The 254,047-nt window shown below is 44.6% G+C and overlaps 6 protein-coding genes and 1 long non-coding RNA gene across 34 annotated transcripts; 3 read left to right on the top strand and 4 right to left on the bottom strand.

Annotated features, from left to right (window-relative positions):
* Positions 1–14,199: 14,199 nt before the first annotated feature.
* On the bottom strand, positions 14,200–62,764 carry APLP2 (amyloid beta precursor like protein 2). Of its 5 annotated transcripts, none has more exons than XM_030021891.1 (18): positions 62,578–62,764; positions 38,925–39,098; positions 37,568–37,697; positions 33,924–34,036; positions 32,140–32,315; positions 31,392–31,609; positions 29,508–29,675; positions 27,326–27,441; positions 26,894–26,968; positions 25,532–25,690; positions 25,008–25,136; positions 22,479–22,578; positions 21,743–21,913; positions 21,098–21,133; positions 18,087–18,169; positions 17,182–17,256; positions 16,568–16,723; positions 14,200–15,778 (listed from the first exon to the last, which is right to left on the bottom strand). In XM_030021891.1, the coding sequence occupies exons 1-18, from the start codon at positions 62,662–62,664 to the stop codon at positions 15,677–15,679; spliced, it is 2,268 nt and encodes a 755-aa protein (XP_029877751.1). In that variant the 5' UTR covers positions 62,665–62,764; the 3' UTR covers positions 14,200–15,676. The 5 variants fall into 5 exon arrangements, with proteins under 5 accessions (XP_029877751.1, XP_029877752.1, XP_029877753.1 ...); XM_030021892.1 differs by having other exon boundaries at positions 18,090–18,169; XM_030021893.1 differs by lacking the exon at positions 21,098–21,133.
* Positions 62,765–68,323: 5,559 nt separating this feature from the next.
* On the bottom strand, positions 68,324–82,461 carry LOC115345177 (sulfated surface glycoprotein 185-like). The gene is made up of 5 exons (XM_030023585.1): positions 81,897–82,461; positions 73,701–73,774; positions 71,759–71,853; positions 71,150–71,203; positions 68,324–68,777 (listed from the first exon to the last, which is right to left on the bottom strand). Exons 1-4 carry the CDS (start codon positions 82,261–82,263, stop codon positions 71,176–71,178), a joined length of 564 nt encoding a protein of 187 aa, XP_029879445.1. The 5' UTR covers positions 82,264–82,461; the 3' UTR covers positions 68,324–68,777; positions 71,150–71,175.
* On the top strand, positions 81,118–127,260 carry PRDM10 (PR/SET domain 10). Of its 13 annotated transcripts, none has more exons than XM_030023575.2 (24): positions 81,118–81,233; positions 90,234–90,423; positions 92,247–92,411; positions 94,060–94,119; positions 96,925–97,044; positions 98,052–98,259; positions 98,646–98,887; positions 100,000–100,203; positions 102,237–102,309; positions 102,963–103,080; positions 104,066–104,195; positions 106,343–106,570; positions 109,356–109,367; positions 111,962–112,309; positions 114,127–114,282; positions 115,310–115,489; positions 116,285–116,395; positions 117,504–117,704; positions 118,299–118,442; positions 119,589–119,759; positions 121,028–121,168; positions 121,848–122,016; positions 122,639–122,751; positions 123,837–127,260. In XM_030023575.2, exons 2-24 carry the CDS (start codon positions 90,331–90,333, stop codon positions 124,071–124,073), a joined length of 3,624 nt encoding a protein of 1,207 aa, XP_029879435.1. In that variant the 5' UTR covers positions 81,118–81,233; positions 90,234–90,330; the 3' UTR covers positions 124,074–127,260. The 13 variants fall into 13 exon arrangements, with proteins under 13 accessions (XP_029879435.1, XP_029879441.1, XP_029879432.1 ...); XM_030023581.2 differs by having other exon boundaries at positions 81,202–81,316; positions 90,234–90,381; XM_030023572.2 differs by having other exon boundaries at positions 81,202–81,316.
* A 352-nt stretch (positions 127,261–127,612) lies between these two features.
* Positions 127,613–146,204, top strand: NFRKB (nuclear factor related to kappaB binding protein). Of its 2 annotated transcripts, none has more exons than XM_030023569.2 (26): positions 127,613–127,894; positions 128,475–128,628; positions 129,071–129,272; positions 129,367–129,494; positions 130,544–130,718; positions 130,915–131,016; positions 131,620–131,693; positions 132,114–132,198; positions 132,692–132,872; positions 133,073–133,181; positions 133,662–133,788; positions 134,700–134,765; positions 135,743–135,822; positions 135,907–135,950; positions 136,409–136,469; positions 137,320–137,494; positions 138,081–138,187; positions 138,655–138,778; positions 139,204–139,283; positions 139,996–140,216; positions 140,317–140,593; positions 140,913–141,131; positions 141,602–142,387; positions 143,117–143,223; positions 144,002–144,137; positions 144,871–146,204. In XM_030023569.2, the coding sequence occupies exons 2-26, from the start codon at positions 128,494–128,496 to the stop codon at positions 144,994–144,996; spliced, it is 3,927 nt and encodes a 1,308-aa protein (XP_029879429.1). In that variant the 5' UTR covers positions 127,613–127,894; positions 128,475–128,493; the 3' UTR covers positions 144,997–146,204. The 2 variants fall into 2 exon arrangements, with proteins under 2 accessions (XP_029879429.1, XP_029879431.1); XM_030023571.2 differs by having other exon boundaries at positions 127,614–127,894; positions 136,412–136,469.
* A 4,291-nt stretch (positions 146,205–150,495) lies between these two features.
* On the top strand, positions 150,496–175,364 carry ST14 (ST14 transmembrane serine protease matriptase). 7 transcript variants are annotated; one of them, XM_030023010.2, is made up of 21 exons: positions 150,496–150,693; positions 152,413–152,629; positions 153,135–153,296; positions 164,155–164,314; positions 164,552–164,679; positions 165,292–165,362; positions 165,836–165,996; positions 166,435–166,470; positions 166,834–167,071; positions 167,232–167,371; positions 167,814–167,911; positions 168,481–168,590; positions 169,567–169,697; positions 169,992–170,096; positions 171,014–171,121; positions 171,578–171,691; positions 171,888–172,016; positions 172,395–172,581; positions 172,782–173,056; positions 173,381–173,517; positions 174,083–175,364. In XM_030023010.2, the coding sequence occupies exons 4-21, from the start codon at positions 164,158–164,160 to the stop codon at positions 174,242–174,244; spliced, it is 2,487 nt and encodes an 828-aa protein (XP_029878870.1). In that variant the 5' UTR covers positions 150,496–150,693; positions 152,413–152,629; positions 153,135–153,296; positions 164,155–164,157; the 3' UTR covers positions 174,245–175,364. The 7 variants fall into 7 exon arrangements, with proteins under 7 accessions (XP_029878870.1, XP_029878866.1, XP_029878867.1 ...); XM_030023006.1 differs by lacking the exons at positions 150,496–150,693; positions 152,413–152,629; positions 153,135–153,296 and adding an exon at positions 155,134–155,175; XM_030023007.2 differs by lacking the exons at positions 150,496–150,693; positions 152,413–152,629; positions 153,135–153,296 and adding an exon at positions 155,327–155,665.
* Positions 175,365–186,597: 11,233 nt separating this feature from the next.
* Positions 186,598–192,870, bottom strand: LOC121233505. Its single transcript, XR_005933091.1, has 3 exons — positions 192,768–192,870; positions 187,880–188,094; positions 186,598–187,188 (listed from the first exon to the last, which is right to left on the bottom strand). It is a non-coding gene; the product is annotated as an uncharacterized LOC121233505 (long non-coding RNA).
* Positions 192,871–211,282: 18,412 nt separating this feature from the next.
* On the bottom strand, positions 211,283–253,300 carry ZBTB44 (zinc finger and BTB domain containing 44). 5 transcript variants are annotated; one of them, XM_030022145.1, is made up of 7 exons: positions 253,111–253,300; positions 242,692–242,797; positions 232,937–234,006; positions 228,201–228,285; positions 222,341–222,504; positions 219,690–219,990; positions 211,283–217,564 (listed from the first exon to the last, which is right to left on the bottom strand). In XM_030022145.1, the coding sequence occupies exons 3-7, from the start codon at positions 233,952–233,954 to the stop codon at positions 217,282–217,284; spliced, it is 1,851 nt and encodes a 616-aa protein (XP_029878005.1). In that variant the 5' UTR covers positions 233,955–234,006; positions 242,692–242,797; positions 253,111–253,300; the 3' UTR covers positions 211,283–217,281. The 5 variants fall into 5 exon arrangements, with proteins under 5 accessions (XP_029878005.1, XP_029878004.1, XP_029878006.1 ...); XM_030022144.1 differs by lacking the exon at positions 242,692–242,797; XM_030022146.1 differs by lacking the exon at positions 242,692–242,797 and having other exon boundaries at positions 222,341–222,453.
* Positions 253,301–254,047: the final 747 nt, after the last annotated feature.

The raw sequence follows: 254,047 nt of genomic DNA, 5'->3' as shown, positions 1-254,047 counted from the left end.
AGATATGTGAGGCAGCCTGTTTATGATGGATTTTGGCATGCCTGGGAGATGGGGTGTTTGCTGGGCAGGGTTCAGCTTGCAGAGAGACCCTTGAAACAAGATGATGGATGGTTTCACCCCCACACAGAGGACTATTATTGGGGGTTGCAAAGCAGGCTGCCATTCAGGAGCGATGGTTTTGCCAGGATCTGGTGGGGAGGGTTGCCTTTAACTGGGGCTGATGTGAATCTCCGCAACCCGAGTGAGAGCTTCACATGTGCTCTGTGGAGGTGGTGTGCTCTGGTTATTAATAATCCTCGTGGGACTAGAAGCAGGGTCATTCGGTCAACTTGTTATAGACTAGCTGCCATTAACGGGAAGCTTAGTGCATAGGTTATAACCCTATGTACTGCACTTTGATTGAAAAAGGGGAAAAAAAAAAATATCTCTTTCCCCTTTGATCAACTACTGTTACTTTTTTCCTGGTTTTTTGTTTCTTGCCCTGGTGTTATCTAGGTAATGCCGAATCCCTCTCTTACTGAGGTTTTTGCTGCTTAAAACGTAGGTCTTTAGGGGGGATGTTTCTTCTTTCCTTGCATAAATGCAAATAAGAGCAGATACTTACTGATCATCTAGCTGTGTGTTGTAACAAGCTTACCGGGATAGCGCTCTGAGCCTAAAGCTAACGCACGAGAGTTTCTTTGAACAGGGCACGCAAAATTACCTGTCACCTCGTTGGGCGATAGAGGTGCCCCATATCTGAGATATGACTAACGTTTGTTGCGTCAATGGAGTTGAAAGAAGAAATGAGATTGTTGTGGCTGTAATTGCATTTGTAGAGCAGTTCCTAGCTTGCCTGCGTGTGGTATTGATATCTTCCATAACAAGCCTTTAACCCAAAGCGCTCTTTCCCATTGAAGCTGGAAGGCAATAAAATCCATTGACTAGGCAATGTGCAAGGGTTACTGACCAGGAAAGCCTGCACCGTCCACCCAAAACCATTGCCGCTCATGCTGGGAGCGTGCGACGGACAGGCGTGGGTGACCCTGAAATAGGGCGGGAGTATAGAGCCGTGACATCCCGCTCCATTGCAATCCCTGCCTCTCCGAGGTGGGTTATGATGTGTGCCTGGGTGGTTTTAATTACCGGGGACCTCATTATTATACACAGACCCAGCTGATGCTGCTCCCCTGCTGATGGAGTGTTATGATTTTGTGAAAGAACATTTGATTCCTTGGGAAGCTCCTATGGTCTGTCTGTGCTGTTGGTCCCCAGAGAGACGGCAGCGGTGCGGATGTGCCACCCCAACGCTGTTTTTTTCTTTTTTCATGGTCTGTGGGCTGTGATCTGCTCCTGGAAATGCCTTGGCCAGAAAGGGAAGCCACATCTCTACACTGATCTGCACGTTAGCAAGTTGTTAACGTTTAACTAAACGGTACTGCACGAGCCAGGAGCTAAGGTAATACTTGCCCGCTTTTTACCTTTGTTTCCTGTCTATTAGCATACAGAAACACTAAGGCTGGTGTTTTTAAGGGCAAATAGTCTCTGCTGCACAATTAGGCTAGGGAATTGATTGAGCTACCCTGAGCACGGGCGTGCCGAAGTGTTCGGAAGGAATAGAGACCCTCGTGCTTCCAGATTTAAGTCAGCATGTGGTTAAGGGCTGCGAGAAGAAAACTGAAAGGGGGAAATGAAAGTTTTTCTCCTTTCCACAAATCCTCTGCTGCTGGCAAATGTCGAGGACAGGCTTTTTGCCTGGAGGAGCTGGCCATGGAAGCCTCGGGTGGAATGGCTGGTGAAGGCAAGGTGTGATTTAGGGTACCCTCTTGCTGCAGCTGGAGGGAGGAGAAGCTTCTTGAGACCATATGGAATGGTGCTGCCAGAAGAGCTGAAGTGCTTTGCAGACTCTCAGTACCTGGCATCTGTATGCAAAACTTCTTATTGTTATGACTTGCTGGAGATTCATGGTTTAAAGAGGAGCTGAAATCAGCACTTTAAGCACCACTAAAATCTACTGTTTCAGTTTAATTAGTGAATTTAGTTTCCAAACTTAGCGCAATTGCCATTTAGAGGACAATTGGATTTTCTAGGTCACTTTTCTCTTCCAGAACTTATAATTATTTCTTTTTTTTTAAATCTTAATGCATTTCTTGCCTATTAACTCAAGTGATTTGAATAACAACAGCAAGCAGTACATGCTTACGCATCCTCTATAAGTAGGCATAACTCCAATCTCATCCAAAACTCACGGGTAGGCTGCACGTGATAACAGCAACCTGTAATTAACAGTTTAGCAGTTCTAGTAATGCAGTAGCTGGGTCCTGCCTGCTTCTGCATGGCGTTACTAGAGATGGGGTCACCCACTCACTGCCTGCCCTTTGGAATTTGGGCAGGGGGTTGCTCGTGGACCTCGGCTGTAAACAGCCATCCCGGAGGGGCCAGGACAGAGCAGTTGATAAGGCTCGTGGCAAGCGGTACAGCGATATTTGGCCGTTTTCACCCCTGCTAAACACTCGGTGCATGCCAGCTCTCATCTTGCATATGCAGAGGAAAGCTTGGTTCAGGGAAGGTCCGTCCCAGCTGCAAAAGGGGCATACGGGTGCCTGGCGAGCTGTGCCTCGCAGTATACTGTTTGAAACAGCACCCGCATCGAGATTTTCATTGCAGCTGCCTTAAAAGATGGAAGAGGATCCTGAAAGGGTCGGATCAAGATGGAAAACCTGAAGCCAGATGCGTGCACCTACCCTGCCCTCGCCGCTGGCTCCCGGGAACGATGTGCACAAGGCATCGCAGCTGCTGGCTTTATCGCCTGCGGAATAAGAGGTATTTTTAAAAGAAGCAATTTGGGGTTAAGGTTTAGTGAGTCTGTACAGATGACGCCTTTGGCGAGGGGGGGAAGCCTGTTGTTTGTCCTAGGATAGGCAGAGGGTCAAGATGTGGGAGATCTGCTTTGTGAATTGTGTTAGAGCTGTTCAGAGCAAGGGTAAATCCTTCTCGCGGTTAACGAACAAAAAACTTATTTGGCCGCGGAAAGGAGAGGGTGCAAGTTTTCAAAGCGTACAGGTAAGTGCTGTCAAGGAGGGAAAAAGTTTTCCAGCTTTGGCTGGGGTAGCTTTTTCTGGCGAGACAGGCTGCTGGGACGTCGTGTTTGCGAAGAGACCGTGCAGGCGCCAGCAAAACTCGGTGAAAGGGTCCCGTATTGATGTTGGCACTGATTTGGGTGCTGGGTGCCTGATGGCTTGGGCCATTGAAGGTTCAGGTCTGAGCACTTGCTCGCAGAGGTTTTTGGCCCATCTGTTGTGATAAATGCAGGTTCCCTTTCTGCAAAGGGCCGAGTGCTCTGTCCTCATCCAGCTAAGCCTGTCATCACGCGATGCTAGCGGAGACGCTGCGATTTTGATCTTAAAACCGGCCACGTGCTCTAGAGTTTCCCTGGGTCAGGCTGAAGCGCTTAGCACCGTGGCGGATTGAATTCCCGGCTGGCGCATCTTCGTCGGCGTGGTCCGGCATCTTGGTGTTTTGATGGTGGTCATGAAGTGTTCAGCGAGAGGGTGGTGAGGAGGCTGCTCTTCGCTGCGTGATGCTCTGGCTGTTCTGCTATTGTGTAGCGCTCGGTTTCATCGGGAATCAAATGATGTGATAGAGACGATAAGCTAATTGTTACTTGTTAATGTATTCGTTCTAAAATCCACAGGACTCCAGACCAGCGAATGCTTTGCTGAATGAATGTGTATAACGTGATGCTCAAAAATCATGTATTTTAAGAGCCCCAGTGACACTTGTGTTAGAGTGGCATTATTGAAATAAGGTACAACTTTCCCCTTGATACATCATCTGTGGAGTCTAACCTGTCTTGTACTGCTCGCATCACTCGTGTCTTGCCTGACAAGTGGACAGGTATATGAATTTCTTGTAGGTGTTTTTTTTCCAGCACTGCTTTGAAAATAGATAGGAGTAACTGCATTTCGGGGGGGGGGGGGAGATAAAATTAAAAAACGCAGGTGTGCCAATGTGTTTCACAAAACAAATTGCCGTGTTCGTAGGGCATCCGTCGGTATCAAACACCGGTGCTGTAGATTTATGGCTGTTCAGCAAACAATCAGGCCGTAATGTGCTCATTACTTCAGATAAGAGCAGCTGCTTTCTAAAACACAGAAGCATGTTGGCTGCTTCAGGTGAGCCAAAAACTCTGGGTATAGCGGAGGCATTTCAAAACATACTGAAAAAAAAACCCCAAAAGATTATAATCTATGTTTTATACTGAAGTTTGGTAATATCTATTTGCCTTACAGGATGTGGTGAGGTTCACGCCCTGTGTCTACCTGCCAAGACTGGTCTTGGTCTACCTAGTTGTGCTAGATGCCCGGCTTGTGCTGGTTCCGTGGGGCATTTTGAAGTTCAACAAGAGCATCCTCCTCACGGGAAGCACCGTTGGTCACCCAAGAAGTTCCCAGGTCAACATCTTGCTGAAAGAAGGCTGTGTTCCTTGGTGGCTTTGGGTAAGTCCATGCCCTTGTCGCTCCTCAGTAGAGCTCAGCTGCACGTGGGTAGGCGTAGGAGGAACATCGGCGAGACGGAGCCCCGCCAGCTTTCCCCAGCTACCGCTCAGCAGTTGGTGCGTTGATGCTGTAACGATCGAGGCAATGAAACGCAGTAGGCAGCCAGGGAACAGATGCGTGCACCAATAGTGGTGGTAAGCGCTAAGTGCTTTCACCACTTCTATATAGCAAAGTGGAGCCCAATGAGTTTGTAATTACCTGTCCTACTGTTTTCCTTGAAGTCGTTCGAAAACATCTTGCGTGCAACTGCTAAAATCGGGTAAACCTTTTGTCCTCGGTATGCCTTAGCAAACCTGAGGTCATCCTCAGAGTCCTCAACTGCAGTAGCAGTCAGACTTATCTCTGCAGCTCCTGTCTTGAGCGTACTTCTGGCTTATTGCACATGCCAAGACGGAAGAGGTTGGGTATAAATATAAAGAAAGGTTTTTCTAATGCTTAATACTGTTGTCAGGACTTTCCTTCTCCAGAAGCTGGTTTGATTGCGTGTGCTGGGTAGAAATACCCACGTGTGGTGATATTGCTGTGGGGGCATGAGCATGAAAGACATGGATTAAACGATGCGCTGCCAGCGCTGCTTGGAAATGCAGCTCAAGCCATTAATACTGTATCAAAACCTGGAATAGCTATTCCCCAGAACTGGTGCTGTGATGATGAAAGAACAGCAGTTGCCTCTTACCTCCTAGCTTTCCTCCCCTGGTGACTTTAATTGCCCCTCATTTCTCTAGACTGAGGCTGATACTGTTGGAAAATAAAATGGCTGTAGTGCCTGCTTTGATGTGCGAGCTTAGTAGAAAGATGGTTTTATTTGAATCTATTAGATAGCCTATCATTTTTATTTGATTTGCAGCGTATTTGTGATACATCTCCTTCGCTGACCTGACTGCCTACGATGCGCTACCGCTGCTCCCCATGCAACTTCAACTGCTCCGTCACCTGGGGACTACTGTCAAGGAGATGCAAGGGTGGAAAAAAATGTCTGTTTTGCTGGGTTTGGCGTCTCTTTTTTTCCTTCTTGTGGGGTAGTGGCATCTGATCAACATAGTGCAGCTCCCTTTCCTCCTTACTGGGAGACTCTATTTGCAACCCAATGGACAATCCCCCCCAGTTTCCTGGATTTGTCAGAAAAAAGTGACCGGGGCAAGCTGTGGCACAGCTCGGGTGAATGGCTTGCAGGAGATGTCTGGGTCTTAACTGCAGCTTAAGCCCCAGCAGTGTCACCTACATAGAAAGTTTTCTTCATAAAAATCCCTTATTACAATGAAACTGATCTAGCTTATCCTTAAATTCAAAATACTTGGCTTAGATGGTGTAGTGTTCTACGCACAGCCAGCAGTTGTGTGTTGGCTTAAGTTTTGTGGGTTTGGGTTTAAGGTTAAGTTTAAAAGTTTTTTGAGTTTGGGTTTAGGTTTGTTTTTTCCATTGTGCTGTAGTTCTGCTCTAAATTAATGCTGCAATCAATGCTATTTGTTACAGAAGCCTTTGGAAGATGCAACCAGAGAAGAGGAGTCAGCCTAAAATTGTGCATCTCCCTTGTCTTTCTGAGGGGATCCAATGAAGAACGGAAAAAGCTCAGCTGTTGTTTTTTCTTACTGACTGAAGGAAAACTAAGTTATCATGTTTGAGCGTACAGTTTAAGCTTGCTCATGTTGTTCTGTAGCGAAGCACAGGTCAACTTTAGATTTAAATGGCAAAAAGACAAAGGACTGGAGATGTACTTTACAGCTTAGTTCCTGGAGTCACAGCTGCAGCAGTTTGCTTAATTAACTAATTGATTAATTATCACTTGAGCTCAGGGACTGACACTTTTGTGAGCTCATGTATTATTTGATTCATCTTATGTAGGAACTAGTTTGTATTTTCGATCAGTGCTGGAGCCTGTACTGTCTATCAGACAGCAATGGATGTATAAATGTAACTGTAAAGCTGTTTTGTTAGTTCTCCAGGGTAAAGAGTAATCCATGTCTGTTCTTGTTCTGACAGAAAGCTTTTATTTTGTGCTTTCTGTTTTATTCTAAGTGCTGTATGCTTTCTCTTGTTGCTGTGATTCAACAGGGAACAGGTGTAAGTGAAGAAGCCTCAAAATAAAAGATGACTTATGGCCATGACATAATATCTTTTAACTTGGTACAGTTCGGGTAAAGAACTATGTATGGATACAGACGAGGGCATATACTTCTCTGCAAGCAGTCACCTACTCTAAGTCTGTTAGAGTAAAACACACCATAATAGCTTTACAAGAACAATAATAAAAAATAAAAACAAACAAACAAGCCCAACACCCCCCCTCCAAGTGCTGTCCCCACTACCACCACAGTCAAAACCCCCAAACGCATGAGATAGGTTCCGGCCTGACGTTTACTATTGTAGAAATGAATATTGCAGCCCCCTCTCCCCTAGAGTTTATACAGGGGGGGGGGGGGGGGGGAAAAGCGCCCACTACAATAAGAGACCAATTAATGAGTTTTTATTCAGCTCTGCACAGTAAAAAACATAGAGCCCACCATCATTTACATCTAATAACAGAATACTAGCATCTCTTTCAAGGGAGCCAAATTCTAAGTCCTCTGTGGAAAAAAAAAAAATCATAATTTCTGAAGCTTCTGCCTTTCTTCATAAAGATATTTCAAACATACCAGTAAAGTATTACATTGCTGGATGGACTCAATCCAGTCCCACATCCCTTACTGATTATATACAGTCTATAAAAGTAGAGAACACTTGAACATCTCAAAAATAAGCCAACGTCCCAGTCCCTTATAAAAAATACAGACTGACAGTACAGGAAAAAATGCACCGTCTAAACCGTGAGCGAGCGATACCTGATCCGGGGTGCTCTGCTGGATAGCAAAACTGATTTCTGGGGAAGATTCAACTCCACTAATGATTTTGGGTCATAGGAAATTCAAGCATTCTCTATTTTTAAAAACTAAACTTAAGCAAATAGGTCTGAAAGTAAAATACGAGGACTTTTCTCATCTGTGGCTTGTAGTTCTTGACGCATCATCTCAAAAAATGAAGGATGCCTCATCGTGCAGTGCAGTGCAGCAGCATCCTCCGCAATGTTCTTGGTATTCACCCTTCAAAACAAGGAGACAACAGTAAGAAAAAAACCTCCCAGAATTACAAGGAGAGGAAGGCACAAAATACCCAGCAGCTGTACAAAAGGGATTATTACATTGAATAGCTGGAGCTTGGCTCGGGGACACAGCAGGGTACCCGAGAGCTTGGTCCAAATGTTGCCGCAGGGGCACGAGCCCCGGGACAGTCCCAGTCTGGCTCTGATTCTCGGTAGCTGGACCGAGCTCCGGTGACTTGCTCCAAGCTTGTGTCACCAGCAAGCGGCAAAACCAAACTTCAGCCCAGAAAAAACACAAACCTCCATAAATGCGTCCCAGCAGAGAACAGCCAGACCATCGCTGTGCCTGCAGTTTCTTTCTTTTCCAGCACGCAAGTACTCACGTGGCAACGAGCCGTTCTCCAAAGATGCTGCGGGAGGAACGTCGCCTTCCTCGTGCCTGCTGAAAACTCGCGTCTTCACAGGATAAGACAAAATCTCAAAGCCTGTAAGGCAGATTATCCCATTACATCAAAAGAACAGATACTAAAAAGTGACGCCCAGGACCCTTCCCTCCACACAGAAGTAGGGTTTAGCATCGCAAGGGCTGCATCCCCGGAAAAAGAGCTGCACACAAATAAGTACGTTTGCCCAGTGGAGTAAAAAAGGATGCAATTTTCCTGTGGCCTACTGTTAAGATGGAGTAGGAATTCACCTTCGGACTTTACTGACCTCATGTAATAATTCATATAGTTTTTTCACGCCCCAAAACCCACGGAGAGGGGAAGGGGAGCCGCTGCACAAAAAGGCAGCGTTTTATTCACCCGCACAGCGACCTGATCTGACTTCAGAGTTGGCCCTTTCAGCGGGAGTGAGGCGAGATGCCCTCCAGAAGTCCCTTCCAACCTACATTTCTCCGTGAGCCCGCACCAGCTGCAGGATTATTCCCTGCCAAACCGCCACGCTGGAAAAAACGATTATTACTCACCTTGCATTTGATTACGCAGTGCCAGCCCCGAGAGAATCAGCTCCACTCTGTTCTCGTGCCAGTCTCTGCTGCAGGAACCGGAGGGCCTGGTAAACATGCAGAAAAACAACTCCCCCTTCCCCAAACACACCCCGCAAACCGAAAGCCCACTGCGTAATGCCTCTTTTCAACTAGATTGCTCTTAGGACTGCCTCTCTTTGCTGTTTGTTCAAAGGAACGTCCTGGGGGGACCGAGCCCAGCTCCAGAATTGCAGGTAGGCACTGGGCACCCTTCCCAGGAGCTCCTCGGGGAGCACAAACCCAAGGAGCAGGTGAGGGAATCAAGCCCACCCTCCCTCTGCTCAGAAAGCCTTGACACCACTTTCTCCCTGCAGGTATTTTCTCTGAAGCAGCTGTGCTTTCAGCTAAAAAAAAAAAAAAAAAAAAAAAATCCACGCTGGCACCATCCAAAATACCAGAATTTCCCTATATTTTGAGCTCGCCATTGCTAGACAGACTCCTACATCTCAGAGACTTTGCAGGAGGACGCGCTAAACGATTGCTACGATACAACCCAGAAGGGGCATTCAATCCAACTCAGTCACAACCGCATCTTCCTTACCCCTCATCTACACTGTCCAGCACAAGCAGCAGAACAAAAAAGCACCCTCGGCCTCTTAGATATTGGAGCAATAAATTCTCCAGGGAGAGAATTTCAAAACAATTTAAGCTCATATCTGTTTCTCCCAGTAGGAGAACCTACGGCACGCAGCCCGCGGGATCTTACGTAGCCAGCAATAAATGCCTCCTGCAGGACACCCAACCTCCTCCGTGGCTTCGCCTCCTTAGAAATTTAGGATACAGAACTCAGCCCGCCGGGGAAAGCGGTCGGAAGAGCCCGTGCCCCTTGGCGAGCCCGCAGGGTTTGCCGACGCGGGCGCAGCAGCGACGCCAAACGCGCCCACGAGGCACGGGTGGCACGGCAGCAGGCTGTGCTCAGGGTACACGGCCATCGGAACGACAGGACTTTCTCGAGGCTACGGCACCACAGACACCTCTCGTCGGCTTTATAGCTAGACGCAGATCGCTAGAGTCACCGCAGCTCATAGGCTAAGGAAAAGACTTTTCGCCCTCACGACGAACAGCTTCGTTTCTCATAGGAAACGCATCTTCTGCGTCCTCGGATGGAAGAAACCCCGCAGCTCCTGGTAAAACCGATGGCACGCTGCAGTCTCGGAGGTCGCCAGGCTTCGCATCAGAAGCGGCCTCCGTGGTACAGGGGGAAATCGCATCCTTTTCCTCTCTCCGGGCACAGAAACCTGGAAGGAACGGCAACGCACACAGCCGGCGTGAGCAGAATTTTCGAAGCGAACACCGTCAAAGCCTCAGGCGCTTCGCTTATTGCCGTGCAGTCGGGCGGAGAAAAGCCGCGGTTTTACGGGCACGGACTCGGAGTTGGTCCGTGGGGCTGCCCCACGGGCCGTTTGCACACCCACACACACCGTCCCCGGCCGGAGAACAGACGCGCTCCCCGCCACGTAACATTTGCAGGGGGCGGGTGAGGAGGAGGAAGGGCCGAGGGTGCCTTCCGCGGGAATCCCCGCTCTCGCCTGAAAGCACGGTGAGAAGCTCCCGGGCCAGGGCAGCCAGCCTTCGAGAGGTTTCTTCCTCCAGGGCGACCTCCAGCCCGGGCTCTGAGGAAGGATTTGGACGGGCTCATGTCGCCAGGGAGGCTGCAGAGGATGCTAGGAGGAAAATTCACAGGTAAAACTGGCTCCCCCTTGCCCCCTCCGCTCTCCCATCCAGAGATCAAAGGGACCCTCTGGGGAAGCCCAAGGCACGGAAAACAGAAAAACGGCTAAGTCACGCACCTTCCCGCGACGCACACAGCCAGGCTGTAAGGAGGGAGGATGAGGAAGCCTCCAGAAAACAGGAATATCCCCAAGCTCTTCCAGTTAGAGCCAGCAATTTTGGAAGAGGATATTAAGCTTCACAGACCACGCTCCATCCCCTCCTCCTCTTACCGCTGCCACGGCAGGCTCTTCACCCCCTCCCGCTGACATACCCCACGGTAAGCTTTTGGGGAGACCGGACCACTTCCCTCAGGCCCCAGCCTTTCCCGTCACCTTCAGCCCAACGCTCCCGAGCGCCGGGTTTCTTCGGCGTGCTGCCGGTGACAGGCACGGCGGCCGCTCGGAGAACCTCCCAGGTACCCTCCAGACGCCGGCCGATGCTATTTTAACAACCGACTCGTTCAGCCCGCAGCCTGTTCTCAAATTGCTCTCGGGAAAGGAGAGCTGCTTGAAATAAAGGAGTCTACGTTAAACCGTCCTCGCTGACCACGCAGAGAGCCTACGGGGCAGAGGTTAAGTGCTCCCGCAGCAAAGCACAGGCTCCCCACGGGTCACTGGTAAATACAGCAAAACTCTTGCGTTTTTTTGACACGCTCGTTCCTGCAGAATCACATACACACGCATTAATGCCTCGTCTCTGCTATGTGCTGCACTCAGCAGAGCCTTCTCACCCCATCTGCTGCGAAGCTACCGGTACCCGCTGGGATCAAAGGGTGAATTTGGGGAGAGGCATCCTGCACTGCCTGGTTAAGGAACGGCACGGCTTAAGGATGCCCTGACTCCTGCACTGGAGAAACGGCTTTTAAGCCTGCTGCCTTACAGTTCCCCAAGGCTTTCATCCCGTGCTGTTGCCAAGGATTGCGGCCAGGTGATTTGCACGTGGTCCCACCGAGACCCGAGAGCACGAACGGCTTTTTACAGCGGCTGAGAAATTGCTGCAGAGCCGGCACGACCCGGAGCCGGCACGACCCGGAGCCGGCACCAGCAGCGCCTGGCAGGTGGGACGTCGTGTCAGCACGGACAAGATCATTATACCGATTCCGTTTGCCGTCCTGCTTACAGCGGGGAGATCAATGCTCATTTTCCAGCAGCCCGCTGGTTTTCAAAGGCTCGACTGAGAGATCTTCACACTTTCCAAGCTACTTAATGTCAGCATTGAGCTCCACTTGCCCTCGCTTTCCCTACCCTACTCTTTATTACCCTGCTTGCCAGTTACCTGCTACCATGTCCTATAAAAACGGTCTTTCTCTGGCTCATCACTGTTTGACCCTTGCCGTGCACATCTAAAAGCCTCTGCCATCCAACAGAGCCACAAGCAAAGCTCTGATGCCAACTGCCGAGTCGCAACGTCTCTGGAGACCCACACAAAGAAATTCCCGGGTGATGAAACCAACTTTAAGCACTGCAGTAGAGCTGGAAAAAAGGACAGAGGACACCTAACCTTGCGATCTGCAGCTTGCTCTCAGAAACAGCAATGCTTAGGGTTAAAACACCCCAAGGTGTAAGGTTTTATGTGCTCCATCAGGTTAACGTTACCTTTTGACGGAGCTGCACAGGGAAAGGCACCGCATCACCGCGTACTTGAGCTCCTCTCCTCGCGAGCACCTTCAACCTCTTCTGTCGACGGGGGCTGAACGATTGAAAACACGCTCCACATGCATCTCGGTAAGCATTGCTTTCCACATGAAAGACAAGCGAGGCTGGTAAAAAAAATCCGCCCACGTTACATCCAGCTAGCATTGTGCACAGAACGGTTTCAACGTACGTTACCCCGCTGCACCCTCGGAGAAGCAATATTAAGAAACAGCTTTACAATAAGAAAGGAGACAAACTGACCCAGCACGTCCTCCTCTGCTCAGTGTTCCCCGTTACCAAAGGCCCCTCTCAAACATCCTTTTACCTTAACTGAGAACTATGCTGCTCCTCTCAAAAGGTAAACAGAGCACTATTTTTTTTTTAATCAGAATTTTCTTCGGAAATGCAGCTCTCTACGACACTCTGCAAGTCTTTTACCAACCAATTACCCCACTCTGCTTTGGACCATCTAGTTATTAAGTGTCTTACCACGATGAAACTTTTGATGCTTCCCCCAACTACCCTGCAGTCTCTTTGCTGGGATAGCAGCCCTTCATCGCACAGCCGGTACCGGTTAACATCTGGGCCATGTCTTAGCATCGATCTTCCAGTGAGTACTTTTAAACATTACTTTTCAGAAGCTGCAGTCAAAATCCATCATAAAGAATCGATCCTGAGTACTTGGCAGTCTGCGCCAAAGCATGTAACTAATAGACTTTGATTCCAGCCTGATGTATTTATTTTGTAGGACTAATAGAATTTATCGAAGGAAAAATCTAATACCCAAATTAAATTCTGGAATTCAATCCACAGCCTCTGTAATTTGTTTCTCTTTCAGGTCACCCCACCTGAGGGTGCAGTCCAAGAAACAGCTTTGGACTGAAGATATGCTCCAGCATCATTTAAATTAAATTTACAGTTTAAAATCAAAACTCTTTCCCAAGTAGTTGTGACAAGCCAACAGACGGCATTTTCTAGGACAGCATCTGTTCTTTCCTGCAGAGACTGAATAATTTAACCAGAACATGGAAGTTCCAGTGGAACCAAGGAGCCCACATTTAAGGAGAAACAGGACACACGATTGTTTCCTATTCAAAATTGCTAAGCTTTCATGTTTCCTCCTACCTCTTCTCCCCCTCTTCATTCAGACCTATTGGGAACTGCTCACATCAAGGCAAAGGAAGATAAATTCTGCCTCTTGGCCTCCTAAAACAGCGTTCAAATGGCAATGACTCTTGGGTCATTTCACCGAGACGCCAGAGAGGAGGAATTTGCGTTCGAGGTCACACTTCAAAGGAGGAAAATAGAAGGGGGATGACATACAGGAGCAGAAACAGCTGTGAGCTTTACAGGCTGTTAGTTTTAGGTGTTCTGGAAGAGAAAGTTAAACCAAAAGTAAAGTTATTTCCCTTCGTAAAACAAAAACATTAGAAGTGATACAGTAAACGCTAACCATAGTTAGCCAGTTACTGCGCTGGACTGTCTACGTCTTCGAAGTATTCCAGATCTGGCCATCCACAACAGGAAGCATCCAAGGAAACCGTGTCACTGTTTGAGGCCTGTCTTTTTCTAAGCCCTCAAAGATTTCCTGCAGCCTCCCTTCTTCTGTCCAACCCTATTTCTAAGGCTCGCGGGCGACACAGGCTCCGAGCGCGAAGCCAGCGCAATCACCCCGCTACCCAAATCCGCTTCCCCGCCACCTGGATCTGTTCCTACAGCTCGCGAGGAAGTGCAGGTGGATGGCTGAGCAGCAGGAACAGCTTGCTGCCGCAGAGCGCTTTGGCTCCGCTCGCTCCGAGAAGCCGTGCCAGCGGCCGCCTTCACCCGGGGAGAGGTTCCGGCATTTTTACAGCCGCAGAACCATTCGTGATGTCTTCTACAGACAGGCAGATGACAAACGGCAGCCACAGCTCTGACCGACCTGCGCTCCAGCGTCTAACGGCTGCAGCGTTGAGGATGTAATGTTATTCGGGAGTCCCGGGCGCTGGTTTAGTTAGTATCGCACCTCCTTCTCTCCGCAAAGGTCAGCAGGATCTGGAAATACCACAGAAGACTCTGGGCACGGCTATACTTTCCCGATACCAGCACGTTCCTTCTCGATGAAGCGGCGGTGGGCAAAAAGGCGGGGAAAGGTCTCCACAGGTTTGGCAAGGACACAGTGGGAGGAGAGAGAAACTTAAGTGAGCCCGTGAATAAAGAGAAGAAACGATCTGGAAGTTAAAGTGTTTATTGATGTGTTTAAACTTTGTACATTCCCCACAGACCACACTAAGGAGTTTGCAGGTAAATCTGTGCATAGTGGGAAGAGACACGGAAGGGGGAAGAAAAAATAAAGTCACAGGAAAAATAGAAAAAATACACCACAGGTTACCAGAACCTCCAGATTTAAAAAAGCCGTGAGCATTAACACCAACTATACAAGCATTACAAAGACATGATGGTGAGTGGAACAATACCCCTTTTGTTCTTCTCGGGGCCTATGCATCCAATTTCCCTTAAAGCAGGCAGTTATCCCTTTCCCAACTTGTCCCTCTCTTCCCTCCCCAGTTAAAGCGAACTCCACCTTCATCAGCTCCCAAGGTACTGATTATTGCAGTGATTTGTCATTTCTGGGCAAACACCCAAAGCCGTGCCTACGGCCCAACATCACCGAAAGAGATGCAAAGGCTCAAAAAGCTGCGTCTCTTAACTACTTACCATGCTGGTGAGGCAGGAGAGCTGGGGGAAATTAGAAAGTAGTAGCAAGAGGGGGCTGTTAATGCCAGGTGAGTACTGAAGGAAACTGGTTCAGAACAGAGGATTTAAATTCAATACCAGGAACTTCCAACTCTAGAGCAGAACTGAATCTGGAAGGGGAATGTGCAGACCCCAGTATGCACAAACCATGTTCTAACATTCCACTAGAATAACTATAAACAGAGATGCTAGAAGCCTTTTAACTCCTTGCCTCCAGGGAGTCTTGATTCCTACAGCCCAAACTGCTAAGCAGCAGGGTGCACACCACTGGCATATGAGGATGGGTTTTTTTCTTTTTTTTTTTTCTCTTTTTCTTTTTTTTCTCGTTATAAGGATTTTTGTTAGTTACCATTCCCAATTGCTTCCTTGCTTATGCTGTCATAGTTCCTATCCCTAAATTAATCTCTTTGCAACTCCCAGCGAATTTCACTTTTAAAAAAAAAAAAAAAAAAAAAAAAAAAAAAAAAGAATACTGCTTTATATATAAAAGCCAAAATGACTGAAGAGCCACAACTGTCTCCTTTTTACAAGGTGGGCTGGTATAAATGACCCTCAATATACAGGTGGTCTATCAGAAATAAAAATCAACATTTCCCATTTTATATATATAGAGCTTGTATCAGACAACAGTACAACGGAACTGGTATTTTTCAGATTATTTAAAAAAAAAAAAGAAAACTACATCTCAGTCAAATATCTGCAATAGATCCATTTTTCCCATTTAAGGAGATTTATATATCATATTGTTATATTATCATTTCTTCACCCATTTAAAAGAATGGAAATTGCAACTCTACAGTAGTAATTATAGTCTTAATGATCCAGGAGTTCTGAATGTAAGATGAAGTCCTCTCGAAGCAACTGTTGGTCAGTAGTTGATCCAAAACGCTGGACCCCTTTGGCCCTCCGCCCTGCTCCTTTCCCGGTCAGGGCTGTTGTATCTTCATCTCTCTTATATCTGCATCTGCTCCAGGTATTTGTAAGTGGGGTTCTCGTAGCCATGGTTTTGCATCTTGCTCAGATGCCGCTCTTCTGGGGTAAGCATCGGGTCAACCTTTAGAAAGACCAGATGGTTACTGGTCAAAGGAGGTACTTGCAGGCCTTATTTCATAGCAACAACAGCAGACAGACAAACGCCGGATAAACGCCGTGGCAAGCAGTACACAGGAAAAAAAGTAAGCCACAAAAAATAATTTGCTTAACAGAGTTCCTCATTCGGGTGCTAACGCCTCCTGCCTGCCCTTGGCTCTTTGGGGATGTTCTCCACAAATCTCTGATAAGTTAGCTACAAATTTGGGACCCGCTCCTCTCATTAAAGAGGTCGTTATAATTTCACGCATCGGTTGGGCAAAGGGGAAAAGCAGCTTCCTCCAGACTCCATTAAGTTGTCATTAGGAATGTGCATGTTGGGAGCAGAAGGAAGAAGAAGGAACTGCTTCTCAGCGTTCAGCCGATCGCGCTGGCTTAATAGTTGTTAAATTAGTTGGGAGGACAAATTGCTATAGATTGACTGACTTACTCCCCTGCTAAAGATATCGCCTGAAAAGCTCATTTACTGCTAAATCCTATCCTGAGCCAGGCAGGGAAGCCTAATTGAATTCCTTGTGATAAGCGAATACAACCGTGAAGTGACAGGTCCCAGCATGGCATGCCGATGACTGATACCTGCATACTAATAAGTAAGCGATGAAGATGTCAGCATCTACAGAGTTAAGTCCCATCTAGCTAGGAGCAGAGCAGTTGATGGCTTGGCAGCTACTGCCATCTTCGCCCCCTACACACAACATGTGATTCAATGCTGACTATTTTCATCCTCGGTTATGGAGCAGGAGTTGTTTCTCACCTCCACAATTCCATGGCTGATGGTCCCATATTGCCTCTTCCTTAGCATCACCAAGCTGATGACTATAACAGTAGCTATGGCAACAGCAATCACCAACAGACCAATAAGGGCGCTGCTGCTGAAACTGAAGTCATCGCGAAGGGAGTTGTCATTATCCTGGAGGGAAGAAAACAACAGGGCGGGTAGAGGAAGAGCAATGCGGGAGACGCGCTGCTAAACGCAAACCTAAAAGGTGGCCACCAATAAGGTCTTCAACCACCTGTGGTATCAAGACATGACTGATTACAGGGGACAGTGTATATATTTCACCTCTAAATATTTCAACCAAAAGGATAACGAACGCAATATTGTTTCCCCGCTTCGGCACTCTGGACAGACACTGACCCACACCGCTTTCCTATCCCACGAAACACTTTTGCAACAGAAGAGTCAGGTTAGTGTCTAACGTGTGTTTACTGTTTACATCTTTATGCAGAAAGGCCGTACTGCGTTACGCTCTGCGTGACCTCCCAGAGCAGTGTCAAGACACCAAGCCCCGAATTCAGTAACACACAGGAACCGAAATCCGGCTTTAGGAATTCACCGATCACTGGACTCGGTAGCCACACACGTACCGGCTCGTCCACCAGCCCACCGACACGCTCCGCATTGAAAATCATTTCCTTCACGTCAAGGGTTTCATCAATTACCTGAAAACAGTCACAAGAGCATTTTATGAAAGGAGCCATACAAAACAGGTGGGAGAAGGAATATGAAGGCAGACAAGAGACCTTTAATGAATACCAGCAAAGGCTCAGAACCACCTACCATCACTCCCCTGCCCTCAACAGCGTGGGACGTTCTCCCAACTTTTAAAGCCACCTGATTTAGTACTGCAACCGTTTGGACGTCCACACTACCTCAAACTGAAGGCCCAAATGAAAAACTAGGTCCTAGCCTTGGACACACCATTTCTGTCGTGTCAGATCTAACCTGTGCTTTAAAACAATTTTGATAGGAAACTCTCAAAAGTCAACTTTTTTTTTTTTTTTTTAAAAACCCAGAGAATTGAGGCAAGGCGGCTGCCACTATAACCCGGTGAATTCTTTACACTGTAGCTAGAGCTAATAGCCACTGGGTGACTCCCCTTCAGAGGAAGGCGAGGCCTTTCTTACCATGAAAAATAGGTGGGAAGATGGATGGAACACCCCAGCATTCAGTGTATTCAGATAGCAAGCTACCTAGCTAAAATAAAGGCATATCAAAGGGTCTCTGCTTGGGATAGCAGTTACTAAATCAGACGGTTCTCCAACTCGGACTGCCAAAGATCTGGATCTCTCTCCTTCCCTCACCCTCCCACCCTTCTGATGCTAATCAGTATTAAGAGCCTACAATAGTCAGAAAACTGACTCCCCCACACCATATGGATAATGAATACACTGACATTCTGTAAGCAGGAAGGAGACATGGAAATAAGCCACAGCTATTAATTAGTGTCCACGGCAGGCTTTGCTTTACAAAATAAAGGTGGAGGGCTCACCACATTTTCATCCACTTTGTTCTTGTTGTTAATCACTTTTTCTTCAGCACCAATCAGCCCATCCAACTCAGTCATGCCAGAACCTGCACCAAAAGAGCAAGGCAGGAACCGTTAGGCAGCCCCCAGTGACACTTAGGAAGCGTTACCTACTCTTTGTAGAGCTGCCATGGCTAGAGTGTTTAACCGCATGGACCGCTGATTATTAATCTGTCTTCATGCTGTTGTGTCAGAAGGGGAGCTCATAAGCTAATGCTACAGTGACAAGTGATTGGGGGGGGGTCTGTTAATGAGGGGAAATGAGGTGGTAATGAGAGGAGCAGACAAGACTCACCAAAACCAGGCTGAAGAGTAAATCCAGAAATACCATACTGTTAAGTGCTGCTGTTAGAAGGTCCAAGGCAACATATAACACAAATTGTGAGCGCGCAGTTTCTTTCTGCAAATGTCACCCCGGGTCACCGCCACCTCACCGTGACCCCCATGACGGAAGTATGCATCTCCTCTCTGCTGAGAGCCAGCGTGCAGGGAACGCTTTCAACCGCACGGTCAGCATCACCCATTCTTTTGAAATCAAGCGCATCAGCAAGCGCCTCGGGAATGAGAATTTCAAGGTCACCCAGCGCGGCTCTTTAATGAGCTGCTGTCCCTTATCTGGCACGAGCCCAGAAACAATAAATCCCAGGGCAAGGGAGGAGCAAAGAACTACACTAGCCTTTGTACCAGAACATCACTCACCCATTTCTAGGCTGAAACTAGCACAGGCTCAAGAGAAGAATATAAATTAACAGAAGGTGGCTGCTCTGCATAAACTGTTTTGATCTGAAGCGTTTATAAATAGATCAGATCAATAACAGAAGAGCCTGATGCAAGATACTCAGCCCTAACGTAACATAGCAAGTTAGGAGAACGCCCGTTTGCCATTATCAGTAGGGACAACGTAATGTCCTTCACAACACCTATGCCACCTCCCTAATGCAAAAGCAGGACAGCAAAGCCTCAAACCTTCAGCGGGGTCTCTCCAATGAGGAGCACGAGGTGGGGGAAATATTACTACAGCACTTAACACTTTGCCAGTGATTGCATACACCTCTCCACAAGCTGCTGAGCTTGCAGGTTGCCTAAGACATTATGTCAACTGCTGCTGAAATTGGCAGCACGTCCTTTGATGAGATGCAAGGAAAGGCTAGTTGGCTCCAAGGCAAGTTTTTACAGTGACAAGCTTTCACTGCCTCAAAACGCCAAGGAAACTAACGTTTCGCTCCAACTCCTCCCAAAAGCATCATCTTGGTTTTAGTGCATTCCCCTTTTCCTGTGTGGTTCTTCGGAGACAGTAATCAGATTCCAAGCATGGCCAAGACTGCCAGTCTGACTTCTCATGGCTGTCGAAGCAGGTCACATTATTGTGAAAGTCAATGATTGGGATTTTCTGGAGAGACTAGCTACAAATAGTTTTGAGAGAACTACTGTGTCAGCTTTTAGCTTATGGCTGCTTTATTCAATTCTCAGGAGCTAACATAGCATAGTCTCCAGGGCTGGGAGTTCAGCTGCTGCATTGAGCTTTGCTATTTGTCACAGAGTGCTGTACCAAATAACAGACCCAGCTCTATGTAGCTCAAAGGCACAGTTTAGATTATATACTTCCCGGGGAAAAAACCCACACACATGCACAACTCCCCCGCAAAAGTCCCTAGCAGCCCTCATGAAATTCAGTGAAGAAGGAATGGAGAAAAGGGGCAAGTGCAGGATATAATCTTTGTCCCCAAGTCATCAGAAAGTCTTCCATTTACCCAAAAGGGGAGAACCAGCCTATATTTATCATCTTTAAGTCAACAAAGCACTTGTCCAAAAAAAAAAAAAAAAAATTTAAAAAAGCCCATCAAACTAAAGGCTGTCCCAATTCTTTCCAGAGCAGTCAGTACACTGAATTAGCAGTACACTGTTCCACAAGAGGGATGAAGGTGACTTACATTTGTAGAGAAACGCCAATACCGAGACTAGTTTCAAGCTACCTGGCCTTCACCATGTTATAAAACTATGTGTGGTCATATGAAAAGGTTATTAGCAAAATCCTTTGCTCTCCTTTGAGGTTCTGCACAATATATTTGGAACTAAAGGCAGATTAAAATGCTGGGTTTACTCCCCACACATAGCACATGTACCACTGCTCTGCAAGAGCATTTTAAGAATTAGCCTTCCATTTCAACTTCAGGAACTAGATCTGTGGTAGCAGATCAGCTGGGCCTGATCTTCACCTGAGACTGTATCGCTAAGAGAGGATTTAATTTAATGCCAATATTTCTATGCCACTCTTAAAGCCCAGGCAGCCCCTTTTTAGCCAGGCACTGAGTTATGGCAGAATTAACAACAAGCTAAAGGAGAAATGGATAATCACACAGGACTTTGCTAGTACGGAGGGATGCTATGTGTGAAAAGGTGATGCCGAGGCGACCACAAACACAAAGAAGGAATCTCCTATTTTACCTGTCCCAGACCAGCTGCACTCTATAGTATTTATGAGGACTTTTAGCTGGGAAACACAGCCTATGTCTGCTGCAGCACTCTCAACTCCTAGTTTAGTGCTGTCATAGGGTGGTAAGGACAGATTCCGCAGCAGGCAGAAGAGCCTCTAGACTATTTACCATCAGCACTTCAAGGTTTATTTTAAGAAGTGTCGAATATGAGTACACGTGGAGAGATGCAGAGATGCAAAGTACTGCATGGTTGCAGACAGACTGCTAGGCCCACATTTCTTGAGGGCAAAGAAGCTACTCCATGCACTTGGAGACACCCTGTGAGCCCATCAGGGAGGAACATACACAATCAATTAGATGCTCAGACTAGCTCGTTTCTTTAACACTAGGCCTAAACAAGCAAAATTGAAAGTTACTGATCTAAATGAGAGCAGGGAAATGAAAATAAAGGTGAGTATGAAACTAAAATGAAGCTATCAAACACATTGAGAAGGTAGGAGAGTGATCGAAAGCACTGTGAGGGAGCAGCTTAGAACCAACCTTTTTTCATTGGATGGTACAAATCCGGCTGAGGATCTAGCAGGAGGGAAAACAAAAACAAAAATAGCAGAGAAAGGAGATTAAGAGAGAAAGGAAAAAAGGCTTGCGCATGATTTCTGACTCAGACCCTGGGAAAAGCTTTTAGTCTACAGCTTTCTTTAAGCTCAGGACTCTGTTCCAGCATTTTTTAAATAAATACACAAGCGCACACCAGCTGTCAACACCCGATGATACAAAAAATATAGACATATATTTAAAAAAGAATAAAGAGAATTCCTGCAGCCCTTCAGCAGGTCACAGCACAAAGACTTAACATAACACGACAGCGTTTTGGTTAAAGACTGAAATTAATTCCAGAGTCAAGCCACAAAGTAAAAATTTAACGCTCCCTGAAAAATGGAAAGAGATGAAACAATTTTGCAAAGCGAAGAATCGGAAAATCAAGACAGCAGCTCAGTGCCAATTACTAGCGGCACTGCCTCTTTCCAATGGACAGAGTCTGAGGGGTACTGCCGGGGCAACTGCTTCACTCTTAAATCACCCAAAGGGATGGAGCTTTCTGTGCCACCGAGCCAAGCCTACCGGCTACGAAAAAGCGCCTACGTTTTTGTAAAGCCAGTGAACCCAATTTTCAGTTCCACATACCTTCGCTTTCAGGCAAGGCTGGGAAGGTTTTCACCTGGAATGGACGGAAAGGTTTGCCCTCCAGGGGAATTTCTTCACTCTCCTCAGAGCTCACTCTGACGTCCACCTGGGATTCAGAAATGGAGGATGTGAACTGATCCATGTCTGCACGTTGCTCCTGAAGCAGCTCATCTGAAAGGAATAAGAGGAAATATTACACAAACTGCATGAAGCCTGGCAGGAACAGAAAGGGGCAGATGGTTTGAACCTAGCTGAGGCAGGGCTGCAGGGGAACACTGTTTGGGGCTGCCAGGTTATCTTATCTCGCATGCTCTGAAGTCTCATCTGGAATTCTCAGTAAAGGCGTTGGCTACAAATACATACAAATAAGGGCCAAGACGTTTGATGGGACAAGAGGTTTTGGCAAGATGGGATTAAACTCATATAAAGCGGGAAAGCATCTGCTTAATTTTATGGATCTTTTTCATCTCCCTTTGAGAGACAGCTTTGCTATTCTGAATGTTGCTGACTTTTTTTAAACGGACAATGAAAGTTCTTAGGAACAAGCTATTCTGGCTGGCTGCATTACAAAACCCAGAGAATATCTGCCCTGTAGTACCTAAGCCTAAGCCCAAGTGCTCGTTGTTGAGGGCATCCCCTCAAAGGAGCTAGCAATCTTTTTGGAGCCCGCTTCACTTGATACAAAAGCTTGCAGTCTAACACGGTGGCACTGGAGCTGGCACACAGAGACACTCACCAATCTCATCCTGGATTTCTTCAGCCACATATGGCACCTTGTAGAGCAGAGACAAGCTTTGATTCATCCGCTCCTCAATCACATGGAGATGTGTCATCACCTGCAAATGTAAAAGAGTGTGTTGGAGTAGGCAAAGACTGTCAGTCACTTGATCGGTACCGTTACTTCGCTTGTTTAATAAAATACCTACTACTGGTGGATCTGCCACGACAGACAGTAGAACGGGACACAGGTCCATCTAGTCCAATTCCCTGACCGACGCTCTCTAACACGTCATGCTTCACTGGAACTGGCCATTTGTACATGGCGCTCTCAGTATTTTGGGAAAGGTTGGGGGTGAGGGAGAAGATTCAGCTGACTCTTGCTGTAACCAGCTCTCCACTGGAAAACACTGAAGCTGGTATTTCCCGTATGCCAGATACAGTCATAATTCATTTTCCACAGCAGCTACAAGCAAGTGCTTTATTAAAGGGATTATCATTCCTGACTACTAGAAAAGATACACGCAAAGGGAGCAGACATTATTATTTATCAACTCTGGTTTCAGAACAAAGGTGCCTTTCAGAACAACGGTGGCATTACATTTGTCTTACACCCACTACACCCACTCACTGGCAACAGCCTTCTCCCTTCATCTGAAAAATAAATTCAGACTCTACGCAACCTCAAATCACTCTTCCCTAGCATATTAAATTGTCTGGTGAAGTGAAGCCTGACCTGAAGAGGGTGCTGCATAATCAGGGATCATGCAGACCAAGAAAAACATTTATGTGGACAGCCGTTGAAAAAAGCTAAGGAGTTGAATGGACCTGTTTTACAGTCTGACGTGTACCTGACCTTTAAGAGCAAGGATGAAAGCAATTTAATTTTACATGTAGCAGCTTGTCAATCAAGGGAATCGATTGAGGAGCTTAAAGTGCACCTGAAAAGTGAAGCAAATGGAAATTGAACTGTACCACCCACATCCCTCACATGTCGATTTGTTGACACTGCAGCCTTCAGAATGAATTAAGAACTGTTTAGATTTTAGCTTAAGAATACAGTTCACACACTCCCTCTTGGGCTTTGGCAGCACTGGAACAAAGGGTCAGGGTGGACTGTGCTTGATATGCTGAAGCTGTCTCTGAAAATGCTATCACGTATTCCGCATCGCAAGCCAAACATCAGCTTGTAAATTCCACAATTGCTACCACTCTTTCCGAGGATGCGCAGCTTAACAAGAATCATAGAAGCAGTGGCAGACAACCTGAGACACAAGAGCTGAAGGTACACTGCTAGCACGGAGAAACGACGTGAAACCCATAGGACCAGGCACCTGCAAGTGTGAGGTTTGCTTCTAGAAAATCACTGCAACACTGCTCCACACCTCGCCAGAGGTGACAGTAACAGACTCCAGTCCCTGTCTTACTCTTAAACCATGATATTTCCATCTACTGGTTATACAGCCAAGTAATAAAGCATTTTTTTTTCTCAGCGCCTATTTCTTTCCATTTGGCAGCACTGGATGTGCTCCACCACATTGTCTCCTTGCAGCTCTCCATTCTTTTCTGTTCTTGCGTTATCTTGCATGCATTACAGAATTCAAAAATACTACAAAGCAGCAGACCAGCCACAAACTGGGACTGGTTAAACACAGATTACATTCCTAAAGCTGAGACTGGACAGTCAGTTCTCTCTGCTTCTCCCTGAACGTGTGAAAGTACATACCCTTATGAACAGATCTTTCAATGTTAACAGGCCATTCTTAATCTGAATCTTAGTTAGGCCTTTCAGTACATCTTTCACCGTTTTAAAAGCGGGTTGTAAAAACAAGTACATAATTCAAAAGATTTGTGGAATATCTGCAACTGCTCTTACAAGTACAATGGCCAGGTCTGACATCCGCTTGAAGCGGCATATTCACATACACTACCCAGCAGACACAAAATGACGTTCTGGCTGCTCAGGAGTAAAATACATGGCAACAGCACAAAATAAACTCATCAAAACAGACTTTCTAATAAAGCTAACGATGATCACGTGCTTGGCAAGGGTTACGTATGATGCTTTGGAAACAAGGCGATAACTTTGCGGAGGCACAAGAGAATCCCCACAAACTCAAAACACAGGCATTGTGAAGAACAAGCCTAATGAAAGGAACACACAGACAGGAGGTCTTGGAAGAAGCGAGGAAGTCTCTTCAAGGATGACCAAGCGCCCAGTAAATAATTTCATGGGTGTGTGACAAGAGGCAACAGAAAAATTATAGCGAACCAGTTCTAAACCCCTAGACTTGTCATGGTGACCAACAATAATTCATGTATAAACCAGAGTTCCCCTTCTTTAACACTGAGTCAAGTACCACGGAAAATCATACAGGCAGCGTATCTGGTGACAGGCAATACGCACACAGAATGGGAGATCTCTGCACAAGTATGAGAAGTTGCTACAGTACCCAGCAAATCAGCGTGAGGACTCGACATGTGGCTTCTAGTCTCTGACAGCCAGGGTTGGGTAACAATGCCTCCCTTGATAGAAACATTCTTATACCTGAGATTTCATCTGTGCAGCCTTTTCCGGGTCAACTGCCAGGACGTGTTGGTAATGGCGGATGGTGTGCAGACGGTCCTTGTTCTCGGCACGAACATAGCGCTTCAGAGCTTGCAGGATGCGGTGGGGCTGCGGGATTTGAGGAGGGGAAGAGTTCACATCCATTTGATTCAAATAAAATTCACAGCGGAAATACAGCACTTCAGATGTGAGCCTGCTTTATTACTGGACAGATCAATCACCTGCGCTAACTTCTTAGATATTTTCCTTATAATTAAGTCTGTTTGACTCGGAACACTATGCCTTATGAACACTAAACAAAGTGGAGAGTTTTTTAACCAGGCAGAAAGGAGAGTGAGTCCATTAGGAGACTCGCTGCTAGGTCTGCAGCACAAACTGCCACTGGGAACCTATACGCAGCTTCTGCCCCTGCAAGTCACTGGCAGTCTCCTCACCAAGCCATTCCCACCTTCCACCCTGCCCGGCGCTACCCTATTGTCAAAGTTTGTTGCAAAGAAACTCACCCGCGGCGGGTCAGCCTGCAGGGCAGCCAGGTAGTTCTCCAGAGCAATCCGACGGCGATCATTCAACATGGCTTCCACACGAGCCAGGTGAGTTTCCACAAGCTGCTGCTTCTCACTTGCTGCCTCTTTCTCCAGGGATTTAACCATTGCCTGGAAGTGCTGGAACAAAGTAAGCAGTCTGTATGAAATGCACTGTATGCATCAGGGTCACCTACTGTCTCTCACATAACTCCTCAGAACAAACGGAGCCTGTCACACTGCATGTCCTAGGCATTTACAGTAGGAGAGAAGGTCACCGACAGATGTTGATGCAGATTTCATCTTTGCAAAATCAAGAGTGACAATTTGCCTTCCAAGTTCCTTCACAACCCATTTCAAAGGTCTGAAGAGGACACACGGCCGTGCAGATAAAGATAACGTTGAAGTTGGGAGACCCACACCGTACTGAACGAATGACACAGTATTAACTCTTTCCCTCAACCCTGCAATATGGAAACCAGATAAATCCCTTCAGCCTAGAGCCACTGATCTGAATTTGCAGAAGTTTACCAAGGCATTGCATAAGGGATTTTTCATCAGCACATCTTCAGATCCAATCTCTATATATTCTGTCGGAAAGGTCACAACCCACATCTCCAAATGAGCCAGAAAAGTCCATTAAGCATTGTTACCTTTCAACAGAGGTGATGGAAAACTCTTTTGGACTTACAGTGGCTTACGTTAAAAAACGTACAAAGAGAAAACCGTGTTCCAGGACAAAATCCAAAGTGGGCTTAAAAGCTGGAGTCAGTCACTTAGTTGTATATTGCTTTGAGGAAACTTCATATAGTTGTCACTGCCAGAAGAGCCTGCCCCTAACAATGCCATGCTGAGAATATCCCTGATTAACTTCACAGTCTAATGGAACTCTCCTCATAAGGCAGAAGATTGGCATTTTGGCAGCAAACCAGCTTTATCTGCTGTCTAAATGGTTTTCACTAAGTCTGCCCAAACAGGAAATGTGTGTCCAGAGAGTCAGGGCCAATCTGAACTGGGCTGTGAGGCCACTGGTTAGTGCAAAACAGGCCAAAGGTCTGAAGTTACAATTTGGCTCTGCTGTCGCTACGCTGGAGGGGTGAGATAGCTTCCTACTACTGGGTTTAGGAAAGGACCTCGCACGGTATCGGATCATCTCCAGCTTTAAGAACAAAGCACGCAATTGAATCAGATCTCCTCTAAAAGGCAGCTGTTGACAGAACAGGAAAGCTGTTCTTCCATCTCAGTCGTCTTTTGGCTTTGAATATTACAATCTCTCATTTAGTTTTTTGAGAGGACGAAGGCCAAGCACCAGTAACTTTCCTCTTTAGGTCCTTCACCTCTTACCTGAATGAGAGTCTGCCTTTCTGCCTTGGGGAGATTTACAGCTTGGTGTTCTGCTTCCTCCCATTCCTTTTTCACCTGGACAAGAAAAGGACAGAACACATCAACAAGACACAAATTTACGTCTCATCTTTGCAAGCTAATTTGCCTTCACAGGCAGATCCTTGTACAGCTTGGCTAGGTTTTGAAGGCACAATAGAGCTGCTGTGGGGTTTAAACCTAGCACTTAAGCCCTCTGAGCAGCAAGCCAAGTGTCCCCAGTGATTCCTCTCTCCCAGCGCTCTGAGGAAATGAAAATCCAACCGCCACAGTGTGGTTGTATTGCAAGAAACACACGGAAGGCTGGAAAGGAAGTCAGTTCAACATCAATTTGTCCAGAAAAACATGGGCGGCAACTATGCAGCGCAGCACAAATGACTGAAGCTAGATGCTCACCCGGTCCATGCGGTTGTGGTGTCTGACCTCCAGCTGCTCCTTTGCCTTCTGGAAGCGGGCATGCTCATTGTCATCGGCTGGGGTTTCAAAGTAGACATCCACATCATCAGTTGGCACTGCAAAGAGAGGGAAAGGATAAGCAGAAGTTCAGAAAACTGTGATCTTGGATTGCAAAGAACAGGTAGGGAGAGGAATCTCCACGCCTGCATAATTAACAATCTGGCAGACCGAGTTTACTGAACCGCCACCTACCAGGAGTCCATTTTGGTATCTTTAAGCTGCCAATTTACTGCAACATCAGCTAGTTACATCATCCCAGAAACACAGTAATGCACTGCGGCAACCAGCACCTGTTCAGTCTTCTCATTAGTTCTGAGATGAGCATTATTCAGCTCCAGCAACAGAATGACTTGGATTGCAGAATAAAGAACTTGTTTTCTCTTCCCTTTCACATTGGCTTTGGATAGTTTAAATGACATTTTGTGCATTAGCTGTTTGCTGACAAGCTGGCTCCAGACATCATTAATATGATTAGGGAGCTTGACAATAAATCTGCACAAAACACTACCCAGTATTTTAACACTTCAAACCTACCTTCCCTACCAGATGCACCATGCAGGACTAACAGGCAATGATATTAGACAAGACAGCAACAGAAGGAGGCTCAGTGTGACAAACTGACGTGTCCAATAAACTGGATGGTTTGTACCTTTAAGACATTCAAATTCAACAAAGGGAGAAATAAAATTTCAGAACTGACAATTTCAAGCATCTGCAAAATCCACAACAGGGGCTTTGCACTCCATATACTGCAGTTCAGGAAACGCTGAACCAAGTTTGTGTGCTACAGTTCTAGAAACTACACATACCAGAGCCCTTTCTGAAAGGATCTATGGCAAACATGATGCGCTTCGTTGTTGCCCTTCAGCAGAGGGAGGGCAGAAAGTGGAAGTTAAGGCAACCTTTCAACCGTATTAGTTATTTGGGTGGAAATAACCTCCAACACGTCATTGAAAGATGGCATGCTTCAGAAAAAAAATTTACCTGGCACTTAAGCATGGATACAGGGTAAGAGTTCAGCATGCACCTGAATCCACCAACCTTTAACTAGGGAAGGAGGAGTGAAGAAGGGGAAAGGATTACTGCGTGAAATAACGGCAACAGACAACGTAGGCATCACGGTTGCGTGCAAGGGACAACATCAGATCAGTACTGTATTCTGGGCCTGCTCAAGGCATCTCTGAACTGGGCTTGGACACAGAGAACTCATTCTCCAGCCCCAAATCCCTCTGTAACAGGACAAACTTTTGTACAAAAAGCTCCTGCTATCCGCATCTCTTATTTCACCACTTCAGTTAGATCAGCCCAATCTAAAGCACTTGCATGAAGCCCATTTTGTAAACAGGATTATGACTGTATAGTCAGACTGCCAAGCCCCAGATAACACAAAAAGCCTTTCAAAAGGCTTTAATGGTAGCTGAAGTGGAAGTGCTGGAGTTCAACAATAAGATTAACAAGGAGGTTAAAATGTTTTTGGTAGTTTTATCATCTGACATAAAAGCCAGTTGAAATTGGTGCCAAAAACCTCAAGCTCTCAAAAACGCAGGGATTGAGTCATGATTCATATTTCAAACCGAGCTGAAAGTGGGAATCTGAATTCTATACTACTTCTCTGATATTTTCCCAAAATAAAATAGCAAGAAAATGACTACTACCAGGAGAACGGTGAGTAGCAGCCTACTTTTCAGCACCAACTGGTCAAAAGTACACACAGTAACACCACTGGGGAAAGTGAGCACTTCCTTCCATATATTTGGGAAAAAAGTCAGTTACGCAAACAGGCAAGCTATGTGTTTTCACAAGAGGTTAGAGACAGCCCCTGGTCCCTGCTACAGATCTGGAAAAGGACAACTAAGCTCTCAGCAAGAGCTGCAAGCCGGCGATGAGCACAGACAGCACATGTTGAGGGCCACTTTCCCCAGGAAAGTTCACCCTAAAGACCTAGAGAAGCGGAGACAAGAGGAGACTGCTGCAAAGGGACAGACAGAACTGCTGCAGACACCAGAACCAAAAGGATGAGCTACAGACGTATCCTCTCTTGACCGAGGCAAGGAGGAGGAGACACCAAACGCCAGACAGACAGAGGCTAGCTGCAAATGGGCCAGTGGGAGGCAGAACTTACTCATCTTTTTACACACAGCCATACAATACTCCTCTGACTCAAAATTGTTCCTGTTGCCTCCGCAGCCTCCATATATAAAGCGAACGCATTTTCTCTTGTTAGGGTCGAAGTACCAACGAGGCATCACGGCCCGGCAGGGCCCTGTCATCGCCTCCTGGGAGCAGACAGCTGTGTGGAGACGGGTTAGAATATGAGCTAGTGAGGAGCACAGGCCTTGCAGAGCAACTTACACAACGCAGTGGTGGCTCTAGTTCACACCTTCTTCTAGGGCACCAGCGCTGGCCTCAGCATCGCTACTTCACCGACCAAAGGGCTTTTGTCAGTTTTGGGGGGATTTTTAACATTGTAAAAGCATTCACCACAGGGCTCACCAGCGCTATTCAGGGAAGCGCCTGCACGTCGTGCTTTGGAGCGAACATGCAGCAGCAGGCTACCCAGGCAGTTGTCTCAACACGGAGCTCTCATCTGCTAGAGTGACTTCTCCTTAGCTAGAGGCTGAAACAGCAAGGATCTACTTTGCCAATGCCACAGCGTTATGCCTCAGGCATCCCAGTGGTAGAGCTTCCACTCTTGGTATAAAACCAACATGATGGAAAGAAAACCCATTAGGGCTGCTTAAAGCATTCAAAGATGTCCTGTTCCGCTGTACTCTGCCTGGACAGACACTTCACATCTTAAAGGTGAGGTGTAAGAGCAAGTGAAAAGGCAGGCTAAGCAAGAGTAATGTGATTGCCATGGCAATCTGAGCCGCTAGGTGTTTAAGTTTTGAAACATCTATACACTAAATATTGAAACTCCAGGTAGCCACGGCACATGGACTGCTTCACAATAAGCAGGCAATACAAGCAGCTGGGTTATTCTGAGGCAAGAGAACAGATACGGTCTATAAGTTAGCAACTGTTCAGGGTACTTTGGGGGAAAAAAGACTGGGTACCCCCCAAAACAGACACCCCGATCATATTGTTCCAATTCTGTTCCAACACCTGCAGATCTGTAACAGTCCTGTACATATATGAGCTAAGCCTTGTTTCAGCAAGTAAAATTATCTGCAGCATGCTGGCATTTTACCAAAAAGATGCAAGAACCGCTGGCAATGATTCAGTGATCTGTAGCTAATTGAATTTCATTCCCTCTCCCCTCCTCTTTCCTCTGCAGACACTTCTACACGTAAAGCATAGGACATCGTATAATGCTGAGGCACCACACAATCGGCAGATGCCCTCTGCAGTGACACCTACCACTTAACAAAAGCTACCGAAAGTATAGTACACGTTACTACCGTGGTAAGTATATGTTACTCATATAATAAAATTGGGCCAATTGTGTTGGCTGACTTTCATGAAAGTAAGAGAAGGGTTTATGCAAAGGCTATTAAGGCAGCACCAACTATCTTTATCTTCCTCACCCTTTAATGGCCAGATGGCAGCTTTATGCCTCCTCTACAGAGCATGGCCCACAACTTTTAGCTTCCTTTTCGTAAACTGGTATAAAACACCAAATCCAAGATAATCACCCCAAACTAGGATTTTAAAATTCATAGTATACCTCAAACACTTCTTTAAGATTTTCCAAAATTAGCCTATGCAGATATGGTTTTCTGACTCAACACTGCACCTTCACAGAGGTGCTCATTCAATGTGCCAAACACTGGGCTTTCTGCCAGCAGAACTGCTGTTTATCTGGAAACATATGGCCCATGCTCTAGAGAGTTAATTTCAACACTTGAAACATAAGCATCATCAGCTTTCCTCTGTTTGCTAACTTACTGGCAAATAAAACTTCCAAGTGGCATTTATTGACTTGATCAAAAACCCATCACCAACTGACAGCCAACAAGAATACTCTCAAGGAAGCAAGAAGCCTGTAGGCTAGAATGTGTCTTACATTTCATATCGCTGCTGACTTCTTTTTCGGAAACAGCCTTGTCATTGCTAGGCTCTGTGGGGGTCTCTTCATTGTAATCGTCAACTTTGTAGCTATCATAATAGTAATCACGGTCTTCCACCACATCCTCCTCCTCTTCCCCTTCATCTTCTTCATCTTCCTCTTCCTCCACAGCTGTTCCTGTGAAGTCTTCTACACCTGCCTCTGTAGGGAACTCACTGAAGGGATACAGTTAAATTAGGGGGTAAAGTTGAGGCTAATAACTTTGCAGCCAACCTTTGACGTACCAGAAAAATTATTCTCTTTTCATCTGTTCTAGAAACACAAGAGATGGGAAAAATAAATATACCAACTATCGATCAGTCCATCAACTGGACTTCCCTCATTACAGACAGCTTCTCCATGCCCCTGGCTTAGTGGGGTTTCCTTGCATTTTCTCATCAGCTTCTTTTCAGTAAGTGAAAGTCTATCGTATCTGGGGGAGGTACCTACTGTAATAATCAGACAGTCTTTTGACTGGGTAAGGATGAAGGGAGGGGGGCTTTTTAGCTCCTCCAGTAATAGGAGCAGTGCAAAGTCATTCGTCCTTCTGCAATGCTTTTTCAGGCTCAGGATACTCCTTTGGGAAATTCAAAAGCACAGAAATTCTCCTCTCAATCGTCACCACAAAGGAGTCACCATGTGAAACACTCACATGCAGCAACTTCACATACAGAACTGTTAACATCTACGCCAGTAAGAACCCTACCTTTTATAAAGGTCGTAGTCTTCATCCTCATCTTCATCCTCCTCCTCTTTGGACAGAGCCTCATCCACAACCTTTGTCTGAGGACAACATACATATTCTGTTCCATGGAACTGGTCCACTCCACAGGGCAGCAGCATGCCGTAACTGTGCAGGATCATCCCTTCTGTCAGACAGGCCTGAAAGACGAGCCCATTTATGTCAGTTTAGCATCATGCTCTTGCTTTGGATAAAGCTGAAGTTTGCCTATCACAGATCCCAAGAATGCTACCAACAGTCTAAATTTTACAAAAAGGCAACAGCAAACTACAGCCGAAGTCTCAACATCAAAGGAAAACGGATCTGAAACTTGTAGCTTAAGCAAAATCCCCAGGAAGTCCCAGATTCAGAGCCATGCAGTGCTTCCTGGTGTTAACGTATCAAACACCCCCCAGCCCTAACAACCGCTGTACCAGCTACTAGGAAGACAATTAACTCTATCCCAGCTGAAACCAGGACGCTTGTCAGCCTGGCTAAGTTCAGGAAAAATAACTAGACGTTTTGTGCCAACTCAAGGGAGAGAGCACTTGAAAGAAACAGAACTGTTGTTTGCTTTTCTGGGCTGGCCATTTCATTAAACTTTATCTATTAAACTTTACATTGGAGTAAGTGAATAATCACTCAAATGGACTTTGTGTCAAGATTATTTTAGCATGCTGTAGATGAAAATCAATCAGATAATTCAAGAAAAAGCCAAATGCAAACTGTGATTAGACATTATGTCTATACACTTCTCTTAAGCTAAGGAAATACATGGCCTTGTGGTGCCCCAGAAAAGAATGAAGTAAGAAAGGCTTTATTATGTACATCAGAACCCTTTTGTTTGTGCTTTGCTTTGTTACAGCACAGATGTAAAATGAGCCAAATAGTTGGAGAACTCCTCCAGAAGTATGTTAAAAGCAAGTGATTTTTAAATTTGCTAGACATCAACAAGTTTATCCTCAATTAAAAGGTGACTCCTCTAGCACAGCTTTATTTAGACAGGTTTTGGCTCCCAGGATTTTAAAGAAATGGAAAGTTTAACTGGAACATCCTTAACCTCATCTTTACTAGCACCGCCACGACTAATCATTGTGTTTCTGTTTCTACAATTGCTGTTTCTACAAAATGGAAAACATGTATATTTTGTCATGATCTTGTTTTTATTACCCCCCGTTCAAATGGGTGTGCAGAAAATTTGCAACATTTTTGCTAGTCAGATAAAAAACCAAACCAAACCAAACCAAAAAAACCCCACAAAAAACCCATGGGCTAGATTTATTCTGAGAAGATAATCCATCTCTTATGTAAAACCTCCACTAATCAGTCACAACGAAACTCGGATTGTTCCCAAGCAAGCACTGCCAACCAAATCCCCAGTAGCAGCAGCAGGTACATTAACGCAAAATATACAAGAAAAACGGGAAACATCCTATGACCAATGTAGCGCTCTACCCTGGAAAGAAGGATGAGCCATTGGTTAAAGCAATATCCTAGAGACCCGATTTCAAATTCCTAGCTCCATCCTAGAGTATGATCTTGGGCAAGCTACTTAGGATAGCTTTTTGTGAGTGAAGAATAACTCAGCTAGCTACACAGGTTTAAGTCACTTGAGTACTTTTAAATTTTTTCATTGCTCCCTGCCTCAGTCCATAGACTGCAACATGGGAATAACAGACCCCAGAGATAAACACTGTTATGCTCCAATACTACAAGCATCCAAGTGGACAGATCCAGAATAAATATTCCGGCCACAGCAGCTCAATTACCTCTTTTGCCACAGTCTGCCAGTGCTGATGGCTTTCACATACATCCATCCGCTCCTTGTGGAAGAATCGGCACTTCTCTGGAACCAGTAGGACATCGCTTACAAACTCACCCACTGAAATGAAAGAAACATCCATAGTTCACACGTGTCCGACTTCCGACAGAAACCAAAGCCAATAGCAGAACTCTCCCAAAGTACACCTTGTTGCAAGTGCCTTAAAGGTTTGGTATATTCTTAACGGGGACAGGTCAGATCAGCAGCTCTCTCTGGAAATTTACAGGAAAACAGAGCCTCGGAGTTTCCAAGGTAAAAAGAGGAGTAGGGGCTGATTCCTGAAACATTATGCAAACCCTAAGGCTGAACTGAAGGCAAAGTTTACAGTGCAAGTTAATAAATAGTTGCTCGTGGAACAGACAGGAGTGACTGAAGAGATTTCACACAAATCTTTGAAAAGATTGCATCTGCATACGAAGTTTTCAAACCACTTAATCACCAATTTCTAAACAAGCTGCATCATACCAAAGTGAGTTCATGCTGTCTGGTGCTGTAACAGCCTGGAAATTTTTATGTGCTGCAAGTGTTATCTATGTTTTCAGTATCTGGGTATCTGAGTAAGTCTTGTTTGTTTTTGTTTTGTTTTGAACAGTTTCCAGATGGTTTAATTCAGGATTAACTGCAGCACATTCCCTGACTCGGACAGTCCTAACCAAAACACAGAGGGCTGGAAAAATAAAAACTATACAGCCCTAAAAACAGAGTAGAACCAGAGTCAGCAAATACACTGCATTCCAATATTTAGATAACCACAACCGCACCAGCATCATGAAATTCTGGCACAATCTTAAAACCAGACTTTTGCTTTTGAGGAATGTGGAAGGGAGAGAGACAATTGGTCTGCTCTACAGACTCTGTATTAGTTGGACTTAAAAGATATTTAGCCTAAATTTCCACCACAACTCAGTTTGGTACCAACACACGTCAAAGAAGTACAAGAACTACATGAGCACGACTTTCTGTTCTTAGCCCAGATGTCCTAACAAACAAACAATGCCACTGGAATCCAAAACATGACATTTTATCAAAGTTGAGATTTTTCTTTCTTTCCTGCAGATTTAAATGCCACATCCAGTAATTTTAAAATAAGGAGATCTCTAGATACTCTGAGAAGACCAGGAAAAGATCTTCAGTTCAAGTGTTTCAACGTAACATACCTTGCACACCTGACCGGCAGCTCTAGGAATCCTTTGTTAAAATTGAAGAAAAGTTCTTTAAGTTAAATGCCTTTTCTCATGGAGACTCCAGGAAGCAGAATTATTTGTTCAAGCAACCTTCAACATTATGATTTCAAAATACATTTTAATATTTTGCATGACCAATTTTTTTGCAGCCCCCTAGTACTGATACCAAAGGCTCGTGGACACATCTCCTATGCACTGTACACAAGCCAAGTAGAGTTTAGGGACAGATTATCTGATGACAATTGCAAGGTAACAAAATCAACTAGCATTCATCATCTCTTTTAAATTAGTTAAATTTTGAACTACTAGACACAACAGATAAATGGTCTTTTCCCCATTTTCTTCCGTCAAAACAGGCCAGTTACAATTTTGAGTTAATAATCCTTCCTCTTTCACTCTCACGAGAGGTTAGTTGAAAAGTTTCTGTTAAGAAAGCTAAAACCAACCAAACTTTAAAATCAAGCGACTGTGGTTCTGGGGACTGAAGGCAGAAGACTCACACTGATCAAATGCAATAATCAGTACCAAAAACCAGCCATTAAACAGCCTTTTCGAAACACACCGAATCCTAGCACCTTCGCATAAGATACATGGAAGGTTCTCTCAATTCACCTAGGGACTGGAAAACCCTTCCGTGCTACACATTAATGGACACCTTTCCCATTCATGGCCACTGCTATCAAAAAAGAAAAATCCTCTGCCTTTTCAGATCAGAGCAGGCGTAAGAGGTGTTTCCATGCCACCTAACAGCCTAGCCAGAACTGTCAGCAGTTTGTCTTTTCACACCTCACCAGGCTCAGCCCTGCTCCCATCATCCTATTGTTACCTTTTTTTTACAGTTCAGTGGGAGCACTAATGGGTTCTCCTCTTCTCTCCTCTTCATCTTTGAAATACAAAAGAGCTTTCATGGGTGGGGGGAGGCAGGAGGAGGTTAAACATGGTATGATAGCAAGATCCTACCTCAAGATAGCCTGTGTGTTAATGTAGCAAGGAAGACACAAGCAGGAAGGGGAGCAAAAAACCATAGTTCGACTATAATCAAAAAGTCATACGCACCCCAGAGAAACACATCATCCATTTACAACAAGCAATTTGTGGACTGCTAAAGACAACGAAAAGGTACTTTATACACATACAGACTACTGACTTGCAACTCAGATCTGAAAACCAAAGCTGCCTTGCAGGCTAGGCCAAACAAGTCAAGAACACTGGTGAAAGACAGTAATTAAAAACTGTAACAGATAGTTTAATGCTTATCAAATTTTTGGGCAGTGTCGCTAAAAGCCTATTTTTCAGCTGGAGAATAGGCTTGGGGGAGGATTCTTTCTAAGAGAGATGACTCCTTATAAATCCAGAGATCTTGCTTTCATCCTTAGAAGTTCTCAGTATAATCAGCTGGGTTTGGTTGCTTCTCAAACCTGAATTTCCACAACTATAAAGAGATGCATCTTTCTCCCAGCACGTATCCACACCAAATTTCATTTCTTATGAAGTGCTTTATGATTGTCTAGTGGAGTGTAATATATATAGGAGAACAGCACCCATACAGTTCTGCAGATTTGCTTGTGTTCTCCTATGTCAAATCACATGCTAACCTGAGATATGGATACAAATTACGAAAACTGGTTCCCGCTGAATGCTCCCAGCAATCAGACTCTCCAAGACTGCGCAAGACTTCTTGCAAAACAGGTCTTTTCCAGTGGATAACTGAAAAGAGATTCAGCCAGCTGAGACTAAGCTTACTACTAAGAACACATGCAGTGCAGCACAGTGTCAGGCACAACCTACAGGTCAAAAGCTGCAAGGTAAACAAGCTAAACACGTTCCCTGATTCAAGTGGGTGGATAGATTCTGGAAAGCACCATGAAATCCACCGCAGTTGATCTCATATTCTTTCACAGTTCAAAGTGGGGACATGGGATACAGCTGCAAGAAGCAGGGCCTCTTTGAAACAGCAAAGTTTAAATATAGTCATTGAAACAGAATAGAGATCTCTTGCCAAGACCAAAGCAGGAAGCCTGAACACACTGAGCATTTAAGTCTCCAAGGCAACAAAATATTAAAGCTCCACAAAAATAGGATCAGAGTATTAAATCCCAATGTCTTTGTGATACTCAAAATACAATAGCCTTCAGGTTTTTATGGCAGTTGCAGAGAGAATGGGGATTTCTTTTTCACGCCAGGCACCATTATTCCACCACAGCTGTTATCTAGCCACCGATCTGTTTGAGAAAGGCAGAATTCCATCTTGTGGAAATAAAAACGTTTAAGCAGAAGTTGGACGTGGAAATGGCAACGTGATATGACAGAAGCCTTATAAACTCTGTTGTTCTCTCTGTAAGAAGCCAAGAGGCAATTCTTTGCTCCTCCCACAAGAATGCACAAACACATCATACCACACACTCACCCAGGCACTTGTAGGGCACAACAATATGAGTGTGGTCCTTGCACTGTTTCTTCCCTCTCTTGCACCAGCTGTCGATGCTGACAGGTTGATTGGCTTCCACAACATTTGTGATCTGAAGGTCTGGATACATCTGTTTAACAAGACACAGAGATAGGTTTCTCTCCAGAAAGGACAAAGAATGTGCAAAGCGGCTCCTAACCAGAAGCAGCGAGGCTGATTCTCTAACACAAAAAGAAGTTCAAATTTGCACATGGACACACATTCTCTTCTGGATCAAGCTTACAACAGCTGAAGACATAAAAAAGCCCCCAGCTGTTTGTCACACAGGGCTTGAGAAATGGCACATGTCATCACTTCTCTGGGGCAAGAGAAAGCCAGGTCAGGGGCAAGAGCCTTCACTGGCACTAAGTTGAGGTGTTTGGCTTTGCATGGTAGTGGAGAAACATTTACCTGTTCTGTCTGGTGCAGCACAATACGCTCTGGAAAAGGGCAGTCATCAACAAATAGGGTTTAGTAATATCTTCAGACTCTCGTCACTTGTCAAGCTAATATGCACCTACCTCCTCAGGTTTCCTTATGCCTGCTCCACTTACAGTGTATTAATATGATCCCTATGTCCTGCTCGAGTTCTCAAGCCCAGACACTGACTTATATTTAGGCTTCTGCTACGTGAACCAAATGTAGACCTAGTTATATCAGCCTTATAAAACAGTTTTAAACATTTTCCAGTCCAGACATTTTGTGCTCTATCACTTTCCCATTTAAAAAAACCATTCTTTGTGGTACTTTATGTGCCTGTCACCTCAGAGGAGCGATTAAAGACGCTTATCAAGGCCAATATGCTACATTATATCTGGAACACACTGAAAGGAGATTATGGTTTTTTTACAATGAAGCATGAAGAGCCTAAAAATACCACCAATATTTTGATGAAAATATTTTTCTAATGTTCTGGCTTATCTGAACATGTTACTGAGAACAACACAGCCACATTCTAATTAAAATAGGTGTCAGGTTCCATTTTGCACAGACCTGGAGCAGATGCTGGTTAACCAGCTCAGAGGCAAAACATTTGGAAAAAGCCCTGCAAACGCAGACATGGATGGATACCTCTCGGACTTACAGACCGAGGACCTTCTGGGGCAGCATAAAATGATCTAAATCAGAGCTAGCTCCTAAATCTCACTGCAGTGTCCTCCCTGCTCTTCCTGGGCAGTAACACAGCAGGACAGTTCAGGGAACTGAGCCAGTAAAAAGAAAGTCAGTCTCCTGCAGGGTTAATTTGCTACTGGCCAGCTACATTGGAATCCAATTCCTCAGCAGCAGTGAAGATTCTGGATCACACAGGAAAACTAACCTCCTGGCAGTACTGCAGAATCTCTTCCTTTTTTCCAAGGCAGCTCTTGGTCCCGGAAGTGTCAGGTTCCCATTTCCCAGTCTGGATATTCACATGCATATTTAGCTTCCCACAGAACATGGCAATTTGAGGCTCTGCCACAGCAAACCCTGTCCCAGCATTGGCTGCGAGTGCCTGTGAAGACAAACAAAACCAAAACATGTTGATTGCATTATCTGATCGAATGCAGAACAACTCAAAGAACCAGAAACACTCTGGCATCTTCTCAGAGCTCCTGCTTAATCCAGAATATCGGTGGAGTCTTGCAAACTATTTTGTAACCATATTCCTTAAAGCTGGTGAGCCCACACCAAGTTTTCACCAGTAAGCTGTTTGTTTTTCCAAACACTGGTTTTATTATTGCAACAACAGCTTACTAAAAGCAAGAGTAATTCACACTTAAAGCTTGTGCCCACAAAGGCTAAAACAGATGTCTGAAAAACTTAAACCCGTATTTGAAGATAAATAACTAATACTAATAACTTTTGGCAGAAACACCCCTGTTAGGTTACACACAAAGCAGGTATTGCTTCTACTGATAAAATAACTGCTTCCCGCTGCAAAAATCCAGAGTTTGAAGCCACGTGTTTCTCCCAAAATCTTCAAATATTTGGGATAGAAACACCCAAGCTTCTTGCCCAAACATACAAGTAAAGATGACTTCTGCTGAATCAGAAGAACAAAGCTGTTGCAACCAACTCCTCAAAGCCTGTTGTCTCTCATTCAGTGCACTCCTATGGGGATTTGTACTGCCTGGTTTCTGAAGAATATTCTGTGCACTTCCCACCCTGCACCAGCAGACAAAAACCCGACAAGCCAGACCCACACCGGGGTCAAACTGCAGATTGATCAATGAAAACAAGGTCAGGTTCCCTTTCTGAAATCCTGCTGGCTGACCAAAGGAAGAAAAAGGGGATTAAATTAAATTGCAGACTTGGTTTTTTTCTGAAAAGACTTGAGTGGATGCTGGGAGCTGAACATCCCCTCCCTACATAACTACTAGCTGTTGTAAAAGAAAAAGAAAAAAATACAAGAAAAGAAGAGGTATGAGGCAAAAAACAGATGAACTCCTAAATCGAAAGCTCTTTAAGGTGTTTAGGGGAATGAAATCATTTTAACTACTTCAGACAAGGCAGATTAGAAACAGCAATACACACAGGCTTCAGGGCACCACTGCCCCTAAGCTTCTTTTTTTCCTGGCAGGCAGCACTACCCTAGGCCACCAGTCCTGCCTTCATATTTGACTTTGCATGCACTCAAAAATGCATACATTACTGTGGACACTGTTCATTCCCTATTGCCTGCAGATCCCCATCAACTTATATCAATACCAGTACGCTTAAAGCAAACAAAGGAGCAAAGAGAAGAATTCAGCTGGACAACCCGTGTGCAGCTCCTAGTTGCTGGATACTAGGAAAAAATTAACGCCACTGTAATTAGCTCATTTCTCCCCCTCCCCGTTTGCACACAAAATCGCTGCCTGGAGATAAGACGTTTCAACACTCAGAACATCGGGGATTGTCTAGCACTGAACACAGGGGCTAGCGCTTGGGGGATAAGACCAACTTGAGACACAAAAGCATAAATTCACATCTTAACTCCAAAAAAAATTACCCCTTGAATTTTAAGAACTATTCAACTGCACGTCACTTAAGAGAAACAGTCTTACACGAGTGGTTTCTATTTACTCTAACCCTTTCACCCAACAGACACTCACTAGAGCAAGTTTTAGCACAGATCACAAAGTAACGAAATACTGAACTATAGGTAACAGATACCAGCATGGAGTCCCAGTAACAAAACGCTTCCGAGCTCATATACACTTTCAAGTTTAGTGTAGGTACATTTGTTGTACTCTCTGTCCTAATGGAGAAAACAGTTACGCGCTTCAGGTATAGGACAACTTCTGATGAATACACTGAGGCTAAGGGTAACAGGGTGCAATAATAAACACCGTGCTTCTAACAAGTGCCAACTGATACGACTCCGCAAAACCTGGGCTCTTGGACTGCCTTCCTCCCTGCCATATCATTTCACAAGAAAAAGGCAAACATGGAATGATCCTTCGTAACTCTATAAATACACACATACAAACTTCGTAAGAGGGCCTTTTTATCTCTCTCCAAAAAAATACCACTTTGGTACCAACAACCACTTTCCAGAGCATGCATGACTTGACATGTTAAAGGAAACAATCCACAACAATTTTGTTTTATGACAACACTACAACTACATCCAAGATTCAAGCTGAACTCTGAAAAGAACAAAAAGAAATGCAAGATCAAGTATGCACAAAGCATTAACCCTTGTAAGAAGAATACAGTGCATCAAAAGAGAATAAAATGTACGTGTTATCAACGGTTTGGAGATCATTAGCACCGCCTATGCTTGAAATCTGTTTTCTTCAAAGCAAACTTATCAAGCACGCAGCAAAATAAGGTAACTGCAAAAGCAGGAGAGGCGCAGGCTCCATCCCGAGAGGCAGAAACATCCATCAGCAATCCATTCATAACAGCTCTTGCATGAGCAAAACTCCTGTTCAAACACATACCAACCTCCTGAAATCATGACCACCTCCTATTTACATACTGATGCGAGCTCCTGTTTATTTTTGCCGTCTCTCCGGCCTGACACCTCAGCACTGTGGCAAAGGTATCATTCCTCCTCCGTGGATTGCTCAAATAGTTTGCATATCAGTCGAGTGCTGTTGCCGTAGCTACCAGAACATGCTAAGCCCCAATTCACAGCTGAACAAACGAGACTAATTACTGGCTTGATTTCATCACTTTTAATCAAATGGAAAAAATCTTTTCTTGAATTGCACTGTTGAGTAAGTTAATGAACTCTGATAGACACGAGTTGAATCTTTAACCCCATGACCTGCAAGATAAGATTTTTGAGTTACGGGCTTCAATTTTTCACCGCTGGTGATCCACTCCAGCCACCAATCACATCAGTTATTTAATTTAGCATTTTAATCTCATTCTGTCTGTAACGAGAGAATACAGCACAGCAAACTTCATTGGTACCAGTGGAGGCCACACCTTTAACACTGCTACTTAAGTAGTGAAGAAAGTTACCTACAAGAGTTTTTTGGGACAGTCATTTTCTGTTGCTTCACACAATTGCCTTTGGTGTATCAAAACCAAAAGCAGATCACTCAGGCTGACAACACTTAAGGTTAGCTCGTCTACATTCAAGCATCACTTTGCAAAAGGAGGGTTGGGGAACACGTAAACCAGCAGGAAGCTTGGGATAAAGCCACGTCCTTAGTTAAGCTCTTCAGTACTTCAGAGAATTCACCCGTTCCACATTGCAGAGGGATGAACAAACTGACAGAACATTTTTCCTTGGGAATTTCCCAGCCATAAATGGAAGCAGCCGCCTCTTTTAGTGGTGGGGAGCAACTATTCAATCTCCTAAATAAGCAGACTGCCAGCTCGAGAGGGGCAACACATACATAATAGAAGAGAGTTCATCCAGTTGTATATGTCCTCAGCAAACGTTATTTTAGTAGCTATTATCCTATTAACGTATATCCATAACATGAGAGCAAGATGAATGTTGTTGTTTGGGAAAAGACTGTTACATAAACCATTACTCTCCTCACTGGCACTTGCATTTACAAGATGTTTCATGATAAATTCCGCTCTGCCTTTTGGTATAATTCTGTAATCCAGTTTGCTTTCCAAGACCAAAGAAGTATTTGATTCCATAAACACATAAATCTCTGGCCAGTTAATGTCAGTTAAATTCCTCACCCTGTCATGCAGTGCCTGATTTATGGTTGCGAAACGCTGGAATTCAAACCCCTAAATCTTCTCCTTCTCTGATGGAAGAGTCTCTGCCCAAGTATCCCGTCTTTTATTTACTACTAGCCTCTTCAACTTGTGACAGCGGGCTTGACTGGTGAGCTTTACCCATCCAGAAGCCTGGGCTCTACGCTCTGAAAAGGTTCACACCTTTCTTCCTGTATCTACCATCTCAAAGGAGGGATGCAAGGCTAGAGAGATTATGGGCACCACACAGCATGATGATGTTCTTTAGGGAGGTTTTTTTGTGAATTTAAACCGTTTCTGCTCTCTAGCGTGCCTCTACTTCAATGCTGGGAACAACAATGTACAGGAATTCCTATCAACTAATGTAAAATAAGGAATATTTCATTATCTAACCCTGAAAGGTATGCATTACATTGCAATTCAGGTTCAAAAAGCCATAAACATGAAAAATACACCCATTCTCCTTGCCTTGTATTTGTAGGATCTATTAAACCTCATCACAACACAGCTTATTGAGCATGCTGTCTATTCAGCTCCCTGTCCAACGCTACTCAGGAAAGCCTTCTGGCATGCTGCTGGGGACTTCAGGATGGAAGGGTGATTGGAGTTTCTCTTCTGTGAAGAGTTGTTGTTCTTTACATTTCATAGAAATGAGTTCCCGAGAGCTTTCCTTCACAGCACAAAGGTGTCTGCAAAACGTCAAATTTAAGCACATTCTGAATTTTCCGTGAGGTCAAACATTACAGTAATCTTGCCCATCTGATCAGATTACCCAGAATATGGGTCTTTATTCCAGCAAAACCAGAGTGGATGGGAGCTTAGCAGAAAATCTTAGATTCCCTTTTCACTTCTGCTGAAGAGCTGTTCACATAGCATATTGCTTCTAAAGAAAAATCTAGGAATACGCATTATAGAAAATCACAGTCTCCCAGCTACCACATTTGGTGCAAACGTGTCAGCCACTGGGCACGTGCACTGCCTGTTGCACAAACATGACGAGACAAGTAGGCCCCTGGTTACAGGGCAGAAGGGCTGCAAGGCTTGAGAAATATTGAGAGCCTGCTAGGAAAACTCGTACTGCTTGCGCTTTCCATCAGGCTTCCTCTGCCGCAACACGAGGAGACCTGGCCGGTTAAAACCACGGAAGATTAAGTTGCTTTAAAACTGAAACTCCAGTCTCTAGAATTTCTAGGCTGCTGAAAAAAAGCTCTGACTGTGAACTGCATTGACTTGGTGGCCAGAGAACACAGGTTAATAGCTGCCGAGGGCATTCACCGCCTCCAAAGAAAGTGCACAGCCTTTTACAGGATTGTCTGCAGGTCGGATCAGATTTCCGGCTCAGAAGAGTTACAAGTATTCCACAACTATTTGCTGCTACACTGACAAAAAATGCCAGGCATTGAAAGATTACTTGTGTTGTTTGTTTTTAATTAAGCAAAACCCCTCAAAAGTAATACTGCTTATTAAATCAGAATGCACATGAACCACAACCTGAGGGACTTCAGAACATGCTGTTCAGCACAGTCCCTATCCAGGTAACTTAACGCTTCCCACTCTTACTTAATTAAAGAAAAAAAAAAAAAAAAGCAAGCAAGCTTTTCTGGATTCTTTTTAAAAAAATACATTTTCTATTCTATCTGGAGCACAACACTGCAACTCTTCCTATGCCAGTGTAATATCCACAGATATGGCGGATATAAATTGAACTCGCAAGAGCACTGAAGAATTCTAACAGCTCCTTTGGTACAAAAATGAGTCTTGTTACCTTATCAGCCTTCCTGTGAGCATAACCCTTGATGGCTGCCACTTTCAAATGTGCGAGTATTCTAACTTTTCACCCTTTCCTTGACTGAAAAATTGGTACCCACATTTGTGCAGGGACCCGACTGCTTCAAAGCCCAGATGCACACTCCACGTTACTGCTGTCTACAGAGCTGAAGTTCACGGGCATTTCTCCTTCCATAAGGCAAAATAAAAATGAAAGCAAACTTTTTTGCCTTGGCAAAGTAAAAATAAAAAAATCAAGAAAATGTTGCAGTCACAAACTCTACCACTGCCAGTTTCAGCGTTAAGCTGAAACTTTTGGAAGGAGAACAGCTGGGTTGGCATTGTAGAACTGAGCCTTCCCAGGCCTCGACGTGCCGCACAGCCCTTAGACCTAATGTTCATTGCCATGAATCTCACCTGTGAATTAATGGTTTATGGCAAGCTAGTATTCAGGAAACCAACACTTCAATTAAAGAGGGAAGTTGGCAGAGGGACTTTACGCCCAAGAACTTCTGAACCGAATACCTAAAATTCCCATTTTTGGATGTATAACTCATAAACATGAGCAGAGCTTTCAATTCGTGCTTCAAATTGTGTTTCACACTTTGTTTTCCTTAGCTTCTCTTCCTGCTTTTATTCAGCAGATAGGTGGCTTGAACCCAGGAAGGCTAACGAATGCCTGACACAGCAGGCAGTAAATCTACAGACTAGCAGCTCATCCTAGCTTTATTGCTTTATTTTTTTTTAAATTGCTGATAATTACAATAATGCACATGGGCAGGGGTCCAAGACAGGAAGAATTATTGTCTGCAGGCAGATCTGGTGTGAGCTGATAATACCAGCCTGTGTTTGCTTTTGAATTTAAATGGCAGAAATCTCAGTAAAGCAGTCTTTGGCTTACTTTAACTTGCTGGAAGGGGTGGAGTTCTCATCTGCTCGTCCTTTATTGACTTTTGTGGTAGAGGATTCTGCACCAGCAGAAAACTGGAAACCAATGCAGGAGCTGCAGTACTAGCTGGGGTACAGTTTATATTTAGATCACCGCTGTTTATGGCTAACACGCAGCCTCGAACACTCAGAAGTTCAGTGACAATAATCTATGTACTTTCATACGTGCCAACAGCAACCGTAGCATTACAAAGAACAAAACACTGCTGAAGCCTGAAGCATTCCCTACTGCTTTTGCACCTTCCTTCTCTACAGAGAAAAAGGGATATTTCCAAGTACCTGTGACTCACAGGCAGTCTTTTTGCCCTTGGAATTTGTATTAATGAGGTAGCAGATTATTTCCCCCTCCTCCTCCAGTTTATCATGCTCCATAAACCAAGCCTACATGAGTCATTGGGCAGATAATCTGCCTGTCAGACATTTGCACTCAGGAACTGCCACATTCAGATAGGGAAAGCAACACTGCAGGCAGTACTGGTACACAGCTAGTTTCAGGGAGCAGCGATCAAATTCAGTAAAGCCGCGATTCAGCATAGTCTTGGCTTCCTGAAGTTGTTTGTGTAACATGGTTGCCTTTGGCATCCTCTTTTCTAGCCCTGGAGAGACAAAGTTCAGAACAACTCAGTTGGAACGTTCCCTGAACAAATGTCACTGTACCCAGAACAGTGTCCTTTAAAAAGGATTAATTGATAGGCCTCAAGCTTTCAAAACTAAAGCTTGTGTGTAATGGCAGGGCCTGGAACAGTTTACCTCAAAAGCCACCCTAAAAATATAAGGGAGAGAGAACAGGTAGGCAGTACTACTATGCCATTAATAAGCCTTACAAGGTGCACAGGTAGGTCCAAACATGCTTAATCAGTCAGGCTGCCCTCCACTCCTCACAAGGACATCAGGAACAATTTTCATGCAAATTATCAGATGGCTGCACCTATGGCCGCTTCCTTCCCCTTTTCAGCAAAACACAGCAACGGGGCTATTTAAAGTACCTTTTTTTATGGAGCGATTCGAAGTCACATTACAGCACATGGAGGCTAGACCTATTTATTACTGGGCTAAACTAAGGCACAAAGTCAAGTGACTTGCCTAAGGTCACCCGCCAGTGGGCTCAGCCCGGTTTAATCCTCAACCCCTCATCGCTCCAATCTGTGTCACCATTCTGTCTTGCACAGCAAGACTAATTACTGCTTTCCCACATGAATTATTTGGGCATCTGAACCACAGAGACCCAAGATGTCTTGTTAGGTAGCCAGCAAGTGGAAACTTCAGTGCAAGTTAATGTTTTCATGTATGCTAAAAATCTACTGAAGAAAATGGCCATGGGGCAATTTTGCCTTCCTGGACAATTGGATGGGAGATCCAAAACACAACGTAGGAAAAGTGGCTATGATTTAATAGTGTGCCACTCCGCTTCGGAAAAACATTTGACTCTCCTTTCAGATCTAACTTTCATTACTGAGCTGACTGTTAATATGAACTATCCCTGTTCACAGCATAAAGGCCTCACTGACAGCAGCACACATATGGAGGAGTAGTGAGATATGCTATTTTGTAAGTAACTTCTCCACACAGTTCAGCAGCAAGTCCTTTCCATCTTAAGGCACTTTAGCTACATAAGAGTTAGTGAATATAATCACTGTGGTTACCAGGATACAGTGATTCCATAATACACAAGAAAGTACATTTACAAAATCTTTCATCACTTCCAAACAATTTGTTCGAATCAAAAATAACTTCTGGACTAAAACTCATCATATCTCACATGCACACACAACTTGTCCACTAACTTTCCTAGTGGACAAAACTGGCAGAAAGGTGACAGAGAGAATAATTTATTAATATCAGGTAGGCAAACCCCAAACCTTTACTATTAATTTAAAGTGATTTACGTGCCAGGGGGGAAAACAACAAAACCAAACCAAAAAGCCTCCCCCAAACACCATGAATATTTGTTTTAGAGATCTTGCAAAGCCCACTGGGAACTTCACAAAAAAGCCTGCAATGGAGAGTCCACTGTAGGAACCTGCGGTTACTCAGTCTAACCGTGCATCTAACCACTCGAATGACTTGAGATAAAAAGGCTGCACAGATTGTGGTTTTATCTAACACACAACTGTCCAAAGAGCAAGCAGGAAACTGAAGGGCGTATTTTAACAGAGCATCAAGAATATGAAGTGGTAACGAAAAATACCTCCCAAAAAAATGCAAGATAAAGGAAAGATAACAAGCAGGAACGCAGTTTGGTTTTGGTTTCAACCATTCATGAGCTCAAGTATCCCTCCCTTTATAGATGTTGTTCAGTATCACAGATTGGCTATTTATGTGCACAGACTGTAATTGTTTCGGAACACGACAAAACACTCATTTGGTACCTTAAAGTCCTGCAATTAGGCTACACACAGACTTCCCCATAGCACACAGGAATAATTCAACAGGCATTGCTCTAACCCCACTGAAGCTCTGCGGGTCATCCTGATGGCTTTCCACCCCTGAAATTCACAATATTCTGAAAAAAAACCACACCAAACCCCAAATTAATTGGTAATTCTGCGCTCCAAACAGTCCAGATGAAACTTCAAATCTGGAAGAGGAAGCCATGAGGTTTTTAAGTCTTGGTTTTCCAAACCATGCTAATGACCATCTTTTGAAAATAGGAAACACACAGCTAAAATACAGGGCTGCTTTCATCTTTGCTGCTGCTCCCAGAGCTTTGCCAAGTGTATGCTGAACCAGACCAAAATTAACATGTTACCAAAAAAATTATGGAACAGTCTTGCTCTTTTCAGTGTCCAAACTGAGGATATGTTTATACTTGAAACTTCTAAAGTTCTGTCAAAAGCACAGATTACTTCTATAAATTATGGGTCTATGAAAATAGTCAGCAGTTAGTAGGTATTACTGAGATCGGGTAACTTAACTTCAGCTCTTATTAAATATATTTAGGAAATAATGCAAATTGGGATTCTTAAACCAAAAACATCTCCCCACGCACCTTCCCACACACCTCCTCCTGTTATTTATTCTGAGAACTGCTCATGGCTTGTTATGATGCATCTTTCAGGCAGCACCTTACATCACTGCTCACATCCAAAACAAGATCTTTTAAGAACCTTTAATGTCTGGAGGTGCAGAAATCAGTGCTTTAAAAAAATTGTTGTATTTGCTGTTTAAAGATTCCCATACTGATATTCTAAGTTTATTCAGCTACAGTAAATGATATGTTTTTTTCTTAAATAGAAAACTTCAACATGAACATTGCCCCAAGAAAGTTTGGTTTTCAGTTAGCTGCTCATTAGGAAAAGTTCCTACCACTTATGGCTTAAAAAAAAATCAATGCAAGAGAATTAACTTTGCAAAACCATCTCAAATTCTCACCAAAAAAATAGTCTTTCATTTTCCTGACTGCAGCTATTTTTGATCCCAGTAAACAGCAATAAAACTGACGAAAAGCTGCCAGTTTCCTTCCACTAATGCTGGCAACCTGGAGGTGAGCGAACAAGCAAACAAGAGCAGGATAAACAATGACAAGCACTTCTTACTTAAGTAGCAGAGAGGCTGAAGTGCGGGAAGATGGCTCAAAGCAACACTTCTTACTTCCAAAAGTCAGATGGCGAAAGCTTTACTTGTTTATTTTAAGCTTGTCACCCAGCAGCCAAACATACTCTCAGAAGGATCCCAGTACTAATAGCAGAATTTAGGCTCAAATCTCACCATTTACTTCCTTCTTCCAAAGCAGAGAATAAAAGGTGGACTTCATCTATCCCCTAGAGCTCAAACACCTGGATTTAGCAATATGACACAAGACAGAGGTCAAATGACAAAATGCTTTCTGAAGCACCCCTAAAATTCTGTCAGCAGCAAGGTCATAGAAAGTGATGAAAGGACCTCAGTAATGGCTTAATGGATTTCAATTTTTTTACTCTTTAAGAGCAATCCTGACTAATTTAGTAGCATTTTATTTCTGAAGCATTAATTCATCAGCTGGGGTTTAATAGTCACAGCGTCATATCATAGCTAGGCTAGTGCACTGAAACTCTAATGGATGTATTAAACAGTTTCTTTAAGGGAAGCAACAGATCTCTACTTAGAATAACTGCTTAATGCTATTAGAAAATTAAGTGGTAATTTATAGCACAGACTAAAGCTGGCTAGGCTGAGAACCCCTTTACTGATTTTGCTGATCCTGAAAGTAAAACTAGTTCAACAGAAGCTAGCCTAGAACCTCAAATATTTCAGGGCTATCATTGTATAACATTTAACTGGCTTTGTATGTTGTACAAACACACCTGATTTTCATATGCTGAGTTTTATAGCTCTTCAGTCTACTGAGCTGTATCAGATTGAGTAGCACTGCACAGAAATAAAACAAAATGGGAGAACTGATTTTTAGCTGTGATAAAAATGAGATTTCAACTTGTTAGCAATTTCTTCTGGGTTTCAGTGGGAAGAATGAACTCTGTGTGCACTGATACCTATTCCCTTGAGATTTTCTTAAGCTTCTTCTGGAAGTTTTCAAGGTAGGGGATAGAAAGCAGCTCTTGCTTCTTTTCTGCCTACTTAGTTGAACTACAATTGAACATTAGATTGGTGGAAGAAGTTATATACTGCAGCTGCATACACCTGATGGTCAGTTCTTTGACAAGTTTTAAGAAACGTGGCACTTCAGTAAGGGCTTCGAAGCACAAAACCATCATGAGCTGAAAGCTTTATTACAAACGTGGAAGCAAAAAAATGCCTGTTCTGCAACAGTGAGGGAAATTGCTCTTTGAAAAAGAGCAGGCAGAAGAGTTTTAGACAATCTAGTTATACCTTAAAGAGGCAGTATACACCGAGAACTTCCACCACCTCAATAGAAATTCCTTTTCGAGGTCTCTGAAAGGTACTGCTTTTTTTTTTTTTTCCCCTAAACCCTTTGTCCAGGCTGTCCATCTTATCAGCAAAATAATTTTTTTTTTTTTTTTTTTTTGCCTAAAGACTTAGTATTCTCCAGCTGGAGGAACAGTAAAGAAAAATATCAAGATGTGTTACTTTGAACACAAGGATTCCAAACAATTATTTATTTTCCTATTTGGAAAAGGCTATCAGACAGGAGAAGAGAGGGACTATTTACTTCTCCTTGGAGAAGCTTTTTTGCCTGCTCAGATACTCTTGTCCAATGTGATACACACTTGAGTGAGAAAGAAAGAAATGGTCAGCCATCACAAACAAGTTTTACTTTCTCTGACTCTACAAGCAGATACAGACAGCAATGGAAATCCTTACTTAACATGTAAATCCCATCACTAGGACAGTGATTGGAGGGTGGATTGATTTGCGTATTGATGCAATAGGTCACCCATTTTCCTAGCCATAGGCTGAGTAGTTTCCATAGAGCTTTCTCAAAGTCAAAGGCTGAAAATGTTGCATGAAGTTTGAACCCCAGAGAACGGTGGCTTTGTTTTTCACTAGTTGACTTCACACATGGCCCACTAAGGCATTTTTTTATTTCAGAAACACAGCTATGTACACATCTCAGCTGCAAATACTAACCTTGCCAGAATCTGGCAACTCATATTGTGAATTAGCCCTATGGAATAGATACAGATGTCTTGCATTGTAACATATCAGCACCCAAGAAAGCCAGGCTGAAATTATAGCTTGATGATGCAATAGCAGGAGACAGCTAGAAACATCTCATTCTCACATCCTCACTTTGGACATCTTAAAAAATAAAAATAAAATAAAATCATTGAGAGCCCAAATGAGCTTCTTAACAGACTACGTCTTAATCATCTCTGAGGCTGCCTCTCCCTGCACAATCCCCAGCTAGCCCAGACAGCAGCGATACCAGTACTAGATGTATTTGTGTTATGAGGCTAAGAACATTTAGAAGACTCCAAGAATACTGCACTGAGAATTTTTGTATCCTATTGTAATACCAGTTTGAGAAGGAAAACAGGTTAGGTTACCGGCACAAAATGAATTCATGTGTGTCAAGGGTGTGTGGCAATTCTAAAGCCTGGACAGCAAAGACAAATGGACTAACTATCCAGTTGCACGATTCCATTAGAGGTTGTCTATATTTTCACAGTTATACCTATCAATAAAAGGGATGTGAATATTAGCCCAGAAAGGCAGGAATAATAAGAACAGTCCTCTGCTTTGGGGCCACTATTTGTTCCCAAAGTTAGTTCTCACCACTACAGGAAGTATCCTAACAAATACTGCTAAGCACTCGATTTTAAGTTTCACTCGGGAGCCAAGGTGCTGCAGAGGATACCAACTATCCATTCATAGACAGGTGAGAAAAGGAAAGCAAGAAAGCGTGTCCGCAGGCAACAATAGGCCAAGTGTTTCCATATGCAAACTTGGCCCCAGTTTCATCTTTCTGCTAGATATCTGAAGTTTGGCTCAAGTTAAAGATGTTCACATCCTGATGCATTCCAACAGATTGTACCACTCCAGCATGTTCAGTCTGTCTGTATCTTTATTTTGTACTTTACATGACATGTGGTGTATTTTGCAGCTTAATGACTATTTTAATCCTCTTCATCACCGAAGAACGTCATCCTAGATGTGATGTAGATAAATACTGATAGATGGATGCTGCTCAGAGATGTCTTTGAAGAGATATTCCAAAGCACAGAAGTCATCCCAAGGCAAATATTACAAAACAAAAATCTCTGCTTTACTTGATCTGGAGCATTTCAAGCTAGCTGCTATAACAGTAAAAATCTACCAGCCCCCTGTTACAACATGAGAAGCAGCTTACAGGCAAGTCAGTAAACTGACTTTTTTAAAAAAAAAAAAAAAAAAAAAAAAAAAAAAATGAATAACTATCTAAGTGGCAATGCATCTCAAAGGCAACACCAGGGGAATAGCTGCTGAAAGTTTAGCTACAAACAGCTGTGCACATTAAGCCCATCTTAGACAGTTAAGACATTGCTACCAGCTGCGGCTAAATGTTTGTTATGCCCTCAGTTATATGATCAAAATAAATCTAATAATCACAGACTATTAAGTAACAGAACAGTATGAGTAAAGCTATCAGCCACTTATACAATGGGGAATAACTATTTAGCTTTTTGCAAAAACCTTTAAAGATAGTGACAGAAAACACAAAAAGCCAAATTGAAACCAAGGACAGCAAGGCAAATGAAGTATAGTCATCTTTGCTTTTGCCTGAAGCAAGAGGCCATTTAGAGTCTTAGAAAGCAGTGGTCCTCACTTCTCTTCTACAGTATAGATGAAGCTTGCAGCCCAAAGTTTTGTGGGTATCTTCATAATATTCTTCTCCGGAGCAACCAGTTTAGCTGTTTGCATACAAGCAACTAAAAAGTATGACACTGGCCATTTCAGAACAGTAATGCTCTTGAAATACATCAGCCTCTATTACAAAAGGACTACAATGACGTATTCTAGTCAGTGCCCTCCAATGAAAAGGGGAATTAACATGCTATAGATGCCCTGTGGAAAACCTCCCATACAGTTATACTTTGAAAAGTATTCTTCTCATCACGCTAATTCCCATGTGAAGCAAGCTGCAAAAGCTTGCTCAATATAATTGAGTGCAACAAATCCATCCAACCCTAGGAATTTCAGCCTCAACTTCAAAATGCCTTTTGTCTGTACTGCACATTTTACGTTTAAGCAAATTTGAAAGATTTCCTGCCATCTTAACAGCCCTGCTACATTAGGAATCTGGCTCTTCTCATTAGTCTTTCCTTGGAGCCACACTGCTGAGCAAAGGACCTGCTGGACAGGGAGAGAAAGCAAAAGGACTTAAAGTTGATCAGCTGGTTGATGTTCCTTTCTTTGTCTCAACCTGAGAAACGAAGACATTCTGAAGCAAGATGTAAGCATTTATCTAAAACAGTAGGTATAAAATACACTACTATGGATTCAAATGTAGGTAATAGGTTTCAGCTCTTGTGATTAGTCTAAGTTCTTATTCACAAACTCAAGTTTATCTTGTACATGCATACAACGAAAAGACCAATAAAAACAAAAGCATAAGGACATAGCCAGAAGGTGAGGGACCTAAGCAAATCACAAGCTGCGATTCAGACCATAAAGCCAGCTGCGGACAACACAGGGATACAGCAGTGCAAAATATTACATTGCATCAAGCCTGCACTCTGGCAGGCCATTCATCTCCTGCCTTTGTTATTGGTAAATTGCTTCCGAGAAAGCGGCTGTTGCCCTAAACAGAATATCCACATACTGGCTAGCTTTGTTGCAGAGCAAGTATTGATGCAATTTGAACAACACAGCATTTATCAGGAGTGATGGGGGCAGGAACACTTTTTTTCCTGTTTTTACAGCCTGCAGTGAGTCTCTTCTGCTGTGACATGATGCTCTGTCCCAGGCCCAAGCTTCACACATCCACAGGAACAGCCTAACTTCATTCCGTGACCCCCGTCAAGAATTCACTCGGCCTGTTCTGGGGTCTGGCTCTTGCCCAGGTAAGCCTGCAGATCCACGTGTGTACATTCGCATCCGAAGGCTGAGCTCTAATGCACCAATATGTCGCAAACACAAAATTCCAACTTTTTTGGCTGGCTACCAGGAAAAAAAACCTTCTCCACTGCTTGACATTTCCAGTGCTGAGGCTACAAGGCTCTACTTAAAGACTTAGAAAATGAAGCAGTTATTTGAAACCCTGCAACTCAAACTACTTAGAAGCACTTAATCTTATTCCAACAGTCCAAATGGGAGCTGTGAGCATCCTGCTCCATTCAAGAGCAATAACTGGTTTCCACGATAACATACACCCTCAATTTCTCAGTTTCCCTTTTTCCTGACAGGCGGCAACATTTAAGTACATGCACAAGCACTGCCATACCCTACACTTGAGAATTAATCTTTGACCAAAACCGTTACACAGGCTAATGTGCTTAGCTTGGATCCTGACGCCATTTCATTCTTTAGGGTTTCTAAACCCATATGTGACCTTGCTGTGTAAAACGAAATAGACATCAAATTCAATTTCTTCAGCTAGAGCTTTGATAAATTATGCAGAGAAAGACTCATGTTCAAATGCCGATACACTCACTGGGAACTCAAACCACAGGTCTGAATCAACATTTTGCATTTAATCTTTTGAGAGGAATACTTAGCAGATTAAAGCAAATCTGCCCCTCTCTATTTCAGGCCACAGTTATTGTAAGACTACCAGCGTAAGAAGTCAACCAGCATTTGGTATTAGTGAATTATACTAATTCAAGCAGATTCCTCTAGGACCATTTTTGGCAAGTTACTAGTCCCAATATTAATAGGAAAAGATTAAACACCGATAAAAAACCCTACTACTTACCTTACACCTGGCAACATGTCGTGTCAAGTCCAAATTCTCATATAGAGAATTTGGTGATTAAAAGCTTTATGCTGGAGGTTACCGTACGTCTAAGCAGAGACCAGCTTCTGTTGTGAATATGCAATCCAAATCCGCTTGAAATCTAACATGAGTGCATAATGTTTATTGTAACAGATGGTATAGGCAAGATTTTTCTTTTTGTGGCTGTCACTTCACACTATGCAATGACATCATAACTAGTGGGATTCATCAAGCCAAAATCCAAAAGAAAAGGGACAAAGCTTTTGGCAGGAAGCTGGAGCTAAAAATAACATAAGAGCCTTTAAAGAAAAGCCCAAAGATTAAAAATGCAAATGTTTGGCTTTTGATTTAAGCATCTCAGCACTGAAGTTAGCATAGGGCAACTCCTGGAAAGTACCAAGTAGTTTACCAAACCGCTGTTTCATCTTTGCAGCAACACCATCAGAAGATGATTTTTGAGGTCTCCTCACTATTTAGTGCTTTGAGGTGGCAGATTAAAGAACCCAAGCACAGCACCTGCGTGAGAAAATGCAAGCCCCTGTTATAGTAGAGAGTTAACAGAATAATAAAACTCTCTCTACTGCAAGTATTAAAAAGCCCCAAACACTGACCAACACCTCAGAACGTATCAGACATTTGAAAACGTAACCTAAGCACAAGGTGTTTGTTGGAAGAAAAAAGACCTAAATGAGTAAGGGAACTTGCAACGTTAAACACTACTTTTATTTAAACATGAAGTCGTTGGTAAGAAGATAATTAGCTACTCTTAAATGGAAACTTCACTAAGTATCAACCTACTGTTACAGTAAGGAGGAACCACGGCCCCAGCCATCTCTGTGTGCTCGTGTCTGCCTGTCTGTCTCTGTCCTTGACCCGAATCAAAATACACTTCTGACTGTTGTAATTTTGTTATAGGGAGAAGCTTACTGTACAAAATTACTTAAATGCATCCCTGTCGCTGAGCCAAAACCTGGAATCCAAGTGCTGAAGCACAGTTATCATCCACGCTGCACCTCTGCATGATACCATGTATTAGTCACATTATCAATAGTCGAGGTGAACACTACTGATGACTCAGTGCCTTACCCCGGAGCTAAGACACACAAAGCTTTACTGAGACAACTGGGAAAGAAAAGTCAGCTCCCACCCTCTGTGTTTTTGGGGGCTTTTTTGGGGTGGTTTTGTTTGTTTGTTTGTTTTTCCAGGCTGCATCTAAGTTTTGCTGGCAATTTTTAAGCCTTTATATTTGGCGACTTGAAAAACTTGAACTCAAAGTCATCATTTCATAATGATTTTCAGTTAGTCTCTAAACACAGAAAAGCCATCTGAGCCAAACAAATTATTGATTCTGTCTCCTCTGTAAACTTCTCTGAAGCTCACACTCTGCACAGAATACCAACTTCAGAGCCCACTTTATCAACTGAAGGGCTTGTCCAGCCACAGCAACCTGCTGTACTGCTCACCTGTGCAGGAAATCATAGTAGTTGAAATAACTCACGAAACTTTCAAAGGTTCAGGAGAGAAATCCCGCAGAAAGGTACCGCAAAGAAGATTAAACTAAACTCTGTAGCCAGACACTGTTCAGCAGGCTTGAGAGCCAAGACTTCCCCCAAACCATTGCTAAAAGATGTTACTGCATGGCATAACATAATCATCTTCAGAAAAAAAATCTGCAGAGAACACCACCTCGAGTGAAGCCATCATCCTTGCAGTCAGCACACAAGCACTGTGGTGGCCCAACAATAACAGCACCAACAGTCCTCACAGACTATTGTGCCAGTTTGGCCAGGAGAAATCAAGTCTTGTTCTCTAAACTAGATGAAGAAATACATACGTACACGTTCAGGAACCAAGTCTGCCTGTAGCAGAAAACAAAAGACTTTCCGGACCATGCCTCATCCATCAGTTCTCTCCATTACGAAACACAGAGAACCAACACGTGATTTGACTTTCCGTTGTCGCCAATGAAAATGGAAAGGGAAATAAAACATCAAACGCCATGGAGAGCGGTAACATTTAACTCTGCACACTGCTTAAGAGTGACTAGCACACTGCTGAAGATATAAACCAAAATGAAGGTCTGCAATGTACAAATTTGTACAAGAACATGATCATGGCTGACAGCACGAAATCTGACAACAAAACATTATAACTAAATTTAATACATATATGGGGCAATCTCTCAAAAATAATGAACGCATTCTTTTCCCCACTGGCTATATACAACACATCCACTGTAATACTTCAAAATGAAGTGCTGGTAAGCAGCTTAGCCGCATGCGTTTCTGATCAGGTGGACACCTGATTACATAAAGTCAAGCAGGCCATGTTTTGCTGCTAGAAAGATTAGTTTAACACCATTTGCAGAACATCAGCATTTTGATCATCCATCTCAAGTGGGAACTTAAACTTTTACAAATGCACATAAAGCCAAAAATTTCGCATTTTCAACATCAACCCAGCCAGACTGTGGAGCAAGCACTGGAACTTATGGACCATTTAAAAGCCATGCTACAAGGTGAATTTGACTTCTCTCTTCTTTTGTATGCGGACTTCCCATGTTCTTGCATGAGGGAGTAGAGCTTAGAGAAAGCACAGTCAGAAATAGATATTTAACTCCAACTGAGAAGGTAGGTGGGGGTGCAGGTAGTAAATCTAGCGCTGAACAAGTTAAAAAAAAGCGTCATCCACATGCAAGATGCGCACGTGGAGTACATCCCCGCTTACAGTTGCAGGGATTCATAAATTAAAGGAAGTGCAAATCTGACTTTAAGAAGTTACTCTAAAAAAACCCAGACAAACTGTTTCTTGTGAAACGCACATTTCCTTGTACGCTGCCCCTCAGGAGTGAAGGTTCATTTGTATAGCACCCAACCTGAAGTACAACCTGCCCTATTTACATAACAGTAGTAACATGCTAAAGTTACCTTTTAGCCTACTGTATCCAATGAGGAGCCATCAGCTCTCCTGAACCAGAGGAAAGAAAGAAGTAAGCTAGTTTGGTCAATCCACAATAAAGAGAAAACTGACAATTTTATATATGAGTTACACTGAGACTTTGCACAACACTGTCAATCCATTTCCTCTCCCTACTCCCACAAATCTGAGACTTATTGGAACCTACAGCAAAAAGCTGAAAAAATGAAAATATTGGAATGGAAATTACAAAATTAATATAGTCAAAGTGCCCTAAGGACTCCATTTAAGGTAAACAGTAAGGTAAAACCTGTGATAGGATATGCCATTTGCCTGTGACAAACTCGCTGCTAGTAGAGAAAGCAGAGCATGCCCATTATGGGTGTAGATGACACTTTGGGAGAAAAAAAGGGGCAATCTTGAAAGTTCAAATACAGTTCTGAATTGGAAGCCTTACCAGAGTGGTTTCTAGGCCACTGCAAGTATTTGAAGCATTCCAATTAAGAGCAAGCATCATCTTAAATTAACAAGATGTTTCAGAGGTGCTGACTGCATGAACTAAAAATCAATGACACTAAGTTTTACTGCATGTAAGTAGCATGAGAGCAAGCATCTGAAGGATTACGTCAATTTAGAAAACCTAAGTAGTTAATGAGAAGAGTCTGAAATGCCAAAGTGTAGATAACAAGAAAGATCTAGTTGGGGACAGTGTATTTCTCTTCTATTTTCAACTGAAGAACAAGGTTATGGTTTAAGTACATTTGTAGAAGTAGATGCTACAGTCAAAATAACTTATGTTTACAAGACTGAGTCCATACGCCTCCAAAAGACACATACATAGGAAAAAAGGCAGAATTTTTATAAGCAACATCTAGAGAGAAGCCCAACTGGTATAGAGAACACAGACGCTGCATTAATCCCTCCTTGCACTATGAAGTGCTGAAGGAGGGGCAGTATGTAATTATAATAAAGCTCACATCCAGCTAAAGCCACCTACAGAATAGGTTTTGAGTAACTCTCAGGCAATGCAATGAACATATTAACAAAAAATTCATTTAATCCCTGGTAGAGATATTAATGACTAAATAACGTTTAAGAGAGGTCATAAATATTTCACATGTGAAACAAGGAGAGCTGAAGGCCTTCTCCAAAGAGCAGAGCTTACCTTCAGGTGGCATTCTACAATGCAGCAGAAATTCCAGAGCCTCTCTGCAGTATCAGACATCCATCTGATTTGCTTTATTTCCTTATACGTATCTCTGCTTCAGAGAAGCTTTTGTTGAGGCTTAGAAGAGGCACTACATATTATCACTTTCATATGAAAGTATATTTCCTAACACTTACTGGCAAGCGAAGTTTTAGGATCTGAAAGCAAACTAAAGGCCACACGCTCAAGGCTGGAATTTTACTGAGCTGTTTCTACTCAGGACTTCAACACAGAAGTGGAAATTTCCCCTAGGTGGAGTTCTTTGTTCAATGCAGCAGGCAATTAGAAGTCCCTAAGGTCTGCAGAAAAGGCACAAGACTGATATTTTTGTCGGTGAGAATTTAAGAATAAAAAAAAAAAAAAAACAACAACCAAAACACCCATGAAACCCACAACTCTGCTGTAAAACACACTTGTGTTTTTTCTCACCCCAGATCCTGGTAATTTGGAACAGGCAGGTAACAGACCTAAGCATTCAAGATAGCTTTGGAAAAAGACCACTAAAACCAAACGTGATTAAAAAAAGCAGTATCGAGTCTGCATCGCCTCAGATTTGATTATACAAAAAGGTCAAGTGATAAAAAGAAACTTTGCACCTTTAAAGGCCTTGAGGGCACAGCAGAAGTAGTCTATCATTGGAATACAGATCAAGTTAGAACAGATTTATTTTCTTTTTCCAGTTGGCATCAGTGTCCTATTTGAAGTTCTCAGGGACTTCACAAGCAAAACACAGCAGTCACTGAATTCAGACATAACCCTAGGACACATACTATGATGGAAAGAAAAACATCAATATCTGGGTATCAATGGTTTCTCTAAGCTCTTCTATTCGAATTCATTTGGAAGAGAGATTGTCAAAGGTTATCTGCCATCAACTCACGACAATCTGAAAGGGAGACTGACTGTCACCGACAACAAGCCCTCATGAATGCTGTATTCAAAGGTTCACATACCAATAATTTAAAAAAGAAAAATCTGCCACTCCCCTTCCTCTGTGCAGGAAAGAAAGAAAAACAAATTGTAGTCGCTAAGAAGATTACCCGGTGTTCTAGGGACAGGGACTGGTAGCTACGATAATCAAGTGAAGGAAAATCCACCTAATGGGACGTGCCAATCCAACTAAACTAGTAATTGAAGACATTGCTACGCATTTTCCTTAACTCCAGTACACTTTCAAACATCATCTTTTATTACTGGGGAGAAAAAAAAAAAAAAATATCAATCTCTTGCACATTTTTCATCACATTACTGGATAGCATCCAGTAACAATCGCAGTATAAAAACCAAGAACGGTAACCATTTCACTTCCTAAGCTCTGCATCGAGATACTATTCTTGCGAAAATCTGGCAGCAATAAAGACTCGAGAGCTGCAGTCCCCCCCAGACAAGACAATGGGAGAGGATGCAGCAAAAACAAGAATTAAAATGTCACAGTTGACATTTTCTGTCAGCAGATTAAGGTAGCTGTTGTGCCTTCAGAGGATGCAAATTCTGCTGCAGGAATGGCTGAACAGATTGAAGAGGCACCGAGGACAGCCTGGTGCACTAACATAACCCCACACTAGTACCGATGCGTGTCAGTGAAGACTAGACCGCTGCAGGTTGGGAGCAAACCCACAGCCTGTAAAACCAACCCTATTACAGGCATTGCAATCCTCCAAAAAAGAATGAGGCAGGAACAGTTTCACTTTAATCCTTTTCAAAGGGGTCAACACCCCCATTCTCTGGGGCTGCCAGCTCCTCCTGGGGTGCTAAGGTGCGACACTGCCGCTCTCCCCTCTGTGCCAAACCCTTCGCCAATCCTGTGACTGGCGAATCCTGGGATCTGCTTCATCAGACAGACACAAGGCTTCAGAATAAAATTACAGCTAGATTTGTTTTCCGACTTGGCATTTTGTAGCACACGTCCATAAGCAGCAGCAGCCTCCAGAAGGGATGTGCATAGCAGCCGAATTTGTCTCGGATATGACAGAGGAAGTGACCTACAGCTGGAGGAGTTTCCAAACAGGTGCAAGAGATTAGATTTAACACGGCCACCTCCAAGCAGCCAGGATAGTCCCCTACCACCAAGGCAATGCCAAGTAACCTGATCTTGGCATTAACTAGACGCCCTCAGAGCAGCCCTACCAAGTCTTAAGTTATCTTTCCTGAAAGATAACCTCCACACAAGTTTTTCCAAAGACAATTATCACCACATTCCATTGAGTTATAGAAATTTAACAGAAGGATTGGTACAAAGTAGGTGCAATACCATTCCTCAATAGCAGCTGAATACGCAAAAGTCATTGACTACACTAATTTCACACAACACATTAAAAATATTAAAGAACCACGCTTATTGCCAGTTAGTAATTACCACCAGCTTAGGGCTTCAGATTTTTGCATTGCACTGAGGTAGAGGTTCTGCTTAACCAAGCTTGTTAAATTTTACTCTAAACTGTCAAATCAAGCCATTCACAAGTAGCCACAAGCCTGTTCTTTATCCACCCCTAAATAACCCAGAACCTATACAAAACAGATGTAGCTGTTTTGCATTTCCAAACACCACTCAGGTGCAGATTATTAAACTCTATTTAAGTGCCATGTTTGAAGCTCAGCATGTACTTTGCTCTTTGTTTCGCTCTAATAGATAGGTTATAGTGTGAAGTTTTTAAATCTACATGATTTTTTCCTTATCTGTCTTGTTGTTTAGATAGCTAGATTACACAAAGTTTTTGGGTTTAGAGATAAAGTTAGAATCTTCCCCCTTCCAATTACCTTCATATATAGATACAAATGTTATATATATATGTGTGTGTATGTACATATATATATATGAATTGCAGCATCTAAGCCACTTCTGTATTAAGCGCACACCCTTTACACTTGGCTGAAGCATCCCCTCCGAAAGATAAGAAAACAGTTCAAACCCGGAGACTTATTCGGGATCTATCAAGCAGACAGCAGCCAAATGGATTGGTTTAACAGAGGTTTTTCTCTATGAAATTGCCCTCTAATACTCTTTTAAGCTTCTAGACCAATCTGAAGCTCACAGCTCTTGCCACCGTGCCAAGAATGCAGAGGTCACTTCTCAAAAAAAAAAAAAAGAAAACCAAAACCCAACAAAAAAAACCCCAAACCAACCCATGCTTACAGTGAAATGAAGCTGCTAAACCATGCGATCTTTGGCCAGATAAGAGGCCTGCGGTATTTGGTTGGAGTGCTTTCCTGAAAACAAGGGAAAAACGCGAACCCATCACCGCCTACCCCGAGAAAATCTTACAGAAGCTGGTCAACCTCCAGGTCCTTCCATGCAAGCAGAGACACCTTGAACGCCCCACTTATCTTCCGCCTTCACAACCGCAGCCCAGCTGCAGGGTGACCCCAGGCGATAACGCACCCCACCACCCCGCCCCCCCCAAAAATTCGCCGCCCTGGGGGTGTGTGTGTGGAGAAAGTCCCACCTGGGGCTGCGCCGGAGCCCGGTTTCCCCACGGCCTCTCTTCCACCTTCACCCACCAGCCAGACAATGCCCGGCACCGGGTACCCTTCCCCGGGGGAAGCCCGCTCGGAGCGGGAGCCGCACCCGCTGCCTCAGCCGCCTGAGGTGAAGAGTCAGCGGCGCGAAGCCCCCCCACCTCCCACAACGGCCGCCCGCGCGCCCCTAACGGCCGAAACCCGGCCGCCCACCGGCCCTCAACCCACCTCGATGTAACCGGCGAGCGTGGCCGCGGGACCGGCGAGCCCCAGGAGGAGCAGGAGGGGAAAGCGCAGCGCGGAGCCCATCATCATCGCCGCCGTCTTCCTCCTCCTCCGCCGCCGCCGCCGCCCAAGCGCTACTGCGGCCTCAGCGCCCCCCTCGGCGGCGCGTCGGGAGCCGCCTGGCGAAGCCCCGCCCCTGCCCGCCCGCCCTACCCTATCGCGTAGACGCGGAGGAGTGACGTGCCGGCAGCCCCCGGCTAGCGGCCAATCGCCGCGCCGCCGAGGAAAGCCGCCCCTGCCCCAGGGTGAGTAAGGACGTCTGGGCGAGGGAGCCGCCCCGCCCTCCCCCGCTATCAGCCAATAGGAGGAGGCGCGGGGCAAGCTGCCCCGCCCAGGGGGGTAGCGAGGTCCCGCCCCGCCGGGAAATGGCGGCCGAATCCGAGGGCTGAGGCCGCGGGGAGGCCCTGAGGGGAAACGCGGGGCGGGGAAACACCCCAGCGGGATTTTTCCTCACCCCTCTTTTATTTTCAGGCTGCTGTAGAAATTAACCGCCCACGTGAAATGCCTTACCTCGAGGAGCCTAAAAAGCCGTGGGCTCTATGGGGGTCTGTGGACTAAAAGCCCTCCGGCCTCGTTGCTTCTCCCCGCCACAGCGACGAGGAGAGGGTTTGCTGGGCGGTTTCCTCATCTAAAAAGAAAACTCTCTGCACAGCTATCCCCTATTTCTTGATCCGTGATGCTACCAGCAAGCTCCGAGCTCTGCTCGTTTTGGAATAAAAACCAACGCAGTTGTGCTTTTTCTTTTTTTTTTTTTTTTTTTTTTCCTTAAAATACAGCTATTGAATGACAGTCATAGGTTGTTTCATCCCACCATCAACACCGAGGGCGGGTGCTCACCGGGCACTACCTGGAAGAGAAGATGGCACGCGTGCTGCCAACCTCTGTAAAAGCAGCAAAGCTCTCCGTACGCTTTAATTAAAACAACTGGCACATATCCCTGACAACACATCATCATCATCTTCATCACCTTCACCAGTCTGCACGCCGGTCAGCGTGAAACAGCCGTGCCTGCGGTTTCTTTTGAACAACTGGAGCATGGCACCGGTTTCTTTCAGTGCAGATGTCGTGCCACAGCTGGGGCTGCTATTTAAGGGCACGTTTCTGGCTTTAAAACCAACTGTGCCAAATTTGCATTGACTCTGGTTTTATTTCACCTTATTATAAATAATAAAAAGAAATTTTAAAAAACCAAACGTCTTTGTACAAAATGTCGCATAGTTATAAAACTTTCCCATTCTCAACTTCTATATTCTTTAGCATCTCTTACGAGCGCTATTTTCTGAAATGGTTGAAGGGAATATTGCTGAAATGTTGCAGATGGGGGTAAATCTGTATGAGAGATCAATAAGCAGCCCAGTTTTAATTAAAACAGCTGACTGGTCCACTAGTCACTTATTACAGTCTCTTTTTTATAGTATTTGAAAAGCCTTAAATCTCTTTTACTGCACTCCTCTGGCATATATAATTTTCTTTTCAACTTGGCCAAATTTAGTTGGAAAATGGAGTGAAAAACTTCTTTTTGAAAACTGATACATTTTCATGTACATATTTTACTGTGCAATATGAATACATGAGTAAATAACAGGAGATTCTGAGCTAAGCTTTTCCCTTTTCTTAAAAAAAGAGGTATTCTTCTTTCTCCCCAGGCCAAAATGTACAAGCTCTTTATAAATCTTTGGATAGGGGCTTTCATTTGAGGTTGAATTTATATAGCATTTAAAGTGCTATATAAATTCATATACTTTTAATACTTAATATTTACATAGTGCTTGGTGAGTATTAATTAATGTTCACAACCCCTCTGAGAGCTAACATGGCAAAACAGCTGCCAAAAAAAAAGAAAAAGGGCCTGTTAATTTGGGGTGTGTGAAGACTTGATTTTTGGGGCACAGCAGAAACTGAAGTAATTGGCTGCAGGTTACCGAGCAGCTCTTGCAATCGAGTCACAAATGTCTTAAGTACAGAGACATGCAAAGTATGACGGCCCTAATGAGAGTGAATTTCCACAGCCACATGGTGCCCGTGTCAGAAGTCAGAGCAACAGTACAACCAGAATACACCTAGTCCTCCACCTCAACCTATTTGGATATAATACTTTATGGTGGGGCATTGGCTGTTAACACAAAAGAAAGCAGCATCCCCGCAGGCAGGCATGACTTAACCAAACAGATACTTGATTCACTTTGGAGTATTTTTACTGACACAGCCCCGATTACAACAGTGTTACCCTCCATTTTTCCAAAAAGCAATTTCAGTCTGATAACTTTTGGAGAAGTCTCACAGAAAAGCATGAGGTATGACCTCAGCTGCATTCTCACCCCCTGTAACATAGCCTGCTCCTAGTACCATGCTGCAGACACGCCAGCACGTAAGAGCTGAAGTCCTGCCGCGAGGCTGCAACACAGCATATTCCGCTCCAAAAGCGAGACCATCAGTGCTCGGTTCACTACCTAAAAAACAAGCAACAAATCAAAATTTGAAGAATAACAGATTCCCCTTCATAGAGAGATCAGTTCTCCCCAGGAAAAAAGCCCCAGAAAAAAAAAGTTCTAATCCACCAGATCTTGTTCTTTCCTTGGTGGTCATCAAAAGCTCTGAATGCAACTGAATTCATGTGGCTGCTAGGTGGCAGGGAGGAAGGAAGATTGAGGCAGAGTCTCCAGCACAATGCAAATGTGATTCCAGCAGTTGGAAAAACCCAAACACTTTCAGCAGGAAAAGGCTTTGGAGGTGGCTGCTTTCAGATGAGTACTAGTCAACATAGGAGGGGCAGGTTATGCGACTGCAGGTATGCTGACACTTGCGGTGGTGATGGTTAATTTACCATGGAGATACATTCCAGATGAGAACTGGTAGTTATCTGTCGCCTGTGACAACAGTGCCACTTTGAATGAATGCTGTAAGGCTGTGGCATTCCCTAGAACACCTTTCCCGTTGTTACCCCTGTTAGGCAGGTGGCAGATTTCATTTCCTTCCAAGAATCCCATTTTATATGCTTGGTTCCAGGGCTTTTAGTGCCCTTTTCCCAGTACATCTGTGCTAACGAAGCACTGAGAATCTCATCCTCACCTTTGGCTGCTACTACTTATTCTGTAAGAAACATTTCAAAGTTAACATCTCTGCCCATTATCACTTGCAAGACCACAACTGTGTGAACAGAAAGAACCTATTTATGATTGCAAAAACATGCCCTGAAAGGGCAATGTTAAGCTCTTGATAAAAAGGGCAAACAGAAGTCGGTGAGGAATGTGTCTGGTACCATTAAAGTCACTGGGAACAGCAACTTTAACAAAATGATGTGCTGAAATCCTGCCAGTACCTGGAGAATGAGTTCACAGAAGTGAGAAAGTCTTTGAATATCCTCACCATTCTCTTACACTCCACAAATTAAAGCATAAAATTGATCTAACCTGTGAATGGTAATGTTTTGCAGCTCTTTTAATTAAAAAACTTGATTAAAGATTTAAATGGCAGATCATATCATTCATACTAGCTCGATGTGACAGATACATGCAAGTTAGAGGTTGCAGAGGTAGAGCCGAGTCAGCCTTGGTTTTAGGAGATAGAATGCAAACTGACTTTAGAAAATTACTACAGCACGTGGCGGGCTTGAGTAAAGAGAACTCTCTATTCTGGCACAATTCAGCAATATAAGAAAAACTAAACAGGGCTTCTAGAAAAAATATACCGCCCAACTTGCATGAATGATATACAGTTGACTGCCACAACGCATCACGAGCCATACTGCACTTAGGACAGGACCTCTATCTGTTAACGAGGCTGTATGAGGGGCACAAAGCAATGCAAAACTTATTACTCAACTAAAGCTTGATGCAACATCCAGCTATATAAGTGCTGGATATTTGGGAAGTATATTTGGGAAATAATACTTCTCCAAAACCCATAAATAACATGGGAAATTTGCCATCCTGCTCTGGAATTGGACATCTATATTTGGCTGCAAAATCTCTTTGTGGAAGTCTAGGGTTCCTGCAGTTTTGCAACTCAGTCTTCCATCTGTAATTCAAAAGGACAACACGTTGCAGACAAGGCGTACAAAGTCCAGCAGCAATGAGATGAAGGAAACTGCTGAAGAAACTGGGCTTAAGATATAAGGTATACACAGAGGATGAAGATGTTCCATAGAAAGAGAATAATTGAAAAGATGCAGAGACCTTCTTGGCCTTGAAAGATAATGCAAGGCAGACAGGAGTTTAAAAAAAAAAAAAAAAAGAGAAAGGCGATTCCTATGGGAATACAATGAAGTTTAGAAAAATGAAAGGATGGAGAATAAATAAGAACAGATGCATTGTAAGTGGAGTTGTACCTTAAAAACAGGGATAAAAGGAGTAATTGCAGGCATGAGGAAAAACAGCATAGGAATCTGTGAAAAGGAAGTGACACAGTAAATAGTGGTGGACAACAAGCCTTTCTGTTTCTACTCAAAGACATCTTTAAAAGGGCTTGGCAAGGAATGCAGGAAAAGTCTACCCTTTATTGTATCAATGAGTCCTTAACTCTTGATGGCCATTTTTCTACTGCTCTGTTCTGTGCCTCAAACAGTGCCATTAATCTGGCTTTCATGCAGGTATTCTGAGATTTTTCTGGGGGGAGATTTAAACAGCAGGTTGTGCTGCGTTAATCTCAACCAGCGTGATCCTTGCCTACAGCATGTAACAGACCCTTAAGGAAACAATCATAACATTAATACTCGCTCTCCCATAACTGCGAACTTCAAAGTAACCCCTTCTTTTCGGTTTAGAAATTACTGCCTTGCTGAAACACATCAGCACAGAAAAGGTGGCAATGCATTGGAAAATGAAAAATACATCAATCGAGGATGCTTAAGGCTAGCACAACAAGAGCATGGCTCCTAAAGGCAGCCGCTGCTCCTTCAGTACTTTGCGTATCAATCCTAGCACCGGGAAAATGTGCTGAAGTCTATGATCTCCTCTCATTTTCTAGATGGAGGTCAAAACCAATGACCACGATGAATTTAACTGGACAGTTTGTTTGTCTGGAAAGAAAGACTACCCAAGACAAATGCAGCGTCTGAAAGATACAAGCAATCCTTTTTGGAATAGATTTGCGCATCTGTAGGATTCACTATCCAGGAAAGGAAATTACCTCTAATATATAATTCAATAGAGTAATGAGCCCACACTCAGATTCAGGATCCCAAATGCAAAAATAGAAAAGAGCCTAACCACCTTTTTAGCTAACCTTCAGTTTTTGGAATATACAAACTGGGTATTTATGCTGCTCATCTCTCTCCAGATGGATGGGAGGCTTTGGGCACAGGCAGGATCTCAAGGCAGAATAATGCCTGATGCTTCTGCAAAGAGCTGCAGCAAACACTTAACTGGACACATGGAACTCAAAAGGCAGGGGGTCTAAAGGTCTACAAATAAAGGCATAGTCCTGACACTGGGGGGAGGGAGGAATTGCAGAAAATATTTAGTAAATTCTCACTCTTCTGCATCCTTATATCTTCCTACAATGGGCTGAAGGCGTCCTGTCATCTTTATCTCTTCTAGTCCACCCCTGAAGACAGAAGTGTTGTTTAGTCTCTGAAGATGGCAGGATCAGTCATTCATATATCAAGGCAACCAAACCATTCCAACTTAAATAAGCCGAGCAGTCCAGTTTGTGGGAGAGAAGCCCTATGAGAGCTTAAAGAGAAAAGAAAAAAAAAAAAAAAACAAACAACCCACAATTAAAAAGAATCCACCAAAAACTGAGCTTATTTTCCACAGATATGGGCTCATTATGATGTTGAGATTTCTCCTGTTGTCCTTGGACAAAGTTTCTTTCCTCTCCTCTCATCTGCTTGCCTGTCTCACTCAGACAGTCTCATTTCAACGGTGTGAAAGGTTGTTCATTTTATAGAGGCCTTTCATGAAAGATGAAAATTCAAATATGTTATAATTAGCTCCAGTTCCACATAAGTCAGTATTATCGCAGCTTTTATATTAGATCTGAATTTGTCCCACAAATGTGTGTGTCAAATATTACAGTGGAATGATTAATGATACCACACATAATGGAAGGATTAAGCATTGATACAGGAGAGTTGCTTGAGAGGAACAATTTTAACTTCTTTCTACTCATAATTTATTTTTGTCCTGTACTGTAAAAGAAACCTAAAATTGAAAATAAAAATGGCTTGTGTTACTGGCAAGCAAAAGAAGAGATCGGATCATGATTGAATTCTTCATTCAGTATTCATTGGTGGATTAAAAGCCAAATCATCTTAACAAATGGCACGGCAATGAACAACATCGAATGTAAAAACCTCAGGACTTGTCCTGCTGAATAAAGGTAGAAACATTTGGAGCAGCTTTGAAGGTAAGTACAATTCAACAACAAAAAATCTACCCCTCCCTCTGCAATCAGGTCTGATTCAGTGCCTGTTACATCAGGCATCATGGAATAACCTGTGCTAACAAGCTCTTCTATGGCACACTGAAGTCGCTTTTTATTCCCTCCCCACCCTGTTCCCCCCAACCACTTGTTGGTGCACTTACTCAGTTTGCAAGCAACAGGGTGTGTTAGGAAGTAACTTATGACACAGCAACAGACAATAAGGAATTTTAAAATGTCTAGGAGACATGTCATGTCTGATACTGCAGAGCTTTATTACTGGGAACTGTTGTTTTCCATCAGCTGCCCGATACTTTTAAGTGCTTATTTTTCTGGTGCTCTTAAAAGCAAAATAACTCCACCAAAAATTCCCTCCTTACTCAGTCTAATTTGATATCAGCATAGACGGCTGCAGTTTGCATCATTCTATTTAAACAAACATTAAGGTACATTTCCTGTTACAATAATCATTAGAAGCCTGATGGCTCCCAACCACCCAGTCATTCTTCTTATGTCAACACAGGAATATTTATTTTAGTTTCTTGAAACGCTCACCCTGGAGACAAAGGAGTTGTGCGCCAGGTACCGCAGGGACCTGCAGCTTTGCCCTCCGGTGCCCGTCGCCAGACCACGCTTTGGGAAGGAGCTGAAGGGTCTTGTGCTGATAGGCAGCCTAGTCTTCAACTGAGAGTTAGGGGGGAAAAAAACAGTGGGATTTTGGAATTCCCAGGCACAGGAATTCATATTTGCAGACCTCACTCTACACTTTTTTTTGTTTTTAAACGTCCCAAATACAGACAATGCTCTCAAGTACTATTTATTTATAAACTCATTTAAGAGAGCAGCTTCATATTCTGCACTGGGTTTTTTATAACCTTTGAAATGTACAGTTCTTCGGAGGGCCACAAGAAAATGAGAAGTAGCAGTACTTTTGCAGCTTTCAAGCTACTAAGGCAGCAAGAAGTTAGAATGTAGGTTCTCTTGGTGATAAGAAATAAAGAAATACATGTATTTGAAGTCTGTTTCAGTTCAATAAAGGCATGCAGCAAGACACAGCTGAAAGGAACTGGGACATCTGAGTAGAAGATGAATCCCAATGTCTCCAAGGAAAGGAGTGGACCGCCTACAACTTCCACCCGCAAACCCATGGCCCGAGGGGCAGAACAGCCCCCTCAATTCCTCTCCTGAATCACATTTTCTCAGAAGATGAGTCAGCACCCGAGATCTCTGTTTTAACAAACATTGTCATTTCCCATGTTTTGCAAAGGGCTGAATTCAAAGTTGCTCTTTTTATTTTACAGCTTTTTTTACTATGATTTTCCCTCGTGCACAGCAAGAGAGAGTAGCCTGTGCTCTAGCTGTCCCGGTTTGCCAAAGGTTGAAGGTGCCTCCCCCTGCCCCCAACAATAAAGGCATTTTGTCCCACAATAATGAAAACATCAATTCGCAGGAGAGCTTCACACCGATACCAGTGTATTCTGCATTTTATGAAGCAAATTACAAGGCTTCTTCCAAGTCTAGGTTTCCCTGCCTTGTCTCAGTCATTTGGTTGACTCCCTAAGGTCTCTACCGAGATGTAGCTCATTGGCTAAGTTATATAAAAGGAGTCTTAAGTAGAGCACTCTATTGAGGTTTGAATTTTCCCTTTAAAATGCAAATGGCTGGTAGTTAATTCCCTTTTGGGATTTAAGAGCTGAATTTAAAATGGGAAATGATGATACAAAAATATACTTCAGAAAGCATTGCAGTATGAGTAACGAAACATTCGCCACATGAATACAGATTCTTCTGGTGAGCCAGACATCTTCATTTATCTGCATTTTAACAGTTTCCCTCAAAACTGCTTTTGGCTAAATTTTTCCTCAACATATTACCTGCTGCAGTCTCAGTGGACTACAACAAGGGCAAAATTTGACCACGTTTTCTATTTTTTAAAATCTCATATCAGCACATTTAAATATATCAATATTCTATCAGGTATTATAAATATCTCCCTCTTTTCTGTTAAAAAAGTCTAACGAGACCTTTTCCATGCTTCCTGAAAATATAGCTGGATGACAGACCTGTTTGCCAGCTCCTTTGTTGACTGGAATGGCTAAAAAGCTATCCAAAAAAGCGTCTACTCAAAGATTTTAAACCAATACATGCTTACCAATTTCAAAAGGAATGTCTTCCATCTCACTTTTTCATAATTATCAGTTTACTTCTAAGGGGGGGAAAAATAAGCATGTATAATTATGTCCTTAGGTCAATTTATGCTTAAACACATACATATGCATGTGCCCCCACAGACACACCCCTACAACCTTACACAGAACTGGGGGATGCGAAGTGCTCTAACCTGCATTTAGAAATCAGAGCGCTCCACTCCTTGGATGATCAGGCCTTAAGTAACTCAACTGGATTCCATGTATTTGTTCTGTCTTCTGGAAAATATACCTTTACATAACCCTTCAGAAGAATTCATTCCTATGCACACAGACACTGGCACAAACGCATACACCAGTTTTAATAAACCTGGTACTGGCAAAGGTTGGAACTGTATCATCATGATATGAAACCCACAGATCATATGTCTAAAAGGGAACTGCAAAGTTTCTAGCCTATGTTTAGAAGGGCCTAACCCTGTGATCTAGTTGAAGAACTAGAAATTATTTGTATTTGGATACACTTGCTTTAGTGCATGGGCGCAGAGCCGGAGCACATGCAGCGGTGTGAAATAGGAGCAGACCCCAACCCAGGGTCCCCTGGCCAATGCTCCCTGCTGATCCAGCATCGACTGCAGGAGCCCAGCGCTGGCACGTGGGTAGATCCCTTGGCAGGGTCAGCAATTAAATACCTACACCCTCTCAAAACCTGAAAAACAATGAATTACACAAGTCTTATTTCAAGTTTTTCCTCTGTCTATACAAGGAGAGATAGAATATATCAAATATTCAAACTTTTCCTTTTTGCCCTTCTTTTGTTTCCATGTTTTTCTGCAAATTGCATACTGTCCAAGTTCTCTGGGCTCTGTTCTCTCTTTTTTTGTTACAGACTGACTTCAATCAAAGCCTAGATCTAAAAGTCCCCAAACAACCAACAAAGAATGTATTTCAGTACGTTAAATTTGAGAAGTCACAATAAGGGCCGTGGTATAATACTGTGATATCACTCACAAAGGACTATTACTTCATTGTGAATGAAAACAGCATCTGGCACAGGGCAGGAAATAATCTACCAAAAAGCATCCACGAAGTACAGCAATGAAAAATAAGAATCAAATGAGTTTACGGCTATGTAACTTGTTATCTTCATTAAAGGATCTTGCATTGTAAAAATGTTTCTTTAAAGTAAAGGAAGAAAAAACACCGTACACATTAAGTCTTTTTTCTGCCTTTGACTCAAATGCTTGCCAATAGCTTTTCAACAATTGTGTGATTCACTATTGAGTATTTAATCGTGAAAGAAGCCTGCATTCTGCACGGTAGAGGGTTCTTTCATTCATTTTTATTTTGTATTTATGTTATCAACCAACACGTCAGCTGTTAAAGAAAACCTGGTGAAAGACTATGAAAGGAGATAAACCCCCAGCAGGTGTTATAGAAATACCGAATTGTCTTTTACTCTTAATTACACCTTTAATGTGTTTTTGCTGTGTTGAGGTTGCTCTATATTAAATGAAATAGTATTTTGTAAAATATTTTTTCTACAGTTTCTGCAACCACTATAAGAGAAAGTGAGTGGGTCAAAATAAAACTAGGTAAGGGGCAAACTTGGGAAGGAAAAAAATGAAAACAGGCATCATCAGCAGGTTTCCTAGAAGTTCTGTGGGGAATTAGTGAGGAGAGGGCAGAGAAGGGGAGCCAGGCTCTGGAATTCATTACACAGATTAACACAGAAGGAGATGTCTCATTACAACCTTTTGCATTTGAGGAAGACTGCAAGGATGTGAAGTGGCTCATTCAACTTCTTAGTGTATTCTTGGATGAAACAGAACTCACCAGGGAGATAAATTCAGCCTTATCAGACTGATCCGAGAAGCATAAAATGACCTAGTCATCTTAGATGTGTTACTGTCCTTTGCCTTCCTAAATACCTCAGCAACTAAAATAACTTTCAAGACAATCTCACCATGGTGGCAAAAAAGACATTTCAGTGTAAAAATTGGCTACTGATTGGATGGGCCTGCAGCTGGCAAGTCTCTTGATCAAAATGACTCCAAATTTGCTTTAAGAAGTGTCCTTGCTATTACTGTGGTCCTCAGGCAAATTATTCAGGCAAATTCACTAAGCAGCAAATTTCAGAGAATTTTGAAAATCAGGGGTCAAATTGTGGGATCCTTTGATAAAACTCACAGCCCAGATCCTACCACTGTAGTGTATTAGCTTTAAAGAGAGTCTTCCCAAGTAAATGGATTTTAGAGCACTGGGAAATATGAATTCTACTCTGACAGCAAAACTCTTGAAACAAAGCTCAAGAAGGGTCCCCGCAAGATTAAGGCAGAGCAAACCTAACATGACGCAGGACACGCAAGCACTCAGCTGGAACTGCAGCAAATATTTTATTGTGAACTGCAGCCTCATGCTCAGGCAAGCAAATCCTGATTTTTTCCACTGTATGCAGGCTGAGGTTACAAGAGTTCAAAGCAACAGTTGAACAACTCTGTAATAACAGAAAAATGCTAACTACTGTCATAACTGTGTTTGAAAGAATGCTCTCACCTTACTGTGTAAATCCACTGCTTTGAAGAAAACACCTCTGTTTTGGGTCAAGCTGGCCAGGTGCCTGGGCACACCTGGAATACATAACATCTGGGCACACCTGAGTAACGTCATAGAAGCTTTGACAACAAGGAGTATTTCCTGCAAGGAAAAAAATAAAGGAAAAATAGAAAAAGAGACTGGCTCAAAATAATTGGGTTACATTCTGTTCACTAAAAGATTTTGGGGAAACAGATTGACAAGTTATTTCCTCATAGCCTACAGTATCCGCATCTCTCCTCCAGTGTCATTTGTCTGAAGCACAGTGGAGGATCTGCCAGAATTCCCTGCTCTCAGCAGCTCTGCGCTTTTCCTCTGTGCAGCAAATTTTCATGTTTTTCCTGTCTGGCTGGCAGCAGAAGTTTTTCATTTGTAGCCATCTGCACCAGGGCAGAGGCTGGGGCTTCAATCTTAATGGCTGTCTCAGATGATACCATTTTCTTTTTGTCAGCTTTAGAGATAAGCCGACATTGAACTCACTGACAAATCTTGGCAGTGGCTATACGTTTACTCCATTTGATACCTATTGTTCTCCTAAGACACTTGTTTTCAAAGGCGTTCAGGTATCTGTCTTATAGCGTGGGTGGAATACACTTACCTTTCAAACTCAGCTTAGTTTCAAAACATCTCCTCCTTTAAACTAATCAGTCACTAAAGTAAACCTTTCTCTACCACAGAGACCACTATCCTCTTGAAGGACACATCCAACTGCAAAGAACTGCTCTGCAAAAATATTTTGAATGCAATCCAAGATGACATCTAAATCAATACAGCCCCACACTGCTGCCGGTGTCTGCTCGCACAGCTCTCGCTGCAGGGTCAGGTACTCAAACAGGACTCCGCAGTCTCCTATGCCAGAGATGTTGATTGCAGTGCAACACCACCAATGTTGCAAATGTTGTTTTTCTTCCACTTCACCACAAAATCCCAGAATGCTGTGGGAAAATTTCAGCAGCGTTGTTCTTTGCAAAGGTCTGACTTTCTAATTGTCATGATAGAAAATCAAGGAAAAACTTGAAATTATGGCAACATTCAAGCCTCAGGAAAAAAAAAAAAAAGTTAAGCATACAACCTCCTCCAAAATTGTAAGCTGTTTTTTTGAACCAGACCTACAAGTTTTTAATTGACAATAGTCCACCAAACATTACACACAAGACACACTCTAAAGCAAAACCTAAGAAAATAAAAACCAAACACAAACTACTTTGCCTAAAACCAGGCCTGCTGTAGGGACAAAGCTTTACCTACAACACCCAAACAACAACATTACACCCTGCCAGGGACCTGAGGCCACTAATAAATCTTACTGATCCTGAACAGCTTCACCTGGGGCCTCCACCCATGGGCCCAGGAGCTCTATTTAAGCCGAGTCTGGGACTATATTCCTTGTCTGAGTAATTCTTGAGCAATGTTGGGCTTTACCTTGGGGTTAGCTGTACCTGGCTATGGATTTCTAACCTCACTTTCCAGCTTGATCTTCACTCAGTCTTATTGCTATGGTCTTAGTAAGTGACTACAGGATCTTGTCTAATCCTGATTGTTCTCACAAGCTAGTAGCTATGATCTGCAGATTTAATTCCTGTCTGGACCTCAGACCTATCTCATCCTCTTGAACTTGCCTGCTGACCTGGATTTTTAAATGACCCTGACTGCCATCTCCAGGTAAACCTTACTCATCTTGTTCAGGTGCTGAAGGATGAGACTGTAGCTGCTGAGTACTTTCACAAGCTTGGAGATCCAGACTTTTTGGATGAGAGCTAAAGACTTCCAAGGGGAAGTTTTTTACCCTTAGCAATCAATAAGGGCTTCTAAAGCTGCTTTGGAAAATGCATCATGCAAGAGGAAAACTTCGTTTTAAAAGCCCTGTTTCCCCACTACAGCAGAGGAGCTAGTAAGACAGATAAGGGAATGAGGAATGTGTTATACAGGAGAAAATGAAAGAGATGTGGCTTGCATAGTCTAACAAAATAAACTTTGGGAGAGGATATAACTGCTGTCTATAAATGCATCGGGAGAATAAACACTGGGGAAAGAAAAAAGTCCCCTATTTAAACTGCATGAACGTGTTGGCACAAGAACAAATAAGTAGAAATGGGCCTTGGGGAAAAAAAAAAAACAAAAACCAACCACCCTTGTCTTCAGTGATATCTTTAGTCTCTTGTTCAAGGCTGCAAGAACAAAAGTCTCAGTTTTTCCTAAGAGAAAGCCTGCCAGGTTATGTACTGTGGTGTCTGTGATGGAGAGGACTCAGTTGTTTGGAACCATCCCCCCACCAATTCCTACATCCATGAGAAGGTCAGACATCTTAATTCTTCAGTTCTGGGGATGGAGGAATACTGACCATCTGACAGATAAATATCTTTATACATACTGAAAAATAATACTGAGTTTTCCCAGCTGGGAAATTTACTTTTTGCTGTTCTATAAACAGCCCAGATAAACAGAGTGTATGGTTGGCATATATACTGAGATCATAAAATATGATTATTTTTTTAAATGTGGTTGCTGTCTAAACATCTACCATAAGTTATCACTGAACTTTTTTCCATGTTGCCTCTTTTTTTTTACCTACTAAGCGTATCCAGAAGCAGGATGAGTATCTCTAAAGATCCTTTCTTTCCCAGCAGAGGCTGGGTAAGACTGAATCTATCATCTCACCATCACTTTTTGAAAACAACTATCAAAGGGATGTGTATTAACAAGTCTTTTCCCAGGGCTGGGAAACTTCTAGAAAAGTTAAAAATCCTTTAAATGCTGTAAATGTTCACAATTTTTTAAAAAACCGTCATTATAATGCCTAGGACAATTTTAAGAGAGAATATTCAACCTTTAATCAACTTTCCAGCAAACTCAGAAATATCAAAAAGCATTGTTAATAGTTTTCTGAGTCATTCTAGCTTCCTTAATGGAGAGGAAACCCAAATAGCCTCTGTGTTTACTTTGCAGTTGATGCACAAATCATTTCCTACTAATGACAATGCTTCTACGCAACCAGAACTGGATAGTGGTGACACTGAACTTGAGTGAAAAATCAGCCAACGAAGTTGGGTACTTTCAGTGAAATATTGTAAGGCTAATCATGGTTGAACATCTTTCCCAGAGAAGAAATGCATGTACTAAATAAACAGTAATCCCAAATGAAGTAGTTGACCTGGATTTGAAGTTGAACTACATCTGTCCAGTGCAGAATGCTGGGAAATGCTTCAATAATTAAGAAGTCTTGCAATGCAAAAAACAACTCTGGTGCACTGGTGTTCCTTTACTTGCTGTAGCCTGTCAGCTGGAGCATTTACTGCTACCACAGCCACCTGGCTGCCTTGCTTAAGGGCCAGCACTCCACAGCAGCAGCTGTGCACAAGAATGAAAAATACTTTTCTCACCCTGGAAAAGCTTGCAAACAGGCAGTTTACATCAAGACTTGTGAAATGCTAAACTCCCTTGGTTGATTTCTCTCTTCTCCTAAACCCAAAGACCTCAAGACGCTATCTGAAGCAGCAGCAGCCTTAATAAATATTGTTCTAATGGAGTCAGGGAGATATTGGTGTGTGAGTGGCAAAGTATTTTCCCTGCAGGCATTTTTGCAGCCAGAACTCGCTTTTCCCATCCCTGTATGGCAGCATGGCTTTGCTAAAGGGGTTTTCACAGTGAACTGAAAAGCTCCCTTTTTCTAAGACTTGATGCACCTTTTAACAAATGCACAGCAAAGATTAGGGGGGGGGGTGCTATGTGAATGGTTTCCTCACTTATTACTGTACCTGTTGCCTATATTTCTTCTTAAATATTGGGAATAAATACTGTTTGGGTGGGTATGGATCAGCAAAAGGGTAGCCAATAGTGACAGTATGTGATGAAATGCTTTCTCTAATGGCATGTTTTTCATTTAGTTTTAAGTAAAATCACTTTAAAGTTTTGAGATGATTAGGTAGATGCTATTAAGGCACGCTAACCCCGCAACTTCTTTTAGTCAAACCTTTCCTTACAGTATAAGGGGATTAATTCAGCTTGTTTTTTAAAAAAAAAAAAAAAGTTAAACCTTTTTTTGGGGGGAGATGACCCTGAGAACCACAGTGGGATAACTCTGTTGTATTTGTATGTGTTTTACATGAGGCCACTTTAAATTTATGTTGGCTTGCTCTAAACCAGTAAACTCACATCACTACCTTCACCATGGTTTGTATTCTCTGGGCAGGAAGTAAAGTAATTACATTTCAGTTGCATTATAATTTAGCAGGTCCTAACAGAAACATGGAGAGAGCTGAAGTTTTTCCATCTTCTAGATTGGTGTTTTAAATCACAGCCAGCTGCTGACTTGCACAAGGGAAGTTAGATGGGTGCCACAATGCATAACCCAATTTCGTGCACCGTTTAATTTGGAAATCTAGGTGCAAGTACCTACTTATCATGCACAGATGTAGTCTGGGAGGTCAACAGGGCCAGCGAGGCGTCATCTGCTTCTATAACTCAAATGAGTTTACAGCACTTGAGCATTTTTCTTTGTCATGTTTTAATCTACATGCTTCTCAAAATGGGATAACATCATGAAGAAAAATCAAATAAGCCCAACAAAACCAGAAACAAAGAGGTATGGACAGGAAAAGACCAAAAAAGCTTTTTAGGAGGTCTGGAAGCCAGAGGGTTGGTGAGCAGCTGTAGGGGACTGTGGTCCAGGCACAGGAGGCTTGTTTGTAAGGCAAACACTTGTGACAGTGCTTTTATTAGGTGAAGAGAATGGATGAAGAGGTTCAAGTGAAAGAGTTGGGTCAAAAAGATATTTGCAAGTAAATGAAATGGGTTGGGGTTGTAGTAGGCTTTTCTCCCTGGAGCCTGAAATGATGGAGAAATGGGCCCTTGCCAGGAGGATGTCAGTATGCACGCTTCGATGTGGGACACGGTGCTGCGGCCGGGAAAAATGAGCCTTGTAGTGGCCAAAGGGAAGAGACGAAACAGGCAAGAAGGGACACATGCAGCAGAGGCAGCGCTGAAACAGCAGTATACAAATGAGGTGATGCAGAGATGGAGATACAGATCTGATGACCCAGGAGATGGGAGGGGGGGAGGAGGAGGATTTGATGAAGGGTTATAGCACTGTTCCAGACAATACAGGCAAATGGGGAAATTATTTTATGTAGCTTATTTGAACTATGAAAATTAGAAATAAAGAAATTTAACCTTGTGTGAAGGCTTCTCTCTCACAGCATGAGGCTATTGGTAAAACAAAGCCCATGCTGGAGCATCAGAAACAACGCATTAAATGTGGGAAATACAATAGGCATTACATCAGATTCCAGATACTGCAGATGATGAATCAGACCAGCATGCTTTTTCTGCATCTGGCAGCTTGTTGCATCCACTGTACACTTGCACTGAATGGGTCTTTCCAAGCTAAACGGGAAAAAAAAATATCCAAACCCCAACCTGTGGAATAACTTTTGGAGTATGACCCACATACCAGGAAAGGACAGCCCTGAGGTCCTGCGGTGTTTTGTGCCCAGTTGAAGAACTACATGTCTGCATGAAAACATGGCACAATAGTGTGTTTGTGTCTGAGCCAGTAAGTCTTCAAAATGTTAGGGAGATTCTTGGAAATCCCGAATAAAAATACAACACTGAAAACACTTTGATTTTTTTTTAAAAGTAACATGTATAGCTGTTAAGACTTATGAGAAATAAAGCAGTTTTGTTTGGTCTTATGTATTTCCTTGTGCTATTTGTTATCCTAACGTTTCAGCATGGTGTAATGAAATCGAAACTGGTTTTATAGGTTAGAGGAATAAATTGACTCCATAACTCTCATAATTCAAATTAAGAGAATGGCCCAGAGAAGTAAAGAAGTATTATGGAGGGGAAAAAAACAACCCCCAAACCTCAACAAACTTCTAATTGGTAACTAATTCTGCTCACTTCAATTTTAAAATCCTTTCTTATCTAACATTTTAAGGTTATGTTCCTAAGCACAAGTTAGAAAATTTTCTTTTTTTTTTTTTTTTTTTTAAGTCTTGATTACTCATGGAAGGCATGGGTCAGCACAACAGGGGCTGATTTCAATATACACCTGTACCTCTTAATTTAAAAGACTAGATCGGGCTTTAAAAAGACAGACCTAGTGGAGAAGTAGATGCTTAATTGCACCAAGATCTGTCCTCTTGCTACTCTCCTAGGGCAGAAAATGAACAGAACCAGTTTTTGTAAAAGCAGTGATTCATCTTTACCCAAAATTTACCCTTCCTCTATTACTGGATTTTGGGTCAATTGGCCACAATAGCCTGTTACAGAATCTGCTGCTGCCCACGCTTCAGTGGAACAGTGTTTATTAGGCACATGCACACATGCAGTTCATGAAGCCATTTGGAATAAATTTAAAAGGTACTAAACACAGAGATTGTCTTATTTAAGAACTATCTGCTGAACTACTCGATCAAATAGCTTTCTGAGCATATGCTAATGTCAAATAAGGAATAAGAAAAGCGGTATTTTTCCATGCCACCATAATACAAACACCTCTTTAAGATGAGCGGCAATGAAAGTATGGCAATAACCCCACTGGAATGACCAATTAGTTAAATTTCTGAACAATAGTAATTATTATCCTTCTCTGAGCTGACATTTAGGACTCGGACGAAAAAACCATGATAAAAAAGAAATACCAGCACCAGTCTCGGTCCCTTTAGGCAGAAAAGAGCCCTTTTGGGGACGTTTCCTCACAGGCTGACCCTCGACCGATACAAATAGCTCTGGCTTCAGCTTTTAATTTGTAAGTGTATAAGTAAAATGACAGCGAAACCCGCTGGACTGCTGTTTTTGACACTGTTTCGGACAATTATACTCCAAGGGACCCGCGGAGCGTCGGGGCCGCCAGCCAGGCGGATGCGACACAGAATCCCACGAGAGATTTGGGCCTCACCTCCTTAATCTAGTGGGGAGAAGGAGATGGACCCGACCCTCCTTGCCATGTAAAAAAAAAAAAGGGGGGGGGACACAGAGGGACAGACCCCAGCCGCCCCCCCCCCCGGCCGCCCCAATAAATCACTGCCCGTCACTCGGAGACCGCTCCTCCCCGCCAGCAGGGGGCGCCCCGCCCCGCCCCTCCCAGCAGGGGGCGCTGCTCGCCTCCCCCCCACACACACACCCCCCTCAGCAGGGGGGGCGGAGCGCCGCGATAAGAGGAGCGCTTTGATTGGTGATATGGCCCCCGGCGGAACGTAGCGGGGATGAGAGCGGCGCTCTGATTGGTCGCGCGGACTCGAGAGGGGGGGAGTAAAGGCCCGGGCAGGGGTCCCCCCCCCCCCCCCCGTGGATCGGGGTCCCCCCCTTGCTCCCCGGCCCCCTGACCTGGCCGCCTCCGAGTGTTTTCTTGAGGACTTTTGTGCCCCATCTTCGCGGGCGGAGGCGTTTCAGCCAATCAGCGTGCGGCGCCACGGCCTGTTGCCAGGCAGATTATGGTAATGAGGTCCGGGCGGCCGCCCCCCCCTCCCGCTCTGCAGCTACCATTGTGAGGTGAGGACAGGTGGGGGGGTTTGGGGCCGCAGCGGGGCCGGCGGCGGCGGCCGGGACGCGGCACCCGCACGGGACCCCCTCAGGTAACGCGATGGGACGGTCCGGGAGGGAAGCCCGATCCGGGGGCGCCGCGGGGACCAGCCGGGGGTTTTGGACTTGTTGTTTTAGTCGCACCCAAGATGGCGCCCAGAGCTGGCGGCTCCTTAGCGCTGGGGACGGGATAAACCGTTCGCTCCCAGGAGTGGGGGGGGGGAGCAGGGCGCAGTCATTCCCCTTCCCCCCCCGCGGGAGAGGTACAGTCCGCTTCCCCCCCCCCTCGCCGCCACAGCCGGGATCCCCCACCCGCCCCGGACAGAGGGAGAAGGGGCTGCCCCCACCCCTGTTTCCCCCCCCTCCCTGGATGGTACAGTCCGGACCCCAGCACCTCAGTGGCGGGGGGGTACCGGAGCCATCTTGTTCCCCCCCCCCCCCAGCACTGTGGGCACCTAACCCCCCCCCAATTACTCTGGGCCGCTCGCTCCTCTCGCCCCGTGGTTACACCAGGTCCCCCACCTTCGGCTGCCGGGCCGTCCCCTCTCCTCTGCCAGCCCGGCGCGGCCTCTCGCCGCCAGCCCCCGTCCCCGTCCCCCCCCCCCGGTGCCGGAGTGGTTGGGGCTGACTGACCGTTGGGCGCCCTCACGGGGTGGGGTGGGGTGGGGGGCGCTGACGGCGCCTCGCGCTTCCTCGGGGCGTGGGGGGGGGGGGGGGTGGGGTGCGGCTGCGGTGGTTTCTCACACTGGGGAGCGGTGGCGGGAAGCGGGCTGGGGGGCACCTGCGCCTCCTGATTGGCCGCGTGCCTCGCGCCCCTGCCTCCCATTGGCCTAGTTAGGGGAGGGGGCGTCGCACCCCCTCCCCTGATTGGCTGCTGGTGGTGGCGGTGGTGGGGCGCGGAGGGTATATAAGGGGGAGCGGGGGGAGAAACCTGCAGTCCGGGCTGAGGGGAGCGCTGGCCGAGGGTCGTATTGGGGGGGGTCCCTTTGGGCACCAACATGGGCCCCAGCAGAGAAAAACTCAGGTCTGGGTGGTCCTGGGGCTTGGGGCGGGGGGGGGGGTGGCAGCCCCGTGGATAGGCTCGTCCAAGGGCAGAGCAGGACCAGGCCGGTGGGTTCGGGCCTGCTGCTGAGTCCAAGCTGCGGGAGGTGGTTCCATCCGTGGAGGGCCTGAAGGAAAGGGCAAGGCCCGTGCGTGAGCAGAAGAAGCTTCTGCAAGCGGCAGCTGGGGCGTTTGCCACCGCTCTGCGATCGTTGGTCTTGGTGGTGGTGGTGGTTGCCTCTGCCAAACAAGCCCGTTCTTGTGGTCTGAGATACCGTTATAGCACGTGGCTGTTTGATCTTGCGGACCTCTCGAGGCCCAGGTTTTGGTGTTGAGTTGCCCTGTCCCCCCTCCTGTGCCACGGTTGCATTAAAATTTTGTTAATGGGAGCTTGTTAAATTGTTAACGTTGGAATGGAAAAATGAGGTCCCGGTGCTCTGCCTTTCAGAACTACTTATCCTAAAGGGACAACTCGCCCTTTATAGTGTTAGTTTCCCTGTACGAAACATTTCAAGCTATGCATGGTCACCTCTTGCCTCTCAGCTGCTCATTGCAGATCCTCAGAAGGGGTCTGTAGATCAGAGTTAAAAACCTGGTTTAGGCTGCTGAGCTTCATAGTCCTGAGAGCGAAATGAATGGTTGGTATTTGCGATGTGCTTTTTGGTATCTGTGCATCAACCTGTCTCCCATGTTACTGATATATTCGTGGTTCTTGCGGGCCTTTAAAGAATGAACAAGCACAAAGCTGGGTGTCTATAAGATGCGTATCAATGTTTGTCTTTCAGAGCTTCAATGGGAATAGAGACTATACTGAACTTCAGCTTTCTTCTGTTATATTTTTAAGAATTCTTTTTTTTTTCTTCCTCCTTTCTGTTGGTTAAGTTAGAAGATGAAATGCTAATAACTGATTTTACTAGAGGGTTCTTTGCGTGTTTTGCGGAAATAAAATAACTGGTAGTCTCAAGCTTTCTAATGCCTTCATTTCTAGGAAAAAAAAAAATGTAAGAGGGTGTATTTCTCTAGTCAGTCCTTAAATGAAGAACTTACCTCCCGAATGGTGATGCTTTTTGGCACTTTGCTATATGCGTGCTTCTCTTGTGTATTAGGCATTTAAAATGAAGGCAGCTTTATTACCTTGGTTATAGGATGAGATGTCGATGTAATTGTTATTATTATCTGATAGAAAAATTGACAATTTGTTTTTGGAGAGAAATGGGTATGTGGTGTCACTTGCTCTCCTCTGGCACCCTTACTACTGACCTGCGAAGAAAATCCCTGGATGAGCTCTTTTATGGTAATTTGCTCTGCAGTCGGCAGCTACCTCAAGTGTGTTTCTGACCACCTGCAGCTGCTGTCAGCTGTGCAAACTGAATTTTAATTGATTTATAAATGTAGCTAATTATGGGGGCTGTTTTAGTATTGTGAATTTTGTTTTGACTTAAACAGGAGGTTGGGTCTATTTGTCACTTTTCTTTCATGCTAGTAAAACACACAGAAATAGAAGTTGTGTTGTAGCCCTTAACTGGCACTGTATGTTAAGTCCCCACCTGTTTCAAAGTACAGCTAGCCGAATTTGCTCTCTGTGGCCTGTAGTCCTTCCGAGAATCAGCTATTCTGAAAAAGACAAGTTTGATTATCTCCTGTATTTTACAGTAGAAACAGTTAGACTTGCAGCTACTTATCTGATACTTTGTGAGAGAATAGTTGCAACAGACTGTCATGCTTTCACCTTCAGTGCCCGGGCACTGTCCCTTTAGAAAAAGGACCGTGACACACGTTGGACGCGGTAGCAGAGGACTGGCCTTGAAGATCTAAGAGATCTCTTCCAGCTCATTGTTGCTTTGATGATAGATGTGCCATAAGGACGTAGATAGATCGATTCATTATGCACAATTTGAGTAAAGAGTGAGTTTGTGTTTGGCTGAGCTCTTCTACTTATTATAGGACTAAATAAATTGAAGCCAGGTTTCCTTTTGTGGAAATAAATAATCTTTGTTGCCCCAGCCCTATGTATGGTTTCCATTGCTAACTCACCAGTAAAACATAAATATTGTGGTTATATATTACCTGATTATTAACATTCAGCCAAAAGGCACCAGAGCCAGGGTTCCTTGAAACAATATGTGCTTTTGATGGATGAGAATGCAGAGGAGGAGACGGCAGTCGTGACTCAGTCCTCAATGAGGTTAGAAACCTTCTTGCTGCAATGAAAGCGTATTCTTGCCAAGGGACCTCAGGAAATGCACCGACTCTGCCTTCTAGGCAAGCTGGCGTAATTAACTTAAGTGTGGGATATAGCTTTCTGCAGACATATGTGATGTTCCTTTTGAGCATAATAAATCATTTTTGTATTAAAAGCTGGAGGGAGACCCGTAGTCGTAAAACCCCCTTTTGCAACAATCTTGCTGTCCTTGCATATGGTTGGCGGTGAAAAAGAGTGGTCAGTGAGCTCAGTACTTAAAGGATTAAGCTAATAACCCCTGCTATTATTGCTGCAGGGAACCCCAATCTATATGCAAGCTTCTTTTACACTGGGGAGTAAATCACATTAGCTGTTTTATGCGCCATTATTGTAAAGTGGATTCTCATTTGAGATACTGCAGTGGCTTTATGGCTCGCTGAGCAGGGAGGTGGACTTTTCCCCTTGCCCAGCTTTAATATTCCCCCCGTTCTTCTCATCCCAGAGAAGGGACAAAAATGAATGTTCGGCAGCCACTGGATCGAGTGCTTTCTCAGCAGAATGGCCTTAATTAGACCTGGAGAGGTTGCTGCAGATGAAGTCCCCAGAGTTTTTGTCTGTGTATCTTCTTGTGTAATCCCAGCATTGAAAGAAATTGTCATTCCTTCATAGCAGGTATGCCAAGAAAATATGGTTACTGTTGATATTTTTTTTTGTTTGTTTTGGTCGTGCTTTTCTCTGAACTTCAGAGCTGAGCTTTCCTTTGAAGCACTGTGTGAGCTCACTGTATTCAAAAACTCTTACATGCCAAATACAAACCAACAGTGACTTTGGGGTTATTGGAGGATTTCTCTTAAAGCACCATTGCACTCGCATTCCCTAGGTGTTAGGGGTTATCGGCGCACCTGTGAGGTGACACGGCATGGGTGCTGCGATGGCTGAGGGTGGGGTGTCTTCTGCTGAGGACAAGCAAGGCTAATGAGGACCTTGCTGTCGGACAGAGGCACTTTGCCCCTGAGCAGTGCTTTCTCATCCTCTGGAGGGGAATGCAGTGATTGGGGAAAGCTGCTCATTTAATAATACAGCTTCAGAGAAATCAACATGCTGCAGGAACAGGAGAGAGGGGTTAGAGAGTATCGTGGTCGTCAAGGAGTTTTCAAGTGAGATTTCCAAAAATTTGAAGAACTGTTCAGACAATGACACAAAGGTGCTTTCCACGCATCAGGAGCTGCGGAGGAGAAGCTTCACCATTAATGAGATTTTTTTGGATTAGGTGTAAAAGGCAAGAACTAAAGAGGAAGGCCATAGGTCTCTGACACCAGCAGGTCCACAGAGGATGTTGAGAAAGGGAAGGTAAATGTGAATAGCGTACTGAAAGGAACCTGTTTTGTCTTGAAGAGGTGGTGGTTTTGCTTGCACTTACCTGATGAGGCAGACAGCTGGATATTATGAGTGTACGGACACGTAGGAGAATACTCATCCTGCCCTGCCTGTCTGCCGACTGTGCTTTGACTCTGAATCGGATGCTTTCTAGTTGTGGTTAGCACCAGGTTGTTCCTGCGCTGATAAGCCTTGCTGAGAGATGAGCGCAGTGGTGTGCTAGTGTCACTTCCTAACTTTGAGCATGCTTCTACCTGTGAAAAATGTCGGCAAGTTCTAGGGAGTTCAAGGGCAGCACCCATGGGTGCTGCCTCAGAGCTCCAGCAAACACAAGTCAGAACGAGCTTATCTTCCACTGGAGTAGATATTTTTAAGTAATGGGAGCTGTGGGGGTTCTTGATTCACTATATATATATATATATATATATATATGTAGTGACACACTGCACCCTGTCACTACCTTGCCCCTCTGATGTACTGGAGTGATACTGGGATATATTTATACCTGTTACCATTTCAGCTTGTGTCATCACCCAGCATGGACTGGGTGAGGCATGCCTGCTATTTTGGGGAGGAAAAGGCTGTCTTCACAGTTTCTGTAAATGGTTTAGCATCTCGCATGTTGGCATTGCTTCTCGCTCATGTGCGTGACGCTTATCAAGTTGTATGCAAGCATTGGGGTGGTGCAGGATTGCAGTTGATATATTGGGTGATGGGTCTCATAATGTGTGTGTGTGTCCCCTTGGACACTGCAGAACATTCCCATCGAGGTACTTGCCTCGGCATTTAGCTTGTCTGAAAAAGTCTGACGCGTGTGAGATTCAGGGAGAAAAATCAACAATTGCAAAGGATAATCCATGGGCAAACGGTAGGGAGAGCAAGCAGAGAGTGTTCCCTTGCACGCCAGCTGTTTGGCAATGCTTATGCCCAAAGTTTCACGTGTATTTCTGTTAAAAAAACCAACAAAGCTTCCAGCTAGACCCTTTGAGAAAATAAGTATTTTCTTTACTTGTATCTCCCAAACTGGTATTACTAACAGGCTTAGTGTAGAGGCCACATAGGCCAACTTGTCCATCACGATTCTTCTGCAGTTAATTTGAAAAAATATTGTGGCTATGTGCTGAGCTGGACATCTGCCGCTTCCTTGTGCAGCGAGACATCTCTGCTGAGAGAAGACCACAGGGAAATCGTTAAAATCTCGAGGCGCTGTGGCTGTCAGTGTCACAGCTGTAATGGGTATTGAGAAGGGGATTTAAAGAAGAAAATAAGATCATGCAGGATTAATGAGGGAGAGCATCCTATGGAGGACTAGTGAGCAAAGTTATTTCGCTCTTTTCTGTCATCAGTGTTAGAAAACTCACTCGGGTGTTTGTGTTTCCTGGCGGTTTTGTTGTCGGTGACTTTGGACCAGATCTTGCTTTCCAGCTCCTGACCTTAACTGCAGGTCTTGTTTCACTATTGGCTTTTGTACCAGCTAGATTTCAATGCTTGCTCCTGCCTCGGGCCCTCTTTATTGCCTGGCCTTGGGACCTCTCTGGGATGTGGCCTGCCTGCTCTTGCACTGACTTCTCAGCACATCCACGTTTCCAGGGAAACATGCTTTTCTGTGTATTTTGGTGATGATAGAAATTATGAGAGTTTGTGGAGATCCAGTCTGTGGTAGGAATGCATACCAGAGGGGCAGATCCTAGGATGTATTTTCAAGTACAGAAGTTGAAAGCATCAGCAAATCCTGCGGCTCCTAATAATGTCTGATTGTTATTGCTACACAATTGGCTGGGCTGAGCAGTGTATTTTTTTCATTTCTGTGAAGAACAGCAATAACAGTACCATTTATAGAAACTGCACCACCGAGCCACTGAATTTGGCTCAACCTTGCGTTTTTCCCTGAGATTTGAGATTACTGTTAACCTTTAGAACCATGGCAAAACTTGAAATGACTGTCTTCTGCTTTCTTTTCCGACTTTTTGGTACAATTTTTTTTGCAGATACGAATCTTAATGCCCAGTTTTGTCTATTAAAGACCTGTCTGAACCCTTTCGTCTCCTTTCTGCTCAAGTTGTAAGTTTTATTTGTGCTAAAATGAGTCTGCAGGAGTGAGTCAGCATCTTCTTTCAGACCTTCAGTATCTGCTTGTGGGGAAGGTCAGCCAGAAATTCTGCTACTTGTTGCACCATGTGGAATTAGCCAGAACCGTCCCTTTCTCTTAATTCAATCACTGGTTAATTTAATTACATTCTTATTAACAGGATAATTTAAAAACCCAAACCACCCAAACTTGAAACCTCTAGCATTTATTTTTATTTTTCTAAGCAATTAGGTAATTGATTAAACTACTGGCTATTGTTAGTGCAATTACCTGAATTGGCTCTTGATTAATAATGACAGTCAAGAAAAAGAGCTGTTTGGGATAAACCAGCCAAAGAATATCAACAGGGTAGGCATTTAATTTTACATAAAAATTGTTCAGATTATGTTACTGACATAAATGCTGTCATGTTTCACACAAGCAGTTCTAGACCCCTTGGTGATTGTATACCTGATAAAATGAGTGAGGAGTTCAGTGAGAGTGGTAAGATTAGGTATGAGAAAAATCCCTGAATTAATCCTTAATAATGTAGCAAGTAGCTTTGAGAGAGATGGATGAAAAGTGCTACGTAGGGATGGATGATATTTACTTATATATCAGAGCTTGTGTGTGTTGTAATACATAAATAAATAATATTTATTTGTAAATGACCCTGGCTTTCAACACTTGGAGAGTAAGGCTGTTTATTGGTCCTAATTGCTTGCTGCAGTTCATTTTTCCATACTAATGAGATCCCCTAGTTGAAGTGTTGCATGCAGGTACATGTATTTCTTTTTTCCTTTTCCCCTCAGTGTTTTTTCTGGATGTTTTGTATCAGGTAATATTAATGGGAATAGGATTTCTGCCCCTTTATTCCCATAACCTAACGGTGCATGGGTCTAATAGTAAGTGAGAACAGCCATCACACTGCTCCTCAGTCTCTGCTTGCGTGGGGACGACGTGGCACACGTGTACTGTGTGGCTCAGCACAAGAAAGCAAATGCTAGGCTCTAGTCACCAATAATGCCATGACTTGCTGTCTAGCGATGCCCGGAAATATCTTTCCCACAGTTTTTCTTTGTATATGTGAAAGTCGTATGTTCCGGTTTTTGGTTTTGGTTGTTCCCCCCCCCCACATTCAGTTCAGTGACGTTAGCCTGAGACTTTTCTGTACTATCGATTTATATGTTGTGGCCAGGACCAGTGGTACAGTCAGTGCTCAGGTCTGCAAAGCTTACTCGTTGCTGGCAAAATTAGTAGAAGGCAGAAAGTGCCTGCTGCTGCTTTTTTTTTTTTTTTTTCATCCTTTTCTTTTTTTAGTTTGTCAATGACAAGCCAACTGGTAGCATTTATGGGAACAAATTATGACTAAAATAATTTGCATTTAAAATGCAAATGAATGAAAGCGTCAGCAAGGAGCATTCTGCTTTCTTCCTGGTGCACAGACGGGGTACTGGCATTGGATCAGCCCAGCGAGGCACTCGGTATAAAATAGAGTTAATTGGACTAGCTGAAAAATGAAATGGGCTCAGCCTCATGCTAATTCCTGGGCCTGTGATTTAATATGACATTAGAGACGAAGGACTGGGAAGGTGCTGAACCACTGACTAAACCAATCACCAGAGCTGTAAATTACACTTCTGAGATTCCCAATGGCAGATTGAGAGGCCCCAATAAAATTGCGTGAGGTGAAAAAAACCTAGCTTGGAAGCAATTTGTCAGGATCTTCGGCCTCGCATGAATTAGAGTTCAAGTTTCATTGTTCTTTTTCTAAAAGTTGTCTGTTGTAACGCTGCCTGAATACCAACTGGGACTGCAGTTTTGTACAAGGTGAAAGCTGACTGTAGATGTAAAGCCAGTTGGCTCTTGAATAAAACCTCTTTCAGACGAAACGAGAAACTGGTGATGCATCTCTGAACGTAGTGTTTTCTTGTTGGAAGCTTAAGGTGAATTTTCTGCATCATGTATTGATTTCTGGTCCAGTAGGTGCCAGAAGGACAATGTGAAGAAATGCAGAAGGAATTCAGTATAATCTTTCAGTGCAGGAGGCATTCAGTATAATCCTTCAGTGCAATTGTAGCAATTGTTGACTTGTTCCCTCCTTAACAGGACTTGGAAAGTATTATACGGCAGAACTTGAGCGTGCTAAATGAGAATGCACATGTTCGTAAAGCCAAGCCTGCTTTACTCTGGCAGTGTGTTCCTGTAGTGCAGTAGCTGATGATAATACCTCATATCTCCGTTCTGTGTGTCACACTTGTTTTAATATCTCTATCTCTTCCTTTTTAATTTTTTTTTATAGCCATGTTACTGAAGATCACCTTGTCTTCTGGAAGTAGAAACACAGTGAACAGATGAATCTATTCAGCCAGACATTCTTCCAGTAGATCTCTCTCCCCATGGAGCACCACAGCAGAGAGGAGATGGACTCAAAAGAGGAAAGTCCTCAGGTGTGGGCTGACTCTGCTGAGCAGGAACAGAATACTGCTCAGGTGACTAGTGCCTTCCAGAGCTCTCGGTTTCTGCTCAGACCAAATTGGGCTCGGTGCGGTGGCTTAGCAAGCAGGCATTCCCATTCAACCCTTTCTTAAAGTCTGAAAACTCAGCTTTCATTTGAGGAGAAATACAAGCATGTCTGAGGTGATTTCGGATTAAAGCTTCAGCAAGTGAGCTGTGCAAACTGCAGCAGTGAGTACACAGACATCTGAAGCGAGCTAAATGAAGCCAGCCAGTGGCTATAGAAGTTTCAGTGTCCAAATATATGTATAACCGTGTGGGAAAGCGAAAGGGTATTGAGATGAATGAATATTAACAAAATCTGTGGTTTGTGGCAGCCCATTTTGATGGCATCAGTTGAATCAGTTGGAGCTGTGGGTGGACCTTGGGGAAAGTAATATGCATAATTTTTTCCAGTCAGACATCTGGGTAGTGGGGAAGGGAGAAATGTTAATCGTTAGTGACTAATACAGTCAGATTCTGGTGTATGCAGCTAGTCCCTCTGTCTCTGAGACAATGCAGTTGAGAATTTCTAGAAGACTGTAAACTGATTTATTCTTTCGAATATGTTATAAAGAGGGTGCTGCATGTCATTTGACCCACAAGCTGAGAAATTCTGACTCTTCTGGTAATTTCCAGCTTGAAATTTGCCAAGAAAGGCAATTTCCAATGGCCTGTGTTCTGTTATCTATACAATGGGATAACCATACTGTTGTTTGCACATGGCAGTTATAAGGCTTAATTAGTATTTGCAGAGTGCTCTCCAAATGTGAAACACTGCATGCATCCTTACTGTAGTGTTTGCATGAGGATTTATTGTACAGAATCAGCACTTAGCATCCGCGGGGGAGTACCAGGTGTCTTCTGAAGCATAAGCTAAAAGGTGAAAGAAAGTAAATAAAATATGTAACTGTGGCATTGTTTTATGTGAAAACATTTTATGTGAATATGAATATAGATACTAAAGCTAGGTTTCCTGCTAACTGTCCTATTTTTCCCATGCGCTGAAAATGGTTTTCAGCATGTAAAGGGTATCAAAAGATAAACATGTTCCTGTTGCCACTGGAATTAAGTATTCTAGCTTGTTTAAGGCAGGCCACTGATCATCATTTGTGATCATAATGTTCTGTCAAAATCAACTTATTTGGATTTAAACTGCTGCCCTAGACATAACTTGTTCCAGTAGTCCTTGGAATCATTGCTTAATGTTTTCAGTTATATGTTTCTCTGTTTAAATAGTTGAATTTTCTACTGATACGGCATGTATATACTACAGAGAAGCAATCTAACATACACTATTGCTTCCTCATGATAGGTGCAATACTATTACTTGCAGCAGTATCAAAGTTAATAGATTCTGTTAGCTGTTCATCAAACAGAAGAAATTACCTCCAACTACAGAACTAGCTGAATGAATTAATTGTCATAAATCCAGAAAGGCATATGAGAATAAAGGGAAACAATATACCAATGAATCCCGAAGATACACTAGTTCATATCTGAGCTTGCTTTCTCTTACAAATTTCCAAAGTATGATTCAAGAACTAAGTATTAGAAGGTGCCCTTTACACAAGTCAGGCCTTGAGTTAAAATGCAGAGTAAAACCAGAAACCGATGGTAGGTTATGTCCAGATTTCTGTGTTGCTAGCATAACTCAGATGAGATTTTAAATGTGTTTTTTCAAAACAGTCAGCTAGTTAGTTGAGACATGAGGTACTCTCTGCTTTCCAAGGCACCTCTGCAACTGATGGGTTTTGTGTTGTTTCCCACAGGCGTATGACTGCAGAAGTTTCAGTACAGGATCTGTTTTTTCTTCCAGGTGCACTTTGTCCCTGAGGGGGGGACAGTGGCACAGATTGTGTACAGTGATGAGCAGGACCGTCCCTCGCAGCAGGTTGTCTACACGGCGGATGGCACCTCCTACACCTCCGTGGACACCTCGGAGCACACGCTCGTCTACATCCATCCCGTGGAAGCTACACAGGCATGTTTGGTTCTGGGCCCACCCCACTTTGGCACCTAGAAAACAAAACAGTCTTGTTTGAGGTGAAAGCCAGCTGCCAGCCAAGTGATATGGTTGGAAAATAGCAGGCAGTTGCTCTTAACGCTTTTATCTGTCCATTGCTGAACAGGGACTTCATGCTGTTCATTTGTCTGATGTTCAAATGTGGTCATGAAAGGATGCCGAGGCTATGAATTATGAAATGCTGGTTATTTCACTGAAGGTGGACGAGATTACAATTAAATCAAGGGTGTTTTCCAAAACACGGATAATATCTTCAGAAATTCTGCCTCTGTTGTATTCATTAAAAAGCAAAGAGCGATCTGTGCGTCTGTCTTCCGGAAGAGTCCTTGTTTTGCATAGTACAGTTCTCATAATTGATAGTTACAATATCAGTCATGTCTTTTTGCAGGGGATCTCAGTGTATTCAGTCTAATTCTGTAGTCTCTCTTCAGAGGAGTTGTTGATTTTATAGACCTAGGTTCTTTTTCTTCTTCATAATTATATCAAGTAGCTTTTATTCTCTGACAGCATGTGTTTATATGGGGTTATATAGTATGCATCTGTACCTCTGTGTGGAAAGATAAAAAAAGAGGAACAGGCACGCTTTGTCGAGAATGTTTTGTAGTATCTTTGCTGACAGGACAGATTAGCAATGCTACAAAGTGCACGTACTTGACACCCGCAGCAATGCTGGCATAGCCTTGTGCGTCGTGGTCCCTCTCTTGCGCAGTTCTTAGCTGTTACACAGAAACAGTTGCTACGTGGTGGGATGTTCTGAGAGGATAAGAGATTTCCAGAGGGTATCTCCCAGGAAGTCACCGACCAAGTAACTCCAGAACTCTGAATACTATCATTTTGTCAAAAGAGGTGTAGTATTAAGATGCTATCGTGCAACTGAGATGAAATTACCAAAGCGCTAATGGAATTTGTATTATGCCATGCTTTATTTTGTTGGAGCCAGACCGCTACAAGCTCAGATATTTCAAGTTTTGGCAAAGTAAGCAAGGCTGACCTTAGTCAATACTTAGTTTTTATTTAAGTCTTGCTTTTCCTAGGGGGAAGTTCTCCCATCAGGGCTGTTCTTGCAGGCTACTATAAGAGTATTGGAGTTGGCGTGTCTTCCATGAAATTAAAAAAAAACAGCGACCTGGCCATATCAAATTTACATGTAGGATATGCCTGATATCTGCATGCTTTCTTTTGAGGCCCTGTCTTGTGAATTTGCAGAAAGATAAAGTTAATAGTCATCTTCTGTCCTGCCCTCAAGTATTACTTAGCTTTCACACAGCTATTGAATTTCATTCTGTAGAATTTATCAAATCAGCAATTGACAAAATGTTTTCTATATTTAAAAAAAAAATATCCCATGAAGTACTTTAGTTATATAGATGAAAAGTGCCACATAAATATATTATCTTTTTTTATGGAGCACTACCTAATTTTAGTTTAATCTCTAGGCATGTAGGTTCACGTGGGTAAGTTGAATTAGTCTGCGGTGGCAATAGGCACATTAGAGGTTAGCAAAGGATCAAATGTGGATCACTTCTTGGTGGCAGGGTAATTTTTGTGTGAGCTGGGAGTAAACAACCCCAAGGCTGGTTTGATAAGCCTTTTTCACTTTGTCTAGACTCTGTTTACAGATCCGTCCCAAGTGGCTTACGTCCAACAGGATGCCACCACCCAGCAGGTAAGAAAGGACATTATTTTCCTTGGGCCTGAAACTGTAAGGAAATTGTTACCGAAGGTAAAGGAACATTGTTGTAGTGCTAGAGTGTAATAAACTCTCTCTGGATTTGTCAAATGGCAATCTTCAGTCATGTACTGTCATCCCAGGGATCAAAGGCAAAAAGCTTATGATAACAAGCCATTATTATTTTGCCTAGCTTGTGCATGAATGACAATAATGGTTAAGAGAGTTTGAGTTTATTCTTTTTAATTCATGTTCAATGAAAATACTAATTTACTGCCCCAGATATAATGAAAAATCTTTCAACAATGTCCCTTTAAATAAGTCAGCAAGCTGATGTGGCTGGCTTTATTTTAATGTGTCATTCTGGAAAGACTGGGTTTGTACTTGTCCTCATACAAATTCTGATCCAAATGCCTTTAAGTCCATAAAAGGCTCTCAAGGGATATAAACTTTGGATCAAATTCTAGGTTTACTAGAGACTTCACATGAAATTAATTGTAAAAGCTGAAGAAGTTCAGTTACTGGCTCCCTTACCTTACCATGGCATCCCAGCTCTGATGTGCTTGCCAGTGCTGAAGTGGGCTAGGAACAGAATAAAATTGGAGCCCGTGTTTATAAAGTTTTGATGATTTTTCTTTTTTTCACTTATCATGCATGGGAAGGTTTTGTCGTTAACTTTTACTAGTATCTTTGGGGACTGCGTTGTGGTAATCGGGTATAGGTGCTTTCAGATCTAGATCTCTAGTTCAAATTCTCTGCTTGTCAAAGAGGCTTAAAATCATTACTGCTCAGTGAATCTTTAATGGCACGTGTGAATTGACATGTTAGATCTGAATCATTACTAATGCGATCATTAAAATGCATATTTATTGACAGTCTTGGGACAGAGTGAAGGGTTGAATGTGCACTGAAAATAAATTTTCTTCTTGCTGAAAGAATACCTTCTAAACTGTTGAGGCACAGGCAGGAAATGGTATGACTGACACAGTAAAGGTGTTACCTGTTTTCTTCCAGTTCTCTGGAGTATTTGGAGTGTCATTCTGGAATTTTTTGCCACATCGGTTTCCTTGCATTAAGAAGCCCCCAAATTCTATTTAATTGTCTTAAAGCTCATTTAACAAATAAATGTATGATCTAATTAAAAGTAGAGATTACTTACATGTGCAGTGCAAATGACACTCTGACAGCAGAGGTGGTGTGTTGTTACTGTCCCATGTATGAGTATCAAGGGCATGAGCGCTTGTCTGCGTGTCCTCAGCCCGTCCTCCCTTTCAACAGTGTGACAGCAGTCCCAGCAGAGATGTTCATTTGCTTGTGAATGGTTAGTCCCTCGTGGCAGCTCCTGCCTTTGCAGGTGTTTTTACATCAGCATTTCATGTGGGACATCCCTGAACTAACAGCAAATGTTAAAATAATAATCAGAGCTCCTCTTGTCTTTCAAAAGAAACTTTGTTTTCTAAAAAAATTGAAAGGTTTTTAAAAATAATGCCTATATTCCTTGCAGTGTCTGACATGGAAGTGAAAGTAAGGATAGGTCTGAAGTATGATTAGTGGTAGGCAATGCTAATATGCGGGACAAATAGACCCAAGCTTGCGTGAACCTCTCATTGCTGGCAGACTTGGAGGTGTGCCATTGAATAATGATGCCTTTTCTGTTGCCACTTGGCATCAGAAATGTCAATACCAGACAGCTTGGTTCAGCTGTCGTCTTGGCAGTTTCCTGCTCACTGTCACACGGCTCCCTGAAGTCTTTTTGCTGTAGTTTTTAAGCAGTTTCATAAATTAATCTTAATACCTCTTTAAACAAAACAACTAGATTTGAAGTTTTAAGACTATCTGCTTATGTTATGGATTTTCTTGTCTGCTCCTTCACTGTTGGCACAATTCGCTGTTCTCAGATTTATCTGATATTTATTAAGCCCTCTGTAGAGGGACAGGGACTTTAGTTTTAGCATAAAAGCTGCTTAACAGTCAGAGGCACAAACTAGAAGCCACATGATGTCAGCTGTAGAGAAGGATGAAAAATTGTGCGGGATAATGGTGCAAACTCCTGTATAGATAAGCAGGAAACAAAAGACAGGAAAGGTGATTCCTAGGATCTTAATTCTGCTTTGTTTAATTGCTGAATGGATGGGACCAGTATGGTAATATGCATTCATTTTCTTGTTACCACACAAAAAAAAGAGTATGAAAATGACCAAAAATGTATAGTGTGACCAAATAATGTAAAGAAAAAATCATTGTTGGAATCCTGTCATTTGAGGGCTTGATCTTCCAATGAGGTCAATACACCATCTTGTTTTTATAATGGATCTTGGTTTGCTTGAGAAAAAGAAAGAGAAAAAGAGGAGATGCTTCTTTTTCCTTCTTTATTTTCTGCCTTAAAAAAACCTAGTAAATTTGGAGATAGAAGAGAAAAAGACCCCAAATCATTGGTTTTACCAAGAGTTAAAGAGCTCCTTGCATCTGTTTTTAGTGTAGTTTGAACCCACACTGTAAAGGACCTTAATTTAAAGCCAGAAGTGGGAGATAGGAAATTCAAAAGCTGCAAAATCTAGACTGAGTTTTGAAGCCTTTCCCTTTGTTCCTGGATCTACAGGTTTTGTCCAAGTCCATCATCCCTTAAAAAAAAAAAAAAAAAAAAAAAAAACCAAAAAAAACCAAACCAACAAAAAAATCATTAAAATGTTGCAGTTTTTGACCTAGTGTAGGACTCCAGGGAGCATTGCATGCAGGGCACTGCCCGTATGTAAGTGACTGATGGAAATGACGCAGTGCTAAAATGAGTGCCTATAATTTTAGGTAACTGTGCTTTTGCCTGCTGCTGCTCAGAGCATGAATCCCACCAACCTGTCCGTGCTCGGCAACGTTGCCGAATCCCCCCAGCAAATGGCTCTGGAGCAGGGTCCACAAGCAGATAGAGTAAGTTGCCAGGCACCCTTTTCTTTTAAATGTACGAGTACACTGATTTCATTGCTCCATTGTCTCAGGTGATGAAACATGTCTGAGTGATATGGGAGGAGATGGGAGAAAGCTGTAGCACAGATCTGTACTGTCTTTCATAGTCTCACCATGGAATGTGTGGGGATTTTTCTAGGAGAGATAGTGTATTTAATATACAGAGAAACCTGTTCTACAGATTGTTCTGTCTTAGGCAGCCACCTTTAAAATACTCTTCTCAGCTTTGAAAAGCAAAGTTAACAGAAGGTGTAATGCTGATTGTCATGTAGGACCAACATCCACTGGGTCTCTTTGCCAGTCTTTTAAGATAGCTTTACTGCGTGTAGTATTTCTTGTTCTCTACCTGAGAAACCTGTGTGGATTGTGGAATATTCTGTGCAGTGCACTTCAATTATTTTTTTTGCTTTTTTTGTAGGGAAAGAAAGGGATAAACTTTAAAATTAGTGAAAGAATACAATGCCCTCAACTGTCTTCCACGTCCCATAGTTTATATCTAGTGTCTGTGTTATCTCATCCCATATTGATCTCTGTGTGTGTGCTCCGGGGATTGTGTGTGTTTGATTGCACGATAGGAGAGAAGAGATCATGTGCCAAAGTGCAGGATTCTCTCACTTGTACAGAAGTTAAAATACAAGCCTTAGGCTGTAGATAATTTCCACAGAGCCTGGACTTTTTCAGACTTTCTGTGAGGGTCCAGAACTTCTGATGCTTTCTTCTCCTGAGAAGTCAGTCTTTGACAGGGTAGAGCTAGGTAGTGACACGGAGCTGTCCTGAGTGAGGCTGTCAGCAGCAGCGATGCAAAACATCCCTCAGCAATTGTTTATCATGTCGCTTTACTTTCCCTTGTCCTTCTTTCCATTACCAAAGGAAGCAGAAAGGGTAGACTAGCAAGAACCTTCATTGCTCGTCTTTGTAACAGTGTTTTTCTTTGTGAATCAATTTTGATTGTTTGTGAATTCTCTCCTCAGGCATCATTACCGGTGCATAACCAGGTGTTACCTCCTATGGAGGCAGTGGATGGTTCTGACCCTTTAGCACCTTTGCAGAATCAAATGGGAAGGATGGAAGCAAAAGAGGAAGATGATGACGATGAAGATGAGGATGAAGATGGGGAAGACACTGACATGGATGAATGGGATCCGGATCCACCTCGACCCTTTGATCCCAATGATTTGTGTAAGCGTATGAAGTAGTACGTAGTAGTATGTAGAAAAAGCCCTCCCTTTTTCTTTCACCTCCATCAGCCCTCTAGTAAATGGAGCCAAAACCGATTCAGATTTTAGCAGTAATAAGTAAACCCCTTTATACCCAGAAATGTAGACACATATTGAGCTGCCTTACTGAAAAGACAAGGTTGTGTCTTAGGTGGAGTCTCTGAGCTGCTTTGTTCTTCATTTTGCGGGAGGCTGCCCTCCCTAATGTTTTAAAATGTAGACAGACTATTGGAATAAATGTTCCCACAGCTGAGCCAAAGATGTTTAGAGGGAGATAAGGCTGTCTTTTCTGAGCTGGTGCGTGAGTGTCTGCCTGACAGTCATGTCCTCTCTGACTTTGTGTTGTAGGGTGTGAAGAGTGTAATAATGCACATCCCTCTGTGTGTCCAAAACACGGACCTTTGCATCCGATCCCAAACCGGCCTGTGCTGACCAGGGCAAGAGCCAGCCTGCCCCTGGTGCTCTATATAGACAGGTTTTTGGGAGGTGTGTTCTCCAAAAGGCGTATCCCAAAACGCACACAGTTTGGACCTGTGGAAGGACCCCTGGTTAGACAAACTGAACTCAAAGACTGCTATATCCATTTGAAGGTAAGGGTGTGCATGCGAGAGAAGAAGAGGGATCAATTTGAGCTTAAGCTTTGATTTTCATGAGTTTGTTGCTCTGCCTTGATCAGTTACTTCACTGGAGGTGTTCTTGTGTTACTTCCATCTCTGAATGTAACTCAGAAGTACCCAGATTGCTTTGGCTTGAAATCTTCTGTTATTCAGGGAGACACAATAGTCGTCATGAATATTAAGGCATTATGGTGTTACGATATATAGGATGCATAGCGTGGAATGCTGTGAATCGCTGTCATGTGGGCTGAAGCAGCATCTGGACATATAAATAGCAGCCCTATCTGAGGATGGTTTGCAGCCATTGTTTTGTGTCATGCTGTAACTTAAGTTAAAAATATTTTTCTTCCCCTTTCCTTCCTCTCCCTCACAAGATGGAGGGGAGAGGAGAGATTTTTCTCCCCTTCCTCATGCCAAGACATTGGCGGGAGGTATAATGGGTTTGACTGACTTTTATCCATTTATTTACTGGTTTCATTATAGGAATTGGTTCTTATTTGCTGGAGATTAGGTTGACAGTCTTAGGAGCACTGGTCTCTGATGGTCAGTGTCTGACAAGGAAGTTGTTACCGCAGGCAGATTCAGTAACCCAACAGAAGTTCAGCTAAAGAAGTGCTGCTCCCAGCTTGAGGCAGTGTCATGAGTCAAGAAATGAAAGGAGAAGTGAGTCTGCCAGTTAGAAACATCTGACAACTGATGCCTTATAGCCTACTGAAGCTACAGCTTCTCGTGCCTCATAGCCACATGTAAAGTACTGTGCCTGACCCTTTTAATGAATGCTTCTTGCTCTAGAAAGCCATGGAAGGGTCCATCGTGTCTCCCTAGTTAAATCTCTACCTGTTTTTAAGTATTTTTCAAAGTGCTGCCTGTTTCTGGCTCCCTGTTAGCAAAGAGAGGAAAGTTAGCTATGCCTTCATTGCTTTCCTAATATAAAAGTTGCATGGGCACAGTGGTTTGTTTGTTTGTTTGTTTTTATTTTGTTTTGTTTGCTTTTGGTTTTGTTGTTTGTTTTTTTTTAGAAGCTCAGATTCTTTTGAACCTGCTGCCAGGCAGTTACAGTCACATGTAATTGGATTTTGCTACAGGTTTCTCTTGATAAGGGTGACAGAAAAGACAGAGATTTGCAAGAGGACCTGTGGTTTGAACTTTCTAGCGAGGCTCTTTGTAACTGGATGATGTTTGTGCGTCCTGCTCAAAACCATCTGGAGCAGAACCTGGTAGCGTATCAGTACGGCCACCATATTTATTACACAACCATTAAAAACGTGGAGCCCAAGCAGGAACTCAAGGTATGGCATTGCTCATGTTTTGTGACTCTCTTTTCTGCTGATGAAATCAAGTCATAGAGTTGCTACATAATAAATGCATCTCCGAGTACCAGAAATGATTGCTGTAAATAGCTTTAGGGCTTTTTTCTCTGATAAAGCACATGATGGCCTGAATCAAATGTCACTGAAGTCAGTAAGTAGTTAGCCACCGACTTAGGGATTTTAAATGAGCTTTGGCTCAGCTATAAAATGAGGAAGTTTAAAATAAAAGTATGTAAATGATTTGTCTGTCACTGTCATGCTTTACACTGCATATATTTTGCTGATGCAATCTAATTTTTATTGCAGCAGTCTTATTCTTTTTAGTTCTGGATGCCCTTTCCAGTTAGTCCTGTGTGCCCTTGACTTGTTTTCTGGTGCCTTAAGCGAATATGGTCTCTCACTTTACCTGGCTTTCCTGGAACTTTTGAAACTTTGCATGTGGAAAATGATAAAGGATATTGTGACTTCCCTGTGAGTTACTTTTTGTTCCCTCTAAAAATGTATTGATTACTTTGAGCTCAAAGCAGCGTGGCTGGCTGTGAGATGGCCTTCGTTTTCAACATCTTTTGGGGAACTAGGGGTAACCAAAAAACTTTGATATCAGGAAATTTTTCTTCTTCAAATCTCTTCTTGCACATAAATTTCATCAATTTAACAAAAAAACAGTTTTAAACACACTTAGCCAAACCAGGGCAAAAGCCTGCTTATACACTTGTTGCTGATTTTTAAGGGTAGGATTCTTTTTGGTTTCTCTGAAAACAGTCCTTAATTTGTTTAGGCTGAATCACTAGAAACCGTGTTAATCCATTTTAAGTGTATCCAAACATAATTTTCTCAACAGTTTTTAAATCAATTTGTAATCAGACTTTAATTAAATCTGTACAGACCTGCTTGTAGAAGCACCATTTTTCTTGCTTTATGTGTTAGTAGTGTCTTTTGGGGTAAAATTGGTTTGATAATTGAAAGCGAATTACCTAGGCTCTGTAAGGTGTTTTCCTCCCCAAGTGGATGTAAGGCATTCATACAAATTTTGTCCAAAGATTGAAGTATGAGGATCAGTCAGTTAAAGCTGAGAACTTCTGTATTGCATGACAGGTTAGTAGGGTCGGAGCTCCAGGCTTTCTTCTTTGTCCAGCTAGTGAGATTCCTGCAAAGCAACACGCACCTGCTAGTGAGTCTTTGAAGGAGTTAGAAATGCCACTCACTACTGCTGTGAAAATGCCTGCGGCCCACTACAAGTTTAAACTTGTCCAGATTTTTCATGCTGAAAATCTGTCCGTGCCTTCTTTAAGAAATCTCCTCTGGAATTGAACCTTTTTAATCAAACAGTAAGATAAAATGAAAAATGGTGCAATAATTCTCGGCTAAATGTGATCATCTGATTTTAGGCTCTAATAAACTTTGTCTTTCTGCCTTCTGTGGTTCTCTCTGCTGAAGGCTTCCTAAATTCCTTGTATATATAACGAAAGTGGGTCCACCATGCTGCAGCCTGGCAGATTGTTGTTTTGGGAAGCAGGACCATATTGCTTTGATCCTTCAGAAGTTCAGAAACATTTTTAAATGAGTGTCTGTGGACAGTGCTGCCTATTCTCTATGTAAAGAGAGCAGGAAAGAAATGGGAAATCCCCCGAGTTAACAACTTTTCCATTCCTCTTGGTACAACAAGTAACAGTACTCTGCTGATATCCATCCTTTACAATCTTACAGTCGGGTCTAAAGAGATTAATCTTACTTCCTTTAGAGCTACTGCTAGCCATGTGTGAGACTAACATTCATATTGGGAGGCTATACCTGAAAATTAAATGGATATGCTTTCTGAGCAAAGCTCTCTTTTATTCCTCAGTGGGAGCATATTGATCTCAACAGTCTTTATTATTGAGGATGAAAGGAGCAATAAGAGTTAGTGGTTGAGGCAAGTGAAGTAAATGTATTGCTTAAAAACCATTTTCAAATGAATTCCCTTTAGTTCTGGTTCCATCTTAGTGGTCTGTTATCTTGTATTCCTTCTGCAGGTGTGGTATGCTGCCTCTTACGCAGAGTTTGTGAACCAGAAGATCCACGACATATCTGAGGAGGAAAGGAAGGGTAACTTAGGCTCTTCTGCTCTCAGTTTTTTGCAGTGTGGTGGCTGGGTGTTGTACTTCTTAGTTTCAAGTATACGGCCTGTATTGTGCTCCCAAATTTCTGCTAGGTTAAGAAAAGTTAAACCAGATCTAGACTGTATTATTGGGACTTATTTCTACTAACTCATCTCCTGCTAATATTACAATAATTTAGCCTTTTGCCTCATTTTCTGGGAAGCATTAGGTTGCTGCTGGAAAGAGGTATGTTTCTGTACTTGATGTCTTATGTTGAGTGTGTTAGAAACCACCGTGCTACTGCTTTAGATTGAGAAATTTCTCTTGACCTCCCCTAACTTATGCCAGAGGCACAATCCTGTAGGTGCTCTTCCATGCAACGGTAAATTTCAAAATCTTCCTGAATTTTAAGCAGTGTTTATAGTCCATGTGAACTGTCCCCAGCGACCTTTTTGTCTTTCCATGATGAGCTGTAGTCATGCCACAGTGCAGAGGGGATAAAAGCAAAGCTAAATAGAGCAGTGCTGAGTATTCTGCAGTCTGTCTAACCTTCAGGGGAGAAATATGGCCCACAGAGGACAGAAAGGCTTGGGAAAAAAAATGAGGCATTTAATTGGTGGTGACCGAAATGCTGTTATTGACGTTTCCAATTGAACATAGTTCTCAGAGAGCAAGAGAAGAACTGGCCATGTTATGAGTGCAATCGTCGTTTCATGAGCTCAGAGCAACTCCAGCAGCACCTCAACTCTCACGATGAGAAACTGGACTTCTTCAGCAGGTACTGAAAGCTTTAGCTTTGTCTGGATATCACTATGGTGCTTCCCCAAACTTGCAGAAAGGAGGGTCTTTGCCCTACAGATCTTACTGAGCAACTTGGGTACCCATGAGAGAACGTCTCAGCACCAGAAGGTAAGAATATGGCATCAGGAAACAGATTGGTGTAAGAGACTTTGCGAAAGAAGTAGCTTGAGGGGAATAAATACCCCATTGAAACTGGTGAGGTTTTTTTGGTTTGCTTTTGGTTTTTTGCCAATGACTTAAAAAATTGCAGTATTTCACTACCACAATATTGAAATACTGGTGCTTCTCAGATGTATGCAGATCTAGAGCTTGGAGAACAAGACTTCTAGTGCTTTGGCTTCTTGTTGGGCTGTCAAGATATTTTATCCTGACCTATTAAAAGCTGAATCTACAAACATCTATCAGAGAGCAGAAAACATTGGTGCTTTCTTTTTCCTGAAACTTAGCAAGTGGCTGCATTTTGGGGTTTTTTGGGGGGGTTTGCTTTTTTTTTTTTTTGACACAGAAAATTGTTGCCTTCAGTTTACTGCCTGACATCAATGGCTAAGTGCCTTTTTTGGGGGGGATGTTATGGCTTCAGGTTTTAAACTGGTTTCCTTGTGCACTTGTTCCATCTAGCTGAAAATGCTTTCCAGCACACCATACACTGGGCTGTTGGAAGTAGAAGAGTTGCCATGGCAGAGGACTTGCTAGGAGCCAGTAGTCTTCTCAGTCCCACAATTACTGAAATAAATTTTAATGTGTTCTGGACTTTGATTTCTCATAAAGCACAAAATAGATACCAGCCAGTACCCTATTTTTCTGCTGCCAGAATTTCTTCAGGTTTTATTATTTACTGCAGGCCATTGTTACTGAGTTGAATGGGTGAATAGTGATGCTGAGAAAAAAATGCATAAAACCAGTGGAGATTCCAAATCCATCTTTTTTTTTGTCTCTAACCTGGAGCACTATGTATTCTGCAGAGCCAGAGGCCGAGGTCGTGGGCGAGGAAAGAGGAGGTTTGGACCAGGCAGACGCCCGGGGCGCCCTCCCAAATTCATGCGTATGGAAGTAACCAGTGAAAATGGCGAAAAGTGTGAAGAAGGGACGCAGGTATATTTTTTTTTTTTTGTGGATGGAGAGGAGGAAAAAAAAAAAATCACGTGGGATGTAAACTCTTGACTAAAAGAATTCGGGGCATCAGTGCAAACTGAGGGTGTGCTTTGGACTTATACCCAAGTAATTCTTGGTTTTCTAGCTGTGATTCTCTGCCAGGGGAGCTTGCTACTTTCCTTCTATAAAAACTGTAAAATCACTTGCATTTCTACAGCAACTTTAATCCCAAAGCACTTAGCAGTGAGATAGGTTATTGCGGCAGTTTAGCAGCATCACAAAAGTAATTTAGACAGTAAAACTGTAATGGGAATTTAGGTTCGTATTCGTCCTTTCTGGAACGTGAGGTCAGAGTCTGCTTTTATAACTGTTGCTGGTAGAATTAAATCAGTTTGAGCTATGATTCTTTATGATGTTTTAATATTAACAAAAGGGCTTCGTGTAGGCACACTTATTGCAGAATGTTCTTTTGCTTGTGGCTGTTGGTTATATTCTGTAGGGACCTAATATGATGCTTTTAAGTAAAATGCTAAATTCTCTTTGCTGACCGTGCTTAGGTTACCACCAAGTCCTTTTATGAAAGGTGTCAGAAGGGATCAGTGGCTCTGTTTTATGACTTAGCTGAAAGCTGATATCTTGAGTGGTAATTCTCCTCTGGCATCTCACTGGATCATGGTTCAGTGCTGACTCAGGGGGAGGAATGTATACGTTGCCTATGAATGCCTGCCGCTCGTTTTCTGAGCACGCAGAATGGCCCTAAATGTTGCGTTACGTGTAGACAGTTGCGAGATCACCCTCTTTGCAAGCTGACATGATGCAAGCCAGCTCCATTTAGACAAGTAAGCATAATGCTGTTCCCAAACTCTTAGCTCTGGAGAGACAGGGCTTGCTGGGCGCAGTCCCATGCTAATGTATCTGAATGGCCTCTGGACTGGAGGTGGCTCACATCCTGCCAGCTTGGAGCATGGCCCAGAGCTAGCTCACGTGTGTCTATACAGTCAAGCAGGGCCATGGTTATGTCCCAAGCCTTTGGAGGCCTGCCCACCTCACTAATGACTAGGCACAAGTTCATTTGCCTGAGAACTTGAGACTCAGGATGCTGTGAGCACAGTTTAGTGTCGGCAAGTGTGGAAACTTGCCACCTAGACCAGGACTGGACATTTGGCTGGTATATTGCTCTACTAAGTGTCTCTATCTGGTAAGCATTCACGGTTTATAAGAGCTGCACTCCTTCTGGCACCTCCCTGTTTTTCATCTCCCACACCTGCTTTTGCGCTGTGACAGTACCAGCCTTGAGTTGATATACTTTTGGCGCTCTGTTTCCTAGCTTGTGCTTTTAAGTTTCCTTAGTTGCATTAAGTGATGTCGAGTAAGGATCTATGTTTTTTCTCTTGTAATACGAGAGGATTCCATCCCAGAGGAGTTACTGGAATTTATATGGAAAGAATGTAGATTTTTGGCATATGCTTCCTGCTCCCAACACCCTCCCTGTTCTTTTATCCTAATGCAAAAAAGGAGGAAAACAGCTTTGTGTGATAAATGTAAGTGATGTATGCAGCTGGGTGGATGAGAGTGTGCAGAGCTTGGAAACTGGATAGCAAAACACACAGTGCACAGTATAATCATCTCATTTGTCACTCTCCAGTTCAGCACTCTAGCTAGTTCGTTAGAAAGGAGAAGACGCTGCATAACAATGCATGATAATGCTTCAAAGTGACAACAATTTCAATGAGATGGAAATTCTCTGCTTTCCCTGGTCTGTGCCACTGAATTTGGTCATAAAATTTTTCACAGGTCAGCCTACGCCATCTTTGGTTAAAGCGGTAATAGTCATGAGTGCAGAAGAACTCGCTTGGCTATTAACAGCTGGGTCATTTTGATTGTCTGTGTCCGATCAGACAATATGATGGCCGAGAGAGTTGCCTCCCTGCAGCACTTCTTCCCTGGCGCTCTGAATGTTGTTGCTGTAGGTGGAGGTGATCTGCTGAGAGTATCAATGGAACACAGTAGGAAAGAGTTAGCGTAGACACATTTTGTTTATAGCTTGTGATTAAATATGTAGAAATCTTGTTGTCTGCTGAGTATTATCAAAGCATTTTTCAGTGGGTGGGGGGAATAATCACTGGTTGTATGATTTGCGATTTCAGGACTTGCTGCATTTTTCCAGCAAGGGGCAGTTTGATGAGGCCGGACAAGCCACACTGAATGGGTTGGAGCAGCAGGAACAGACTCCAGTGCCATCAGAGACGCAGTCGGCACTGGAGCAGCAGTCAGAAAACCACCCGCTACAAATCCAGCCGCAGCATGATGAGAGCACGGTGCCTACGCAGAGCACCATGACAGCAGATGACATGAGACGAGCGAAGCGTATCAGGGTAAGCAAAGAGGACGGTGGATCATGTCTTCTCTCACCCAGAGAACGCTGGGCCTGCCTGCCAGGACCAGCTGGTCTCTTCCACTGTCATATCCATTTCCGAATCCTGAATAAAGCATCTCATTCCTAGCAATTTTCTTTGCACTGAGGGGAGGACAAATCTCATGTAAAGAACTAGTATCTCACGAGATGCTAGTGAGAACTGGTCACCAATTGGAGCGGATTCAATTCCAGCACAGTAATTCTTTCATAGAAACCCAGTCCATCCAAGCTGGCAAGCAGGAGTGCTTCAAACAGCCAGCTGAATCATGGTACCGTGGCACAGACTAATGACTTGTTCACAGCACCATCTGTGTCTCTCAGAACTCTTTTCTTGCAAATAGTTGCCAAAGAGGAACCATGATCTCAGTTTAGATCCACTTAGTTGGTGATGATGATGATATTTAGTGATAAAATCCTTTCTTGGGGTAGAAAAACCTGCCTGTCTTTGTGAGATTAAAATCTGTGCTAAGAGCTTTGTGTACCGACAGCAAACGCTTTGAGCCTGAGCTTTGTGTCAACTGGGTGAGCTGTTTTTTCTCTACTATGTGTGGGAGGGAAATGATTCAAGCAAATAATCCTTCAAGCCGTGTAACTGTGAGATTGGTTTATTTAGCCTAGAATCTTTTTCTTTTTCTTCCATGTGTAAAATTTTGATTACAGAAAGGAACAGCTGCAATGGGGGTAAGACTTCATTTTTAGGGGATGAGAAAGGATTAGAAAAGAGTTGACTAACTGTATAGGAAGATGTCGAGCCAAATTTTGCTTTCAGTTTATAGCAATATATATGCGAGACCAGTGGTGGTGTTACCCCATAAAGGCAGCGGTGTATCTTGAAGAAAGAATTTGGCTCAGGCACATTAAGACTGCAGAATTCTTAACCATACAAAATGCTTGTGTTCTCTGAATGACAAGTTACTACCAGTAATTTGATTTTTGTATGTTAAAAGCTTGAGGGATTTTTACTGAATGTATTGAAGGATGGATAACAAAGACAGATGCTGAGTTTTTGACAGTAAAGAGCGTGGGTATTTACTGCTTATGATATGCCACAACTTCCTCAGTAGAAAGTTGAGGCCTGGGTGTGATGGGAAGAGAAAGTGTTGCCTGTTTCCCTGAACTTTTGAACCCAAGATATGAACTTAACATCTTCTTAAACAGTAAATGTGGGAAGAAAGGGACAGAAATTCTGTTACTTCTTTGTCTTGTGGCTTAGCTTTTGTTCCCTGGAAGTTCATCACAAATGGATGATGAACTAAGAGGAGTGCAGTGGTGGTTTAGTCCTCGGTGACATGTTTGTCTCTCCATATCTCCCTAACTTCCCATACGTCTGGCAGCTCATGTTTGGCAGAGTTCTGGAGAGGTTTCAAGATAGGGGCACTGGCAGAATGGCAGATGTATGGTTGCATAGCACCTTTTCATATTGCGTCAGACTGCGAGCAATGAGAACTTGAGATAAGAGTAGTACACTAGTAAGCATTATTTTAAGCACTGAAAAATCACAGCAAGCTCTAGCATCCTATGAGCACTCATTCAATTCAACTATTCACAGCACATTTTTACAGTAACATGCACATAATATTACAAGCAAGCAAACATTTGGTTTTAAGATCTGTAAAGAACTTAAGATCTGTAGCAGTACATTGTTCACTTCCAAAGAACAGGTAGAAAGCCTTGACTCCTGATTATGATCTGGAGACCTGTGTAGCTGTAGTTCTTCCTTATTACTCATGTAGGATTTAATTTTCAAAAACAATAATTCTTTGTGAATTGCTTCAACTTTTCGAAGGTTTAGGGCAGTGATGCTCTGAGAGTGCTTTAATTCTAGCTGGAAGCGCTAATCTCTGGTGCCCCGGGGTTTAAGTCCCGATAGGATCAGTTCATTTTTCAGCCTCTGCTTTAGAGCCTGTGGAGTTTCCTTGGAGATCAGACCTTAATTATGACAGTCACCTCCTTAGCATTGAAAAGAGATACACCCATCCTTCAAGATACTCTTGTAACAAATTAGAGGAACATTGTGGTCCGTAGCCAAAATGAGTATTTGTTTTTAATTCAGTTCTGGGCAGCGTCCAGAGTGTCTGTGGGCTGATCCCAAAAACATCTGCATTTCCAAATTGCTTTTTTTTTTTTTTTTTTTTTACACATACAGACCTGACCCTAAAATGTCCTTTGTGTAGGTGACTGCTTTACTCTGAGGAAGCAAATGGCAGGGATAGGGATATGATTTGGAAAGCACAGTCTCTTCCTTCATGCTGAAAGGAATGCAACCAGTTGTATTAACGAAGAGTACAAACAGTAAGATGAGGTTTAAAAAAAGTCCCTACTCCTTAACTTTTTCACTCTTCTAATCCTTGCCCTGTTGTCAGCCTGCCCTAAGTTATCCCTTCTGTTAAAAGCATTTCATTCTCACTGTGGCTCTGCAGTACCCATTACATCATTATTAATCAACTCTGAGAAAACATGAAAGGTCACAAAACACCTTCAAGATTATCTGTGGTTTTTATCTTTGCCCTTTAACTCCTCTTGGGCAGTTATTAACTACAGGGTAAACCTTGAAGATCTGCTTAGTGTTTCCTGAGGCAAAAACCTCAAAGGAGTTTTGCCTATGTAAAGAGTAAACTCTAGCTAGAAGAGCTGGCCCTCGTAGTGACCCGCAGAAGCGTGACTATTGCAGCAGTCAAGGCTTCTGTTTTAAAGTCCATTGCATAACATAAGTATTTTTCTCTCCCTCAATGCTGCCTGCTCAGCTGGAGCTGCAGGTAGGTTTGGTTTGGTTTTTTTGTTTCGTTGGGTTTTTGCTGTATCTAATCAAATGGTACGTAACAACATCGCCTTCCGTGTTGTTTTGTCAAACTTCTGTTTAGTGTTTCCTGATTGACCCTGCATCGTAAATTGTCAGATTTGTTCTTCTTTAAGCAACCAATGTCCAGAACGAAGTGTTACCTGAATAACAATTTGCATTCTTCTAGTTCTAATTAATTGAAAATTTAAGGTGAATATTATAAGAGTAGACTGCTTGGATGAAATACTATAATATCCATCTTAAAGTTTTGGAGGATTTCTTCACGCAATTGCACTGGGTCAATGTTATCAGTAAATGAGACAACACTTAGTTCTCTTTTTCTGTTTTTCTAGTTGATAGCTTATCTAATCAAAGAGCAGTAAAACATTTCACCCTTCTGTAGCCTTTGAGACAGCAATGGGCCTATGTTAATTTACAGGTATAGAAGTCTGGCCTGCTATCCTATCAGTCAGATCACTGGTAAGGTTCCAGTGATCAAATAGCAAAGTACAGTAATAGCGGATTTAAGAACTTGAAGTGCATCCCTATAACTATTTGTTTTATTAGCTTATCCCTGTAGTTAAGGGGAAAATTATATACTCCTGACTCCAAGCAACACAGTAATTTTTACACAGCACATGTCTGCCTTTGCAGCTCATGGTGTGACTTAGAGCACATCTGTGTATTTCCCATTGTCTCCACTCCTCCACTTGTAAAACGGAGAATGGAGATGAAGACAATTCATGGGAGGGCTCATTTGGGGCTCCTGTATTAAACTGTTAGCTTTTTTTATAGCAAAACAGTTGCTCTCATGTTCCTTTTTTGGGAATGAAAGTATAGGTTTCCCTCTGCAGTTCAGATGGTGAAAAGGATCATTCAGGTTCACTAATTTAATCTCTAGCACAGCATTTCACAGTATTCCCAAGCTGTTTCCTCATTCCAGCAGAAGAGCTCCTAACTTTACTCAGTGTCAACTGTTGGCACCCACTTAAGGGACACAGCAAATGTCAGCCCAGACATTCCCACAAGAAAAGGAGGGAGGAAACCAGGGAAATCTGTTTGCAGAAGTCTTGAACGTATCTCATGGAGAAGTATGTAATATTGAATGTGTGTAAGCATAGATGCCAGCAATGTTCTAGCGCTATTTCTCTTAATTATCATGATGTAGATTCTGTGTGAAGCACCTGAAAGAGAAGACATCAATAAATGACAGTGTATAGATCTTATTTTGGGGAAGAGTAAATATTCCTTAGACTTCTTGCAGAGAAGTGGAAGTATTGCAGTGTACTCTATCAGTACGGTATGGGTGAGCGTGTGCTGTGGGATTTCATGCATGCAGAGATGTGACTGACTTCTAGCTTTGCAACTATCCAGCATAAAAGTTCTCATCCAATATTGAAGTGCAGGCGCAGGGCATGCCTGCCTACTTCTACAGGCAACATGTCCAGCAGCATCTGTTCCTCCAGCAGACAGTGCTGGTATCGGGACTGGAATGGGCCTATGACTCTTTTGTCTGAAGGGGAAGGGGAGAAAGGGAAGAGGCAACAATCATGAAATGTAACAGAAAAGGTAGCACACACCAAAAAAAAGCAGGGGCTGAGAAGAGAAATTGTGCACAGTAGGAGTGGAGAAAAACAGAGAAGAGCAGCCCAGTATATTAAATTTTAAAATGAATATTTGCACAACACGCATTATGCTCAATTCACAATATCCTTACAAGTTTCTTGCAATACCAAGAAAAGCAATTTCAAGTTTGACTGTGTATAATCAACTGCCCTTTGAATAGACAACAGAATCTACCAGAGTTCCTCTTGATTTAGCACCAGTGTGTTTGTCTTTCATCTTTCTTCTACATTTTCAGGCTCTCGCACACGATATATGCTAAATGGCAAAGACAGGCGAATTGCTCACAAGTTCTTACCTGTTGCTTGTAAACCTGCCATTCTGCCCCTGCTGTAATGTTTTGAAAATCTGTTCTTTCTGATAATAACAAAAAGGTTTAGACCAGCATCTCTTGAATGTATGTTCCACCATAAGTTTTCCCCCCAATGCTAAACCACTGCTGCACATCTCTGGTGATCTTTGGTGCAGAAGCTCATTTTGTAAAGGGCTGTGGAATTTCATAAACCTTGCTCAAGCGTGAAAGACAGGGCCCTAGCTTGCCTTTCCTTTGTATGGTGGCTGAATTTGTGACCCAAACCCCAACAGTTAGCTGGAATTGCAGCTTTTCTCAGGCCCAGGTCTGTACTTCAGAGGGGACTTAGTTTTATTTTACAGAAAAAATGCCATGCTAAAGACAAAAGTTAGCTAAATCAGCAGAAAACAAGGACTGGAGAGGAAACTCTTGCATTTTGTTCTCCTACCTCAGTGTGTAACTGCAGGTATGTCCCTTAACTTCTGCCTGTCACAGCCTTCCCTTCTATAAAATGGAGACAGTATCTACAATGCAAAAGCAGGGTTTTTTTAAGTGTAGGTTCCCTGATTATCTGGTATATTTAATCTTGAAAATATTTGGATGTGAACTCCGTACATAATAATAAAAGCTAGTGGTCTCTTCGATGTTTCTTTCAGAATGCAGCTCTTCAGCACCTGTTCATACGGAAATCCTTTCGCCCGTTCAAATGCCTCCAGTGTGGGAAGGCCTTCCGCGAAAAGGACAAACTGGATCAGCACTTGAGGTTTCATGGACGGGAAGGGAACTGCCCTTTGACTTGTGACATCTGCAACAAGGGCTTCATCAACAGCGGTGCTCTCGAGAGCCACATGAAGTTCCACATGGACCAGAAAACATACTCCTGCATTTTCTGTCCCGAGTCGTTTGACCGCTTGGATCTGCTTAAAGATCATGTGGCCATCCATGTCAATGATGGCTACTTCACCTGCCCTACCTGCAAAAAACGCTTTCCAGATTTTATCCAGGTGAGATGCCATCCTGATTTGGAGCATTGCCTTTGGGTCTCTTGCAAGAACTCTTATTTATGAATTTTTCAGTACTGTTATTGTGTAATGCTGCTTGTCAGTCCATTTGCACAAGATAAAGGGATCCATGTCAACTGGAAATTAAAAAGGAAGAGTGACCAAGCATTGCTAGATGTTGTCTTATGCCTTTGCAGTGCTCTTTCCACTAAATCATTAGATGTAGTACTTCAGTCTGGCATTAGAAGGCACTGTAATGTGGGATGGGTGGTCCCTTATCCCTAGAAAATGCCTAAAGCAGAGGTCCCAAGTACTTTTGGTCAGTACAGATCCATGGCACAAAAAGGAATTGTCTTTTTGCTGTATGCAGCTTGTACTTGAATATACCTTGTCCTTTGTTGTTAAAACTCTGAACCAAAACCAATTGTGTTTTACATCTTTAATCCCTTGACTGTTTTTGTCAGGATTATTCATTTGAACACCTTGCAGAAATGCCAGAACAGATCAGGATACTCTGCTTCCTGACTTGCCCCCTGGGTTTCAGCTGGGTACTTTATTCTTCTCTGCACACTGCTTCAGAGAGGTTGCAGTGGACTAGTGAGTAATGTAACCACTTTATGCAGTGTGCAGAGCCATTGGAGAAGATAGTTAGTAGAATTTAAGGATGCTATTTCGATGTTCAGTAAGAAAAAAAACTTGAGACATACCATGCACATATTCATTACCCTTTATTGGGACAAAGAGGTTGATTATGTCTTGTTGAGCTGCCTGACTTAAATTGAAATGTAGAAATCCAGTTTAAGTCAAGTAATAGGAACTGATAGACTATCCAACAGGCTAAAGAGGAAAGGATGGGGAAAAGTGGTTTACTAATATAATTCTATCCCAGCAAAAACCTTTATCTTCTGTAAATGTTGAACGAGGAAAAACGTTGATGATTCAGAAATGCTGTACTGCAACCTAATTCCCCATAAACTTTCCTGTGAAACTGATCAAGTCAGAAGAAGGTCCCATGGCTTTTTTCCAGCTATTCAGCTCTATTTTGGAATTTAAAGATGTTTTTTTCATTGGGTGCTATGTGAATAATTAAGTCTAATCACCATAGATTGCTGCCTACTTAAATAGTTTTATGTGGAACAGATAAAGATACCACGTTGCTCCTTGTATGACCAGTATTAGAAGACGATAAAGATGTAGTTAGAGATCCATTTCTTGAGTAGTGCTTGGATTTCAAATGTCAAACCTCATTAGTTACTTCATTGCGGGAGGGTGAGGAACCCCACTAGATGCTTCAAGAGCTCAAGGATAGTCCCAAAACATGCAAAAGTAGTTGGCCTTCAGGAGTGGCGTGCAAATGCTTTTCTGTTGAAGGTTTTTTTGCCAATTGTAATTGCAAGCTCATTCTCTCTGATTGAAAGGAATTAGTTCCTGTGTTTAGGTTTCTTTATAAATGAAGTAAAGATAACAAAAATCAGATGAATGTGTTAACTCAAGGATGATTCAGTAAAACTGGTACATCATGGACTGTTGCTGCCCATTAAGTGCTCAACTGTGCAATAGCTGATGCCTTCAAGAAACAGTCTTAAGGAAATCAAATCGTCCATCCAGAGGCATAATAAAGATGTTATGGCTTTATAGAAACTATTGCCAAGATGTCAACTGTTCTGATAAAATACTTTTTAAACCAAAGCAGATTAGAGAATTCTTAAAACCTTTTTCCTTTCTTTCTTTTTCCTTTTTGCTAAGAGTTTCCTAGACTGTTTTACCACACACTCTTCTCTTTTGAACAAATTCCATTTTTCTATGATCTGCAATTCTAGGTCAAGAAACACGTACGCAGCTTCCATTCAGAAAAGATATACCAGTGTACAGAATGTGACAAGGCTTTCTGCCGTCCTGACAAGCTGCGACTCCATATGTTGCGACACTCAGACCGCAAAGACTTCCTGTGCTCCACATGTGGCAAGCAGTTCAAAGTAAGATGACTCTTGACTGGGTCGTTCCTGATACAGGTGGAGCGCACCATTCTTTAGCCTCCTTCAAGTAGATAAGCTCATGTTCTCCAAGGTGGAAGAAACCACCATGTGTAAACATGCTAGGCTTGCCCACAAGTTGCACGTGCTGCTTTGTGTCATGTGTGAGCTACGACATTCATTTCTGATGTACGAGGGGAAAGATCCACCCCAGCATGCTCTGCTCTTAACAGGGTGTCTCATCTATCAGATCTTATTTGTAATAATTTAATAACAGAGGAAGTTTCCATCTGCTTGTTAAGAACTGGGTCATTATACAGCCCAATTGCCAGGTGCTTGGCTTGTATTGCTTCTATCAGTTTAGTTAAGAAAACTTCTTGCTGATGTCAGTGGACTAATAATATTCCTGGGTGAGGTGGCATCCATCTTGTCAGCACATGACATCCAGATGCCTTTCCAGATCCCACCAGAACAGATGGAGCAGACTGTGAGCCAGGTAAACTGTGGTGGCAGCAGCTTGCTCCTTGTCACTTAGTTTCTTATGGGATACTGAGGGACTGGATACTTTTGGGTGAAGAAGCATATTCTAGACAGTGTATGTCCAGAGAGTCTGGATTGCATCTGGGCAGTAGGTTCAGCACTGTTGTAAGACATGAGGTCCCCCTCAGTCAAGAGCATTATTTGATGCAAGTTTCCAGCCGTACAGAGTTGAGTGCTAATATTTTAGATAAATTCAAAGAAAAGCCAGAGCGGAGGGGTTCATTCTCACAGAGGCTGCTAAATTAGCATTAGTTTGGCTCCTGCTTTTGTGGCTGAGCAACCTCAGCTTGGTTTGAAGGATAAACCTAAGGCCAAAGGATTTCTGCTGAGCTGTCCAACACTGAGCATGCAACTGTATCTTATGGCAGCACTGGAGAGCAAAAGCTGAAGAGAGATCTCTGAACACCTTACGTTGTAGTTCTTACTTGTAACAGGTAGTCAGGCAGTAAGTGGTGCTGATGTTTTTCTTCCTGATTTGCTCTTTCCCTAGAGGAAAGACAAACTGCGAGAGCACATGCAGAGGATGCACAACCCAGAGAGGGAGGCCAAGAAAGCTGATCGAATCAGCCGCTCAAAAACATTCAAGCCTCGGATAGCTTCCACTGACTACGAAAGCTTCATGTTCAAGTGCCGACTCTGTATGATGGGTTTCCGCCGGAGGGGGATGTTGGTGAGTGTCTGTGTGCTCTAGCTTCTCTTATAACTTCTGTACTCAATTTCGATGAATAGTTAAGGAATAAAGATGGAATTCCAATGGTTGGAACACAAGGATGCTGTGAAACTGGGAGAATTTTATAGCTGAGTTGAGATTACATATATATATATTTATTTTTTTTTAACTGTGTGTCTCATCTCTTCAGCAAATGTGTGCCTTTGCGTATTTCATTGCCTGTGTTGTATGTCTGGTTGTCACTACTGTATTTCAACACTAAGTAATGCTGATTGGTGTGTAATGTATTTAACAGAACATGAGATTAATGTATTGCCTAGTTCAGCCTTACTGCCTCAGCTTTCCTGTCCTTCCTATTTTTTGTTTCTCCCCCTTCTTGAGGGGCCTCTCCTGGCCATGCCCTGTAACTGCCACTGTGTAAAGGGTGTTACGCACCAGGAGATCTTATTTGCAAATATTTCATGAGGGTTGTGATCTCTGCTAGCAAAGGCCTCCCTGGACAGAGGCCCTTTAATTACCTCACTCGCAGCTGCAAGAGAGTTCTGGCAAGCTATTCTACCCCTTCCCATCTTAGTTTGATTAGAGAAACCGTAAATGAGATCTAGTAAGACCATGTTTACCTTCAGCAGCTGACTATGAATGTGAATAACCCTTGCAGCAGCAAATGCTTCCGGTGCTGCTGGCTAGCATCGTTACAGCTTTGGTTTGGCTGTTATCCATGTCTAGGAGAAGAAGCAATTGCTTGGCTTCCAGCTGTAATATGCTCTCTTGTTCTCTGTGTTTGTTTCTCCTAAGGTGAATCATTTATCAAAGAGACACCCAGACATGAAAATAGAAGAGGTGCCAGAGCTCACGTTGCCCATCATCAAACCCAACAGAGATTACTTCTGTCAGTACTGTGATAAGGTATGTAAGGAAGTCACCCCTTGGAGGGTAGCTCAGTCCTAGACCTCTGTGCAACCAATTTGTTTCTGCATAGAAACACCTGGCAGGGTTTGTAGCTTTTTTTTTGAGGTGCTTGCCAGCAACATTCCTGCAGGACTGTCAAAAAAAAAAAAAAAAAAAAAATTTAAGATGAAATGCACTTAGGCCAAGGCAGCTGAATGCTAATTGAAAACTGCAGTTCTCCTTTTCTGCTGTCTTTGGAGTTGGAAAACTTAAATACTGTGATCCAGCAAGTGGTCACTCACCCTTATTCCTGTATCACTTTTTGCAACCCAGGACTAAGTAACCTGTCTATAATACCTGAACACTTATTTCTTTTGGTTTCTGTATCACTTCTAAAAGTTAGTCTCTAACCCCTTTAATTTTAAGCTGCTTACTTAGTCACATGCCAGTAATTTCCCAGTGTTCAGTAGAGCCTGAAACTTCTTCTGCGCTGCCTTGGGGTTCATGTTCTTATTCCCTGGCCTTTGCTTTTTACACATGTGGGCCTTTATTTACCAGGGAGTCTATTTTGACTGTCCTTATCCTCAGCACATTTTTCCATGATGCCTCCTTCCTTTTGTTTAAAGGGAAAAAACCAGATAGTTTTAAAAAATATCACAGAATATTTGTTTGTTGAAGTGCCTAAAAAGAATTTAAAAATACGTTGATCGCTGAAGGCTATTAAAACGGTTTGATGCTTTGTGCAAGAGTGGAGGCATCAACCCTCATGACAAATGAACATTGGACAAATTACAACTTTGGTGATCAGTGGCTTCTTTGACATTTGACTTTCAAGTATCAGGCAAAAAAGGTTCTCCTCTCACCTTCCTGTCCTGCGTTGATGTTTTGTTGTGGCACACGTTTTCAGGTGGCTTCTGCGTGCTACACAGGAAGGAGTTGCTTTTACAAGTTGATTAAACATGGGAAGGTGTATGTATATTTATGCATTATGTTGTAATTGTTTGGGATTTAACTAAACATACTGTCTAAAGCGAAATGCAGACCTTTCAGATAAAGATAACTGGTAGCTGTTTTTTGCACAGACATCAGGATTCTACCATTTTAATTCCAAATCTTAACCCTGCAGGTGTACAAGAGTGCCAGTAAACGCAAAGCACACATCCTGAAGAACCATCCTGGTGCTGAGCTACCTCCAAGCATCCGGAAACTGCGCCCTGCGGGCCCAGGAGAGCCGGATCCCATGTTGAGCACCCACACCCAGCTGACAGGCACCATAGCCACTCCTCCGGTCTGCTGTCCTCACTGTTCCAAGCAGTACAGCAGTAAGGTATGGGGGTTGTCTCGTAGCCTCAGAAGACAGCACCTCTCTGGTGATGCTTTTTCACCATGGTCTCTGTCATCTGTCAGTCCACAGGCAGAGCTTTTTCATTCTGAGTCAGAGTGCTGCTTTCGTGCTGCTTGCTGACAATACTGGCGGAGCCTGCTCATTTTATGGCAAAAAGGTTCCCTAAATAGAGGGCCTGAGCTTGAAGGAAGAAATGGAAATGTTATCAGAGTGCGGTCACAAATGGAAAAACTTGGAAAATTCTCAGTAACAGTGAGAAGGGAGAGGAGTAGGGAATACAAAATACAGAAAAGGTGACCTCTGGAAAAGGTCCCCAAAATATTCAGCTGTGTTGGGGTAAAAAGCTTATGGGATGTGATGTTTGGGGCAATATTTCAGTATCACATAGCTCTAATCAGCAGAAACTTGGTGATCTTTGCTTCCTTCTTGCTGGCCAGAGCATCCCGTAGTGTGAATCTTGATGCTGCCTTACTGAGGGAAACTTAAAAGCTGCAGTCCGCAGGGCTGTTTGATTTCAGTTGGCCCGAAGCAGAGTTACTGACCATCTTTCTAATGATCTTTTGCATCTCTTTGTAGACAAAGATGGTACAACATATTCGCAAGAAGCACCCAGAGTTTGCTCAGCTCCCTAACACGATACACGCTCCGCTGGCGACAGCTGTCATCAGTTCCACTCCTGCTGTTCTAACCACCGACAGCACTACTGGAGAGACTGTTGTGGTAAGGATTCCAGACATGTTAAATCAGGCCAATGGAGGGAAACAAACAGAATGGAAGCCCTCTGGTATAGTAGTCTTAGTGTTTATTTGGCAGATGTCATTTTAAAGGGTCTGTTAGGACGTTATTTGAGATCATTTCTGTTCCTGGATCTGTGGTGTGGTTTGGCTCTGCCAGGAATTACGTATTTCTTTCTGGAGCTCTAAGGATTTGTCTTTTTTCCCCTACTCCACTCCCTTCTTTCATTCAGACCCATGTGCTACTGATTCCATGTAATACTTTAACAATGGCTAATTAACTCAGGAATACTCATCTCATGGATTTTCACTGGGACTGTTCTCCTGAGGTGCTTGCAGTTCTCGGGATCAAGAGGACCTGTTTAACAATGACTGGGGACTGGGTCAAACTCTGTTCAGAGGAGATGAGATCTCTCTGTAATCCTTTGGACAGTGCAGTACTGAGTGATATGAACCTCCAGTGGCTGATCTCTCCGCTGTTAATACATCAGCCTCTGTGGAATTGAAAGCTGAGACTAGAAAATCAGTCTTGTGTCCTTTAGTGGTGTGGGGATGTTGCATAGTTTTAAAAATCTTATTAATCACAGTTTAAAGCTTCCCATTTCAAGACTGAAACTGGATAAAAGACTGTTTGGCTTGAAAATGGGCAGATTCAATCAGGATGCTTTTGGCTTCATAAACCTGATTAGTTAGGTGCTAAATGTCTTTACACACTTTAGAAATACAGTTGTCAAGAAAAGTATCATTCTGGCAAGTGAGGGAAAGGTAGAATACATCCGAGAAGCACTTTTTGACTTGGAAACTAAGTCAACTCTTTGCAAGTGCAGGATTTTTGTTGTCTAATAGTTCTGTTAAGTCAGAACATTAAAATTACTATTTTATATTTTATGTTAAGTTAGCCCTTAACGGTCCTGATTAGCAGTTAGATAGAAGAGAGCAATCCTAGTGGATGATTCCTGGTGATTGCTTATGACCCCATCCTCTGCACACATGAAGCTCTTGTAAATAAATGACTAGGCCGAGTGGTGTAGATGTAGATTCAGTGTGATGAAAGAACTACAGCCCTGCAGAAGTATTCAATCCAGTAGACAATACGTGATGATGGTCTGTATCTCTCTCTTTACCTGCTCAGACAACAGATTTACTGACACAGGCAATGACGGAGATATCCCAGACCCTCACAACAGACTATCGAACTCCCCAGGGAGACTACCAGCGAATCCAGTACATCCCTGTGTCTCAATCCACAACTGGCTTGCAGCAGCCTCAGCACATACAGCTGCAGGTTGTTCAAGTGGCCCAGGTGAGTAACCTTTTGGAGGACTTGATGTGCTTTTGATCCCCTCCCGATGAAGCCTGTGCTTTCTTGGGGCTGTAGCGCTCACAATTGTGTTAAGGAGTAGTTAAAGTCGTGCAGACTGTTTTTTACAGATAAATTGATTGATAATGCATAGGGTTCCCATCATTGTAAGCATCGTGTACTGGGCATAAATAGTCCTGCCGGTCTTGGTCAGCTTGCTGAAGACATGTCGACACAGTCCTAATTTCCTTCTACCCATCTGGGCACTTTTGCTCAAGTCTGCTCTAGGAAGGTTTTCCAGCAACTGGAAAAGTGGGTCAGTGGGTGACCCATTTTTGCAGTTGAAGACTAATTTGTATGTACTTGTTCTCAGTGAGCCAGAGCCAAAATTTGGAAATACAGAAAGCCCTTGCTTTTTCCCTTCATACCATCTATTAGAATATTCATTCTCTATGATGCTCAACAGCCTCCTAAAAATAAAACCAGGGGGTAACTAGAGTAACTGAACTGAGGAAAATAACTCAGGCAGCTGTAAGAAATCACCATACCCTTCAAATCTATTACCCACCAGGTGAAGCTGAAACTACCACGTGTCTGTATTTGAAGCTGAAACTTGGTGTTCTCTCTGCCCCCTCATTACAAATTAAGTTATGAATTTGATTAATAAAGGCCTAAAAAATGCCCCCAGTTAATATTGACTGTGGCTGTTCTAACAAAACAAGAGCATGAAAACTGATTCCTGCAGCTCATATTTAATTTTATCAAGGTCTGAGATTGTAATTAAATTACTCCAGTTGGTATCATTAGCAGGTGTTGCTCAAAAAAGCCTTTCATCAGTAAGACTGAGCACTTGTCTTGATACAGAGCTACATCAAACTACAGTAGTGGATATGCATATGTTTTATAGACAGATGCTTACAAAGAAGGATGGTCCAGTGGTTGACACTAATCCTGGTTTCCAGACCCTTTGATTTGAGTCCAGCTGCTGTCACAGACAGGTTGCATGACTTTAGGCAAATCCTTTCCATTGATATCACAGAGATGTAACCATCTTGGTGCATTACATCTGTTAAGTGTACTTCTTTATCTCCCGGGAGTGCAAAGAGGGTAAACACAGGCTTGAACAAGGAGTGCTGCGTGGCCTCACTAAGGTCCATACCTCACTGTTCCAGACCTTGTATCACAGAAGAGGTTTACGTGGCTGCTTTTGCAAAGAATTTGAAGTATACACCTCTGCTTTGATTTTCTTTTATTTTCTTCCCCCCCCCCAGGCTACCTCACCTCACCAGTCCCAGCACTCCACAGTGGACGTTGGGCAGCTTCATGACCCCCAGACATACACGCAGCATGCTATCCAGGTGCAGCACATCCAGGTCACAGAGCCAACGCCAGCAACTCAGTCATCATCACAGGTATTTCACTCTCCTCTTCTTGCAGGAAATGTTTTCCCTACCAGTCTGCTCAGCTGGCATATTACATGTGCTGATGCAGGAGATAGTCTTTTCTATGTCATTTAAAGGACCACACATGAAATGGCTTTCAAATTAACATCTCTGAGATCATCAGATAGTCCCCAGATGTTCCTAGGGTGTCTAGGGGCATTTTGTTTTGGTTTTGTGTGGGTTTTTTTGGGGGGGGGGGGGGGGGGGGGTGTTGGTTGGGGTTCCCCCCCAAGAATGTATACAGGGTAGAGATAAATGGCTGGGAACAGTCAAATTTGCAGCTTAAATAAACTTAGCCAATTGAAAGATGTAAATGGAAACTGGCATTCCTTAAATATTTGAAGTTCAGCTCTTCATGCTGTGTTGGGTACTATTTAGCCTCTAATCTCGGTTCCCTGCTACAGGCTCGCTACGTAACCTTTGGCAAGCAACGTCTCTATTTCAGTTTCCTGGTCTCGGCTTACTAACCATAGAGTGAAGCAAGTTGGAGGAGAGTTTTGCAGTTCTTGTACTCGATATGCTATAGAATATATGCCCCTGTGTTTTCCCTTAAGAAGGATATGTTTGTAACAGAACAGAGGTATGCAATCCTTAGTACACTGAGAACACTTATACCTTTTTTTTCTTCCCCCCCCCCCCCCGCCTCTAGGTTGGGGGTCAGCCTTTGAGTCCCTCCTCACAGCAATCTCAGCAGGAACTCAGCCCCTCACAGATGCAGACAACTACATCGACACCAAACCAAGCCCTCCAGCAGCAGCAAGGATCTTCAGTTCAGCACACGTATCTTCCCAGCACGTGGAACTCATTTCGGAGCTATTGTAAGTGTCAGCAGTAGCTCTCACTAGTAGTCTGGCTAGCGTGTGGGACTAATACGTGCTCCATTTCTCCAGTTACCAAATGGGATAGTATTTTCAGAGCTCATTAAGCTTCGTGATTAATATTCATAGAGATCTAAGAAGATAAACAGTTTCAGACAAATGAAAATGGTTGTACTGGCTCTTCTGCTGTAGGTCCATAATGATCTGGTGTGTGGTTTGGGCAGGTAGACTGGGCTCCTTTATTCCAAGGAACTTGCATTCAGCAAGAATCCATGTGTTGGATAGCAGCTTGTTCAAATTTGGAAGGATGCTTGAAAGAATCATACAGAACATGAGGGTGACATGAAATGATTTCTCATGTCCATGCAGCTCTGGATGGTAATTCTAGGATTTCTTGGGCAAGAACAGGATGTGTTGTCTATGCATGAATTGCCAAATCTGCAGCTGATGTTAGCTGGCATAATTCTGTTGAGGCCTGTAGAGTTTTACAAGACTTTACGCTACCTGAATTTCTAATCAACAACCACTGTTTCAGGCTTGAAAACTTGCTGACATTAAGACATTATCTTTTAAGGTGGTCTTTGAGTTTGAAGGTCTTGACTGCCCAATTTCCATTTTTTAGCATCTGAGATTCAGATGATGACCATTCCCCAAGGCCAGTATGTGATCACAGAGACCGCTGTAGGTACACCGGTCACCACTGTCAACACAGGGCAAGTGAAAGCAGTTACTCAGGTAAGGAAAAAAATCATGGCCTTTTCTTTTCACCCAGAGTGACGTTATCAGGCTTAAAGCCTTCAGTTTGAAGGTTAAAGGAATGCTAAAATGATGACTGGGCACGGAGGGTAGAGAATAATGGTGTACCTAAAGAGGTCCAGTACAGTCCAAAAGGGTGTTGGCTTTCTGTAACAGTGGTAGCGAGTTGCATGCTGGGCAGAATCCATAGGCAAAACAGTGAAGAAATGATACAGTGTGTTGTGTCATAAACTAAGGAGAAAAGTGCTACGGGTCAAACCTGGTAATGTTGTAAACTTCAGGTTACCAAAGGCAAGAAATAATCTCTTGAGGGTCATGGAAAAGATCTGCGGTTTTTTGGGGTTTTTTTTGGTTTGTTTTTTTTTTTTTTTTCCCTGAAATAGCATCATATTCCTTTATGTGGTGACTGCAAATAGTTTTCTGCATCTAGCCATTTACAAGGCCCATGCTGCCTGGCCCTTGTATGCATGACTCCTTCAAGTTTAAAGTGTTCACTTAATCACATTTGCAGGACAAGGTATGATTTAGTGGTATTGATTAGTCTTAAAAATATTTATAACTAAGCTGTATCCATTAAACCAAGTTTCAGAACAGTTTCTGGAAACTTTTTGATAGCTTTCTGTTACCTGTAGGATTACAAAATAAGAAGAGTTACTGCTATCCTACCTTGTAAGCAGTCCAGCATAAGGAGGCAGGCTGTTGTGCTGTGTTGATATTGGACACTGGAAATGCAACTTGTGCTAGAACATGTGGAAAATGGAAAAAAATTTCAGAATAGCTGTATTAAAAATCTCTTTTTAAATTTGTAGTGATGGGTTAATTGTGTAATTAGTTTAACCATTCGTAAGTTTAAGCCAATGCAAAGCAGTCCAATGCACTTCAAAACAAAGGACAAAGGTTATGTTGCTCTCAAATACATTTAAATGAAATACACCTTAATTTCAGAGTTCCATGTTCATACCAAAATGTCTTCCAGCACAGCAACAGGAAAGTTAGACTATTAGAATAGAAAAGTTACAGAAGATGCAATGATTATTACTTATTTTTTATATTCCCCCATGCAGACTCACTATGTGATATCTGAAGGACAGTCTGATCTGGATGTCAAACAAAACTCTTCGCTCTCCAGCGAGGTACAGGTCGGCGTTTCCCAGCCACCAGCCCACACAGACACCTTGGAATCGCAAACGAGCAGTCAGCAGCAAACCACCCAGTACATAATCACTACAACCACCAACGGGAATGGCGGCAGTGAAGTGCACATCACTAAACCAAGAACTTTCTCAGCAGAACACGAATGAAGAAGCCTCGTGGTGTCATTTGCTTGTACTTGTAACCTGCCCCGAAAGCCCAGATATATGGGCATCCTGGAGCTCAATATGTTTTAAAAGTATATGCTCACTTATCTTCAACTAAAATCTTGGAGCTCTTGTTAATGCTTTAAAAGGGTTTAGGTCCCCAGTGACCACGAAGAAGTACCCTCAGAATCCTTCTGGGATGCTATTTTATGCAGCTTTTAACAAAAAGGACAAGAGGAGAAGTGAAACCTCTGCTTGCTCTGGACTTTATTTTTGGCATGTCTGCTGACCCTTATTTTTCCTTTTTGGAAGTGTCTCCAGTAAACAACTTCTTATTTCAATTGTATGGGAAAAAGCTTGCCTAACCGAAGGCTAACTGGCAGGTGATGTTGTGTGTATATTTTTAATAGGAGCCGTTAAACGGGAGGACATCATGTAAATTGCCAGAATACGGCAGAACTGCTTCCTGTGTCTTTGTTTCAGCAGCCAAGGTGAAAGGGAATGTACCAGCTCAGTGCGAGCAGACTGCCTGGAGAAAAAGAGCAGCAGCAGCAAAGCGGTGGCTCCTTGCGTATGTGGGCGGGGATGGATATAACGATGAAGCTGTGAAGATGTGCCGAAGCAGTCCATTAAATTATTTTTTTTTCCAGCCCTCAAACTGTTTACATGCTGTCTGCCCTGCCCTATTTTTACCAAGCAGTTCCAGAAAGAAGGAAAAGTGCAGTCTTAAGCCCGGGTCGTGCGGAACGAACTGATTGAAATCATAGTAGCACATAAGGGTAGTAGGGAGCCACTGTCATCTCTTTTCCCTTCCAGTATTTGCAGGGAAAATGGCCTTTTTGCCTGTAAACAAAAAAGGCTCAGCATAGCCTGCATAGCTAGCAGCTTCTGCTGTGACCGAAAGATAGTTGTGCCGGGAGAAAATGAGGGTACAGGAGCATACCTCTGAAGAGGCAGGGTAGTTATCTCTGTTGCCACCTCAAAGTGGACATATTTTTCTCCTCAAAGACTGGATGGAGAGTTGGTTACTCTGATTTTTCCAAATAACCTTGTTAACAATGCACTGTAATTCCTTTGGACAGTTCCATAACACGACCAGCCCTGGACTCAGGAAAACATAAGAAACATGCTAGTGGACCACTATTTATGGGACACAGAAAGCAATCTGTGAGGGTTGCCTGCTTCGGTGGACCTGGTCTATGTACAGAATTCATGTTATCTTTAGGGACCAGGAGAAAGGGAAAGAGAAGGTTTATCTTTTAAGGCAGTGTATTATTTTTTTTTTTTTTTTCACCCTTACATAATTCTCCTTCACAGTTCTTGTTGGTTGGTTATTTAACGCATTCTGGTATTTGCAAGAATATGACTACAGCTCCATTGACTCCTCATGGGATATACTGTGTATGTCTAAACCTCCATTAACTGCCTGAAAACTCCTCCCAGAATGTCTGTGCGTAATAGGATACATTTATTTATAAAACAAAAGCAAAGAAGGATGTTTTGTCTTAATGGCCGTTGAGACTGAAGAACTGAGAGAGGGTTTTTTTGATTCATTTTCTCTTGGGCCGCACTGAGTGTGAATGCGGGACTCTTTTGCGTAAGTACTCCCACAGATTTAGATGAGGATTACCCGTGCAAGTCAGCGCTACGGCTGTTTACAGGTAGTGGTATCAGGCCTTATGCAGTTAAAGCTCTTAAGACGTGAGAGAACTTCGCGCTCAGACTGGACGAGAGAAAGTCTGGTTCCTTGTGGGCAAAGCCTTGTAGCAGGTATTGCTTTGGTAATTAACATATCTGTTAATATGGCGTGGACATAGTTACTGTGCGTGGTAAAATAAATCAGATTGAAAACACTGGCTAGCTCAGAACTGTTCTGAGGTAGCTTTCAAGTGACTTGCCAAAACGTGGATTAATTTGTTCCTGGGATTTTGCTTCTTTTGCTGTACCACCGTAGTGGGGCATTAATGAGATTGGCGAAGTTAATGAGGACCAGGGCTCCCATTTAGTCAAGCACAGTGATGAGTGTCTTCAAATTCAGTGCATTTGGGAGCCCATCAACTTCAGCAGCGTGGCCAAGCGACTGCAGTTCCCACTAATTCATTTGGAGTCGTGTCGCTGAGGGCTTCTGAGTTACAGCGTTGGGTGTTGCAATGGTGTCGGTGTGGGAGAAGAGAAGGGAGATTTTGTCTTGGCTTTCTTCAGGCTGCTAGATGATGTAATAACGAGTCAGAAATAGTGTGAGTAGTAGGAAAATGGGAGACTTGGAAATGGGATATTCCAGGTGGATACTGCCCTACAGGAACAATTTTAAAGTCTTAAAAGGTCTATTGTCTTTGTAGATGAACATCAAACTTGTTCCCTTAATGATACTGCAGATGCGGGGTTTCAATATTCTGCTCTATTCACCTTTGTTGGAAAGGATCACAGACTGAGGACAATTGTAGCAGTTATTTAAAGCTGAAGACTACAACGTGCTCCAGAAAACAATTTTAAAACGGCCTCTTTGAACTCAATCTTCCCTGTCAAAGTTTCTACTCTGTCCCACAGCAACAGCAGTGTCCTCGGTACCCGCATTAAGTGATTCATGGTGTCCCAAGTTAAACGAATGCCTCATTGTAAAAGAAGCATCCCTGGAAATGGAAGTTATCGTGAATTTTCCTCCCAAAGTAAGGAGCTACAGTGATTGCACAAGTGGCAGGGTCTGCTTTTAGAAAGACGACAAAAAAAGAAGGACAACCGTTTGCATGGATTTTTTTTCCAGTTTCTGCAGTGCAGAAGGTATAGGATTTATTATTATTTTTAAACCAGAACTACCCAAAGATCTATCTCTGCAGTCATGTCCCATAGGAGTTTTAACTCTGGAGTCGTCCCGGTTGTCTGCAGGGGCCATGTTTTGCTTGAAGATGGGGCACCGCTGCAGCCTCCTCGGAGGCCTAACGCTGTTCCATGTAGGTGTTTGGGGTCCGATTTGGTATTTTCCTAGAGGAAAAAAACAAACCAACAAACAAACAAAACCCAAGCACCCTGAACTTGCACCACTCGGACTGCTCGGGCTGTTTTGCTCTGCCCCTTCTCTTATTTAATTGTGTATGTTTGTTGTACATTCAGTGACTGTTATCGTGTTCATAGTCTCGTGCAACCTGGCAGGTGTTAAAAAAAAAAAAAACAACAAAAAAAAAACCCCACACAACGAAATTAATAAATCTTTTTCTTTTTCCTTTTTTTTTTTTTTAAAGCACTGGCGCTGACCCTTCTCTTTACGGGGGGGGGGGCAGGGGGCTGGGCGAGTGCAATGGGGCTTGTCGCGAAGGGTTCGGTAGCGACGAGGAGAAAACCACCGTCTCCTCCTTCTCCTTCTCCTCCTCCTCTTCTTCTTCCTCCTCGTCTTCCTCGTCCTCCTCCCGCCCCCCGGTTCCCCGCCACCCTCCTCGTCCTCCCCTCCCGCCGCCTCAGGCCCAGGCGGGTTCCCCGGCTTCCCTCAGGCGAGAGGCGCAGCGCGCAGGCGCCGCGGGGGAGACGGCCAACGCGCAGGCGCCGCGAACGGCCGCCGCCTTCCGCCTTCCGGTGCGGGCAGCGTGCGGGGGGCTTCCCGCCCCCGCTGGCCGCCGGGGCTCTGTGGGGAGCGGCCCGGGGCCGCGGGGCCGCCCGTCGCCTCAGCGGGGAGCGGGCGGGCGGGCGGTGGTGGGTCGTTGGCTTCCCGCCTTCGCAGCCGGCGGCGGGGGGACCTCCGGCGCTGCGGAGCGGGGGTCTCGGGGTGCCTTCAACCTCGGCGCACCGGGGGAGCGGTGGAGACGCCGGTGTCAGGCCCAGAGGCAGCGTAGCGGGTATGAAATGCGCTTTTTTTCCTGCGGTTTCCTAGTTTTAAGTTCGGTTTGTGTTGTTTTGGGTTTTTTTGGTTTTTTTTTTTTTTTCCCTGTTAACTTATTCCGCGTGGTTCATGCGTTTTCCCCTCAGCCTAGAGCTGCGCAAGCTGTTCCCCATTGCGCCGGAGGGGAAGGGGGGCTCTCGGCCCAGTCGTAGCTGCGGATTCAGCCTGAGAGAAATCCTACCTTAGACCTGCGGTTCGGTTTTTAAATCCGCTTTCAGGATTTAGGTGTAGTTTTTCATGGTATTTAGCTCTATCGACAACATTGCTCCTGCAGGCGGGAAGCAAAGTGAAATGGGTCGCCTGTACGTTCCACTCCGCCTGTACTGGGACACGCTGCCTGGAAAAGCGTTCCTCTGTTGGCGTGACCCGTGTTGCAGTTGAACAATAAATTAACACTGCAATATCTTACACATTTCATGGCCCGATTCCCTAGCTTGCGTTTAAACTTCATCAAACGTGGCTTCTTGGTCATTCCTTAGCTGGGGATGTATCCGGGTGTGGGATTTTTGGTTGTTGAAGGCTTTGCTGCCCTTCAGGAGCAGGAGAGGGTGAAGAATGGATTCTCTGGATCACATGCTCACGGACCCCCTGGAGCTGGGACCCTGCGGGGAAGGAAATGTCACACGCATCATGGAGGACTGCATGCTGGGTACCACCAGGGTTAGTCTGCCCGAGGACCTTCTGGAGGATGTGAGTAGTGCTCAGATACTGTACCTTTTCAGAGCCTTGGTAAACAGCACGTTTAACTCGCTTTGTGGGGCTTACAGAGCAAACGGGAAAGAGGGGAAGCGTTTCCAACTGTCCTGGAAAAGGTGTCAAAAAGCGCTTTGATTAATCTTAGGAAAACTTCTTTTAAAACTGTTCTGTTACGTTCTTTTTCTAGATGACAACGTCTCTTATTTTGAAAACATATGTGAGAAAGTTTTGTTTGTTACAAGTTTTTAATTTCTTTTCTTGTTGCTAGTAGTATCGTTGATTTCCTCACCTTTCCTCTTTACTCTCTATTGTTTTCTGCATTTGATGAGACACTGTCTCGTGACTCGTGTTATTTAACCACAGAAAGCCTTAAGGGCTAGAAAATTGTCAAGGACGCGGATGCATTTTCTTCACTATTGTTTTTTGCTTTCTTTAGCCTGAGATCTTCTTTGAAGTTGTCAGCTTGTCTACATGGCAGGAGGTACTGACAGATGCGCAGCAAGACCACCTAAAAAAATTCCTGCCTCACTTTCCTGAAAACAACCGAGAGCATCAGAACAAACTCATCTCTGCGTTGTTCAGTGGTGAAAACTTCCGTTTTGGAAATCCACTGCACATCGCCCAGAAACTCTTCCGGGGTCAGTGAGCATAATAAACTTCTTCTATTTTCGGGGTTAAGTTCTGCACTAGTAGTTGATGAAAACTGAAGTGTTTTGTACCTCTTTCTTAAAGATGGACACTTTAATCCTGAAGTTGTGAAATACCGGCAGCTCTGTTTTAAGTCCCAGTACAAACGCTACCTGAGTTCTCAGCAGCAGTACTTCTACCGACTGCTGAAGCAGATCCTCGCTTCCCGCAATGTGAGTGTCTTTGGGGCACGGTCATCGCTTTCTTCTGTTCCGTAAGGAATAGGTTGTCTTTAGAACAAAGCGTCTCGGTATTTGTGCATTCACTGGTCTTGAAGGTCTTTTCTTTAATGCATGCTGTGTTTCTGGTTTTCCAGTGGCCCTTAGAATGTGAAAACTCTAGAAACATTGTTATGTTTGCAAATTCCAGATTTTGAAACTCTCGTAGCTCTCACTTCTGTATAGTGTCTTTTTTCCATGCCCACCTTGTCCCCCGCTCCCTGCATTTACCCCTTTACACCTTACTGTCCTTTTAACAAGTCATTCTGCCTTCATCTACTATTTCTGTCATTCTGAAACAAGTAAGTTTGCTAAATATTTAGTTGTATGAATTCCCCAGCTTCACTGGGGACTGGTATAGGATAGATACAAAACTCTGATTCTGACGCCTGTAAATCCCTGATGAAGTCCTCCTCTGTGGATACTGTTGTCAGCTAATTGCTGCCAGCTGAAATGTGTTCATTGTAAATACTTGCTCGCTTATCGTTTCATTACGCATAGGTGTTGAAACATACGGGATGTACGGATGAAGATGAAAGTCTGTCTGTATAAAACGCCCCACAGTGATGAATATGGAAATGTGTAGGCAGTTATTTCCTCTGTAGCCATAAGGGGTAAAATGTTTTCTCCAAAAGAGGGAGTGTTCCATGTCTGTGTTACATATTTGGCATGGAAACTGCAGAAGTGGATCTCAGACCAATGGTTAGGTTCTTCTCAACAGTCCACGTAAAATGGCAGTGAGGTATTATTGTGTGTGCAGATGAAGGTGCAGAGATTTTGCCTTGCCTTTTTCCCCCCTTTAAATGGTGGTCTAAAATGCTGGTTTTAAAATCTGGTACGTGGCAGATACTGACACTTTGTAAGGGTTACATTATGAAGAACTGAGGTGCTTACTGCACCAACTCCACGTTAAATTTGCTGAAAGTACGTGAGTTGAGCTTATCTGTTCTAGCTTACAGCGCCGTAGCCGAGATAGCTAATGTCACACATATCTCATCTTCCAGCACTTGCTGGATTTAGCTAGGAAAGGAGGCCCTGATATGACCCTAAGGAGAAAGCACTTCTCACCGACGTATGACATGGAAGAACGAGACAGACGGACGCATCGGCGCTACTTGAAGATTCTGAGAGAAGTCAAAGAGGAGTGTGGAGATACTACCTTGTCTTCTGATGAAGAAGGTAATGCCCTGGACTGAACTAAACACTTGAGGCGTGAATGGAGAAAGACAAAGTTTTGATGTGGGAACAGTGTCTTTGATAGAAGAACGAAAACTGAACTCCAGTTTTATCGGCTGTGATCTAATGAACATGGTGTAATAGAGTTACCTAGATTGGTGCTAGGTCTTGCAGAAATAAATGTATTTATTTATTTTAGATCTAAGCTCCTGGCCTCCAAGTTCTCCAGCACGTTGTCCAAGTCCACCAGTTCCCCTGAGAGTGATCCCCACATTGTCAACCTTGGACATGAAAACAGCAGGTGAGAACCAAACTAGGGGTCGATATGGATTTAGGGGTGAGAATTACTTCGACACGCTGCAAGAAATCAGTTTGAAAATCTGTTGTTTGATGGGAAATCTTGTAATGCTTCATTTTTGGAATGAAGAGCCCAAACAGTTAGCTCTTCTCCCAGTTTATTTAATCTTTTTCTCCTTGGTAGGCTAGTATGTTAACACAAGGGTCTACAGTTTGTGTAATACTACCAATTTCTCTTGTTATGTTTTGCCTTTAATGGTTGAAGCATTAGCATAGTCCAGTTCAAAATATTTCGGTGTGTGTGCCAAGGGAATCCCTCCTCAGGTTACTGTAATCAAGTCGGCAAACCCTTCGTGCAGCACGACTGGATCTCACTTCTTTTCGCTTCCATACTTGCATCAGCAATGAAATTGGATGACCCAAGGAAGAAAGTATTGAAATAAATTGGTTGATTAAAAGAATGGAATTCAGATAAGGAAAATCTAGTTACTGAAATTTGGAGATAGTTGGAAGTGGGAATGGATAGAAAATGGCATTCTAAGAAGTGTGTAAAGTAACAATAGCGGAAAACTGTGCAAATAATCTCTGAATGTTTTTTTTGTTGCAGACAAGATAGAACTTGGGGAAAGTGATTTGAAGATGATGTTGAAGAAGCACCACGAGAAACGAAAACGTCAACCTGTAAGATGTCAAGAATTCTGGGGGGTGGAAATACTTTTTATCTGTCAGTCTTCTATCTGTTAGCCATAAAGTTCAGGGTACTTCTGGGTGATGAAATGATTGCTGCTTTTTTTGTGTGCAGCCACCTTTGAGCCCTTTATTGTAACCTGTATTTAATTGTCAGTGTCTGTAGGCAACTCCTGTTTATGCTTATCTGTTTAGGAGGACTTTGTAATTTTAGTGATGCGTTTTGGAGGGAGAAAATTTTGGATTTCAGCGTTAGAAGACTTTTCCTGACTTTTATTGCAGTAAATAACTTTATAAACTGATCCTGGATAAGTTTGGGGCATTTCAGTACTTGGGTTATCTTCTGTACCTTTGCGGCTATCTTAACACTTTGTCCTTCCCTGATTTTAATTTCCATCCCGTTGTCCTGTGTAGGACCACCCCGATCTAGTGACGACAGACCTGACTCTGGAGGACATTATGACTCGAGTAAATGCTGGCAGGAAAGGTTCTTTAGCAGGTCAGTGGCTTGGACACAGTACTTGTGCACTGCATGAATACAGGGTATCCTGTGTGTGTGAAAAGCTGAGGAGGAAGGTGGTCTCGATAGGTTGTTGTATCCTTTTGCTTTTCACATAGTTGGCTAACCACTCTGGGGTTGTGAGCTGTTCCATTTCAGTTGCTCACAGATGACTCCGGTTTGCACTGAAGGTGCTTCCAACTAGTTGAGGAAAGTTAGTTTGTATCCCTGTTCTAAGCAGTTACCTTTGCCTTTCTCATTTCATATACATCGGTTTGGAAATTAGAGGTTTTCTATTAAAACAGAGTGCATTGAAGGGAAAAATAAAGAATCATGGAAATGGCTGGGAGGATGGAATGAACTGGTGGTGAATTGGTGCACACTACCCGTGTTTCTGAATATATGTTTAAATATATAGTTAGTTTATGATTCTCAATGAAATATGGTAGGAAATTTTTCTCATTATTCTTCTTCCCTTTAATCATATCTAAAGCCTTATTCGACCTTGCAATCCTTAAGAAAAAGGTGAAGGAAAAGGAAGATAAGAAGAAAAAAAAGCTGAAGATTATTAAATCTGAGGTGGAAGATTTGGCTGACTCTCTTAGCAATGCAGATGGAATCCCACCAATGTCTCAGGATCCTTCCCCCATCCCTCTGTCGTCTGTCAAGGAGGAGTAAGTGCTTCAGAGGGCCCTGAACGCTTTGCATGGATGGAGAGAGGAACAGATGTTGCAGCTCAGATTTTTGTGGGGCTTTTGCAGGCTTTGGTTTTGTGGAGCTTGGGATGTGTGAAGTGTGTGGTGTTCATCTTTGTATATGAAGGTAAATATTTATTTAGGGAACTTACTCTGCTTGTGTTCTCTTTCATTTGAAGACCTCTTGAAGAGATGAAGCCATGCCTTGGAATAAATGAAATATCTTCCAGCTTCTTTTTCCTTCTGTTGGAGATACTGTTTCTGGAAGGACCTGCTACTCTTTCTGTGGTAAGGAACTGCCCACTTACCTAGGAATCTCTGCAGAAAGCGAAATTAGGGGACGGGGGTTTATAGCTATGTAACAGTGATTTTTCCCCACAGTTGTCCTGCTGTAAATTATATTAAGATGTAGATTACGTATTAAAAAATGAAACCCTTTGGGAGTGCATACCACACTAGGTTTTTAACACGTTTCATAAATTCAGTCAGTTGAATCTGTAAGTCTTTCCATACCTGTGCTTTAGATGATGGTTTGATATATTCTATGTATTAAGGCCAGAGATGGTGGGGAAGTTTTTTGCCCTTTTTGGTATCTGTTCTCTGAAATACCATCTGATGGTTACTTGAAGAAGTCAGGGAATTCTTTTTATGTATATAAAACCTTTTTTTCCTCTGGATATGTTTAGCTGGTTTGTTTTCTTCTTTATTAAAATGGTCATAGTTTAAAGCGCAAGATCTTTAATGGAATGTTTTTTTTTTCCTCTTCAGCTTGAAGATAAAGTTCTAGATTGGCAATCTTCTCCTGCCAGTGCACTAAATAACTGGTTCTCCTTTGCCCCTAACTGGTCTGAACTGGTTTTACCCGCCTTGCAGTATTTGACAGGTGACAGCAGAGGTAAGAATGGCTGTTAAAAATGCTAATGATGCTGGTACCTCAGTTCTAATCAGTGCTGGTTTATATTACAGCTCAAATCGAATTTTAACTCATCACAACAGTAAATCATTGTATTGTTGACAGCGTTTCTACTATAGGCCTACGTTTCTTGATTGTGGTAGACTTGTTTTGCATGTGGATAGTAGATAAGACCCAGCTTGATTCCCGAGTATGTGAAAATGTGTGTGATTGCCTCTAGACAGGCAGTTTCTTCTGTTTGGATCGTGCGCTTCAGGCGGGATGTTCGAAGCCAGAAGAAATTAGTCTCTCCCTGGTGCGAAGACATTGTGGTTGTCTTTGGAGATAATAACAAATAAACTAGATGATGCCCTGAGCATTCCACTGAAAACATGAAGTTGGCCTAGCTTTGACCTGAAGCTTAGACCAGCTAAGCTTCAGACGTTCCTTTCAAACTAGATTATTCTGTCGTTCTCATTTACTTAGTGGGGAGTTTTAAAGGGAGAGACAGTGTAGATTGTAGTGGCCTTTGCAACATGGATACTTAATGTTCTTCCTAATGCTGGTGAATACTGTAAATCCCAAGTTCGCTTCCCAGGAGCCCAGGAATAGTCACTGTACGGTAACAGTTCCTAGTGCCTCACAGCATGAACAGGATCTCACCTGACAGCCTGTAGATGGAAGACTCATTATCCTGTTCTGTTCTGTTCTATTCTGTTCTTGTGCTTGCACTGTTTCTCTGAGATGCTTACCTTCCCTTTGAGCAAGTATAAATTTAGAGATGCACTTACATAATCACTTGAAATGCTTTATCTGTCATTATGAGTCTAACTCAACAGCTTGCATTACAACAGTAGGATTTTGGGGGTTGGACGATTGTATGATGTCTCTGACATGCACATTTTTCATTGTAGATGTTCCTTCCAGCTTCTCACCTTTTGTTGAATTCAAGGAAAAAACTGAGCAGTGGAAATTGCTTGGTGAGTTTCTCGTGCTCTTCTATGATTTCTGCTATAGTACAGGTTGGTTGCTTTCTCCAGGACTTTTTCTTTCCAGCTTTCTGCAGCCCAGAGAGAAAGACAAGCGGAGCTGTTAATTCATTTGTTAGGCCTTTTCTTTTAGCTGAGTGAAGATGTGTTTTACATTCTAGGTTTTCACAAGACATTAGTATCAGCAGCAGACAGAGAATAAGTGAGCAAAAGCACTGGGCTTTATTTCTTTATGTTGCTGACCTAACCATGTTTATGTCTCCCTTCAAATCTGTCTGAACACTTTCATAGTTTCCCTTCTTGTAGAGCGTACCTGCAGACTGATTATTAATTATGACAATTATAAATGAATTAAGCTGCTCTGTGGAGCAAACTGATACTATTCTCATTTTCAAAAGTGGGAACCAAAGAGTAAATTGATAATCAATGTGCCCAGGCTCATACTGACTGAATTACAGATGTCTTGTGTTTATGTTCTTTCATTTAGATACTAGGCAGAATTTTCCATTCTTAACTATAGTGATTCTAGTGATCATATTTGCAGGCTTAAACTGGCAGAGATTTAGAGTCAGGAGGCTATTCCTCTGTTCCCTTTCACAGTCTTTGGTGGAGGTTATGTAGGCATGTGTTTCTGCTCATGGATTCAGTGACTGGGATTACTTTGGAGAGTGGGAGCCATCTTCAAGTATCAGGTGGCTGTGTCTCAAACAGTACCTTGCCTGCTGTGCCAGGAGTTGAAGCACCATCCTTTGTACCAACACAGGAGAATAACTGGGTTTCAGCACTTTTCTAAGCGTGGATGTGTTCAAGTATTGAAATTGGAGCATCTGTGAAGTGTGGAAGATGCCTTGTGACTGGTGATGCATAGAGGGGGGAAGAGAGCAGGAGATGACTGGGAAGTACAAGCAGCCGGCTTCATGACAAATAAAGGACTTCTCTTTCTTATTTTTCCTGATTTTTTGGACTAGGTTCTTGCCAAGATCACGAGAAGGAATTGGCAGCACTGTTTCAGCTCTGGTTGGAGACCAAAGACCAGACTTTTTTCAAAGTGAGTCAGAAAAAAATCACCTTCTAGCAGCACAAAACCTGACTGAGTTATATCCAGCACTGATGTTTCTCTGTTTTTCGATAGGAAAATGAGGACAGCTCAGATGCCACAACACCAGTTCCCAGAGTGTAAGTATATAATACTGCTTGAAAGCTTTTGCAGTGTGTGCTAAAGCTATGAAGTTTGGTCCTTGCGCCCCTGGATCTGAATGGCTGGTTGCTTAAAATAAAAAGATGTTACATTATGGGGCAAGAGGGAACTTGATAGTCTGATTTTATAAACACAGTAACTAGACTTCACAAAGTCAACTGATTTTCTTCAAGTTCGTGTATATTATCAGAGTAAACCTGTAATCTATTTTACGTCCTGATAATGAGATTATTTGCAGTCCTTGCTTACTTACCTTCAGGTAGTGCATAGAGCATATTTTAAGATCCCTGCAGGACTTACTTATATTGTCATAAATGCTTTCAGAATTTGTTCAGAAGAATTTGCAGAAAGGGTGAGATGACTAATCCTTTGGGATGTTCTTTGGGATTGTTGTGGGCTTGTCATTGTTCAGAACTGATGGTGACCTTTGTTTCAGAAGGACTGACTATGTAGTCCGACCTAGCACTGGAGAGGAGAAACGCGTGTTTCAGGAGCAGGTAAGAAGAGAATCATCTTAATTTTAAACGCACACGTTGAAATAGTTGGCCACTAAAACAAGAGAATTTCTATGGGATGGCAGTTTTATACTCTACACAAGCTTTGCTAATGTAAAGAATTAGTTCTTCTGCCTTGAAGCAGGTATCTTGGCCTTGCATAAAACTTGCTAACAATATAGCCTAGCTGCTCACGTCAAAAGCACCTGTATTTCCAATGGGTATTGGGCAAAATTAATTGAAATTGATAGTGCCGACCTTTCTGTCTCCTGTGCCATCCCCCAGCATATGAGGATGACTTGTGTCTATATTTTTTGGGCATGTATGAGTACAAGCAGAAGTCAAGTGGCAATAAGTGCACCCATACAATTTTGTTATCTTGTCTGTAGTAGATGCGAGTGCATATTATAGGGTAAACACACGATAACGATTCTTCTCCCTGGGTACGTGTGCTGTGTGCGTGGTAGAATATCCAGGTTAAATTTTGGAGATCTCTCTTTTACTAGATTAGAGGAGGAAGAAGGGGCTTGTGGTTGCTGGGGGAAGGGATGTTTGCTGGGCAGAAGGTATATTTCTGGCACCTCTCTAGTCTGTGCAGCTGCTTAACAATTAACCTAATGTATGGCACCTGCACACTTTGGTTAGGTGGTGGTTTATATTCTGCTTGAAGTAGTTCGTGCTTGTCTTGATCCAAAATAAGTTTGTACAGCAGTATTTGAGGCTCTAATTTAAAAAAAAAACTTCCTCTGGAGAATGATAATAACTTATATTATGATATAAATGTAGCACAAGCTTTAAGACTTTGCACTATATGTTTCCTGCTAAATTCAGTCCTCTTTGTTTCCAAATACAGGAACGTTACCGTTACAGCCAGCCCCACAAAGCTTTCACCTTCCGTATGCATGGCTTTGAGTCAGTTGTTGGCCCTGTGAAGGGGGTGTTTGACAAGGAAACCTCATTAAACAAAGCCCGAGAGCATTCTCTCCTGCGCTCAGACAGACCAGCATATGTCACCATCTTGTCCCTCGGTAAGGTGATGGCCAAAAAAATTTTTTTAAGAAAGAAAAAGGTTCCCCTGACCCCCCAAACAGTGACTTTAGCAATCTACATTATAAAGGAAAGAGGTGGGCAGACTGGGATGACATAAGCAAAGAAGAAATAAATTATATGGAATAGAAGTGATGCTATGCTGGGAGCAGGAGTAACTAGAAAAGAAGGCATCAGTGTGTTGCTGTTGATCTGAGAGAAAATGGGAAATAGAGAGGAAAGTCCATGGGGCTGGCTGAAGCTAAGGCTCAGATAACTGGAAAACAAAGAGTGGTTGTTTCAGTACACTGCGGTGAAGTTGGGGCATTGCAAAGTCATTCTGGGGTTCAGTGCTGTTCCCCAATGTCATCACTCCCAGCACAAAGCCAGCACAGTTGAGGTACTTTAAAATGGTCCTTTATAATCTCTGCTGCTATCTTTGAGGGATCATGGGGACTAGATTTTAGTGAGCAAGTAGGCGCTGTGAGAACAGGGCTGAGCGCGCAATACCAAAATGTATCTGCTGAAGTACTTGAATGCAGCTACCTAGTTACGGCTGGAATTTTAAGCTCTGATTTTGTATTTCAGTTCGTGATGCTGCTGCTCGCCTTCCTAATGGAGAAGGAACTCGTGCTGAAATCTGTGAGCTGCTTAAAGATTCTCAGTTCCTAGCTCCTGATGTCACAAGTGCTCAAGTAAGTTGGATGTCATGTCTGGCCTCAAACAGATTCTCCTAAAAATACACCGAGCAGACTTGGGCAGTATTCGGTAACTAAGGCCCAATAATTTTTATGCTGCTTTGATTAGCAAAAGGGAGCTATGTACTGCTCTGGTGAGCTGCTGCAAATCTGCACTGAACTCTGGATGATGAAAAAAGAGCTAGAAAAGCCACAGAAGTAACACTGTGTCATATAGCTGCTCACATTTTAGATTCAAACCCAGTCAATTTTCAGAGCTTTCAGCTTTGGTGGAAGCTCCATTTAATCCAAGGTGGCAAACAGCATTCTGTGCTGCAACATCTGCTCTCAGTCAGTTCTTACTCAAATGAAGATTGCTAGCAGCTTACTCGGGTTTTTTGCCAAATAGGATTATTTTTCTATTCATGACCTTTGGCTAGCCGAACCAGGGACATCTAGTAATTCCGTGAATTCTGAACTTTCAGGTTAATACTGTTGTTAGCGGTGCTTTGGATCGATTACATTATGAGAAAGATCCCTGTGTGAAATACGACATTGGACGCAAGTTATGGATCTACCTGCACCGGGACAGGAGTGAGGAAGAGTTTGGTAAGCCTGGCTTGGTGATATCTTAAGAATTGAAAATGTTTATAGATCTCTTTAGCTTCTTCAGTCCAGCTGGATAATGAACGTTAATTTGTCAGTCTAGCTTTTTCCTCTAGTCAGTTTGCTAATGTTAGCCCATTAGCACTTAAATCCAGTCTTGCAGAGCAGTGTGTCAGTTTGAAGTATTTGTTTGAAAAATAGTATCCTGTGTACAAGAACTGCAGATGTACATGTACGTTCACAACTTCTTACGTGTCTTTGTTTCAGCCTTTTTGGCTAATTTTACTTGGTATTTTTCTTTGCATTATTACGTGACTATGTGCGTTTGATTTCTTGTCTGAAGGTGAACTTACAGTTCTTGATTGGCCTTTTTCTTAACGCGTGTTTGCTCATGTTCAGGAACTCTAACCATTCATTTGTATTTGCAGAACGGATTCACCAGGCTCAAGCTGCTGCAGCAAAGGCCAAGAAGGCCCTTCAGCAGAAGCCAAAACCTCCGGCTAAAATGGTAAATTTCTTTGCGCAGGTTTGCACAGATGCTTTTGGGATTGGGAAGGAGGTACAGGCTTAATTCAATCCATAGATTCTGCATCCATAGTGGCTGATGAAAATTATCACATATTTAAGTTATCAATTCATTATGTATATGATGAATGTCAGTGTTGGTTTAGCACCAGCGCACAAAATGAAGAGGAAAAGAGGGAACTTTTGCTCCTCCCAGCTTCCACTGTTATCCTTGTTGATCTCGGCAGAAAGGTCAACGGAATTCATTTGTGCTTCTTATCTTAGGGATGGTCTTTCAGATCTAGTTTTGAGGTTAATCTGCAGCTGAGTGTGTGGAACACGTCTGCTGCTCTCCCCCTTGCTGTGCTGAAGCTGTCAGGGTTTGGTGTCATCTTTGTTGTTGATGTTACTGATATCAGATATCTCCAAAGTAGTTGCTGTTGGCAAATTAACCAAGGTGGAAATCTGCATGTTATGAATGTTTGTCACAGCTGAGATGCACTTTTACGTGAGAGCAGGAGCAGCCAAACACACCAGCCTGCTTGTGGCTGCAGTTGAGGAAGGCAGTCAGTCACCTGGGATTTCAGGATTTAGCACCAGGGCATCATTCATAACCATACAGAACTCAACTTAAAGTGCTCAGCCCACTCTCTAGCATGCAGCAATCAAACCCAGTTTTTGTGAAGACCTTCATGCTTGACGTGGTTTCTTTGCAGAAGTCTAGTAGCAAGGAGACTTCTGTGAAAGCACTCCCCAGCAGCACATCAGAGCCCAGTCAGCTGAGCCTTAGTGACTCCAGCATGCCACCAACTCCTGTGACTCCCGTGACACCAACTGCACCAGCATTACCAGCAACACCTATTTCACCCCCGCCAGTGTCTGTGGTTAGCAAGAGTGTATCTAGTGCTGGATCGGAGCCAGCAAAACCCAGCCAAAGGTACTTCTTCTGTCTCGTACATCACTTGTGAATGTTACTGGAACTTTCTCAGTCACTTCCTACATCTTTGCTGACCTACTGGCTTTTATCTTTTCTGTAGCGTTCTTCTGGTATCATCCCCTACCATGCCACAGCTCGGGACGTTGCTTTCCACAGCCCAGAGTTCACAGACACAGCCGGGGCCGCAGCCACCTCCCACCCGGGTGGTAAGTCATACCACCTCCTCAGGACTGCCGCAGGTCCGGGTGGTCACTGCCCAGTCCAGCCTGCCAGCTGTGTCTCAGCAAGCCCCAGTGGTAAGCCAGCAGCAGCAACCTACGTCAGTGCCTCAGATCCGCGTTCCAGCTACAGCCACGCAAACCAAAGTGCTCCCTCAGGTGAGTTTGGCTGCATGGAAATGGTGGAGTAGCTCTGACTTCTAATCTGACTTCTTTTAGTATTTCGGTATGGTGCACAGGGATTGCGTGCTCACTTGGAACATGCAGTAACTGCAGGGCAGGAGCATAGAAACGGTTGTGCATAAATAACACTGTTCGGTGCTCCTTTTTTCCTCCCTATTGCCTATTTATGTGGCACCATTAAGTTGTGCACTACAGTAAAAAGTCCGCAGATCTTGCAAGCTAAGGCACGAGACAAAAGAGTAATTGTTAGTATTGTGTTAGTCTGCTCATAGGCTGCCTCCGTGTCTTTCTGTAGACTGTGATGACTCTGCCGGTAAAAGCTCAAACCAGCCCAGTGCAGGTGCAAAGACCAGGAAGCTCCATGACAGGACAGACAGGCATCACTGTGACAGGACTGTCTGCAGCTCCCAGTCCGGCTGTAAAGCCAGTAACCAGCTCTCCGGGCAGTTCTGCTACAAGCACGTCCTCCACCACTGTCATCCAGAATGTAGCTGGCCAGAATATCATCAAGCAGGTGAGAGAGAGAGGGAGAGACAAGGAATTGGGCTCCACGACCCAGTCGTTTCCTGTTTGTTGTGACAGATGTGATACACAGATGTGAAAAGATAGTGAAAACTGTAGTGAGACGTAATGCTGTATGAGTTATTGGCCATACAGATTCACGCAGTTGCTGGTTTGGTGTATTTGAGTCCCGTTTTCACGTACAGGTAAAAGATATGTTAGTCCAACATTGACCATCTCCAGGTGTTGATCTCATTTACATTCATCTTGTTTGAAAAAGCAGCTCCACAGTATTTTGTTTTTTATATGGTTTTGGGAATGCCGTCTGATACGCAACCAAAACTCTTTTCAGCAGCGTACTGAGTGCTGGCATCATGCCACTTCAATTCTGGTGGGAGCAAACGTCCTGTTGGGAAGTTTTACTTTGACTGTGCCTTGGACTGTGTCCTGGTTTGATGCAGCCGTTTCTCTGATCTCTTCCAGGTGGCTATTACAGGCCAACTTGGCATGAAGACCCAGCCTGGAAGTGGCATCCCACTCACTGCGACCAATTTTCGGATCCAAGGAAAGGATGTGTTGCGCCTACCCCCGTCCTCTATTACCACAGATGCGAAGGGACAGACTGTGCTGCGTATCACCCCGGACATGATGGCCACCCTGGCCAAATCTCAAGTCACTACTGTTAAACTAACTCAGGACCTCTTCACAGCAGCTGCGGGAAGCAGCGCTAGTGGGAAAAGCATCTCTGCAACTTTGCACGTGACATCCAATCCTGTCCAGACTGCTGATTCTCCAGCCAAGACTAGCACGGCCACTTCTGCTTCTTCCAGCCCAGCTGGAAGCACAGTGGTTAAAGTGACTCCTGACTTAAAGACTGCAGAGCCAACAAGCTCCGCTTTCCGACTGATGCCTGCTCTGGGCATGACTGTGGCAGATCAGAAGAGCAAAGCCATAACTACGGTGGCATCCACTGAGGCCAAGCCAGCTGCTACTATAAGAATCGTGCAGGGGCTGGGGGTGATGCCGCCCAAAGCTGGGCAGACTATTACGGTAGCTACTCATGCTAAGCAAGTGCCCTCTTCCTCAGCAGTGAGCGTGCCCGGCACAGTCCATACCTCAGCTGTCTCTTTACCAACCATGAGTGCCACAGTGTCAAAAGCGGTCGCTGTGGCCTCGGGAGCTGCTGGGACTCCCATAACTATAGGCACAGGAGCCACTGCTGTGCGGCAGGTACCCGTCAGCACCACAGTAGTATCTACATCCCAGGCAGTAAGTAATGCTAACCTTTTTCTGGAGGTGGGTGAGAAAGGGGAATGCTGAAATATACTGATGGTTTATGTCTGAAAACTTCTCTTTACATCCACAAGGGCTCAAATTAAGTACTGTAGAATGTGGGTCTGCAACTAATTTCATTGTGTTGGAATTGTAGCTAAATGCTGAATGACCAGAAAAGAGTCAGATATGTCTTCCCTTACCTCCTCTTGTCAGTGAATGAAATAAACTTTGCTTATCTAAAGTCCTACCTTGTGCAGCAAAGCGTCTTGCCCCACACCTCTGAAATAATTTCCCTTGGAATAGTGTCAAAACTAGAAGTGCTTGTTACTTGTATTAACTTTTTTACCGATTTCCCCGTTTAATGCAATTTTAATACCCAAAGCTGAAGGCACCATAAGCTGTGTTGTGAAAGTTGCATAAGCTAATTGACATTACGATAGTTTCCTAAGGATAAAAATCGTGGACGGATACAGTGATCCTTCCCAGAGAAATACTGTGGTGCAAAGATGATGCGGGTTTTTGGGGCTTGGGCAGCTGTGAAGCGAATGAGTTGGAGGTGAATTTTAATGAGCCTGAAATGGAGCACAGATTTCATCAGCAAAGCCGCTGTTGGTTTCTACTCCTAGGACTCCTAAAAAGCAAGCTGAGTGGTAATTGTGTGTTGTCAAGCAGTTTCTCTGCTGAACTCCCCGCGGCTCCTCATGTGTTCTTCAACTTCTCTAGGGTAAACTACCAGCACGAATAACAGTGCCTCTGTCAGTGATCAGCCAGCCAGTGAAAGGCAAGAGTGTGGTGACTGCCCCCATCATCAAGGGCAACCTCGGGGCCAAGTGAGTACTTTGCATCTGGTAGTTTTGCTTGAGAAATAGGCTGAGGAAGGTCTGTGTTCAATAGGTTGCTGGGGAGTTAGCAAGCAGAGGGTGGAATAGACCTGCAGTCTGTTAATAGGTCCTTTAGCTGCAAGAAACTGAATGAATATGGTGTCTGGCAACAAGAATATAGGCTTTCTTTAGGTGCCCTGAGATGTAGGTTCTAGCAAATACACTGAAGAAAAAATGTTCTTTGCCTTGAAACCAGCTATTAGATTAGTTCTGTGTGTTTGAGCAAGAATGAACCTGGTGACGTACCTAAAAATGTATGTAATCTGAAGCCATCTCTCCATTAAAGAAACTAGGGAAGTGTTAACTGCCTCAGTGAAAATTCCTCTGGCATTGAGATATTGAAGTCTTTTTGTTTATTCTTCCATGAATTCTGGTAGTGTCTCCCTTAGTTAATATTTCAAGGCAGAACACTGTGTGCTCGGCTATTTTCTGCATTCCATGAGAAGTGTTCGGGTCTGATCAGACTAACCCAGTGATGTGCATGGCCCAGAATTAGAGGGTTTAATTCGTGTGATAAAGTAATTCTCTATCATAGTGATAAATGTCGACATGAACTTGTAACTTGTGTATTTGCCAGTTTTGTGGGGGAAAAAACCCTGCTACTTAAAATCATTAGTAAATTAGGTAAGTAACTTTAATCTCCTAGCAACTGAAGAACAACTTGTGAGTCTGAAAGACGTAGCCTGCTGTGCTGTTTACTAACCTTTCAACAATTCTCTTTCCTTAGCATCAGTGGATTAGGTAGAAATATCATCCTGACTACGATGCCAGCAGGGACAAAACTGATCGCTGGGAACAAGCCAGTGAGTTTTCTGACGGCACAGCAACTGCAGCAGCTGCAGCAGCAAGGCCAGGCCACGCAGGTAACGGCACCTAGAATGATAATATTATTTGCTTTTTTATGACTTGACATCTCCATGAGGACTTTACACTTGATACATGGGGTTCCGTAAAAAGTACAGGTACACAGCTTGGCTGTAGTGTCTGCATTAAGCACATGCAGTGCATCGTCTCCTTTACCTTCCCTCCATCCAGATACGGTTTTTAGGTGTTTTTGAAGCACCAACAGTATAATGAATGTAAACCCAAAAATCCTGTCAGGAAATGTTCCCAACTGCTTGAAGTATTGTTTCTATACACTTGGCTTTTTTTGGAGTGTTTTGTACTATGGCTTCTGCAGATCACCTTTTCTTGAAGAAGTCACGTGGCTTGTTTGCATATCCATCTTTCTGTCTGGAAACTCAGTGTTCTGTAATTCCAGAGAATTAATCTGCATTGGGAGCTGCTAGTAAGAAGTCTGTAGACGTGAAGTATCCAATGGATCCAAGTCCGTCTTCTGAAAACTTGTAAAAGCAGCTGACGTGTAGGTTTTTTTTCAAAGTAGTTTTTAGGTATCCCACATGAACAGTGGGTAGAGTGATCTTCTTGTGACAGATTCTGTTCTTGATGTGTTTTGGTGCTTGGTCTCGTTCATATAACTGAATTTCTGTTGGCGGCAGAAACAGATAATTTACCAGCACTTCAGAGTGCAATGCAAGTGCAATGTGTCACCAGGTTGTTCTTGACACGAGTTATTTTTCTTTCCATTTCAAACAGGTGCGAATTCAAACAGTGCCAGCCTCCCATCTCCAGCAAGGAACAGTGTCTGGCTCTACTAAGGCAGTTTCCACTGTGGTTGTGACAACAGCTCCATCTCCAAAACAGACTCAAGATCAGCTATGAACACTGGTTTGCAAATGGATCGCTTTCCAAGAACTTCCCTGAGTCCGTGGTCATCCTCCATCCAACCACCCAAGACTACCTAACCACAGTCATGGCTAGGGACTGGACTCGATTCTGTCACGTTGCTTGTCTGGAGTCAGCGTTGTGATGTCTAGGTAGAAATTCCACAGCAAAAGATGCTGTACCTACAAAACAAAATGTTTCAGTCCAGATGTGTAAAGCCAAGTTCTGTGGCATTGATCATTTAAGAAAAGTCTTCCTTTTCTTTGTTCTCTTCCCATCCGAAGGGCTTTATAATATAATTTCTGTGCATTTTGGGTTGCAGACAAAGCAGTTGATCTTGGGTCTTCCTTAACCAGGGAAACCTGCTTGGAAGGGGTAGTTCATGCAAAGTCATGAAGAAGATGCCTCCTTTTGCTGGAGTCTAGCTGTCACTACTTTCATATAGGTGACTTAGGATGGTGGCTCAGACACCAGAGTTTGTTTGTAACATAGCCTCGAAGTAGATCCCTAACACATTCAGTGTACTATTTATAGACTTTTTAAATACCTCTCCCCTATCTCTGAGCTCAAACTTCTTTTGAACAGATACCACTTCCATGTCAAATTTCTGTCAAAGGCAGGATGAGAGTCAAGACGGTTTTTGCTGTAAAAAAGCTAGTAACCACAGGGAAGAGTGAGAAGTGGAGGAGATGCAGGAAGTCGTCGTGTGAACAAGCCAGTCAGCAAATGGGAATATACTGAAAAGCGGAAAGAAAGTGTTCACCAGAAGGATCCTCTAGTTTTCCTCAACAAATAAACCTTTTTATCATTCAAAAAAGACTATAGCTTGTTTTAAAGGTTTGGAATATGTTTTCAGATATACCCAAACTGTAGTCTCTTGGACTCAGAAGAAATATTTTAACCCATGATCCCGGCCTTTAGTTTTGTTTTTACCTTTGCAATTTTATCTCTCTATGTAAATTGGTTTGAATTTTGCACATACCGGAGGTGGATTCGTGGCTGTTCTGACATGACCTTGAAGCTTTCTCGGAATGAGATCGGAAGACGTGTTGGACCAGGAGAAGAATAAAAGTGCAGAAAGCCTTACAAATCTCTCTGCCATCTCCTTTCAGTTTTGTACAGCTTGTTGTTTTGTGTACAATGATTGTCTAGTTTGCCAAGGGCTAATAGATTGTCCATCTTCTTTGTAAGATGGTTCTTTTTAACCTGGTTTCTCTTGTAGTCTTTTTTTTTTAAATACATGGTTTGCTCCGAGTTATACATTATCAAATATAATCTGTTTAAAGAACCAAGTCTTACAGTTCAGCGCTCTCCAGTGCTGGCTGAACTGCAGGGCTGGAGCTCTGTGTGTTGCTGTTCAGAACCACTGCACCTGAGCGGAGCAGGCAGTTTTGCTGGGCTTCAGGCTGGGCGCGTCTTTCTTTCTGTACAATCGCTAACCTACTTCAGGGTGGGTTGGAGGAAATCGGGTATTTCAGTAAAAAAAGAAGGGGCTGACTGCAGGGCACATCAGTACACCATTTTAAATTGAATTATGGTTTATATGCCTTGGGAACAGAATTTGGAGTGATAAAGGTTTTCTGAGCACCTGTCTGTCTTTGTCAGTTGTAGTTAAATGTACAAAAAAGGTACAATCGACTAAGGAGACAGCAGAAAGGCTGTGGTTTGGAGGGAGGCGAAGGCATTCCTTTTAGTTGTAAAGTTAAAATAAGAAATGAAGGAAATGACAACTTCCTGGTGTTGCTTATGTGAAAGAGCCTCTAAATCCAAAACATAATCAGGATAATCCTGCTGTGTTAGTTCTGTTCATAATTAATAAAGTTCTTCAGTGTCAAAACCTACAATCAAGTGCTGAAAGATGGTTACAGCGTGAAGCCCCTTGCATTTCTGTGAATCCTCTTGCAAGTAACTCGGTGAATTTGTCACTGGACACAGGAGGCTTTGGCAGCATTAAGTTTAACAGAACAAGAAACCTGCATCTAATCCCATGAGTTGAGTGAGTCTCAGATTGTTGCTGCTGCTTTTAAGAGTCTTGCTGTTCAGGTCATCACCATCTTGTCTTTGCTAAACTGGTTGCTAACATGTGAGCAACCTTTGCATTTGTTGCTGCTTCACTTAAAGGCCTGTTCTCTTTGCTTTTGAAGTCTGTGAATCTTTGGGGAAAAAGCATCAGTTGCTACCTGGGCTTCTTATTTTGATAGGAAGGACCACATGCTGGATTAGATAGTATATGTTTACTCCCAATTTTAAAGAGCAAAGTACAGCCTGTTCTATGGTTCAGCTGCCACCCCTGTGATACATTGCTTCCACTCTGGTTGAAAAATAACCCTTAAGCTACCGCAAGTAAAGAGCCTTTGTTTTTAATAAGTAACCTTTAACTTCTACACAGTAGGCCAAAGGGCAGAGAGGGGCTAGAGATTTGGGGTTTTTTTGGTGTATGCTGGGACTGGATGAGGGTGTATTTAAGCTAGATTGTGTTCCAGGTGGTGGTTGCTCCTATGTCCTCTTGCTCTGGAGACTGAAAGCTGTTCTCGATGAGTATTGCAGTAAGAGCTGCGTAGGGGAGCATGCATGCAGAGGAAGAAGGCCTAGAGAAAGTGTTATACTGACATTACCCATTTTCCATCTGTTCGTCTTGCCTGAAACTAAAGGGGCTTTCAGTCTGATGCATCTTTGCCATTACCTTTTTTAATTAAAAAATGGAAGTACAGCTTGGTTTTGTCACAGCGAGATGCGTACTAGAGTTTTCCAACAGCCTTGATTATTTCTTAAGAACTGTGGGTTAGATGTTTATTTCCACCAAGAGAATATCGTGTAATCGTTGCTTACAAGAACTGAGTGCGCTACACAAACTGCCAAAGGCCGTTTAAAGCCTTTCTAACCTTTATTTTAACAACTGCTCTGTTTTGTTTAAATCATGGAGGAAATCTCTATTTATATACCTCAGCAGGATGCCGTCATAACTCAATGATCTCACCTTGAGGTTACTTCAAGTGTTCCTTTTCAAAAGCAATAGTTGATTGGATATCAACCTGCCTATTGTCTTCCTTTTCTAAATGCCTTGCAGTCACTGGCATAATTTTCGGGTAAATACAAAAACCTTCTTACTTGTTTTTCACCTGGCAAACCTGAACCACAGAAACTAGAACAAAGTTGCAGTAGACTCAGCTCTTGTACCCAGTCCTGCCTGACATGGGTTTGGTACATGGTGCCTGACCTCAGGACCCTTCTAGCTGAGTACTGTTCACATAGCACTATAGGATGGCAGTCTGAAATTTAAAATTTTGCCCCGCAACCTTAAACACGGTGACTTGTTGCAGACTGAGGAGAGCTGTGGGGAAAGGAGAACATGCTGCTGTGTCCTAGGATGAAACTGGCTGGAACAGAAACGTGGTTTAATACTGTAGTTGCCCCGTAGCAATGAATTTATCTCAATCTGAGGTCTACTTGAGTCACAGCGATGTGGGTAGATCAGATGTACATCAAAGGGGATCCTCAGGACTACACTGGATCATTCAACGGTAGCCTAATACGTCGTTCACTTGTTTGAGAAAAGCTTCAGGGTAGCATTGCTCTAGCTGATGAAGCTTTTTGAATACAAACTTAGCATGATCATTTACTGGGACTTTTGTGAATGCGTATTGGAACATGGGATCATTTTGCAAACCATGGATACCGTTTCTCCCACCCTGCCTCTCGCTGTCCAACCCTGCTACGTACCAGTAAGTGATGGGGTAGCTGAGTACCTACAAGGAGTAGAATAACCGTAGAGTTTGCAAAAGGGAAATTACGGCACCCAGAGACAGCAGGCCAGATTCATCTTTCTTACCTTGTGCATTGAACTCCTAGATTGAGAAATCTGAATTGCTCACCCTAGGCTGTGTTTGCAGCCACTGATACCTCCAGAGGACAATTCATTTGACCTCCCTCAGGTGGTTCTTGTAGCATGAATCACTCTCTGGATATAACCATTTCTTTCTGTGGACTATAAAAAGAATTCTGGATGAGTAGCTCCAATTTGGGCTTTTAATGATTTAATTCAGGGATGATGCATCTTATGTAAAGTGACCCATTCAACGTGGATTAATCCATTTGAGCACGGATTAATCTTGTATATGGCATCCTGTGTCGAGGCCTAAAAACTGCTAAATCAGAGGTAAGTATTTCCAGAACCAATTTGTTTCCTTCTCTCTAGAAGTAATCACCAAACCATTTTGGTAAGCCTTACACCTGTATCTTGTAACATTACGTTTTCTCACTGTCCTCCAGTTTGCAAGTCCTGGAGCAAAATCATTCACCTGCCAGAACCAAGATCCCTGAAGCAGAAACATGCTGGTCTTCCAGAGCTCCAGGATCAAGCTGTTTCACAACAACACTTAAAGAAAGAGCAGAAGGCACCTATCAAATACAGAAGGGAGCATCAATAAGTGGATGTGCTGACCCAGAGCAAGGCCGTCACGGCCCGGAAAATAGAAGAGCAAACCTGCCGAAGGTCATGCTGTTTTACCTGTTGTGCTGATGCTGCTTGAAGAGTTAACAAGGACCTGGAAGCGAGGACCTGCAAAGGTGCTGGCATTGTTTAAAACTTGGTAAGCGACTTTAATGTGTCCGTGTGTCATTCTGAATGAATTTTTGGCAACGAGGGAAAATTTTTTCAGTTTGTGCTTGGGGAAACAACGGCTACTTGGTATTTACGAGACATACATACAAAAATACGCTTCTATACATAGAAAAATAGGGCTTGATTACTCAAAAAAACTATTTGCACTGTGATGACTTTTCAGCTGCTTAAGCAAGTTGCTTGAAAGTCAGCCTATGGTGAGAATTGTTCCTGCGTTCTCAGTTATACAGTGAAATTATGGGCATGGGCAGTCAAAAGCCCTTGAGTCACTGCAACTTTATGAATTACTGATATCCCTTTGCACTGCTTTGCTCGTGGAAGGAAGTTCTGTTTCATAGCCGGGGTGGCTTGGCTTGGCCCCTGTAATGGCTATGAAGGTGCTGATGCAAAGCGAAGAGGGAGGCTGTTATCTTTTCTGTCGGTTTTATAGTTGTAGTCTGTGTAGGAAGCTGGTAGCTTACCAAAAATCATAAACTTAACTGGGTTGTTGTTCCAAAACATGCATGAGGACAGCTGGGCAGGTGGGAAGGTGTTAATGTGCAAAGCTGAGGATTTCCCCAAAAGCCCTAAGTGCTTCATTGTCACAAAAACAGCACCCTATTCCTTTGAAAGGCAACATGAGAGCTTAGTCTGTGTGTTCAGATAGCTGTGACCAAGAGCCCCCGGTCAGAGGGGTGAGTTGTTTATAATTAGAAAGCTGGGTTTGTGTCTGGTTGATAGGATTTATTCTATTTTTATTTGTCAACTTGTGTTGTGGAGGTGAGCCAAAGTGACGTGGTTATGCTGAAAGGGTACTGTACCTATTCAGAGTTAGCAAACCCAGGAGCTTCCTCCGGTAGGAAGACAGCTTTCATTGACCATGTCCACACGCCTGGATTTTAACAATTTCAGCAAGAAGGATCAGGGTTTGCATTAGGGCTGGATTTAATCCCTGCTTATGTTTTTCCTGCTTTTTTTATGCTGTAAGTCAAGCATCGCAGAGAGCAACAACGAATTGGCTGGGAACCATCGTTCCCAGCTCCTTGATTCTTCAAGATTTTTCAAGATTCTTCTTCACTGATTCTTCAAGAGAGGTACTCTCTTCTCTCAGTAGTTGAGATGGGTTGCAAGGTGAGGCAAGTTTCCCAACATCTCCCTGCCATCTGGTGGAAGGAATCTGAGGGCTCTCCTTCAGCCCATGGACCACTCTTGCCGCACAAGTACTTGTGAGCCAGCAACAAATGTCTGAGCTTCAGAGAACTGGTAGAAGAGCCATGGGAAAGTAAGTCAGAGCTTACCAATTTTTCATGCAGGGAAGGAGATCTAGGTTGGATGTTAGGAAAACTCACAGAAAGTAAGGACACCTTAATGCTAGAATAGGTTGTCTTGAGAGGAGGGGAGTTTCCAGGCAAGCGTTATACGTAGTGATCCTGCTTTTGGGGTGGAGAATGGACTAGAGCAGGTCTGCAAGCCTAATCTAGCCAGCAGGATGTGTCATCCAGCCTGCCACCTCACCCCGGAGAGGACTAGCATCATCTAGGAGAGCACGTATTGCTTCTCACCTCTGAGACGCGGCTCCGTGGGAGAGTTCTCAGCCAGTTTTCCTGCTTTAGGGTGGGCATGTCAACAGCGTGTGCAGTCTCACCATACCCCACTAGAGGGATAGCTGGAAGAACATCAGGCAATTAGTCGTCTGGAAGACAGCAGGAGCTGGACCATAAACCAGCAAAAAATCCCATGCCACATCCTTTTGACCTCTGCACCGACAAAGTGAGGGAAATAAGAGAAGTAAGTGAAAAAGACAAAGCTGCGTGCTTTTTTGTTTGGGTTGTAAACAGCTGAGGTAACACCAGCACAAAGTCTGAACTTCTATTTTATGTGGAAAATAAGGAGGCAAGGCAGGTCAGCATGGGTCAGCTCTACTTGTTTTTAATAAACCAAAGAGAAATGGGCAATTTGGACGCATTGTGTGGTCTCTCTCCCCAGGTAAGTCATGGCCTCAGCTTACGCATTTGCAGCTTGTTAGGCAGACAGGACCTTAACTGACTTTGAATCTTGGGCGTGCCTCCGTGTGCAGCCAGGTTTCAAAATACACAGTGCCAGAAACCAGGCAATCAAGCCTGTCCACTCTGTTGCACTTACAGTTTGGCTGGCAAACACTGCTGTTGCTGATTCAGAGCTCACAAAAAGAGGTTCTCTGCTTTCATGGGCTACCGAAGAGCTCAAGAAAGAGATCCAGCTAATCGTATAGTCCCGGGAGCAAGCTTACGTGCTGTGGTGTGTTTCCTAGTGGTTCGGGTTCCCTTTGGAGTCTCATGGCTATCAGGTGGCTGGCACCATTAGCACCAGAGGCACAAGGAATGATCCCCCTTAAATTTGAAAGCATGTCTCAGAGCTGTCTGGGAGGTGTCGGAGGGCTGAGGGTGGACTTCTTTTCTCATTGCAAGCTTGTTGCACGCTGTCACATCCTTCGCTTGCTGCTCATGCCCGTACCTTCCGCAGGACGGAGCCGGTCGCTGGTGCCCTTTGTTCTGGCCAGCTTTCAGGAGCTCAGGAGGGCAAAGCTACCTGTGATCGCTCCCAAAGTCATGTTTTGGACGCAGGACTCTCACTCCAGAGCTCTTCAGAGAAGCATTTGAGATCAAAGGATAAGTTCCCATCCAAATGACAGGGTAATCCTTGAACAGCTTTATGAAAAGTAGCACCACCTCTCTGCTCTGCCTCAGAGCAGCATGTGGCCAACTGAGGGCAACTCACTGCACTTTTACAGGTCCCATTCTCCAAAGTCAGTAATTATTCTCCTTGCATTACAGATGGAGAGGCTGAATCATGCCAAGACAACTTGCCGCAGGCCCGAAAGCAGGATCCCTGTGCAGATCGTCAGTGGAGCGGTACCCAGTGTTCACCTTTGCTCTCCGGGGGCTGCCGGTTCAGCTGGAAACCGCAGGGCTTCTGGATGACGTTTTCCTCTCCTCCCACTGAATCAGCCTTTTATTTACTCTTTTGGAATGCAAAGTAACAGGACACCCTGTGAGTTTTATCTCTCTCCCAATCTTTTGTGTGGCTGTTGAAGTTGCAGGACCGGATTTGGAGCGTTTTAACTGCAGACAGAGATGGGGTGGTTTCGGGGTTGTCTGGCAGGAATCTGGGTGGGAGGGCACTGTGGGTGAAATTTGAATTTAGGAGTCACACAGAGAACAGGATCCTTGGGACACACTGCAGGGAGGAAAAGCCTTTGTCGCTGACCGTTTGAATCCGGCCCTTCGCTGCTGTTGGCTGTGTGGATGGCCGGTGCTCCTTTGCGGGGCTAGAATTAACTGGGAACTGCCTCCGCCAGAAGACTTTTCCCCTGCAGGCAGCCTGCCTTCATTCCTTATGTAAGCAGCTACGGTTTTCCCTTCTTTCACGTGGATGGCATTCCCAGGCCTGGGAGTTGGTGCAGAAGGATCTTGCCTGTTCAGACAGCGTTTGCTGCATACAGTTCTGACAAAGACTTCAGCGGTGCCTAAAGCGAGGGCTCTCCTTCCTCCCAAAGGCGTCTTAAACCTCGCCATGCTGCTCTCATAATGCTGTTGTGGCCACACTGATACGAAGGGACAACGTTAGGAGGAGGAGGAGGTGACAGCTTTTAGCGAACGAACTGGTCTAAGTGGGAAGAAACAGAGGCTTTGCTGCTGGCTGCTGCTTTTGCACGTGGGTAAGTGGCTTGATCTTTCTGCTTCGGCTACATCTTTCTTCGTAGTGACTTGGCTGGGCTCAGCATCCTTCAGTCAGACTAGAGAGACACATGGAAGTGTCTTACCGCAAAAGCATGTGGCAGGCTGCTTTATTCAGAACTGCCGCTTTGATGTTTTGGGACTGTACAGTGCCCAGAAGGAAGGGGCTCGCACCTACCGTGGTGACTTAAGCATTACTGCAACACAGCCGCGAAATAAATCACTGTGCTTCAGCAGCAAAGAAACGGGAATCCTACCATTTAGGGCTCTAAACCAGCTGCCCCCCAGCTATATAATGTTTTATATTTAGCACACGTATTGCTTTCTTTTTTCCCCCCGGCGTGATTGCGTCCCCTCGTGCAAAGAGCCAGCTGGGCTAACGAATTAGTTTGTAAAATGTGCGTGGCTTGAAGGACAGGAAACACTGAGCGTTCGCAGCTCTCTGCGAAACCAAGAGTCCTGGATCTTTGCAAGAGACACCTTAGGCCTCAAAGAGTGAGTCTGCATCTTGCCCTCATTAGCCACATCCTAGAGCATGGGTGTTTGCCTGGCACCTGCCTGGAGGAGATGAGTTGATGTGCTGAAGAGGAGAAATTTGCAGAAACAAAGAGCAGTGGTTCAGCTCGGACTAGCTGCTTTGTACCTAAAATATGCTGTTTCACGGGGGTATTAAGTCAGGCTGGAGCACCTACAGTCAGCCAGGTAGGGAGTGGCTGTAAAACTAGAGCACTGGGCAGGGTTGGGCATCACCTGGAGAGCTGAGAGCAGCTCCTGACATCAGCCAGTGGGTGGGATTCTGGTAGCTGGTGGGGGAGCAGGGAAAGCGATTCCAGAAGTATTTCTGTAAAAGCACAGAAGTTACGTTATATTTCTCACCTAAAGAGAAAACGGCAGGATGAGAGACCTGACACTGTCTCTTTTTTTATTTTTTTTTTTCCCCTCCCCAAGAGAGACACCTGCAAAAAGGACGCAAAACTTGCGTTCTGCAGGAGACATTTTAGAGCAAGGGGGAAACAAAGGTAACCCAGCAAACATCTCCCTGTGGCGTGTGAATGAGTGGGCAGCTCCTGTTACACCAAAACCAGCTTTCTGGGAAATTTAAATGTTCGGATGTGGAAAGAAATCAGTTTCAGGGCTGGATGCAATTGGTGGAAAGGAGTTTGGATCAGTGGTGGGATGGCCAGTTCAGCCTTCAGGTAGATTGACAGGCATACCACAAGTTGGTACAGACTGTCACATGTAAGACGGAGGAGGGAAGAACCTTTCCAAGAAAGATGATGTTGGTCCAGCTATCTTTAATCTCGATTTACTCTTGAATGAGAGAAGTCTAAATATTGGGCGGGGGGGAAGTCATCTTTCTGAGAAGGGGAAAATGCTGGAGTAAGACTATGTCAGGAATGCAGACTTCAGTGTTAAAAGCCCGCTTTCAAACCTGCATTAGAGCATTCTGAGAACCCAGGGCTTTGCCGCTGATCCCTCCTTTTCTTCTCTGGGGGCACCGTTTAATATTCGACCATACAGTCACTGGGGAGATGTTGCTGGTATGTGAGCGACACTCGTCAGTGCCAGCCAGATTTGGTTACACATGCCATTTCTGCTGTACTGCTGTGTGGCTCATCATTTTGCATCTGGTCTCATTCCTAAATAAGAGCTAGCTCATTCCTAAAGTGCTGTAGCCTAGCTGGGAGCAGGTGTCAGGCTGGGATAAAGGGAATATTTTGCTTTGGCAGCCCCTCAGTGTACCGGGTGTTTTTGGGAACAGCAGGCTTGTCCCAGGGGCTGAAGAGCCTGTGCATGCTGGAGAGCGTGCTCTTTGCAGCGGGGCTTCGGAGCATGATGGTTGTTGTCACCCGAGAAGGGGTAAGACCTTGGGAACGTAAAGCTTTTCCCTAGAAACTGTTGTGTACACAAGTGCTAGCGAGCCCTCCTGCTGCCTGCGGGGTGGCTCGTGTTGGTAAAAGACAGATTTTTCTGATTTCGTTTACCAAAGCAGAGCAGGCGGCGGAAGGGTCTCTTCGCATCACGCAGAGCTTGCGCGGGGCTTTTGGCCACAGCTTTTCGGGCACGAGGTTTTCCTTAATTTCCCCGCGGACGCCTGTGAAGCGGGAGAGGCGGGAGCTGCAGCCGGGAGACGGGAGCGTCGGGGGACCCGCGGGGTTTTTCCAGTTTCCCCGCACCTACCGGGAGCGTGGAGAGGAGGGGCTGGGCACCGTGCCGAGCCATGCCTTACCGCGGTGAGGCCAGGAGCGACCGCGCCATGGCGGCCTGAGCCGGCACGGCAGCCGCCCTCGCCATGGAGCGGGGCCCCACGGCCGCCGGTGCCGGCATGAGGTACAGCGCCCAACCGCAGGTGAGAGCGGCACACGGGGCGGGGGGCAGCGGGGCTCTCCCAAAAAACGGTCGGACCTTTTCGCCGAGCTGCCTCGTCCTCCGCTCGCTCCGGTTTCTTCGAGCCTCGCCAGTCCGGACCGATGGGGGCGGCGGCTCCGGATCCCGTGGGAAGCGGGGGAGCTCCCGCTCCCACTCCGCCGTCGGGTAAGGTCAGGAGAACCCGTTTGGGGGACGCCGCTGAGCCCAGCGGAGCAGGGAAAGAAAAACCAGCTTTGGGAAGGTGGAAATCCCTCCCCGTCGCGAGGCAGCGGTCTGCGCCGGTGTAGACCGCGCCGATGTCGGCGCTACCATCGCTCTGACGGTTTTGATTTCGGCTGAAGCTAGGCACTGGGGATGTGAGTAAAGATAAACTACGCGGAGGTGAACTGTTCGCAGCGCGTGGGTCCGGGTTGTTTAGCAACAGGTCTAACTAAACCTGTTCAAGCCGTCAGAAGGTCTGACTTTAACCGAGGGCTTTGCGGCTTCATTAATTAACCGATGCGTTATCAGTGTGCTTTGAAACTTGAGCGAGCTTAAGCCGTGGTCTCGGCTTTTTGTGTAGGTCTTCCCGGCTGAGGGTTGGGCAGGGACTGGTGTTTTTGGGTTGCACCTCCAGAGCCTGTTCTGTGCCACAGAGCCGTTTCAAAACCGGGCTTCTAGGTTAAAGCACGACAGCAGCGCTTTCCATCTCACCTGCAGGCTGTCTGGTGTCGGTCTCTGAGGCTCGGCCTTAGCGGTTGTTAGCTGGCAGCGGCAAAGGAGCTAGCAGTTTTAGCACCGATCAGAAAGCTGGTCTACATCAAGAAAAAGTGTCCCTTGCCTCCAGCCCTGCAGTCCTGCGTGTGTCAGGGCTGCCGTGACTGCCAGGAGCGGGAAGGAGATGCTCTCGCTGATACCATTCAGCTCGAGCTCCTTGTTCCCTGGCCGGGTCGGGGTGACACCGTTGTGTGCAGCGTGATCTTCCCTGCCTGGCTTGTTCTCTTGGCAAAAGGTAGGTTTGTGCACTGGTGTCTTTACGGCAGGGCTGAGTGCTCGAGTGAGTCCCTGGTGTGCCAGGTCCTTTCCCCTGGTTCTGGATCAGTTTTCCCCCTGCATCAGTTCAAGAGGAGCTGATCTGATCTTGGAGGACTTCCCCGAAGACGCTACCTTCCTTCCTGGCAGTAAACAGCCTGAGGAATTTGTCCCTCGTGGACCGACTGTCGTTGGACTTGGCTCCCTATAAATATGACAGCGGAGCAAATGTGAGTTGTTTTGCAATGACTGCATCTCCTCCCGCGGCGGCGAGCGAGCTGCGGCAGCTCTTGGGCACGGCGAGGAGAAGCTACTCCTCTTCCTTGGAAAGGTGCAGAGCTTTTCTCTTGGGTAGTGGCTGGTGGGCGAGCACTGCTCAGGCCAGTTTGGCTGCTGTTGGTGCCAAAGGCAAACAGGGATAAGGCAGGCGCGATGAGAAAAAGGCTGAGGCCGATCGAGAGCGTGCCAGACCTTTGCTCAGCAAACAAAAGATCACTTTGTAAAACCATTGAGGGAGCAGCGAGAGTGTTTTTGAGGGCCTGGCTGTGGGGAAGGTATCAGACCAAAGGTTCTCACCTTGCCCGGGGTAGAATATGCCGTTTCCATCCAAAGGCCGCCGGGGCTAGCCTTGCAAATAACGCGCTGCGATATCCAGGCGATAGGCTGGGGCGGAGGAGAGAGCAGCTAATAGGGATGGGTTTGCCAGACAAAAGGCTTTACCCGGTCGGAGCTGCTGGTGTTTCCCCTGCTGTTGGCTCCAAACATGCAAATGTCGTGGGCCAGATCCACCTCAAATCTCTTAAGAGTCGGTGAAGAGCGTGGGCGAAATCTAACGATGAGCGTGGAGTGTTTCATCGAGGTCTGGAGTGCAGCTGTTTTTGTTAGGCTGCTGGAGGGCGTTTTTGTTGTTCAGACAGTACTTTCTGTACCGGGAAAGACGTAAGAGTGTTTTAAATAAGCTATTTGCATCTGTGGCATGTTTCTCTTCTGGTCTTGGGACGTAAGTGTGTTGTAGGGAGGAATTTCATGGCTCATAGCTACATGTATCAGGCCTATAAGGCAGCTTTATTTCCCACTTCTCCCCAAGAATTGCTAAGTCTTACATGTAGAAGTCTCTCTGCTACAACAGAAACGCAATTAGAAGCGTGGTCGCTTTTTTTTGAGCTGCTGTTTTGCATGACACGGCTGCACTGATAAGCCTGGTGCGGGGCAGCAAGCCAAGCCTGTGCTGTCCTGTGCAAACATTAACTTTAGTTTCTTCTGTAATAAAGCTAAAGGAATTTGGTTTCTCATGTGACTCAGAATGGTCACAAGACAACTGAACGCTGTAGAGGATTGAGCTCAAAATTGGTGTGTGAAATAGGTGTGTCTGACTTGTATCTTTCACTATTGCACTTGCCCTCTGTGCCTGGAAGGTAGACAGTGTGGAGGGCTCTGTGTCCTTTATTTCCTGCTCCATATTCCCGCGTTAGTTCTGATGTCATCATTTTATAGTATCATTGCCCTTAATAAGGAACTGAAGATGAAAAATAATACGCTGGCAAAGTTTCTTCAGTGCTTTACTGCCCATGTTGGGGCAACACAGCACAAATATGCCTTATGGAAACTTAGCTCTTAGGCGTGCTGTTTCCATGTATTTCTTCTCGAGAGTGAGAAGTGAGAAGATTATTATCAGATCTCTTCCTGGAGGAGTGTCGGGGTTTGCAGCAAGAGTCGATGCAGGAGCTGATCTCAAGACTTGTGTAGCTGTACTTGAGCTACTTGGGCAAAGCGAGTTGCATGCTGTGCACACCGTGTGTCAGCAGCTTTTTAGATCTTTTGGGTTTTTTTTCTTATGGGAAACAGGCTGTTTCCTCTTATGCCAGCACCACAAAGCTGGTGTTAGCTTTCAGTATGATCTGGGAAACCTCAGGTTTTGAGAATAGAACTTTTGTGGCTCTTTCTGCACTGCACAAGCTCACCCCGTTGATCTCAGCGGCTGGGGTGTCCCCAGCTCTGAGCCCGGCTTGCTGGCGCTCTGCTGAGCTGGTTGATGAGTTGATGGGTTTCGTTCCTCTCATTTCTCATGTGATATTTGTTTTAGTTTTTATTGAACGCCACCTGAGGCAGGTGTGGCTGGAAAAGGGGAGGTGGGAATTGCCTCTTGGATACACAGGCTGGTATTTGCAGGGTGTAATTACCCGGCAAGAGTCTAACCGCATCATCCGATGACTGCTTCATCTGAGACCTCCCCAGGCCGCCTCCAACTTTGCATTTTACGGGTTCCTTTTCTCGGCCGTGCCAGACAGCGGGTGTTTTGGAGTGAGGCTGCCTTGGTTGCACGCTTGCTCTTACCTTCTGTGATCTGGACAACTTTAGCCCTGAGCAGCGCTGTGGCAGATGAGCTGAGTCTGGAATGTGACAAACATCAAGGGAAGCAGCTGAATCTCATAGTTGCCTTGTGCTGGACGAAAAAATTGACCAGCTGCAATAAGGGACAGGTGAAACTAATGGCCAGGAGCCCAGTCCTTCTGTGGGTCGGGGTCCAGTGAACCAGACGCAGACACTGATTGAGAGAGATGGAGCACCTATTTTGGAGGAGAGGGGAGCGGCAAGGGCTTTTGGTGTCTGGATCAGCCTCTGTGGGAGATGCTGATCCCAGATGGACCCCGCTTTGTACGCATCTCAGAAATCTTCTTGCTGGAGAGCCATACCCTGTGGCACGTCCTAGCCTTTCTGTGACCCTCCTTTGCAGGAGGATCTCTCTGTTTTCTGGTAGGCATCTCCAGTCCAGAGTCGACTGTTGCAGTTCCCCCGAGCCCCATATGCCTGCTGAATTTCCTGCTGACAGAGTTAGTCACTTCTACATCTGGTTTGTCCAGTCTGGCAGAGTACGGTTGCTGTCTAAAAATACATTGTGCGGCTGGCTTATGGAGGAGGAGTGACAAGGTCTGCTTACGCACAGGACTTCTCTCTGAGCTCTCTGCACGGAGGAGTTGCGTGCAGCAGACCTCCAAGCGCTGTGTAAATCTGTCCGAGCGGGCTCCTTTTCCAAGTTTCCTCATGGAGTCGGTACTCCCGGGGAAACTGAGGCGTGGAAGAAATGGGGCAACGTCTTTCTGACCCTTTCGCTTGATCGGCGTGTGGCTTTCCTGCCAGGGCGCTGCGTGGCTGCAGCAGCCTGACGCTGCGACCAGAAACCCCCGGTCCTGCCGTGGGCAGCCCTACGGTGACGATGAGGAGGAGCAAGAGGAAGTAACTGAACCTGTGACTAAGGCGGAGAGAATATCAAGGAAGGTTTTCTCTTACTAATGTTTATTGGAGTAGTTTCCTCGAGAAGGGCGAGAGAGTCAGACCTTGAGTCACTTTGGGCTAGAGACGGTTTCTCAGGGAATCATGGACAAGGTGAGAGCAGGGCGTGCATCCAGGTCCTCTCTGGTTTACATCTGCTGTCGCGATGGACCGTTCAGCGCACGCGAGGGAAACGTGCAGCAACCGTTAGCTGAAGGAGATCAAAACCGTAGTCGTCTTTTGCTTGATTTAACGATGATCTTTCGAGCCTGTCTTGCTTTTGATTCCGTCTGGTTTCTGCCTAGCTTAGAGGATGGTGACCAGCACCACAGGAGGAGGTATTTTTCCCTGCCGGGCAGGAGTGGCAGCCGGGAAGGGGATGTGCGGCACAGCGAACAAGCGGAGCGGAGGCTGAGCTGTGCTGTTTGGGCACAGACGAGTCCGGTGCTAAAGTCAAATGGGTGCTTTTCGTGCTGAGTGTGGGCAGGGAAGATTCAGCCTCTTACTCAGAGGTCGGGACACAGGGCCTTGTCTGAAACCTTCCTGGCACGACCTGATTCAGCATTCCTGTAGTGCTTGGGGGATGCTTCAGATCCTTTGCCTTGTGTTGAGAGCTTGCAGGAATCGCTGTTGCTTACCCAGCCTGCGACGCGCGACGGCTCTCCCAAGCCGCTTCGCACAAGTGTCAGAGTTGGCTGGGGATATAATGGTGTACGTAAGGTATGGGGACGAGGGAGGGTGAGATCTGGAATATAAAACAGAGGGCGGGGAGGCAAACCCCTTTGGATCCAGTCTCATATCTGCCTCTAATGACTGGGTAACTTCTGGCGAGTAACAGTGTCAGTGGCTGCTTATGCACCTTGTACAGGAGTAATAATAAAAATAACCTCCTAGGAGTCCCCACACTCCTTTAATTACTCTTGGTGCTGTGGGTGTCACTGCTCTCTCAGCTTTGGAGCAAGAACAAACCGGCAAAGGCGTGCCGTAAACTCTCGCAGGTTTAAGATCTTCCATCCTTTTTTCCAAGAAGAGCAGAGAAATTGTCTAAAGAAGTATCAGACGGCGAGTTTTCTTGCCTAACCCTTTGGCCACGCTGCAGCCGCAGGAGCGGTGCGTGTGTTTGTATGTGTTGGAGACGGAGGGAAGCTGTGTTTTCCCTCTGATTTAATCACGCTGACAAGTTGCTCCCATCTACGAGTTTTCCCTCTGCAAAGACACAACCTTTAGCTGGAAGAGGATGTTAAAATGCATGAGCCACAACATTGTGTAGTCTGGCCTTGTACAGCAGTATATCCTGCTTGCAGCGGAGCCTTGCTTTTTTCTGGCAGTTTGATGAAACTGAATTTTGGGAAGTTTTGCAGAGGGCAAAAGGTACCCTCAGCCAAAGGGTATACTATTTGAAAATAGGGTTTTCATTACTCTCCCGGTAGCCAGAGGAGACCCGATTTCATTGTGCCGTTTTGCAGCTGCTACCACCCTGTAACATTATGCCTCTCGTGCAAGAAGTGCGCGATCCCTCTTTCAGGGAAGAAATACCGTCTGGTTGAATTCAGCCTGCCAGGGGAGCGTGTTATTAAGGCCAAGATTTAACAGCTTGTGCCCCAAAATTGTTACGCGGAACACACAGAGATGCTGTCTTTCCCCTGCGAGCTGTGGGCAGGCGGTTCTTCCTCGCTGACCCCAAGAAATCTGGGAAAGCTGCTGCTGTGCGAGCAGATATATAATTTAAACCCCTGAGGTTGTTTTCTTGCCGCAGGCTCCTGCAGATGTTAGAAGAGAATTAAATACTTTTCTTCCTGCTAACAGGAGCAACGTATTGGGAGTCCTGGGAAAGCTTGGCGCTGCAAGCAGCCCCACGGTGGGAGAAGGGAGATGCTTGCGAGATTTGCGGCTGTTTTCTTCTCTTTACCTGGTTTGGGGGGATTTCTTGCACGATTTGGAAACTGATGGGAGCCAGATGGCTGTTTCGAAGATGGTGTGTCAAACTCCAGGCAATCTTGACTTTGATTGAAGAGTTTCTTGATTTAGGATGTCTGTATGTATTTAAGCTTCATTTTGCGTGTCTTCTGTTTTGAGGTTTCTTTGGGTTACGTTTTCAAGTTTTTCCCGTATGATCACAGAAGCGAAACAGGAATCAGAGCATCCCCCCTGGGATTGTCCTCTGTGGTCCTGCTAGGTCTTTTTGTTTCTTCTGGCAGTGGCTGGATGTTGGTGATGGAAACAGCCTGGCACCTCAGAGATGGTGTGCTTCACGTTGGTTTCTTTCTGCCCAGCCTTGGGTAGTAAATCTCAGAAATGAACTTCCTTGCCCGTCCTGTAGTGGAGATCTGTCAAACGATAAACTCGGATTATTCTGAGAGCAGATGGTGCGAAAACTGGTAGGTTGCTCTGGTCTTGGTGGCCTTCTAGTAAGTGTTTGCAGAGGTTTAAACATACAGAGTCCTTTACAAAAAAGGTAGGGTAAGGTGCCTGTCACGTCTCTTTCTTTTGTAAAGGGCCTCAGGCGAATACCACAGGGAGGAGAGGCTTTGGTGAGGTGTGGAGGGTGGGAGGGAGAGGGCAGAGATCGGGTGAAGAAAAGGGCAAAAGGAGTGGAGGAATGGTGCGAGTGAGGGCTGGGCTCTCCTGCGGAGTGGGGCTTCGGAAAGATAAGGCGGTGAAGCCATTGCACCAAAGGGAAGCGCAGCGAGGATCGCTCGTCGCCTGGGTCTGCAGGAGAGTGCAGAGGGCTCAGAGGTCCCTCTGTCGACACGATCCCCTTTGCTGGTTGTTTTTCCTGACTTTTACGGGCTTGTGACGTTTGCATCAAATTAACCCGAGCCGTTAGTGTATGTTTGTGTCAGCCCCGGGCTGAGAGAGGACAGGCGGCATCTGACCCAGCATCGTGTTTGCGGGGACGACGTTACCCCTTCCAGAGCGCAGGAATGCATTTGAATGCAGGGAATTTGTGCTAGTCGGCACTTTGCGTTCTGGCATCCTTGCTGTCATCCGGAGCCCAGGAAGCTGCCGAATGCTCCGTAAGGCTCGGGAGAGGGGAAAATGGGAAGGTGGTGACCAGAAAGGTGAGGCATCCTCATGGTCTGGGCAGTTTGCAGCAGGCAGAGAGCCCTTCCTACCTGAGGGAAGCACAAGAAGAAAGCAGAAGATGCAGTCTGCTCTCCCAGCGTGCCTTAGCCAGCTCTGGGGAGGAGAAATGCTAAGGTAGTGGGTGCAGATCCGGGTCCCCGACGTCTGCCTGTACCGAGGATGCTCTGGGCTGCCTGGCGTCTTCTGAAAACATCTGGGTCTGCAGCCGTTCTGATTTCCCCCCAGGGCTGGAGGTGCAGATAGGCGAGCAGGGCAAGGATGGAGGGCAGGTAAGCCGAAGGCGCGAGAGAGTGAAACCGCGGGGCACCGAGGGTTTTGCGCTGCGACAGAGACCTTCCTCTTCATCACCCGGCCCAGCGTGGGGCGGTGATAGCGGTGAGAGCTGTGCGCTACTGGTGTCATCCCTCGTTCCTGGGCGGCTGCCGTTAGGACCTGCTCTTCGTTAGCCAACTCGTCTTGTCCCGAGAGTCTGGCTGGTCGTGGGCTGCGGGGGATGTCTTGTGTCTTCATCTTAGGTTTTTTTTGGTTTATTTCTTTTAATCTGTATTTGCGCTGAATGGGAGAGCCTAAGCAGAAATACGGGAGCGCTGTGTTGGCCCGGGAGGCGTACAGAGAGTTCTGCAAAAGTAAAGGGAGGAAGTAGCTCGGTTTCTTCTTTTACAGGAATGCTATTTATAGCGTGCTGTGCCCCATGAGCTGCAGGTGACACACCTGCCACGTAGCGAGCGTGTTGTAGGGGTGAATTTTTGTCTGCAGTTTCATCTGCCGGCAGGCAGAGATCTTGGAGGTTGTGGGCTAGTGACCTACCGTGGTCATGGGGGGTGTGCGTGGACTCGCCCCTAAGTTTGCTTGAGCTGATAACCTTGTATTAGGCCCAATAAGGACTTAGGCGTGTGCCGAAAAGCAAAGCAAAAGCCTTCAGGGTTTGTCCTGCCGTGGGGTGGCTGTGGAGCCGCCGACACCGAGGCACGCCTCGTGCTCTCGGTGTTGAGGAGCTGCCGCGGACAGGTAGCTCTGCTCTAGACTGCTTTGTGGTTGGACCTCTCCGAACCAGGCTTTGGGAACAGCCTTTCGACCCTCCTGCCTTCTCTCCTCTCCTAGGACATGAACAACCTGGAGGAAGGCGTGGAGTTCCTCCCTGCCATGAACTCCAAGAAGATGGAGAAGCGCGGCCCAAAGCGGCGGGTGGTCGTCACCGTAGTGGTCATTGTTTTCCTGCTCATCTCCCTCGTCACCGGCCTCCTGGTTTGGCACTTCAAATGTGAGTATGACGTCTGGCGGGCGGTGGCATGTAGGGTGATACCCTGGGGGCATACGCGCATGGAAAAGCTTCGTTATCCGGCGTTGCTCACGTGTGCCCTCTCTAGCTCTGGGAAGGCTCCAAGAAGTGGGGGGACACCATTTCCAATCCCCTGCCCCGACTGCCGTCACTGGGGACCTGCTGTGCCGCGGTCCCAGCCCTGACTGCCCTTTCTGACTCTGAACTGTTGCCTTCCAGACAGGAACGTGCCCGTCCGCAAGGTTTTCAATGGCCACTTGCGGGTTCTGAACTGGGACTTCCTTGACGCTTACGAGAACTCCAGCTCGCCGGACTTCATCATGCTGGCCAAGAAAGTGAAGAGCACGGTAAGAGGTTTCTTGCATCCCTCCTCCTGCAAGCAGGACTTTTTCCTCTTGCCCTGTGGCCATGGGGATCCTGCATGTAAGACTGCTTGGAGCTTTCTCGCTCCTCTCAGCTCTCCCCGCTCGCCACGCTGCGCTGGGCTGGGTGCGAGGAGCCTGCCTTGAAGCTGGGTCTTGGCGTCACGGCTCCAGCCCAGTGCCACGGCATCTCCCTGCCTCTGCAACCCACCATGTGCCGTAGGAGGCTGCCTGGGCAAATCCCAGGGTCGGCAGGTCCCCAGTCAGGCCTGGGAGCTGAGGCAGGAGGGTGTCTGCCCTCCGTGCTGAAGCCATGGCTGGTCTTGCCTTTCCCCTCAGACTCGGGTATTCCTTGTGCTTCCCGCGGGGAAGAGCGGGGCGAGCTGAGTGAGAGCAGGCTGTGGTGTGCGGGTCTGGGCGCTTCTGGGACTCTCAACTCTCCCTCTTCCTCTCTTTGGCCCCTGCAGATTCCTGCAGCCAGGGATGCTGGGTATGTGCCCTGATTTTCCATAGCAGGCTTGAAGCTCTGTCTGTCTTCAGCCTTTCTCCCCCTCCTCACTTCTAGATGTGCTGAACACCCTTCTTCAAACCTTTCAGGTGGAGGAGATCTACAGGAATCATGCAGATATTGGCCCTTACCACAAAGAGACAGTGATAACTGCGTTCAGGTGAGGGTTAGGTGCTGTCTGAGCCCTGTCTGGGAGCGGAGGAGGGCGATGCTGGGATGTCACGCAGCCCGTACACCCTAGTTCCCAGGCTGCTGGGGATGGAGGCACCTCAGTAGTCGCCCTGAGCGACACAGGAAAGGGCGGGCAGTGGAAAGCGACCTGAAAATGCGTCTTGTTTTCTGCCAGTCCTCATCACTGTGTGCTGAGGGAGATGTCTTGGGAAAATCAAGGTATGGTGCAGTAGAGCCCTACGAACGGCAGTGGGTGATGCCTGGCAGCTTCGAAAGGGACTCCCCGGGCTGGCAGGGGCCTTTGCTGGGCACAGTTTGCTTAACTTATCATTAAGACTCTCCCTTCCCTGTGGCCATCCTCCAAAAATAGCTCATCAAGTAGCCTGGCCCCTTCTTCTACTGCCACTTGAGCCCTCCTGCGTCTGTCCTTGCTCTCGCCCCATAATCGCCCTTCCCCTGCAGCGAAGGCAGCGTCATTGCCTACTACTGGTCGGAGTTCCATGTCCCCAAGTACCGGGAGGAGAGTCTGGACAGGGCGATGGCGGACAAGCAGAGCCTGGTCCAGAGGTGGAACCCCCGCCTGCGAAACCCCATGCTGAAGGTGGAGTCGGTCGTCGCTTTCCGTGAGTGCTGGCTCCGCCGTCCCCGGGCCTCTGCGTGGGATGGGTTGGGGCACGTTTCGCCGGAGGGTTAAGCTGCCGGTCGCAGCCCTCCCTTGGGTGCCTTTGGCAGTGGGGACCGCTCTAAGGGTGAGTGTAAGGACCCGGCTTTCACAGCGCTGCTTTGACGGGCCGTGCGGGCTGGGGGAGGCTGCACGGACCCGCTCCCCTTCGCTCGAACGCTCCGTGTTCTCCTCTGAGCCCATCTGCAGAGGGACAGGGAGGAATCCTCCCTCCTGCAGAGGAAAAGCTTGATCACTTGGCTCCCCAGAGCCCAGGCAGGAGCAGCCCCCCCCCCGGCCAGCTTGCAGGGCGAGACCCCACCGGCGAGGCCAAATCAGTGCGGGTCCCAGGGACTTCCCACAGCCCGAAGGATGACAACACCTCTGTTTTTTCCTGCAGCCGTTGACCCCAGCATAGCTTACTCCGCTCGGGACAGTAAGTACAGTTGTTCTTCAGTCTCGTAATGGCCTCTTTGGGGTGGTGATTTCCCTCGCGGGACGGGGAAGGGCCTGAAGAGAGGTGCTCTGCGTGCAAGGCGGACCTCTGTGCGCTGCTTGGAGCCGGTTTGGGGTCGGCCGGACCGCGGCGCAGGCCTTGCCGTTATTTAGCAGTAGTGGGTGTCCCTGGCTGTCCTTCCCCGGTACCTCGCCTTGCAGGTGGATGTTGATAAGCAAGGGTGCTCCCTGCGAGAGGCATCTGCCCAGGGACGACCTGCAGTGCCGCGCTCTGCATCTCGGGGAAAGGCAGGGCAGAACCTCCTCGTTTGCCTTGTTAACTCTTCCCTGCTCTCCTGGGCAGAGAGCTGCGTGTTTGCCCTCCACGCCAAGGAAGGGGAGATCACCACTTTCACCACGCCGGGCTTCCCCAACAGCCCGTACCCCAACAACGCGCTCTGCTACTGGGCACTGAGGGCGGACGCCAACTCCATCATCAGCCTGACCTTCAAGACGCTGGAGCTGGAGCAGTGCACGGATGACAGTGACTACATCAAGGTGTATAACTCTCTGAGCCCCGTGGAGCCCCATGCTTTGGTCAGGTGAGCGTCCCCGTTGAGTGTCTGTACGGCACCGAGGTGGCAGGGTGACACTGAGAAGCCCTGCTGGTAACCGAGCTCCTGTCCCTGCTCAGAGGTGATCTGTGCTGCTTGAGGCGCTCTGCGCAGCTACGTCGAACGGATTTTGTCCTTTACTTCCTAGGCTCTGTGGGAATTACGCCCCATCCTACAACCTGACCTTCCTGTCCTCCCAGAACGTTATGCTCGTCACGTTGGTTACCAACAAGGAGGGGAGATTCCCCGGCTTTAAGGCTGAGTTCTTCCAGCTTCCAAAGATGAAAGGTGAGCAGAGGTCTTGGCCCAGTTCCCCCCCAGCTCTCCCTGCCGCGGGCAGCTGAAGAGGGAAGCGCGGCTGTGGCTGCGGTCAGTTTGCCAGGGATGTTGCCAGGGCCGGGAGACCTGGAAACAGGTCACATCTTGGCTCTTGGAGCTTGCCTTGCCCACGGTGCTCTGGGCTGCTGTAATGATGTCCCCTGAGGAGGGCAAAATAAGAATTATGTTGGATTAGACATGCAGATTGATGTATGCAGGAAGCACCTAATTGATCTCCTGGGTTCTCTCCAAGCCTTGGAGCAGAGCTGCTCCCTCCAGAGATCGACTTAACCTTGTTAGAGACTGTTGCATCTGCCTCCCTTCCTGCCTTGGGTGATAGCCAGCTAAGGCTTGGGAAAACCACGTCTCTCTGAATCTCTAACCTGTTTTCATCTTCCTGCTTATCTTCCAGTCTGCGGTGGGACTCTGAAAGGAGAGAGTGGCACCTTCACGACTCCCTATTACCCGGCACACTACCCCCCAGCCACGGACTGTGTCTGGAACATAGAGGTAAGACGGGGTCCTCTCTTTGCCTTAATGAGTCTGTCAAATGAGCTTGGTTATGCAGGACACCGCGCAACCGAGCTCGCAGCAGATGCTGCCTGGAGACTTAGAGTCTGACGTGACTGGAGGGAGGCTTCGGGAGCTGGTGCCAAAGGCAGAAGAGGTTGCGAGCAGCCTCAACCCCGTGTGAAGCCTACCGTAGCCCCCAATAACTAGCTTTACACAAGAAGCACTAGAGTACCTGGGCTTTGGGACAGGCCAGTCGCTTGCTTGCAAAACTGCTGGTGGGGGAAACGTTCTGCCCTGGGAAAACAGGCAGTGTTGATAGACATCTGGCTTCAACCCCCAGTCTGTGTGCTTGTTTGAAATGGGGTTCTGGGGTCAGCGAGTCAAGCAACTGTCTAACTGACAGTGTGAACCATAGCGGCTTTTCAGGAAGGTGTTTCTTTTTTTGCTGGGCTTCTTCCCTTTTCAGTTACCTTCTGTCCTCCCCCCAAACCCCTTTCCCACAAAACTTATTCCTGTTTTCTGTGCTCCAGAAAACAACGTGCCGCTGACTCTGCTTCCTTTTGCAGGTTCCCTCTAAAAAGAACGTGAAGGTGCGTTTCAACATGTTCTTTGTGCTGGAGCCCGGGATCCCCGTCAGCTCCTGCACCAAGGACTACGTGCAGATCAACAGCACGAAGTAGGTGTCAGGCGCTCTCTGACCCGTGGCTTTGGCCCTTCGAGCGGAGGGGCTGCGTTTAAGTTACGTGGCACCTTGTGCTTTCCTTAAAATTGCCGTGGGAACAAGTGCGCTGGTGCTTTTTGGGATACGACGAGGCAGGAGGGTGCTTGGGTTTGACCCGCTGCCGTAGCTCGATGCCCTGTGGTGAGAGGGGAGCCGCACGCTTGGTTCTGGGGATTAGACCCTGGGTTTGTTGCATGCTGCAGCTGAATCCCCCCCAAATGCTGTGGAACATCGCGTCACATGCCTCGCGTGCAGAAAGGCAGAAACATCTGGCGCGGTTTCGCTTGAATGAGCAAATCTCCATTGTGAGGGTAATTGCGTTGTGTTCTGTGATGCATTTACTGTTACATTTACTGTTTGCTATTACACAACCTAACGTAAGCTGGGCCAAAAAGACAACTTGGTACTGCACAGGGGAAGTGAGCGGTGTTCTTTCGCAACATCTTGGGCAAGGGAGCTGACCCTTCCTCAAGGAGAGAGGGTTTCAAAGTCAGAACCTGCATCTGTGGCCCTGGCTAGTTCCTGCAGTGGTGCTTGTGTAAGTGATTCCTACCGACCTGTGGTGGGATGGGATCCTGCGGCTTTAGAGGCTCCACAGATCCAGAGGCACGGTGAACCTGAGATCGGAGACATCGCTGTGTCAGGCAGGGATTTGGATGAACTCGCTCCCGGTCGTTTCTAAGGTCACAACTTGGTGTTTGCAACTGGCCCCAACCCTTCTGCCGGCGGCAGCAACGTTCGGCTCCTGCGTGTGGACCTTGAGGTCCAGCAGCTCGTGCTGGAATCGGACCTGCTCTCTGTTCCCCTGCCCCTTTAGCTCTCTGGGTGTGCGAGGTGACCCTTTGTGCTGACGGGGAGTTCAGGGATGGAAGAACGTTTGCTCACTGCTGATCTACACCACTTCATTCACCTTTGCTCTCTCTCACTGCAGGTACTGTGGGGAGCGTTCCCAGTTTGTGGTGGCCAGTACGAATAACAAAATAGAGGTCCGGTTCCACTCAGACCAGTCCTACACGGACACTGGCTTCTCAGCTGAGTACCTGTCCTACGACTCTAGCGATCGTGAGTTGAAGCCCTGAGGCTGTGGGGGGAACTGATTTGCCTGAGGTCTGGAGGCTGTCCCTCCTCTGCGCTTACACTGCCCTGTAAATTGGGAAGCGTGCTTTTCCAGGGGGATAGGAGCGCATCTTTCTTTCCTGCAAACCTCCTTGTATTCCCGCTCTGTTCCGAGGAAAAGGTCTTTTTAATGCTGGATGCTGTAAGCAGGCACAGGGAACGTTTTGTGCTTTGGGGAAGGGACATAGCGAGGACGGCTGCAAGGCTCACGTGTTGTTTTATCCCTTTCTACCCTCTCAGCCTGCCCCGGCAAGTTTACCTGCAACACTGGCCGCTGCATTGACAGAAGCATGCGCTGCGATGGGTGGCTGGACTGCGTAGACGGCAGCGACGAGAGATCCTGCAGTGAGTCTGTCCTTTGTTTCTTTTAACGTGCCTTAGCGCTGAGGCTTTGCAGAGCAGCTGCCGGTCTCCCTGCTCACCTCGCTCGCTAGCACCAGCGCTGCCTCGCTCCTCCGGGCTGGAGTGAGAGGCACTCGGTGCGGGGATGGATTTGGGATCCTTTCCCAGCGTAGGAGCCGTGGGTTCCTGCTAATCGAGGTCTCTCCCAGTGGGATCTCCCTCCCTTTCCAGTCCCTCCCAGCTGGGAATGTGTTTTTCTATGTAATCCTCCTGGCCGTTGTGGGTTTGGCTGAGCTGGGTGGTATAAAGGGAGGTATTTTGTAACCGAACCGGGCAGGTATTGGAGAGCACATCTGGAAGACCCGTGTGATACACGGGAGCTGTTAAGTTGCGCAAGAAGTTTTCCTCTTGGATTAGCAGAGCTATCCTATAGATAACATCATTGTCCAGGGTCTGCAGTTAATTAGAGGGGACGGGATCCCCTGGTTTGGGGGGTAAGGGGCTGTTTCCTGAGGAAGAGCGTGCTGCTGGCACCGTGATCCGGGTATCTCAGGTGCTTTCCCACTGGTTGTAGCAATCGCTTTGCTTGAGTTGTTGCCTCTGGCTGTCCTGCTGCTGTAACGTCAGCTTCAGCCTTAACTGCCTAAGACGTTACAGCTCTCCGAATAGTTTTGCTCTCCAGAACAGCAGAAGTACTGTGCTATAGCCTAAGCGCGTTATGTGTTTTAAGTACGCATGCGTGGCCCGAAGCTGTCGCGGTGTTTTCTGGTGCGCTCGTTCCCACGCGCTTGCGCGCCCGCTGCGAGAGCCGTCCCGGTTTTCCCGTGATGCTGCGGTAGATGAGATGGCGGACGGGTCGCTGGTGGCTCCGCAGATGCCTTTGCAGATCTCTCCCCTGATTTCTCGCTCTCCCTTTTCAGCCTGTACCGACCAGCAGTTCAGGTGCCAGAACGGCTGGTGCAAGCCCAAGTTCTGGGTCTGCGACAACGTGAACGACTGCGGCGACAACAGCGACGAGCTGCAGTGCAGTAAGTAGCTCACCCCGCGGGCGGAAAGGGCTGAGGGCTTGAGCAAAGCGAGGAGGGTGATGGAGGCTCACGGTGCGGAGGAAGGCAAGTGCCGGGCTGGAAACGAGCAAGCAAGAAACCCCAAATACCATCCTGCCGCAGGGCACGGCGAGGCCTTGCCTGGTGCAGCTTCCTCAAGCCCACACAGGAGCCCCGGGCGAGAGCTTGGAGGAGAGAAACGAGGATGAGCAGAGGTGTAGGGAACGCCGGTTTTTGGGGAAGAAAGGGCTGCATAAATCGGCGGTGGTGTGCAGTTTAGAGAAGAAGAGATTGGGGACGCGGGAAACGGGCATTTTGTATGTTGTAGCTGCAGAGGCTTTACGTGTCTCGCGGGGAAGGGAGATGGACACAGCCGTGTGTTGCGGGTACTGTTAGGATTTGTGCCCTGCCGTCTCTGAGGAGCTGCTCTTTCCCCAGGCTGTGCAGCTGACAGCTTCAAGTGCAACAACGGGAAGTGCATCCCTGACACACGCAAGTGTGACGGCAAGGACGACTGCGGGGACGGGAGCGACGAGGGCAGCTGCAGCAATGGTGAGGGTGGGCTGCGGGGGGGACCTCCCCTCAAACGCAGCCTCTTAACGGATTTCTTCGTGGCCGGGCATCCTGGCGTGCATTTTTTCACGGGGTGGCAATGGCCTGGGGACGGGCAGAAGAGGCGAAGGGCTCCTGAACGATGCGACCTCCCCCAGAACCGGGGCTAACCCCTCTCCCTTCATCCTGCCCGCAGCGGTCCACACAGCAGTCCCCTGCAAGGAATACACGTACAAGTGCCGCAGCGGGCGCTGCATCAGCAAACAGAACCCGGAGTGCGACGGGGAGCGGGACTGCGAAGACAATTCTGACGAGGAGAACTGCAGTGAGTACCCCGGGGAAGGGGCGACACGGGTTTCTGGGCCGGGCCCCTTAAAGAAACACTTAAGTGTGGCAGAGAGAGCCCCTGGGTTCTTCTTGATCTGAAAATAGCCAAGCCGTGTTCTTCAGCAGTTTGCGGAGCGTCTGTGTCGTTCAGGAGGGCTTACACGGATAATACAGGGAATTTGCCTGCACATTTACGGACTTGGCCAGTAAATATTTTAGCAAATTTAGCATTTGTGCTCCCGTGCTGATGGCATCAGCCATCCCTGCCATGGGTGACGGGGCACTCGCGCTGTAGTAGATATCCCGGAGGAACAAAGGGGAGGTGTTGAATGGGAAGAGGACTAACCAAGTGCCCCTTCTCCTTCCCCACCCCCAGACTGCGGGATCCGCTCCTACGTGAGGAAGTCGCGGATCGTCGGTGGGCAGAACTCGGATGTGGGAGAATGGCCGTGGCAGGTCAGCCTCCACGTCAAGGGCCAGGGCCACATCTGCGGGGCCTCGCTGGTCTCGGAGAGCTGGCTGGTGTCGGCCGCGCATTGCTTCCTGCAGCTGCAGGGCATCAGGTAGGTGGGAGCCGGATTGGGGACCGCCTGCCGTAGGCAGGACACCCCCGTGGTCGCGCTTCCATCTTCAGGCGTTGGTCTGAATCGGGGAAAAACACATTTTTACGGGCATTTCTCAAGGAAACTGTTTAAGATGATAGCGAGATACGGCGTCCGCGAGATGGGGCCTCACTCTGCCCTGTGTTTCGTGACTCGTGCAGGTACTCAGACCCCAGCCTGTGGACAGCCTACCTGGGCCTGACCAACCAAGGCAACCGCAACGGAGCCAACGTGCAAACACGGAAAATCAAGCGCATCATCTCCCACCCCTTCTTCAACGACTACACCTACGACTACGACATCGCCGTGGTGGAGCTGCAGAGCCCCGTCACCTTCTCCTCCGTCGTCCAGCCCATCTGCCTGCCAGATGCCACCCACAACTTCCCCGTGGGCAAGGACCTGTGGGTCACCGGATGGGGAGCGACCGTGGAAGGAGGTGAGCGCTGGCGTCGCCTCGCCAATTTGGGGCTGCGGGGACGTATTTTTCGCGCGTGGCTTTAGGGAAAAGGGGGGCTGCCTGAAGGCAATTTAAATGTATTAGCTTGCCTCGAGACTGGAATCAAATGAGATTCTCTTGGGAGCGCACAAAGTTAATGTCTCGGTCCTGCTGGAAAAGGGGTATTAGGAAAAAAAAAACGGGTTGTTGCAACGGGCAATCAGTCGGTCGTTCAGAGCCCGAACAGAGCACGCAGGGGAGGGAAACGCTGCTCAAAAATGCCGCACGTTTTCACTTACGCTGCCCGCCCTTCCCTTCTCACAGGCAGCGGAGCCTCCATCTTACAGAAAGCAGAAATCCGGCTCATCAACCAGACTGTGTGCAACGAGCTGCTGACCGACCAGCTGACGCCGCGCATGATGTGCGTGGGGATCCTGACGGGCGGCGTGGACGCCTGCCAGGTAGGCCAGCGGTGCGGCAGCACTCGGGTTTGTTGCTGTGAGGAGGAGCCGTAGTTCGTTAAGAAGACAGGCCGTTCGCTCAGCTCTTTTTATTCTAGCACTTCCACTCATATTTATTTCCACATGTAATACACAAGAAAGCTATGTGGATCGTCCTTGATTCAGACAATGGACAAATTGGAGTGGGCATGAGCAGCAAATTGTGTCGATGCATGACTTAGTCTCAAAAACGTCTCGCCAGGTGGGAGAACAATGTGACCACACTCTCGTTGTTTATTACCAACAGCCTTAGTTAGCAAGACAGGGCCCTTGTTTAGCTCTTTATTCTGGCACTGTGACTCTTTTTGCCATACTTGAAATTATAAATATTTACAGATATATGTACAGTTTTTTTCTGGATTCGGGGAATGGCCGGGAACTTGTACAGACAGCTGACTTAGAACAGTTTGTGACACTTTGGAGTTACTGGTTGTTTCTTGCTCAGTTTTTGTGATTTACTTTAATACTTTGCATTAGGACAAGGTGCTGGGTTGGTGCTTATGGTGCTGTTTTTGTTTCTGTGCAGGGAGACTCCGGGGGTCCCCTGGTCAGCGTGGAGCCCAGCAATCGGATGTTCCTGGCCGGCGTCGTGAGCTGGGGCGACGGCTGCGCGCAGAGAAACAAGCCCGGAGTCTACAGCCGGCTCACCAGCCTGCGAGGCTGGATCAAAGAGCAGACGGGCCTTTAGGGACACGCTCATCCCTGCGTGGAGACGGACATCTCTTGTACATCGCCGGCTGGAGACGCTGGGTATTGTCATTGCCTCCCGGCAGGGCACAGCCTCTACTGTGAACTTCAACCCTCCCTCTACCTCGCTGCAAGCGCCTGGGACTCCGTGTGTGTGTACCAAACAGCCAGAGCTGATGGTTCCAGTCAGCCCTTTGTATTCCCACCTCAGAAATCAATGTTTGGAGTAAGAAATTTCCTTTTGGGGGTAAGCTAGCACAGCTCCCATTCAAGATACATATAAAAAACGAATTAAAAAAAAAAAAGAAAAAGAAAAAATGACAAACACTATGTGTTTAGAGGCAAACTTTATTGGGACAGGTTCAAAAACAAGCTTTCAGAATATATTCTATCTCCTTCGTTTGTTTTCAAACTGCCATCCGCACCCCTTTCTCTGGTCTTCAGTTATGGGGGGGGGGGGGGGGTGGGGGGGTGTAGAGAAGTTCTTACCTTGGTTTTGGGGGGAGCCCCTCTAGGATCCCTCCCCTGGTGTTATCCCGTGCTGTGGTCTCCTCCCTCCGTCCTCTGCTCGCGCGGAGCCCAGAGCTGCGCGACTGAAAGAGAGAAGTTTGGCTGAAACACGCTGTCGCTCCCCCCGCCCCCCCCCGAGGGAAGCGGCACCCGGGGCTGCTGGCACCATCATCCATCCGCCTGAGGGACCTGGGCCCGTTGGCATCACCACCATGTGCCTTAACAAACGCTACGCTGCGGTTTAGGTGACGCGTCTTCGTCTGAGCTCCAGCTGCTTGGAGTTGTGCTGCGCTTTCCCCTTCCTCGCTGTGACGAGCAGAAGGGCTGCGTTGATTGCGTTCCTGGAGCTTGTCCCCTGCAACGACGACGCGGGTTAGCTGTGCCAGACACCAGACGCTTAGACCCGTCTTAATTTTGTAAAGGAAAACGTAACGATGTGACTTGCGAGTGTGCTGATTTGATTTCTTTTTGGTGTGTAGCCTGTTCCTTGCCCTAGAAGAGCACACTCCAGTTGAGTTTTAGTTAGCCCCCTCCTTACCTGTAAATAACATTGTTTTGTAAAACTCTATATGAAGCGGAGATGCTCTAATAAACTGGGATATTTTCTAATACTCTGGCTGCGTGGTTCTTCATGAGTGTCTGTGCGAGCGTTCCTGACCTAGGAAACCAGCAGCACAGATCCCCAGTGCTAATCAGGGAGCTGAGCTTCTCCAAGTAAAACACTTCAATCCTCAGCAGCTCCACCGTGCTGTTTTGGGCACCCTTAAGAACACAGCGAGGCTATGGCGTTTCCAGAGTCCAGGGAGATCCAGGACTGAAGCTGAGCATCACACTAAGCAGTTCTTGAGGCAGCTTCCCACCTGGAGACCTGCAGGAGTCATCCCCACAGCCCAGCAGACTCACCCCCTACATTTGCAGGAGAGCAGGAGCTGGTGCTGGCCACCGCGCTGCTCTGCTTTCCATGCACTCATGTGCGCCGATTCCCTCCAAGGGCAGGCAAACAGGCCCTAGGGGAAGAAAATGCAGGAAAAAAAAAAAAATCCAAATCATTCCCAGCATCCAAACAAAGTCCAGCCTGGACAGGTGGTGCGGCTGGTTTTGTGCAGCACACAGCTGCTCTGTTCCTGCCAGCTTCTTTCTGCTGGAGACAGGAGGATTTTAATTGCTTTGCAATCTCACCCCTGACATTTGAGGTAGCAAATAGCTGGCGAGCTGGCATGGCACCCAGGGCACACCAGAAGCCGGGCTGCGAGGGCTCGCGGGAGGGTAGCCTACGCCGCCGATCTCTCTACTGAGAAACAGAGTTAAGGAACATTTTTATACCTGTGCTTACACACAGGTAAGCTGCCCCCTGATCTCTGACACGACACTGGTATGTGGGTGGACGGACCCACAGCAGCTGCCAGGGCGACCCCGGAGCCGCAGCTCTCTGCTCCGGCAGAGTTCTCGGCCCTGCTTTGGGGAGAGAAACGCTCGTTTCGGTACAGTCCATTTGCAGGATGGCCTGGTAAAGGGCACTTCTACCTCAAAGCACTTCAGTGCTAGGAGCTGGCTGGCTGCAGCCTGGGGGGCACCGAATCTGCTCTCCGACCCACAGGTTGGGCACTTCCAGAGCTGAAGGAAGACACCTCTGGCTAAGGCACACCGCAGATTGTGCACGTGAACAGCAAGACGTTGGGCACGCTGTGTGGACTAGTAGTTTGCCACAGAGGCGAGTTCATCCCTGAATTCCTGCAGGCAACAGGGAGGTAGTGCTGGACACTGACCGGGACTCGCCAGCCACACGTTGTCCAGAGCCAGGGTTCGTGCAGGGCGTCTCTCTCTCTCACACAGAGAAGATAAGCAGCAGTCTGCAGCGCTGAGCGATCTAAACGAATGAAAGCACGAATGGTTTGATGCCACAGGGTCCCTGTTTGCCGTTAGCCTCCCCGGACACACGCCCCACAAAAGATTTCCCTAAGCTTGAGGGTTTATAGATGATATCCAGGGGGTGCCTGACTGAGGCACCGCCATCCATGGCACTACAGTCCTAAATCCCGTATGCTGCGAAGTCCCACACCCCTGCCCTGCCCTCCTGGATTCAGCCAAAACTCTCATCCTCAGCCTGGAGCGAAGGGGATTTGCAGGCTGCCACGCCAGCCGCCCCATCTCGTGGCAGATTTGGGAACACCAGTTCTTCCATACAGGACTCCAGGACCCGTGCACCCCACCCACCACAGCATCGCTAGCGAAATAGTACAGCCAGCCGCATCCAGCTCTCCTCCTGGGGATATAAGGTCCTCCCTCAGCCAACCACACAGGAGGTCTGTCCCATCTTCTCCCCACATTGTCTTACTCGCAAAGGTCCCAGCATCATGCTCACCCCTGAATTTTCTGCAGTTGTGCCTGCTCCCCACCACGCCGTGGGGCATTTCATCAGATCAGTTACGGAACAGTCCTGCCTGGACTGGGCACAAAAGGAGTAAACCAGCTCACCTGGAAGCATCGAAGCGTGACAGTTGGCTCCCCGACACCTGTGCACGGGGGAAATCGCAGTGGGGTGTTTCGTGTCACCCGCTGAGCACAAGATGCAACGTTTACTCGCTCCCCGTTACGCCCACGCACACAGCTTTGGGATCCTGCCTTAGCCAGGAGGATACCTGGGCCGAGCAAGAAGAGTGCAGGAGATTCTTTTCCAAACAGAAGCGTGAATCCTGTGCAAGCAAAACCAAAAGAGAAGTGTGTTCAGACAGGGTTTTTTTTGTGTTTTTTTTTTGTTTGTTTTTTTTTTTTAACCAACTGCAGCATTGCCCACCACAGCAAGGTGCGACACAACCCCTCCTTTCCCCCCCCAAAAGCCCCGATGACAGGCTGGCACTAAGCACACGAGGGGCTTTGAGGAATCCAGCTCAGTCCCAGTATCCACGGCAGCAGGGCGGTCTCCGAGAGGCTGGCTCAGCCTCACAGCCTTTCCTTGAGGCACGCACGCTGGAGTGCGCAGATCTGCAGTCCTTCTCGGCCATCACTTGAGATAAGCTCTACACTATCATCTGCCCTGAATTATTGGGGTAGGGAGATTTCTTAAAAGCCTTTTTGGCTCAGGCATCAAATTCATCCTTGCTTCTGCCAGCATATTTCCTTTATGCCCCAAATACACACACACACGCACACACATATATATATATATATAACTGGAATCCGATTACCTTCTGCTTCTGCTCCGAGCAACCTCTTGGCAAACCCGTGATGAAGGGCTCCTTCCTCCCACCGCTGTGGGCTCGCGATGTCAACCCAGCTAGATGGGGACGACTGCAAGCCTTGTGTAACATCATCTGATGCATGAGGGAGGCGAGCAGAGACAAAAACACCACGTTCGCTCTTGGCATCGCTTTGGACATGTGTTTACTGTGCCTGTAACTCAAGAGGAGTTGTGTTTGGATTGCGGTCTTGAGGGCTCTGGTTTGGCAACAGGGATATTGAAGAAGCGGTTGGGAGAAGAGCCGAGAACATAACGGATGGCTCAGCTACGACTCCAGTGTCGCTTTCCCCTTGTCAGAGAAAGGCCAGTGCCTTTAAATCCACCTCCTGGGTTTGGTAACACGATCTGGAGTATTTCTGTTGTACAGAGAAAGGACCGAGTGCGATTCCCTCTGGAAGAGGGAGGAATCCGGCATTACAATGACCCCCCTACCCCAAAGCTTTGCAAGGACTCACTGCTTTAAAGCAGTGCAATAATTGCTTCGGATCACTCCTTGACCAGCTTTCGCGCTCACCATCTCCCAGGGAGCGGTGGGTACCGACACAGAGCTGCGTCTCCCTCCCAGCTAGAGCAAGCTAGTATTAGGGATGTCTAAAACCCCCACCCACTACCCCTTGGCTTGAACAGGAGTCAGGAGAGAAGTAATGAAGTGGCAGCGCACTCTGGTTTGCTAGCAGTGCCCAGTTCTCGTCTTGGGTGCTGGCAGCCGAGATGCAGGAGCCCCAGGAAGGGTGCATAGAGACTGAAGACCTTAAGAGGTTCCGATTTCCTTCTTCCTGGCAGCTGCCCCTCTCTGCAAACCCTCTCACTCGTCCCATGTTTCTCCCTCTCTACCCAAGCTCCACGGCACAGGAACGGCTGCATCTGCTGAGCCTTCCCGCCGGCACCTGACGCAGCTTCCCTCGACCTGGCTGGAGCCTCCCTCCACTGTCATATGGAAAGGAAAAGATAACGACAAGACCCCTCCGCTTCCTTCTAGGAGGCACCTCGTAGGACCAGAGACCTGCAGGCTCTGGACTCTGGTGGCGAGGCAGATGCCATTTCTCCCCCAGACAGACCCCGCCGTTCCCCAGCCTTGCACGAGAGCACAGAAATCTTTCCCCTCACACGCTTTCCTCCCTGCTGCTGCCTTATTGCAGCCTATTAGAGCGAGAAGAGGAGGAGGAGGAGGAGTGCCAAGAGTGGGATATTTCAGCAAGAGACAAAACACTAAGTTAAAGATTAGCCCTGCCTTGGGGAAGCTGGGAGAGATGCAAGGGGCGGGGGACTCTCAGAAGCCAGGATCCATCCAAACCAGGTCCTTTTGCTATCACACAGCCATTTCACAGGCATGTTCCTCTCCCGTGCTGCCCTCTGCGAAGGCAGACTCCTTCCTTCAGCACCCAGGTGACGACCAGCTAGTCTCCAAAGGGCCCAACGCACCTTGTCCCCACGCAAGATCAGGACAGAAAACACCTCCTCGTTGGAGGAGAGGCACCTCCAGAAAGCGTCAAAGCCCCAACCAAGATTCACGCAGCACCAGGCAAGAGAGAAACTGGCTCACTAAAAGGTCCGCTTTGCCCCCAGGCAATCCGTACAGAAGGACTACTCGGAAACCTCAGGAGCTCCTGCTCCTCCAGAAACCAGCCCTTCAAAGGATTAAAAATAAATAAAGAAAAAGGCCCAAAAAAAAAAAAAAAAAAGAAAAAAAACCCCAGGTCCCTGAGTTCTGACCCCACTAGATGTCTCTCTCGGCCAAGGCACAAGAGCTCCTGAAGCATCACCAGGAAGGAGGTCCAGGGAAGCAGCGAAGGGGCAGGTCTGCAGGCTGCAAGCCCCAGACCCCTCTCCCAAAGGCCAGAGGGGAGGAAGCCAAGAGGAGAAAGAAAGAATGAGTGGGCAGGAAAGGGAAACAAGTGTAGGCAGCGCCGGATGGAGAACTGAGCTAGGCAGCTCGCAGCAGCTGGCCTCGCCTGCAAGGTGCCTAAATGAGGTACTTTGGGGGGGAAAAAGGAGCTCTGACTCAGCCTGGAAAGTCCCATCCCTCAGGTTAAAGGTCCAAGTCTAAGAGTTCGCTGATGGCCAGCAGCCCGCTCGCTTATTTCTTTTTTTTCCCCCCAGTCCACCAGCAGTTCCGAAACTATTCCCCCTCTGCCTTAGCCTCAGCACTCAGAGGTGTCAGAGGAAACAGTCCTCCACTCGTTTCACATTGAAAGAAACCAGTTATCAGACACCAAATGCTGCGTTTTGATGCGGTGCATTCTGATACCGTGGGATTTCGGCAAAACAAACCCAGCCCTAGTTTGTACTCAGAGCTGGTAGGGGTGAAACGCTGCTGAACTGGGGACGGGAACCGTTCGCAGTCACACCAAGAAGTGACGACTCGAGGGGTTTGTATAATCCAGCAGCAGCTTGGAGGTGGAGCGGAGTGAGACTTGTCCCCAGGCACACAAAACATAAGGAGGTCTGACATTTGCGTCTCATGGCACCGGTCGTCTTAGAAACTGTGAGAAAAGTAAAGAGATGAGGGAACCCAACGCAATCATTGGGGGCAACCTCTCGCCCCAGGAAACCAATGCAAACAACGGGGTCAGGGAACCGGGAGCCGAGAGGATTTCATGCTGCTGGGAGCTATCGGGATATCTATGGGGAGAAGGGGGGGGGTAGGAAAGGCTGCATCCCCTGGAAGTGAACCCAGGCGAGGCCGCCTGGAGGTCAGCGCCCAGAGCGGCCGGTCCCAAACGGGAACAGATGACTTGCAGGAGGCAAGCCACCAGGAAAGCACGCCAGGTCTTCGGGAGGAATTACAGCTGATGAATCAAAGGAAAACATCCCACACAATTGGTTGGAAAGCCTTCTCACACTGCCTGGCTGGGGCAGCCCAGCTGCTCCCACGGACACGCGCAGCAAGAGGACCAGGGTGGGGGTCTGCCTCTGCGCCCTGAGCTACACGGACCATCCCGCTCCGCACCCTTCTCTTTTGGATGCCATGTGCTATTCCAGGCAGTTTCTCACCCACAGCAGTCTTGGGTGCTTAAAAAGCCCTCTGGGACTCAAAGAGGACTTGACCCAGGGCACCCGAAGCACTTTCTCCTACTCTTTTTCACCTAAAAGATTGCAGTTTTCTCCAGACCAGGCATTAAGGTTCAGTTTTGCTCCTAGAGACACCAGCACAGACAGGCTGCAGGGCACCAGGCTGACACACCGCAGAGGGCAGGCTGTACAGAAACGCTCTCTTTGTGCCTCCCCCAGCTCCCGCCGCCGTGCTCCGGCCACCACCGACGGGCACAGCGGCTGCAGCCCGCTCTGCTCCGTGCCCGGGCTGCGATTCACTCGATGACAGGCGGCACAGCTCCTGCCGCCCTCCCGGATCTCACGCCGGCTCTCCTTCCACTTGGCCGATCCCCACTCCCCTGCCTCCTGTCCTTCTGCTTGGCTGGCCCCGGGCATCGATGCACACCACCAGTCCCTGGCTCCCTTACTCCCTTCTCAGCTGGCCCTTCTACCAGCAGATCTCCTTTGTGCTCGCAAAGACCAGCCCCGCTACCATACCGGATCGTGTCCTTCTTTGCATCCGTTGTACCAAGTGCTTGCTCGCTCCTACGACTGAGCGTGGCAAGGTTTAGGGGAGACCTCGCTTCCTTCTTGCCCGGCACGTGCACAGCAAACCCAGCGGGGATGGAGAGCCTGCATGTTGCCCAAGCAGAGCTGAAGGGGGAAAACCTCTATGGACATTCTAGGGCTTGTCTTATCTGGGAGACAACAGCCTTTCGCACAAGCACGTGTGCCTGCCCACCAGTAAAGCGTCAGTTCGCACTACCACGTGCTGTAACGCTAGCCTGTCCCTACTACTTATGAGCTTTGGAGAAAGCAATTAGATAAAAAAGCAGCTGCGCAGCATCCAACATCCCTCACAAACTAGTAGGCTCAGGTTCTCGCCCCCTTCCTCCAAACCGATTTAGGGCTTTGCAAGCAAGCAAGCAGCAAGTTATCTTTGGCTTTCAAATCACCACTTGTATTATTGCTTTGCAATCACATCTGTGCCAGCAGGGAGAATCACTTCACATGCCACTGTCTGTCTGCCGATTTGTTTCTCACACGTATTCCCCAGCTTGCTGATGGGGAGATGAACAGGGGAAAAAGAGAAGAAAAAAAAAAAAAAAATCAATCCAGCACAGCAGCCAAGATTCTAAGTGGACTGTCTCCATAACATCCTTCAACAACAATGATCTCAATCCACTAGGCAGACTTTCTACCTCACAGTTACTCAAACTCTTATCTTATCACAGCTGAAGGCTCGCTTGTAAGTACCAAATGCCTCAGCCCCACTTGGTTTCTCTGCCCAGCGACTCCCATCTAGCTCGTACTGCTGAACTGGGGCTCTGCAACCTGGAAGGGCAGGTTGCCCCCTCCCTCCCTAGGCCCAGATCCTGGATGCGCTGGGCGAACCAGCTCCCATCCCCTGAGCATTGGGGCATCACCCCGACAGCAAGAAGGAAATACCTTTTCTCCCCTCCACCCCTCGGGAAACATCAAGTGACACTATTTACGGACACAGCAGCCACTGCAGAGTTCCTGGAAAGCGCCTGACCGAACACACGCCGGCATCCCGGCTGGCTGATGAGGTTGGCAGACGTCTCGGGAGAAACCCAGGGCTGAGAGAGCAAAGCGGGGACCGAGGTGTGCTGGGTGGAAGGTGTGCCCGGGTTTGGGAGGACAGACTGACAGAAAGGCAGAGGGTAAGCTCCAGGTTCCCAGCAGCTGCCACTCGACATGGAGCAGACAAGCGAACCACCTGCGCGATGAACCAGAGCTTGCACCTAATCCAGCACTCTCCCTCCCAGGGCTCAGAGCAGGGGACAAGAACGACAGCAGCTTTTATAATTCAGGAGCACGCTGTCACCCACGGGAAACACGAGAGGCTTTGGCTAAGCCAGCTCTTACCGTCACCCCATTTAACTGCAGCTGTCGGATAGTTCAGCTACTGAAACAGTGGCTTTGGCTTTCTCCAAAGAGATGGCAGTCTCTCACCACACACTGATGACCCCCAGATCAAGAATGTAAGCTAAATGCCCGTTTTTAAGCAGACAAAGCTGGGCAGAGTCCTGTGGTCTCAGGTCCACGTACAATCTAGCAGGGGGGTTCTTTCCCACAAACAGCACATGGAGTTTTTTCCCCTACCTTACACCAACAAAGTCCAATCCCCTCAGCAAGAAGAAAACACCAGACCCCCATTCCCGTATTAGCAATAGATGAACCTGGAAAGCAAACATAAGAGCAGCCTCTCAGTAAGGTGCAGGAGATAGAACACAAACCTCAAGCCTTGCAGTTCCAGACTGAGCTTTAGCAGTGGTCAGCATCGCACTGACGGAGCTCCTTTCTATCTAGCATTGAGCATCTATTAAGCTAAGTCAGAAGACAAAGCACCCACCCTACCCAATTTACAGCCTCTCTTAGAGCAGCCCAGAGGACTTCTTTATGCAGCTCACTGCCTCTCTGAACTGCCAGGTTAAACATCTGCAACAGAGAGTTGTGGCTCTTCCTCCAGAGCAATACAACCAGCAGCTTCTGCTCCAGAGAAGCCACTATGGGACACGACAGTCTGAGCTGCAGCTCAGTTGTTTCCCTACCAGGAGCACTCATATTCTAGTCAGGAGCAAACAACTGCAGGACCGGTAAATCCACCTGGGGACCCCTCAGCTGGAATTAATTCTTTCTGCAAAGGCCTCGCCTCAGCAGACATCTCCAGCAATCCTCACGGCAGCCCAGACTCTTTGCGCAAGCACGCCTGGCTACAGACACTGCAACGGGCTTGGAGAGCATGCAGAGAGGGCAACCAGCAGGAGAGAAAGACATTTTGCGACCCGGCGAGCGGACAGACAGCATCTTTCAGCGGTAAACCCTGTACCCAAGGCAGCATTGTTCCTCAGAACAACGGCGTCCTGGTCTAAAGTCCATTGGCACAGGTAAAATCCTTCACATCTGCTGCACTTACAGTAAGAAGGATGACAGCTTTTTTACGCAGACCTTCCGAAGAAGAACAGCATGGAGGGTTGCCTTGGAGACTGCAGTAAGCAACGTGCTGCCAGATGACTGGGTCTCATACCACACAGCAGGCACTTGCCAGAAGGGTGATCTCAGCGGTGTGCGCTGCATTATCAAACATTCCTGGAGGAAAGACTGAATCTGTGCAAGGATCGGGTGAATCAGGCCGCACAGAAGGTGGTTCTTTATCTTACCATTAGTCATGTTCTTTGGCTTTTCCCCCCCCAGCATGGCCGCAGTACTCGTCAGAGCACAGAAACCTCTCTTCCCCAGGAAAAGCAGCGGTTCCTCCCTTTGCACGCAGAGGTTAGCGGGACCGGTGCGCGGCACTGGGCTGCGGGGGGAGCGCAGACCCGCTAACCACCCTCCGTTTCCCTGGCAGAGGCGCGAACGCAGCATTGCTGCCTGTGCCAGGTCAAACCAGGGTGGAGACCGAGGGCTGAAGACCCCACTGCTCATTTCAGATAAACCATGAAACGGCTCCCCAAGCGATCCTCGACAAAAAACAAAGCTTCCCATCGCATGATAGGTTACATTACCACAGACCTCTTAACCACTACCAACTTTCCACCCTGCCCTTAATATTTCTGGAACTGTCTTAGTGGTGGACCATTGGACTTGCTTCTAGTTTTGTCCATTGCATGGCCACACTTTAAAAATTTATTTCCCCCTTCTTGTGCGGGCTCCCATTCGACAGCGTATCCAAGGTCTGATCCCACTCATCTTTCATGGAAAATGGCTTTATGCTGTCATGACCGATCTATTTAGCAGACTATATTTTAAGAATTACTTCAGCATTACAGTCAAGCTACTGGTTACACAGCATTGGCAGCACTGACAGGATAAGCAAAGAAAGCGATCCATGGGAAAATCATCAGCTTGTTAAGAAAAATCAAGCTTCTTGACTAAGTGCTAGGCACAAGCAAAGCCTAAAATAAAAACAGCAATTGCCACGTGTTCAGTTTGCCATGTAGTTCAACATTTCAGGGGCGATCTTTCCAGTTTCCACCAGTTGCAGGTATGCTTACATTGTATAGAAAAAAGCCTTCCACAAACCCGTAACTTCTATTAAGGACTACAGCTCTCAGTACTTATACTACCTACACTATCAATGCTTATCAGTCTTCAAGACAAGTGTCACCTTAGTGGCACCATAACATTCTCCTTTCAAAAGACTTTTTATTCAGGACATGTATCAAAGTGACCCAGAAAGAGTTAACCAGTACTCAAGTAATTTGATGAGCATTAACACACTGTAGCTTTGTATTGGCCACTCTTCCCGTGCAGGGCTGGAATGAAGGAGGGGAACAGATCAGGTGGAGGATTAGGAAAACATCTCTCATGGTGAGAAATCTGCCAGGCTCCCAAGGGAAACGATGAAAGCCCTGCTGCTTGAGTCACTTAAAACTGGACCCAGTACAGGAAAATCTAGTGTAGGGAACAAGTCTTCCCCCATAGGGGGAAAATGAAGAACTTGGATGACCTCAGATCTTTCCCATCTCCAGTTTTTTTGATTTCAGAAGTTTGCAGAGGCGATAGCTTACACAGCACAGAACAGGTAAGTCGGATGATTAACGGTTGCTAACAAACCTGCCAGAGTGAGTCAACCCGATCACCACAGCTCATACAAGAGCATTTGGGCCCTGCACTGCTACGGCCGCACTCAGCTTGAGGCGAGGAGTGGCTTCTAACAAGAGAAGAAAGTTTAGCACCCGCAGGAAAACCCATAACCTGTGCAACAGCCAGGACAACACAGGACGAGGAGATCGCAACAGCCACCTTAGCGGCTTTTCATCTTGTCTGGTTAGATCTCCAGGCTCAAACATTTGAGACAGAAGTTACCCGACAAGGAATTTACACTTTGCATAGTGGAAGTGTGATGTTTACGTGTTTTCAGACAAATTCTCCCAGCTACTTACTAAGTCCGAGGCCTCAGAAAAAACTGATAGTCAGGGAAACAACCCCAGTAACATTGAACAGGATACTGCTGCTTTCGTTGCTGTTGAAGAGGCACACGCTTCAGAAACAGACTTACCTATTTACTAGCTGGGGTGAAGAAAAAAAGCTAGGAGAAGTCCATTCCTTGATTAATATCAGCCTCTCATGCTTTCTTTTGGAGATAACTGCACCTAATGGCTAGAAGATACTGGACTAGACAGATTATTATTTTCCTAGCAAATCCCAGCAAGCATAAGATAACACGAATACACGGTTCATTCATCAGAGACCTCCGCTGGCCGCCGCATTCTCCAATACACTAGCAGATAAACCCACAAAGAGAAATCAACCCTCACTCTGCCTGGATCTCTGGAAGGCAGCAATTGCCCATGCAAGGACACTTGCCCTTGACAGAGACTTGGCAGACCAGCTAGGAGGTCTATTACTATTATCATTCTAGCAGAGAGCCAGCCTGGCTGTTAAAATAAGGTATTTGCAGGGTGATGAATTCGGATTTCAAGATAATTTATAGCCTTAGTAAATAAACAGGCTTACGGCTGTTTAAACAGTCATATACAATAGCCCTGGGCAAGTACACTGAAGAACAGAGGAGTTGTCTGAGCTGGGAACAGATAGCAGAGGAAAGCAAGTGAAACTCAGAACACTTCCCATCAGAAATTAAATTCTTCCCCTCAAAAACAACACCTCACCCTGCTCTCCCAAACATAGTTTTCATCCACCCTTCTACCCATGTCTCTGCACCAGAAATCCAAGATATCTTTAATGTGACAAGGTATCACGTCACCTTTCACCACGTGCCCTTTACACTGCTCCATCCAACTTACTGCACACGAGTTCACACCAATTTCACCCCACGTGTTTGGGCAACTGTATACAGTAAAAATTGTAGTTATAACTTTTCCTATCACTAAGCTTTTGTACTTTTTTGTGTGTTTTGGGTTGTGTGGTTTTGTTGGGTTTTTTTTTCCCTATGGGATTGATAGGACTGGAAAGCCCGCAGACTGGTTTAGACACCAAATTAAGATACCTTTCAAAGCAGGCTTGTGAGGATCCTCTTCATTTTTGTTCTGTTACCAGAGGTGTTTTAGAGGGGCTGCATGTTCCACAGCACGACTACAGCCACGGTCATCGGGGCTGGGGCAGAGGCAGGGAAGGAGCAGAGTGTCCTTTGCTTCATTTTAGATGTCTTCCTGCAGGCAAGCTGCAATAACCTGCTACTCCAAGAACAAGAGAAATTATTAAGGGCTGAAGGCACCAACCTGGGAGAAAGCAGCTAAAAAGTGCAAGAAAGGAAACAGCCAGCCTACAGATACAGAAACACACTAATCCTCTGGACAGTGGAATTATTCTGGACAATGCAAGGGACTGGATATTCCCTAGCAGTCATGGGACGAGAGGAAAAGGAAAATTTCAGCTGCCTACCAAGGACTGCTCCCAGGAGGAAGGTTCAGATGAATCTCTTCTTCCAGGGGAGGGACAGAGCATTCTCCCTGCAACCAGCTTATCACCCCACTGCGGCACGCAGGGGAATATAGGAATAGCTCTGCCACGGCCAAGAGCACGGAGGAGGTGAACTCATTCCCTCCCCGATACGCTTGTTCCTATAGATCAAGCCACTCGGAATACTTATCCCATGTTTCGATCATGCCTATGGGCCTGCTTGGCTTGCCGCTCTGAAGACATTACTAGCAAGGAAAGGTAAATTGCTAGCCAAGAGTGGCAAGACCTCTGCCCCTCCTCAGCAACTAGGACGTGTTCAGCAAGACTCCCACCCCAAGCAAAGCTGTTACAGACTCGGAGCAATAGGCCCTGCCATTTTCTGCTGGGCTTGCTGGCACCTAGGCCAGGTACATGGTCAGGGCAGCAAGGAGAGCTCAGCAAGCTGGAAAGCTGTTTCAACCGTACCTTACACCATGGCTGAAGGAAAGCATGAAAGTTAGAGACAACAGGAGCCGTGGATGAGGGAGAAGATGGTCTTGTCCATGCAGGATCCGAATAGCCCTCTCTTGGACAAGAGGCAGCTTCTATGCCAGCCTGCCGCTGCCTTGTCGAATAGCCTCAGGCGATCCTCTCAGCCCCCCTGTTTCCTTCTCCAAGACAGGACAATACTTCAGAACCACCTTTGTAACGAGAAAACACACAAGACATTACTATTACAGCAGATGACCTCATACAGACATGTAGAAGGCTTCACCCCAGCAAATAAGTTTCACAGAGATGACGTTTCCTCACCCGAGGAAACGGTGCAGGGCTGGCAATAGCTCCCAGGAGCCTCAAGCGTTGGTCCCTCTCTAATTACTGCATTTCACCCAAAGCGAACACAGCTCACGCTGTGAAGGCTGCCGGGGCTGCCCATCCCTCCCTCTCCCAGCAGGAAGGGTTCACGGATAGGTGGAAGGAAAGCTGAGCGCACATCCTGGTCCTGGCCCAGAAGGTTAGCATCAGAGTTCATACATTTGGATTTGGAGTTGAATTGCCACAAAACTCAGAGACACAGCCTGTGTCACGTCTACACATGTGCTATGCCTACATCTGAGCCAACTGGAAGTCCTGTGGCTGCATTAACTTAGTGCCAAATCAGCACTAAAGGATTCCACCTCTTAACTGAGTTCACCACCGCTACAGGGTGCCAGTTCAGACCTGGTTCACGTCCAAATGTCTCTGAACACAGGCAAAACGAGCACGCATCTACCTGCAAAATACCATAGAGATGCGCCCAGAAGGAAACAGGCCAGGTTCAGAGTGAAGTCAGGCTCTCCAGGGACACCATCTCAGTCTCCCGAAGGTTAATCCCCCAATATCCTGGAGCGCCCTGCCCAGAGCATGACGAACCACAGTGGCAAGTTACCTAAAGTAATAGGACACACAAGAAAAACTCAGGCTGGCTAAGGCTTCGTCTCGCATCTGACCCAGAACACCGTCAGAATAGCTAGGTGCCTAACACCAGGCTAGGCACTAGTTGGTGCCGCACAAAATGTCGAGAGACACCTCTGACTGATCCGCTGTCTCTTCTTTCTCAGAGACTTAGAGAGATTTAGAATATTTCCCAAACCTTCCCACCAGACCTAGTTTCTGCTCACAGGCGTAGGTGTTGCTGAGAATCGCTGCTGCTGGGAAGAATTGTTCAGCAAACACACTTTGAACAGGATCCATATAGAAGAGGTTTGTATTTCCTGAATGGAAACGAAACCCCTTTATATAGGCTGGATTGGAGATTCAATGGCCAAACTGTTCCCTTCAGACCTTATTTTCTTTGGACCTTAAGTATACCCCACATGAGACATCTGGCACAGAGCTTACAGGATACAGTTTGCTTTGGCACTGGCCAGGTTTTGGAGCTCACAGTGTTTAAATAGGATTTTATGAATTGAACAGTCTCACTCTCTTCTGCAACGCTTCAAATGAAGGTTTCCACATATGCCTTTAATAGAGATTCACTAAGACACTTATTGCATGTTAAATAAACATCACTGAGTGAAATAGAACACCCTCACTGAGGATTAACAAACATACAATTCAGTCAGGCTGCTGCAGCTGTTAAACCTCAAATACAACTTCAATGTCATAATCAGTCATTTTATTAAGATAATAATTGCCCTATTAATGCTAATTAAATGACTAATGCCTTTACACTCCTGTGACGCTGTTCACCGATAACCCCTAAAGCAGATGCAGCAGTCGATTCCCTCTCCATCTGCAGAGGGGCCGAGGTTAGTTAACAGGAGAGCTTAGAGTTGCTCACTGTCTACTACTCCAAATAAGCTTCCAGATGGAAGTTAGGGAAGTGTCATCTTGTTTTTTGGAGAAAGAAGGTGTGCGTGCAAAAAGAAAAAATGAACATCTTCCTGAAAAATTATGGGCAGGTTAGTTAATCCAAAGGATGAGAGACCCAAGCTTGTTTTTAACCAGGTAAGCAAGGCGGAGCCGTAACTACTGCCAACGTCACCAGCTATAGAGCTAGCAAATTAGAAAGGGATCACTGCCCTAACCACAAGGCCTCCTTACATGCACACGTCATGCCCAGGAACACCCCACCGGGACCCGGTTCGGAGGCCAGGGGAAGCCCGGGCAACCTGCAAGTCCAGCACTCTGCTCCAAGGCGCTCAAGCCATCCATCCAAGGGCCAGGAGGGGAACGGAGGATGCCAATTTCCAGCCCGCACCTCCCAGCGCGACCTCGCGAGCTGAGCTCTTTCCCCAGGAGCATCTCGAGCTCCGCAGGCTCCCAGCTCCGCGCTCAGTACACCAGACACAACTGTTCAGGCCCCGTGGTCTAGGCGCTCACGCGGTAGTCAAGACCAGACTCAGTTGCCCGGCTGTTCGGGCTGACCTTCCAGCATGAGATAGACCAGATGTTCCAGCATGGGCTACGAAGGGGCTTAGCAGCAGCCTCGGCATCTGAAGCCAAAGCTATGTTGTAACACTTGGCTGCCTACGCAGAGAGATTCCCCTGCCCCTCATTCCCAGATCTTTGGTAACGCTTATTACTTTAAAAGTTTAAAATAAAGAAAGCAAAAGCGGATTCCTTGCATCCTCGTCATTTTAATTGGAAGAATATCTTCCATAAATGGTAAACGTAATTGACCTCATCTCAAAAGAGGCAGGGAGGAGCAAGTTATCACTCGCCCTGTGATAGTAACCTTTATTGGAGCTCAGGGATTCAACCTATTAGCACAGGCAGGCTCCCATTTGTTAGACTATAAAATAACACATTGCCAAGCCCTATAATGGGCTGCAGATTTAGATATTGATTGTTAAAGTATCTCTGAAATGTACTATGTTAAAAAGGGAAATGACCTCATGTTTCCTTTGAGACTCTTCACCTTCCTCCTGCTCCAAGAATTTCTACAGCATGGCTTGCTGCGATCCCTGCCATCCCCTTGCTGCAGGGGACTCCAGCACGACTCGCACGAGCCCTTTTCCAGAGCTCAGTTCACTCTCTAAAGCAATGCCAACCAACCTCAGCTCAAAAAAACCCAACGCACACAGACTCCTTGTTAACCTGTTCACCTCTCACTCAAGCTTCCTCTACTGGGATTGAAGGGAAAAAGGGAAAGAAAAAAAAAAAGGGGGGGCGGGGGGAATAATCAGAATCAAGCCAAAAGGTTTGCAAGGACTGACCTCTGTGGTTCAGGTCACTTCATAGTTAGACATGCTGTGGTTTGAACACAGAAAACAAGAACGAGAGAGAAGATAGAGCTTTGCCAATCCTTTACAGTTTTTCCACGGGAGACACTGCCTGTACTGAGCCCCTGAGCCCACGCATGGTACTGGGAGCCCACAGGCCCACCCAGACACCCTACACCTCTGCCCAAGTTACAAAGGCTGCATCCCCAAGTACACCCATGGGTGCACTTTATTTCATTTACTTCTTACCTGTTCTTAACGATCAATAAGAAGACAGGAGCACCAAAGGCTCTTGAGATACGCAAGCACACATAAACGTCACACCGGCGTGCCAAAGTAGGCATGTTTGAAATTCAAGGCGCTTGGATCAGAGCGCGATCTCAACAGGAGAGAAACACTGAATCCTGCTCCAAGCCCGAGGCTCCAGAGAAGACATTTGGCAAGACCAGGAAAGTGAGGCCGGTAACCATGACAACCACTCATTTCTTAGTATCAGACAACAAAAATGACTCCTGAAGCCACAGGCCCCATGACCACCACCTCCATTTCCCCTGTCCCGGGAGGGCTCTCCATTAGTCATACCACGCGCAGAACTACACCCAGGAATGTAACACAGGCTCCCCCTTAATTGAGGGACCCCCCGATAACCGTACCTCCTCTCAGCACCCTTATAGGAAGCTGACAAATTTCATGCTTCTGGGTCACAGTCTTCCCCATTTCACAACTCATACGGACAGATGCCAGGCAGTCACCTCTGAGCATTTGGCTTCCAAAGGCCAAGAAAAACAAACGGGAAAGTCATAGGAAAATTATCAGCATGGGTGCTAAGAAACAGACAGAACTTAAGGAAATCCACCATTTCATGGCAGAGCTTCATCTAGCTAGAACAGCAGAAACGATTCCGAAACGTGCAACTTAATTCTCCTTGTTATTCACCGTACACATCAGGTAGAGCAGCTTTCATCTCCACTGGGCAACCACATCACCGATTTTTACGATCTGTGCGCAGCACGTAAAATTAGGAATAAAATTAAAACTATTCAGATCGCAGCACTAACAGGATCGTGGCACAGGCAAAAGGCACTGAACAAAGCAGCACCCTTGCCCTCCCAGCCGTCTCAAACAGCTCACGCAGAAGTAAGTTCTTCCCCCAGCCTTTTCACTGCCTTCACGTCAGCTGTGTCTTCCCAGCACTTAGGGCACCTTTTGATCGCGTTGTCCTCTCAGCGTGTTCATCCAGCTACAAAACAGAGAGTTGCTCCAATAAAAGCTTCAGCTCTTCAAGAAAGCCATTTGTTGCTGTTGTCTGCCCCTGTTTCAGGGAGAGAAAAGGGCTTCTGCATCCCCGGCCAGCCAAGGAAGGGCTCTAGCAGTTGGTCAAGCTAGAAACGGAAAGTAAGCAGTGGGGGGAAACCCTGCATTACTTTTGCAAGTTTCTTAGCTCTTGGCCTCAATTCAGGCTTTTTCTAGATGACCTTTGCTTTCTCAAAGTGAGGGTTTTTTTCAAAAACTAAAACACATGTACCCTTGCCTCCTCTCCCAGCAGCACTCCCTAGCTTTCCACTCCCCAGAGCGTGATTAGATAGAAATGCAGTCACTGCACAGCTTTATCCCCCCACCCCAATTCAAACACCATTTGTACTTCAGCATTATGCTGTACTACTCACATTCCGCCTTGGTTTTCCTGCATGTTGCTAACCACAGGATCCTGAAAGCAGCACAGCTCAGTCTCCTGGATCCGACACAGAGGAGTTTCAGCCAGGGTCTCCAAAATTCATCTCCTGCAAAACCATATTCCCATTTAAAGCTCCTCTCCTTCAAGCTCCCAGTTCCCCAGGAAGGACTAACAGAAGCTCACCAAGCAGAAGGCAAAGCCAACCAGCTCCCCTCCCCACGAGAAGCAGCATTTAAGCCCAGCCAGGTGCTCATGTTTAGCCTAATGGGCAGATTTGGGTCAAGCCACACCTGGCCCCAAAGCAAGCCTGGCCTGAAGTGAACCCACCTTGTCCCCACCACAGACATACACACCCCAATGTCCACCCAATCCAGCCAGCTGCCCAAGCGGCTTCCTCCGTGCCAAATAAAACTGCCCCATGTGCTGGCTCCCAGACGACCAGTTCGCCAGCCAAACTGGGAGTCACGCTACCTGTGTTTGGCTCCTGGCCCTGTGCAAGTCATGCCATTTCCCTGTGCTAAAGCCCCGATGCCAGGATTAGACGTCTGCTCCGTGGGGACCTTTGGGTGGCTATGGACTGGGACGCGCACCCTTCCCATGAGAACTCAAAAGCTGAGGCAGGGCAGCTCCTCAGCCGCTGGCGAGCTCCTGCCTTCCCACGCGGCTCTGTCTCAGAGGGCAGCGGTTGCCTATTCAGAAGGGAAGACCGGCCAACAAGAAAAGAACCCGAGAGCCTCTATTTTCCTAGCTAAGGGTTCATCGTCCTTGAGCACCTGATTTTCTGGCTTGTGTTCTCTGCAAGGCACTCTGCGCAGTCTACATAGCCCAAAGAGAAACTCTGTGCCGTAAAGAGAGCCAGGACTGCTTCAGATGTCAGTGTCTACAGCTGCTGTGTTGATTTTGAGGGAACAAATGTGCCTAGTGAAGCAGAGAGGTTAACATAACCCTGTCACTGCTCAACACTACAAAAAACATTAAGGTTCAAGGAGTGAGTGCAGAGATCTGCGGTGAGCACACAAAAACCTTATTTGGAAATGTACTGATTTAAACGCACAAAAGAATAAGAATGGAAACAAAATGCACAGAATTTCAAAACTGACATCAAATGAGCTCTGCAGAATGAGCTTTTAATTAAACCATATTAAAGGCCCCTTTTTTCAGAAAAAAGGACAGGGGCTTAAAGCTCTCCTCTTCTTTAGAAGATTTTGTAAAGTAGTTCTTCTCATGAGGAGATGAAAGCTGCTGGGGGACTGAGTTTTGAGTCGGCGAAGGCAGGTACCACCCTGCCTTTGGCAAGAGCAGCAGAAAGGAGAGGAAGAAGACACTTTGGGCCTGGGAAATCATCCGGCTGATCCGGTTCGACCCCCGCCTTTCACGGCTAAGTGCAGACCGCTCAAACAAGAGCTATCGGGAGAGCTCAGGGCGGCATTTTGGGCAGAAGAGTCAAAGGCAGGCAACTGGTCTGCTTTCACACCAACCCTGGGGTCTTGTAGGGGCTTTCTACCTGGAGAGCAGATGCACACGGGTAGGTTGGGAAATGAGGAGGGAGAAGACATGGCAGGGACAGGAAAGGGGAAAGGCAATTATGGACCACAACTCTGTGTTGTATTTCGAGCCCGTGGCTGCAAGTTTCTCTTCCTTTACTTCTGAAATACTTTTTACCAGCTTTGCCAGGTGCTTTGCAACAGGGAAGAGGGTGCTATGTGAACACAGGGTCTTAATATTGCCAGGGGGACCTTCAGCTGTTGAAAAAAAAATATGCAGAAAACAAAATTTTAAAGGATCCCACAAACGAAAAAAAAAACCCCAGTCAGGAAAAAACCTCTGCTGGACTAAATAAGGACATGAATTCCCCTAATTACCACAAGATGCTCCCCAAGTCTGACGGTATCTCTTGGAGCAGATGTGTTCAAATAATATTTCCTCAGCCTCCAGCCTGCGTGGGCAGATTCCAGCACCAGCCACTAATGTTAAAAAGTACCTAATGAGCATCGACGTTAAGAAACTGCCTTGGCTTTCGGTGTCTGCATTTTTCCCATCCTGTAGACCAAGCTGCAAATATTTTGTTGGTATTATTCACATCAGAAAGTGCCTGATTTTAAAAAAAACAAACCACTAAAATCTGGATCCATGAAAGCAATTGCTAGAAAGGAAGGACTGGAGTCCTTGAAGTTCTTCTGTAGACAAAGTAAGTGCAAAGGGGAAGGTCTGAGCTTTTTCTAACAGCGACAGCAAACTCTGCCTGCCTTACTCAGAAGCCCCTGCAGACGTTATTTAGGGTTGAAGAATTATACATGCTCACACATACATCCCAAGCAGGTTTCTCTCACTAATTTCCCATGTGATTAGCTGTGTTCGAAATGCTGCGTAGCGATGGAGATTCTTGGAGCGATATCTTCGCCGATCAAAGGCAAGTTTGCAGCTGCAGAAATGCACCAGATAAAATTATGCCAAGATTTTCTCCACTGTGCTTCCCTTGCTGCCTGGGAAGGGACTATCCAAAGATCTCAGAGATTTTGTAGCAGACCCAAGAACAAATGTTGTGAATTCTGCCATCCCTTGCCTCCCCTCTACCACCGGTGTTATATAGCTGCTCTACAAATGTTTAAGTGGAGATCATTATAACAGCTTGTAAAGAACGACTTCACAAGAGTCTCTTCCACTTCCCTCTCCCCATTCCCATGGTCAGAGCAAGCTTTCTCTCCTCTCCTCAGTAATCCACATTTACGCTCAGAAAGCAACTGCTTTAATCAGACAATAATTGCTTTAAACAGAAAAAAATGTACTGAAATGAAGGGACTGGGAAAATTTGCCTTCGCCTGTGGTAGCCACCTGACCTCTTATCAGAGCGATGCGGCACATGGCCCTCGCAGGGCTCCATGAGGACAGAGATGGGATAGCTTCTTGGAAGAGCTGGAAATTAAGAAATGCTACTTGAAACCTTGCCAGTTAACCCTTCAAAGGGTGAAGGACGGGTCCCTACAGCACTACACTGACAGCAGGTATCTGCCCTGCTCGTTCCGAGCTCAGTTTCAGAATCCAAGATCTTGTCCTCCTCAGGGCCCCCCTCTCTACCCCCACTCTCCATCCTCATTTCTGAACGAGCTCCAAGCTTGATTTCCTGCGTGTTTGAATAGGACCAGCTTGACACAGCCTGCCTTGCGATGAAATCACCAACTTGGCTTGCCTTCTGTCTGAAAAACAAATCCTTCTGCAGGGCTTTCATCTAGAAAAAAGGACAAGGATTCTGAAACGCAGGCAGGCCTCTGCCAAGTTCCTGTGAACTGCTGCCTGAGTAAAGCTTATGTTTGCTGTGTATTTAGCTTAGCTTTAATAAAGGTTACCTAGCTGAGATTTTACGCTAAAAATAATCAATGAACCTCCTCCTGTTTGCTCCCCTAGTAGCTCAAAATAAGGAAGTGGAAACACAGGTAAATGAGATATGGAGTGCTTGCAGGGACTAGCTGTTTTCAAAGAGGAATGGGAAACCACGCATGGGGAAATCTCGCACACTGTGCGAGCAAAGGCCAGGGCAAGCTCGGAGAAAGGGCAACTAAGATGCCAGCCTCAACGTGAGAGGACCTTCTTCCATGACCCAGTCTTCCAAGGTATTTAGGTCGTGATGGGAATAACGTCTTCTAGGATATCTGGGCTTCGGTTTTCCTATTACCCTGCAGAAAATGGTGATGATGCTGCTAACTTATGGGGAGCTGAGAGCTCTGCACGCATGGTATGCAAGCAGTATCATGCAAGGGCATAGCGGTATGACATGCTCTGGGGGCCTGCGGCACGCTGTGGTTCCTACACTGGTTTTGGGACAGAGTTGCTTCTATGACAGTCCTCAAACTTGACAAACAATTGATGGGCTGTTCTAGCTAGGGATGGTAGGTAGTATTTGCATCCTAAATGAGTGAGATGCCAAAATTATAATGTACCTATTGCACCTGGTTTGCCCCTAAACCTGGAAACTAGCCCAAGGTCTGTCTGTGCCCTTCCCCAACCCCTCTAATTTCCTTTCCCAGAACAGAAAATACAGTTTCTATGCTCACAGGGAAAGGAGCGGAGATGGGCAGTACAATTCCCTCTCCCCAGCAAAGTGCTGGAGCAGAGAATTGCAATAGGAGCTGTGGGCTCAGTGACAAGAGTTTGTTACGCGAGGGTTCCTGTACTGCAGGAGTTTCTCAGCCAAGCTCATTAGCCCAATCCTCCTCAGCTTGGGCGAAGCTGAACCACAAAACAAGGCACTACAACTGTACTAGGGTGTGAAGGTGTTTGCTGGGCACACGCAAGCAGCTACCGGCAAGGCTGGGTTACTTATCTACTCTGCGGGAGCTTGCACTGATTCATGCTAACACTTCTCCTCGTTGGAGAGCTGGGGTCTGAAAGCCACCATATGGTTATCATTGGTACCGGAGAAGCATGTGGCCAGGACATGTGTAACTCACATTTTCCTCTGGACCACACTCAGCCTGCACTTGTTTATTGTGGGGGATGGACTGGAAAAATCATTGACTCACCGTCAGGAACAAAACATTTAAAATCTTGAATTGAAAATGACTCTTTTTTAACAAAGCTTTTCTGCTGGTGCAGAGGAAAGGGAACAAGTATCGAGTGGGAAAGTTTGGGGGCTGCACGGTGTTTTCCCTCAGTGGATAGAAGTGGGAGGGATATACTGAAGGGACAGCTTTTTCTGGCACTGCTTTAGCCGATGTCATGTTTCTACTCTGGCCTTGCTCTAGTCTGTACCTGGTTGAACCCATACAGAAAAATGAAGAGCCACACTACCTCTATTCCTCAAGTCATATCTGTTTTAGGTATCGCTGCACTTAGAAATGTCTCCATCAGAAATGAAACTCAGATGGGAACCCTGTATCTCAAGCTATGCACCCATCAGCTGGGATATAATGATGTAGATGGACCAAAATTGCACTCTGCAAATGGCCCATACGGTCCTAAAATGCAGTGTGCTGGGAGAGGAGGGCATTAAAGGTTTAACGTGGAATTCAGTGCATTTCAGGTACGATACACAGCTCTGCTAAACATTTACTGGCAACTTTGCGCATGTAATTTTGCAGCTTTGTGCCTCAGCTTACCTATATTAATGAGTCAAAGCTTGCAATGCCTGTGTAGTTCTAACAGTCCTGTGTGATCTACAGTGGCAGAAGACAATAAGCCTGCAGAAAAATCAAAGACACAAAATGGCTGTGGGCAAAAAGGCCTCAAATTTGGGCAACGCTACCCTCTGCCCTGTTCCACAGCTGAATTCAACAGCTGCACTTGCGTCTGGTTCAGTGAGGCTGGCTCAAATGCATTCATCTACTCACAAAGCTCCTGCAGATCTAAGGAGGCTCTGCTGGGTCTAAGATCTGAGCCAAGCTTAAGCCTGGATTCTGTTGCATCCAGCTCCATTTGCCACGACGGATTCTGCCAAGCTCGCCTGAGCACGGGAAAGGCTTCCAGTTCTAATTCTCAGCTCTGCTCTCTTGCCTCTTTCCGTTCTTCCTCTCTCGTTCTGCTGCCGGAAAACACACGAACAATGGAGATTAGCCAGAGCTCAAAGGTCTTTCAAGTGTTTTCCAAAAAGCACGAAACCTCTGCCTCTATTCCTTGCTGGCGTCACACAAAGCCAATTTTCCCCCCACCCCACACACTCTCCCGGACATCTGAGAACAGCGAGTGCCTCACATAACTGAAGGGGGTTCCTGTCCTCAAATCTAACAAACAATGAGATGACTGAACATCTGGAAGGAACAGACGCTTCTCATATCCCCGGATGGCGCATTTCAGTGTGTACTTTATGCCACCCAGGGCTGTCTACCCACGAAGAAACGGAATATGGGCTCCTTGGCAGAATGGAGCCCATCAGCCGTGAGTCAGAGCTGTTGGTTCACCAATATGTAGATGTGCAGCTGGTGTCTCACTGCAAAGAACAGATTGAACAGCATGGTTCACCTGATGATCTCAAAAAGCACAGCAAAGATAGGGAGGTATTCACAGCACATGGGGGTAGGATAGACCAGGAGTAATTGGGGGTAAACCGCTGGCTGAAGATTGTGGGGACAGGCATGTGCAAAATCAGCGGGCTTGGCCCAACTGCCCCATGGCCCTTCTATTTAGAAAATCTCCTCTCTCAGCTCACGGCAGGGTGCACAGTAGAACTGGCTTGCTGGGTCAGCCTGCGGAGTCTCCAATGAGACAGACTGATATACATTTGCAGGTAAATAACAGGGACTAAACCCACAACCATCAACTGCAAAAGAGCGATCTCTTTTTGCAGCCAAAACCACCGGAGCAGGAGCCTCTCGTCTCCTGTTGCAAACCAAGAGCAGACAGGAACAAAATACACCTGTCCTTTAGCCGCGACATCTGAGCGCCCTGCTCAGGTATCACATTTTCTCTGCCTAGCACCCAAGGAAGCAGGAGCCGCTCGCTTCATTTTCCAGAGAGTGAGTGGCAGCACAGACCCACTGAGGCTGCCAAGCCAAAGTTTCACGGGAAGGACACTCTGAAGACTGATCCCGCGCTATTTTCACAGCCCAGCCCTTTGCGGTCTCGCCTTTGGAGATGGACGAGTCAGATCATACCTGCCGGGTGGGAAAGGGGAGAGCTGTGCTGACAAGTCCCACCTACCGGCACCGGGAAAGGGAGATGAGGGTGTCGCAAGTGCCGCAGCTCTAGCCTGTACTCAGCTAAGCCGAGCCCCCGAACTCCAAACTCGTGGAAGTTTATAGTTCAAATCCACAAGGTATTAATCTAGTTCAGTCACTTCCAACACAGTCACTAAGCTGCCAAGCAGCAGCGTTGGGAGTTACATAGAAATAATCCCAGCCTGAGCTTCTTGTGGCATCATAAATTGCCTGTGTCGTCAGTCAGCAGAAACCTGAGATGAAATTCTTTCCTTTGCAGTTAATTATTTCCAAGCCTTTGCAGCCCTAGCAGAACTGGTGAAAGGTGCTGAACTGACAGCCCTGGAGAAATAGGCTTTCCATTTGTCCACAGAGACAGGCAGAAGTGAGCCAGTAGCGAGAACTTCAACCTGCTCTGCCAATGTGCTGCAAAGCTTGTGCTCGAGTTGGACTACTCTTCTTTCCTACCAGTCCATGCTAAGCAGCTCTGCTTGCGTGCCCCTGAAAAACCACAGCCTCAGACTTATGCAGCTTACTCGCAGGGCCAAACCCAATGTGAATTTTAGCCTGTGTGTCTGGCAGCAGGGTGAAGCTGCCTCCTCCAGACCCGTTGCTGACGTTTATCATGGCCAGGTGCAAATCTTCTTGCACTGGCCTAGCGCCATGAGACCAGCATGTTTTTAAGAATTTCACCCTCCTACCAGACAGTGTTTTTCAATATTTTGCATTAAATCTTCTGCTGTATTTGATTAGCCTGCAGCAGCTGTTTTCCACTCTCACAACAAATCATAAATCTATAAGCTTATGTGTGAGAGACTGTCTGTGCCTAAGAATGCCTGTGTCTGAGAAACCGCGCGACTGCACAGCTGCGTATGAGCCTATACCTGAACACAGGCTTGAGTGAGAAAGAGCGAATCAATAAACCCTCATACATAATCAAGTTTGCATCTACATTGGAGGCCATATGATTATACAGTGTGGTTTATAGTTGTTTGTATATGCATGTGTGTAAGAATTCCCAGTTGGCTATGCAGACAAATTTGTGTAATTCTTTAAATGAGCGTTCTACACAGAGAACATGAGAATCAATGTTAATAAAAGCTTGATTGCACCAGTGTTAGCTCATGTATGTGCATATACTTCTTCAAAGGAAGGTAAGTTTTAGCACAAGCATGTACAACACATGAACACGGGGATATCAGAGCACAGGTAAGAAAGTGTTATGAAGCCCTGATGCACCCATTCCCATGCATAAAAACACGAGTCCATGTGCAATCGGGTTTGTGATTGTGTGTACTCAGTCAAGAACTGCTTATCGTGAAGCCGAGATCTCCTGTCCCATGGCCAATTCAGATAAGGAGAGCAAATGGCTGAAAGAGAAGGGAGGGGAAACTGCTACATACATTAAAAAAAAAAAAAAAAAAAAAAAGGCGTTATTCAAAGACTATAAAAGGCAAAAGTTTGGATGAAGGAGAAGAGAGAGGGTTGCCAAGTAGTTACAAAAAAAAAAAAAAAAAAAAAAAAAAAAAGGAGCAAGCTGCTGCCAGGTCTTGGCACGTGTGCTTTTACTTGCATAAATCAGTCACTCTAGACCTATGGTAGTTCTTGCTGACAAGCTGTCAAGCTCCTTGGCTGGGGGAATAGGGCATGTGCTTTACATGCACTTACAGAATAGTAAACTGTTATTAAAAGTGGGAAAAAAACCCAGCCTGATTTACTTGTGGTTTTGCCTGCTCAGCTGTATTATCACAGAACAAATTCACTCGTGCGCCGAGTAGTCGGGGTACATGGAAAACTACAGGCTAACCTCCCTCTGGAAGCACTTGACCTCTTAAGGGGATAGGCAGAAACAAAACATCTCCAAGAACAGAGAACATTAAATGAAGAAATAGGCTAAAGCCACAGAAATGCTGTGCGGATTTCAAACAGCCCGAAGCACCGAGGAACGTGCTTCACCCATGCTTTGAACCGGACAGACACCTGTGAACGTCTCAGCCTGGTTCAGGAGATGGGGAAAGCACCTCTAGGCAGGCTTAGATCAGGGTTGGGATTGGGCCCGCTGCTACGTAAAACCCAGACACGTTAGCTGGGCCCAGAGCGGAGAAACTGCATAAGCTCGGTTAGCAGCCAACAGTCCTGAGTCGCCCGGGGGTTCGGTGAAGGCAGCGGAAGGTTGCCGTTTTCGATGACGAGGGAAGCGGAGAAATGCGTGTTTTGTCTGAAGGCCGCTGGGACCACTGGCGAGAATGGGCTTTAGACAGCAAAAGATAGGAAGGATGGATGCTCAGCTGAAGGGAGGAAAGGAGAATTAAAAGCAGAAAAGCCAAAAAATGATTTAGTGATGTTATACGAAGAGAATAAATAGATAATTGTCTGAGGAAAACCTGACCAGACTAGTTCTCTCTGTATTGACTTTGCAGTTAAGTACAGCCTCATCGCTGCCTTCCCACGTTACAGGGCATTCATCCTGTTTTATCACTCGGCGAGCTGCACAAATGCACACACGTATATAAATACGGGCACGCACCAGTCCGGACGATCTGCCCGCGTTGCCCCACCAACACACCACGTTGGCACTCATCCCGACGCCCATCCAGAACCTGTCGGCCTTCCCAAGACAGATGCCTGTTTTTCTAGTCTATCCCACATAAGGCACTAGCCCATTTTGGGTGGTAATACGGCACCCCCAGTGTCAGTCCACACAGCAGGTTTTTAGGAAACATACTTGTCAGGCTCTTCAAACCTACAAGAATAAAAGGAGAAACCCAGCAAAGATATGAATTTCTATGGTGCCATTTGTAGCAACGCTTCCAAAACTAGCTTTGGCTGGAACGCAGAGAGTTGGATCATGCTGATCCAAGACCCACAAAAGGCACGGGGCATCCTTATTGGAAGGGATTGAGTTTTTCTGTATGGCTTTTACTGTATTCCTCAGTTTATGGGGTGTCACCCCACACCTCTGCTGTAACCTGTTCCGATCAGTCCCCAGGGCTGGTTTGTCCTCAACAGCCCATTTATGCCACTCTCTTGAGTTTTACTGCTTATTTGTTGTAGTCATGTTTGGAGGAAAATGCTTATAAGACCAAACCAGAACTCATATTTTAAAAAATAACTCTCTGTTAACAACACAAAACTGTACAACTGCTGCAGCCTAAATCTTAACCCAGATTGAGAGCTTATTTGAGCATGCAAGCAGACAAAATTCCAGTAATAATCCTACGACTAATTCGCACGGTGTACAAGTTCTTCAGGACATGGGCTGTGGATACAATGGAAAAAAATCGAGAAAATGAGATGTTTGTGTGGATTTGCAAAGCAAGGCTGTAGCCAAATCAAGCGCTCAGGGTTTCCAAATCACAGCTCCTGGCCCCAGCTGACAGACTCGCTGCCTTGCTAGTAAGACTTCAACACATGACCAGAAGAGCGCACGGGGTGCTTTGAAATGGCTTGTGCTGTTGAGGTCTCAGGGTGGATCGTGGGGAGAAGGTCAGACTTGTGCAAGACTTGTGTGTTAAAGTAGGTCACTGATCCAACCCATCCATTTAGGGTTATATGCCTTACTGATGACTTCAGCATCTAACTGTCTTGACAACACCAGTGAGGAAGCACTGCTGCCAAAACATTAATGGATCTAGGGCAAAACTCAGCCCCGAGCAGGAAGCCAGTGTAACACCCAGGCACCTTAACCACCTTCAAAACAATGCTTAGCCGGGATTTGAAGTTCATATAAGCAAACCGAATCGTTAGCAAGCACGTTCGCAACAACAGTTATGTCCCTGGGTGGTCTCTGCAGTTACACAGAGGTCTGCATCGAACACGTTCAACAACTTTTCTACATGTTACTGAGGATCACTGCCTGCCTTTTACACATGGGGACAGCCAGGGACTTGCCCAAATGGTGGGTTGTGCAACAGAGAACTGTCACTGGACACCATCACAAAATCCGCAGGCTCTTACTTTTTGAACAATAACAGCATACACCCAAGCCCAATCGAACCAAAAAATCAAGTACAAACACCTCAGTTGTTAAGTATATAGTTATCTCAGGTAGTTTACTTTGGTCTTCTTTAAAAGGTGTGGCTGTGAACAAGTCATGAGGCATGGGGGATTAAAGGAAGGGGGAGTAAGAGGTTAATTGGATTCTATTTGGAGAGGGATTTAGGTTGGCTGAGTTCTTTCAGTCAGCAGCACATAGTGGAACATGTCACTTGTAATTGAGCTAATGAAACACCTCTGGAGATAAAAAAACACAAGCTAAATTCAGACTTGGCTTAGAGACTTGAAGTTCATTCACCACAAGGTTATGCAGAGATGTAACTGCTTTGTTTAAGGACAGTGGGCTGGAAAGGTAACAGTGGAACTGGTTTTACTTTGCAAAATCTGTTTTTTCTCACTCAAGGCTGCTGGACCTAGGGGTAATTAAGCAGATTGTTTTGTTATGGACACTCTTCCAGGACAGGAATCTAAACTCTGCCAATATGCTAATGCAATTTACTAAGTCCAGCCTCTCTCCTGCTCTAATGATACTGTATTTGTTTTCCATAAATAGAATAGGGAGGGCAAGCATTTTGCTCCATGGTTATGGCAATGGAACTACACATGGCTTACTTGAAAGACGGCTGCAAATACCTGCCCTTCTCGATGCACTTTCATGGTGGGCTGCCATCTTCCAGTGCAGTTCCTTTCGGTTTCCATAAGGGGAATTAAGGGTTTGTTTTCTAGTCTTCAAAGCCGTGACAAAACCCCCTCTGCCCCACAGCCAAACTACCAAACATGACTCGAATGCAAGTAAGGGAGTGCTGGCTTCCTGAGTCTGCCAAAAGACTAAGCCAGAGTCTTGCAGGGAACTGCATCCACTTTGTGAAAAATGGTAATCATCTGAAATTACCTTGTCTTCCAAGTCAGGAAGAAAACCTTTAATAGCAAGGTATACCATGGAAAAAAAATCTGAGATGTTTTCAGGAGGCAATTTCAAAAACATAGAGGTATTTTGTCAAAAAAAAAAAAAAAAAAGTCTGTCTTTTCAAAATGAGCCACCAACTCAGAATGAAAGTTACTTTCTAAATTAAAAAGTTGCAGTGAAAATTAGTTTCCAATTTTGTGGGTTTTATATTCTTGCTTTGGGGATAATTACAATAAGCCAGTAATTTTCTTTCCAAGACACTTCTAGAAAACCAAAACTCCACTTCTTCATTCCCCCTGTCTCCCTTCAGGAGTTTAAGAATAAAGTTAGCTTTAATGAGAAAAGAGGACGTGCTTGACATCCCTGATTAAAAAAAAAAAATAATACAGTAATGAATTTTATGCAGTTGTATAAAAAATATTATGGGCACGAGGACCTCAGTCTCCGAGTGCACTAGAACATTTCTGTGCCAATCTCACAACACAGGAAACCCTGAAATGATGTGGCTGCACCCTGTGTAAGAGAGAGCGATAACAGCACACAGCACTGCATAAAACACTAAGTTACCGCATGAGGAGATGGGGTGTAGACTTACGCCTATAGCCTCTGCATAGATTGAGATGGCAAGGAGATCCAGGAGGCTGTTTTTTTATATCCTGGCAAGAGTGAGGTTTGTTCAGCAGGAATTGCCTCTTTCTCTTTAACTCCTCCTGCTGTGGTCTGATTATTCCCTCTTCCTGCTGAGGTTTGATTCCTCCTTCTCTGGCTTTAGGAAAGGAGACAGGTAAGTAGCTGCCTGGTCTACTAGCAGGTACCTAGAAAATGGAATGTCTCAGGTTAATTAAGGGATCAAAATAGCCAAGGTGCTGAAGGAGGGGAAAACAGGCCCTGGTGTGTCAAGCAAGTTGCATTCTGTGCTGTTAGATTCTTTGTCTCTCCCAACATCCAGCTCAGAGTCTCTGTGTTGGACAGCAAACAAAAGAAAGGCTTTTTCAGAACACGGGTCCTGCAAACGCACTTTGAGATGGGAATTCAAGCTGCAGGCTTTCTGGCATCATCACTGGCAATAAAGACAAAAACAGATCGTGCCCAGTTACAGCTCTGCAGCTGATTCAGTGAATTTGCACAAATGGCAACTGATGGGGAAAAGGCACCGTTGCCACCAGAGTTCAGCTAACAGTTCAGCTGCCAGTTCTCGAAAGAAAGGAATCCAGTTCCCTCCCCCAAAGCTGCATTGCTCCTATAGCGCTCAAAGAGGGGCAAAACCAGTACCAAAAAAACTACTCAAGACATCACAGACAGAGAAAAGGATCATCTCCATGGAACAGCTTTATTGTACTGAGGGCTCTATAGCCACTCTTTTAATGAGAGTCTTACTTTAAAGGCAATCAGTCCTGGATTATAAACTATATAATATTCAAGGAGCCAAGAGCTTGCTATTTCACATTAAGTGCTATTAATTGTTCTGGTTATCGTGTTGTGCAGTTTGACCTAACCTACCGATTTCCCCCCACTCCTGCTGCAAAACATCCATCACTTTTTAAAGGGTTACATAAAGCTACAGGGAAAGGTTCTGGTTTGTGTTAGCTTGATTGCTATAGACTTTAATAAAGCACCCATCACAGCTGCCTAGCCACACTATAGATCAAGCTCCTATAATTCTTTTCATGTCTTCAGAGGGGAAGGCTAAGCAAAACATAAAATTTAACCTCCCAGTGCTTTATTTCTGGCTTGGAGAGATGTCAGAAGCCATGCAAGCTTTCACTTTTTCCTTGCCCTCTCAGAATCCACAGCAACAGACGGAAGGAAGAAAGCATGAAAGGCAAGCAAGGACAACAAGATGGCTGCACAGACCGCACTCTTCATGTCACCTAACAGCACGCCAAGGGTAATATGCAACACGGAATTACTGGCCCAGGAAAGACAAGTGTAAGCAAGTGGCCTTTGGAAACTCAACAGCTAAGGTAGGTAGCCTTGAGATCAGCTTTTTTTCCTCAACAACAAGGCTACCGGGGATGAAGCCACTTGTCCAATGCCTGCTTGTGGCAAGCCTGGCAGGGAATCCAGCACAAAAGGTCATCACAGCTGAGCACGCATGTACGAATAGTGAGCGTGCTATATTCTGCAGGTTTTCTTTGGCACTTTGCTCACTGAACCTGTGGCATACAGCGTAGTGAATTCCCTGGATGACTCACACTAGCACACGTCAGTGGGATGTGTAGCAAACCCGTCTTGTGTAGGAGCCTCCAAAATCGGCTTCCTTCTCCCCCACTGGAAGCAAGAAGCTCAAGGCTCCTCTGCTTCCTACCACTCTGGGTGGAAAAGGTGAGGAGGAGCAAAGAAACAACGGCTTTAATTCCTGTTGCCCATCTCTTCCTGGATGCGTTACTCCCTGAATCAACAGGAGAAATTCTGGAGAAACAGAAAAGCCACAGTATTTCTTTGATGAGACATCCACCCTGGCATTGTTTTATACACCTACCTCACAATGGCAAATTAATTCCAGGAGGTTAGCTCATGTCCGCGCAAAACCATTAATGGTATTGAACAGTAATTGCATCCTGCCTCTACCAGACAAATCACTGAAAATGAGTTGGGCACAACACCTGTACAATACAGGCAGGACTCAGGCTTTGCCAGTAGCGCCAGCTAGACTAAGAATTTCCCTGAGTTTTCTTTACATGAATTCAAGCGCTACCAAATGGTATTCGCTCTAAGGAAGCATTCCTCTCCGAGATGCCAGACACTGCCCGTGCAATATGCAGCAGCCACGTTGCCTTCAGTTCCACTCGAAAACATCTGAACGCCTGCCAGATGGTGAGTGGAGGAAATAACGTGTATGCACACACACGTACGTGGGCCTTCTCCTCAGATGGCGTGAATCGGTGACACCGGAATCACAAAATCCAATGATACAATGTGCTTTTAACATTTAAAAACATACAGTTTTTAAAAAAGAGTTTTAAAGTAAAAGGAACTTGAACAAAATTAAAATATTGAACTACCTCACTGTCAGATAAAAAAAAAAAGGAGCTGTAAGCCTGAGAAGATAAAATTCTGCCTCTAACACAAATAGAATTTTTAAGAGCAATTCACTTTGTCTGTTCTTCAAGGAGATTTTTCACCCTGGGCTTGAGCTCACTTTTGAAAAAGAGGCTGACCTGAGCATTTTTTAATTTACTTAAAACAAGCCAACCCAAAGCCATTTCTTTTTGCTTGGCTCTTTCTTTCTCTGTATTAATTTCAATTCAATCAACGAGGCAGTTGCATAACTGTTGTTTATAATTGGTGTCACGTCAACCCTGAAACTGATCACTGCAACACTGAAGTTATATAAAAGGTTTTGTTAGGGTTTTTGTTATTTTTCTTGTTTAAACTGTGGGAAGATGAAGTCCTACCCTGGAGAGACGTTTTGGTTTTCTGAGCTCTGTTGCCTATTAGTCCTATGCTTTGGTGTCTTTCTACCCAGTTTTGTTTTACGCAGTACAAGGGTCTGTTTATGCACATAACTCTCCAAAACCAGTTCTGTGCACCCCACTAATACACAGGCTATAAAATACACTGTGCTGAGTCAGAGAAGCAACTGGCAAAAGTAAAGTTCACAAAATGGGTAAGCTCTTAAGGAGTGATTTAAACACATTTCTGGAAAGGCAGACTATTTAAATGCTTAAGTGGACTGGGATTGTAATTTACTTTGCTCTTCTGAAGCCCGTGGACTCTTACCCTTCACTGATGTAGTATCAAACCCTGAGGGATCATTTCTCCTTCTGTGTGTGTCAAAATGTCTTCTTCACTTACACACACAAAAATGATCCTGGAATTGAGACTCACCTCCTCTACCAGCCCACAAACACATCATGGTTTCCTTGCTCCTCTCCCAACACTTCTGGTTATTCCCCTTTGACTCAGAGGTGTACTCACCTGGGAGACTTCTCCCCTGCCTCCAAAGAATTCAGATGATCCATTTTACCATTAGTTTTCTGTCCTTCTAGAGGCATGAATGCCAGGGACATACTCAAAGCTATCTTGGGCCCAAGGTAGTTTGAAGCACTGCACTTTTTTTGGTAGTTTGTCTGCACTGCAGACATAAATGCTTTAAGCCAACAAATAATTAAGGACTGTATTTTGGTTTGGTGTAAATGAATACTGTCCATATTTATTCAATGTTCCTTCATACTTCACAGCAATCTGCTTGTAGCTGACATTGTTTTTTCTTGGAAATAGTCTGGAAAATGTCAGAGTCCATGCACAGAAAAACCTAAAGAGAAAAATATAATGAAGTACCACCAACACGCCACCGCTCCAAAAAAACCCCTCTCAAGACCACAGAATATATCTGCTTCCTTCCAATTAATATCTTGACCGTAAGTCCTGCCTCCCTGTGGAGGAGAAGCTTGTTTAGAGATGAGCACAGGATTGCAGGAAACCATGCCTCTCCTTTTCACTCCAAACTCAAGCTTGTAAGGGCTAACAGAAGAGCGAAGCAAGGCTCTGGCTGGAGGTTTAAGCTAGTAACCTGTTTCATCTGATGAGAATTAACCAAGAAAAAGACAGTAATACCAGCTGTTTCTGTAGGGAAGCAGCAGGGAAAAAGTTGGTCAATCAATGTTTTTGTATGGTCGTTGTTCAAAATTCCTTCTGAATGAGCACATACAGATTGTGTGTGCGCACACGCCTGCATGTACAGGAGAACAAGCAGTACTTTGTGAGAAAAAACTGCTACCTTCTAAATGATGTGAGTATTACAAAACACAGGGCCTGAGCATCTAGCTTGATGCAGGCATACGGAAGACTGGGAATGCAGTTTAGCCAGATGCAGTGGATGTATTCTCAAAGATACCCCCCCATAAATCCAATCAGTTATATTAGAAACAGGGGGGATGTCTAAGAGTCCGTGATAGTGGCACAGTCACCCAAATGAACATACAGTTGAGCGAAGCACCTCTCTTACATTGAGGTCATTAACTTCAAAATTTGGATAGAAGAGTTCAAGTTTCAACAATTAGAGGTAAAGGTTCAAGTGAGATACAGAAATAGATGCCCCATGAGTTGCTCTCTAATCTTCACCAGGAGACCTTGTGACTGAGACAAAGGCAACTCATGATCAAAGGCAATTAACTCAAGCGTTGAGAGTGGTTTTCAAACACACGGTTTTCACTCTGGGTGTCTGTGGCCTATTTCTAAAGGATCTGTGAAAGGCAATGAAGAAAACCAGGGCTACTATCAGCAAGTGTATAATCTGCTATTCAAAAGCGCATGTCTCCTCTGAAAAAAGCGTTAACAGATCCCAAAAATCAGAATAACTGAAAACCACATGTCTCTGAGCTGTAACCGAGGCTCTAACATGGACACACTTACCCTGCTCTGCTTGCTCATGGTCTCACAGCAATCTCTGCTCTAAGAATGGTGATGACAGTTACGCTCGGTACTCTGGAGATGCAGCACGCACAAGCAGCTTGTGAAAAGCACTTTATACATAATCCAAGCCAGGTTTCTCTTAGCAGCTTCATTTTCACCAGGATATCACATATGTAGGAATGGTGCAGTAAGCCCTGGGAGAACTCTGTTCCCTGCTCTACTACATTCTCAGTAGCTACGAGTTCAATCTCACCTCAGCTGCTCTCCTCTGTGCAAAAGAAATAGTACTTCATTACTGTCAGGAATAAAATGCTTAAACGCTATAAGGAAGCCACGGAAAAACTTCAATAGTGTACATTTGCTTCGTTAAGGATGTCTAAAAGATGTTTCATACTGAACTTAAACATCTGGTTGTGCTTTGGAAAAAATCCACTCAAGTCACAAGTCTGAACCTCGATATCCATCAAAGGTATGCATTTTAGCAGTCTTGCCTTAGCTTTATGATAGTATATGTTCATATACAGTCATACAGGCTTTAGATTTGTAATGGTCTGCTAAGCATCACTGCATACTCCTAACTGGGTCGGTCTGTCTTCAAAGAAGCAAAATTCCTGCTTTTACAGGAGACCAACAGAGTCAAAGCCTTTACATCTCAAACTTCATTCTCTCTAAAGCCTTCACCACGTATCTTCCCTCTTCCAATTACGCGTTTGATAAAATACTTCTGTCCCTACGCAAGGTGCTCAGGAAAATGAGAACTCAGAATTTAGAAACTCTTAACCCTCTCCCAATCCAAAGTTCATTGTGGCTGCTTACTCTGCACCATGGAATGCTCTTCCATTTTTGTTTTTACTCCCATGTCAGATGCTGAACACAACTGGACTGCTAGTGTATTCATCACGCCAGCCTGCTTGTTATTCATATAGGCTACTGGGTAGAGTTATAATCATTTCAGCCAAGCAGTTACAAAACTTCCATTTTCCTACCTGTGCCCTAGCTATGTGTTGATCCAGCCAGCATTCCAGCTTGGTCAGACAGGTGGGTCTGTAGGAGGCAAATTAATTTAATTGCAAGGGTTGCCAGAAACAGCAGAGGTGTATTTTAAGTCCCATGACTCTAGGCTGTTTCATGACAATTTCGAAGTGCACAGCTGTGATCACGATGACTCTGTCTACTGTCCTTTTTAAAGATCTTCTGCTTTGACTAATTTGATTAGGCTCATTCTTGGCTGGCTTTCCATCAATAAAACCCCGTTCAAAAGATGGCCCCACCGCTTTTGCAGAATACAGCCTAAAAGAGAACATTAACAAAAGGAAATGTAATACACAATGGAAAACTAAACAGAAATGTGTACTTTATTCTTAATACTCTTTACTCATGTAACTTCTCCAATCATTTATTAATGCTTATTTTGTTTTACACTACCTTCCTCTCAATGACAGCTTCAGCATCAGTGACTTGTCCTCGTAGACAACTATTTTGAGGCTAATTATAAGCAAAAGTTATAAGAGAATGTAGCTCTAGCAACAGAGTTACTAGCTTTGACCTGGTGTAAGAAGGTGCCTTTTGTACTATAAGACAAACTCTGGTATAGTTAAATAACGACACAAAGCAAAGATATACTCCATAAAACATTAATATTTTAATGAAAAATCTTAGCTTCATGTTTCTATCCAAAGACACTCAAAACTAGTTTTTCTCCCCCCTTAATTTTGACCTATAATGGGACCAGTTTGAAGATATTTTTTTTTTTTGTATTTTAGAACATTTTTTTTTTAAAGATTAAACAACCAGGCTAGCAAAAAGGTACCCAATACATACTTTTCTTATATCAAACAAGCTAGTATTTCAGTACAATGTAACTATACAGAATATATACATTACACATATGATCACAAAGCAAACACTACAGGCTCAGAACAGATTTGAAAAAACATGATATTCACATTGATTACAATAACTCTAAAAATGATTGTAACGTTGAAACGGCACTTAGTTTACAAAAAAAGTCACAAAAATATATATAGCCACCAAGAACTATGGTTCCTGAAAAATACTAATAGCCAGATAGTATTATATAAAATGTGAAGTGTATTTAAACATCGTATACATTAAAAAACAAAACCAAAACCAAAAAACAATTCTGTTAAGTCAATAAACATGCCAAGTAATCTAGCTGTGGCCAGCATCAACAAGAGAAGCTGTACTGTGGATGAGATGACAACTGGATATACGGCTGGTGACCGGAGACTGGCACAGTTAAGGGGGTTTCACTGTTACTAAAATGCACAAAGAAGCCCAACAATAATTTAATTCACATTTTTTCCTCCAGCTTACTCTTTTCCCTCTTCGGGGTTTCACCATAGGGCAGCACCTAGAGTGAAGGCACTGCAGGAACAGGGCAAAGAAGCTGTCCAAGAACTTTGTGTAGCCAGGGCTATAAGTCAGAATATCAAAAGCATGCATCAGCTAAACGTATGGTTAAACAAAATCACTCCTCTGGGGACTTCAGCAACCCTCAGGAAGACTGTAGGTACAGTTGCCACACAGGCTGGCAGCACCAGAAACTGATTCAGCTTTTTTTTTCAGTGCAACCAGATTTGTAGTTGAGACCTGTGGGACACTGAATTACTGTGATAGCACACATTGAGTTAACAAAAACCCAGAGCAGTAAGTACTGTTGCATTAAAAAAATTCACATTTGTTTTTTATGGTACATTTCCTCAAATACTTTGAACCGACTATTTACTAGGGACCTCTGATGTGGCTGAGGCACCGTCTGGCCTTGAACCCTCTTATCTGTCATCAAGATGCTATGGAATTTATTATGTCTATAATTGGAGATGAGAACCCTCCAAAACTGGGTTTCACCTTGTAAGCAAAACTTGAACTTAATCAATCTGAATGAAAATTAGCTATTTTCCATATTCTGATGGTGTGGAAGTTGCAATGGATGTAGGAGCAACAGGTGCTCCTACATCTGCATTTTCTCCATCCCTGCAGGGTGCACAAAGCTCCCATTCTATTTGCATATAAAATGCCTCATGGTTCGTCTCAGAGAGAGACCGGCAATAGTCTCAGTGCTCTTACATCCTGGGGCTGGAGGGGAAAGCCAGCAACCAAGAAGCGACTGAAGCCCTCATATCAAAACTTTGAACCATAGCTTAAAAAGAATAAAATTTTATCCCGTAAGGGACGTATAGGGATCATAGTCTTATAAAATATATTTTACTGCATTGGCAGCTATTACTTTTTAAAAAAGTTTAAATTCACACCTTTTAGACTCAAGATACATGTGAACCCAGAACCATTTTCAATAACCTAGTCTACTAATCTCTCAGTATGAGAGACTTGACCATAGTATCTGCGAGCCTGACAACTAAACTCAAACTGTAGTAAGACAGACAAATCATCAGGAACACACGTCTTTTTTTAATGTTGTGTAAGAACAGTGTCAAGCAGTTCTGACGGGGAGCTTAATTTGCTAAATGTGTAGGCATCCCCATGGATGTCCAGGGGAGTTGTGCTACGTGTCTGCATCAAAAAACAAAACAAACCCTTACAACTTGGCCAAATCTCCCGCACGGCTAAAACATCACTTCTTTTTCTTCCACTCTTTGTGGGGAAATAGAAAGCTTCTGAATTTTTTCCCCTCTCCCAAAAAACCACGTTAAATCAGGAAAAAACCTATCCCTTCCTTTCCCATTGTTCCCATCAGACGTACTGCTTACACAATATGCAAGGAGTAAAGACCCTGCACAGACTCTGAGAATCCAGGTCCCTGGCATACGGCAGAACCTTGCTAGTTCTGTGGTAGTGAAGGCACTCTGCTTGCAAAATAAATGGGTGAGGAACGGATTTTCCACTGAGTGCAAAGATTGGTGCCACATGGGAGAAGGATATGCAAAAGCAAGACATAAATCACTCTGTGAATGAATTTGGAGACTACTCATCGACAAAGAAACTGCTGCAATGGGTCGTGTGTGTAATTACTTGGAAGAAATTGGGCCACAAAGATGATGAGGGGACTAGAGCATCTGCCATACAGGCTGAGAGTGATTGGACTGTTTTGTCTGGAGAAGGCTCAGGGGGCTCTTATCCATGGGTAAAACTACTGGATAGTAGGGGGCAAAGAAGATAGAGCCAGACCTTTCTCAGTGGGCACAAACTGAAATACAAGAAAACCCATGTAAACATACTAAAACCTTCTCTATGGTGAGGGTGGTCAAACACTGGAACAGGTTTCCCAGAGAAGTTGGGGACTCTCCATCTCTGCAGATATTCAAAACCCGACTGGACTGAGCAACCAGTTCTCACTGACTCCGCTTTGAGTACGGGGATCACCTCCAGAGTCCCTTCCAATCTCAACTATTCTGTGATCCTTGTCAAGCAGAAATATAAATGCATACCAAATAATGGGTTTGGTTCTTGTTGGTTTGTTTGTTTTTTGGTTTTTTTTTTTTTTTGGGGGGGGGGGGGGGGGGGGGCGTGGTAGAAAAAAAAGAGAAAAAAAGAAAATGCAGTCCAGAGTTCAAAACCCCCTCTGATAATGTATTGAAAGAAATTTATGCTTTAGGTTTAATCCCAAGTGTAGCTTAAGGCAAGTTTCGTCTAGCTTAGTTAGGTATCTATCTCACTCAATTTGGAATCTAAGCATATTAGCAACAGAGATTGTTTTAAGATGTCCTATGTTTTTACACCTCTCCTGTGAAGACCACCAGCATTTCAAAGAACTGAACACTTCCAACAAGTTAGGGAGGAGAAATAAAACGATATTTATATTTAATCTGTGTTCACTTCTATGGAGAAAAGAGATATTAACAAGAAACAATTACAAACAGGAAAATTAACAAAGAAACCCAACCCTAAAACAAACAAACAAATAAAATCCTCTAAGAACTCTATTGTTCCTGCAGTTGAATCAGATTGAAAAGTGAGAACTAAATTAAGATGTTACACAGAGATTACAGCATTGAAAAGATAATGTGTAACACGGTGCAATGAACAATGAAACCCATGACTTGCCTTGTACCAAGGTGTTAACAGTTTATGATACTCATTCCTTTTCAAGGAAGAACAGATTAGAGCTACAAAGTCTTTTTAACTCCCCCCCCCCCCCCCTTCTCTTTGGTATTCAGAAAGCAGTTTGCCTTCTGACACAAAATTTTAAGTCTTGAAAATCCAATATCCAGATATGTCTATTCTGTATTTGCACATCACCTCACCAATAAACTGTTTAGCAAAATATCCAATGGGTGAAAATTATCAGATTCTAACAGAAGATTATGTCCATCACCTGTGATTATTACATCTGTACAGTCTGGAAATGTGTTTCTGTGTGAAGTACCTTTTACTACATGAATCACAAAGGATTCTCATATACCTGCGAAGTGGAGTAACACTTATCAGAAAAAAAAGAACATTCTGTATTTGAGTTCAGTGTCATAGCCCTATAATTCAGGATAAAACTCAGCAAAAGGCATTGTCTTGTCTCACTGCCTTCTCAGTTACAGAAATCAGAAGTGGAAGAGAACTGGTCTTTAAATTCAGCCCATCAACAGACACTGGACTAATTCACAGCACAGCATCCCAAAAAAAGAATTTGTCCTTCAAGCCCTTTTAAGAAGACTTACAAAGGTAGACATACAAGACTGAATTGTAGCAGAGAACTTCTTTGCAGCATGTTTCTAAAACACCCTTTGGATCTGGTGGAGAAACTTCATTCCAGTAACTTGGAAAGGACTTAAATCCCAACTGTTTTCACTCTATTTAACTAAAATGTGTGTTTTTTACCTAAAACACAGCAAAGAAAAATTGTTAAAAGTCACTGAAACCCTTTAAGCTCTTTCCAAAGGGCAATAAACTTTTTTTCCTTACAAAAGTTGGCTATTAGTAGAAACAACTCAGACCTAGAGAGTATGAGAGCTGCCTAAGCTAACTGAATACAAATTGATCTTGCAATATAATACGACTTTTGTGTCTTCTGTTTCTTCAAGAGCAACCTTTCTCCATTGGTTTCATTTCCTCCTCATGTTTGCATAAAACAAATCCGGACAGAGGACAATTTAAAAAAACCCAAGATTCAAAACTAACGGAGTGTATCATGCCTTTGGAATACTAAGATCAAGTAATACCTACTCGCTCAGCATGTCTTCTGTAGGTGACAGGCATTTGGCATCAAACACTGAGTTAACTTCAGAAGCAATAAGAAAAATCACAAACCTCCTAATATATTTCCTAATTTAGGTTTCAAAGCAGTACTATAGCCCAAAAACCCTCGGCATAACAAGACTCACTGCTCTGAAAATCCCACACCCTAAATTTGCAGCTTTTTCTAAATATGGAAAAACGAAATTGCAAATCTTTCAATTTATTGCTTACTTGAGCTGTGTATGTAGCTGGAGTAATGGCCTTTAATAAACCGAGTTGGCAAGGATTTAAAATGTTTTGAAACAGGAACAATTCATCATTGCTATATAGGCTTTTTGTAAACAACCCCCTGTTGGGTTAGAAAGTTGGCCTCTACAGAGAATAAATTGCTTGTTTTGTCCAAAACAGACTAATAAAAATCTCAGAAACTATACATGCATATGTATAAACAAAAAAATGTGCAATAATGCACAAAAGAGCTCATTTTTTTCCCATCTGTAAACTCCCTCTAGCTAGCTTTTGGACATTAGTAAAAATACAGTATATATGATAGGGGGAAGTGACCAGAACTGCAAACAATCTGGTCATGATTTAAGAATTTCAGTTTGGGAAAACCTTACTTTTCATACGTGGTTCCCCTTCTACAGAAAGATACAGTCATGAGATATTTGTCAGGCTTGCACGGATATATACTTTTCTGTCATCCTCAATTCATTATGCACCATTAAGCTTTTCCTGACCGTAGTATTTCCACGCCTAACCTTAGATGGGCAAATCTGGACAGGCTATTTGATCAAGCAGTTTCTAAAAGGACTGGAATATAAGAAGTAGGAATACCTGGCATGACATCACTTGGTTTGTCAAAACTGATTCATCTGAGATGAAAAGGGACAATGTGTTTTTAAAAAGCGTGTGACTGTTAGTTTCAAAAATGCTTACCATTTCCAAGAAAAGGGTTACAGTAAGCGCTTTGAAAAACAGCAGGCACAGAGATAGGAAGTGTCATTTTTTTATGCAGAAGATTAAAGCATCCACTCAAAACTAGTCAAAACTGTTCAATAATGATTTCCAATGCATCCTTTTGTTTGCCATTTTAAAAAGGATTCCTCTGATTTCTTTCCCTTAACCAGAGGGTCTGCAGAAGCAAGAGAAACTTAATGAGCTGCTCTAACTGTGGAAGAAGAAATAGTTAAAGTGATCTGAATCAGTTGTTCTTCTTTAGAAGTGTATCACAGCTTCCATGATGTTCTGACAAGATCTTTTTGTGCATTCAGTCTTAAATATTTTCACAGAAGTGATCATTCAGTCATGAAAAATAATGTAACGTCTGTTGCAGTTTTCTGTTTAAAGCGTAGCTTACAAAGTAAAAAGGGAAAATCTCCCCACTTTTGTTTAAAAAAATTAAATTAAAATGTACAGGACCAAACACAGGCACTTTCCAAAGAACAAAAATGAAACCAAACCATGAATTATTCAATAGTAATAGATGACAGCTCCGGTTTCGGAGGGTCACCTGCGGCTGCCTCAGCAGTGGCGTTAGTCTTTGGCTGCTCTGGCACATCTTCTTCCTTCTCTGCCAACCCACCCAGAGACCCCAAGGGGAAAGTGCTTTCACAATTCTGAGTTGACGACACCTGTGAAATGACAGGCATTTGGACAGAAGAGTTGCTTTCAAAGCCATGCTCCCCTAGCTCATACTGCCCGAGGGTCTCTTCTTGTTCCTGGTTTAAGTAGTCCGGTACTAGGAAGTCACTAGAAGAGGGGCAAAGGACAGAAGAGAAATGTCATTTCTCACACAAACATTAGCGATATCATCTACTTTGTATCAGATACATCACACAAGCTACACACTGCATTGCACAGAGAACAACGATATTCATTTCACATTGCTCCAAGATCATCACGGCGACATACTTCACTAAGCACTATAACCTGGTTCTCATTTAAATACACAGAGAATTTATTCAAAGGCATCTATTTCGCATTGTTTTGCATCCATATTTCCTACACAGCAACTTCTTATTATTTAGATTGTATCACCTTGATGAGAATGAAAGTTAATGTCTGGAACATCATATGGCACTGAAAACCTCATTGAAAAAAGGGAGCACTCAACCTTTAAAAACAGAAAGAAAAATGAGTTCAGCGCTGGCAAAGATGTGGGCCTTTTCCACCACTGAGGTAAGATCCACCCAAGAAACAGCAGCAGCACTCCTCTCAGAGTGGACAGGCTGTAAACAGAAGCATGAGGCCTGAAAGCAAGGGTTCTGCTGAAAGCATACGGAGGCTGCCAACTTACAGCGGTGTTTTGTGATGTTGACACATGTCACACTACTGTGAAAAGAATGGAATTGCATTTCTTTCCCTCAGTTCTTTCTGGACAACAGTTCTGTAACTTACTCTTACCAACTGATGGCTGAGTATACCCAAAGAAAATCTACCAAACTCTCCAGTAGTATTTTCAGAGCATGAGCACATAACGAAAATAAAATTTCTTTGCAAATTTTCAGCACCAGACATGTAAGTTTGTACTTGAGGCAAGTATATATATATATGTCTCTATCCTACATATATGCACGTTTGCATGCTTTGGTTCCTCCTTGTAATAATCATTTAAACGCAGTCCTCCTCTTAAATGACAGCAGCATTCACTGCTTCAAATCCAAATTCACAATCAACTATGCTAAACCTAGTGTTTGCAAATTCAAACTAAAGGAAGGCCTATAGACAACTAAAATCACATACTTTAATCTGACAACAACAATAAAGTGCTTACCACAATCATGGCATCATCCCTTAGAGTTTTCACTCTAGTTTTGGCACAAGTGCTAAGAACAAGAACTGCGTAAACCCACAGATATGAAGTACTTGTATTATAAACAATATTCTGTTGGAAAAACAGTCACTGGCTTTCCTGGTTTGTTTTGCAATTTTTTCATCCTACATCACTTCTGAGATAACCAAGTAGAACAAAATGCTGAAATGTTTTGTAGGGGAAAAAGCATAATGTCTAGATATCATGAGGGATGGTATTGTAGACGCTGTAATATTTACAACACATTTCTTTTGCATTGCTGAAGTCAGATGACTTACACACACCAAGCTGCACTCTCTTTCTATAGATTTAAGAGCTGAGAGATCTTTCTCCAATTTTCCTCATCCACTTTTGTATTTTTCTATCTCAAATTCCAACAGTTACAAACATTTATTTCAATATGAGAATACAGTGCTAGTCTGATGCCTCAGAACCCTTTAAATAGTCTTCAGTGAAGTGCATTTGTGAGATACGCCAAGTCTTCTGTGCCCTGATAAACAAAAAATGCCCAACTGGCCCTTACGATTTCAAACCCTATTAGCCTACTCATTTAGTAATATGTTACCTAGAAAATGAAAAAAGAGAAGGTATGGAATCATGCAATCTTTCCACAATATCCACCATCAAGCAAGTACTTAAAATGAAGTAATAAGTCTATTCCCTATGTAAGCGAACAGGCTATGTACGAGATTTTGAATAGCAAATCATTTACAGAACTCCACAGATACTATAGTATAGAACGCTATGGCTTAACACCATTAGCCTGTCCATAGATACTACTGAAAAGAGAAATTAAGAGTAGCCCAGAAGCAGCTTCTGCATATCACTTGATTCTTCAGTACCCTCCTATATAGCTTATATGCTGTAAGACAGATCAGATATAACAGATAGTGGCGCAAGAATGAATTTGACTGAAATTAGCTGGCAACCTGATGAGAGGCACAGCAGGCTGCCCTGAAAGCAGGAAAAGATGATTTAGGAGAAAAAAAAAAAAAAAAAAGGCAAAAAGAAAAAAAAAAAAAAAAGCAAGTTTCCCTGTTAGGTTTTTGCTGTGCACCTCACCTGCTCTGGAAGTAGTTTGCTAGCTCTGACGCTTCATGGTTCAAGCTCCTCAGGTGAACGATTAAATTTCCAGAGTTGGTGAACATGGCGCCACATGTTTTGCACTCGTAAATCCGAGGCTTGCGGATAATATGCCGGGAAACCCGCATGTGGTGTTTATATTCCCCGAAGGAAGTGAAAGTGGCACTACATATCTGGCACCGGAAACAGCGTTTACCTTCGTGCTTCAGGCGATGCATCTTTAGCGAGTAAGCTCGGGTGAACTTTTTCCCACAGCGGTCACACTGAAATGGTTTAATGCCTGCGGAAGAGAGAGCAAAAAAATGTTCACCTTTTGTAATGAGAGGTCACTGCCAAAATCCTTCCTGATTTCTAACAGCAAAAGGACAGCAGCTGTGGCCAGTCACAGCGAAGCTCTGTTTTAGGAAGAAATTCTCTGGTTAACTGTGAGATGGCAGAAACAATTAGAACAGAGCTACACTTCCTCAGAACCAACTGCCAATAAATTTCATAACAATGTAACCTGTCCGTAAGGCTTACAGGTCTTCTTCCCCACAGTTTAAAATGAACGTAAGCCTCCATGGATTATACAATGGTTAAGATCCTGAGCCACAGCCAAAAAGTATCCGACGCAGCAGTCATCTCAAACCATCTTTGAACTCCTTTGATCTCGGGAGATTCTTGTGCCAGACTGGTTCCCAACAATGCAATTATCAGACTAACCTTAATTGCAATGTCTTTTTCTGGCTGCCTTTGGCCTCAGAGAAGTGTTCTGGCAGGGGGACTGTGTGCACAAGGATGCCCCTGTAATGCAGCAGGAATGGTGATAAAAGGGTGAAGTAGCAGCCTTTATATTGCGTGGGAACCTTTCTATACAAGAATCTTCAGCAACTTTGCATGACAGACAGCTTTCTAAGACAGTTTAGGTTCATTCCTCTCATTTTTTTCTCGTATTAATTTAGAAATTTTATTACTAGTTCATTTTTCATTTATTACAGGCACTAATAAAACCCTAAAACATATGAGCTCTGCAACATGTTGCAGTGGCTGGGAGTATGTAATCACACCCAAACAGAACTATTGCAACATAGGAGACTGAATCACCAAAAAGTTAAGATTCAATAAAAAGTCTGAACTCCAGAAAGTGCGGAAATCCAAACATGAGGCCAAGAATCTGGTATATGGAGCTCTATTCATAATAGGGCTGTCAAGGAATAAAAAAGTTTTTTTCAAAAGGCTGAATGTGCATCAGTCCAGGCTGTTAATTCCACCAGTCTTTCACTCTGCTTTCCTTATGTTCAAAGCAGGAGCTGAACTTTTAATTGGGGCTTTTATACAGAGAAAGCTGTAGTTAAGGTTACACTGAAACTCCTCGTTAAGCATCTGAAAACAAGTTAATATACTAGAATATTGTCTTGTGGAGCTAAAACTTCTCATGCGTTCGTACTGTCCAAGGGCACCTATTTCCTCTGATAGTTTGAGGAAAATCTCTTCAGCCATTTTGCTTATGTGAAAACACTTCCAACATTTACAAGTTTTTAGTTTCTTTTGCATGCTAATTACTCTGAAACAGCTATTCAAATCTCGCCCAACTTTGCCCAGGGGTTGCCAGTTGACAGGTCAGCCAGAGATGCTTTGCTGAAGCTTGTCTGTCTGCTGACAATTAAGACTTTAGCAACCGGCTTGGGATAATTTCGCACCCAATATGCCCACAAAGTTTGCTTTTTTAAGTATTAAACACATACTATTACTGCTGCCCTAGACATAGTATGGTCATTTTGCTTTAAGGGATTTGACAAATAATTCCTGACAGTGAAAAAATGACACCTTGACAATTGTGGTTGCTCTGCCCAAAAATGGTACAGCGTCTGTGTGCAGGTAAGAGTCAAGCTCAAACCAGGAGATGCTAAACTATGAGGTTTAGTGCTCAAGTGCAATAACCCTTTAATATTCCCTTGATTCACTAAAATGTCAATGCTATTGCCAGATAATGCTGATAAGTCTTGAAAAACACTGACAGCAAAGACATTAGGAGTTCATACTTAGGTTAGAAATCAAAACAAATGCAACAATTTGGGGATCAAGACTCAGAGGAGACATTCACACAAACCTTTTGCTACCCGTACTATCTGTAGCAGCTAAATTGATTGTCAAACCAATTCAGTTGTCCTGCAATGCCTCCAAAAATTCTGAGATCCAAAGGGATACAACATTCTTCAATGCAAGGACTTAAGACAGATAATATTTTCTTATGGCTGCAAGTCTCCTCTAAAACACAGCAGACAATTACAACATGTAAGAGGAAGAATTTCAATCTACATCACTTCTTTAGTATAATAAAAAAGCCAAGTATACTTTATTTCATCTCAAATCTTTATCATGAAAATGACTTATTCTGATGAGTTTCAGGCAATCAGATTTTTTTTCGGTCCACACAAATGCTAATCATCCATGAGTAGAGATATCAGTCAGATTTGATGTATCAAAACAAGCATTCAATGAGACATACCTCTACCCAATCTTTCTGAAATAAATCCTCAAGCACTTGGCAGATGATTAAAAAAGAATTGCATTATTATATTTGCTGCACAGTGAGCAAACCTCTGTGAGTCTATAAATGAGTAATTCTTGGAAACAGTAACGTTTCTTACCTGAGTGGATAAGCATGTGTTGTTTTAAGTTCTGAATGCGAGTGAACCGGACCCCGCAGGTTGGACACTGAAAAGGTCTGTCTGGACCATTTGGGCTGGGTCTCTCTGTGCTGCTGGTAGAAGGAGCAATGTAGAGTTGGTAGGGATACTGAACGTTCTCCAAACTACAAAGAAAAAATTCACTGATTTACAAGCAAGCTAGAGGAAAAAAGTAAGAAGCCTTGTCCATGGAAATCTGAACCTTGAACACATTTGTATGAGAAGAAGAAAAAGACTGGCGTTTCCCATGTCTGTTGAAATCTGTATGTACGCTGGAAATCTCTGCCTCTATAGCAATGCGTCTGACCTGCATCTGAAGTCTTATAGTCACTGACTTTGCACATCTGAACAAAACCAGAGAATAACCTCTGACTTTTGTTTCTTTGAGCAACAGGTCTAAGCACCAGCTGCAAACTGAACTTTATTTTCCAGGCATGGGCATTTTCTCAAGCGTATCGATGATTTACAATCAGCAAACAGTCCCCGAGGAAGAATTTAAAGAACCGAGCAAATTGGAAAGCAAAGGACTATTCTGCAGCTTCAGTGATATTTACAAACGAAATTAAAGCCGATTCATTTTCATTTCAATCCAAGTTCAATGAACAAACATTAGTATCTACAATTACATATTTCTAAGTTTAAAATATTAATCTAATTAATCAATACTTGCTCCTTGTCTGATTCAATCGGCTCTATGAGACTAGCTCAAGTGCCGTATTTAAAAAACAGCACACAGACTATAATAAAGGAACAATTTAACTTTCAAAGTAATTTATTTAAAACTGACTAATTGCTCCTACATAGCCTCTAGCTGCAAACCGTTTAAGGGAACTACAGTGTTATAATCCCAGTCCTCTGGCAAGGAACTTGCTTTGCTAAAGGGCACAGTGAAATGAAAACAGATCTGCTGGTACAAACATAGTAACAATAGGAGTTTGTACTTACCTGGGGTTTCCCTTTCCTGAGCATTAAGATCTATGTTTTTTTGTTGAAATAGACATTTCAGCTTGCTCACAGCCTGATGGAAGATCAGATGTCACTGGCAGCAGGGAACTGCTCTGACCCTGAATACTCCATGGCCAGAACAATGCAATTTTAGTTTTACTAAACTGTAATGTCTGAAATGTATTGAGAAAAAAGTACAATGATGTCTCCTGTTGCACACAGGAGCAGAAAGTCTCCCTAACTGAACAAATCCTTTTGCTGTTCTGCTTCCATCTCGAGCCCAGACTGTTGGTTTCAAGGTTAGGCTGAATTAGTGGGCTTCTAACGTTCACAGGAATGAAATGTGTACTTTGCACAAATACATCTTCCTACACATCATACAAAAAACCACAGAGCAGATCAGCACAGGAGGACAAGACCATCTCTTTAAATTCAATACCTTAACTGTCTTTATGCACTCTGGAAATGGATGTCAATACAACTGTGAGAACTGTGTATCTGAATTCTGAGTACAATGATGGGTATTGGTGGCAAAAGTTCCAGTTGCAAGATTTATCTGGAGAGAGCGAGCACCAGGTATCTCTCGATATACACAAGATAAAAGTCTTTCCTGCAGGAGTTTAGTATCAATCAGTCTGTAAAACCCATAAGGATTTCTGGATGGGTCACCAAATGCACTTGCAGTAAATGAGGGTATTTTTAAACATAGGTTCTGATTCGTCTAATCACATTTCTGACAAACTCTGGCACTCCTGTTCCTCTTTGTGAGTAGATCACTAGATAAAGAACAGATTTTACTCTACTCAGATGTGGAAACACCAGTTTTGTCTCTGGAGTTGGTATGACTATACGCTTTCCACTTTACCAATGAAAACTCCATCAACGCAGACTAACAGACAGGTCTGCTATCAAAAAAAGAAACCAAAACCAACCCAAAACCAAAACCCAACAACAACAACATTGCAAAAAAAGCATAAGGCATAGAAGTCCAGCTGCCATAATAGCCTAATAATCAAATAGCCAAACTGATTTGGGCCCAGGATGGACCACTTGCCCCTCATCTGGTATTTGACAAATGTCATGCAGTCTGGCTAAGGGGCAAATCCCTTCAGAAAAGGTTTCCTTGCGCTCAGCTGACTGGAGAATTCACAATTAAAATTTTCACAGCTACGTGCCATCAGAAGTGACAGCTGCAATGCAGGGGTGATAAAGGGATGACTGGCTGGGCAGCAAGAACTCCTGCTCTTAGATGTACATATAAATATACACATGTGGTGTGCTCAAACAAGAATTACATGTTGGTTTTTTGTGACAACGTTTAACTTGCTTTATAGCAAACTTCATCTTCTGGTAACATGTTTCTTAGGTCCTTCCTCCCTCACTCCTGCATTAGGGGATTGTGAAGAGGCAAAAGTGCATTGTGCTCCTAGAGCTTTCTAGGGAGACGCTCAAACTAGGGCAGAAATTAGGAGCCACAGCTCTCCTTTTGTTTCCAGCTTTCTCAGGCTAGCTCATCCTCAAAGCCTGTACTGGTGCCAGCTTCTCTGCAACTGAAACAGAAAGGAGAAGTGCTATGGGGACAATCTCCCTAGAAGAAATTTAAAATAAAGTTTGGTTTTTTCCTACATAAAAGCTTCATGATGAGAAAGGCTGGTTCAAGCAGATAAAACGGGAATCACGAGGCTCTCCAGCTACCAGTGACTGGCATGTCTTTTTCCATCCTTACACTGCAAGCAGGCTGAAATGCCTATTGGTGACATAACTGCGGACCTTAGCACAATAAAGAAATTACATTTGAAACACAATCATATTTTCTCTCCACTGCTGCTTTTTCCCCATATATACTCAAATTTTCATGACTTGCAGTTTGTGATAAATGTGGCGTTTAACAGTTGAGATTTGTCTAACATCTCAGAGAATTTCTGTAACAGCTAGATAAAGAGATAGGTTTAAAATGTTTTCACTGTAATGCTAAAACATTCTACTCGCAATTTTTTTCTTCTTTTCACCAAGAGATTATATACATATTTAACTATGTAGAACTAACCTCTGACAAATGTGAACGCCAAAATGCTCAGTGAGCCTAGAAATATTCTTTACTTGTCAATAACAATTATTTTAGAACAGTGGAGGTTCTCATTATATTGGATCAGAGAGATCTTTTATAATTGAGCCTTTGCAACTCCTTTTTAAATGCAGCCACAAACTGACAGAGACTAACTGTTAAACCAGCCAAGGCTGAATTAAAGATCCGTGTTAGAAAAGTGTATTACAATTCAAATGCAGAATATCAGAGAAAGAATCTATCAGACTTCACTGTGAAACAGTAGTTTTAATACTTAACAGATTCCTGTGTGTCTATTAAGCTGACAACAATTACATGTGACCTGCTGTTCATGAAACACTGATTATGGAGGAGGACTAATCAATGATGTTAATTATTTAACACAGAAACTCAAGAGATAAAACATCTTAAATTTTGAAATAGTTATGATTGTTTCCACAGTGGTAAGGATGTAATATTGAAAGACCTTTAGATGGACCAGTCTTTTGCTTTGTTTTATGAATAGGAATATTTTTACATTTTATGTTTTATGAATAGAAATAATGGTTTTAAACTGAAAGAGTGTAGATTTAGATTAGATGTAAGGAAGAAATTCTTTACTGTGAGGGTAGTGAGGCACTGGGACAGGTTGCCCAGAGCGGTTGTGGATGCCCCATCCCTGGAAGTGTTCAAGGCCAGGTCGGATGGGGCTTTGAGCAACCTGGTCTAGTGGAAGGTGCCCCTGCCCATGGCAGGGGGGTTGGACTACATGATCTTTAAGGTCCCTTCCAACCCGAAGCATTCTACGACTCTATGATTCTATATAATATATACTTACCAAAAAATACACTTGTCAATATAAATTTGTATTGTCCACTCACAACTGATTTGGACATTTTGAGAATCTCTACAAACAAAGCAATGTACAACCTGGACTTAAACTAATGGTGCATTAAAAAAAAACCAAACAACAAAAAAACCCCAGAAAGTGAGGGAAATTTTCTCCATCCGTATGATTTATTGATCATGTTTTTATTTGATTCAGCTAGAGATACATGTTTTATTTTACTCAGAATTCTTATGCACCCAAAACTGTGTGCCCAAATTGCTGCACAGTGAATGACAGGCCATATTTATTTGCTGATGTGCCCATCCTGTGCTTGAAATGGGAATTTAAAGGTCCAGTGTTTGAAGGGCTGTCACAGCATATCAGAATGCACTGTCCCATCCTGACAGGCATATACACACAGGCATGTGAAAGAAAACTTCTTAGGACTTGAAAGCACCATTTTACACATTTAACTGATTCATGGAATAAGTACAGTCTTGGCACTTTCATTTGAATTTATAAAATAAATCACTTGATAGAAAATTTTAGTTCTGGAGTCTAAAATTCTCATAAATTCCCGCAACTTTTGGTTCCTTTATTGTTATATAAACAATGTGCAAATTCTGGTTCATTTTGCTGATGCTTCTGTTACTCTGAGACTAATAATTTTCAAACTTGGGCATAAACTAAGGCAAATATTCTTCCCTTCTCTGCATGGAAGAGATCTTTCAGTGGGAATTTTCAGTGTGTTCAAAGGATTTTATATATTTTGAATCTTCTACACAGTTTGTGCTGAAGCTTTGCAATTTAATAGGAAATTTCTGAAATAATCCACTGCTGAAAATATATATGCCACTTGACTTTAGAATTATAGCTTTACAAACCTGGATTAGTTCTAATGCAACATGTGCTCCTACTATCAGTTCAAACCCTAAGTGCTGGGTATTATTTTTATACTGAGGTTTGTTAGCAGTTAGCTAAAATCTTATATGTCATACAAAAAATCTTATCTTAGGCAGTTATTTTCCCTTCAGGTTTAATCCTACAATGGGACAGGTTTTAGATGGAAACGGCAGGAAAGATTTTGAGCTATGAAGATGCAGCTCTTGATAGCTATCTCTATAGGGAGTTTCACTTGACAGTTTCTGGAACAACTCCCAAAGGTTCACACTTCTTCCTCAGACCCACTTGTCTGACAAAACACTATGCAAAAGCTGCCTTGTCAATACTTAAAAAATTTTGCTCAGAAAGGGAACAGCTAGCTATACGCCATACTTGACACATACCACAAAAGCAAAGAAATAAGAGTCAAACCAGTTGTGTGTACCCTTGTATGCCACTTGCAGGTACATCACTTTGCTTGACAGAACTATGATACATCTTCGATGAAACAGACCCATTTTAGTTTGGCCTTCTCTCCCAGCCTTCCCTTATAAGAGATTCCCTTAATAAATCACTCATCTCAGCACAGCAAAAGACTGCTAAATATTTACAGTAAGTGACACACAGCATCTTGGTAAGAAGCTACCTGAAGAAAGTTTGGGAGAAAAGATTTAAGGCTGCTCTGCCTGTTCTGTGGTTTATGGCAACAGCAATGTCTGGTGAAGCCAAGACTAGGTACTTGTTTTCATTTTGTTGCTTTTGTGGCTTTACGTCAGCTTTAGCATGCATGCAACTACCACACCTGTTTCACAGTAAAGATTTTTTTTTTTTTTAATTTATTAATAAAGAGCAGCGATGAGGAAACAGCAAAAACATCAATATCTTTCTTCACCAGTGTTCCCTGGAAATAGACAGGAAATGAAAAGCAACAAGTAAGCAAATTCTGACTTTCATCACCTACATTCTTCTAAAGCATCTGAACCTTCAGGCACCGATTGTACTTAGATCAACACAGAGAAGTAGATGTATGAACAACTAAACATTCTGGGATTAAGGCTGGGTAGGTTAATTACAGCACAGCACTTGCTGCAGAACAGTTTGCACACTACATTGGTACATACCGATCATCATCATCTGCGTGAGCGTTAGTGCCAGAGGTACTTTGGAGTGTGGGTAATCCCTCCGTAACCCCCTCATCTATTGAGCCTAGACAAAGAAAAAAGGGCAATTTAATGCAAATAAGTGTTCAAAAGGGAGGGGGGGGGGGGGGCAGGTAAATACACATAAAGCTTGCTTTCCCAAATCTCTGAGAGACACTGCTTCCTAGGTGATAAGATACTAGAATTGTCTTGGGAAAATCATTTAGAAAACCCAGAAACAACGTGTTCCAGATCAACTTCTCCTGTGCACAGATTATCTAGTAAAAGGACAACTCAATAAAGGGCAAATATGTGGCACACCTAGAAAATGGAAAGAATCTATGTTAAATACAGCCAGAGCTTTCAAAACACATCCAGTACTAACACTGTAAAGCAGAAATGTTACGCTCACTAAAGGGGCTATTTCATCAATTTTCAAGACTTCTTGAGCAATAGAGTTCAATCCTGCTACACTACATTGCTTTTGTGTTCCAAATCTTCCATATATATATTTGTTGATAATGCCTTCATTTATTGATACGATTCTGAGAGAGGAAGAGCCCTCTGAGAAATTAGAAATGCAACACAAAAGAGACCAAACAACTGTTTGTAACAGAAATGTATACAAAAAACCATTCCAGAGCTTTGTTCAGTGCACGAACGTTCAAGCAAATGTAGCCCAAGTGGGTTTTGGAAACAAAATCTAAAGTAAATGCAGCACTAAAACAAAACTACGACTTAATTCACCTGATGTGACTGTTGCTCAGACGGGTCTCCCTCATCATTGCTTGGAGTTTGGCGTTCAATCCTTGTTTAGGCATATTAAGCAAGGTTATTTTGGCCTGATGTCACCTTAACAGGGAGGGAAGTTGGCAGTACAGTACTAAAACAATTCTAAGAACTGGTACCCGCCCCCCGCCAACGATACCCCTTGATAAAAAAAGTCCTCTTGTTTGGTTACGTGTGACCATTTAGATAAACCATGTTTTGCTCCCTCTAAGCTGAGTGCAGAGAGCAGACTGGATCACCTCACATTCCTCCTTTTCCTCTGATGATGTCTATGGGTGCAATGCGAGATGATAAAAATGAATGACTGAACTCAGCCAAATTTCCAAAGGATCAGAATTGCTGTCATTCCTCTCCAAAACAGGGGCTCCCAAACCATGACGTATGTATGATTAGTAGCATGAAAGTCACTTGTAAGTGGTAATTCCGTCTTGCCTCCTTTTCCCTCTGTTGAGACTGAATACTAAGCACCGCTTGAACTTTTCTGAACAGCCTTTGGGTCTCTACCACTGAATCCATGTAAGACGAGAACAGATGGGCGAAGGAGATTTCTCTCTCTACACCTACATCTTGAGAACGAGCAAAGCTTAGGACAGTGCTAGGAGCTGCTCTTGCTGCTATAGTAAAAATAATTCTGCTTTCTAAGAGAGTGGTACATGAGCAATCTGAATCTGGGAACCCTTCCCTAAAGCTCACTAGGAAAATCAAGTATCATTAGGTCTACAATGACAAGTGTCAGACAAAATGGAAAACCAAAGAGGGGGAACAAAGACATGGAAAGTGAAACAGAAAACATGCATATTTTGGCAAAACAATGAGGGTACTGTCTCCAAAAAAGGCTCTCCCTATAAAGGACAGTGTGTTCTACAAAACCTTACTGAAGTGAAAGATTATTGCCTTAACGTGACCTCATGTTACGGGGTCAGTGATGGGAGAAAACTTGCATCTCTAGCAGTTTCAAAATAACACTAGCAGAATCAAAATTTTTAATTTTGTTACGAGCTGACAAACCGTGTTTGGGCAATTCAGCAACTATGCAATCTATAAAGGTACAAAAGTTAATCTCGCTTTGATTTATCCTTCTTTCTCATGAAATACTTAACTGAAAGTCTACTGAAAAATAAGCCCAATTGCTCTTAGGTTTAATTTTATGACTTCACCTCTCAAATGGAAACAGTGTTAATGAGTTATGAACATATCTTCTCAGACATAGCTATTGTTGTAACCATAATGACTTATTTATCAAGGCCCCGCTTCACGTCTCCTTCCATATTATAAAGTGCTTCCAAATATAATAAATTGCAAATGAACAATTCTTGAAATTGCCCAAAGAGTAAGTAGCTTTTTGCAATATCAGAAAGGAGGCAGGAATGCTTTTATAAATGCGCTATAAAACACTGAGATAAATATATGCAATTATACGAGGAAAATATGTTCAGAGAAGAGAAAGCTGTACTTTAACATCTCTTGCTGCCTCCATTTACTGTTCTTATATTACTGCATAAGGAAATACATCTTTGGGAGGTAAAAAGTGCTTTCTAGCTACAAGGCATGCCTTATATTAGGTACATGTGAACTGTGCTAAAAAGCAAGAGCACTGTTTCTCTTTATAGCAAAATGTGAACAAAAACTCTTCTGAGGATAGTTAACAATGTTATGCCAAGACCACTAAATATTAATTCAAACATATTCAAAGACAAAGAACAGATTTGTACTTTGAAGACTTTGGCCTAGCACATTTTTCTTCTCTCTGTAGCTGTTCTAAGGAAGAACATGCTGTACTAACATCCTCAGTAACAGACATTTAAGTTTAAATATTATAATCACTAAAGCCTAAGATCCTCTGCCCCATGCTGTACAAATGGTCAGGTACATGACCTCAGTGGTACAAAACCTAGAATAGGAAATAGAAAATGGAAAATGTTCCCAAAACGTCATGTGGCTTCAAAACAGATACCTTCTGAAGACAGATGTGCAAAGTTGCTTGTCAACAGAAATCATTTCAGGAAACTGGCAAAAGCAAGAACAGAATTCAGTAAGGTGCCTGGCTATTGAAGTATGTTTCAAAGTATTTTTTGTTTAAGACTCTTAGAAAAGGAGATTTTATAGCATTCAGCGGCACCTCTCACTCTACAATTTAGTCCCAGTCTCACATTCTCATGTCCCAATTCACTGAAGCCACTTTTGAGTATGCAATTTTTCTGATATTTCTAACTCCAAGGGATGTCCTCCAGAAACTTCCGTCAATCGTATGCTACCCATCTGTAATCTAGAGTTTACACCCAGTTTGTTCTTTTAAGCTGCTTGGTTATGATATTTATAGTTGGTAAAACTCCCTCCTTTCATTTTATATGCTATTTTTAACTTTCCCTAATCACTATTTCTACTTGTTCTATTTTGTCTGTGATGGTACAATTATGTTGATGAAATAATTTGCATCTCTTACCACATGGCCCTGGCGAGGCCCTTCTGAAGTTCCTACTATAATGAGTTAAAAACTGAGTCAAACTAAACCTGTTCTTGAACAAGGACCACTTTTCCTGGAGACTACCCAGCAAACAAATTGTTTCTTTTAGTTTATGCACTATTTTGGCAAGCTACATTTAAAGATTTATATTTAAACTGATATTAAGTCTGCTTCTCAGAAAAAGTAAACAGCCTTGTCTCCAGTAAATAAAACATTTTCTTTTGGAAAAAGCATTACCGATCTAAAATATCAACACATGAGCTATACAAACTGGCGAACAAAACCAACAACATAAAGTCTTGAAGGATGGGATAAATGGAAAATATATTCATTTCTTTTTAGTGAGTACTACCTGAGTAGTTTAACAACACGGATTATATATTGCAATCCTGGAATGGTCAGACTGATCTAACACTCACTTTCTTCAGAGAAGGCACAGTATTATGCACACCAAACAAAACAAATAATACAGGCTACTAGACTACATTTATTTACTTTGTTGTAGTTTATTTATTTAATTAACTGAGGCAGCCTTTCATGTATACATTATTTGAATGAAGCAGACCAGTACATTTGCCATTCTTACGGTCTTCAAACAAAACAGGCTTTATTAAAAATCTTTCAGTAAACAAACTCTACCGAGCACAGGTCAAGCCACTTAACTGAAAGCAAAGTAGCTGACTTAGGCAAAATTTTGGTAATTAAACTAGAAATATTGCAATCTATCTTCTGACTTACTAAAAGCCATTCAATACATTCTGCACAAAGAGGAAAAAAGGGATTGTTACAGTAACCTTTAAGTATTAGCTATTAATAAACAACAGCCTGCTACAAGAACCCAAAACTGGCTTCAAATTGTCTTTCACGGAAAAGGTTTCTCTCAGCAATTGGCAGTATTTGAAGAAGCAACTTGAGAACCAAATCCCACAGAAATGGAAAGATTCTCAATATTATGACTGTGTGGTTTTGTTTTCGTCTGGGGCATTAAGATGACAGTGTTCCACCACTTATTTTGCAAATCTTCTTACAAAGGCTCTCTGTCATGATAATACAAGATTTTATGTCTGATGCAAAGTACCATTCTATCCCTCTGTGGCTATGGCCACAAGCCTTTCAGATTTGGTGTTACAGCTCAGCTGAGATCATGCTTTTTGGCACTAATGAAAACAGAATTATTTTCCCCAATCAAGCAGCCAGAGGTAAAAAGGGGTTATCAATCTCTTCTGAATAAGGAGGTCTACCAACAGGCTTACCTTTCTTAGCTGCCTTCTGCAAAGTTATTTAAAGACCTCCAAGTCCCGTCCCCGCATTGGGGTTTATATGTAACATTTCATAAAACAGGAGAAAACCCAGGCAGTTTCACAAAAGTAAAGCATGAAAAAGCACGAAGCGGATTTCCTCCAATAAAATCACAAGTGCACACATGCCTATTTGTACATATATCTCACCCCAGAAATGCTCATACCTATAGAGGAAGACTGTGGGCTGATCAGGAGATCTTCCTGCACTTGCTCGCTTCCTGGGACTGTCTGTTGATCGCTCAGAGAGCTCTGGGATGCACTAACAGGCTGCGATACTTCCTCGTGAACCTCCTCATCGCTTAACCTTTCCACTTTGACACGCACGTCTTCTTCAATCACGAGGGGAGAACTGGCTTTTGTGCTCTCACAAGTCACGTAATCTGCAATTCTTCTGTTGGACTCGGAGGGCCCAGGCATTTCCAAAGTCCTAGAGTTCTCCGCCTGCTTCACCTTCTCAGACTGAAGTCTTCGATCAATTCCAAAAGGAAAAGTCCAGGGAAAAGCTAAGGACGAGTCCACGGGCTGATTTCTGGACTCCGGGTAAGAAGTTGAAGGATTCAGCACTTGGGGGGAACTTGTTTGTGTGTTACACTTAAGGGGGCTCTCGGGAGACATAACTATGTAGCTTTTGCGCTTTCTTCGCGACTCCCGGCAAACAGGAATGGTTCTTTCCACTACGCTGCACTCAGAAGAAACTGGAGAAAGGCTGCCGTCTCGAGAAGTAAAATTGCAGTTTGCGCTGTTCTCCTGTCCTGCATCCAGCACCTTCTCTTGCTGGCTGTTGGGCGTATTCCATAAAATGCTGGACTTCATGAATTCTGAACACGTGCTAGCAACACTGAACATCTGCATGTAGCTGGCTGCAGCCAACACATCAATAATGTTTTCAGTATTAATAGATAGTGTTGCTGTGTAAGCATATTCCAGAAGAGGTATAAAACCAGTCACTGTCACATGGTGCAGGTCTAACACACTCTTGCTCTCGTCTTCTGCTTGGCCGACAAGTTTGGAACGAAAGAAGTCGCTACAGGCTGCCAAAACCACCTTGTGCGCCCTGAAGATTTTGTCCTGGACGCGGATGGTGATATCACAAAAATGTCCATCGTTGCGGAGCATGTTCAGCTTTCCCAGCATCTCCTGACTGTGAGCAGGGGAATTATGAGTGAATGTTTTAACACCCATTTTTTCACCTTTCTGCTAGCGTTCTTTCCACATACGAGAGATCACAGGTGTCCTAAAACAAAGAGGAAAACTGTCATTTTCATCTCTGAAAGCAACAGCGAAGTGGCTTCATCATTATAAGACTCTGTATGAAGAAAATTCAGCTGAATTCTCTAGGGTCAGGTTTTTCTAGAATCCAGACTGTGCAATGGACTAACTCTACAGAAATGCAATTACCTACTTGTAATTCTCAAAAACACAGATAAAATTATTTGCAATCTGTCACTAATATAATCTTCCACATTTCTGCTACTGCCCACTCAAAACAAATTCCTAACACCGATTAGAGAAATACAAATGCTTGTAATACTAAAAAGAAAGCATTTTTGAAATGATCATCTGTGTAAGAAACATATTTTTATTTTCTGGGCCCAGGAAACTATTGCTTACGGTTCTTAAGACTGACAGACTTTGTCAAATATTTCTTTTAAGTGGAGATGACATTAGCTTGGGTCCACTTACAAGTGTGCAGGAGCAAGCAAATCTCCCAGAGAAGGTATTTAATACCAGAAAAGCTTTAGAGAAACTACAGCATGAATTTTCAGAGGACAGAGTTCAAGCTAGTAAACGTAAAATAACAGTTGCCAATAGCTCTGCTTTCCTGCTGTAGCGCAGGTACTCATTGCCTAAAGCTGCTTTTAATAAATAGTTTTGGACTAGGATGAGAAGTTATTGAAAATTCCTTCAAAAACACAATGGATTATAAACCCCAAAGGAAAGTTTAGATTTACATCAAATACACACAAATTGATTTTATATATGCGATAAATAATACAAGGCGGGCAACTTCTTTCTTCTGAAAAACACAAAACTGCCTTCTTGGGGACCAGTTCTCTTCTACGTGTGGAAGCAAATGCATGGTTTTTGTGCAAGGCCCTAAAAGAGTAGAAGGGACGGTATGCTCTGCACTGCCTGCAAGTTTTAAGGGTCCAGCAGTATCTGAAAGCTAGATGTCTCTGATCTGAGGAGGATGAAGCTGATCCATACGATTCACTCCCTCTGCAACACACAGGGGAAAGACACTGTGCCAAGCCAGATGCAATACGCCCAGTCAGCCTCTGCCCCCACAGTGGAACTTCCGTAACCACCAAGGCTGTCTCTACTTGCAGGGAGCCGAGCATCTCCGAACAAGAAAAATCAGTTCCTGGGTTTTCTCCAATTATTTCTGAATTATTTCACTGTAAAGGAAACATAAGCCACCATGTTTCACCTTCTTAAGGCTCCCCCCAAGCTTCCATGAAAAGTCTTCTGTGTTCCATATGACTCACACAATTAACGTGATACAGAAATATCATCTCAGCAAAGTTGGTGGTTAAACATCAGCAACATAATTGGATCTGATTATTTCCTGGAGTCAGCCAGCTTCTTCACATCATCCTTCTCCTTTCCTTTACACGTACGCAAAAACATACCACGCTTGCAAATTGCTCATGTAGAGCTTCACAGATACAAAGAGCACTGCAAGTTTGGAACAACTTACCACAAATCTCACAAGTCTTAGCACATTATTTAAATGGCAGCTGTCAGAGCCTACCTTGGTCTACAGACATTTACACTTGGCTGCTTCTTGTTCCTACGATTTCACTTCTGATACTGCAAACCCCTTCAGATGGGAAAAATATCTATTTGAGAGAACAGATTAACTAACACTTAAAAATATATATAAAGTCTGAGTGAAACTATAAGGGCCATTTGGATTTAAAATGAAATTTCACACTACTGCACAGGAAGAAGTTAAGCACAAGCAAAACACTCCCTTCAGTGAAAGAAAACATATCGACCTCAGGAGGCATCTGAAGATCCAGACTGTTTGTTCTCCAGCATGAATCAAATGAAAAGCATATTTAATTGATCTCAGACCAAAACACTACAGTAAAATCTTGTAACAGCATATTCTAAAATGGCCTTGGGATACCCTTCCTTCTGAATTCCCAGTCACTGCAGCAGTTCCTTGGCATATCAGAAGTCCAGAAGTACTTCTGTTCAGTAACTGGCTACAAAAAGAATAATACATTCGCAAGGACTATCAACGGTATATCTGGTATTTGGAAATAGTACCAATACATAATTATAAAACAAGGAGAAAAATCTGGGCAAGCAATACTCCCAATTCTTATATGCCCAGAAGACTAACCCATTTTCCTTCTCTGTTCATCCGAATGCATAACGCTCATCTCCAGTCTCTAAGTGTGAGCGTTCTACTCTGCTCACCTCCTTCAAACCCTGCTCTGAACCGTTGTTGCCCTGCTTCCCCCTTCCTGCCCGCCTCTCCCCTCTTCTGGCTTCCTTTCCCCTTCTCCTTTCATCTGTTGCTTCCTTGACCTTGATCTGGTTACAGAATTTAAAATAAAAAAGCGGAAGTCAGTGATGTGCAATAAATGGATTTAAATTTATTACAGGAGCAGCGTGCCTGCCATGAATGTGGGATATTGGTCTGTGAAGTCACTTCTGTAAAATGACCTTCCCCCTCGTTGCACTGACACCACCATGCAAACAAGTGACTCCTACACAGGCTTCAGTGTGGACAAAGGACGTATGCACATGCATGCTATTTTCAGAAAAATCATAAGGGGTGGGCTGAGGAGGGGCAACAACATCAGTTCTTCACAGTTAATGAGGTAGTAAAAACGTCAAATATTTTTACAAGGTAATTTAAACAATATGAAAATATTTTCCGCATGAAAAGATGAGCATGCTAAAGCTCAGCCAGGTTATAAAATGGTTCAATTCTCTTTGTTAATCTTTCAGTGGCATAGGGCACTTTTATAGCCACACTAAGTCACGGTGACAGAAGAGGGTAAAGGGCTGCAACGTTACAACTTCACCTCAAGTCTAACATCTTTGGATCATCACCATTTCGAAATGACATTTTGTCATGTGTTATTACCGATTGATTATTAGATAGTCCACGACAGCAGTTGTTAGACCATAAGGTATAAGGCGCTACATTCAGGAGTGATTGAAGAACCATAAACTAGGACTAAATATACACGGTACCTTGGGAGTGTTTGGGGTGGGGAGATCAAGGTGCACACATTAACTAAACGATAAGTGGGCTGGAGCTGGAAAAGTTGTTGTTCATCTTTTGAGCCACAAACCATGAGCAATTCCCGAAGCAGGGACTGGGGTTGGTATCAAAGAAACGGTGGCTTGCTTTTCCTTCCCAGCTGCTAGCAGCACGGCTCCTCCTCCCCACAATCCCCATGCACATACTTATGCCCTGGCCCACAATACATTTGAGTATTTCAAAGTTCAAGAGAAACACGGTGAAATTTAAAGACACTTTCAAAAATTTAAAAAACATGCTTAGTGGGACACTGTATTTAACTTTGCCGCAGACACTTACGGTTCGAGAGAATGGTTTTTCCAGTGTGCATTCCTGCACTGGAAATGTGTGGGGATTCACCACCAAAGCATGGAACCCTGGAGAAGGTGAGAATTCAAACGCGAGCACTTCAGGACTTCCAGAGCAAGGAGAATTTTCTCCACTATTAGCCGAAAGCAGTCTGAAGGTAAGTGCTACCATACCAAAGACTTGGTACAATTCATTTGAAAACTAGGGGGTTTGGGGTTTTTTTGGTTTTTTTGTTTGTTTGTTTGTTTTTTAATCCTAGGGCACTAAAGTAGATCTGACCTTTAAGTAGTTCAAAATAACTTAGTTCATTCTTACTATTTCAAGGCTACTGAAAAACAAGTTTTAGCAACAGTTACCAATTCACATACACTGTTTTGGGACAATGATTAAACATATGTCAAGTTTCTGAGCTTAGAAACAGTAAAGGTGAAAGCATAGGCTACCTTGTGTAAATGGAAAAGAAACTGTAGCAGAATTGAAAAATATTGCCTTTGTGTTCCTGCCTACTTCCATGTACCCAAAAGTTAGCTCCTTATTCACCTGCTGCCTAATGTTATGGCTCACATCACTGGTTTTGAAACATGGTACCTATAATAATCTGGGTTTTTTTTGATTTGGAGAGTCAGTAAATCAAACTCAGAGCTGTTTGCCTTCAGTTTCTCACTTAGCTACATCATTTTACAACACAAGTGAGCAATTTTTTAGCACCACAAAACTACCGTATCACCTTTAACCTCTGTATCCTGACCCATGGCAACTTACAAAATATCATGAAAACACTAAATTTTCTGAATACTAATCCCAACAGACTTCAGATACACAAATGCCACGTTGGCTTTAGTGCCCCAAAAGCTTAGGAAATTCCCACCCTCGTGCTCACCAATCCCTCAGATACACTCATTCAACTGTGAGGCTGCGGTGGAAATCAGATCACAAGTTACCTTTTTTTGGAAATTTATTTTTAAGCCAGACCACTCCTTGGGCACTGGTTACAGCACCATCCCATAAACAGCAGCAGCAGCCCAGGCACAGACAAATATTCTGTGGGGATAAATGTGTGACCTGGACCACCTTACCTCTGTCAACTTCTCACTGTGCTACATAGGTACCAGCACCCCTTGGTCCCTCAAACTGTCTAACTGGTTAGTATAATTAAGTTTATAATTGAATTAGAACAACTGCTCTTAGCGTGTACTTAACTTCAAGTTTGCTATTTCTGTTTCAGACTTTAAACACTTGTGTATCTAAACACGCATCTGTTTCCCCCAACACCAGCTGGCCTAATAAAAGATAGTATCTCCCACTACAAATCTTGCCTTGCTCACATGACAAAACTGCTGGCTGGAGCTGCCAAACTGTTCTCGTTTCAAACAAATCAACAGCACCTTCTAAACTTTGTTTAAAACTGTATTTTAAGTCAGGTCGGTAAACCTAGTTTGAACTCAGCCCACCATTGCCAAGCCTGATGGTATTTATGAAAAAGAGAAGGCAAATACAAGGTTTCTTTGCTCAAAATTACGTCAATGTGCAGTATCCACTTCGGTGTACTGGAATCTGTGGAATGCAAACCTGTAACCTTTAGCTGCAGTGGGTGACTGGACCAGGGAAATGAACCATCCAGATAAGTATGCAATGTTTCAGAACTTCAATTTCCTCTAGGACAGCATACTTCAAACTGTAAGTGCACAAAGGAGCTACTGTTAAGTTAGCCACTTCATAAACACCATTATGTTAAAACCTGAAATAGATGCTGAGCTGCAGTCTATAAACGGAGGCTGAGGTGATACTATACCCTGCAAAAAACAGGAGAGCATTCAGGACCGGGGCTGACCTGGTCTCTGGCCTGTTGGTTCAGGAACCAGACCTCTATTCTCCAAACCACTCCCACTGAAATTGCTCCTGTGTCCCTTTCCTCCCAGCTTCACAGAAGAGGACAATTTTCAGGCATTTTCTGTTTTAAGGAGTTTGTTGGGGCTTTTTGTTCTTGGACAGGGCTCTTGAGCTGCACATTGGACAGTCCTCTGGGAAGACCTCTGTCTGCCCAGCAAAGAATCGCTGACGGCAAGGTAAGTAACTCCGGAGAACTCCACTTGGGAGCTTTAATGGTAGAGCAATTTCACCTAGCAAGCTGAACACTTGAAATACTACAATCCACCTATTTATTGCTAGCAGTAATATTCCCTTTCACAGTAGAAGGCATATAAAAGCATGTTGTGCTTTTCCTACGTACTCCAGAAGTACTACATTTGATGACATAGGCCATTTGTTTTGTAAAAATTGAGGTTTTGGCACACCACTTTTGACAAGTTCATGTGCCAGAGCTTTTGAGGCCACTGACTCCAGCTACCATTAGTGTTGCTCGCAAAAAGCATGTGTTAGCTTTTTCGTACTCACGGACAAGCTTGTACCTGCGTTCATCACTTTTTTTTTTCTTTTTTCTTTTTTTTTTTTTTTTTTTTTTGCAGGAGCACTTTCCAAGGATGCTACAGTGGCAAATTGCTTCACAAGCAGCCACCTCTTCCTCTGAAAAATTCCTGGCAAAGAGACTTTCCAAAAGAAGATCTTCCTAAATTTTAGGTACAGACCACCAGAAGCTACTGCAGAAGGGTGGCAGAATTAGAGTTAAGTTTCACAGAGGCAGACTAAAACACTATCAGAAAGCAGCTATGGTTTCAAATGTGTAAGTGCACACAAATAATTCTGATTGATCCAGGTCTGTGTAAAAAGCCTGCATAATTTTCACATGAAAGATGAACTCTATGCACCCAGGCCTCTGTTTAACACTTGCAGAAACTGCATTGTGGCAAGAAGCTCCCCCCCAATCTTAAATGAATTCGTAAGGATCTAGCTAAGTTCCTTGCCAGCGGTTTACAAAGTCAAAGCACCAAAACTACAACTCTTCACAAAAAAATTGTTGAAAAAATTTGCACAACCGAAAATCCAAAGCTGTGCCAGGGTCCACAGTAATTTTACTTGCTTGGTACCAACCCAGGTAAAACCTCTGTAGGACGGCAAACAGAGGCAAGTGTAAAAGCACACATTATTCCTTTACTGTAAGTTCTCCAATAGACCAGGAATAGTATTTATCTGCAAAGGACAAGGAGAAAAAGTATCCAACAGCTCCTCTTCCAAAATAATTACTCAGGCCCAGAGTATCCATGAAATACCTGTTTCATATTCCTAACACATCTCTTAAGTTTCCCCCAAATTAAACCCTGTAATAATAGAAAGCAAAAGCTTTAACTTTTTAACATGCCCTGAGAAGAAAGAAGATGTGTGAGGGCATGGCAAAGTCCTAGATCACAGTTAGAGCATTGACTCACATTATCATTGCTATTGAAAACATTAATCTTTAATGTGGATAGGAAAAGAACGACTCAGATCTCAGATGGTGGAAAAGTGGATTTGCATGACGCAAATCTGGTAGGTGCATTTTAATTCTCAGAGCTGGTGAAAGCATTGAGACAAGTAGTGGAGTGCCAAAACCAGCAATTTATTCTACAAAATGGTTTTATTGTAAATTGAGATGGTAGGTCAGCTGCAACAGAATAGTTCTGAAAGGATAAAATTAGAAAACATTTACATACACATTTTAAGGGAAAGTTCAGGGTGCAATTTTTGCAGTAACAACAGACTTCTTTCCCCTCACAGCAGAATACAGACTATCTTAAACCAGTCTGCATGACTGGAGCTTCAACTATGTGTTGAATTTAGAAGGAGCTGGTACCCCTCCTCTTTAAGATGCCATGGCTCCCAGCCACTTATCTCCCCTGCAATTTATCATTCAAAACCCAGGTACTGTTTTTGGCAACTGTGCCTTAATTGCTGCCTTTTTTTTTTTTTTTCTTTTTTTAAGAGAAGTTAATCTAATTAACTTCTTGAAGTGTATTCCCGTACAAGAGATAGCAGAAGATTCACCTATTCTGGCTTTCAGTTTTAACTGTTATTAGCATCAAGGTGTCAGCTTTGGTCAGAAACCAATGCTGCTGCTGAATGCACTGAACTCAAGCTCTCCACATGTTGGAACATGTGGTTTACTCAGTGGAGAGGAAACTGATATGCACCAGGTACAAGGCTAATGAGAATGCTCCCGTTTCTGTGCAAATTCCTAAAAACAGTTACAAAAATTCTCATCTCTCTCCACAGCTTCTGTCATGATGAGCCCAGGGCCTGCTCAGCAAAATCGTTTTGTCATCCTCATTCACCACCTTGAACTGGGTTCCAAAGTTTTGACTGAACAGAGCATATTCCTGGCCAGCACTCTTTCAAAACTCCAGTAGCCCGTCCCTCAACTGCTACTGCCCTCCTCGCACGCAGGGCGAGAAACACATCCACTTAGCGCGGCTGTCTTGACTCAGAGCTGATCTGAACAGAACTGAAGGGGCCTGTGAGAGAAGCCAAAGCATCTTGTTAGACACCCTGGTAACAATGTATTACCAAATCTCTGCTGCGAGGCGGGATGGGGAAAGGCACTGTTCTTGCAATCCACTTCTGCACATTCCTGTTACCTGATTGCGATTTTGTTCGCCAAAAGACGGGCAATACCTTAGCATGCTCTTCTATTTCCTCCTTCGTTTTGCAGAATTTTTTTTTTTTTTTTTTTTTTTTTACACCATGGATAGTAAACACATAAACAACACAATACCTGCTGTTAAAGCAAGACAGACCAAGAATAAATCAGAAATATTTGCTTAGTTCCAAACATCTCGGTTGTACTGGTTCTAAACTATAAAGCTTCAAGTAAAAAGCATGCAGATTTTCAGAGTGAGAAGACCAAAGTCTTCCTCATGCTACAAGACTGCTGCTGCATATAAAAGCAGGATGTTTGCTGGATACATGAAAAGAGCAACATCTACTGTAATGAAAAAGAGAGGAACATGTCTACTACTTTTATTTTAGAATATAAAAACCAACATAAAACATATCACAGAGCTGTTGTTCTTGTACCGTGAGGTCATAACACAGAAAAAGCTGTAAACCATTAGTTAAACCATGACTATTTTTCAGGAGTTGCTGTTTCTACATATAATGTAAAGCGCAACATGTCTCGGGGATTTTTGTTTTGTTTTCCTGATTAGTCATTTGCATGGAAATGAAGAAGTTGGATGTAAAAATTCAGCAGTCATGTTCTGACAGCATGGCAGGAGATACTAAAGAGAGCCTGGGTGCAGGCTGATAGGAAGAAGTATTACAGCCTAAAGAGAAGCCTACATTAGAGCCCAGCACACAGCAGAGAGGATGAAACACGTGCACCCCAACCCAAGCTGGATCTGTCGATACCAGTGCCTCCACAAACCTTCAAAAACCTCCCAGTGATGGAACAGAACAAGACATGGAACTTACCTATTTGGGCTGACACATCTTCCAGCATGTCCTTTGCAGACTGTATCTGTTTGAAATCCCCAAGCATGTCCTGGAACTCAGAAAGGAGCTCTTCCAACCCCTGCATCTGGCAGAATTAAGAAGTCATCTGCCTGACTGTAATAGATTACAGATGCCAAGGCCACATTCGTTAACTTCACTAGCAGCCACATACTTGCAGCAGACTCTCAGGCAGCTCTGGCTTGTTATTTCCTCGTGGAAAGTGACACCGTAAACCTTTCTTTTTCATTTCTATGGCAGGAACTGTGCTTACGTCTCGGCCAAATGAGAGACAAATGAGAGTTTTGGTCTCTGCAGCTGACAAACTCACAGCTGTCATGAGGCAGTTCTACAGCAGATAACCAATTCACAGATAAATTGAGAAATTATTAACTGTGGAAGTGTCACAGAGCTGGAATTCAAGTCAGACATAGTGAAATTTAACCTGCTAAATGGTCCCGTTGGCTTCTGGGCAACGAGACCTAGTCTGCGCAGCACTGTAAATGGCCATAGCCAACAGCAGACCCTTCTGACTGATGGGAGAAGCTGAGAGCTGACAACAGCTTGTAACCAAAAAAGCTTGGGAACTACTGACAGACAATCGGGAGATCTGTATGTAGGCACTGAGTGTGCCAGATTAATCCAGCAAGAAGATTAAAGCATAGCTACAACTCCTAGTCTAGATAAAACTTGAAGATTAAAGATCACGTTGTAGGTGTGTAAAACATGTTACCACTCCTTTCATTAGAAGTTAATCTAGAAATGTTTCCATTAGACACTGCTGTGATAACAAACATGCAAACCGATGTTTTAATTCTCAAGAAAAAGGTGCTAGTATATTGGGAGGAGAGGCAGGACTGTTCAAAGATTGTCTCATTTTGTGGTACACACCTGCCAGAAAGCCTGGCAACATTAACACTGTGTTAATTTCTTCTCAAATATTTAGTGCAGAAGCTCCGATCATTTAAAAATATAGAGATGTTTTCATCTCTCAAAGATACATGATTATAGGTGTTTGTATACAACTGCAGAAATCTGGCTAAATGAAAACAATCTGAAGAAAAGAAGAATGAAGAATAAGAAAACAAACAGAAAATGGCACACCACCTGTGTTTACTGAAGCTAAAGTACGTGAAACAGACTTGATAATGTATTTTTCAGTAAAAAGGAAATGCCACATATGATGAGAACTTCATTAAAATGTTTGAATAACATGACATACAAAGTTGTCAGTGAAAACAAGGAGATGAATAGACAAACTAAGCTAAGGGGCTGGCTGAAAAGAAGTAATTCATGTACTTGAAATAACAGGTTAAAGAATTTACCTGTGAAGTGCCATAAGGACCTGTTTTAGCAATGATCTCTGAGTGTTTCCGTAGAGACACTGGCTCAAAAAATGCTGATGAAAAGGTTAAGATGTATCATCAGCACAACGCATAAAAACAAATGATTGAGAACTGGAGTCTTAGGAATAGGACAAAATTCATGGGAAATCCAACAGTATGAAATCAAAACCTCGACATTATATACTCGGGAGCTAGTAATGGACTTGACCTATAATCTGGAAGCTAATTAGTTTAAAGTGACTTTGGAGTAAGATCTCCACACTACTAAATTAAATGGAACAGCTAACTGAAAGGCCCACAGAACAACCAGACTATTTTAATCTCTCATTTTTTGTCAGGTATTTGTCAATATCTATTTTAACCTCTGGAAAGGTTCTCAACAGGGTTTTTTTGGTGTGTTTTTCTTCTCTGTGCGGCTCCCCCTTAACGTGTCTGTAAAATAAACTATGCTTAGATCTTTTCAGAGCATCTGACTTAACCAGACGACGTTTCAGCTAGAAACACGTACTAGCTAGAACTGATAGGGCATACATTAAGTGCACCAATCAGCAAGACAGCTCTTAATCCCAGGGTCTAATTAAAAGAAGAGATTACAATAATCAGGGCAGTACAGTAGTGTGTGCTGTACGTAAATTGTTGATCTGACGCGACTGATGGTTTTTACGCAAGAGCTAGAAGATGTTTCTTGAAACCATTTACAGATACATAAAGACGATAGAGGTCATTTTCTTAAAAGACCCTGTACCTTTCTACGTAACTGAGTTTCGCTGGCTCCAACAAATTCCACGTTTCACGCAACAGCTGACCTCTTAAATAAATATTTATTTAAGTAAAAATTAAGATTATTAAAGTTATTAAAACAGTAACTTTGCACCATTCTGGTGCAGAACGTGCAAAGAGCTTCAGGAATGCAATCAGGTACAATAGCCTGGCTACATTTTATTCCTAATGACATGCAAGAAACTCCACACATTTTCATAGCCTCCCCCTGCCACCCCCAAGTCTTGTTTTCCGTCGCCATGACAGAGTTTTTCAAGTTTTGGTGTGATCATTTGAAGTCAGCTCCTTCAGAGAACAGAATGTTGCCATTCACTACTTCAAAGGACTCAAATTTAACTTGTTGCCTTTTTGAAGCTGCAGTGCAAAGTATAAACTTGATGTGCCTAATATAGCTTTCACATGGTTGAATAAGCAAACTAGATAAATGCCACTTTCCCCAGCCTCCAGCACTTTGAACTTTTCATCGTAGGAATCTCACATTAGTGCTCCATATAACACATAAAAGCAAATTTTCTGATAGTACTTAAAACTGAGGCTCATTTAACAATACGAGCAGTAACTGCTAAAAGCTCTTGTTACATACTGAATTATGTTTATTTTCATAATAAAAATTAATGTGCGAACCTCACTAGATAGAATGTATTAAGATATTTCACAACAGATTCACTGCCCTGCAATTTCTGTTTTTCACCAGTTCTCTGAAAGAGCACATGACCGAACTATGAGATCGCTAGTCTAACAGTGGTTTGCCCTGAAAGTGCATGCTAGAGATGCTTATGCCATCAACATGTGAGCAAACCTCTCTTTGTTTTGGTTTTTTTTACTAGAATAAAAGCAACAAGTGAATTCATAGTCCTCTTCATATCCTCAGGTAGGTAAGCCCCACAGAACATACGCAGATTATACCGAACGGACTGATGCATTACGTCCCTGAGGCACACATTCAAATTTAACCACTCTTTCCACGACAGTGGTCATGCATAATTTTTACGTGATCTTAATACTTTCTTTACACTTTTGCTCCCTGCAAGTTCAGGTTAAGTTTTGCCCAAATTTCTCAGTGTAGAAAAGCCATTACATGACGGTTTCCCACTCTGTGTAATAAAAAGCAAAGCTTTGGGTTTATAGTCTTTGGTCTTTACAAATGAACAACACAAAAGAAAAAAAACACAAGTTGAACTATCAATTCTTCTAAGTACTGCAAACTGCCAAAAAATATCCATAAAGTACTCTTATTTCTCACATGGCAGCAACCTTCTAGTTTAAACTAATTCCAGAGAGCTATTTTTTCTTGTTTTACCATGGCTACCCATAGCATTTCAGTCTTCACTTTCAGAAGCTCTGCAAGCACATCAACATAAACTTATGAAAAATATACATCAAAAAGACTACTCAATCCATCCTCCCAAATCAGTAACAAAAGCAAAAATCTCCAAGCCCTTTTTGGTGATACCATGTGAAAGAAATATCAAGAAAAAAGGGCAAGCTTTTTTGTATCTACATACCAAAATATTCTAGTACGGTTCAAGATTTTCATGGTAGCACTACTGCATTAGATCCATGAAGGAGTCAAAGGGAAAAAAACAAACAAACAACCCCCCCCCCCCAAAAACAAACCCCCCAAAACTCTCTGTGCTTCCTCACACACGTGTACGCCTATTTACAGAATAATGCCAAGTCCTACTACATGTCTTTGAAGACAGAAAAGGGCACATGCCTCGTTTTAAGACAGAAAAGGGTCAGTTTCAGAGATAATTTTAACTGATGGCATAGTGAAAACCGCACTTGGAAAAGAAATTATTTCTTCATTTCCTCCAAGACACAACCAGGGCCTAACCGGGTGTGTTACGCCCCAAGAGCTGCCAACAGCAACCGAACTTCGGCAGCTGAAGAATCCCTCCTCTCTGCTATCACCCCCAAGCTGTGCCTCCTACCTTATTGTGCACGAGGCTTTAATTTTTGTCACTTTGAAATGACAAACCTGTCTCCTCATTTTACAGAAACAAATGACTGTAACTGCATTTCACAATCATTAGGTTTGTGACAGCCAAATTTGGCTAAGTGCTAGTTTTTACTAGTTCACCACAAAGCTTACCTGCCAACCGATTTGTTGTTTGAAGTATTCAGGTTTATTGCAAAAAATGACAGCTTTCCTTCTCTCACTTTTATTCGATTAGCAAGGAAGCATTACACCTTAATGAAATCCATGTTAACTACAATAAACAAATTTTTCTTAAGTCCAGTGCAAATCTTAAATCTCCCTGAAGCACACTAGCCCCATTAACGCCCGAAGTACTGGAAGCCTGCGCTGACAAGCAACGCCACGGAAAAACCTGTGTAAAGAGCAAAGGGGAGAGATCAAGGCAAAGTCACACATTGTGCACAATCTGAAGAGGCAAAAAGGCATCGCTAATCCAGACAGCATGGACTGCGGCCAGCTAGTCAAGGTGTCACAGACACATAAACAAGCAGCCACCTTTCAAACAGGAAGCAGCTACAAAGAATCCTGAACAAGTTTAAGCAAGGCAGGAATGCGGTTGTGTCATCGCCCTTTTAGCAGTATGTGTACCCTTTATTTTCCTAATGACTCATTTATGCAGATAAACTTAAATGCCTAAAAGGAGTTCTTCTTGGCCCCGAAAAGTAAAAAACCTTGTATTTATCCACAAATAACATTATCAGGTGAGCAGCAACTGCACAGGCTTTCTAACTTTCTTCCCTTGTAAGGCCAAACCTGGACTGGCAGAACCATATCCATGGTTCAGGCTCAGGAGAAGGAGAGTTTTGTGTTTTGTGGGTTTTTTTTAAGTCTTTAGCATCTTTACTAACATTTCACAGAAACGTCTCAGGGTAGGTCTTTCTTAACAGGGTTATTTATCCACTTAAAAAAACCCAAGACACTGAAAGAAAACTGCAGAAACTGTCAGGCCTGCAGAGCTCCAACGCTATGTAAATATCTGCCCCTAACATGGGACCAACTTGCCCCCTAACCCACTAGTTCTTTCCAAACCCACTGGTGATTTCTAAGGCTCTTGGGTCTCCACAGGACATGGCATCTTCATTCTTCCAGAAGACTTAAGTCTGGCAAGTACCTGCCATAATTGCAGTTTTTCCATAAAGCACTCTTGGTAACAGCCAAATACAAAATGCCATATCAACTACCATCTGTAGCTAATTTATAAACTAAGATCTTTTTCAGTATCTGTAACTGTATTTCCACTAAAATAGCTCTCACTACAATTACTATGTTCATTTGTACTTTTGAATATAAAACATGACACACAGTAAATGTCTGTCCCTTTATTAGAAAGCACCTCTTAATGCTCTGAAAAAACTGCTTTTATTCGGTCTTCTTGGGTAAAGCAAGCAAACAAATGTTGTGGTCAAATCACCTCAAAACAATATAGCAGAGCTCAAAGAAAAATAAAAAAAAAAAGGATGCAGAACAGCCTCCGCAGACAGATGTACTAAATAGACTGGGACAATACAGCTTGGAAAATAAAAAAAAAACCAAACAAACCCAAACCTCAAAGAGAAAAAACTGAGAACAGAGAGATCTGTAAAACTGCAAATGAGGTGGTGACTGGAAAAAAAAAAAAGAATATTCTTTCTCATACTACAAAAACCAGGAGGCACTCAATGAGATTACCATTCATCAGGTTTAAAATGAAAAAAAAAAAAAACCAAAACACCAAAACCCAGGAATTATTTTTGCACAAATTGTGGGATTCATCGCATAGTATACTGTAGAAGCTACAGGTATAAACTGTTCTAAAGGCCTAGGCACATCCTTCGACGACAGGTCCAACAGGCAGTATTAAACATGACTGTCAGCACATACCCTCTAGCTCGGGCCACCTCCAAACCCTGCACTGCTGGTAGATGCGCAGAGGAATGATTACTGCACTCTATATGCTCTTCCACTTTCCCCCTAATTATTTATTTCTGGCCACTGACACAGACCACATGCTGAGCCCAACGCACATTTTGCAGTCCTTATTATCCCATCATTCACATACTCTGATAAACCTGTTCATGTGAAATAATTATTTCCCCAGCTCTAAATTGGAATATATTAAAAACACGCTATCTACAAATAATGCATAGTTTAAGTCACTTCCTTAACTTGATTAAATGGAACGTAAGAATTAGATGAAATGCCAAGGGTTTACAATTCCTCTCTTGCCATCTGTACGCACAAATGCCATTTCATCGGGTTTGCAGTTCGCTTCCTACCACCACCGTTTCATTTAGGCACCTTATACAAAGCAGTACTAGACATTTGTTTTCATCCAGCGAAACCATTAGAAGAATCAATTTGATCTCCAAGGCAAGTTAAGAGTAATGGACTCCTATGTTTACTTAGCAATAAGTACACAACTATTTAATTAGATCTATACGCTAGAAACTGCATCTTTCGAGGCAACAGCAGCAGCTACGAAGAGCGTGAATTGTTTCAACTTCTTAGGTAAAATCAATGTTTTCAGCATTTTTTTTTCCTGCTGGTAACTGCTGAAATACTAACCACCTACTTCCAAACCAAAACGCTATTACAGGTAGAGGCACAGCTCCCACCCTCCCATCCAGTTTTGTTCCTGCAATCTTACACAACGCTTTTGCAAAGAAACAAGCAATTAAGTTGCTGTCCCTTTTCAGCCACGCACGATTCCAAGACTGATGTCGTATTTCAAGCGACAGACTGTGAACGCGCTCGGCAACCGTGGCATTTAATTTAGAAGTCAGCACTTGACACGTTGAAGTACTTGGAATTCCTGAAGTCTGGCTGTCTGCACAGTTGCATAATTTGAGCAGGGATACCCTACTTATAATCGGGCGAGATAGAAGAATGTCAACAGACAATCCCTTCTACGTCTAGGGACTTCTCCTTCCTCGTCACGTGCCAGCAAAAGCATCACTGCTTTGTCACAGTTTGACTTTCTTCTCATTTAAGCTAGCGGATTACAATGCCTAAAATGTTACAGGTATCACCAGATCTTCTCATAGGAATATACTCAAATGTTCTCAAAGCCCGTTGAAAAAGAAGTTTACCAGCAAAACGCTAGATGCGAAGCAACCAATACAAGCACAAAGTACCCAAGACCTTCTCTTTATCAGCAAGAAGTCACACAAACACCATTCACCTCACAACACAGGCATCACACATCCATTAACAAGAAGGGCATAAAAATAAAAGGCCTCCTTCAAGCAAGTCTCGGGATACAACCAAAAATAACGTTCGGACACTTGTTCACACAGGCGGGAAGCTGTATTTGCTTTTGATCCTCTTCTCCAACAGCTGACCAGACCCTCCTAACAGCACATATTTGCTACAGACACCACAGCACGAAACCACCCCTTTTAAAAGTTGCCAGAGTTTATGATTAACCTCCTGTTGCAACAAACATGGCAAGGATTCAGTTTCACTTGCTGAATACTTCTCTTACGTATTGCAGACAAAATAGGTAAGGACACCACCGCCCCCCGCTCCCCACCACCTCCAAACCTCACAGTCACAAAAAGAAGAATTCTCTCACCCTGTCAACAAAACCAGCGTGAAACCTGTGTGGGAAAGCGGGCACGATCCTCCCTCCTGACAAGCCAGCATCCGCACAACATCCACCTGGGGAGACTAAAAAGTAGGGCTGGAAATTCCCTTCCCCTGGAAAGGGACTGCTTGGAGTGTTCGCACCAATTAAAGTTTCGGATTAAAAACAGCTGTTTAAATAGAAGTAGTCCCCAGGGAGAGACACTTACGGCATTGTAACTGGTTTCTGGTATAAACAGTTTTACATCAATGGAGGCATTTGTACTGGTAGAGCTGTGTCTAAGCTAGCAGGTTAACACTTGTTCAGCTCCATCTCCTTTAAATAGATGCACTTAAACCCAGGCAAGGTCTCCAGGTGCATCACACCTTGGATCTGCATTACACATAGATGCTGAGCTGCAGTAAGAGACCTCAAAGGCAGGAGAAAAGCACATCGCACCCGAAATACCGTAAAGGACTCCTGGACGCTCGTCTGTGACCCGCCTGCACGAAAGCCATTCCTACTCAGTGTCACCTTGCAGGGTCCGCTAAGCAGTGCCACAGGCATGCCCCGCACACGATAAACAACGTGTCACCTAGTCTACAAAAACATGCAGCTGGAAGCCAGGGATCAGCTCAGGAGGTGAACTGGGTGACCTCCACCTAAGTAAAAGCTAAGTGTGCTAGACACCCCAAGGATAAATAAAATTAAAATTAAGAAAAGAGAAAAGGAAAAGCCTTGTGTCAGGTAGAAGCACAGAGAGAAAGCTGGGGGAAAACACGTAACTGGGAAACCCAAGAAATTCCCCACATGGGTAGGGCAAACCGAGCACCTCACGTGAGGAAAAGAATGAAAGCAGGAGACTTCCAGAAACATCAGAATAAATCCCGGGCTGGATAGACTAGGTATATGACCAGAAAAGAGAAACTGAATGTATTTTAGACCCGTGGTTTCCAACTTGGGATCTGCAGACACCTAGGAAGTACGCAGACTACTTCTTTTTACTCTGGCGGACTGCTCAGCAAAGAAAACCCAGAAGTCGAAGCAAAAAACAAGGTAGGCTTAACCTGACTGTATCGCATTGCAGTATCAGCAGGGCACTTGAAGAAAAAGGGTCGAAAGTCTCAGTCATGAAAGATGTAACAGGCAGCCATGAAGCGCAGCCAAGAAGAGATAAGAAATGGGTAAGAACGGGTGACTTCTCTGGCACGTGTAGCAAGGATGTACTATGGTCTAGGGGCAGGCACCGAAACAGCTGCCGCTGGGCGTCTGTGGGAACACGCAAGACATGAAAGGACAAACAGTGGAAACCTCCCTGGAAGCGTGTAGGAGAAATGCCTGCCTCCCAAAGGCTACCAGCAAAACGCTGCCTGCGCCTTTCCTGGTGTGTGCAAACACGCACAACGCGGGATACACCGGCTTTTGGTAGGCAGTCAGTGGGATCACCCTGGTGTGTGTATGGGGGTGTGTGTGTATATATATATAATGTAGGAGGAGACAGACCCTCCCTCATCAGTGGGCAGAACAAGCTCTGCAGCGTAAACAGGAGATGGGCTGGAGCAGTCGTCCCTTAGGCTTTGGTGGAAGATATCTGCATGTCTATTGGGGTGGAAAAAAAAAAAAAAAACCCAACTTTGCAGCTTTTCGCAGACAGGAAGAAGCCTCCTGGGGTATATGTATTTAACAAGCTGTGGCGGTCAAGCATGGAGGTATTCCCCAGCACACCTGTGTGTGGAAAGAAGTACAGCAGATTTTGGAATGCAGTGGTACCCTTACCCGCTGTGTATGAAAGGAGGCAATAGGCTCTTGGCAAGCAAGCAGCAGACTATACCCCCCCAAAGCATCTGCCAATGTTTATGTTTGCATATAGGAAAATAACCCCGAATACATGGAAGGGGAGCAGAAAAACATGCAACAGATCTTGGCAGATGAGCACTACGATATCCTCATTGTGTGTGGACATGGGTGCAAGCAGAGGCAGCACAGTAGACCCTGGCAGATGGGCAGTAAAGAATATGCAGAAAAGGGTGTTGTAGAGGGGAAAAAAAAAAAAAAAACCAAACCCAAACCACAACGAAAAAACAACAACAACAAAGGGACAGCAAGCTTTGCCTAACAGCTAGTGGGAATCCCTCTTTTCCTCCCATAAGCCTGCAGCGGAAAAAGAGAGGCAGCAGGTATCCCGCTGGGATGCAGGAGAAAACAAAACTCCCCCCCCCCCCCCCCTCCCTCCCCGAAACTACATGTTTGCCTGTGCCCAGGCAGCCGACTGCACCCGCGGGCTTCCAACAGGCAACGCAGCTCCCTCGGGATGCGCGTAAATACCGCGCACAACGGGGCAGCACGACCACCCCACCCCCCCCACCCCCCCCCGGGGGAAGATAAACACCACCCCGGCCCTGCACCGGGAACCCGCCCGGGAGGAGCGCGGGTGACACGGCCCCTCGTCTGTGTGTGTGTCGGGGCGGGGGGGGAACACCCGTGCCGGCGCGAAGTGCACCGCGCAATACCATCCCCCTCCCCACCTCCTCCACCTCCCCGGGGGGGGCACACACACACACGACACGACACGACACGACACGACGGGACGGGACGGGACACACGGCCCCGCGGGGTGCAGCAGCCAAAGCCCTCCCCCGGGTGGGCGCCCGCCTGCGCGCGCAGAGGGAACCAACGGCCCCAACGGCCGCCGCCGCCACCTTCCCCCTCCCGCCGCCTCCAGGCCCGGTCCTTCCTCCCTCCCCGCTTACCTGCGGTCGGCGGGGCCGGCTGGGCCCGGCTTAAGGCGGGAGGCCGAGCCCCCTTATCTGGGGCCGCGCCGGGGCCCTGACTGGGCCATGACGGCGGACCGGGAGGCGGAGGAAGAAGAAGAAGAGGAGGAGGAGGACGAGGACGAGGCCGCCGCCGCCGCCTCCCCCTCAGGCGGCGCGCGGAGAGGGGGGGGGGGGGGGAAAGGCGAAGCGCGCGCGAGCCCCCCCGCGCGAGAGGCGGGCGGGGGGGGGGGGGGGCGCGCGTGCAGGCGTCGGCGCGCGCGCTGGCCGAGCTCGCGGGGAGGGGAGGGGAGGGGAGGGGGGGAGGGAAGGGGAAGGGGGGGGGGAGTTTCCCGGGCGTCCGAGCTCCCGCGCGCCGCGCCGCCCGGCCGGGCACTTTGTTTGTGTCCCACAATGCACCGCGGCGGCGGCGGCGGCGGCGGCGGCGGAGCCGGGGGGGGGGGGGGGCGGAGGAGAGGGGGGGGCGGGGCCGCGGCGGCGGCGGCGGGAGGGGCCGGGGAGGGTAGGCGCATGCGCAGTGCGGCGCGGCGGGGAGCGTGGCGGGGTGCCCGGCCGCTTCTGCGCCCGCGTCCCGATCGAAGTTTAGAGCCTCGAATTTAACCCGGACCTATAATCCGGTCCAAATCCGCGCTAACTCGGGGTTAAGCGCCGTTTAATTTAGCGTGGCTAGCGCGACCGTTTCCTCCGTGGCTTGTTTTATGGTGGGGTTGGGGTTTTTTGGTTGTTTTTTTGGTTTTTTTTTTAATTGGTTTGTTTGCCGTTATTGGGGTTTGGTGTTAATTTTCCCCCCCCCCCGCTCGGTAAATCGAAGCACGAAATGGATTGAAAGGCCACGATCCAAAAAAATGTTGATCAGCAGTAAAAAAAAATCTCAAGCCAGCCCCTGGAAAACGCTGCGCTGCTCCATCGGAAAAAA

The sequence above is a fragment of the Aquila chrysaetos genome, chromosome 8 (genome assembly GCF_900496995.4).
Source record: "Aquila chrysaetos chrysaetos chromosome 8, bAquChr1.4, whole genome shotgun sequence".
Taxonomy (NCBI): domain Eukaryota; kingdom Metazoa; phylum Chordata; class Aves; order Accipitriformes; family Accipitridae; genus Aquila; species Aquila chrysaetos.
This window is presented reverse-complemented; position numbering and strand designations above follow the sequence as displayed.

Coding starts and splice junctions, on each gene's coding strand:
- ZBTB44 (XM_030022145.1), bottom strand. CDS start 233,954: ATGGGTGTTAAAACATTCACTCATAATTCCCCTGCTCACAGTCAGGAG. Junction 222,505..228,200: donor CACGCAGATGATGATGATCG/GTATGTACCAAT, acceptor TTTTCTTTGTAG/TTTGGAGAACGTTCAGTATC. Junction 217,565..219,689: donor GCAAACTACTTCCAGAGCAG/GTGAGGTGCACA, acceptor CCCCTCTTCTAG/TGACTTCCTAGTACCGGACT.
- LOC115345177 (XM_030023585.1), bottom strand. CDS start 82,263: ATGTTGGTGCCCAAAGGGACCCCCCCCAATACGACCCTCGGCCAGCGC. Junction 71,854..73,700: donor CAGTGGATTTACACAGTAAG/GTGAGAGCATTC, acceptor ATTGTTTTTCAG/GTTTTGAGAGGGTGTAGGTA. Junction 71,204..71,758: donor AGTCGATGCTGGATCAGCAG/GGAGCATTGGCC, acceptor TCCCCCCCTTAG/AAGTAAACTGATAATTATGA.
- NFRKB (XM_030023569.2), top strand. CDS start 128,494: ATGGATTCTCTGGATCACATGCTCACGGACCCCCTGGAGCTGGGACCC. Junction 128,629..129,070: donor CCGAGGACCTTCTGGAGGAT/GTGAGTAGTGCT, acceptor TGCTTTCTTTAG/CCTGAGATCTTCTTTGAAGT. Junction 136,470..137,319: donor AACGCGTGTTTCAGGAGCAG/GTAAGAAGAGAA, acceptor TTCCAAATACAG/GAACGTTACCGTTACAGCCA.
- ST14 (XM_030023007.2), top strand. CDS start 155,609: ATGGAGCGGGGCCCCACGGCCGCCGGTGCCGGCATGAGGTACAGCGCC. Junction 167,072..167,231: donor GAGCCCCATGCTTTGGTCAG/GTGAGCGTCCCC, acceptor TTTACTTCCTAG/GCTCTGTGGGAATTACGCCC. Junction 171,692..171,887: donor CGAGGGCAGCTGCAGCAATG/GTGAGGGTGGGC, acceptor TCCTGCCCGCAG/CGGTCCACACAGCAGTCCCC.
- PRDM10 (XM_030023575.2), top strand. CDS start 90,331: ATGGAGCACCACAGCAGAGAGGAGATGGACTCAAAAGAGGAAAGTCCT. Junction 117,705..118,298: donor CCAAGCAGTACAGCAGTAAG/GTATGGGGGTTG, acceptor ATCTCTTTGTAG/ACAAAGATGGTACAACATAT. Junction 119,760..121,027: donor AGGTTGTTCAAGTGGCCCAG/GTGAGTAACCTT, acceptor CCCCCCCCCCAG/GCTACCTCACCTCACCAGTC.
- APLP2 (XM_030021891.1), bottom strand. CDS start 62,664: ATGATGATGGGCTCCGCGCTGCGCTTTCCCCTCCTGCTCCTCCTGGGG. Junction 37,698..38,924: donor TTCTGCAGTACTGCCAGGAG/GTTAGTTTTCCT, acceptor CTTGTTAAACAG/ATGTATCCAGACCTTCAGAT. Junction 26,969..27,325: donor ACCACAACCGCATGGACCGG/GTGAGCATCTAG, acceptor TTTCTTGTCCAG/GTGAAAAAGGAATGGGAGGA.